This window comes from Culicoides brevitarsis, chromosome 2 (genome assembly GCF_036172545.1).
Source record: "Culicoides brevitarsis isolate CSIRO-B50_1 chromosome 2, AGI_CSIRO_Cbre_v1, whole genome shotgun sequence".
NCBI lineage: Eukaryota > Metazoa > Arthropoda > Insecta > Diptera > Ceratopogonidae > Culicoides > Culicoides brevitarsis.
The window spans coordinates 7,867,252-8,155,609 of record NC_087086.1 but is presented as its reverse complement, the minus strand read 5'-3'; the positions used below and the strand labels follow the sequence as shown (position 1 = coordinate 8,155,609).

Here is a 288,358-nt window from a genome sequence, read left to right as displayed (position 1 = left end):
GGATTTCTTTTTTGGAATACAATAAAAAAATGAAATGGATTGAGAAATGCTTTAGAACCAACGACAACGACGACGGAAAAGAACATACATCAGCAGAATTTTGATTGAAAATTATTATTATTATCTGGCATGACTTGCAGGATGTACATTTTTTTTTTATTCTGTAGCTCGTTGTTGTTTTGATATATTTATTATGAATTTTTCTCCCCATTTTTATATTTCGCACATTAAAATCTCGGTACGAACAAAGGCATTGCGCCAAAATTATTAGAATATTGTTTCAACGATGACTTTTTTTTCATTTTTTTTGCTTGGCCAGTTTGGTAATTTGTTTCCATTATTATTGCTTTCGATAAAAAAAATGACTATCCACAAAAAAAAAGTTTTCAATGTTTAATTTTAAGTACCTTTAGTTGGTGGTTGAATTTTTTTACATAAGGACCTCTTGAATGACATTGAGAAAAAAATATGTGAAACCTCATAAATTTTTATTTATTTACTTTTTTTTTAATTTTTTTTTTCTATTCATGTTCTTGACATAAAAATCTCAGAGGTTTCATTTTTTTCTATTTTTATAATTTTTTATAATTTATAAAATATCTTTCTATTAAAACGGTACCATTAATGACGATCAAAAGGGAATAAATTCTCATTTAATAGGGCTTATTACAGTATTTGAGAAGTAAAAAAAGCATTAAATGCATAAAAATGTAAAGCAAATTCATTTGGGATTAATTAAAGTTTTCAATGATGCTTTTTTTGTTGAATATTTGCAAGCCACAAGTACTTTTAGCCACATTAGATGCACTTTTGAGTATTAACTTTTCATTTTTTTAATGTTTTTTGAGAAGCCTTTTATTTTGTAAAAAAAATCCACTCATGGTTTGAACAAAAATTTAATGGTTGACATCTCAAAGGAACATGTGAACCGAATTTTACGCGTGAAAAGATGTAATACTTTTATATTTTTTTTATAAAAGCTTTTATGTTTGTTACATAATTGTTTTTTCATTAAGAATGAAAGGATTTTTTTAATGAAAATGTGCACTGGGATCGATCTAACGATCTTTTCACATTTTTATACTCCTCATAAAACATGGCGGATATTTTTTCGTTAAAAACTACTTTTGATGAATAAATACGAGAAAAAACTCTTTCTTCACGCTCTATTTCCATTTCATGTAAATATTTATCTTGTTATGACTAAGGATTGCATAAAACATTAATTATCGCTCAAGCAAATGAAGAAATTAAGAAGAAAAATTTTTTGCTAGAAGAACAAGCAAAAAAAAAACACAACGAGAAACAAGATATAAACGCCAGTTAAACAAACAGACAAGTTAATGAATGGATTTTCCTTGGAGTGATTATTGTGTGTGGAGATGTCTACCCAAGTTAGTCGCTATGCCACAGTTTCAACGTATAAAAAGAAGCGGGTTGAGATGATGAACTATAAGAGAAAATGAAAGACAATTTCAAAGATTTTATCATGTTTGAGTAATGCTATTATATATATGTTTCTTTGTCAAGCACGGTAAGAGACACAAGACAGGAGACAGGACAAAAACATCTACGAAAAATGTCTGAGAAAGTTAAGTAAGACACCCGAGATAATTCGAGTTAAAAATAGAGCCATTTTCCCGCGCATTTAATCAAATTTGTGGCGTTCATTGCATAACCACAACAATGAGAAGCAATTTACGAGACAATCGGCAGCCAATGAACTTTCATTTTATAGACGTTTTAATTTGATGAATCCGCGCGTCTCTCATATATATTTCTTCATTCAAAGTTATTTAGTTGCTTTCAATGATATTGATGAAAAGTTTATACATGACTTTTATTATTATCGTACATGTCTTTAATCCGCTATCTCACATCAATTTGGAGAAACTCAAGACGAAACTCAAATACACAAAATTCATTTGCTTTGCGGTTATAAAAGTTGCGTTTCATTCATCGACGTCGCACTATAGATCTTGCTCTGTGAATTAAAGATGGCGGAATTTGAGTTCTTTTTGTCAATTTAAAACTTAATTAAAATTATTAAAAAATTATTAAATCCTCCTTTGAAATTATTTTTCGAAGTTCAAATTTCATACTTCTATCTTAACTTTAGATTTAATAAAAAATTTTTAAAATTAGCTGATTTTTTTTTTAAAATTTTTTATTTAAATAAGTCTTATTTAAATTTTATTTAAATAAGTTTAAATTAATTTTTTTTTTAATTAAATAAATATATTAAATATTAATATTATTAAATAAATAAAAAAAAATAATTTAAATAAATTTTAAATTAAATTAAATAAAAAATCAACTGACTTAATCATAATTTTTAAATAAAAATTACGTTAAATTTTAATATTCAAAAATTATTTTAAATTAAAAAAAAATAAATTAATAATATTTAACTAAAAATATTAAAAATGTATGTGTAATATATATTTGAAATACATTATATTTTTTCATTATAAATGTGTATAAATTCATAAAATAAATAATTAAAAATAATATATATCATATTATATAAAAATATAATATATTTCATATATGTATACCTATAGGATAAATTTTTTATAAGTCAAAATATTAAGATTTTTTATAAGAAATTAAATTTTAAAAAAAAAAATTTTTAAAATTAAAAAAAAATTAAAATTTAAAAATTAATTAAAATTAATTAAATTAAATTAAAATTAATTTTTATTAAAATTAAAATTTATAAAAATTAATTAAGAACTTAAATTTCCCCTTTTTGATCCGAAAGCGTATCTATACATCTTTCACGATCTCTAAATAGAGTGTGGGCGCCTTTCTGACTAATCACACATCGTCGTTTCCCTTCATCTTGTTCCATCTCGACTGCCTGATAATTTTCCTTCTTCTTCGTCGAATTCTTTTTCCATTTAATATTATTACTATTTTATTGATTCATTTTGTATTTTTGCGTGGTGCCATTTAGAATTGCCATGAAATTAGTTTCTTGTGGGAAGCAATGATGACGAACTGATGACGAGGAAGTAATTTACTCTGAATGGCTTTTTGTTTACCGCCAACGCAGTCATCAACTCAAAACTAAATAAGAAGGTAATTTAAATGGATAAGTTGTCTGTTTGTGTATAAGTATTGAAAAGCTTCTCTCGCTCTATGAAATAACGGTACAATTTTATTAGCATTGATTTTTCTCTCTTTTTTTTTTGATAAAGTTTTGAAGGAAACTGCGCGAAGAGAAAGACAAAATAGATTCCTTTCGACAAAAAAAAAATAAATTATTTATCTTAAACTTGGTATGCTTGAATTACAGAGTAAATTGAACTAATGCAAAATAATGAATGTACGAGATGGTGCAAAAAACGAAAAAAAAAGAAACTTTAAACTTTTTAAATTGCAACATAAATAAGGAGATGGAAAAACTTTTTCTCACATTTCTCACACTTTTAGTGTTTCTTCCCGAAGAGTTGCTGCTCGCATGTTTGGATATAAAATTTCATGTATTTATCTCTGGCATTTATAGTTTTAGAGAGCAAGTAAAGGCAAGCAATTTTAAACTTCCTTTTTGATAAATTTTGTGCTCGCGTAACTTTTTATTTTTTTTTTTACTTTTGTATCCACGGAAGAAATGATGAATTTCTGGGTAATTTGTGCGCTCTAAAAGCTCCGACGAGCAATTTTTGCATGGCACAAAAATCTCTTCGGAATAAGCTTAATTTAACGTTAAAGTTGCGATATAATTTATTTTATGGAATTGTTAGGTCAACTGTAACCAACTTATCATAAATAATAAACGATGCTGTTAAACTTTTAAAGTAAACAAGGAATTTTCTCTGTGTGTTTATTTGAAGCAGTGACAGCAGTTACAACATTTTGTTTTAGAAATTCAACTCAATTTGTTGACAAAAAATTAAAAATGTGCATTGGGGCGAAAAATTTAAAAAAAAATGTTCAATGGGTCAAAATTTTCTAAATGAAGTCACTGAGCAATAATTTAAAATGTTCATTGGGTTCATATTCAAAAAATTTGACCCAAAAGACATTTTAAATATTAACCATAAGATTTTTTTTTAATTTTGACCCAATGCATATTTTCAGTTTTAAAATTCTTGTTTAAAAAAATTACTTAATTTAAATGATATTTTAAAAAAATATAAATTTTATGTTGAAAATTCAGACAAAATTCGAATTCTTTTTTTTGGCGCCAATTTTTAAATTCAAAATGTGCATTGGGAAAAATCTTAAAATGTTCAATGGGTCAAAATTTTTACTTGATAAACAATTTATAATGTATATTGGGTTAAAATTATTAATATGAACCCAATGTACATTTTAAATTTTTTCCCTTTTCATAATTTAAAAATTTTGACCCAATGCACATTCAATATTTTTCTGAATTTATTTTTTTTAAATATTGACCCAATGCGTATTTTTGAGTTTAAAAAATTTTAAATTTAGATTTTTTTCTGAAATTAAAAAAAAATATGTGTTGCCCCAGTTCACATTTTAAAAGTTTCTCCGTTCCTGCAATGACAACACGCGACAACATCAGCAGCAGTGGGACAACAAAACTTGCGAAAATTTTAACAAATCATTAACTCGCGTGTTTCACACACAAATGTTCCGTTCCCTATTCTTTGCCTTCGAAAACGTTCAAACGCATACAAATAACTCAATTAAAACAGGAAATCCTAATGTTAAACAATAATAACAAATAACAACGAAACAGAGGAACTCTCGAGCTGCCTTTGAATTAATAATAATAATTCAACACACAAAAGTTTTTTGTTTAACTTCGAGATCGTGTATAATTTTTGCGTCTGATTTATATTTAAAATTTTCCCCAAAATAGAAAAATGAGAGCGAAATTTTCTGTTTGAACAACCCTGGCAGCAAACACTTCCTAATACGGAGAATTTTTTTTTTTGCTGTGATGATAAATTATATCGCAAAATGTTTAAAAAGCAAGTGCATGACGCCAGATACACAGACTCGACTCCGACAGTAGTTTTGCACTTCATTATAAAATGTAGTTAAACTCGAAATGGAGTCGTCGAGGAGGATATGGATGTGGCACATGAATGAAGTGCATCGAGACATAATTCTGACGAGAAAAGGCATGAAAAGATTTTTAAATAAAAAGCATTTCTGACAGTTTTATGCAACAGAAACAGCAACAACTTGGCATCTCCTACACAAAGTTGGCAGTACAGAAACAATGGATGACGAGAAAGTAAAGAGAAATGACATTCCATATAATGAAGTGCAGCATTTTTTGCGAATGAGACACTAACGTAGTAAGACGTTTGCTTTATACAAAAAATTTTGTAATACTTTTTTTTTTTGCTTTTCAATGACGAAAGGATGTAACGAGGAATGAAGTAAGTACGGAAAGCAGTGACATTATTAAGACTAATTTTTTGTCGTTTTTTGTGTTAATCGTTGTAGTTTAACGTTCAAGTTGTTTTCATTTTAATTTTTTGATCTTGTTATGTAAGAGATGAGGTTAAAGTTCAAGTGTGAGTTTAAAGGTCATATAAAGGTCAATATGGTATAAGATGGTAAAGTTTTAGTTAAAAATTAAATTTTGAAAGTTTAAAGCATTAGAATGGAAATATATCGAGTATTAATTGGTATAAAAAAGATTTATAAAATAAAAAAAAATATTAAAAATAAAAATAAAATAAAAAAATATTAAAAATAAAAAATTAAAATAATTAAAATAATTTTTTTGTGAAATAAAAAAAATATAATTATTCTTGAAATAATTAATTTAATTCAAATTTAATTAATCGAACAATTCAAATTAATTTTAGTTTTGAAATTTAAAAAAAAAATAATTTAATTCAATTAATTAAAATAATTAATATAATTAAAATTTAAATTAATTAATTATTTTAATAAATTGAATTAAATAATTTTTTTTAATTTCAAAATAAAAATTAATTTGAATGGTTCGATTAATTAAATTAATTATTTAATTAATTTAATTTTTTAACAAATAATTTAATTAATTAATTTTAATTATTTTTAAATTAAATTAATTATTTTTTTTATATTAAAATTAAGTTTAAAGAATTTTGCTCTAAATTTATAAGGAATTGACTTCAAATGGATTTTTTTTATTTTTGTAAAAAAAATCAAAATTCTTCATAAAATCATAAAATTAAAAAAAATAGATAGGAAATTTAAAACATTTTCAATTGAAAAATAATAATTAAAAATTTTTTCAGCTGCTTTTTATGTTATTTTTTGATTATTTTTAAAAGGCATATTTAATACTAAAAATCTAAAATTTAAAAAAATATATTGAAAACAAATTCAAATTATTTTTAAAAAAAATTAAAAATAATTTTTTCTGACATTAAAAAAAAAAAAATTATTATTTCGTTTTTTTTAAATTGAATTTTTTTTGTAAATCTTAAATAATGTTTGTCAGTTGTCCTTGTCATTAGCAATTTTTTTTTAATTTAAAAAAAATTCAACAATATTTTCCTTCATAAAGATTTTTCAGAAGAAGTCAAACCTAAAAATATTAAAATTTTTCGTTAAATAAATTAATAAATTTAAAAATTAAAAAAATCAAATAAAATTTATAACTTGCATTTATCAATTAAAAAAATATCTTCTAAACTTTTACATTAGTAAACTATTTAAATATCATTAAACAAAATTCAAAGTATCTTGTGAAAAATATTTCTAAAACTAAATTCATCTTCTTCAGTAATTTCTTCCATTTTTCGACCTATCCTCATTTTTTCCATCACTTCTTCCATTTTTATTCGCATTATTGTTAGTTCCGCTGTTTTTATTGTAATATCCATTGCTGTTTCCATTTTTCTTCGAATACTCCTCCTTCGGATCTCGGATTTGCGTTATCGAGCCAATGGCTTTCGTGTAATCTCTCGTGATGCGATTTGTCTTGTACGGGTCCATTGGCACAAAGAAATACGGACTAACGGGCGGTATGATGTGCGGCGTCAGATAATTGTAGTAATTATAGGGAGTTGGAGTGTAGCGATAAAAGGAACGAAGGTACGTTTCCAGGGGAATTCTCGCTCTGACAATTTCCGGCAACGTTGTGTAGTAAATAATTCTGCGATTCCGATTTTCCGGACTCAGGGGCGGAAGTTCGTGAGTTGTGAATGGAACGGGCGCATTAGCGGAATTTGTGTTGTCGGCAGGCGCTGCGATATAAGGTAAGCGCGGGCCTGGAACGTCATATCGCTTATCGGGATAGTAATAAAAATTTGGGTAGGTTAAGGTTCGAGGCATATACGAATCGTAATAATCATCGTAAGCTCGACGATTGCCAAGAACGTAGGGATCATAAGGAGCAGCCCGGGAGTAAGCAGGATCATAAGATCGCGGGTAATCCAAATAAATTTGCGCCAAATTCTTCCGATAATTATCTGGCGTCGTCGTTTCCGGTAAAATGCTGTTTTTTTGGTCACGTGACTCAGAAGCATCCAAATTCTTCCCATTTCTTGATTGATGTTTTGTAATAAAATTAACTCTTGGTGCTCGAGCTTTTATGCCTTCGTTATAAACACTCGCTTCGGCTTCCGAATCCCGCGGTTTGTCATATTGCGACCAATGATCTTCGTAAAATCTTTTATTTTGGATCAGCTTTTCGGGCGTTGGCAACCCTGGAATGGTCGTTAGCTCTTCATTGGCGGGAATATCTTTCGTATTTAGTTCCTTGCCAACTGTAGTAGCTTCTAAACTACGACGAACTCGAATAAAATCAGATTTTTCATCGTCATTTGCTTCAATTTCTTCTAAAGGAAAGTCCTCAATGTGAAAATGACTTCTTAACCCGAGAGATTCGAGAATTTTGTATTTAGCTTCTCTCTTATTACGAATGGATTTTGTCATGAAATGCGTTAAAAGATGTTTCCGTTCGTGATCTTCATCTTCAGGATTTAGACTAAACTCGAATGAAGGCGATCGGAAGTTCTCAAAACCTTCCATGACTTCGACATCATCGAAAATTGGATCAGCTAACGATGTTACCGCCAAAAACGAGACTATTACCGCAATTGTTCTCATTTCGATTCTGAAAAGAAAGGAAAGTTGTTAAGTAATTTTAATTTTTTACCATGACCTGATTTAACATTATTTTTGAATTTCCCGCCAAAAATTAAATTAATTAAAAATTATGAAATAAAACTAAAACAAAAGATGAAAACGAAATTTAGGCCAAATGATGCAACATTAGCTAAAAAAAATTCGTCTGTTCTGCATTTTTGTTAAACGAAGCTAAACAATCGAAAAAAGAGAGTTCTATTCTTTTGTGATGCAAATGCGCGCACAAAACATAATGACTTATGTAATGATCATGTCAGCACACACAGAGACTGAAATATTTCAATTTAGAGGGAGATCAGTCAGATGGAACAAACGTCGCATCGTGCGTTCTCGACATATGTTAATGCGAGAGAGTTCTCGTGTGTGTGTGTGCTAAAATCGAGTCAAGTAATGTTTTATGAAGTTTATTGTCAGTACTTCAATTAATTGACTTTCTATGAGAATAATGGCAATAATTTCCGGTTTAATCGCAACAATTGTCGGATTAATGCGTTTTTTCAGTGTTGAAGTTATTTTTTTCGCTTTAATTTCACAAAATTATATGATTTTTTTTAAATTTTTTATATGATTTTTTTTGGTAACAAAATATTTTAAAAGTAAAATGATACGATTTCAACAATATTTTTTAAAATTAAAACTGAAATTTAAACCAAAAATTGAAGAATATTTTTTTATAGCCCAAAACATGTATAAATACATAGGCAAATTTTTTAAACTTTTTTGCGGAAAATTTAAAATGTTTCGTAAAAAATATTTAAAAATAAATTAAAATAAAATTTATTATTTCATCATATTTTTTATAAAATAATATGTGAAATTATTAAATAAATTTTTAAAAAATATTTTTGTATAATTATTTTCATATTTTCTCATATTCAAGATCGATCACTTTTTTGGCGCGAAAAAAATTTTATTTAATTTTCGATATTATTTAATATTAAAAATGTTAAAAATTTATTTTTACAAGATGTATTTTATTTTTTTAAATGTATTATTCGAAATTATCAAAAAATTTATAAAGAAATATTTTTGAATATTTTTTTTTCATATTTTCTCATATATAAGATCGATCACTTTTTTGGCGCGAAAATATTAATATTCAATTTTCGACACTATTAAATGTTAAAAAAGTGAAAAATTAATTTTATTATGCTTTTTATTGTGAAAATATAAAGTTTTTCACAAATTTCAACAGTACGAAGCACAAGTCATCAAATTGCTTATGAATCAATGAACCATAACGGTCATTCAAGAACATTCTTTTTTCACAATTTTAACATATATTTTTTATTATTATTTATTATTATTTAATAACAAAGCTTATATTCAGCTTAAATCAAAAAAAAAATACATTTATTATTTTTTTTTAATTTTTAGATAAAATACTTGATAACCTTTTCATCTTTAATGTTTTTGTGCAATTTTATTTCATTTCATTGTTTAATTTTCAATAAATTTTTTACCTTTTTTTATTATTATTTTTTTTTAATAAATGAAATAATATTTCCAATATCCTTGTTTAGTTCACTTTTATTTATTTATTTTTTTTTTGTACGAAAAAAATTCTATTCTATTTATTTTATTTTTTTTTTTATTTATTTTATTATTTTATTTTTAATCCACTTTATTATTTTTCCAACATGTTCGATCTACAATCACGCGCCAACTGAATCATCGCGATTTAAGTTATGACTGTGTCACTGATTTTTTTTCACTATTTTGTGTCGCAAATCGAATTCCAAACAAAGCGCGGTGTGTTTGCAAAATCGCTCCATTTACATTAACATTAAAATAGAAAAAAAATCTGAGCGCGCGACATGCAATTTTCAGCAATAAAGAGACGTGAATGATGACAACGAGCAATGATGATGATGTTGAGTTGGTCATTAACCGATAGCTTCGTTACTTGTACGTGTGTGTAATGTTATTGTTTGGTGTGGTCATCAACCGTAAACTCTTTGTGACTAATTCTGTTTTCATTTTATTTTTATTCTCTTTGTAGAATAAAGTGAAAAAATCGCATATTTGAGCAACATTGTATTGATTTTTAATTAAAAAAAAAAAAAAAAAATTAGAAAAAAATTAATTTAATTATTTTCATTAAATTTAATTATTTTAAATAAATTTAATTAATTTAAAATTTTATAAAAAAAAATCTCTTAAAATTTACAAAAAAAAACAAATTCAAACATCAAAAAAATCAAAATTCTTATTAAAATTTTTTTTTTATTTTTATAAATTTTATATTAATTTTCATCAAAAATAATATTTTATTTTAAAATTAAACTTTTACTTTAATTTATTTTTAATTAAATTAAATTGAATATTTTTTTTAATTTAAAAATTTATTTAAAATATTTTCCCGCCAAAATATTTTTTTTTCTTTATCTTTATTAATTTCTTTTTTTATTTTCAGAAATTTTCTAAACTCGTCGACTTATCAAATTCTTCTGATACGAATAAACGGTCATCCAAAGGTACATCTGAAAAATAATAATCAACGTATAGCTCAATCCCGGCATAAAAAGCCTGCTCGGACTTTGCAACTTCTCCATGAGTCTCGTGATAAAATCATAAATTAACCACGTTGAACGGAACGTTATGAGAAGAATCTCCGCCAACAAATAAGTCGAAATAAGTCCCGTATTTTTGCGCATTAATCCGACCAAAAGAAGAATATAAGCCACAACGCCAACTATTGCTGCACTGCTGTAAATTATAATTTCCGGCGTAGCTAAAAAATTGAAAATTAAAAACTTTTTAACCGAAAAATTAACAAAAAGTTACAAACCTTCATACTTTTTCTCGTACTGAATTATTTCCACAACCAAAATCAACAAAGAGCTACTCAAGCCTAAAATTCCAATCAAAATCGATCCGTACTTCAAACTGATGCAACAAATGCAATATTTAATTTTTGGTAAGAGACTCATCGTTAAACTTCTTCCGTGTTTGCGAGCAGAGCGAAACTGGAAATAGTTTTGTTCAAGTGCACACGATAAAATGCAAATAGCGCAGATTAAGAGAGATAAGATTCTGTTTATCTTGTAAATTTTTATTAAATTTTATCTAGGCCTTGAATATATAATTAGAAGAGAAAGAGAGAGAGAGATGAGATGAAAAGAAAGCAGGAACGTGACTAAAAGAAAATTTTTTAAAATTATTTTTTTAAAGTGTTAAAACATTTGACAAAAGATTTAAAATTAATTTTAAAAAATATTATTTTGAAAAAAAAAATTTTTTTTTGAAGCTTAAAAATTGATTCATAATTAATTTTTATTTAATTTTTTTTATTATTTTTAATTAAATTTAATTTTTATTTTTATTTAATCATTAATTTTTATTATTTTGTTTAAAAAAATTTTATACTTATTTTTTTATTTTATTTATTGATTTTAATTTATTTTTATTTTTTTCAAAAAAAATTTAATTTTTTAAAAATAAAAAAAAATTAATTTATATAATTATATGATGTATAATATAATATAAAAAATTCTTTAGTAAAATATTTTCAAACTTAATAATTTTAATGTTAATAAATTTTCATGATCTAAAAATTTTTTTTTCTGTAATTTTTTTTTATTTAGAAAATTAATTATTAATATTAACTATTTTATTTAATTAATTATTTTATTAAAATTTGATTATTTTTTTTTATTTTCTATAGATCTTTTTTAAATTTTAATAAGATTTTTGTCACAGGAAAAAATATTTTTAGATGATAAAAATTTTATTAAAATTAAAATTTGTTAAGTTAGAAAAACTTTAAAAAATCTTTTAAAATATTTAAAATTTTTTTTTTAAAAAGAACAAAAAATTTTTTTTTATAAACAAAATTTTTTATAAATTTTTAGATAATTTTCGATAATTTTAATATAATTACATCCCCATAATTTTAAGCCCCTGAATCAACGGGAAGTACAAAATTCATTTGAATGTCAAACGACTCATCATCAACAACAAAAAAATTCGAGAAAAACAATTCCCGTGTGTAATTAAATGACAAATTAGAAACATTTAAAATCATGAGAAAAATAGAGAAAAAGAGAAAGAGACAGAAAAACAAGGAAAAAGGCACAAAAAATCATTTATTATTATCTTTCCCTCAACTCGACTCGTTTTAATTTACAAATTAAATTAAGGAGACATAAACTAAAAATAAATTACAAACCGGAAAAGGTAGGCTAGGAGAATTTATTTTTCATACTCATGTGAATAATATTTGTATTTTGTGTCCACAAACACAGACTCGCTCGCATGGACAAACTTTAAATTGTCTCTAAAAACCAAAAAATTCCATAAACATAATGAAACGGATGTCATATCCTGCACAAACCGCTACCATTGTTTCATTTCGAAACTAAGCTCGGCACACATACATATCTATGATATATGTTGCGCCGCACAAACACACGAGACTAAATGAAAATACAATTTTGTGCCTTATATTTTTCTGGATGAACTGAAGGGTGGTCAACTTTGGTGCACGGAAAATTAAAGCAAACCGTAAAACTGCTACTGACACATCTCCCGCAACATTAAAACTACCTCCGAAAAGCGAGCACCCCTGTTGAAAATTTTCGAAAAACCAAAAAAAAAAGACGATGTCTAGCTGGACCGGATGCAAACCGTAATTAAATGTCGGGTGAGATGATGAGAACTATAACAAAAACCCATAAGCAATAAAGAATTTCAAATGACTCGGTTATCACGTTGTTCTGTCTTCGTCATCGGTTCCTACAAAAAAAAATACAAACAAAAAATGAAAGAACTAGAATCAAAGATTTAATTGCATTTGTTAAAATTTCAAGGAATCTGGCACATATTTGATGATTTTTCGACATGCACCGAGCTACCTTCCAATTCAGCCATCCAATTCATGCATTAAAATTGATTGAATTTCGTATTACTGAGACGAGCGAGTGCAGAAGATGAACATGAAAAGCACATACCGGATAACGACTTTTATATGTTTTTAAATTGATAAAATTGAGATCGTTCGTTTGCTGTGCTGCTGCTGGCTTTCATGAAATGAAGGAGAAAAAAAGTACAATCTCATGTAAAAGGCTTTAGTTGAACAAAAGAGAAGGACACAGGAAATTTTTTTGTGCTGTTTTTCGGTGAGTAGATTTTGAAAAAAAAATTTGAAAATGGCTCCGTGATTTTTAAAAAAAAAATATTTTTTTAACAATTTTAAGTTTTTTTATCAAAAATTTCATATTTTTTTTTGTTTTGATTTTTTTAAATTTTTAATTTTTTTAAGCCTCAAATTTTTTTTATTTCCAAAATTTTTAGAAAATATTAAATTAATTAATAACGAAAATTTTAATTTTAAAATTTAAAAATTTTATTTAATTTAATTTTAAGATATTTTTAAAAAAATTTTTTAAATTTTTATTTTAAATTTAAAATTTTTTTTAATTTTTTTTAACAATATTAAGTTTTTAATCAACAATTTTCTATTTTTCTTTGTTTTAATTATTTTGAGTTTTTATATTTTTTAAGCTTCAATTTTTTTTTTTATTTTTAAAATTTTTAGAAAACCTTAAATTAATTAATAACGAAAATTTTTATTTAATTAATTATTTTAATTCAAAAATTTTTAATTTAATTTAATTTTTTTTGAAAATTTATGATAATTTTTGAGTCATTTTCATATCATTTTTTAAATTTAAAATTAAAATAAAAGTATAAATATAATTTTGAAAAATAATAGAAAATATTGTGAAGTTTTAATGAACAAAAAAATATTTATAAGCAATTTTTTAAAATTCTTTAAAATTTAAACTCAACTTAATAAAATTTTACTTTTTAAATTTTTTGTAATTTATTTTTTTGATAAAATTAAATTAACAGTTAAATTTATTTAAATTTTCTGTCTATAACCGTATTTTTTCCTCGAAATGCGGTAAAAATTCAAAACAAACTATAAAAGCGCTTTGATAACTTTTTTGCAATTTTATGACAATTCTTTTCAAATCTCTCGTACAAAAATTGGTTAGATGCATGTTCAAAGATGCGTTTTATATTCATTGCAGTTTGTTTTTGTCTGCCATGTCTTTCAACCTCATTTTTGTTCGCAAAAGCATGCTGGACATCTTCCTGGATCAATAATTAATTTGGATGAAAAAAAAATCAAAGAGATGGAAAAATCAAAACTTACAGGAATTTGGCAACAAACGAGCATGCAGAACATAAATAAAAGAGTTTGTTGCAGTTCTCGATAATAATGGCACGAATCGAGCACAAAAAAAAGGAAATTTGTTTTAAATTAAACTTTAGTAGGACATGGAAAATGGCCCATTTTGCTTCCGGTTACACATGCACAATCGACGAAAGCCGTATCAGTAAAAGGAGAAGACCAAAGCCTTACCATTCAAACAAATCGTCTTTTGATAAAAAGTCACGTAGTCTAGCTTTCCGTGTGTATCGATAAAAGGTACACTAACTTGCCTGCAACGGATGTCTCTCAGTCTCTACCATGTATGTATGCATTTTATATTTACTCGAGATTTTTTCCTTCCTCTTCATCACGAAGACGAACGAAGGCAAAGACAAGAACCATACGCATTGCACTCTAAAATCAATACAAGTGCATTATGCTATGTTTACGGTTCATTAATTTTATATCTCATACATTGCTAAGCTTCCTTTTATAAAATTTTTCTTGTGTTTTCTGTTCGTTGATGTTTTTTTTTTCGCTCTCGTTTCAGCAGTTTCATCGTCGCTGATGCTGCCAGTTTAATAGAAAAATCAAAAATTCATATAAAAAAAGGAAAATTGGAGAGGAAAATATTTATCAACAAAAAAACTTTTTTTTTCTTCTCTAAAAAGTATCATAAAACTTTTGCTATTTCTTGCTCCGAGTCTCCTACAAAAAAAAAAATGTCATCCAATCTAAACTCTCCAAAGAGATGGAGAGACCAACATTCCTTCCATAAATAAGTTACTAATAATGAATTCATTTACATTTGTAACTTTTTTTTCAGTTGATGTCCTTCCTGGATGGCGATGCTATGAACAATGTCGAGACAATAGCTCGCAAGCTACGATGAATGCAATTTAAAATAATATCACAAAAAAAAATCCCCATGGCAGGCACTATTTGCATATGTAGAGACATAGTGCAACAAAAAACTGTATCATTGCCAAGAAGGAGCAAAATAAAAAACTTCAAGCCAGGAAACGATTTCCACAAGGTACAAGTTAGTAACAATTTTCACAAGCGATGATACCGAAGAAGACGATGATAAGCTCAAAAGATAACTAATTAGAAATTTAAAACGTTTTTTATCATGCACGAGTTCTTCACGAGGCGCTTATGCAGATTGACGGTATGATTTTCATTTTTTTTTTATCTATGCTTTCCATGGTAAGTATGCTTAAGGAAAAAAAACGCGTCAAATCGTTCATCATTATTTGGGTTCATTAAAAATATTTGCCCTTAAATTAGATAATAAAAAAAATGTTAATGACTCATCGAAGTAATTAGAGATAAATGATTAGAGCGCTTTTTGAATTTAGTTTTTTTGTTAATTATCCTTTTTTATAATTTTTCTAAAAATATAATTTTTATTTTTTTAGGTTCAAAACAAAATAAGCAATATATTTTTTCAATAATAAGATTACTTTATAAAAGATGCAACTGTTAGTCCAAGACAAATGAAACCCGTTTTAATTATCATATTGAACAAACTTGAGAATTTCTTTGAACTGTTATGACATATATTTGACCAAGAAAAACCATTAGCATGAAAGAGCCCGACATCCGTCAACAATGCAAACCAGAGTCCTTTGGATTAAAGTTAATGATTAAAGAAAGAAGTTAAGAATGCCATGACTTCCTTCGGCGGCAGGATGAGGTAGAGACTAATCGTCAAAATCCAACTTATGACAAAAGAAATAAATTTTTTATAAAATTACTGTCCGAAAAGAGAGACTGTCAGTAAATATTTGGCACTTCAAAAACACTCCATAAATTAGACGAACTTGAATGAACTACCCAAAAATCCGAAGAAATGTTTGACCAAACGAAGTATCGGCTTATTAGAAGAGATCGAAGATATTAATAACTAAATCAATGAGATTCGGCCCTTCAACCATTTTAATCATTCTTCTATTTTTATTAATTCTTAAAATATCACAATCGAGCAGAAAAAAAATTAATTTTATACCATATTTACGAAACCATACTTTGAAATCTTAGATCAGTTAAAATTTATACTCCTCAGACAGACATCAAAACACGAGAAAAAACATTTTTTTTTTCAGTAAATGCACTTCAAGTAAAAATTAAATAAAAAAACACGAAGACAGGTAACAGAAATAGAAGTCTCCTCTCCAACAAAAAAAAAAAATTTTCTATACATTATTCCTTCCGCATCTTTTTTTCTCGCAATTATCCGAATAGCAAGTCGTAAAATATTTTTTTATCGCGCTTCATTTAAAATTTAATTAACAACTCAAGTTGTAAAACTTTTTTTCCTCGTGCCTTTCTACAGATAATTAAATAACGTACGTTGTCGTGTTCATCGCATGTTTGTTTCCCTCTACCTATTTACGTTACTTTCACAAATAAACAACATTGCAGGCTACAAAAAAAATTGTTTATATTAAGAAATACTCGCCGCATTTTATTTGTTTCAAAACAGATTTTTTTCGTTCTCAAGAGCATGATGCGAAAATATGATAAATTTATAAATCTTATAAAAGTCGAGAATGAACAAGTCGTCTCCATCATTACTTATTCAGCGCACTCAAACTCATTTCAGCATATAATCTCAATAGATTAAAAGGCAATTCTTATCTGCCACACACTTTTCTGTTTCGCTGCCCGTCGTCGTTGTTGTTGCAAACTGCTGGCAAAGTGGGTATTTGTTTATTTTGCATTTATTTTCTTCATTTTTCTTCCAACGTCGACGAAGCGGGAGCAATGAAAGGAACGAATAAAAGACGTTGTTGGCAATAAATGAACGAATGATATGAAAAAAATAAGATTCCAGCTAAACTACTAATATTATAATAACACAGAATAAAAGAAGAAGCAAAAAAAAGAACGGAGAAGCAGAAAAATCCAAGCAAGAAAATATAATAATGCAAAAGATGTTTACATTAGCATATAAAATTCTATAATACAGAAAATGGCTTGGAATAAGAAAATTGAAGAGAAATTAATATTTAATGGGATCAATGATTGCATTGCTCCTTTCGGATTGCTTTTGTTGCAAAAATTCGATGAAAAGGCAGGTCTGACGTGTCCGAGCAGTTAAAAAGAAGCAGAAGAAGTAGATAAGAAACGTGTTATTCTTCCGAAAGAAAAGTCTTTCTTTGCACTTTTTCGACAATTTCGAATGAAACTCGAAAAAAAGTCTGAAGAAAAAGTACGTGATATTACCGAGGAAGTGTTATAAAAGTTTTGCTCATTCATCTCACTCCATCACGTTCAGACTAAATAATTTTTTATCTGGACTTTTTTGGAGTTGCCTTATTTTGCTTCATTTTGCTCTTAATGCATTTCCAAGAAAAAAATGCAGTTTTTTGGAAAATTATTTTAAGTCTAATGAAAAAATTTTAAATTTAAAGAAAAATTAATTAATTGATTTTTAATTTTTATTTTAATTAATTCTATCTCACAATTGAAAAAAAAATTTATAAATTTTCGAGCAAAAAAATATTTAAAAATTTTTTTAAAATAATTTCAGAACTCTTTTTTTCTCAAATCATTTAAAATTTCATTTTATATAATTCTATGAAATATAGAAAATATTTTATTTAAAAAAAAATAAAAAAATATTTTTTATATTTAATAAAAATTAAATTAAATAAATAAAATGAAAAAAAAAATAAAATAAAATAAAATAAAATTAAATAAAAAAAAATAAAATAAAATAAAATAAAATAAAATAAAATAAAATAAAATAAAATAAAATAAAATAAAATAAAATAAAATAAAATAAAATAAAATAAAATAAAATAAAATAAAATAAAATAAAATAAAATAAAAAAAAATAAAATAAAAAAAAATTAAAACAAAATAAAAATTAAAATAAAATAAAAATAAAATAAAAAAATAAAATAAAATTAAATAAAATAAAATACAAACAATAAAAAAAAATAAAATAAAAAAATCGAAAAATGTTAAATTATTGAAAATTGAAACTAAATTAAAATTTAAAAAAATCATTTGAATTTAAAAAGACGTTAACGTTCCTTTATTGCACACGATAAAAAAATCTTCCATTTTATTTAAAAGTATTAAAATTGTTAACACCTTTGCTCTATTTAGTTAAATTCGCTCAATATAACTCACGCCTTTGGCATAGGTTGAAACATTACGCTCTAACTTTTTCTCGTTGCCCGATAAATTGCTCGGCAAATTGTAGATGGACGCTCTAAAAATAGCTCCATTGTTCAGTTCTCATGTAATCTTTTAAAAACTTTTCTATAAGATCTGGTAACACCTTCGTCTTCGTCGACGTCGTCGTTTTTTTTTCTTTGCGAGAAGCAGAGAACTTTGTTGCGAGTGTTGTGCCATTATCAGACTAAATGCAATACAAAAAGTGTGTTTAAAAGATGAAGAAAAGTTAGTTCATTATTTGCATTTTAGTTGAAAATTGTTCGAGCGAATGAAAGGAAGACGGAGTTGTGAATTGTTCCTTCCATTTATTTATAAATAAAATGTTGAACAATTTATTTCTTGTTGATTGTTCAAAGATTTCTTTTAAAAAAAAATATTTTTTTAATACAATCCTCTTGGAAACTCCGGAACATGCCCAAAATCTATCTGATGAGTACTTTTTGGGCAATTTTTCCACTCGCGAGGTTCATTTTTCATCTTTTCATATAATTCTGGGTAATTTTTTTCTAAATTCGCGAGGAACCTATTGGGTTTCGTCACAAAACATGGATGAACTTCCTTCTTTTTATCCTCAATTTGCGCCGAAGTCATTTTTATGTCACGATCAATTGGAGCTAATTTGTCCCAAAGCGGTTCCTTGTGACATTTTTTCTTTGCAATTTCCGCTAAACGTCGCTCAAACTCTGTCGGACCAGTTCTTCCATAATATTCGCCTGTTACAAACTTTACGGGCTTGATGTCACTAATTGCGAATTTGTCAATCATTGGAGCAACATAATTTTCACGATAAATTGTATTAGTGCTTATTTTGCGATGCATTTTCGAATCAACGAAAAATTTTGTTGCTCTGAAATTGGTTACTTTGATTAGTTTGCGGTTACAAAATCCAATAGCAACACGAATAATTTGTAGATTTTGCATTTCTCTTAGGTTTTCAAATTTAATTATTAAATTTACAACTATCATAAAAGGCGAAAAAGCAAAAAGTAGAAAATTTAATTTATTGAACTTTGTTTAACTTTTTCATTTTCTTTAATCATTATGTCTTTTTCAATGAAAAAAAAAAATACAGGAGAAAATTTTGTGTATCTATGCAACAAAATTTCAAAGCAGCAAATTTGTAAGGTAAACATTGAGTTTTGTGTCAGAGTTTATATCAAATTGCATTTGCATTGTAAAATATTTACTGTTTATTGTTATCTTTATTTTTTTTATAAGTTTTAGTTAAGCAAATTTTCTCGATTTTTTGCTTATATTTTAATTTTTTATGGAATTATCAGAAAAAAATTTAATATAAAAAATTGAAATTCAAAAAAAAATGTTTTAAATCAAATTTTTTAATTTCATAATTTTTTTTACCTATATCAAATTTAATGATATATTAAATTAAAATTTTTCGATTTTTTATAATAAATTTTAATTTAATTTTTTTTTTCTAATAATAAAAAAATATTTAATATTTAAATAAATTAAAATATTAAAAATTTAAATATTTAAAATTTAATATAAAAAATATTTTTTTAATTAGGCATTTATTTTTTTTTAATAAAATATTGTCTATATTTTATGAAATTATATAAATTAAAATTGTAAATGATTTGATAAAAAAAAAAGATCTGAAATTATTTCAAAAATTTTTTAAAAAATGTATAATTTTTTTCATGATAATCATTATTAAACAAAAATTAAAAAAAATCATAGTTTTATTTAAAAATTTTTAATTTAATAACTAGATTTAGCTTAAAAAATTATTTTCGGAATGAATTTTAATTTGATATAATTTTTACCATTTTTATTTATTTATTTATTTAATTTCGATTTAATTATTTTTTAAAAATATTTTTATCTTTTAGTTTTTAAAGTATTGAAATCAAAACAACAGTAAAATTCATGAAAAATTTAAATAAATAAACTGAAATCTGATTTTTGTTTTGAAAATATTGTTCATTGCATACTTTAAAATGTAGATTTAAAATAAGTAAAAAACTAAAAATAATCGTCAAATAGAACGAAATCTACGGATCTAATTTTTTTAATTTTTTAAAACTTTTAAAACTTACTTTTTAATTTTTTTTATAATTTTTTTCATATTTTTATTCACTTATTTAATTTAAAATTATATATAAATAAATTTATTTAAAATAAATTTTAATAAATAAATAAAAAAATGAAATAAAAAAGTAAAATAAATTAATAAATAAATTTTGATATAAAAAAAATAAAATTTATGAAAAAAATTTTTTTTTAATTTCTTAATTTTTTATTTAAAAATTTAAATTAAATTAAGTTTATTATTTTTTTTTTAAACTTATTATCTTTTAAAAATAAATTTTTGGATTTTATTTTTTTTAAGCATTTTATAGCCACTTCCTTCTAATGATGCATGTTCCATAAATAAACATCCGGTAAACTTTTTGCATCTTCTTTGATTCATTACAGACTTTAAACCGGAATAAACTCTTCAAAAAAAGTCAAGTTCCATATATAAAAAAAATTGATTGGCTCATATCCGTTTAAGCAAATGTAAAGAAAAATCAACAATTTTCTCCTCTTTTTAATGCAAACCTTTTCAATTACATTTTTTTCTATTCATTTTCATACATGATAAACTCTTGAAATCCTTTGCTTTGCTTGCAATGTGTCATCAGACGATATTTATCGAGAGATACTTAACGAACGATGCACGACGATGGAAACACTCCAACGTAAGGATCAATTTTCCGTCGAAAGTGCTTTCGAGAGTTATGATGATAAAAAGTCTCTACGGATACAAAGGAGGTGATTCACTTTTTTTTTATTATTATTTTTTTTTATAATAATATGAGAAAAATCAGCTCGTGCTCATAAATTTTTGATATTTTTTCTTTAATTTGATTACATTATTATTTAAAATAAATTGTGTAGTACATGATGGCAAAATTCTCTCGTTTCGCTTGCACGTCGTTCTCGAACGAACATTAGGTATTAATATTATTGCCAAAAGCACATAAAATTTTAAAGGTTGTTTGGCGTGCGTGCACATGTGTGCGTCTCCCTGCGAAAATCGTAACGAAAATAGGATTAAATCTATTAAATGAACGAACGATAATAAACTTTTGATAATGTTGCTGCGTCGCTTTCTACGAAAAAGGCTCGACGACGACGACGAACGACGAGTGTGAAAATATTTATTGATGATTAAAATAATTTTAGGGGCTTGATTTAAAAGTGGCAAGGCACCATATGATAACAACTACTTGCAGCCAGTCGTTCACTATGGGAAAAGGGCACACGTGTTATTATATTTAAAACGTTATAAAAAGGGGATTTACTTGATTTTACGAGAGTATTTATTATTTTCATGTGTTTGCCTTTTTCTTGCTGCGCCGCTTTTCGCTTGCTGATGCCTCCGCCAACCTACGCCAATGTACCGAACGTTGTGTAAATACAAAATTAATGAGCAAAATTTTCGCATATAATTAGATCAATTATGAATTATAACGCGCGCAAATGTTTATAAATTGTTTATTTATATTCTCCTTTTCGTGGAGTTTTTCGTGGACCTTTTTTCCGCGAACAAACGCAAATATGTAATTTTGTTGTAGTGAAAGGAAAATTAACTCGAGAAAGTTCATCGAATTGCTTTCAGGGTTAAAGTATTTTTGATAGTTGACAATTTACTGATAATAACGAGGTAAAAGTTACAAATTAAAAATATAAAAATTCATAGTTTTTTTTTAAATTTGAAATTATAAAATTAAAAATATTTTAATAAATTAATTAAAACCTTTGACATATTTAAAAATTAGTATTTGGTCAAAAAATAATTAAATTAAAAAAAATCTATATAATTAAACTATCAATCAAGTTTTATTAAATAAATTTATTTAATTTTTTTTAAATTTATTTATTTTATTTTTTTAAAATTTATTTAATTTAAATGATTTTAATTTTTATAAAATAAATGAATTTAAAATTTCAAAAAATTTATTTAATATTGCTAACTTTATATGAATAAAAAAAATTAAAAAAACAATTTTTTTTTAATTATTTAAAATTTTTTTATTATAATATTGCTAAATTTATATGAATAAAAAAAAAATAATATAAAAAATATTGAATAAAAATTGATAACTTTTACTACGTCAAACATTTTTTTTTAATTATTTGTTTTGAAAAATTTTTCGATCGAAACCTGAAAATATAATATTAAAATTTTATTTAATGGTAAAAAATTGTTAAAATATTGATTAATTTTTATTCAATATTTTTTTATTATTATTATTTTTTTTTTTGTAAAATTAAAAAAATTTAGTAAATTTCTTTGAATTTAATTTAATTGAAAATCAACTTTAATTATTTTAATTGTTTTAAATTTAATTTCCAATAAAAATATTTTTACAAAAATAAACAATAAATGAATATTTAATGCTAAAAAAATTATTTAAATTAATTTTTAATTAAATTATTTTAAATTTCATAATGAATTCAATTATTTAATTAAAAATTAATTTAAATATTTTTTTTTATTTTCTAAAATTAAGAGTTTAATTTTTAATGATTTTCAATTAATTAAAAAAAAAATAATAAAATAATTTTTTAAAAAAATCTTTCTTAATTTTCACACAAATTAATACTAAATTACCTTAAATTTAAAAACCTCACACCATTTTTTGTAATTTTCCATTCCAAACCATCACGATACATTCCAAAACAGCTGATGACAATCATCATCAATGATATTTAGAAACATGCCTTCATACACACAGCATCCATTCATTTTTTTTTTGCTAATTCAAGATATCTGTACATATGCGATCTACACGATTAGTTCGCATGTTCGCCACTCCCAACACATTGTCGCTCTTTGCGCATGCGCAGTTGCCAAATCTCTCTATCGCGAAATTCCCATACAGCATCCGTTTCCTTGGATCCTGTGTACACGGCAGCGCAAAAAAAAGTACTCACATTTCCCATATGAAATCAATCTCTGTTAAGTCAGTCTTCGGGTGTCGTTCGTGTTGTGAAAACACACGTCTGTGAATTTTTTTGTGACCGTAAATTGCACGGACCTTAATGTGTTATGGCAGAAATCTATTTTGTATCCAGCATCATAAAAAGTTGGCAACACCGATACATGGAATAATTAACGATAATTAATACAAATACTTCGGAAAACTATCCGACGTTGTAATCAATCATATAAAAGTTTCGTGAAAACAAGAAAATAATACGAAAGAAGAGTGTTAAAGGAAAATAATAATAACCGGATAAATTTTTCTCACACCCCATAAAAAAAGGTATCAGAGAAAAAATATATACAGAAAAAAAGAGAAAAATAAATAACAACAACAACAACAAAAATTAAGAAAAAAAGTGTTGGGATTAATTTAAAAAAAAAATAATTAAAATAAATATAAAAAATTTAAAAATAAATAAAAAAAAATATTTAATTAAAAAAAAAATTAAAACATAATAAAAAGTAAGTGAAAAAAATTAAAAAAAAATTAAAAATAAATTTAAAAAATATTTTTTCAGTGAAAAATTATATAATTTAAATAAAAAAAATAATTTTTAATTATTTCCCATTAAAAAAAATAGTGGGTTGCTCCAACTAATGACCATAATTGGTGTTAATGATATATGACAGTGATACGCCGTAATTAACGTAACTCATAAAAGTTGACATTTTCTCCAATCTTTTGTATTTTATTCTTTTTTTGCATGTCAACCACTCGTCATCGAGTGAGATTTGTACAGAAACAAAGAAAAAAAGTGTAAAAAATCTCCTTTCAATGGAAAAAGTGTTTATCATGTCTCTACTTTGTCGTCTCTGCCACATACATATGAACACGTGTGTGTGTGTGTGTGAAACAAAACAGACTGTTAACATTTTAGTCAGTCATGGATTTGAAAAGAGTGCTTAACTTAACTCGAAAGTATTTAGAGAAAGATATGCAGAATGAATTGCATAAAAATTGTGTCGTTTTTTTTCTTTCTTTCATGCGTTTTTCGTCGAAAGAAAGAAAAATATGTAAAACTAAAGTGCTCCTTTTTTGTCCGTATCTCGAGCAATTTGCAAGTAAGGCAAATTTTCTATAGAAAAACATATCACGAGAGTGATTAATGCGATGCCAAACTGTGATGCGATGCGATGAAAGATAGTTTTTCATACAACGAGATTAAGGGGGATTCGAAAAGGATCGATTTTCCATCACACAAAAACAAAAGGGAGAATTTTTCGGTATTGTTTTTGTGAAAAGAGATCAAAGACCTTTTGGAAATTAACATTTTTGCGGGGGTTAAGTATGGAGGTTAATCCGGGTCAACGATTGTTTTTAAAAATTTTGTTGTAAATATTTTCGAGTTAATTAATTACGAGAAATCGCTTGATATTGTATTTCATTTAACACCAATTATTTTTTTTTTACATAATTAATTAAAATAATTATTTGCAGATAATCCAAACAATTTGTGAATTTAAAAAAAAATAAATAAATAAAACAAATTTAAATAAAAATAAGTGCGGAATAAAACAGGAAATTAAATAATAATAAAAAAAAGTTACATTAAATATTTATAAATTAAATAAATAAAAAAAAGTTTTAAATAAAAATAAATAAAATTCGTAGGAAATTTTTAACTAATTTAGGTAAGTAAATTTTCCACAAATTTTCAACTTTTACTTTAAAATTAATTGGTTTCGGTTGAATAGTAATTGAAGAGTAATTTTGTTTAATTAATTTTTAATTATTTATTTTTTAGTTATTTACATAAAATAACATATTAGGGGCATTTTAGTTCAGAGGTATTCAAAAAATATTTATTTAAATGGACCACATTGCATATTCATGTGTTTCTATTAAAACGTTTGTTACACGTATGTTTTGTATTGTGATATGAATGGCAAACATGATAGCAATGAAAAGTGTCGAGTTTCGTTATTTGTCTGAATTTGTCTATTGATGTTTCGGATTTTGAGTGATGAATTTTTTTATCAAAAATTTTTTAAAAATATTTTTGCTTTAATTTTTTAATTCGAAAAGCTTAAAAATAAAAAAAATTGAATTATTTAATTTTTATTTTTTTTTTATAATTTAATGAAAATTTTTGACAAAAGATTTTAAAATAAATTAAAAAAACACAGTATCAAAAGAATCCGCAGTAATGTCGTGTCATGTAGAAAAAAAATAAATCCAATAAAAATTAGAAGTTGACTGAGATTGGCGACAATATTATTGTCAAAACATGGAAAAACCAATAAAAATCTCAGTTTGACAATCATTTTTATCAATTTGTTTTCGTAAATCAATATTAATATTGTTTTTGTACAAAAACAAACATGTATGTTGTGTTTCTCTGCTTCCTTATGAAAACATATACGCAATAAGGATTTTGGTTGACGGCAAAGTTTTTAAATTACGAAACGATCCAAAAGGTTTTAATAAGGATTTTAAATTCCTGAAAATTAAAAATATATATATAAAATTCATAAATTATATTTTTTTTTCATTATTAAAAAAAATTAAAAAAAAATTTAGACTTACATTAAACAAAAATACTCAAAAGATTCATAATTTTAAAAAATTTGACAATTATTTGATTAAATTTAATTTTTTTTTCTTAATTGATAATTTTTAACGAAAATTCATTTTTTTAATATTTATTTAAATATTGGCTTTAATTAATTTTTATTTTTATAAATATTTAAAATTTAAAAAAATATTTAAAAAAAATAATTTATTAAAAAATGTAGATAAAAAATTGAATTTGAACGAAATTTCGAATTTTTTCAACATTTTTAGCAAAATTTTGGAGAATAAAAATTTCAATGAATTTTTGATTAATTTATTTTTTTTATTTTATGATAAATAATTTATTTTTTTCCTAAATAATTGCTAAAAAAAATTAATGGAAAAATATTGTTTGATGTTCCATTAATTATTAGCATTTTTTGAATTTGTAACGGATTTTTTCCATAAGAATTATCTACACGGTACTAATTTTAATAATTAAGTTAATAATTATTTTTAATAAATTATTTAATTTTATAATGTCATTTTGGGCAAAATTAAAAAAAAAGTTAAAATAAATAATTTTTTAAAATTAAATTTAATTTAATATTAGATTAAAAAATTTTTTTTAAACTTTTTTAATTTTTGCTAAACATAGGTACATTTTTTTTTTATTTTTAACAAATTTTCAAAATTTTTCAAATTCAACTTTTTTTTATTATTTTAAATAATTTTTATTAATATTTTTTTATTTTATTTTGATTTTTTAATAATTTATATTATTATTTTAATTTAATTCTTCAAAAATTTTCATTAATTTTTTATCAAATTTAAAGAAAAAATTAAGTTTCATGAGAAATTTTGGAATAAACTCATAAACTTTTCTTATTCCTAAAATAATAATATGCTATTGACACAATGTCAAACTAAATTCAACTCATGTCCAGTTGAACGGATACAACATACCCGAACTTGTCCAGAACTGTCCTTTTCAAAAGATGTTATTACCACTTCATAAGTTTATCAAAATTCATTCAAGTTCATTTCATCCTCCGATGATTATCTCAATTACCTTTCTCGGAAAATAATTCAAAGTTTATACTTGAAACCGACAAGATTTCACTTCAGGAAACTCAATATTCAAAATATTTATTTTAATTCCACTTGATTTACGTTCTTGTCAGACAGCAACCTCCTCCGTGGCAACGAAAATCTAAAAATACTGCAAAAAAAAAATAAAAATTTTTCCGGAAACTGAAGACACGGAAAACAAAATTTTAATATGCAAATTACCGAACAAACAGGATGACGTCAATCTGAAAATAATGACAAAAGTTGCGTGTTTCGTCACATTCATGCATGAAAAAAAAATTTTTTTTTTTCGTCTAAAGGTACGTCATAATTAACATATTTATTGAGACCTGAAATGATTTCCATACACATCATTTGCATTTCTATTTACTACGACAAATAATAAAAAAAAAATGACAAAAGAGGCCATCAACTACACATTCTGAAAAGAAGAAGAAAAATAAAGCACTTAATAACGTATGACGAGCAGGAATATTGACATAAAAATATTTCCCTCACGAAAAAATGTTTACATCGTGTGACATAATTTTATTCACTTCCTAGCTACTTCTTGCCTCGTACACACGTAACAACACACAAAAGAGTGAAAGGAAAAAGTTTGAATGAAATTTATGCATGAAAAGACACACATTATTTTTTTTTCTTCTTTCCTTTTTTTGCGTTTTTGCTTCTTTTGTGTGTTTCAATGTCATGTAAGGCTCGTGCTAAGTACCTGAGGGTCCCGCATATTCTTTTTTGCGTTCTTAAAAGCCTGCGAACAAGAATGAAAGTTATTTATATCCGAAGGTATGTGCTAATGCACTCCTCAATTGGAGCACAAAGTAATTTTTTGAAGGGAATTTGAGACTGGATTTGAAAAGAAAAGGGAAATCCGTAAAAATTATTCAAGCGCATTTTGAGGTAAAGTTTAAGATTATATCTCAAATATTATTTCTTTTAAAAAAATTAAATGTGAAAAAAATTTAAAGCTGAATTTAAACATTTTTTTTAAACAAATTTAATAATTCTTTAATAAATATTTTTTTTTTTTCAAAATTTCATAAATTTGTTTAAAAATAAATTATAAAATTAAAAAAAAGTAATTAAATATTTTTTAATTTTATTTTAAATTATTTTAAAAGTATTTTAATTTTAATATTGAAAAAAATATTAAAATTTCAAAAAATTAATTTTATGTGCCAAAAATTTTAACAAATTAAATAAGATATGATCAATAATTGTTTAAAATTATTATGAGATTTTAAATAAAAAAAAAATTAAATATTATAAAAATAAAGTAAAAATATAAATAATATTAAATAGTTAAATCAATAATTGTTTAAAATTATTATGAGGTTTTAAATAAAAAAAATTATAAATTAATAATTTAATTTTAATTAAATTAAAATTAAATAAAAATTTATTTAATTAAATATTTTTTTTTAAAATTATTTACATAATTTATTTAAATTTTTTTTAATTATTTATACATTTTTAATTTAATTTTTTTTATATAAGAGAAATATTTAAATTCAGCAAAATTTAATTTACATTTAATTTTTTTTTTGTATGAAAATTATTTGCGATATTATCTTAATTATAACATTTATAAAAATATTTTAAAAAATTTAGAAATTTATTTATTTTTTTTATAATTAAATAAAAATATTATTAATTATTTAATTTTTATTTATAAATTCTCATCTAACTAAGATTTTTAATAAAGTTTTGAATTTTTTTGAATCTTGAATTTTGTAATTTCAAAAAAATATAAAAAACAGAAAATTTTCATAATTTTTTAGAATACACAATTTAAAGAACTAACTTTTTTATAAAAATATTTTTATATAAAAATATATATTTAAAAAAAAATTATTTAGTTCGATATACGGACCAAAAAAACGTAGAAAATTATTTTTTTTCGTTTTTAAAACTTTATCGAAATGCGGTTTAAAATAGAATTGATAATTCGTTTACTTTTATCTCATTAAATTTTAACAATAGCTGTCCCAGATTTGTGTCTTTCTTTGTTGCTATTGAAGAGGGTTTGATCGTCTTCGTGCACAAAAAAAATCCCCGTTTATGAATGAAAAATACAAAGAAAACTGACAACGGTAACTCTAATAACAAAAAATCTCCCTTATTTCCTTTAAATCTTTGTCATTTCTTGTGCCAATCAATTTTTTTTTTCGCCGTGGGAGGAAGACGACCGACAACCATCGCCATTAATAAATCTGATTGACGCTTTTACTCGGTGCCTAATAAGGCGTCGATTTGACATTAATTGCTGCCGATTTTCGGGGCTATTTGAGTGTCAAACAGACGCTTTTCTAAAAGGTCGCACGTCGTTTGTTTCCCTTGAGCAAATTTCATCCCAAATAAACTACTTAAAGCAGTCCAACATCATTTAAATGTGCGCTCCGCTGAACAAAAGCAGTAAATTTTTTGCTAAATTTCAAAAAAAAAAAAAAAGAACAAAGCAGTGAATACCACACAATTTAGCTGCCATGAGATATTCATTAATGGAACGACAGCAGCGCAAAATTTTCTGTAAAATAAAGTAAAACACGATAAAAAATGAATGAACGAAGGTAGCTCTCATTGTTCAATCGGAAATTTCGTAGCGGAGAGAGAGAACAAAACTTTAACTTGTACATGGCAATCAACCTAATTAATTGAGAAAAAGTTTTCCGTATCGGATTTGAATTGAACTTGACAATTCCAGGCAGGCATTCATACACACACAAACGTAAAAAGGATCTGCCTCATCAATTTTTATGTTAACCCTTGAGAAAAGTTGGGCATCCCGTTGTGTCGAAACAGACAAAAACTTAACTTTTTTCCGCATTTTGAATAAAAAAAATGCGGTTTCGAGCAAAGTTAAAGTCTTTTCCAAATATGTACTGGGAAAAAAAATTTTTTTTAATTTTTAAAAATTTATGGAGCAAATATTGAATGAAAATTGGTATATTTCGATACTCGAGATCGTAAAAAATATAATACGAGCAAAAAATCTTAAATTTGCTTTGGGGGGACATTTAAGAATGTGCATTGGGTCAAAAAATATGAAATTTTTTAATTTATTTAAGTTTTTGCTTAAAATCCCGAATTTATCAAATATCCATAGGGATTATATATTTTAAAATATTATAAAATGTTCATTGGGATTAAAATTTTCAAATATCCATTGGGACAAAAAATTTAAATGTGCATTGGGACAAAATTCTAAATGTGGTATGGGAAATTTTTTTAACTCAGTCCATATTTAAGATTTTCAACCCAATGTAAATTCTATAAATTTTTGCCCAGTTCATATTTGAAATTTTTGTCCCAATGCACATTTTGAAATTTTAGCCCAGTGCACATTTTAAAATAAAAAGAATTTAAAAAATGCTATACTGAATTCCTTTAACGAAAACTTTCAATATTTTTTGTACCTTTTTTTCCGAATCGAACAAAGGTATCCAAACAGCAAAAGGAGAAACGATGGTAAGAGAGTTAGGAAAAAGCGATCAAAGTGATAATAAAACGAAAATAAATAAATAAAAAAAAGGATTGAGATCCGTATGAATGTATGGGACTCGAATACCCGTTTTTATTCTCCTATTTAAGATTCTATTTAGATTTCGAATGGGAATTCACGAAGGAGGAGAAATTAAATCATAACTTAACTTAAATTCACTAAAGGACACGTGGAGAACACAAAATGACATAAATCTACTTTTATCTCGTGGCAAAAACAAAAAAGGTTTATATTTCAAACCTTATCTTGTGAATTTTTAATTTTCGTCCAAATTGAGTTCGCAGATTTGAAGGCGAATGAATTGCAAAAAAAAAGACAAAAAAAAAACAACAAACAACATGAAAAGTGTGGTTCCGTTTTTCAAGTAAATTCGACTTTTTTTGTTTTTGTATTCATCGAATGTAATGCCGTCCCATTTTTGATTTTTACAAGAATGTTTCTTCTGTTTTACTTCTTCATTAACAAAGTGTTTCCTCTTTTTTTTTTTGCTTCCGCGTTGCGCTTTGGTCGTCATTGGCGCGTGTTTGGGAAACAACAAACTGCTATCTGTGTTTTGTGTGTGATCATGTAATTGTCTATAAAACATGAAATTTGGAGATAAGGAAAAAGAGAAAAACAGAAGGAAAAAAATAAGGGCGGTATTCTGAGGAATGTTTCGAAGTTTGAACAAAGTTTTATTGTTACAAGTATTTTTCATTAAAGATTAAAATACAAAATGGATCGAATTAAAGCTATTAGTTGGCATGGCAACGTTTCTCCTTTGAAATGTGAGAAATGTTGTTGAATTTTTTGACATTTTATTCGAATATACTTGAAAAAAAAACTTTTTAGCTTTTGATAATTTTCTTGGAAACTTTCTATAAAAAATTTAATTTTATTAATTTGAATAATTAATTTTATTAAAAATTTAAATAAAAAAATTAATTAAAAAAAAATAAATAAAATTTAAAAAAATATAAAAAAATAAATTATTATTAATTAAATTATTTATTAATTTTTTTAATAAGTTTTATGAGTATTAATAAATTATTTTATTTTTATTTATTTTTTTATTTTTAAATAATTTTTATTTTTTTTAAAGTTAAAATTTAAAAAAAATTAATTTAATTACAAAAACAATTTTTTAATATTTTTTCCTTCCAATAAATATTTTTATATAATAAATTCCGTGAAAAAAAATCTTATTAAAATTTAATAAAAAAACATAAACCACAAAGAAAAACAAATTCTAAAATAAAAACAACGTGTTTTCAATTTCTCGCATAAAAAAATATTAACCACAAGAGTTCACAACTTCATTTTTCCATCAATTAGTCACACAAAAAAATATCATGACCAAAAATTTCTCGGAAAACCAACTTCATAAAATATAAATTTTAATTGATTTTTGCTAACAATATTTTGTAAACGATTCCTCGAAATTCAATCGAAAACCATGTTTGAATATGAATTTTAATTATTGCGCCCCGAAAATATTATTTACAAACAATTAAAAACATGGCTCACAAATTTAGCAGAAATCAATAAATATTCATACATGAAAAGATGTTTTACACAAAAACTCAGTTCAACGTGAATTGAATCGAATTCTATTCCAAGAATTTAAAATCCTTTTTGTTATGTTGAAGTTTTTTTTTGTTATTAAATAAAATTCAGAAATTTTTGTTCTTTTGATCCCTTTTTTTGTGTGATAAAGATTTTTAGCCATAACAACAAAAAATATTAAATGTAATAAAATATCAATGTTTTTTTACCGCATTTCGGAGAAAAATGTGGTAATAATCAGAAATTCATGTTTTTTTTAAATTTCATGCCCAAAAAAAATTAAAATAAAAATATATGTTAAAATTAATTAATTAAATTGATAAATTATTTTAATAATTAATTAAAATTTAAAAAAATAAATTTATGAATTAAATTATTAATTAATTGAAATTTAAAAAAATAATTATAAATATAATTAATAAAAATTAAAATTAATTAAATTAAAAAATTTCTTTAATATTAATTAAAATAAAAAAAATAAATAAAATTTAAATTAATTAAAATTTTAAAAAAATAATTTAAATAAAAATTAAATATTTTAATTTTTTTTTTGATTTTATATTTTTGTTAAAAAAAAAATACATTAAAAATAAAAAAAAATAATTATTTTTAATTTTTTAGATTTTTGTTAATAAAATAAAGATAAAAAATTATTTAATAAAAAAAATCCACAATAATTTATTATCAAATTTTTCTTCAAATAATTTTAAAATAATTAAATAAAATTATTATTAATTATTATTAATTATTTTTTTATTTTAAATTATTTTTAATAAAAATAAAAAAAAATATTTAATAAAAAAAATTTAAAAAAAAGTCTAATCCATTCAAGAATTATTTTTTTATATTTAAAAAAAATAAAAACTAATCTTTGTTATTTCAATTTTAACATAAATCCGTTAGTGACAGAGCAACCCATTTTTAAGCGTTATAAATATGTATTTCATCATAAAAAGGATTCGTTGCATAGCATACGAAATTACGAATAATTAAAACTTTAGATCCCTTATCAAAAAATGGAGTCCTCTCTCATGTGTGTGTGTGTGTGTCTGTTTGTTAAAAACATCAGATTCATGCATGTTGAATATTTATTTGAAATTTCATTTCAACAGCTTGGCTTTAACACACATGCATCACTTATCTAAAGGATAAATTTCATTTTCTCTCCGTTCGTTCGTTCGTTTGGAGTTAAGTGTGTCTCTGTGCGAAAATACATCATCAGAAAATAATATAAATGCAAATTAATAAAATATTTTATACCCATAAAGTACCTCAGCACTCTATTAAGTTAAAATTGGTGTCTCGGTGGTTTTTCATTAAAGTTTTTGCCATTTTTGCGAAATTTTATCTCGGATCGTTTGATGATTTTTCAACATGTGACAGACATCAAACCAAACAAATGTGTCCTTGCTGACGAAAACAAAGAGTTTTTAGAAGAAATATCTCTCTTTGAATAAATAATAAATAATGTCTTTTAATTTAATTTATACAACAGAAGACACTTTTGAGGAAAATCCTTGAAATGTGTTGTGATGAAAAATAAATAGACCTGTGCTTTTATTGTAAATCTTTTAAAAGCATCTTACGCTAGAGCAGAAGCAAAGGAGAGAGTGATGTGTTGTGAAAATAACAAAAAGCTCTTCTTCTTCTTATTTATGCACGTGGATTACTTCTCATAAGTGCTCGAGTATGCCATCGTTGTCGTCAGCGCAATGTGATTGTTCAATTATTATTATTATTATTTTGTTTTGAATATCTTCTGAGAAGTGATGAGGAACAATATAAACATTTTCCTGACATTCTCCTCGAGATTCTTAAATTTATTCATATATCTGTGTCGCAATGTTTTAACCAAAAATCTTCATAAAAAGACTTTTTTATTTAAAAAATTTGTGGAAAAGTTTTTTCTTTGTCTCGTAAAAGTTTTTTTTTTGTTCTCAAAGTGTCTCGCAGCTGTATTCAAGGTCGTGCAGAACAACCTTGAGAAATTAAACTTGAATTTGTTAAAAAAAATTTATGCGACAGAAAATTATTAAATTTGAATATAATTTGTTTTGATGCATAAAAAAATCATTATTGTGGATTATGAATTTTTGTCGTTATGAAAAGTTTGGAAGAAAAGTCTAAACAATTTTTTTTTGTAACAAAAAAAAAGAAATTTTTATTGTTATAAGGATTACGAATTAACATGTTTAACATTTTTAATGAGTATTATTTATTAATTTATTTCTTTATTTCAATTTTTTGACCTGCTATAATTTTTTATAAAACAATCAGATTTTTTAAAAATTTTTATAAATAACTTCAAATTAAGTTTTATTTTTATAAATCTTTTAATTTTAATAATTCAACAAAATTAATATTCAAAAATTTAACTTTTATTTAATTTATTAATTTTTTTTTATTAAAATTTAATTATATTTTAAATTAAATTAGTTTATTTTAAAATTTATAATTTTTTTAATTTTTACTAAAATTAATTTTTTTTATAAATCTCTAATAAATTAAATTTTATTATTCTTTACAAATAATTTTTATTTATTTATTTCTTTTAATTTAATAATTTTTTAATATTATTTTATTTAATTAAGTTTTATTTTTTATAATTTTTTTAAAATTATAGCACAAAATAATTATATTTTTTAATTTTATTTTTTTTTTTAATAAAATATTTTTAATTTAAATTTATTTAATTTTTTATTCAATTAATATTTCATGTTTTTTTATTTAAACTTGCCTAAAAAAGGGTAAAAAAAATAATATATAATGATAAATAATTTTAATTGTTTAATTAAATAAAATTATGATGCAAAAAAAATATTAATATTTTTTATAAATATTTTGATAGCAAATTAATTTTTTTTATTAAAAAAATATCTTTTCATGTGCAAATAAAAAAATCCAGTTTTGGTCACAAAACATTTCATAATATCTACGAAAAATTTAATTTTAGACAAACCACGATGGAAACAAAAATATTTCTATTTATTCCATCTCTCTAACTTCAACATTTGCCTCCCGAAACACGAGCATCATGCATAAATACAAAAATTAATAATCCTACAAAAATATTTATAATTTTCTCGAAAAATAATAATTCATATATTAAATTAAAAATTGTTCATGCAAAATTTCAAAATGAGCAGTTGTGCAGTGTAACGGCAAAACGGTTGAAAAATTTTTTGCATTTACCAGCGTTAAATTTTTTAGAGGCATTATTATTATAAAATGTATATTTTCCTCGTAATAAAATTATGATATTTATTTACAAAAATTTTATTAAATATTTCGCATGCAACAAAGGCATTTTTCGACGCATTTTGTATGCGCCGATAAGCACGCACGACTCCATGAGAGAACAAGTCTTATAACAAGGAAAATTCCATCAACAATGAGTTTTCAACGCCACGCAAAATGACATTCTGCTATCTCTGGAATGTAATTACAAATATTTACATGAGCGAAATATTTTGAAGAATGTGGTTTCGAGTCGTTTTAATGGCGGCGAAGATGGAATGTTTCATGCTTCAGTTCAAAGTTTGCGAAAAAAAAATATTTCTCTGGGAAGTTGATATTAGGGTAAGTGATCAATTACCGGTAATTTGTTTAATTAAATGGAATATACGAAGAAGGACAATCTAATGTATGACGCTAATTTAACCTGCACTCCATCATCATCTAGATTGTCATAAATCTGTGTGGCAACGCTCAACTTCCCTCACTCGAGTTCGTCGTTTAAATGGTGCGGCAATTTATTTTATTAAATGCTTGCATTCCCCGTTTGCTATCTATCCGTTTATGCCGTTATGCCAGCCAGTAATTTATCGCTTATCACTTGATTTTCACAGACTCTCATTTTTATGGCTCTCGTTTACACGTTTGCTACATGCGACAACTTATTCTGGCACGAAGCATATCAATTTCACACACAGAGCATCGTTGTGCTCTCGAAAGTCAAAGATAAAGTGCATACTAATAAATTTGTAATCGATATGATTAATTAACTCTTGAAATATCGGAGCTAACGTTGCTTTTAGTCGATTACGAAAAATAAATGAATTCGATACTTAATTAGTGAAAATAGCTTTTGAATGGAGTCTAGACGAAAAACAAACAAAAACAACCAAGGATTTTGTACGAAAAATAAATTAAAAGGAAAATTTAGTTTGGATTTTTTCATGAGATTGTTCATTTAAGCACGATTTACGATAAAGCCTCAGGGTTGTAGTTAAATGTCAAATGCAGATTGCATTGATCTTTACAATTTTGTCGTTTTCAAAGAAATTTATTACAAAGAGACGTCAACAAAAAAGGTCAATCGAATTTCCGGTCAAAGTAGTAATTGTTTTGACGCCATTTTATGCAATAATTGAATTTAGCTTAAGGGCGCCATTTTATTTTTTATCATGAGAAGTATGAAAGTGAGAAAATATTCATATTTGACATCTCTAATGAATATTTGAGATTTGTTAGAGATGTCAAAAATGAATATTTTTAAATAAAATTAAAATAATTTAAGAAAGTTTTAAATTTATCATAAAAATATAAAAATTTGAACTGGAATTTAATATTTTTAACAAAAAATGATAAATTAACAAATTTCCATTAAACAATTTTTAATTTTTTTTTTTTGACAAAATTGAAATTTGTTCTTGAAAAATATCAAAATGTAAACTGGGATTTTATCATTTTTTAACCTTATGAACAGAAAAAATTCATATTTAATTTGGATTTTTGTCAAATATTTTTTTAAACTTTTAAATGTGCATTGGGATTTCGATAATTTTTATTAAATTAAATTTTTATTTTTTTTATTTTATTTTTTTTAATTAATTTTTTTTTATAAAAAAAATTTTTTTAATAAAAATTGTTTTAAATTAATTAATTAATAATTTTTAAAAAATAATATTTTTAAATTGTTGTTTTTATCATTATTTTAAATATATTTAATTGTAATAAATAAAAAAAATATTTTTTTTGTAAAAAAATAAAAATATTTTAGATTTTGTAAACAAATAATTTTTTTATTAAAATTTAAAAAAAAAAAATTAATTAAAATTATTGAATTTGAAAAAAAGCTAAAATAAATAATTTTAATATTTTTTTTTTAAATATTTAAAAAATAAATAAATAACTGATTAATTTATAATATTTATTTATTATTTTTTTTAAAAAAAAAATTTGAGTATATTTTTAATGAATTTTCTTAAAATAAAGAATTTAATAAAAATTATATTAAAAAATATTATATTTATTATCAAATAATATTAAAATTATTAAAAAATATTTTTCAAACTAAATTTTAAAAAATTATTTTAAAACTTAAAAAATTTTTACTTTCTTTTGAAAAAAACCCAAAAATTACTTAAATTAAATTTAAAACATCTTTCAAAACTAAAAAAAAAAGACAAAACGTCTCCTTACCACAAAGCAAAACACCGATGACAAGTGAAAAATTTCCAACGTCATGTTCTTGTGTCTTTAATTTTTTTGCTCTGTCTCTCGTCTCGTTACTGAACATCATTCATTATTATTCTTCGTTTGTATGTGCTCGTCTTCTTTCTTTCTGATTGAGACATTAACTGACGTATATCAGTGTCTACCGATCAGACGTCGACACAAGACATTCGAGAATCACATCATGAAATTTCAATTTAATTTACTTTTCGAGATAGAGAAAGAAAAACATTTGAAAAAAAGGAAAAATAATTTCAAAGTATTGACATTTTTCTTTCTATAAAAAAACAAATAAAAAACAAAGGTTTATATATATGACATTCTAATCAAAAAAGACCGAAAGAAAAATATCAGTTTTGTGATCTTTTTTTTTAGAAAAAAAAAACAAAGTAAAAAAAAACAACTGAAACGGAGGAAATTAGAAAATGTTAACAACCATCCATGAACCTATAAATATTTCATTAACTTTTGTTCGTTACTCGCATGCTCCCTTTTTTTATTTTAATTTTCCCACTTTTCCGATGATATTACTATTTACCGAACGCCCGTTCGCTCCAAAGGTGTGGAAATGTGAACCTTTGCGAAAAACAAAAGGATGGCAGTGAACCAACCTACTAAGCAAAAAAAAAAAAAGAAGAAAGTGTCAAGAAAACAAAATAATGTTGACAGAACGTGTCGCTGTCATTGTGCCTCCGATTTCTGTTTAGATTTTAATGAATATTTAAAGGGGGGAAAATGAAATCATGACCCAAACCTTTTTTTTCTCTACGTTTGTCATTATTTGCTGGAGGTAGAGATTTCACGCAAAAAAAAAAGTGTTGAACGCACTTCACTTGGTGTCAGAGTTCCTATCATTTACATTTTTACACTCGCAAAGTAATTTTCTCTGATTATTTCTGTTTCTACTCGTTCGCCATACAAAATGTTTATTCATACAATTTTTTTTTGTGTCTATCGTGTCTTGCACTTGAATGCCTTCTTCCTTTTTTTTAAGTGTAAATAAGTAATAACGAAGAAACCAACTTTTATCTATTTCACAAAAAAAGGGACGGTCAAAAAAAAAACAAATTCGAACAAATATCGAAAAATATTTAGTTACACAAAAAAAAAATCATTTAAATAATTTTCGCACCTTTTTTTGCCTCGTCCCGTGTCCAAATTAATTTCCATTCAAAATCATGTTTTTTAGATTGATTTTCTGGCTGTTCATGCTCGAACAAATTTATTCATTTATTATAATTTTAGTCAGGCGCAACATTTTTTCCCTGTCAAGCGTTTTTCAAGCTGAAAAAAAATAAAATTTTATTTGAAAAAAAAAATTAAGGGGGCTTTAAAAAAGAAAAAGTAGGCCAATCTACCTTTGTAATTGTTAAAAAAAAATTGTTAACAATAAAATAATTTTATATATTGAAAATTATGTAAAAAAAAACAACAAATGTGAATTTTTTACTCAAATGTAATAATAAAAAAAATATGTTGAGAAAAAACTTTTTGATTACCTCAGCAGTTCTTCCACTCGCTTAAAGCTATAATGGTTTATAAATGGTTTATAACGAACATAATTTCATCGCATATTTGATTGAGAATTCATCTCGACTCGATTAAAACTCGACGATTATTTGCCTTGAGCGTATTTTAAAAAAAATTAAAATAAAATAATTAAAAATAATTATTATTTAAAAATAAATTTTATGTAAATAAAAAAATAAAAAATAAATAAATAAATTTTTAAAAAAAATAATTTTTAATTTGAAAAAAAAAAAAATTAAATAAATTATTTAAAAAAATAAATAAATTTAAAAAAAAATGTTTGAAAATAATATTTAAAAAAAAAAAAATTTTTAAAAAAAATTTTTCAGTATTTGAATTCAGGCCTGAGATTTTTATTGATTTTTTTATTTATTTTTAAATCTTTTTAAATTTAGAATTTTTTTTTTCAAATTAATTATTTAATTAATAAATATATTTTTAAAAAATCAAAAAAGTAAAAAAAAATTTTATTAATAAAAAAAAATAAATAAAAAGATTATTAAATTTTTTATTCTTAATTTAGTTTAAATATTTTTATTTTATCATTTTACAAATATTTTTAAATATTTTAATAACAATTAAATTAAATAAAAAACTTAAAAAAAATATTTAATAAAAATTAAAAAAATTTTTAAAAAAATCATAAAAAAAAATAAAAATTTATTTTTAATTATTTTTTTTTGAAAAATTAATGAATATTTTTTCATTTTAAAATTTTAATAATTTTTTTTTCAATTTAGTTTTAAATATTTTTTTTAATTTTAAAAATATTTTTTAAATTAAAAAATAAAAAAAAACTTTAAATTTTTTTAAAAATTTATTTAAAATTTATTTATTTTAAAAATTTTTTTTTTTAAAATTTGTAATAAATTTATCAAAAATTTATTTAATCAAAATTATTTCTTTTTATATTAAAAAAAAATATTTTTTTTTTTTTTAAAACTTACCTTTTAAGGACACAAAGAAACCTCTTTGGAGCAAAATTTCTCCAAAGTAACGTTCATTACAGCTGCGAAGCAATTGCCTGATTGAAATGCATTTCCCGATAATAAATGTAACGCAAAGCCTGGCATGGCATGCGGGTAATGATACGGAATAAAGTATCGTTCGTTCGCATAAAAAATCCTGGAAATAATAAAAATAAAATAAAACAGTTTAACCAGAAATGTTTGCAAAATATGTGCTCTCAACTTTTTTTTTATTTTTTTTCCGCGCACTCACTCCTTCCATGGATGACATAATAAGAATAAAATAATAATACCAATCAAATAAAATTGCTTTTCATGACTCACACACGTTCCTACGCAGGAATTAACTCATGCTACATTTGCGATCAAGGCAAATTTTTTTTTGGGCTGTTCAAAATTCACTTGCACATCAAACTCCGAGTTGAAAAAAAAACCGACACACATGAAATTTTATTCCGCCGAGTTTAAACGTGACATTCTGATTTTATTGTGAAATTTTTTATTATTATTTTTATTGTACAAGCTTTTCTCTGTCATCGTTTATTTGTCGCGTTTCCTGCATATTTGCTTCGTTTTTGCGCACATCCATGACTAAAAAAAAAAAATTGCGAAAAATTTTCAAAGCAATCCATTCAACATTAGTTAAATTGACATTTCAAATTCTTCGGTGTATCTTTTGTCTGTTTTCAATCAAGGAAGACAACAAAAGCGAGTAAAAAACGTAAAAAAAAAAATTGGAAACAAAAATTCCCTCTCTCGTTGTGATTTTCCATGAGCAAACTCGTTGTTTATTGTTTACAAATTTGTGAAAAATTGAGTTTCAATTTTTTCTTTTGCGTGCAGTGACCTTGAAAGTTTTGTGCGCAAAAAAGTTGAAAACATACAAGGATGCTGTTCAAACATTTTTATTTATAGATAATCGACGACGACGTATCATAAAAATATATTTATCTTGCCTCAGCTGTTTCTTTGACGGGTGAGCACAATTTTTTTTAAATGAAAAAAATTTTTCTTCGATCCGTATTTGATTCGTTGAATCTGGAAAAAAATAATAAAAATTTGAAAAATATAAAAAATCTCAAAAAATTATTGTCGATAATTTTAATTTTATTTATTTTTTATTTCATATCAAAAAAAAATTATTTAATTTAATTTTTTTAAAATAAAATAAAATTAAATTAAAATTATTTTTTAAAAATTTAATTAATTTTATTTTAAAATTAAATAATTTTTATATTTTAAATTTAAATTATTCATTAAATTAAAATAAAAACAATCATTTAAATAAATTTAAATTAAATAAGTTTAAATTATATTTTAATTGAAAAAAATAAATTAAATTAAAATTTAAAAAAAAGAGGAGTAAATTTTTAAATATCAATTAATAAAATTTAATTAATTAATTAAAATTAATTATTAATTTTTAAATATTTTTTATAGAAAATAAATAAAAAAAAAATATTTCTTATTTAATTAATTTTTTTTTTTCATTTTTAAAATTATAATATTTTTTTTAATATTTTTTTTTTTTAAAAAAAAAAAAAAAAAAAAAAAATAATTTATTTTTTTAAAGTTTTAAAGGTCTAACATTTTTTTAATGAAAAATAAATTAAAAATATTAATATTTTTTTTTTAAATTATTTTTTTTAAAATTAAAAATTCGAGAAATTCAAAAAAATACAAAAATAATTAATTTTAATAAATTAAAATTATAACAAAAAATAAAATTTCAAATAAATAGAATTTTTCAATTCTCGACCCTTCGGAAAAAATCTTATTTTTTCATGCATGAAATGATGGCTCAGAATTTCATTTTACTTTACAAACACACACACACACACACAATCTGACAACAAATAAAAACGAAAATCAATATTATTGAAAAATTGGCATCTGTTTACCGCCATATTTAGCACTGAGCGCACATTGAACATGAACATTGAGCACCAGCAGCAGCAAACTGAGGAAAAGTATCAACAGAAAAATTTTCATGTTCGACAAATACTTGTGTGTAGAAAATATAAATATATGTATTTTTCCACATCACTTCCTCGCAACGTCTTTCATTGTTATACTTTTTTTTTATTTTTATCGTTACACACTGACATCGACATCAGCAGCGGGCTGGCATTGCTCTGATTTGCAAAAATTTTGAAAAGTATGCATTTTTCTCGTCGTTTATTCGAATTTGTTGATGCAGAGGAAAATTTTCAATTTTTTTTTTTTTTTTTTTTTTTTTTTTGATGAAAAGAGATAGATAGATATTTGAGGATCATTCGTCATACATGCGGAAGAGATTTAAGCTTAATGCAATTTACTTTGAAAAATTTAATCTCATGTTAAATATGATGTAAGTAAGTGGTGTAACGAGTAATGTTAATGTAAAACACGCGCGTGATGTTGCGGATTAAAAAATCCCTTTATGCGATAAAAATGTTGATGTAAGCGCTTTTACATGTGTCTCTGTTACGTACAACGAGGAAATGTCAACGAGGAAAATGTTAATTTAAATTCTGTCAAGATATGTTTTTTCATTGTCTTGAGAAAACATTTTGTTGAGCACTACATATTTTCTGCAGTTGATTGTTTTTTAAAGTTTGACAGTTTTTTGTTTCAAGGTTGACATTTTTCAACATTTTGTAAACTTTTAAACTTATTAAGAGATGGTTTTTGTTATGAAAGAGAAATTGGATGAAAATGGAAAAGTCGACCTTGAGAAAATTTTATAATATTGAGTTGGATTTGAATTATTTCAATGAAAAATTAATTTTAATTAAAAAATCAATAATTTTAATAAAAATTAAAAAAAATATATTAAATTAAAATTTAATTTATTTATTTATTTAATTTTATTTATTTATTATTTATTAATTTTAAATTTTGAAGAATTATCGTTTGAAATATTTTTTTATTAATTAATTAATAATTTTCAAATTTTATTTTTTTTTCTTAATTAATTATTTATTTTATTTTTCAAATTTTTAAATATTTCTATTAAAAAACTATGAGAGGTTTAAATAATTTTGCTTAAAAATGAGTTCTAATTTAGCTAAAAAGCCAAGAGTTCTAATTAAAAAATTTTAAGAAATATTTATAATTAATTTTTTTTTATTTTAAAATATTAGTTTTTAAGAATCATCGTTAAAAACATTTTTTATTAATTATTTAATTTATTTAAATTTTATTTTATTTAAATAATTTCTTATTTTATTTATTTTTATAAAAAAAATTGATAAGAAATTTAAATCATTTTGATTAAAAAAAAAATAACTTAACGTTATTTTAAAAATTAATTCTTAAATTTTATATTAAAATTTTATAAAATTAATTATTTTTCATTTTTTTCTAAAATTGAAATTCATTATATTTCATATTTATTTTTTTATTATAAATTATTTAATTTTATTTTTTATTTATTTATTCATTATTATTTTTTTTTTTTAGAAATTCTTAAAAAAATAAATTATTTAATTTTCTTATTATGAAATTATTTAAAAAGTAAAATTAATTAATTTTTTTTTGAAATTATTTAATTATTTTATTTTATATTTTTTAAATTAATTTAATCAAATTTTATTTAATTAAAATTTAAAATTAAATTAAATTTTTAAAAAAATTTCCAAAAAAAACCTAAAAATTTTAAATTTCCCGCCATTTTCGAGCATAACAAAAACTCACAGACGGATTAATCCCCATAAAAACCATTTTTGCATAACTCAGTCTTAAACAAATATTAACCGAGCCGAAAGTTAGTGTTGTGTCAATTTCCCCGTACTTATTTATCATGTAATCCGTCTTGATAGCTGCTTAGCGTATGTTTTGCTGTGTCAGCGTTGCGGTGCGGCACACAAAAACTTTATGACACCATTCTGTCGAAAAATGTTGTTAGTAAACACTTTAATTACAAGTTTAAAACAAGAGAAATTTCTCTTCTTACAACTTCGCGAAACGTTGAAACGCAAAGAAAAAAAGCTTTTATTTATGAATGTTGTTTATAAATTTATGTCATAATTCTTCTTTTTGTGAAAAATTGTGAAAAAGCAAAAAAAAAATTATTTCGCAGCTCATTTAATGTCAATATTTGCGTATTTTCACGAGAAAATGTTTAACAAGAAAATTTATATCACATCAAAGGAGATAAATTTCCTTTTTTTGCTCTATTTCACATTTTTTTAATGTCATCGCGTCAAGACATCTTCGTTAACTTTCAGCACTCTCGACGACGAAAAAAAAAGTAAAGAAACAAAATAAATGAATAGAATATGAGTTTATAAATTGTTTGCTTGAAGGAACGCGAGGTGTCATAAAAAAATTGGAATCCATATCAATGTAATAAAATCAATTTTTATTACGATGTTAAAGGTAGCGCAAAAGAAGCGACACTTTTTAAGATGGATCTTGTACGTAATTTTTTCAATCAATCTTCCGAAAGTGGCAGAGATGCGATATGAGAGAAAAAATGGAAGAAGACGAAGCAACAATAACGCGATGCGGGCACATAAAATGGCACATAAAAGGCATGTTGTCATACGACGATGAGTCCCAAGTGATGTGGTATTAATGTCATTTTGTCTCGTGTTCTACGCTTTTCGTCTTAGTGTCTCTTCTTCATGGCTTTCTTTCGTTATTAAGCTCATAACAACAACAAAAAAGGTAGAAAAGAGAGCGAAGATAAAGAAAGTATTTCACCTTTTGTGTATTTTTTTTCTTCCGGAACAAACAAATGGAGGCGCCTATCTCTTTTTTGAATTTTTTTTATCGCATTTTAAAGTTTTTATGGCAAAAATCACTTTATGACCTCATTTTCTTTTTAAATATTTTGTAAAAAAATTTTTAAAATGTATTTATTTTTTAAAAGCAAGATAAGAATCCTAAAATGTGCATTAGGACAAATCTCTTATATGTAAATTGCGGTAAAATTTTCAAAATGTCAACTGGGGCGAAATTTTTAAATGAATTTTGGGTTAAAATTTTCAAATATGCATTGGGTCAAAAATTTTAAATGTGCATTGGGTCAGTATTTAAAAATTTTCATTGGGTAAAAATTTGTAAATGTGCATTGGGTAAAAGTTTTAAAATGTGCATTGGGTCAAAAAGTTAAATTTTAAATTTTTGGGTAAAAAAAAAAAAAAATTAAAAATTGGGAATAAAAATTTGTTCCATTTCCATTTTCTAACAAATTTTCAAAAAAATTCCGATTTTTAGCATTTTCCGTAAATAAATTTTATTTTATTGTTCCGAAAAAAATATTAACCTTTTTTTATTATTACTATAACACAAATTTTTTAGTAAAAATAAAATTTTCCTTTATTTACATTTTTCTCAAACTCTCATTTTGTGATCATGACGACTGATAACTGGACAAAAACAAAAATTTTTCATTTCAAATTCTCTGGAATTTGTAAATAAAATACTTTTCCTACAAAATGGACAGGTTGGCAACTTATCCTTAGAAACGAATAAATTTGATACGATTTCAGTTTTTTATTTTTATGGATAATATCACAAAAGAAGCTTTGTCAAAACTAAATAAAATAAAATTTCGTGGAAAAAACTAAGGAAACAAAGAAAAATATTCTTTTTTCATGGTTGGTAGTTTTCTAAAAAAATAAATTATTTCTTATAAATTTAATTTAAAAAAAACAATGCTTCATGTTAATTCTGTTATTTCTCTAAATTGAAGAAAAAAAATTATATGTGCATAAAAACTACATAAAAATAATCGTAAAGAAGCGCAAGTGCAGAAAATGCAGCAAATTCTACAGAAACACATATTTTTCTTAGATCTTCGACCTTCTTGCATTCAAAACAACAACAACTAGCCCCGCTACACATTTATTTTTATTTTGCATTTTTTTTGCGTTTGTTGGTTTATACTGCATCGTTAATGAGTTCATACTTTTATCTTGCAGCAGGAAAAATTATTATTATTATAAAAAAAAAGTTTCACATAATGCAGATAATTATTTTCTTTACATGCGAGAAAATATTTTTTTTGTTTGAATTTTTCTTTATGTTTTTTTTTGTTTTACTGACAGCCTCATTAAAATTACAGTAACAACAACGTCATTCAAAAAACAAGAAATTTCTCCTTTTACTAAAAAAAAAAAATTAAGAAGACGAGTGGAAACGGCATGAATAATGATGCAAAGTGAGAGACTCATGGGATGGAATTATTGCTTGAAAAACGAAAAAATAATGACACAGTCGACCGAAAAGTTATAATTAAACGAATTTTGTTTTTGTTTAAAAAAAAAAAAGTTAAAAACCTTTGTTTCGGTTCCCTTGTCTCGCCTCCTTTTTCCCTCTCAAACTTATTGGTTATCATATCTTGTGCTCCCGCTCTTTTGCCTTTTTTGCTAAAACTGTTATTTACGACAAAGTTTTTACTTCTTTTTTATCTTTGTCGACCAACAACGCCTCGCACTTTGCCTCTCGATATATTTTTAATACAAAAAAGTTACAAAAACGGGGCGAGAGAGACATAGTTTTATATAGTCCCAGGGAAATATTTGTTAAAATACCCATTTGTATAATCGTCGATGTACAGAACTTTGTAGCATAAACATTCCTTTTTCGGTATTTTCCGAAAATAGGAGGAAAGATGCGGAGGAAAAAGGATGAGTCTAACGTGCCCAAAACCCATTTAAATGATAATCATTTTGGTTTAAAGCCAACAATTTTTGCTATCATTTTATTATATTCGTTTTATCATTATGTATGTTTGTTGTTGTTGTTGCTTGTCGGTAAATACACACAATTTTATTGCTTTACTAAAAATATTTGTGTTATAGTCATTATTTGAACAGCGTTAATATTATTTTTCGGTCTATCTACGGAACACCGCAAAAAGTCGGATATGTTTTGTGTGAGAATTTGTTAGAAAATGGAATTGGAACAAAATTTTATTCGCTTTTTTTATTTTTATGTAAAGTTTTTAAATATAATATTTTTTTCTTCCGTTTAATAATTTAATAACAGAATTAACATGAAGCATTGTTTTTTTTAAATTAAATTTATAAGAAATAATTTATTTAATGCACATTTAAAAACTACGAACCAAAAAAATTTAATATTTTTCTTTGAACATTTAAAATTTTTCCAAAAATTTTATTTTATTCAGTTTTGAAAAAGACCCAATCAAAATTTTTCCATAAAAATTTAAAAACTGAAATCCCAAATTTATTTTTCTAATTTTAATTTTTTGACCTGCACATTTTTAGGAAATTTATTTTTTTAATGCAAATTCCAGAGAATTTAAATCAAAAAATTTTTGTTTTTGTCAATTTATATTCGTCATGATGAACAAAATTTTTTTTTTAAATTTTTTAAAGGAAAATTTTATTTTTTTTTTTTTTGTTAAATAAATAAAATGAAACTTTAATTTTTGACCCAATGCACATTTATTTTTTTGACCCAATGCACATTTGAAATTATTTTCCCAATGCGTATTTGAATTTAAAAAAAAATTAAAAATTTTTTTAAAAATATTTCCAATGCATATTTAAATTTTGAAAATGTTCAAATTTTTTAAAAACTTTTTTTTTTAAAAATTTTGACCCAATGCACATTTTAAAAATATTTGAAAATAATGTATGAATTACAAAGAACCTTAAGAGAAATTAATTGTAAAAAAAATAAAAATTTAAATTTTTGTTAACTAAATAACAACTTCTTCAAATTGTAACAAAGTAAAAAATTTTTTGATACATTTTTTTTTCAATTTCTTAAAAGATAAAATTTTGTCCTTCAAACATCATCAACCTTCAACTTGAATCATCTTAAAAGCATTCACAAACACCGCATGAAACAAAACAAAAAAAGCCGGGAATGAGAAAAACTTCCATAAAACAAATTATGTCAACAAAAATTTTTCCAAATCCCAATCGATCCATGTCAAAAAGTTATTTGATATAATATGAAAGCCCATTAAATTAATACTCCACGTTCGCCATACAGACACACACAAACTCCCAAACACACACAGCAAGAAGTGGTAGAAAGGACTTTGTTTATACAAAAATTCGAACAAAACTAATATTAAATCGAGACTCAGACTGGCATGTCTTTTTTCTTGTGTGACATGATCATGTGACAGAAAAAAATAAGACGAAGACGGCGAAAGAAAGGGGAATATTTGACCGAAGTTTTTTTTCTTACCGCATTTCGAAGAAAAAATGTGGTAATTTGATGGAGATTTTGTCTTTATAATTTTAATGTAAATATTTTTTTTTAATTATTTATTTTATTTTTTTTTTATTTAAATATTTTTTTTAATATTAATGAGGAGTACGGAATTGTGAATTAAAATTTTATGAGGAGTACATAAATGTGAGATTTTAAGATTTTTTAAGAAAACTTGCTTGAAAAAAAAATTTAAAAAAATATTTTTAATTTGTGAGGAACACAAATGTGCAATAAAGAATCCATGAGGAGTACAAAAATTTCAAATTTTTAAATTATTTTTTTTAATATTTTGAGTTATTAAAAAATCTCTAGATATGAGGAGTACAAAATTGTGTAATGAGGAGTAAAACTGTAAAATCTGAATTTTGCTAACAAACTTATGTTGATTTAACTTAATTAATAAAAAATATTCTATGAGGAGTACAAGTTTGTAAAAAATATCGATGAGGAGTACGAAAATGTGAAAAAAAATATTTAATCAAAAATCTTATATTTATTGTCTAATTTAAGTTAATATTTTCGAGTACATCAACATGAGGAGTAAAAAAATAAAAAAAAAATTGAATTTTAACGGAAAAAAATCCGTGAGGAGTACAAAATTGTGAAATAGTAAGAGGAGTAAGAAAATGTGAAAAACTAAATTTTAATTTTTTTATAATATCAAAATCCGACAAAAAATTTCGTTCGTTTCAGACTGAATCCTTTTTCAACACATGTCGTAATTTTTCTTTAGTTGACTTGCCATCCCGTAAGAAAAGTTGTGTTTATTATTATTTATTTTGTTTACCTTCCACTTTATTAATTTTTTTTTCTCGTCATTCATCTCTATATTTATGATCTTCTCCCGAGAAAATGTTTTGTTTTCCCTTCTGATGAAATTGATGTGTGTCTGAAATCAATATGTCAACTTATTACACGCCAACGTGCTCGTGAATGTAGTTCATGGTCGGTCATCAAATGATTTATTTTAGTTTTTTTTTGCGTTGCGTTCATGGAGATTAATGATGAAATTGTGGCGTGTTTTTTGGTGAGCTCGAAGGCGCGAGACTTGTGCAAACAACATTTTCGGCAATGGCGATGTAGTTGCGGGTTTGTAGTTGACATGACACGTGTGTGTTTGACTTTATTAAATTTTAATGAGAAGCCAGTGTCACACGGAGGATTAGCTGTGATGTCCCAAAATCAAACAAACAGATAATCCCGTAGTTTAGGCACTAATTGCTGCTAGACAAATAAGATGAGAAAAAAAAAGAAAATTCGTTTTTTTTTCTTGTTTGTTTAATGTCTGGAGATTATTTCGGAGAAAACTAAATTTCTGAATGGTCACATGTGATAAAATAGAAAAGTAATTTTATTCATGAGAAAACATGGAAATAAATTTTTAACATGATTGTTTGGATGAAAACAAAATATCGGCTTATTTTGGTTAATTAAAGCGAAAGAATTGGTTTTGACACGTGTCCGTGATTGTTCTGGCACACAGAAAATGTCAACCATAATTATATTTGCATAAAATTAATGAGATAATGAATGAATTATCATTATGTGCTGTGAGTTGAGAAAGCAGCGGGCGATCAAAAAAATCATGGCTTATTGTTTTATTTAAAGTTGGGAGATGATCGCTTTTCTTTATTTTAAATTAATTTTATTCATCAAAAAAAAAATTTTTTTAATTATAAATAAATAAAAAAAAATATTTAAATAATGTTAATTTTTAATTATTAAAAAATTAAATTAAATTAATAATTAAAAATTTAAATTACTTAAAAAATTTTAATATTTAATAATTAATTTTTTATAATTTATTTTTTAATTACCTAAATATTTTTATTTTTAATATTTTTTTTTTATATTTTAATTATTAATTAATTAATTTTTTTATTTTAATTAAATTATAATTTAAAAAAAATATTTTTTTATTTAATTTTTTATAATTTTATTTTTTTCACATTTAGTTTTATAAAATTTAAAAAATTTATTTTTGAAATCTCTTTTTTTTATTTTTAATAAATTATTTTTTTTTAAATAAATCAAAAAAAATATTTTTTCAAAATCCTGTTATATTTCACTGAAAAAAAAAACAATTTTAATCGAATATATTGCCTGTAAATCTCATTAAATCCCCGCCATTGACAAAAGACAACATTTTCGATTATATTTTAATGGAAACGGTTCTTTTGTTTGCATTTATCAGGTGAAATTGCTCGATTTTTTTTTTGTTTCATGACATTCCGTGCTCTCACTATATTTATTCAAAAGCTCACTGATGCAATAAAATTGACTAATTAATTTATTAACTTTTTTCCTCTTCATCTCTCGCGCGAAGCTACCAAAAATTTCACAACAATCGGCATAAATTTGTCCTTTTTTGTCATTGAAATATTTCATGTTTGAAATTATTTTGTATTTTCGGTGTTTTGATTCCGAATCGTGCTCAGCTATTTACCTTTTTTTACGCAACAGCAGCAATATTCGATACTATATGACACCAATAAAAATAACACAATGCTCAATTTGAACTAGAAATGTTGAATAAAATAAAATAAAATATATCTACTAAAATGAAAAATACAGAAACGAGTTGAGTTTATATAAAGTTGTCGTGAAATGAAGAATACATTTTATTTTTTCAGGTTAAAAATAAATAATTATTTTTTTTTTAAGTATTTTAATTTTATTATTTTTATCAATTTAAAGATTTTTTTAATTTTTTAAAATAATTTTTTATTTATTTTTATTAATTTTTTTTTTAATTTATTTTATTTGCAAGAATATCTAAATTTTTTATCTTAATATTTAAAATAATTATTAAAAAATTAATCTGCAATATTATAATTTTTTCAAAATTTTCTAATTTTTTTCTTAAAACACATTAAATTAATTTTTCTTTTATTGAAATTTGTAATTTTTTTTTTTGTTTTGTAAGATTTTAAAAATTTGTAATTTTTTTTTATCATAATTCGTATAAAAAATTATTTTTCGAGTTTTCTTAATTTTAAAAATTTTCTTATCATTTTTTAAAAATTCATGATTTTTGTTTAAAATTCTTTAAATTTTTTTAAAAATATTTATATTGGACTAAAATTTTTTATTAATTTTTTTATGAATTTTCTTTAATTTTTAATTACTTGCATGAAAAATTTTTCATGTTTTCCCATTTTTATAAATTTTCTTCAAATATTTTAATTTTTTATAAAGTTAAAAGATCATAAATTTCTAACATTTTTAATTTTCTTATTTTTTTTTTTAATTTCTTAAATTATTTTAATAAATTTGTTTATTTATTTTTCATCTCATTTAGTTTAATTTTATTTTTTATTTAAATTTTTATGAATTTCCGTAAAAAAAAGACAACAAAACGTTCAATATACGAAAAAAAATTCCTAACCCGAAATGTGATAAAAAAAAACATAGTCACGTCACGTAAATTGCGAATAAATATCGTCTTGTATAGTTTATATACATTTTCCGCTACTCACGGATGTATGTGAAAATTTTTGACAATTGCTGTGAATGACTCTGTGAAGTGACGTTCAACTTGTAATCGTGATGCCATCTCTCAAAGGTACCCATATTTCGTAATGACATTAGATTAAAGTCTCGGAATTTTGTGTGTCTCAAAAATTTCTCCGACGACTGATAAAAAAAAGGCAAAAAAATAAATTGTCAACACGCATTGGATCATGTTTTATTTTTTGTTTTGTTCCAAATGTGGAATATATGAATATTTTTTTGCTCTACGACTCTTTTTTTTCTTTCATGGCAGAACGAGACGATGCGACGTTTTATAAATTTTCTTTTATTTCTTTCTCGTCTTTCTCTGCGAAAAATGCGGCAAAGAGATATAAACGGCATCAAACGTCAAATATGTCTAACGGTACAGCAGACAATTGTCCCAAATTGGGTCATTTTCTCTTCTTTTCTCCGTTTGTTTGTGTTTCGTGCCTTTCTCGCATTGCCTAATAGAGAAATGACGATTCGCTAATCTATGACCTTGGTACTTTGGGGAATACTTCTTGCTTTTTGCAATAAAAAATAATGAGAACGAAGCGAATGAAGAGGAAGAGAAGAGAAAAAATAAACCAAAATGAGCCGATATATTAAATGAATGGTCATTAATCAACGGAGATGGTTCTCGTTCTCGCCTGCAATCCGATCCGAGCGTGATAGATTGAAATTTTGTCAATGTGTGTAATGGCAGAACATATCGATGGAGCGTGAAAAATGACATTTGTTTCGCCGCAATCAAATCATCAAGGATGTGATTTTGTTGATCAAACATTTCCTTTTGCATGTCTCCGCTCAGTTCCCCCGTCTCGATAGTGCGACGGAGAAAGAAAAAAATCGATTGGATTCACCCGCCCGTGATTAATCATTCCATTTGCCGTACAAACATTTTTCGGTGTAGGACGAGAAAACGAACAAAAATGGTATCATTGGATCGCAGTCTGTGTTTCTTCCGTAGTTGCCTCGTTTCATCTCCCCACGGAATTCATTTAACTATACAGATTTTGTACGCAGCGCATATTTACTGCTCACTCATGAACGTAAATAATTGGAAATCCATTTCCAGATATTAATTATTCATACTTTTAGCAGTAGCGAGCATTTTTTTGTGCAATTCAATGGTGATGGTGTCGGTTTGGCGATATACAATTTTTTTTTTGTGCGCTGTTATTTTAAATCATCCGACACAAAAAAAGGGTTCACATTTGAATCATTTAAAACATCCGATAAAGAGGTAAAAATATCACAGCCCAGTTCTCTTACCCCTTTTTTTCGTTGTTGATCAATTTCAATATGCATCACGATGATACCGCTCTGATGTTGATTGGGGTATGCGGTGTCTACTCCATTTTTTATGCAACCAATATTGGTTTGAGTTTTGTCGTTGAATGAATTTACGCGCTTTTTTAGGTCACGTGGTTAATTTTTTCGAAATTCGCATTGGGTCGAAAATTTTTAAATTATCTAAAAATAAAATGTGCATTGGGTTTTCTGAAAATTTTAAATAAAATTTTAAATATTTTAATTTTTTTTCAGAAATTACAATGCACATTTTATTTATAAGCTTAATACAAATTTTTGACCCAATGTGAATTTTGAAAAATTAACCACGTGGTCAATTTAATCAAAAAAATTTTGAATGTGCTTGGTTTGAATTAATTGGAATAATATTAAAGCTAAATAAGCTTTATTTCTTTATTTTAAAATTTTTTGCACTTTGCATTGGGGCAATAACTGAAAATGTGCATTGGGCTTTCTGAAAAAAAAAAGTTTTTATATGCTTGGTTTGAATTAATTGAAGTAATATATAAGCTTAAAAGCTTTATCTTGGAAAGTGAACAATTTAAATTGTGCATTGGGCTAAAAATTCATAATGTGAATTGGGTAATTTTTCATCATTTTAACGATTTGTTTGATAATTTTTGGGCCATAAACCTAAAAAAAAAATTTTTTTTAAAGAATTTAAATAAAATTTAAAAAAAATAACAAAAAAAAACTTACTGCTTACATAAATATTTAAATATTTTTTGTAAAATGCCATCATCATCGCCATACTTGTTCAAGAGTTATCGTATATGTAACAGAACTTTCGCATAAAACCAAACAAGATCCATAATTTACGTTTGGTTGGATTTAAATTCCGAGTATTATGCAAAAAAAAACATTTTTTCGCATATATGCATCAGCACTATTTATCTCTGACTGCTGCACAATTCACTGAATCCTTTTAAAAATATTATCTACGTTATTCCAAATACCATACAAGTGAATTGGATCAAAATCTCGATTTTTATCGCCTTTTATTGTATAAAAGTGTTTAAGTACTGCTTCAACAAAAATCCATTACAATATTTTTTCTACTGAAATTGTCAAACATTAAAAATTCTTTAAAATGGTAAAACTAAAAGCTTTTTTGATCGGCTCAATTTTCTTTTGATGTCCAATACATCAAAAGGGGTTTCCTTAATGGAATAACGGCAAAAGGATTTTGCTTCTAGATTTTTTCAGTAATGGATGCAATTGATGGCTTTTTCTTGAAAAGCAATTACTGTTGAAATAGTTTGAAAGGCAAACAAAAGTTACAAAAGCAACTGATAGATTTTCCGAGAATTTTTGCAAGATTGATATTTTAATAATTGCCGATCATGAAATGTGATTTATGAAGTGTCTTTAGCTAGCTGGAGGAATATTTTACTTGATTGGTTCAATTAATTGCAATTTGTCTGATATGAGTTGAGTATGATGTCGATGCCAGACTTTTCGGAATTGGATTATTTACTAAAAGGCGGCAAAACTTTCCATGTTGGATTAAACATAGCTGTCTGAAAGGTTTTTTTAATTAAACTTAAGGATTATCAATTTCTTGAGAAATTTTATCAAAAGACGATTTTTGCTTAAAGTAAGCTTTCAAATAAAGTTTAAACTTTGATTTTTTTTTTTGTATTCATCAAAATCTTTGATTCAAAATGAATTTTTTGCTTTTCTCGAAGTCTAAAGTTACTACTTTTCAAGGGCGGATCCAGGGGGGGGGGGGCATGGTGGGTATTTGCCCCCCCCCCTTTCCGCTCAAAGTATACTAAAAATAACAAAAATATCGAAAAATTGACAAAAAGGACCCGAAAATTGACAAAAAAGCCAATTTTAATTGATTTGCCCCCCTTTTTCTGCTCAAAATGTACTAAAAGTTACAAAAAAGACAATTTTTTTGCCCCATCCTTCAGAGCTCCCTGGATCCGCCCTTGCTACTTTTTCAAAGCTTGAAGGACTTTGATTCTTCCTTATCATTTTTCTTCATTCAAGTATTTTAAAGGAAGTCAATTTTTGGTTTTTTTCATCCAACTTATTAAGGTTAATTTCTCCGAAAAGAATAAAATTAACCTCAAAACGAGCAAAATTGAAAAGGAGTCAAAATAACCTCTTAAAACGTTAAATTAAATCCCATGAGGATTTAATTTAACAACTTAAGAGATTAATTTGACACCTTTTTATATCCATAAATTACTTACTGAATACTTTTGGAAGTCCATTCGGAAATTCTGAACCTCTATCCTTAATATGAAAGCTTTTAACTTCTCCCTGTTTTGATTTAAGTTCACTAAAAAAAAAAGAAATTCAAATTCCTTAATGAGCTAAAATTATCATTAAAATATGGACTGAGGCTGTACAGAAACTTACAAAAGTCCCGAAGCCTATCTTGTTATTATTCAACCGACTCTTATTTCATCCTTTGCTCAAACAATAGTCCCTGTTTCAAACAAATGAAAACGTAGAAACCGCCATTAGTGCTACAACTCAACTCCATCAAACAAAAGGAATACAAAAACTGCCCTCAAGCCATTCCTCGTTAATGTCGATTTCAATTACATCAACTTCCAAAAACAATGCAAAGGTATCCTTTCTGTTTGCACACAAAGCCATTATCCCTTTTTTAGTGCATAAATCCTGCTGCTACGTCCTTTCCTCTGTCTCTCTCTGTTTTTTTCTCATCACGAGTCATTTCTGCGTATTTGTTTGACATTCGGGCGCACCTGTATTTAACTCAAAAATATATTAAAATTATCTCTCGAGTGTCGCGTGGAAACAAATGTAAAGCAACAAAGAGAGAGACATTCACAATGGATGTTCCTAAACCATATAAAATGTCTATTTAATGACATCTGAAAGTATATGAGCTTAAGCGAATGACAAAACTAAAGATATTACAACGGAGGACGATGAAAAGCTTTCGGGAAAAATAGGTAACGAACGCATTTGTTGCAGTAAATCTTCTTTTTGCAAAATCGTTTTTGCATTATTATTATAACGGGACCGCTGCAAAGATAAAAGAAGAAAGCAAAATGACGTTGTGGATTAATGGTGCATAACAATAACTCTTACTTGCCTTCACAAAATGTGTTCTTCTCTCTCTATGTCTCTGTCTGTCTGAAAAAAATGAAGAAGAACAAAAAAAAACATTAGAGAAGTTGCGTTGCTGCGGCTTTACAAGTAAGCAGCTTACAAGACATAAACGATTTTGATTATACGTGCGGCGGTGGCGGCGATGGGAAAATTTTGCAAAGCAAAGAACACAAGTAGCCGAGAGAAAATGAAGCAGAGAGAACGAGAAATTTATGGCTTAATGGTCTGACATTTAATATTCAATTGTTGGAAATGACTGGCTATATAAATCCTTTGCATTATTGATGATGCTTTAAACGATTCCAATTGCGTTTTCATCAGTTCATATCTGCCAGTCAGACATTTGGCGTGGCTTTTGTGCAAATGAGGCGTTCCATAAATTTCAAAAACATTCCGAGAATTTATGATTGTTTGAAATGCTAACTGTGAATTTGCAAAAAGGGGTGAGTTTTTCATTTGTACTTTGAAGGATTCAATTAACCTCGTCATGGATTATCTCGAGAGGTTAATTGAATCCTTATGAGTTTTGGATTTGGTCGAATTTGGGTCGAAAAAAAGATCAATTTTATATTTGTAAATTTAAGATCGAAATTTTCATTCATTTTGATAATATGACTTGCCTTAAAAAATATTATGAAACCATAAGTTTAAAACTTCGCTGAATTTCCGCCAAAATTCAAAAGTTATTTTCCCGCCAAAATTCAAAAAAGTCATTTTCCCGCCAAAATTCAAAAAAATTATTTCCCGCCAAAATTCAAAAATATTTTTTCCCGCCAAAATTCAAAAATAAATTATTCCCGCCAAAATTCAAAAGTAATTTTTCCCGCCAAAATTCAAAAATAATTTTTCCCGCCAAAGTTTATCTTGAAAGATCTATGAAATTTCGGATCAGTATTTGATCTTTGTCAATATTTGAAAGCATATTAAAGAAGAAAGAGAGTATATAAAAAGTTTTTCTTTGGTCTGATTGATCACAAATTGATGAATTTTACATATTCAAATATTGAAATTGGTCAATAACAAAGAACGAGGAAAATTATTATATCACGTGTTGGAAAATGGAAACTTCAGAACGATATATCGTTATTAAGGTTATAATATATCTTCTTCCAAAGTTTCCATTTTCGATTTGTTTACCTCGTTCTTTGTCTTTAACCAATTTCAATTTTTGGTAAAATTCATCATTTTTTGACTCATAGTTTACATCAATAGACCAAAGAAAACTTTTTAAATACTTTTCTTCGAAATATGCTTTCAAATATTGACAAAGACTTTCGTTCCGAAATTCTTAGAAGTATATTACTTCTTAAGCGTCACTTCATTAAGGACTAAAAATGCAAAATAAAGCAGTCTTTGTTCTACTTCTCTTTGAGAAATTTACAAGCAAAGAATTTGATAAAAAAATTCTTTCCATCGAAAAATTTCATCCTGCTTCACTTTGAGCAAAATTCAGCAGAAAAATGTCAATAAAGCATACTTTGCTGTCATCCTGTTTGTCGTAAAAGTTTCCCCAACTGAACGCTTAATTAGTGTTGCATGAAAAAAAAAACTTCCATTAGTTAACAAACATTATCACGTTACCACTTTTCTTCGGAAAACAACAAAAAAAAATCTCTTCAGTACGAAGCGATATAATAGCCTCGATGTCGCCAGCAAAGTAATCGAAACGGAATACACCGACAGGCGACGACAACAACAAAACATTACAATACACACGTTTCCTTCTCTCCGTTCCGTTCAAAGTTCAAAGGGAATAAACATAAATAAAACAAGAGTAAAAGAGATAACACATTTAGACAAATTATGAATTTGCAGAAAATATTTTCTTTTTTTTTCTGCGAGACGACGTAACGTCAGACATACGAAAAATGTCGCCGCCACTATTTTCGGATGAAATATGAGATAATAATGTTATTAGTGATTTTTAGTGTACTTTGATGGAGAAAACGAGCACGCTATAAAAAGGAGAAAGACACGAGGCACAAACAACAAATCAATAAAAATGGTACAATTGGGGACACCAAATTTTTTGAACAACGAAGAGTTACTTAAAATATGAAATTTTCTACCGATTCGATAATCAAAAAAAAAAAGAAAAAAAAATCTGACATCATTGGAATTTGTCACGCGATTAAAATATATAATATGGCATTAAAAAGGAGGGGACATCATTTCATAAAATCAATCAATCGTGTAATGATAATGATAATCATTTGATTTTTTGCTTTTTTTTATCTCTCTGATGGCTCTCGGGTCTTTTTGTGTGTGAGAGGTATCCTAATGGCAGTTGAAATGATGATGGCTTTGCCCAACCACAATGTGTGTGGTAATAAAAATGAGTGAAGAGTGTCGTGGGAGTTAAAATAGGATGACAGAAGAAAAAAAAAATAAAAAATTATGCCATTAAATTTGTGTGGTATATAATTTTTTTGCTTCACAATGGCGATGGTCGCAGTTTTGAATTGTTCTGAGATGAAAAAAAAATGAAACTTGATGGAAGAAGGAAAAGATTTGAGCGTATTTTTGATGAATAATTTTAAGAAGATAGTCAAAATGCTCTTTGATGTTATTAAATGAACATGTAAGTTACATATGAACTTCGACAAAGCTACTTATAGGTACTTGTAAGCTACTTTAGTCAAAATTGATGAATTTTGTCATTTTCATAATTTTTGAAAATTTAATTACTTTAACGTCACGAATTGTTCAAATATTCTGACTGGTCTTCAATAATACTTTAACAAGTTTTAAAGCCTTTCATTTAACTAAAAGAAAAAATTCTGACGTAAATAAGAAGGAAGTCCTTTGACTAGTTTGGTTCGATAGCCTACTATTATACTTCTACTTAATTCAAAATCTTAAAAGGAGATAATTCATAGAAAATATCGCTCTCTTCAAAAATACTTCGTTTCAGTTCTCTTTTAAAAATATCCAAAGTAGTAGCATAAAAACTTTTGGAAAATTAGTTATCTACAAAAATATAAAACATCGATTCAAGTTAAGTTGTTAAGTATTTTAACAAAAAATAAAAAAAATACTTACATGGTTGATTGTTTTAACAACTTCCATCAGATTCCATAGAACAATAATTTCTTATATAAAATCAATATTTTTACCTAAAAACAAATATTAAAAAAAATATTAAAAAAAATATATTAAAAAAAATATTAAAAAAAATATTAAAAAAAAATATATTAAAAAAAATATTTAAAAAAAATATTAAAAAAAATATTTAAAAAAATATTTAAAAAAAATATTTAAAAAAAATATATAAAAAAAATATTAAAAAAAAATATTAAAAAAAATATTAAAAAAAATAAAAAAAATATAAAAAAAAATATTAAAAAAAATATAAAAAAAAAATATTTAAAAAAAATATTAAAAAAATATATATTAAAAAATGTATTTAAAAAAAATATAAAAAAAAATATTTAAACCTATATATTAAATATATATTAATATATTAAAAAAATTAATATAAAATCTTAAATTTTTTGATAAGCAGAATAAACAGACAGACATTTCTTTGAATGAAAAATATATTTTTTTTTCAATTAAAGAAATGTCCTTTAAACCTCAAAAAGTATATGAAGCAAAAAACGCATTAATATCAGAATATTAATTTGTTTCTGCAATACATTTTTTTATATTTTTTTTTTTGTGCGATTCCCTCCCATGAGTCAGCACTGTTATTTTTTCGCGTCATTATGAAATTGTGCGATGAATCCTTATTTCGTTATTACTTTTTTTTATTATTATATTATTAAACTAAATATAATGTGAAGCATAAGGAACAAAAATAAACTCTTACTTGGCTCCAGCTGTAGATTTATCTTGATAAAAAAAAATGAAAAAAAAATAGAAAAGAAAAAATGTATGAGAAATTGTGTGAAGACAGAAAGTTCTCCTCCTGAGTTGAGTTGTAAAAATTTTTCATTTTATTTTTGACACGTAATTTTTCATTATTATTTAATTCGTTTATTTTTTGCCCTTTTTTCTTTTTTTTTTTCATAAAAAAAAGTCTTGTTAAGTTCGCAGACTGAAAAAAAAATTGAAATATTTTCCTTGAAATCCGCAAGTAAACAGTGGCAATTATTCTAATAAATGTTTTCTTTCGCGTTTTATTTATTTACAGGGAAAAAAGCAAACAACACGTGTCCTGCTTTGTTATTTAAATCATTCAACTCACTGGTACATTAAGCAACATCACACAGAGCAACTGATTTCTTTCTTCATGGTGACGAGCGGTTATGCAAAGTAACGCAAAAATCGAGAAGGGGAAAACATGTCAAAGTGAACAACAACGAACCGAAGAATGACATCAACAATATCATTACCGGATCATTGAACATCAATTGAAATTGTTTCCAACTTTTCCTCTCTCTCTCTCTGGATCATATTTCGTTCTCATTTTCCAATATCATTTATCGGCAGTAGAACAAAAGACGGAACGTGTGGTTGACAAAGCGACTTCACCATGTTTGAAATACTGAAACTGCTATTTATCATGTGCTTTCTTTGTGTTTTCACGAATAGCAGCAGTAACAATCGTAATGACCATAATGACGATAAGAACTCCGAGAATAAAGAGCATGGATCATGAGTGTCGTCGTGTGTAACTGAAAAAAATAAAAAGAAAAATAATGAATTAAAAAATGATGTTGAAAAAGAGGAAAAATAACAAGAAAACAGTGTAAAAAAAAGTGAATGAAACTTCAAACAATGCACAAGTTTAACAAAGGATAAAAAAATTCCGCCTACAGGTCTCACATAACCCTCTTTGTGGAACACAGGAACAATAATGTTGAACAAATGTCGACGATCAGGACATGCCACGAGAAAGACTCGTGTTTAACTGTGTTTGTGTAAAGTAAGAAAAAAAATGATAACACTCGAGTTTGTCGCGAGGTAACCAACAACAACATTGACAAATAGTGAAAATAACTTTTTTTTAGCGAAACATAAAATTTCAGGGCAACCATGAAACGCAAAATGAAAAATTATGTGTAAAGAAATAGAATAATAAACAGCAGTAAATAAATAGACGTGATTCTGTTTTTTTTTCGTGCAAAACTCGTTTGGCAAAAATATAAATTTTATCGAAAACACACGTGTAACAAACAATTTTTTCAACACGGCACGAAAACAAAATAAATGAACAAATAAAATGTAAAATATAAAATTATTGTGGAACAAAATAATAATATTTAAATAAACAAAGAATATTATTCATTGTGAAAAGCACGTAAAACGAATACATAAATAATAATAATTGTAAATAACGTTCGATTCGGCAACAAACGACGACGACAAACCATAGCTGAAAAAAAAAACGAGAGAGAGACACCCGCAAAAAAAAAATGGGAAATGCTTTAGGTAAGTCGTCATTATTATTTATTGCGCGAAAAATGGAATGTTTATATTAAATTATGTAAATAGCGGAGGAGCTAATGGTACTTAAATGGGCTAACGTGTTATTTTAGTACTTTTGAAATTCTAATGAAATTTAAATAAATTTTAAACAAAAAGTTCAAATTTTATTATAAACGAATTGATAAAAAAATAATTAAATATTAAAATAATAATTATTATTTATTTAATTATTTATTTTATTTATTTCTTTAAATTAATATAAATTTTATAATTAAATAAATAATTTATAAATTTTAATTTTAAAAATAAAATATTTATTTTGAGAAATAAAAATAAAAATAAAAAAAAATTAAAAAAAAATATTTTCGCAAAAAATATTTTTTAAACTTAAAATATTATTTAATTTAAATTACCTAAAATTTTAAAATTTTTTCAAAAAAAAAATAAATAAATACAAATCAAAAAAGTGAAAAAAATTTATAATTTTTAGTATGTATTTTTGACAAATTTTGTAAAATCAAAATTAATAACTTTTGAAAATATTTTTGAATTTTAAAAATTATTTGTTGTAAATTCGCGTTCTATAACTTTATATTTTCTTAAGTTTTATTTAAACATTTGAATTAAAATAAAAAAAATGATCAAAAAAATAAAATTAAATTAAATAATGAAAAATTAAATAATTTTTATAGTTTTTTTTTACATTTTTAATAATTTTTTTTTTTAATTTTAATTTGAAAAAAATAATTTATTAAAAATGTTCAAAAAAAAATATCTATAAATCTATAAAAATTATTTAATTTTTCAAATTAACATTTTACAAAATTCTAAAAAATTCATACGAAAAATTATTATTTTTGTTTTTTTTTATTTAATTTTTTTTTTGTCAAACAATTTTAAACTTAATATTAGAAAATATAATTTTTTAGTCTAAGTTTTTATAAATATTTTATTTATTTTTAATTAATTGATTAACTATTTTTTTTAATATTTTTTTAAAAACAGATTGTCAATATTCTGATCGATATAAAATAATTTTGACTTGAATTTTAGCATGAATTATTTATACCTTAAACATTGACCAAAAATCCTCAAGCTTATCAATTATTTTGTTATTGAATTTGCTGAATTGATAAAAAGTACAAAGTAACACGTAAAACCTTTAACTGCAATGAAATTCATTTGATTTTCCATTTATTGATGAGCTCAAAGGCACAAAGATGTCTTTTTAATGCGATTTTTATCCCTCAGCTATCAATTAACTTCATTTCCGAACCAAAAACTCCCCTCTCTTATTTTTTTTTCATTTTCTCTCTGATAAAAATTGGATAAAAATGAAGAAAAAAAGCAATAAAAACTATTCAAAGAGAGATAATATTAAGAAATCGTTCGATTATTATGTAATAAAATCAATCTTTTGTGTCTTTTTTCTCGTTTTTTTGTTCTCAATGTAGGTCAATGTTGTCATCTCTAACACAAAATCGATAAGCACATCAAAATAGAGACACACACACAAAAAAAAGTAATCAAGTCGAAAGCAATTAAAACAACGCCAAGATGTTTCTAATCTACCTTCTCGTGTCAATCACGTTTGCCGTGGTAGTTGGCTGCCCATCGGAAATGTGTCTGTGCAAATGGAAAGGCGGCAAACAAACTGTCGAATGTGGCGGCAAATATCTCACACGCATTCCCGATGGCATGGATCACGGCACTCAAGTCCTCAACTTTAGCGGCAACAGCTTGACAATTCTCCAGAGCGAACGCTTCATGAAAATGAGCTTAACGAACTTGCAAAAAATCTACCTGGCACGAAATCAAATTTTCAAGATTCACGATCGCGCCTTTCAGGGCCTCACAAATTTAGTCGAACTAGATCTCAGTGAAAATGTCATTAGTCAAATTCCGACGGAATCTTTTGTTGACTATGCGTCACTTATGCGTCTCATACTCAACGGAAATCCAATTAAGGAAATACGGATGGCGGCATTTCGACATCTCACGTATTTGGCGACACTCGAAATGAGTAATTGCCAAGTCGAAGTAGTGCATGACGGCGCATTCATCGGGTTAGATAGCATCGAATGGCTACGTCTCGACGGGAATCGCATCCAAACGATTCAAGGTAGTAACATACTGCCAACGACGCTGCATGGCATCAATTTGCAAGGCAATCGATGGAATTGCGATTGTAACTTGATTGACATTCACACGTGGCTAAATCGGTTCAATGTGCCGCAGCAGGAAGAACCAAAATGTCTATCGCCCACGAAAATGTCGGGGCGCGTGATAAAACACGTAAAAGTGGGCGAACTCGCATGCATGCCCGAAATTGAGCCAAATGCCTTTTTTATCGAAGTGTCTGAGGGACGCAATCTATCGTTGAAATGCGTAATTAAAGGCACGCCTGAACCCGACATCTCGTGGTGGTTTCAGGGACAACTAATTCAATCGACAAACGAAACATTAATGACGCCAGATGGCGATTCACATTTGTTCTATGACATCATAGGGCCCAATGGCACGAACAAAACGTGGCATAAACAAACAATTTTGTACATAAACGACGTGAGTGCTGACAACAATGGGACTTATGTTTGTGTCGCCGATAATGCGGGCGGGAGAACTGAAGCCAACTTCACCGTACGAGTTGTGATAAAAGAAGAACCCATTGTCGAACAAGTTACTTTTCCGTACGAGTATTTTGTGTTACTCGGCGTTGGCGCCATCTGCATCGTCGTGATATTTTTGTTGACAATTTGCATTCTCGTGTGTCGCTGTCGCCAAAAGACCCAGACAAGTCGCAAACGGAAAAAAGATCTTGCCTTTCAGCTGGATGCGACGGGACAAAAATGCGCTTCTATTGCGGCAAATGATGTCGATATGAATGACACTCTAACGTGCTCCAAACTGAATGGCAGCATTTTAATTACCGATAATAATCCGCAGGAGATGATGTTGTACATAGCAGCGAGTAATTCGCAAAATATGAATGTTAGTGATGTTCCCCTAGGTTTAGGAATTAGTAATAGCGGCAATAATAATTCGTCGCAGTACGTGATGTCGTCACGTGGTAATCATCCAACGATCGATCCGAATCCCGATCTGATAAACGACGCCGAAGCACGTGGCATTAAAAACGATTCGGATTCAGATAAAACTGAAACGAGTGCAGCGCCCTCATCGGCTGTGCCATGTACTACGAATGACATGCAGGAATTTTTGCCGCCGCCCGGGTATGGCGTGCAACTTGTGAGACCGATTCCCGCGCGATTTAATACCGGAACACTTCCTCGAGGAGTTCCGCGTGACATGTATCAACATCAAGTCGATGTTCATTTGAATCCGGGATGTTTCCTTGACGCCAATGGATATCCGTTGACCGAATATGCATTTAGTAAACCAATTCCTATGAACGCGAATAACGCGCCTGTAAATTATTACCGTACTTTGCCCCATAAAAAGCATCATCAACAAAATACCGTTCGGTTTTCCGATACGGAGTTCCTGACGCAACAAACCCAAACGTGTCAAACGTACGCTCCCGATGTACGGTATACCGTTCAAGGGTATCCTTATGTGCCAGTTGCTATACCGCTTCCCACAGACACGAGTAATTTCCCGTCGCCGCCCGAAGGATACAAAACCGAAGTTACGCAAGTGACAACGTCTTATTGTATCAGTCCCACGTCGCAATTACAACAACAACAACAATGGCCTTCCGTTCTTCCGGGCTTTACGCAACAAAATGCCTCCCAAATTATCCCGATCAAGACACAAAATGCTCACGAAGCCACAAAACGATATTCGGCAGCGTCACAAACCATATCGCCGTCGCCTACCCCGCCTCCCCCCTCATCAGCTGTACAGAAAAAATCAATTAGTGCTCAAACGTCAGACACAACGACAAATTGCGCGATGCCCGAATTACGGGAGGAAGAAGACGAAGAAGAGGAGGAAAGTCAACAACAACAACAAATGAAACATTTATCGGGTCCGTTGGCGGATAGTCCGGATGAGGGATATGTTGGCGATAGTCAAGATACTTGTTCCGACATATGACATCAGCAGCAACAGCAGCAGCAGCTACAACAGAAAAAACTCGTACCACAAAAAACAGTCACATTTCAAGAGCCACTAAAGTCTGATGATTCCGTTGCACTATAGTACCGAGCGTAGGGTTTTAACGTTATTTTACATCAACCACAATAAATGTCGTTAGGCATGATAAGTCTTTACAACAACAACACACACAGGGTAGGCTAGTTAGACATGACATAAAATTTAAATAAATAAATTTTTATGCACGAAAAATGGGGAAAATCTGCATCCATTTTTTATTTTTATTTATTTATTTTTTTTTTGTGACATTTGTGATAGACATACAGAGTGTTCAGTCAATTTTTTCTCTACTTTACTGTTTTTTTTTCTAAATTTTCCTTTTTCTTTTAAAAAATTTTTCATGCTCTTCAAAATTCTAATAAAATTCTGTGAATTAAAAAAAAAATCAATTTAAATTAAGCTTTTATTTAATTTTACCATAAATTAAAAAAAAATAAACAAATACTTTTAATTAAAATAAAATAAATTTAAAATTAATTAATTAAAAATTTTTTAAAAATATATTAAAGAAAAAAAAAATTTTAAAAATATTTTTATTAAAAAAAAATTAAATTAAAAATTATTAATTTGAATAAAGAATAAAAAAATAGTTTATTTTTTTTAATTTGTAAAACTAAAAAAAAATAAAAATTTTTTAAAATAATTAAAATTTATTAAATTAATAATTGAATTAAAAATTATTAAATTTTTTTTAAATAATTTTTAAAATTTTTAAATTAAAAATTAAAAAAAATTAATTAAATAAAAGATTTTTTTAACAAAAATTAAAGAAAAATTAAAATATTTTTACTAAAAAAATTAAAATTAATTTTAAACAAACAATTAATTTTTTTTTTGATTTAAAAAAAAAAAAAAATTAAATTAAAATTAAATGAATTAAATTAATTTTTAAAATTTTTAATGTAATTTTATTTTATGTTTTTTTAAACAAAAAATATTAAATTGAACAAAGATAAAAATAAGTTTAATTTGTAAAAATAAAAAAAAAATTATTTAAATTTATTAAATTAAAAAATAAAATAAATTAATTAAAATAATAATTAAAAATATTTTTAAAATGCAAAAAAATAGGAAAAAATTGACTGAACACACTGTAAATAAAGCTAGCTCGTTGAATGTATAATAAATAAAAATACAAAAAAATGTAAATAGAAAAGAACGTCACGAGAATGACAAGAGCACTTTAAACAGGTTGTATTAAATATGCGGAAGTATAAAAAAATAAAAAAACTATGTAAATCAGGATAAAATATTAATTTTTTTTTGCACTTTTCAACGAATATCAATCAATTTAATATATATTTTTCACAGAATTTTCGGAAAATTAAATCCACAAAAAAAATCAAATTTAACGAATTCCGTATAAATTTAAAAATAAATAATAATTAAATCACCGCAAAATGGCAATTTATTTATTTTTTCGTACAAATTATTTTATATCAGGGATTTTTTTTTCATTCCGGAAAGTTTCAATTATTTTCATGTAAATTATTATTTTATTAAAAAGTATGAAACACATAAATTTTTAACTTAATTATTTATCCGGCGGTGCAATTAACTTTGCTCAGTTTAGTTTTAATATAAACGTAATAAAATAAAATTATTAATTTTTTTTGCATGTAACCCACACGTAACCTTATCAGGAAGAAAACACGTCTGTCTGTGTTTGTTTCAGCGGTTATTTTTTTTATATAAATTAAAATATTTCATTAATTTTTTACGACTTTGTTGCAACCCATACAGGCAAACACACACAACGTTTGGTGATTTAATCGCATTTTGCACCACACTTTTTTTTCGTTCCGCGGCTCACAGACAGGAAGTAATTGATTTTTCAGTTTGACTGTGTGTGTGTGTGTTTGCTGATATTATTTAATTTGATGACGCAGCGTATAAAAAATACTTCTGATTTATATTTGTAATGACTCGTGTTGTCAACTGTCGTCACATAAATTTTTTTGATTGAAAAAAAAATCTCATCTTTTGATAAATATTTATTAATATATATTGGCATCATTCATTTCCCGCAGAAAAAATGATTTCTTCGTTTTTTTCTATTTTTATACATTCATCACAAAATAATATCGATATTTTTGTGAGAGAATGACGCGATATGAGGAGTTAAGTTTGTGGAGTGTGTGACAGGGATGTAGTTGAAATAAATTTAGAAATGGGCAAAAATATGTCAGAAAGTAAAAAAAAAATTAAATTAAAATTAAAATAAATTAAAGTTAAATTAAAATTAAAATTTTTTAAAATTTTTAAAATTTTATTATTTTTGTTAAAAAATTAAAATAATTTAAAAATATTTTTTATAAAAAAAAAATAAAATTTAAAAAAAAAAAAAAGTACCTAATTCATTTTTTTAATTCATAAAAATTAATTTTAATTAATTTAAAAAATTTTTAAAAAAATATTTGTTTTAAAAAGATAAAATATAAAATTAATTATAAAAATTTAATTTAAAATTAAAAATAATTTTTAATAATAAAAATTTGAATTTAATTCAATTTTTTAATAATAAAAATTAATTTTAATTAATTAAAAAGTTCTAAAAAATATTTTAATAATTTGTTTAGTATTTAATTAATTTTTTTTTTAATTTTTTAAAATAATTTTAGGGTTTTTTTTTAAATAATTATTTTTTAATTAATTTTTAATTATTATTAATATAAAACTAATTAATTAAAATAAAAAAATTAAATTAATTATTTGAAAATAATTTTTGTTCCTAAATTGTTTTATTAAAAAAAATATTTTTAAATATAAAATTATTTTAAACCACTTTCAACTCCATCCTTGAAACATGGAGAGAAAAATTTCCCATTTTAGATGAAAATCTGCGCCGTTTTCATTCAATTACAATCAATGACGATACAAACATCCATTTATATATATATGTGAAAATTTTCCACAAATTTTTTGACAACGAGCGATGACGACAACGAAAAACACTCGAGCAAAATCCAATTTCAAGACACACAATGTGGCGCCAGTTTCAATTCACTGATAAGTTTACTTGTTTCGCTTTTTTTTTGTTGTATTTTATATTTTTTAACGTACACAAAAATTTTTAATGCTAATAAAAAATTTATAAAATACAATTATTAACGTATCATCAACACATAAACAGAATTTCTGAAAACAGACATTAAAAAGGATTCCGACTGATACGATAAATTATTAACGCAAAAATGTTTCTCGTGTTCTCTTAATTTGTATCCAATTATGTTTTTTTGTCGTTTTTTTCAAAAAATAACGAAGCTGATTAAAAAATTATAATGAATTTCATATTTTTTGCAATGAACATAAATATATCATTTAAAAAATTTTTTAATGGATAAATAAAAGAACAAAAAAATTATTTGTACAGCACACAAAGACCCTGAGAACCCATAATGTATTGACATTAACGATAATATGATAAAATACAAAAAAAAATTATTAAAAAATAATTGGAAAAATTACGCATTTGTTAAATACATTGATAAGGTAAAACAAGAGGATATCGAGTAGTTGTACATTTATATATAAATAAATTAATAAATATAATAATGTTGTGTCCCGATGATACAAAAATTGTGAAAAAAATATTAATATCATAAAAAAAACCTTTATATGAATAAAAGTTTGTAGAAAAAAAAACCCACACCGATAAATAATTGTATAAAATAAAATAATTAATTTTACTTTTGTAAACGTACCGTACAAAAAAAATCACCCGATATTAAATGTACTGTTTTAGATAAAAAAAAATTGAATAAATGAATGAAGTGTAAAAAAATTACGTAAGATAATATAATGAAATTATTATTACTGTTATCATCAATGATATAATTTTAATGAGGTATAAATTGAACATTAAACAGAGAAAATAACTAGTGATGATATTCATAATTATTATTACTATAATGATTATAAAATGAATAATAATGATAGTTTTAAGTAACATAATATAATGATTATTATTATTAAAAATAATAAAAAAAAATGAACGAAATAAAAAATTTAAACTAAAAAAATTAAATGGTATTTTATTTCACAGTCATTAATTTTATTTTTTTTATATTGAATATTATTTGCGATTTATTTTTTATTTGATGATCGATTTAAATCCTATCATTAAAATTAATCTTTTATTTTTTATTTGATGATAGATATTTTTCAGAAAAGGTTTGTATCATATTTATTCTATTTAAATTTAAATATTTCTATTTAAATTTTTTCATATTTAATTTTTATTTACTGTGTTGAAATTATTTTAATAAAATTAATTTCAAAATAAAAAATAATTAAGTTAATTAGATTATTTATTTTGAATAAAAATAATTATTTTGTAAAAAAAAATAAAAAAAGAAAATAATTTAGGTATTTATTTAACAATTTAAAAAAATTATTTTAAATTTTTTTTCATTTTTTTTTTAAATATTTCTTCATTAATTTAATATTTAAAAAAAATCGTTTACAATGTAAAGTGATATTTTTTGTTATAATTATTTAAAATTATTATTTATTTTAAATTAATAAAATTAAAAAATAATTATTTAAATAATAATAATTTTAAAATTAAAAAAAAATTAAAATTTTTCTTAAATTAATTTTCCAAAAAAATATATTTTTTAAAAAATATCTATTATGATTTTATTTTTTTTTATATTAATTATTTAATTAATTTTTCAAATTTGAATTATTTATTTTTTATGAAAAAAAATAATTTATTAAAATTAAAAATTATTCTTTAATATTTTTTTATTTATTTTAATTAAATAAAAACATTTTAATTTTTTTTTTAATTTTAAGGGATTTTTTATTTTTTTTAAATTAATTAATATTATATTATTTAAATTAATTATAATTTTTTTTTGAACAAAATTAACAAAATATTCATTAATTTATTTTTATTTGTTTAATAAATATTTTAAATTTTAAGTAATTTTTTTATTTTTTAAAATTAATTATTTGTTTTAAATTAAATTATATTATTTATTTTTTTATGAAAAAAAAAATAAAAATAATAATTTAATAAAATTATTTATTAATTTATTTTTAATAAATTTTAATTTATTTAAAAATAATTTTTAAATGTTAATTAATTTTTATTTTATACTTTTTCATACTTTTTTTATGTTTGAAAAAAAATATTAAATCAATGCGAAATATTTACATTCATAATTTAACCTACTTAAGTCCAAAGCAAATTTCCGTAAAAATCGGCTTTTAAAGTATTACCGACTCGACAGATAATCGCTCAAAGCTAAAAACAACAATTTTTTCCCGTGAAATATTTTTCTTGTTTACTCACTCTCCATTCCTGCAAACCGCCCACGAAATAAATATAATTTTTTTTATCTCTCAGTATTTATTTAAAACGTACAAAATGTCTATAAATCAGTCAAAAAGACTCGTTCTCGACTGATGCCCTGCCCTGTGTAACTAACTTTTGAAAAAAAAGAACAAATTTGTAACGCGGTTAGCACCAACATTTATTTAAATGGATAATTTCATTATTTTAAAAAAGAAAAAAACTGGTTAGCAGGCAAAAAAAGTACCGGAGAAAAAATTGTTGAAAAAATGTGGTGTGAAAAAGGTAAGAGTAATGAAATTTGAGTATGCATCCTGATTTTTCTCCTTTTTTTTTTGCTTTCGTAGTAACGAATAAATAATAATCTTATTTTATAGATAGCAAGAAGAAGAGAGAAAAAATGGATGGAAAGAGGTAGGTTGCCAACTAATCAATTTATAAATAATCCTTTTACTTTTATTCGTCCTCCGAGAAAAATTTTGCTGCGCGAGAGTATGGGTGAAAAGTGAGATTTTCATCAAATCTCATCTCATCTCGATTTGCTTTTGTGTGCGGCGCGCGTGTTTATGCGGTAACGACGATGACAAGAAACTCGCTTAGACACATTCCTAATTGAATTTTAAAGTGAATTTTCGAGATGGGAGTTGTTTGCTTGTCGTTTATCTGCGCCTTTTTGTGGTAAACTTTTGTTTTGTTCGATGTTTTTCTGGCGTGTGAATTCAAGAGAAAATTTTTTTAAACAAAGAAAAAAAAATTGAATGAATTTGATATTTTTCCATCACGTTTCTCGTAGTTGTGAAAATATCATCAGAACGAAACCACGGAGCGCCGCAAACATATCATTAAATGTTTCACATGTTTTGCTGGGTAGACTTTAAAGCTGCCTCAAGGGTTGAAAAAAGATTAATTTTGGCCTGTTAATGAATTAAAATTATTTTTTATTTAATTTATTTTAAAAAAATAGAGAATTTTAAATTCAACTTATTTTCAATTCGATTTTTAAGACATAGTGAAAACGCCTGGTTATTGACAAAAATTTATCAAAATTATTAAATGAATAATAAAATTAATAGTTTTATTAAATTATTTTTTTTTAATAATTAATTTTGTTTTTCTTTAATTCAATAAATTATTAACTGAAATTAATAATCTTTTTTTTTATTTTCAATTTAAAAATAAATAATTATTTATTAAAAAATAATTTTAAAAATAAATTTGAATTAAAAACTTAAATAAAGATCAATTTAAAATAATTAATAAATTTATCAAAATTTTATTATGATTTTCTCTTATTTAATAATATTCTCTTATTTTTATTTTTTTTATTTTTTTAAAAACATTTTAAGATTTTTACAAAATTTTTAATTAAAATTAAATATTAGGTATTCGCGTCAAATAAATACTACAAAATAATGGAATTTTAAATAAATTAATTAATTTCAATAATAATTAAATATATTTTAATACATTATTAAAACTAATTATTTTTTTTAAATTTTACAAATTAATTATTTAATATATTTTTTAATTTTAAATAAAATATTTAAAAATAATATTGTATTAAATTTTAAAATTTAAATTGATTTACTCCAAAAAAAATATTTATAATTTTTTAATTTTTTTTTTTTATTATTTTTTCACGTTTTTAGATTTTTTTTTTGAGTAAAATTAAAAATTATTCACGATATTATTTTAATTTTTTAACGTTAAAAAATAATTAATTAATTTTAATTATTTTTTATTTTAAAAAATTTTTAAATTATTTTTAATAATTTTTTATTTGATTTTATTATAATTAATTTAAATTTTATTTTAAAATAATAAAAAAAAAAATTTTTTGATAAATTTTTCTTTTTTAAATTTACCTTTTTTCAGCTGAAGGGATATTTTCACCATTAAATAACGTCACCATTCCCGTCGTCGTCGTCGTCGTTCCTCATAAGAAGAAAGGAATTGTCACAACATGTTATAAACTTTGAAAAAAATGTCTCCAACTAAAATGAAAAATAGTTTGTCAACTAAGCAAAATAACTGCATCTGTTGCTGAAAAATTGAAATAAGCACACGGAGCGACACATAACAACTACATGTCACATAAAATAGTTTCTCGCTGCCTTTTTCTCTCGCTGCCTCTCCTCATCTGTGTGACATGGTAATCATAATTTTTACGTTATTGCATGACAATGAAGAAAAAAATCATAAACACAGGACCTCGGTTGCAATTTTTATTTTTTTTTTACAGCAAAAAAAAAAGTTTAAAATAATTTTATTTCTCATGCGCTGCCCTCATTTTTGTGTTTATCGTCGAGAATAAAACAATGCACGATTTTTTTTTTTTGCCTTGAACATCGGAACGAACCGCAGACGACAAGGATTTTTGCGAAAACTATTTCACTTTGAACTGAAAATTTTTGAAATATTTTAAGATTTTTCAAGCAGTCTCGACAAAGATTAAAATATTGCATCGTTGACAATTCGCATGAAAATTGAGATGAAAATGCTCGGGAACAAAAGTTTTCAATTTTTCAAATAAGCAAAAAATTGTTTTTGATTAAAAATCCAAATTAAGATAAAGTTTTGTGTGAAAGAAAGTCATCTGGCAATGAAATGAAACTGCAAACATGAAAAAACTCGCAAATAGGACAAATCTACTTCCAATACAGAAAAAGAGAAAAATATATATATTTGAGTTGGGTAAACCCCACAATAAATTATAACAATATACATGATTTTCTGTTCAACTGTTCATGCTCAACGAAAAGTTTATTTTTTGAAATTTCGACGGAATACTTATGAATTTTTGCTTAATTCCTATTTTTATTTTTTTTAACTACATAAAAAAAAAAATTATTAAAAATAATTATTATAAGTAATAATTATTAAAATTATTTTTAATTATAAATTTTTTTTAAATCTTTTTTTTATTTTAAATTATTTTTCTTATTATAATAATAATTACTTCTTATACGTAAAAAAAAAATTAAATTATAAATAATTTTTTATAAAATTTTATTTTTTTTCATAATACATTAATTTAATTCATGTATTCGAGAATAAATTTATTAAATAAAATTTAAAAAAAAATAAATGAAAAAATAAAAACAAAAAATATTAAAATTTTGTAATGATAAATATTAAAATAATTATTTTTTTCTTAATATTTTTATTTAATTATTTGTAATTTATTTATTTTTTTATTAATTTTTAATTTTGAAGAAAATAATTAAAAAAAATATTTAAAATAAAAACATATTAATAAATAATAATTAAAATAAAATAAAAAATATATTTTTTATAAATTAAAAAAAATAAATAAATAAAATAATATTAGATTAATATTTTATTTTAATTATATTTAATTAATTATTTTCAATTCAATTTTTTATTAAAGAAAATAAAATTTTATAACAATTATTATTGATTGCAATAAAACAAAAAAATATTTTTTTTTACATTTTTTTTTTTTATTTTATAACAATTATTTTAATTTTAAAAATTCTAATTTCATTAATTTTTAATTTTAATAACTTTTAGACAAATAAAAAAATTATGTATTTAAAGTTAATTAAAATTTAACATAGGTTAAAAAAATATTAAAAATTAAATAATAATTATTTTTTAATATTTAAATAATTTTAAAAGCTATTATCCATAAAACTCTTAAAAAATTAAATAAAAAAAATCAACCTATCAAAACTTTTCCTGTAAAAATTATCTCATCAACTTACTCAATTACTGAATTTCCCTTCCAAACAAGGACTTCGACAACTTTCCTCTTGTTGTATCCCCAACTAGTTATAACAAAAAAAAAATTTCATTCACCCATTCATTGGATTTGGCATTTGGAAATTGAAATGCCAGAATTACACAGAAACGCGCACAAATCCCATGCAGAGAGCAACTGCCCAGAGAAATAGATAGGCAATTCATTAAAAAGTTTTAGATGTTTATTTTTCGTTACTACACAATAATATTGTAATATTATAACAAACCGACCGACGGAACAACAGAAAAAATAAATTAATAGGCGTAACTTTTTTTTTTGCTACATTTTTTTCTGTTTTGCAACCAGTTTTGTTGAATGACTGGTCAAGGATAATTTTCACCAAAGTTTATGGAGTTTTCAACTTTTTTTGTTTGCGCTTCGTTGTATTTACGTAATTTAGTTCAAAATTCAACCCGGTAACGAGCATGCACGAAAAAAACCTCTCCCGGCGTGGAAAAGTTTTGAAAAAAGTTTTAACTGAGCATTTTTACGTCGAACTGCTCGTCGCCAATTCTTCGCCTGCAAGGGACGAACATAGTTTGGAAGGGTCTGTCGAAAATGAATAGAAAACTTTTTTTTTTTTGGGATGGAATTTTTCTGTAATTTGTTAAAGTTTTCTGTGATGTGAAAAATTATGGGAATGAACGGTTTTTTCGTTACTAAACTGGTCAGTAGTCGAGTCAGTAAATGTCGAAGTTTTTTGTGGGGAACAAAAGAAATTTATCTCGCTCCGAAAAAAAAAGTTTTGTTCTTTTTTTGCTTCTTTTGTGTGTGTCTCGGAATATGTTTAAGTGTAGGAATGAATTTTTGCTGCTGCTGCTGCCAGCAAAGACAACCTTTTTTCCTCTTCATCGACAACAATCCACTCCATCGAACGTTTTTCATTTATTTTTTTCTACATTCCTCAAAAATAAATGGGTTTGTGGAGAAAAATGTCTGTCTGTGAAGTAAAAATTTAATATATTTTTTTTAAATTTTAAAGTAATAATAAATTTTATGAATTTAAACAAATTTAAATAATATTTATAAAAATAATTGTTTTTAATTGAAATTAATTTTTTATTTAATTTAATTTTAATTTAATGAAATTTTTGAACAATTTGAAACATAAAAATCTAAAAAAAAATACAAGTTAAGAAAAATAAAAAAAATACTTCTAAATCTAAAATTTAATTTATTTTATTCGTAAAGAAAAAAAATTAAAATAATAAATAATTAAAAAAAAAATAATAAATAAAATAAAAAAAAAAATTGAAATTGCGAAATATTTAAAATTTTTCAGCTTAAAGTAAATTTTTATATTTTGAAAAATGTTTAAAAATTTAAAAAAAATATATAAAACTCGAGTTAAGAAAACTTTTCAGAAAAAAATCCAAAATTAAATCATTTAAAAAAAATAGAAACTAAAAAAAAAGAAAAAAATCTAAGTATGAAAAAAAAATTTGCATTAATTTAAATTAAATTAAAAAATAAATAAAATAATATAATAAAAAATAATTAAATATTAAAATAAAAAATTAATAAATAATAAATTAATTGATTTTATCAAAAATGGCCGTTTTTAGGTGTATTTTCATAATTTTTCAAGATTTTTTTAGATTTTTTTTTTAAAAAGTTTTAAATTTATAATAATTTTTGTTTATTTTATAAATTATTTTTAAAAATTCAAAAATTATGAAAAAAAAATTTAAGAGGTTTTTAAAGGTTTTCAAATAATTTTATTTAAAAATAATTTTTAGAACTTAAATAATAAATGAAAAATTAATAAAAAAAAATCAAGCCATTAAAATGATTTTAAAAAATATTTTTTTAATTTAATTTTTTTTTAAAATGCGCTAAAGTAACAAATTTTCGTTATAACAAAAAAAGCATTTCATTCCTGCTTTTCCTATATAAATATTTCCTCATACTCGTTATTTTTTTCCTTTGTGGTTTCTACCACTTCCATGACTAAAACCATATGCTTCAATTTCATTTACGAGATCATTCATTACACACGCCAAACATTCACGTTCTCGACTCACACTGACATTGAAAAATATCTGGCAAAAATCTATTTTCATCATCATCATAGAAATAACCGTTTTCCGCTTTTTTTTCAAAAAAAATTGAATTTCTGCATGAAATTCTATGCGCGCTCGTACTTGCGGACTTGAATAGTAAAAGTAAAGTAAATAAAGAACAGAAAAAACAGTTGTTACACTTTTATGAGTCCTTGTAAAATTTGCCTGTATGAGAAATATTCTGCTTAAAACTATAAAATTTCGTCAGAAGAACAAGAAGTAGAAGAAGAAGAAAGTTTTTTCTTGCGGTATTGGGAATGTGTGACATTTAAATTGAATATTTTAATGTTTTTGGTGCGAATTTGGGGAAAATGCATGGGAAAGTGCCAGATTTTATGTAAAGTATATTTAATTTGGATTTTCCTTGTTCCAATTTGGTTTAGAGAAAATTGTTATTTTACGTCGAGTGGGCCATCCAGCAGACAAATGGAAAATGTGATTTCTCGGAAAGTGGCACACAAATGAAAATAAACATCGAAATGCACTTTGCGACATTTGTTCAATTGGTCGATGTCGTTGTTGTTGTTGTCGTCGTCGCACGATGAATATGCAAGTCGTTCGCCTTCTGCAGTAAGTTGATGACGGCAGTTTCAAGCAGATTGGTTCTCGTCTAGCAAGCATCGCCATAAAAATAACCATAAAATTTTCAATAAATCTATATCAACAATGGCGCGATGATTGTGTAAGTTGAATTTTAAAGCAAAAAAAATTGTAACATTCAACAAACATTTCTAATTTTATTTGTTGGAGACTTCAGGGATGTAGAATATTTTGTTTTTTCTTCCTAAAATAAATAAATGTTTAAAAAATATTAAATAAAATAATAATTTAATTAATTTAGTAATTAATTTATATACCTAACAAAAAATTAAATGATTTTAAAATTATAAAAAAAATTAATTTGAATTTTTGTTTAAAAAAAATTTTATTAAATAAATTTAAAAAATTTCGAAAATCAGAAATATTTTTTAATTCATTGATTTTTTCTAATAATTAAAAAATAATTTTTAATAAAATTTTATATTTTTTAATAATGAAAAAATTTCAAAATTATTTTCTTAATTTTCTAAATCTAATTAAATTTTATTTTTTTATATTTTATATGTTTTAAGTTTTTTCGCTGTATTAATTAAAATATTTTTTTTTTAATTTAAAAAAGAAAAATTTTTTTTTTTAAATTTAAAATTAATTTTTAAAAAAAAAATTTTGAGAAAAACTTAACTATTTAAAATTTTTTAATATAATTTTTTTTAAGTTAAAAAAAAAAATTTAAAATTGAAAATATTTTAAATTACTTAAAACATGAAATTAATGCAAAAAAAATTAATTTTAGTATTTTATAATAATTGAAAAATATTTAAAAAATTTTTAGAAATATGAAAAATAATTTAAATATCACTAAATTTTTAAATCTAACTTTAGTAAAAAAACTTTTTTTTTTTAATAAAATTCCTTCAAAAATTTTGATATAAATTAATTTTTTAACAATTTCAAGTCAAATTTAATTTTAAAAAATTACTTTTAAAATTAAATTTAATTTCCCTTGTAGAGTTACATCCCTGACCATCCTCACAAAGTCTGAACCTTCAGTCCTGCAAATAACAAGATGATAATAAATTTTAATTTTATGTACATTTTTGCTCTTTATTCGTGTAATTCGTTTCTTTTTTGAACATTTCAGCAAAGCACAAAAAAAAACGAAAGGTGAATAGACTTGCCACTTCTGCTTCTCTCACACAAGAAAAAAAAATAATTGATTTTGAAATGTCTGCAATTGAGAATAAACAGCGCAAGTATTTAATTTAAGTGGATCATTAAATGTCTTAAATTACCTTTTTTGCTGCGCCTTTGAAAATCCCGCTGTTACGAATGCGACGCAATATTGGAAAAAAAGGAGATTTTCGCACCTCGTACCAACAAAGCTGAGGCAAGGCGAACTGTAATGGCACAAAAATCATTTCTATTTACGATTCTAATTTCCGGTTTTGTGATTTTTGTGGAACCTTATTTCTAGTCGATTTCCTCTACCTGCCGATGCTGTCGTTGTTGTCGATGTTTTTGTTATGGAGAAGGAAAAACTCTTTGGACACGATACGCACGTGGAAAAGGAATTGGAACGTATCTTTCGAAGATTTATAACTTTATTGGACGTAAATTAAAAAAAAAAAAGAATAAAAAGAGAAAGAGAGACCGATGTGTGGGTAAACAAGTGAAAGAAAAGGGAAAAATGTGTGAGGAGTCCTTTCATGCGTTGCGAGGCGAGAAATTGGATCAAATAGTGTCTTTGTCCGTGAAAGAAGTAAATTTTTATTTTTTTTTTTCACTAAATTTTTTTTATATATTTTTTTTTCACATGAAAAGATTTTATAAAAATTATAAAAAATTAAAAAAAAATTAAAGGATTAAAATTTAAAAAAAAAAAAATAAAATTTTAATTATTATTTACTGAATTAAATTAAATTCAAATATTTTTTTTACAAAATTTAATAATTATTTTTAATTAATTAAAATTAAAAATTTATTTAAAAAAATATATTAAATGATTTAATTTAATTTAATTTAATTAAAAAAATAATTAATATTAACTTAAATAATTAATTAATTAAAAATTTATTGATAACATTTTTAAAAATAAATATTAATTAATTAACTTAAATAAATTTTAACAATTTAAATATTTTTTATGAAGTTTTTGTCTTGTTTAATTTTTTTTTTTTTTTTTTTATTTTTTTTTTTTTTTTTTTTTTTTTTTTTTTTTTTTTTTTTTTTTTTTGAATAGAAAAAATATTTTTTTTAATTAAAACCCAAATTTCAGTTAAAAAATCTGAAAAAATACGCTTACATCCAAAAACTCTTTACTCAACTAAATTTTAACGTTACTTGAACATTTACTTCCTTGTAAAAAATCCAATCTTCTGTCCAACTGTGTCTCCCATGTCGTTTACTTTCGTATGTATGTTTGTCATTATAATCTCGACACATGATACAGAAAAGGATTTAACAGAAAAAAAACTACAATTTATTCAGCCAAAAATATAATCGGAATCATAAATTATTAACAGAACATAAATTTAAAAGAAAAGCGTACTCTTTGTCACATTCATCGTTTCTCTTCCTCTCTCATTTTATTTTTATTCTATTTCAAAAATTTTTTTTTATTTTTTATACAAAAAGTCAGATAAAAGCAGCAACTCAGCGTTAAACCCTGTATAGTGGTTACTTCTTCTTCCTTTCCCCTTTCTTCCTTTATTCTCTTTGCAAATTTAATTTTTACAACAATATACTTAAAAATACAAGAAAATGAGGTATGTGAAAGTTAATGAGGAACAAATTAAGGACATGAGCGGATTTTAATTATTTTGAACGTTTTTTTTTTAATTTTTTCCGAATTTTTTATATATTTCTAACAATTTCAAATATATGTTTAATTTTTTTAATTAACTAAATTTTATTATATTATTAAAAAAAATAATTTAAAATTATTTAAATCTTTTAAATTAATTTTTAAAAATTATTAATTTAATTTTTTAAAATTTTATTAATTAATTTTTATTTAATTTTTTATTTATTTATTTTTTTTTATTTAATTTAATTTAATTTTTTTTTTTATTCTTTTCAGTTATAAAGGAGAAAAAAATAAGGTTTCAACTTCCATAAAATAAATTTAATTAAATAAATTAAAATTTAATAAAAAAATTAAAGTAGTTAAATAATTAAAAGAAAATAAATAAAATTTAATAAAAAATAGTTTTTTATTAAATTTTCATAATTTATCATTTATTTATGTAATTTATAAAATTTTTAATTAATTCAATTGAATAATATTATTAATGTATATTTTTTTAATTTATATTATTTTTTTATATCAATTTTTTGTTAATTGTATAAATGAGGATGACAAATTAACAAAAAAAAATTTATCAAGAATTTTTTAATTTTCACAAATTCCGATTTTTTCATTTTTTTTTTTTAAATATGATAAAATAATTTTATTTTAAGTACAAAAAGAACAAAAAGATTTCCTCAGCAGCCTGCTACTCTTCTTTTTTCTCTTCTTTTGCGACGTCAGTTGTTTTCTCCAAAATTGAATTAAGCAGGAAAATCAGAAAAATGCCAAGAATTTCGCTTGCTTGACCTAATCCTCAACGAAAAAAAAAAATTCACGAAGAGCAAAAAAGCAGAAGAAGCGAAGGAAAACAAAAGGTAGAGAGAAGAAAAGAAGGAAAAAAGGTCGACCTTTATTATTATGTGATTATATTTTTGGTCAACAATGAAAATATGTAATCAATATACAGTCAATTTTTATTATGGTTGGCATTTTTTTTTTCGCTGCTTCATATTTTATTATTTTTTCGTGCGAAATAAAAAAAAATAGTTCAAGGCAGAATTTGAGCTTCACTTGATTTTTATTCATTTTAGTCGACATCATCATCGTCGTCGAAGTTCGAAATTCGACATATTTACGGTACATTCACTTGGAACTCAAACAAAAGATGAAGAAGTAAAACTTCCATGACAAGCATTTGCTGATGTAATGCGAGCGAAGACGACGAAAAAAAAACCAAGGAGATCTCATATCAGTCATTGACGAACCAAGTCACGTATCATTGATGCCTACGTGGTACATTTTTGTCGTCGTCTCCCACACGTCGCTCGTTGGTTGGACAATTCCCTCAAACTTTTCCCATCTCACAGGTCAATCAATTGCGAGTGAACAATGGAACTTTTCTGGCATTTACGCATCAAAATTTGATATCTTAGCGCGTTGTCAGGTATTTGTCGTTAACGCTGCCATTGAATCGCTCTGACTAGACATTTTTTTGTCTTCGCTCCGAAGAAAAAATAGACACGAACAAGAGGAATGCACTCGAAAGTATTACAACCATTTATCTAAATCTAAGATTTTTTTGCCTGTTACAACACATTAAAAATCATAAGCACGTGCAAGTTGCCACAAATTTCTATTTTTTTTTTTTTTTTTTTTTTTTGGTTTGAATTTTTTTTTCTGCGAGGCACAAGAGGGGCGAAAAAGGTTGCTTCGCTTTTTTAAAGGTTTTTTTTACGAGCCGTTTTATACATAAATAAGAAAGAAATAAAAACATAAATCATTTATTTTGTGTTTCAGGACACACACCATCACCAACAGCAGCCCCTCACACGCCTTTCTACTTACGCTGCAGACTCTCTTTTTTAGACATTAGAAGTTGTTGTTGTTGGTGTTTCCTTTGTAAAAATGCGTGTGTCGGGCGTTGCTGTACGGGAATGTGTGCGAAACCAAAAATATTTTATCAAATTTATGATAAAAGGACAAAGTTTTTTCTTACAAGAAGAATTATTATATGAGGAAGCATGCGTGCGAGTATCACCCGCGTGACATACATATTCAAGTACTTATCCAACTTTTTGTTTCTTTCATCGCGTTTTGAAGGGTTTTTGGGAAAATTAGCGGTTTTATGGGTTTTTGTCTGTCTTGAAGGGGAATTTAATGAATTTTTAATATTTTGGTTTAACTTTTTTTTTAATTTGTAAAAATTTTTCGATTTTTTATTTAAGAATAATTTTTAATAAAATTTATTGAAAGATCTGAAATTTTACAATTTCTAAATTAAATAATTAAATTTAAAAATATATATTTACGAAAATGAAGTAAATTTATAAATAAATATAATTAAATTTATAGGTAAATAAATAAAAATAAATATATAAATAAAACATAAAATAAAATAAAATAAAAAAATAATATTAAAAAAATATTTTTCAAAAGCTTAAGCAATCATTTTTTTTTTGAACAAAAATTTAAATTGTTTTTTAAAAAAAATTTTATTAAAATATTTTTTTATTTTTTATTAAAAAACAATTTAAAAATATAATTAAAAATTATTTTTAAAAGTTTAAGCAATCATTAAAATGATCAAAAATTCTAATTGTATAAAAAAAATATTTTATTAAAATATTTTTTAGTTTTTAAATTATTTTAAAAATAATTTAATAAATTAATCATAATTGCTTAAGCTTTTAAAAATATATTTTTCATTTTTAATTATTTTTTTATTTTATTTTATTTTATTTTTTATTTATTTTTTTTTAATTTTTTTTATTATTTTTTTTTTTTTTTTTGATTAATTTTATTAAAAATTTTTAACTTTAAAAAAAACAAATTTTTTAATTAAATAAATAATATTCAAATGAATTTGGATAAAATAAATATAATAAATTAATTTTTTTTTAAATATTAAAAAATGTTTTTAAATTCTTATTTGCATTTAAAAGGATGAATTAATTAAAATTTTGATTTACAAGATTTTTTTTTAAAATTGTGTAATAAATATCATTCAAAAAATAATAAATAATTTTTTTCTTCGCTTTTAATTGATTCAATTTAATTTCGAATTTATTAATTTTGTTTGATTAATTCATTAATTTGGTTTAAAATAACTTATTTAAAAAAAATTAATATTCTAAATAAAATAAAATAAAAAAATCTAAAATAAAAAAATGAAACATAAAATAAATAATTAATTTAAAAAATAATGAAATAATTAATTTAATAAATCATTAATTTAAAACAATTAAATTAATAAATTAATTTTATTTCAAAAAAAAAAATAAAAGCTATCAAGTTAAATTTTCACGACAATTTTCAAATTTTCTTTGTGTGTACTTTAAAAAAAATAGAAAACTCGCGAACAAAACCATGCAAGAAACGACGACGAAGAAGAAGTGATTTAGTCAGAAGACTCATTAATATGTCAAGGGAAAATGAAGATGTAAGAGAGTTAATGGGCATTATGTGAACGTGTGGATATCCGTGTTTTTTCCCTTCATTCCTCTTCCTTTCCTACTTTTTTTTACTTTTCGCGAAAGAGCTGAATAAATAATGCAGCAAAAAAAGTCCACAAAAGAGGAATTATTTTCCTCACTCTTTTTTTTTTTTGCTTCACGAAAATCGTCACCTTTTTATGAAAGGAAAATGTTAAACGTTAATACCTGAGTTCGTTCAAAGAAAAAAGGTCAACTGCTATTTTTTGTGAATTTTTTTTGAGAGCAAAAGTGTAACCGCAGAAGTACTTGTAATTTTCTTGTCGAATTATCACCAAAGTACTTTTATTCATTAAAGAAGGCACCGCAAAAAAAATCGCAAAGGCAGATATAATTACTAGTTGTACAAAAAGCCCATTAACACTCCATATTAACAAAATTACACACAAACAGCGATGACGGTAGTTTTTCTCGCTGTACATGGCACAAGACTCGAAAAACATTTTATTATTTTATTTACTTTCGCATAAAGGCACGTCGTCGTCACATCGAGTAGGTACACCCAGTTGTACCATTGCGCGTACCTTTTTCTTCTTGCTTTTAGTTTTTTTTTGCTTCTCTTGCTTCGAGTGAGAGCTAAAAGTTTTTACCTTATGTACTTGCGATGCGTGCGTGGTACATGCTTGTCCAATGATATGAGATGATAAAAGAAAGTGATGTAACCTAACCGAAAAATCTTGTATATTTCAGGTAAAAGGAATAAATTCCCTAATCTGGGATTAACTGAGATGATTTGCGTCTAATGTATGTCTATCTATAATGGGTCTCTCTCTTCGTACGTGAATCTCTGGCATGTGTTACCTTTATGCGTTTATTTATTTATATTTCTGCCGTTGTCACTTCTTCTTTCGTACAAACGCACGTGGAAATTGCGAGAAACTATCATTTTTGGGAAAGTATGAAAGCGCATTTTTGAAAATTCATGACTCAAGTTTTTTTTCTTATTTAAAATAGATATTAAAAATTCAAGGTCAATTCAAGGTCATTTTAAATTTCTGCAAATAAATAAAATTTAAAATGTAAAAAACTCAAATAATTAATTATTTTGACAAAATTTATTTAAAAATTTTAACTTTACTTAAGTAGCAAGGCCTTAGAATTTTGAGGTATTAATTTTTTTAAAAATTTGAAAAAAAAATCTAAAAAATTCAAATCAACTTAAATAAACTTGAATATTTACAAAGAATTTAAAATAAAATATTTTAACGAGAGTTTTATAAAAATTTAAAGCTAATAAATTATTTTTTTAAGGTTTTATTATTTATTTCATTTATTTATTTTTTTTTAAATTTTTTATTTGGAGTTTTAATACAATTATTTTGTGGTCTCGAACAAGATAATGTCTAAAAATAATAATAATTTTTTAAATTTAGAACTTTAAACTGCAAATTAAAAAGAATTAATTGAATTATTAAAATTATTATTATCAAAAGAATTATTCGTGAAAATAATTTAAAAATTTTAAATTTAGAAAACTAAAATTATTAAATAATTTAAAAAAAAACGATTAAAAAAAATTAAAAAAATTAAAAACGTTAAAAAAATTTAAATTTATTAAAAAAAATTAAAATTTTAATAAATATTTTTTTTAATTTAAATAATTTTTAAAAAATTAATTAAAAAAATTAATAAATTATTTAAAATAAATAATTTTTAATTAATTATTAATAAAAAAAAATTAAAATTAATTATTAAATTATTTTTTAAATAAATAATAACAATTAATTCTTAAAATAACATTAATTAAAAAAAAAAATTAAAAATAGATAAAATTTATTAATTAATTTTTTATTTATTTTTAAAACTTAATCTAACTAACCATTTTTTTAAATTAATTTAATAAAAAAAATTATAACAGACAGACCTCTCAAAACCCAAAATTTCCCCTTACTTAACACCTTTTTAGGTTTATAAAAAGTAAAGATAAAAATGCTTCTTTCACGTGCTTCACGTTAATATTAAAAAAGGAGAAGGAGAGGGATAAAACAAGGAAATGATATTTGAACCATTTTAAAAGTTCTCCTTGTTTTTATACCAGAATAATATATCATTGAGCCAAAAAAAAAAATAAAAATAAAATAAAAAGAAAAGAATGTGAAGACAGTACAAAACTTTGACCTGCGTTCTGTTTATTTGATATTATTATTTTTCATTTTTCCTCCAGTTGCAAAAAAAAAAGTACAAAAAGGATCTTTTCTTACAACGGGAAAAAAATGGCGTGGCTGCAACGATATAAATATAACATCAAGAACATCTTTTTCAACTTTAATAACAATAACATTGAATTAAGGTTTCAACTTGTCCTCACGTGAACGAAAAGAGTCGGAGAAACGTCATAAACGTATTATAAAAGACATCACTTGGAACATTATTGGGGACAACAATTTTTTTTTCAGCATCTTATCTTTTTATTTTTTTGTTTTACGGGTGAACCCTTTTTCGCATTCAGTCACACATGAGTCCAACAATGCGGTCCACAGAGGTGAAAGGATGATATTGTTTAAATTGGATTTTTTTCTTTCTTTGTAAGTAGGATAAATTGCTTGCCCTTTGGACCTCGGCTGAACCACGTGTGTGCAGATGCTGGCAATAAAAATCGTGCAAAATGACCGGAAAATTGATATGCGCTAAATATTTATGTTTTTTTTTTTTCAAGTGTCTTCTCTTATTACGAAACAACTTAAAAGACAAAGACAATCAAATATTATCTCTGCCTATCATCGTATTTGGTCACCAACTTACCCTGACATTTTCCCATTCAAGTAATAAAACGTGACTATATTTTTGATGTCCTTTCAGCTTCAGAACGAAGAAAAAAAAATACTTTACGATCTAAGTGACTTATGGTGTAAATTTTTTATCCAAACTGACGAGGAATACAAAAAAAATACCCTTGAATATTACTCAGGGCGCTTGTCATTTGCAATCATTAGATGCACGTGGGGTTGGCATGATGCAACTGAAGAGACAATCCTTGCCGCTGACGAATTGAATCAATAACAAATTGAATTCAATTTGAATATTTGATGAGGAAGAGCCAGTTAGTTACATTTTTACGACGCACAGTGGGCTAAATTATTTTTAGAATCCAAAAAAATTAATTAAAACATTATAAAAATAATTAAAATTTTAATTTTCAAAAATATAAAAAAAAATCACGATGGTCGAAAAGTTTAAAAAAATTGTAAAAAAAAATTTTTTATTTTTTTTTTTGAAAATTAAAATTTATTTTATTAATTTTTCAAAATTATTAATTTATTTATTTTATTTAGTTATTTTTTTAAAATTTTATTTATTTATTTATTTTTATTTTATTTATTTTTTTATTTTATTTATTTTTTTTTTTATTTATTTTATTTATTTTTTTAATAAATTTATTTTATTTTATTCTTTTTTTTATTATTTTTATTTTTTAAAAATTTTAAATTTATATAATTTTTAACAAATTTTCAGATATTCGTGCATTTCAAATCTTTTTTTTAATTTTTATATTTTATTTTTTTTTTCGTTTTTGGGCCACTGTGTGTCTAAATAATTTTTGAAAAATATATTCAATTTCAAAATTATTTTTCAAAAATTTAAACAAAAATAAAGCCCATTGTGCGCAATGAAGGAAAAAATGACAATAACAACAGCCAGTTAAGAGCATCCATCAGTAGAGCAGAAGAAAAACAAAGCAAAAAATAACATCTTGCTGTTTGTTTGTTCTTTTCATGCTTTCAACGAACTGAAGTTGTTTTGTTATTGTTCTAAGAGCAACGAACGAATCTCATGTGAATTAGTTCAATTTATTTATTCATTTATTTTTTTTTACTTCCTTCGCTTTCGTCCTTGTTTTTGCTGTTGCGTTGGTAGTGTTCCTGCGAATTCAATTGTGAGAACTGTAAATAAAGTCAAGGCAGGCAGTTCTGACTTTAATTATTAATTAAGTCGCAATGAATTATACGGAAAGAAAAAGATGAATGAACGTTGGGAAAAATTTGTGCAAAATTGTATTTCTTTGTGCAAGCTGGAAATATTTGATCTTTGTTAGATCGCAGCAGATCTAAGGAGATTTTTCTAAATAAATAAAAAAAAACAAAATAAATTAATTTTTTTGTTTTCATTTAAAAAAATTAAGAAAAATTAATTTAAATTAAATTTATAAAAAAAAATAAAAATTTGATAGAAAAAAGATCTTTCAAAATCATCATTAGAGATGTCAAATATGAATATTTAACAATTTATTACTCCTCACCAAAAACTGGTCAGTTCAAACTTCAACTGAAACATTTTAAAATAATTTTAAAATTAAATTTAAAAAAAATAAATAAAAAATTAAAATAATTTTAAAAATAAATAAATAAATTAAATTAAAGCAAAAACTTGTTTATTTACTTTAAAAATTTTTAACAAAAATTTCCAGTTCATTTCTAATTTTTATCTTATTGACATTTATTTCCAGTAAAAATAAGTTAAACTTTGACTGAACCCAAGAATACACAACAACTCGAGCTAAAACTTTATAATTTTTTGTTTACTGTTTACTCAAAACTTGAGCATGTTGTCACTGTCCTGACATTGTTTTACTCGAGAAAACGACAATAATAACAACAACAAGAGAGAGACATCTTCTTCGCTCTACCGAAAAGTTTAAAATGTGTTATCTTTATTGATATTTCATGTTTTCTTGATTTTACGTTTTCCATTGTTTGAGTTTTGTGTAAAATCACAAAATTCTCTGGATTTATGATTGATTCTCCGTAGATGCTTATTTATTTACGGAACACATCAAAATATCTCCTTTTCATCGAAGACCAAACATTTTGCGCCATTTTTCTTTAATAACAACGTTGTTCCAAATTTATTTTCAAATATTTATCTTGCGAGCCTGTTTTCAATTTGAACAAGCGATTTATGTGGTTCAATCTACTGCGTGCACACGCCGAGCGTTACTTTAATCGGGCATGCATGCGAACAAATAACATAACAATACATTTGAATTTAATTGAGACAAATAACTTTTAACTTGCCTTTTATTTTTGCGTTGTGTGCTTTGCTGCGTTGTTGTCCTAGTCCCAGCCACACTCTTTTACCTACATATTTATTGGAGTATTTTATGATACGAATGTTGTTGCTGCTTTATGCTTCTGATGTTCCATGGAAGCTGCGGGAAATTTCAAATAAAATGAAAAAAAAAATATTTTGGTGATTTTGATTCGAAATAGATTTTTTAGAACAAAAATTAAATTTTTATTTGAAAATTAAATAAATTATTTTTTTTTTAATTTAAATTAAAATCTAATTAATAATTATTAAAAATTTTAATTAATTTTAATTTAAAATTTAAATAAAATAATCTTTTTATTTAAAAACAAAATTTTTCAAAAATTAAAATTTTAATGTTTTTAAAAAAAACTTTTCAAAATACAAAAAATTAAAAGGATTTAAAATTTAAATAAATTATTTTTTTATTTTTAAAAAATTAAAATTTTCATGTTTTTAAAAAACTTTTCAAAATACAAAAAATTAAAAAGGATAATAATAGATTAAATTTCATTAATTTTACGTATTTTATTTTAATATTTATTTCTTTTATTAAAATTAAATTAATTAAAATATTTAAAAAATTATTTTTAAAAATTTTTATAATTAATAAAAGATTTTTAATTTAAAATGAACAATAAATTTTATTAAATTTATTTAAATTTAATTGACAAATTAATAATTTTTTAAAAAGGATAAAACAAGAAAATTAACAAAAAAAATATGTATATATAATAAATAAATAAATTAAATTAAATTATATAAAAATAAAAAATAAAAAGAAAATAATTTTCTTCAAATATTTAAATATCAAAATTAAAATAATTTTTTTTTTTAATTATATAAATATATTTTTATAAATTTAAAAAATAAAAAAATAGATTTTCTTGGTTTTTTAATTTCTAAAAAAATTAAAAATTATTCAGAATTTTTTTTCTTTTTAAATTTCCCGCTACTTCCAACTGTTAGCTGGAGATGCGGTTACGGCGAAACAAACATAGCAATATAATAAAACGGCAGTGTGGCAAACATTGTCAATGTTATCATAAACGTTTTCTTTTGGGCTGTGTGCACTTTGTCTCCTTTGTTGGCGACCGAGCCTCCGTAAATGAGAAAATGAAAATGGATTTATTTTGCTGTCTCTCTCTCGTGTTGTTTTTGCCTCTGTCCGACTCGCAATACGCATTTTCCGTGATCAGTGAGCGGAAAATCAAATGGAATAGAAAATGTCTTTTTTTTCTCGCTACTCTCAACATTTTAATGCGATTAGAGACTCCTGATTATCTACACTTGAATTTTAAAGTGCGTAATAAATTTTAAATTTCACCACAATTACCGCAAACACGGTTAACGCGTTTCTTTCGCGTGTTCCGCAAACACAACGAGTGTCGCGAATGGAGACATTAATAACGACAATCAATGGCAGATGTCATCAAAACCAACGATAACGATGACTTTTTAAATGACGGAGGCTGAGGTTCAAGGAAACAGATTCAAATTTATGTCGTAAAGATAAATCATTGGGTTGAATTTGGTTTTTATTGTTCTTGTAATCATTTTTTTTTGTTTTTTTTTTTTCCATCAATTGCTGATAATCGAAAATTTTTGAGTGTCTTTTTTTATGGGAATGACCTAGATCAGAGAAAACATATGACAATTGCATAAAAAATGAATAAAAATGTTACAAGAAAAAAATCAAAATTTGATTAAAAATTAAAAATTTATGTGAATTATCATAAAAAGTTCTCTTTAGACGATATCTTATAAAAAATTTTAAAAAATGTGTTTATTTTTAAAAAATTTTTTTTATTTATTTTTTTTAATATTTAATTAATAAATAGTAAAAATAAAAAACCTAATTAAAGAAAAAAAAATTAAAAAAAAAATTAATAAAAAAAAAAAAAAAAATTAATTAAAAAATATTTAAAAAAAAATTAATAAATAAAAATATAAACTTGATAAAATAAATAAAAAATAAATAAATAAAAAAAAATTAAAAAAATAAATATTAATATTTAAATAAATAAATACTTTTTTATAATATTATCAAAAAAATTGAAAATTTTACAAGAAAAATAAAAAATAAATAAATAAAAAAAAATTATTTTTTTTTTAATAATTTTATTTCAAAAAATTAAAAAAAATTTTTTTTATAAAAAAAAATTAAAAAAAGTAAAAAAAAAAAAATTATTTTTTTTTAATATTTTTTTCTTTTGAAAATTTTATAATAATTAATAGGTAAAATCTAATTAATTTTCAAAATTAAATATCTTAAAGCAGATTTTTTTTATTTTTAATTAAAAATCACTCCTACGTTTTTCTATTGATTACAAGTAGCTCATAAGTAGCTTGTAGGACGCAAATCTTATTTATTATCCATCATCAAAAAAACAAGTGCTCTTCATGGAATTTAATGAACTGCATGACGTCTTGACCAAAAGACGTCATTATAAAAATTCGTAAAAATTAAACAAAAAATATCCTCAAGTAACAAAAAATAAACAACTTCAATCGAAAAAAAAATCACAAAAACAATTTTTTTCATTATTTAATTTTTTTTCTCAATTTTTTTTTCTAAAAATAAAATAAAAAAAAAATTGCACTTGTCCTTGTCTGAGACGAAACGCCTTAATTCAATAATCCACGCGAAACAACAAATCACAATTTTTTTTTGCTTTAAAATATTTTTAGCACATACAATTAATTTTAATGAGATTGTCGTTCTTTTCGCTCCAAGAACAAAACGATCACTTTGTTGTTTCTAATAAGCGAACCACTTCATTATATTTTTCTTCGTACCGAGCAAGAACAATTTCATTTCTCACACAATTGTTGTTCATCTGTCTGCTAATTTGTCATTTTCAAAGGAATTAAAGGCGAGTCTCGTTTTAATTTAAAGCATGCTCGAGAGAGATTATGCCTGCCTGTGTGTGACAGCGAACGATGATGAGAAACAGATGTGTCATATTTTTATATTTATTCATGTCACTTAATTGTCTTTAATGATTATTTTAATTCGCCATCAAGATATTTTTCGCGAGAAAAATGGCGTTCTTGCGTTTCGAATTTCTCTTTTGGGGAATTTTAATTTGTCAGATTCCGATTTCAGAATCAGATAACGCGGAAACTTTCGCAATATTTACATTTCTTGACGCGCTTCTCCCGCGACAATGGAATGGAAAAAAACAATATCGGTGTCTCTTTTTTGAATGTAATTTCGTTATCTCAAATCTCTCTCAAATAATAATAATAACGAAAAAGTAAAATCGTCTTGCCTCAGAAATAAATCATACTTATGAAATTATAAAGCAGACATGAAACACGACATGAAACATCATCTTGCAAAAATATTTGCGTTCGTATCCAAAGCAGGGTTCGTGTACCTTTCTCGTACTGTCGAAAAACTTTTCATCTCTTATCTTGCTTTTTGAATTTTTTTTATCGCATTTTGGAGAAATAATAATTCTGTATTGAAGCGGAGATTAGCGTACGATTGGTACTTGATGAAAAATTTTGAAATGTGCATTGGGGCGAGAATTTTTTTATTGTTTTATTGAATGAATTCGAAATTTTATATGGGACAAAATTTAACCCAGTTCACATTTTTGATTACCTTTTATAAAAACTACAAAGTTTATGACTTAAAATTTTTAAAATATGCATTGGGGCAAATTTTTCTATTGCTTAATTGAATAAATCAAAAATGTACGTTGGGATAAAATTTAACCCCAGTTAACATTTTAAATAAATTTAAAAAAACAATTTAAATTTTATGACTCACATTCACTCAGATCTTTTGAAATGTGCATTGGGGCAAATTTTTTTTATTGCTTAATTGAATAAACTAAAAATGTAGATTGGGATAAAATTTAACCCCAGTTAACATTTTAAATTCAATTCAATAAAAAATTCAAATTTTATGCCTCAAATTCGTTCAAATTTTTTGAAATGTGCATTGGGGCAAAAAATTTTTATTGTCTAAATAAATGAATCCAATATGTTCAGTAGGGTAAAAAATTTCCCAATGCACATTTTAAATTTATTCCAATAGTAGACAAAAATTTTCTGTCAAATGGCGCGAATTTTTCAAAATGTGCAATGGGACTTAAATTTGTATTTTAAATTGAATAAATTCAAAATGTTTAGTGGGTAAAAAATTTCATATTTTGAAAGATTCTAAAAATTTTCAAATATGCATTGGGACGTAAATATTAAACGTTTAATTGAATTAATCCAAAATGTGCATTGGGTTAATTTTTTTTTTAAATATTTTCTGTAATTTTCAAAATGTTCATTGGGGCTTTAAAAATTAATTTAAAATCTGTTCTTAAATTTTTTTTTTGTAACAAATTGAAAAATTGAAATTTTGACCTAATTATCATTTTAAAACCTTAACCCCAATGTACAATTCAAAATGTTTACCCAAAGCAAATTTTTTTTAAAAAGAAATTTTTACCCAAGGCACATTTTTTTTTACCCACTAAACATTTTGAATTTATTTAAAAAATATTTTAAGTCCCATTGCACATTTATTTTTGAATTTTGAAGTCTAAATACGATAAATATTTTTTTTTCCTAACGAAAACTTTCCGAAAAATCTCATGTTCAAAATTTACATTTACTGATTTCAGGAGCGTACCAACGAGAAATTCGTCGGAAATGAAATAACGAATGAATGAATCGCACTTCCGTATGCGTTGCCGTCAGCTTCGTCGTCACACGTGTGCCTTTGTCACTTTTTTGTTGCTGTCTCTCATCCGGGATTTCCCGCGTAAGATGTAGGCATAAATAAAATATCAGCGAAAATGATTCCCCAAACGAACAATTGCAACGATGCCGACGACGACGACGACGGAAAAACAGCAGTGAAACAAATTTGTCATACTTCGTTAAACCTCATTACAATAATAAATATATCATCCAATTACACGAGAGCAAAAATAAGTGACTTTTACACGGAATCAACATAAATTTCTCTCTGTCGAAAAAAAAAATAAAAAAGTAAATATATTATGGTGTCACCGAAACAAAAAATTGTCTTGCAAAAAATTTGTTTATTTTTTTGGGCTCGGGTAAAGCTCTCTTGTTCGACATTTCATAATCTTTTAAGTACACCCTACATTAACACGAAATTTCATTGTTTACCTACACTTGCATGTGTCACTTATTTATGTCGTCGACGTCGTCGTCGTCGTTTCTAGCTAGGAAGCAAAATTTTGAATGATAATCTTATTAAACAGACAAAGCGAGAGAATGAGCACGAAGAAACTTATTATTATTATTATTATTTTGATGAAAGATATTAAGGAACAGAAAAAGTATTTTTTCATTTTTTTTTGTCTTTAAAATTGCGGGAGGGAGGAGAACAAGGAAAAATTTATATGAAACACCTAAATAAACAAACGAATAAAAAAGTGCCGTTTCATCAATCTCTTTTGTCGAAGAAGAAAAGTCGTCTAACATATAATTTTTGTAATTTTTTCTGTTATTACACGAATTGTAATAATAAAGAAAAAAATACAAGGAGGCCATTAAATTGCTTTTTTTTTATTTTTTTGATTAAAAATAGGAAGAAAAAGTTTTTCTATTTGGTATTATTAGGTTTACATAATTGGAACATTTTGTTTGCGGTTTGTTGTCAAGTTAGATTGCCTCGACTATGAATTGAACAATGAATTCTCACTGCATGTTACAATCCATGATTCCAGGCATAAAAATTGAACTTGAAGCAGATTTGATGCGTTTTTAATTATATTTTTACAGTTTATGATTTTTAATATGAACAACTTTTTAATGAGAGTTTTCATGAAAAAAAAAACAGAAACTGTAGAAAATGTTTATTAAAAAAAATCACACATCGAGTTGGAAAAAAAAAGTTTTTCATAATTATTTTTGATTTTTTATGGTTGAAAAAATCTGGACTAATTAAAATATTGAGTTGAAGTTTATTAAATTTTATATTGCTTCTGAATTTTATGTTTACTTTTATTCAGTTCATTTTTTAAGTTTAAATGAAAATAAATAATTTTAATAAAAAAATAATAAATATTAAAATAAATAACGGAATAAATATAAAAAAAAATTATACAAAAAAATATAATTCAAAAGTCCTTAGAAATATTTTAGTCAAAAATTCTAATTACAATTAAAAATTTTTAAAAAAACTAAATTAGTAAACATTTAAAAAAATCATATTTAAATTTTAATGAAAAAAAAAATAATTTTAATAATTTTTAAAATTTTTTTTTTTTTTGAGAAAATTTAGCCTTAAATGGTTTTTAAAAATTAAATCAAATAATTAAATTATTAATAATTAATTTAAAAAAAATAAATTAAAAAAATTAACTTAAAAATTTTAAAAAAAATTATTTGAAAAATAAAAAAAAAATTAAAAAAAAAAATTTAAAAATTAGCTAATTTGAAAAACTAAAAAAAAATAATTTATAAAAATTTATTTAAAAAATTAAAAAAACTTAAGTAGGAAAAATTTTTAAAACTTAATTTGTAAAATTAAAAAAAATAATTTAAAAATTTATATTACCTACTTAATTAATTATAATTTTATATTATATTCTTTTTTTTAATTTTAATATTTTAATAATTAAAGTTGTTTTTTTAATTAAATAATTCATAATTTTTTTTTTTATTTTATTTTTTTATTATTATTAGAATTTTGAAATAAATTTTCAATTTAAATATTTTTTAATAAAAAAAGTAAATTTTTTAAAATTTGAAAAATTCAATAAAATTATTTTCGAACAAAAATATAAAGAAACGATAAAAAAATTTAAAGAAAAATTTAAAATTATAAGATTTATTACATAAAAACATTCGTTTGAGCATGAATTTCAAATAACACTCCCATCCTCCGTTCAACATTTTTTATATATTATCTAATTTATTTTGTTCTGATTTTTGTCGTTTTCGTCTCCGTACATTACGACACACGACACCAAACGACGACATCGACAATGCTTAAAAGATATTACCGTCAGCCTCTTTTACGAAAGCTCCTTTCAATAAATCTGCTAAAGATACTTTACGAGTTCCTGCTCTGCACCTTTGCGAGTAAAATAAATTCAGCCATTTTTTATGCATTCCTTGCACATTTTGTGAAAAATTCCTTGCTTGCACACCTGTCATCACATGTAAAAAATAATACGTTAACGTTCTGTCATTTATTGCTCGTTCAATGAATGCTCTCTCTCTCACTGGCAGGCAGGCTGGCAAATGCAAGTCAGCGCGTCACACACACAGTCACTTTGGAAAAAATGAATGACATTATCATCATCATCATCATTTTGTACAAGAAGGAACGCAGAAAAAAAAGCTGAAATAATATTATAATATATTATATGAAGAGTATAATTTGATCAGCCAAGTAAAAAATGAGCACGATTCCTCTCGCTCGATTTTGTGAGGAACTAAAGAAGAACAATAAAAAAAAGTTTTCGAAAACGATCATTTTAGTGCATTTGGAAATTTTAAAATGTACACTGGGGCGAAAAATTTAAAATTCGTATTGGGGTCAAAAATTAACGAATGTGCATTGGGGTTAAAATTAAATTTTATTTTGAGTTTCAATTTAAAATCTTTAATTAAGTCAAAAGCTCTTCTCATCCATATTTCAAAATTTTGCCCAATGCACATTTACAAATTTCCCTCAATAAAAATTTCAAATTTTTTTAGCGGAAAATTTTGAAAATTCTAAATTTGTATTGGGGTCAAAAACTAACAAATGTGCATTGGGGTGAAATTAAAAATGTATTTTAACCTCGATTTTAACTTCAAAATCTCAATTTTTTATTAATTAAAATTAAGAAAGAGTTAAACATGATCCTTTATTCATAATAAAAAAATTTGGCCCAATGCACATTTGCAAATGTCCCTCAATAGAAATTTCAAATTTTTTTAGCGGAAAATTTTAAAGAATGATTAAAAATTGTTCATTGGATCAAAAACTTTCCCATTGCACATTCTAAATTCATTCGAATAGACACATTAAAAATTTTGGCCCAGTGCAAATTTTAAAAAATTCCTATAGACGTCAATTTCTGCAAAATATAACATTTTTCATTAAAATGTGATAAAAAATTTTTATTTGCTGATATTTTGTAGCTACACCTCTAGTTTTCTCCATTCTCTCTTCCTTTTCTGTTTGCACAAAATTTACTATGAGATTTTTGTTTAACAAAAAACTGTAGAAAAAAAAGAAAGTTGAGAATAAATTTAATCGACAGCTAGCATGCTGTCCAATATTCATCGAATCACATCTCGTATTTCAACGCAGCTTTGCCATATCGAACGACAAAGAAAAAAAAAGTCGGAAAAAGAAAAGTTTCGTGACTGATATAAAAATGCAGGACATTTTTGCATCAAACAATTTATTATTCGTATGTCGTTGTTTCGTTGGCCATATATTGCAAAATTTTTAGCAGATAAATAAATAAATTGTGAGGCAGCAAGGGAGTACATTGAAACTGGGATTAAGTAAAAGAGAGAGAAAAGGAATGAAAATAAATGAAAGAGCGAAACAACTTTTGTCGGGATATTTCACTTTTTTTCTTCATCTCCCTCATATTTGTCACACACAAAAATAGCAAAAGAGAAATGACAAAAGTTTCTTGATAAAACGTAGGCAGAATCTTAATGATATGACATGAGAAAAATATAAACAAAAATAAACATACATGGTGTCTCCACATTTCTCTAGTTCAAATGCGAGCTGAATTCTAAAATCTACACAAATAAAAGATAAACAATTTGATTAATACTAATAATGTACATTGGAGACCGGAGGAGTGCAAATATTGGTTACTGTCACCTCGCAAGACAAAAGACGACAAGCCAGAGTTTTATCGCTGAAAAGGGCAGTAGATCAATAATAAAAAGTTAGACAATGTTCTGAGAAGATGCTTGTCAGTTTTTTTAATACCCACAAGAGAATGCATCATTTTTTCTTTTTTTGTCTAGACGTCTGAAAGCAATTCTGTCAATCAAAAGTTTGGATTCTTTTACAACTGAGAAATTATTTTAATTGAATTTTTTTGACAGTCATGTCTCAAAAAAAAAATGATTTGTGGATCGTGAATTAAAATTGACAGTTTGTGAAAAATGTTGATGAAGGATTTTTAATTAATCTTCTGAGTTTTCAAATATTTTAGTAGACGTCAATAAAAGAATTCAGTCATTCATTTCATATTTTCATTCATTTATTTTAATTTTAGATTAAAAAAAATGATATTTTTATGAAAAAATATTAATTATTTCACATAAATAACAAAAAATTAATAAAAATAAAATTTAATTTAAATTTTTAAATTCAAATTAAATTAAATTTAAAATAACAAAAATTTAATTATTATTTTTATTCTCAATATTTTTAAAATTTCATTTTTTTTAATTTTAGACAATATTTTTTTATTTTAAAAATTAAGAAAATTTTTTAATTTAAATTTGCTTAAGATTTAATGACAAATTTATTATTTAATTTTTATACATACAAATTGAAAATATTCATCAAATATTCACAAAACCTCAAAATATTAACTTTTTTTTTTAAATAAATAACAAGGAAAATTAAATAAAAAATAAATTGAAAAAAAAATAAAAAATAAATTAAATTAAAATAATAAAAAAATTAAAATAAATTAATAAAATAAAATTAAATTTATTTAATAAAAAATATTTATATTTAAATAAAATATTTTTAAAATTTTAATTAATAGGAATAAAATTTTATTATTTTTTTTTATAATATTATTTTTTATTTATATTAAAAAAATATTTATTATATTACTTTTTATTTTATATATAAAAAATATTAATTTAATTTTTTTTTATTAAAATTATTAAAATTAAAAAAAAAAATAAAATTAAAAAAAAAATAAATTAAATTAAAAATTTAAGTTTAATAAAATTAAATTAAAATTAAATTTAAAAAAAAAATTAAATTTTGAAAATTAATTAAAATTAATTAAAATTAAATTAAATTAAATTATTAAATTAAAATTAAATTAAATTAAATTAAAATTAAATTAAAAATTAACTGCATGTAAAGTAGATTTTCCAAAATATATTTGTCATATTCTATTTTTTACTACCAAATTTTCATTAAAAGCTAATAATGTCTCAAACAACCAGAAGCATCTCCAAATTTGCTCAAATTATTTGTTCAAAGCAATCTTCTTCGTCTCAAATAATTTTAATTAAAACAGCATTCAATAATAATAATTCTCAGACATAACTTAATAAAATATTATTATTATTGAGGAAGTTCCCAACAACTAAAGCATAATTTTGCACACTCTTCATTAAAAGTCTCAGACAAATTATTATTTCTCTTGAATGAACATTGCACGAGACTATTCAAACTTGATTGAACATTCAAAATTCTTTTCTATGCAATAATAATAACAATAAGTTCACCCATAATTATTATTATAATGTTCGTTAATTTCAAAGACATTCCTTCCTCGTGCCTCACGCAATTCGTACACGAGACTTTGGCAGAAATAAATGTCAATTTTAACGCACACAACACACTTTTCAGTGAAGCATGAAAAGATTTTCAAACACTCGATTGAGCGAAAGAGAGAGAAGGCAAGATATCACAAGATTTATTTCTTTATCCATAAATGATGTGTATGTGTGTAATCCAAATGTATGCGTGAAATGTTTATTGTTCATTCACATAATTTAGTTAAGGAGCATACGGCTCTAATTTATTTGACAAACGACTAACAACAACAATTTAACGTGTGATTAAACTTGATTTATATATTTTGATGTACTCAATTTTTCATATCAGTTCGTCGTTCGTCGCACACGTGTGTCGATGCGAGAGATGTGCCGGGGAGTGAGAAACATGTCTTTTTGGTTAAAATTAAAATCAGACAAATAATAAGAGAATAACAGCTTAATACCAAATATTTACGAGGAAAATGTGTGTGTGTGGCAGCAAGTCACTGAAATTGATTGCATGACATTTTAATTTTTTAGAACGGAGGCAGGAACGTTTTAGATTTTAAAATTTTTTATTTATTATTTTTTTATCAGTTTTTTTTTAATTTATCCTTATTTTAAAAATTATTATTATTTTTTTTTTAATTAATTTTAAAAAAATTAAATTATTAAAATTCTTCTTGAAACATCGCAAAATTTTTCTTAAAGATATTTTACAACTTTATTTTTTTAATTTTTTATAAATTCTTATACCAATAGTTTTTGAATATTTCTTATTATTTTTTAATTAATTTTTAATTTTTTAGTTTCATTTTTTTATTTACTAAAAAAAAATAAAAATTAACATTAAAAATTTTAAAATATTTAAACTAAAATAATTATTAATGTTAAAAATTAATATTAAATTATCAATTTTAAAAAAATATTTAAAAAGTTATGAATATTAAATTCTGATTAAAAATTATTTTATTAAAAAAATATCAAAAAAAAATTCAAGAAAATTAATTAACATATTATTAACATTAATATTTTTCAAATTTTTATATTTTTTTTTAGTTTTACAAAAATTCTTTAAAAATTAAATATTTAACAGTTTTTTGTCCTATTTGAAAATTACATTTGTATGAAATATTTGTATTTATACATTTGTATGTATATTTGCCAATGTTTGCTTTTTAACATCTCGTTACAATAGATTTTTCGAACGATATAAACTGTCAAACTCATAAAAGTTCAAAAGTCATCACGTGATGCTTTTAGGCGGATTTATTGTACATACTTGAGATTAATGGTAAAACAAATTTTCCATCGAATTAAAAATTTAAACTGCTTAGGCCGATTTAATGAAAAATATTATTTCACAATTTAAAAAGTTCTAAATGTTTTTTTTTAAGTTTTAAGTTATAAAAATTATACAAAAATAGCAAAAAATTTAATTTTCAATTTTTTTAAATTTTTACAATTTTTTTAAAATATTTATCCTTGATCTTTTGAATATATTTAATAATTTTAATTAATTTAATTTAATTTGAATTAATTTAATTTATTTTAAATAAATAATTTAATTTTAATTTATTTAATTTAATTTTATTTTTATTTAAATTATTTAATTATAAAAAAATTAACCAATTAAAAATTTTTTAATTTTAATTAAATATTTTTTCCAATTTTTTAAAATTATTTTTTTAATCAATTTATTTTTTTTAATAATTTTTAATTTTCGATAATTTTTTTAAAAATAATTTTAAAATTTTTATTAGAATTAAATTTAAGTTTTTGATTTATTTTTTTAATTTAATTTTAATTTTTTTTTAATTATTGACTTGAATCACTTGAAAATTAAATTTTTCTTAAAAATGAAAAAAATTTGATAATTGGTACAACCTCACTTACCTTTTCCTCTGAGACAGATAAAATACCAAGGTACGATAAATTGTTGTCCAACGAACATCATTTGCCAAAAACTCGTCTGAAAATCAGAATAAACTTTCATCGGCAAACAAGTGAACCTTCGCACAGACAAAAATCGAACGTCAAATTTCAATTTATTCTGAGGTTTTCGCATCAAATTGATTTTAATTAAATCCAAACAACAATCCTCTCTCAGCTTTTTCCGACTAAAAATATTTTTCGTGTAGGTATTCATGGATTTAATCAACTACTGCCATGCCAAACTACTTTTCGTGCGGTGAGCGACTCAATTGAATTTTCAGTTAAACAGTTGAAATGGTGAAAATTTCTCGTAGTCACGTCAAAAAAAGCTGGCAGAAAATTTAACGTCGCGTCAAAATTTTCACTTTATTCTGTCAATTACGCGAAATTTTCACACCGAAACGATGGTCTCATAAATATTTCATTAATAACTCGCATGCGTGTGTGATTGAAAATTATTGCGTTCGTTACGACATCAAAAGCGAATAAATTACAAACAAAACAAAAGATCACGTAAAATTTTTAGCATGGGAACAATAGTTGATCATAATCCCCATTGGCAACGCGACGTGACATTTATTATCATTGCACCCCTAATTGGTTCGCTAAACAAAAAGAATTTTGCTAATTTTACGATAAATACAAAATTCATCATTACATATTTTATTAAATTTAATTCAATTAGAGCTACACGTGTGTTCGCGGATCCAATCTGGCTCAATTGATTACTTTTTTTTTCTCTGTGTGAAATTTACAACAACAACAACAAGAAGCCCATGACTGACACTACCAACTATGGCATTTGTAACATGGGAAAAACGTTAACAAGTTAATCCAATCAGCATTCGATTCAATTAAATTATTCGCTCGCTCTTTTATTTTTGGGAACCAGACAGAAATTTAATCAGGATAAAATATTCGGTGCGAGACATGCGAACGAAAGCTCGTTGCGCGCCATGTAATTTATATATTTATTTATTTTTTATGTTTATTGAAAATAATTTGCAGGCACAACAGAACTCATTCTTTTAAAAATGTATTTTATGGTCATTGGTTGGAGATATTTTTTGGGCACGAAATTTATTATTTTAAGGGAAAAAATGCTGCAAAAATGTTTTTGAAGTCTTTGATAAAAAATTTTAATTAATTAATTTGAGAAAAAAACAATTTTTTAGTGAAAATTAATTTTTTAATTTTTTTTTATAGAATAAAAAATTTTTTTTTTTTTAATTTAATTTTTTTTATTTTTTATTTAATTTTTAATTTTTAAAATTTTTTATTTATTCAATTTTTATTAAAATTTTATTTTAATTTAATTTAATTTAATTTTTTTTTATTTTATTTTTTTTTTAATTTTTAAAATTTTTTTAATTTTTTTTTATTAATTTCCATTTTTTTTAAATTAATTTTTATTTTTTTTTTATTTTTAAAATTTTATTTTTTTTTATTTAATTAATTTTTTTAATTTTTTATTTATTTAATTTTAAAATTTTATTTTATATTTACCTTCAAATTTATTTAATTTTACTTTTTAATCAGCTTTAAAATTTTTAAATTTTTTTAATTTTTAAAATTCAAGAAATTTGCAGTATTTGAAATGTCATATTTCAAAAATTGTACTTTAAATTCTTTAATTATTTTAATGTTATTTTAATTTTCTTTTTTTGAGTTCTAAAACAGAAAAAATGACAATGCGCTATTTTTTGCCTGAATGATGACTCAAAAAACAATGTAAAGTTAATTCAACTAAGCTTTACAATTTTATTTAATAGAACAAAGGATAGACAAACATGTTGTCTCCCTCACGAATAAATCATATTTTTTTGCCCCGAAGACAAAACATCTTTCGCTCCGGAAAAGTAAATATTTTCGAATCAATCTTTGGTTTTATCCCTTCCAATTTTTAAGTAAATAAATGTATCTGCTGGCTGGTCTGTCTTCTTCTTCTTTTTTTTTCTTCATTTACTCAAATTTGCTAAGTAAATAAAAATACAATCAACCATGAGATTCTTTATAAATCAAGCGCTATTTATTTCGTTTATTGCACAAATAAACCCTACATCGCTGTAAGTGTGTGTTTGTTAAAAAAAAGGAGGAAGCCAAAAGAAAGAACCATAAAACATCTTTCTGTGATGCTTGAAATATAAAATAAATTCCCTCATTGTGTATTCTTATGAAGAAACCAATTTTTTATATACAAGCCATAATGCGAAGAGTAACAACAAAAAGCAAAGCATTTTACGGAAATAGTGGTATTAGAAGTTGTTCCAGTTGTTGTAAGTTCATATAATATATAGTTTTGTTTAGGCTAAAAAAAAATTCAATTTTAAAAAAGGCTTCATAATTCTCTTGCCTTTCCATTTTTCTATTGTAGATTTTCTGCCACAATAAACGGGACAATTTTCATTTTGATTTTTCGTGGAAGGATTTGACTTAACCGCGTCTGAGAATCACTTGCTCGGGGGCATTTTTGAATATTCATCATTTTTAGGGTAGCTTATCGATTTTCAGTATTCTGCTCAGTCAATATTAAATGTTATATAACTACTACACTACAGATTGCTCAGTATGCAGTAAAATCGATTATACCATATTTTATGTGTTACCAGATAAATACATTAACTAGATAGATGGATGCTTGCCAAAAAAGTAGGAGAAAACATGAAGCCACGCATATTTGAGTTACAGCTACGAACATACCAGATCAAGTAAATTTATGTATATTATTAAATCCCCTTTTTATCAAGAGGGCAGTGGCGTAGTTGAATTATGTCAGACTCAAAAAATTTGTACCTTTACGGTTATGAGAATAATTTTGATCAATATGCATAAGGTTTGATATCTTTTAGCTGTTTGCAATGATATTGAAATGGGTTAAGAATTTTATAACTATTCTAATCATTGTATCATATTCAGGCTTTTTTTGTATGAAATTCTATAAAAATATCAAATCATCACTATTTGTTGATCTATAGAGAAAAATATTTACAGAAAGAACTCAAAAAAACTTTTTCATGAAAATTCATACAATAAGATTATGAAATTTATTTATTTCCGGAGCTCCTCAAATATTATGAAGGCAACTTGTACGTCAGGCTTAAGCAGCTTGAGCTCATTGAAATTGTATTATTGCTCTTAACAGGAAACAAATTATTCGAGGCAATATTTTGATATAAGATATTTTGTATTAATTTGGGTTTTCATGTCCTGAAGAAGAATCAAAACCAATATTTACAAAGCTCCTTGGTTTTTTGTTCTATTCTTGGTTGATCTGTTTTGTCTATAAGTATTGATAAAATTGTCATCTCAGAATGTCATCAGCAAGATTGTGAAGTCTCTTAAAAATTCCATATGAGGCTTATGGTCTTCAGATGAGAAATGTTATAGAAGATAGTCATCAAGATCGTTCTGCTTTACATACCGAAGACCTCGTAAATTTTAATCAAGACTTAGCTGCTAAAAATCGTTTAAAAAATTTGCTGCTAAAAATCTTTAAAAAAAACATTTAAAAAAATAATTTAAAAAAAATCAAATTAATATCCAACTTACCCATTCCATGTCTCTACGCCACTGCTTCCTTTTGTTTCCTCTCAAGAAAAATCTGCTTACAAAAGACACACAACCCCGGCAATATTGTCTTTGAATATCTCTCAATATATTGTAAACAGCTTGTACATTTCTCCACAAAATATTTTAATATGCTGGGAAAAAAAGGAAGTTCAAAAACATATTTTACATAATAATAATTCTGAAGAGCATCGTAACTCAACAAAATTTAAGTAAAATCCAATATCTGCTCCATGAATATTCCTCGCATACGCAATTTTATATTTTTCTATTAGATTTTAATTTATTGATATTTCCGACGTTACGTCTTCTTGCCATCCATAAATGCACATTATTATTATGAACAAAATTCGATCAACATTTTTTTTTCCTTGTTGCCGAGTATCTTGGTTGTTTTGCATTTTGTTGCACTAAATTCAAAGCAAGGAGGAATAGAGGTTGAAGTAGTAGTGACATGACGATATTTGCTGCAAACGGAAGACTTGAGGAAACTTTAATATGTATGTTAAAAGTGTTGTGCTATAAAAAATGTGTTTTCATTTCAATAACTCTCGAGCCAATTCGTTTCAGCAGCGCACAGAATGATAAAATTCTGCACAAACACATATTTTGCCCTTACTTTGTTGTGTTATCCTGTCGTACTAACTTATTTACTCGATTGCAGTTTTTCTCGTGTAGCCTATGGAAAAAGGCGTTCCAAAAGTCGTCCATCGTTGTCAAAGTAGAATCCGCTGATGTCAGTAACCACAAGAAGACTTCCGATTTGAACATTAAACCAGGTAAGTTTATGTGCATTTCTCACAAATATTTATGGAGACAAGTAGACGGATGTATATCTGCATTTTCTTTCAACATTTCTTGAATAAATTTGCTCGTCCTTTTCAAATGCATCGAATCTGAAAAAAAAATCTGAAAAAACTTCAAGATGAGTACCAGAAAAAAATTCAATTTAATTGAATTGCATTTCCATGAATACTAATAATAATTTTATTTTTCTCTGTGAATATTGATTTTTATCACAAGAGATCTTCGTTGCGTCTTGAGAAAAACGTTCCATCAATTGATTGGCATTTGGCGTTCAGGTCAGCAAAAAAAAATCGCGTTTACGTCATTCGAGACAAGTATAACGATGGCAATGATTGTCCGCCAAAGCAATCAAATTATAAAATGGAATTTATGGGAAAATGAAGAGGAAATAAAATTTGTCTGGATAGTTTTTTCGCGTGATTTCAATAAAAAAAGGCATTTTAAATTTTTTTCTTACCATCGCACCGGATATTAAGAAAGACATTTCTTCAGACTTTCTTTTCAATTAATTTTTTTTGCGCAATTTTTTTTATCTCTTCCCACGATGTCTGTAACAATTCAATTCCATTTTTATCTCGTGACATTTGCTTCAGTTCAACTTTTACTGCGCCTCCGTTATTGACGATAATAATTGACAGCGAGAAAAATTATTCCTTTTAATGCGGAAAATTGAATTGATCGCATGAATAATGGCTGATTTAACATGCCAACTCTTTTTCCAGTCATTTTTATCTGCTGCTTCTTCTTTCGCATCTATCAACGACTTCTTGGAATAGAATTCAATGCATAAATTAAGTTGGAATTGAACCGGATGCCGAAAAGGATATGAGTTGAAGAACCAAAAAAAAAACCTGTCTGGTTGTTCACCTTTTTTTTCGTCTCTCATCATCAAACAACAACAAAAAAATAACAATTTCAAATATTTTGAATTGGAAAAAGTTTCTCTAAAGTACGTGCCCATATGTCGTCGCGTCGAGTGAAAAACTTTAGATCAGGGAGTAAGAAAACAAATAACAGGTAGACCGAATATCAACAGTGAGCAAAGCCAAAAACAATTACAAATAAATCGAGAAAGAATGTTCAAGTTGAAAATTTCTCAAAGCTTTTGCGTCGTCGACATTGTTGTTCTTTCTTGTTGAACATTCTACATAGTTTCGTCTCTTTGAAAATGTACACGGAACGGAAAACTGACTCTCGGATTGAAATTAGAAAACATTTTGTGCGACGAAAGCAAAACATGTTATAAGATTAAGAAGATGAGGAAACAAAGTAAAACTTTTATTTCTTACTTTTTTTATTTATTTATTTTTTTTATGAACATTTTATGTCGTCTTTTTCTCTTTTTTTTCTCATTTTTGACAGAAATAAAATAAAACAATGGAATGTCGCGTCGTCGACGAGTTATTGTTACACAATTGAAAAACAAAATAGTCATCTTGGTATAACAACAAAGCAAATCAGAGACAATAGCAAGGCATCAGAAAGACTTTCAGCAAAGCAAACAGGCGTAAACAGAGGAAAGGAAGGACAGATCTGCAGAAAATGAAAGAATAAAAAAAACAACAACATGAAAAAAATTGAAGGAAACAAATAACAATCACAAAATTAAACTTTTAAACTGAAAAAAAAAATCAAAAAGATTTGTGGTAAGTTTTTAAAGACATTTGAGCGCATTTTAAGATTTCAAAAAATAAAAAGTCAAATCTTACAAATGTTGAAGGTAAGTTTTTTTTAAAAATATGTTTTTAATTCTTTAAACATTTTTAGGTTTTCAAGCTAAAAAAACTTATATGAAGTATCAAAGGAATATTGTATTGTAATTTTAGTATCAACCAAGATTCGGCGTAAACGCATGAATCACAAATCTGGTATTCTAACTCTTCGGCAAAGTTACTGAAAACATAGCAACTGCCTAAGCATATGAACATTTGAATCAAATCAATTTCTTATGGGCACGAATTCGACATATGGCGATGTTAAGAACTTAAATTATTTGCTTCGAGAAAAAGAAATCACAATCCAATGCTTAAATGACCCCTTTAAACATACTTTGGCTTGAAATTTACATCTCAAGCAATCAACGTTTCTTTTATAAAAGGCAATTTTTTATATTAAGCACAAAACTTGACCAACAGGAAGTCTAATAATCGAACAAAGATATAAAGGTAGGAATGAGTTTAAAAGGAAAAATTGCCAATTGCCAAATAAAACATTGCCAAATTGAAAAAAACAGAAAATCACAAAAATTGATTCATCTCAAAACTCATAAACTTATTTGGAGCATCTAAGCTCATACGTCGATGTAACGGACAGACTTTCAAAATGTCTCTTTGGAGCACTTTTTAACTTTAAAACGTACAAAACAATATCCTTGAAACCTCAAATGTACAATAGTGAATTGAAGTGAAAGACAAACTTGCCGAAAAATCAAAACAATTTCTTGTGAAGTGATTTGCAATCAAAATCGTCTTAATAAAACAGACACACATTACTCATGTAAAAAAATTGTTTTCACCAAAAAATGCTTGATTGCTTTCCATACAAATTTATGCAAATATTAAATTTACCATTTATACAAAAAAAAAGAAGAAAAAAATGAATATAAGCTGACGTTTTCTATCAGAAAACAGTGAAATTTTCTGAGAAAATACACAAATCCGTAAATGTAGAAAAGCTTACCCCTTGGGTCTTCACCTAACTACGTTACGTTTGCATGCGAGGATAAAAGATGCCTTTCAACTGAGCGTGTTTGTGCCTTCATAAGTTACAAAACACACACACACAATAACAATAACATCGCAAGTATGCAACAAAATAGATAAGTAAGCATTACAATGTTTTTACTGCGAAATGCGGTGTACTTACCCAAAGTTTCAATCTCATCATTTGAGATATGTTTGCTTTTGCCTTTCGTGTGAGATGAGCTAAGCCTTACTAAATCAATAGTATATGTACGAGATTTACCTGCTCATCTACTTTTTGCCTCCTTCTTCGTCTCCCCTGTACATTAATTTGCCTCAATTCAGTTATACGATGGCAAACTTTTCAAATTATTATACACACTTGTGTATAAGGAAAAACAATCCGCCTTCGTATTTTTATTTATACAGCATTATCATAACTTTATCTTATAACGTGTTCTGCCTCATGATGTTATTGCATTACGTAATTCTCTAAACCCCGAAAATTCAAACCTTAATGCCGACTTTGAGCTGTTTTGTGTAACCACATTTGAATACCTTTTAAAAATTGTTTCTTGCAAGCCCATTATGGCATTGCATGTAAAATGCATTTTATGAGAGAATTTTCCCCATATGCAAATATCCAAATGTTGAAATATTGAAAGGGATCATCTGACTCATAAACAAGAAGATGATGATGCATTTAAAATAAATATTTGTATATTTTCCATCTCTGCACTTCTCATTCCACAAAACGAAAATATGCAAGGGCTGAAAACAAGCTTGATATTGCGTTTTATTATGTACGACATCTAAATTTTGCTTTTGTACGTGTGCGTTGTTGTTGACAAAAACACATATATGAAGCTCCTGTATTTTCATGTAATAATTTGAATAATCGCATTTTATGTACAAAATGAAGTTTTGCAATAAACAAGATTGTGTGCATGTGTTTTTTTCTAGTTGACAGCCTGTGAAAAGAGATTCAAAATTATTTTCATGATCTTTGATGTTTTTTCGGGAGGAAATATTTTGATGAAAAATACTTGTTGTTTGTAAAAAAAAATAACCACGGGCATGAAATTTTTCAAAACAAAAAAAAAAGATTTTGAATTATTCAGCGTTGTAAAAGTTTTGACCGAAAATTTGGTTATAAAAGCAGAAAGAAAAATATAACTAAAGGCATACAAGTCTTATAAGTCAATTATTCTAAGGGATTTTGTAATAAAACTACTTGCGAAACTTTTGGAAATTTAAGTTGTTTGAACAATGTTTTTATTGTTCAATTAACCGAAGAATTTTAAAAGTTTCATAAAGTTTTGATACAGATTTATTTTTTTTATTCAAAATTTAAATTTAAAAAAATCAAGAAAAATTCGAAACAACTTTAAATAAATTTTATCATAAAAAAATTTAAAAAAAATATTAATTAAAAATAAATTTAATTAAATAAATTAAAATTGATTAATTATTTTAATTATTTATTAATTATTTTTTTAATTTAATTTTTTTATTTATTTTATTTATTTTTTTGTATTTTAAAATTCAAAACTATAAAATAAGTTTTTATAACATATTATTGAATTTTTAGAATAAATAGAAACTTTAAATAAGTTTAAAGTTGAAGTAAAATTGAAAGAAATTTATGAAAAATTCTAAAATCTTTTTAAAAAAATATTTCTTGAGAAAATCTTTTGAGATTTATATTTATTTCATTATTTTATAAATCAAACTGTGAATTGATCAAAAGGAAAATTTTATTATTTTTATCCTCTTTGAAAGAATCAAAGAAATTTTTCAAAAGATACAAATCCGAGAATTTCATAAAATCTTTACGATTTTCTATATTCAAACTCTAAACTATCATTTTTCAACAGAATTTTATTTACATATTATTATTTCTCATACATATATGTCAACAATTTCAATAAAATATTATTTAACAATAATATTTATTATCAGATATTTTCTTTCAAATATTTGTGAAAATAATCCCAACTTGAATAAATTCATTTATTAAAACAATTTCTGGCTAAAATAAATAATATTCTCTTTGACCCGACAAAATCTAATCTATCAACCAGAAGTTGTCAATAAACCAGAATCTTGTTAAAACACCTGCTACAAAACAACATTACCAACCGTCTCCATATTAACATTGAATAATGTTACTCCAATATATAAATTTTTCTTTTTTTTTCGTAAAAAACAATTTACCTTCTCATAAGAGGAAATATAAGCAGCAACACAGGTGATATCACATTTCTTCTGTTTCCCATTATTATTTTTATTATTTTTCAGAAAATTTATTGAAATAAGGTCTTTCGTTGTTGTGGAAAAAGCGAAAGTCATCATCCACAAAATTCACACGTGTTTTGTTCCTTTCGAGCGGATCAATGAATGGACCGACAAACAGTGTAAATTTTCTCCGAAAGAGAAAATGGTGAAAGAAAAATATGAATAATACAAATGACAGGTCATCTAACACACTGACACATTATATTATCTATAAATTTCACCTTTTTCTCTTGGTTCGAGTTTTTTTTTTTTTTTTTTTTTTTTTGAAAAACTCAAATACGGGCTGTAAGTAAAAATGTCTCGATGTCGTAAAAGAGAAAGAGAGAGCTATGACGTGCTGAAAAGAATTAATAAGTAGACCATATTTTACAGACAATTTATGATATCAGCAACCTGCATCGAGGGGACGCTAGAGACGAAAGTTCTTGAAACAAGTTTAAGGAGTCCCCGTTGATTTAAAACATCTTCAAGCAAATTTCACATGAATTTGTTGTCAATCTTTGGTTTGAAAAGGAGTGAAATTAACATCTTAGAATTAAAACAAAAATAAAAAATGTACATTGGGACAATATTTTACAATGTGAATTGGGTCTGAATTTCAAAATTAGGTCAAAATTAAGAATGTGCATTGGGATGCTATTTTAAAATATGCATTGGGGCAAAACTTCAGAATGTACATTGGGATAAAATGTAAAAAATTATCCCAATGCACATTCTTAAGTTTCATCCCAATGCATATTCTCAAATTTCAACCCAATGCACATTCTAATTTACAATGTGAATTTTGGAATTTCATCCCAATGCACATTTTTAATGTTTTGGGTCAAAACTTCAGAATGTTCATTGGGATAAAATGTACAAAATTTTGTCCCAATGCACATTTTTAAATTTCGACCCAGTTCACATTCTAAAATATTACCCCAATGTACAATCTTAAGATATTAATTCAATTCTTGAGATGTTAATTTAACTCTTTTTCAATCCATGAGGCACACAGAACGTTGCTACATGGCAAATGACCTGCAAGGACAATAAAAAAAGGACATGATGACAAAAGTTTATCTGTAATTCTGCATATTGCTGAGTGATATCCCATAAAATTCGTTTCCAATAAATAATGAGGGTACCAAAAAGACATTAAAATAAAAAGTAAATATCGGAAAATTTCCTTTAAAATTGCTTATTTCCCGAAATTTGACTTGCTTCGTTTGTCTCTCGAAAGTCAAACAACAAACCACCCCCAAAACACAAAGATCATCGTGATGGCGGCATGTTGTTTATACATGCTTTCCAATCCTTCTACCATACCATCATCATCATCATCGTCGCAGCAGCAGCAGCAGAAGGCAAGTAGGTGAAGTCTTGTAACCCGTATCCCTTAAGTACCTTAAAAAGCGACACACAACGTTGTTCGTCGTTGTCATAACCCCATGCAAAATCAGGTTGTTAAACAAGATGCGAAAAGTCTGTGCTACACACACACAGAGACCGATCAAATATTGACATGAAATCATATATGTAAATGAGCTTGTGCTTAAATGTTAAATTGTAAACAAGGAGCAAGATATTTTATCATTATTGTTGTTCGGTGTGTGTTCTCTTCGTCGTCGTCGTCTTTTATGGCTTGGCAATCGAATCGACTCAGAGATGCAGTCAAGCATAATTTTCTGTGTTATATTCTAATCTTCCAGACAGACAAGATTAGATTTTGTGTGTTGTACCTTTTGCATGTTTTTCGGAGAAACGGGTGAACGACAGCGTGTGAAGTTTAAATCATGTCAACTCAGGTATTAAAGAGCAGAAAATAAGTTGTCACTTTATTGTTTAAATTAAATTTATTTTTTTTATATAAATTTCGTTAAAAAGGTCCCATAAACTGACCTTTAATTAAAAAAAAATAATTTAATTAATTTTGATACAAAAAGAAATTATTTAAAAATAAATTTTAGGCTTATTTTTGTAAGAAATTTAAAAAAAAAATTTGGAAGACAGTAGGGTAGTTGCTCAAAATTTTTTTCAAATAAATTTTAAAATACTGTTTAAAAAAATTGTAATTTAAAAAAAAATATATAAAAAAAATCAAATTAAAATTAAAAGATTGAATTAGCGAAACAGCGATTTTCAAATTTTTTTGTAACAATAATATAATAAAATAAATAAAAATTTTCTAAAAAAAAAATATTTTTAAACTAATTAAATTTTCTTGAATAAAATCCTATAGAGGGCGTGATTTCAATTAAATTTTAATTTAAATTTTATTTTATCTGAATGTTTTTATTTTTTTTTATTTTTTTTTTTTGAGACAAAATGATATGGAACAAAAAATCACTTACAAACATTAAAAGAAAAATTGACCAAAAAATACTAAAAATTAAGAAAAGAAAAAAAATCCGTTAGATGGCGTGAAGTTTAAAAATCTTCATATCGCAAATTTTAAACAGAATTATTTCAATTTTTGAATTTTAAATAATTCAATATTTTTCTTTAAAACCTAAAAAACAAAAAAAGCAACTAAAATATAATCAGAAAAATATCCATCAGAGGGCGCTGATAAAACTAAAAAATAGTATTTCTTTGTAAATTTTAATTTTTTTTTTTAATTTAATTTTTAACTTTAAACTAAAACATTTATTATTTAATTATCAAAACTCATTTTTTTTAATAAAATATCACAAATTCTTTCTTTCATCGAAATATGTCAAAAAAAAATCTGAGGAGTACGAGACGGTGTTGATGATAATGAATAAGTACTTTTTTTGTCATTCGTGACTTTTAACTGCCACGACTTAAATTTAATAAGACCCCTTTTCAACATTTCCCTCTTGACACCCAAAAAAAAAAGCACGATGATGATAGACGAAGAAATGGCAGCGCCAAAAAAAAATAACAAACGAAGAGATAATAAATTTTCGTTCATTTATGTCAAATCAGACCCTTGTCATTCTCCGAGTAGCGCAAACCATCAACAACATGCGAAACAACACAAAGAACGGACAAACGATGGAAAAAAAAACAAACAACTGCACGCGCAAAACTTACATGACGGATGAGAAGCAATCAAGGGGAACCGCATAAGATGCGAAACGAGAGAGAGAGAAGAAAAAAAAAAGAAAATATTATTACACAAATTGATTGATGATATTTTTATTCACTAACTAATACTCAGATTCACATCATCACTCAGCACCTTATTTAGATGCAAGATCGTTATTTGCATGACATTGCGCGAACATCAGTGTCACTCTTCGGTTGACGCCGTTTCGGATAATTTTTTTACTTCAACTCTGAAGACGGAGTCATTAATAATACGAATCAAACACTCATCCCAGTCCCCAAAAAAAAAACATAAAAAAGAGAAAGAGATACAGCTGCCGACTCGAGCAAATCGAATCGAATAAAATTTGTGTGTTCTTCAAGTGTCCAGGGATTGATCATCATAATAAGATTAATTTTTCTTGTTTCTTTCGATTGTGTCGAGGGATATTTGTCTAAGCCACTTTCCCAAAAAAAAAACATATACGACGACTTGAAAAAACATGATTGAAAAAGTATTCGTGTGAAAAAAATTTTTAACTTGATCGTATTTCGATTGAAAAGTTTTTTTAAAGCATTTTTTAAAATTTTTTTCACAATTTTGTACTCCTCAAAAATTAAACATTGCTATACTCCTCGTGAATTGCTATTTTTGTACTTCTCATGGTCCTCAAAATTGTCAAAAAATGCCTTTTTTAATTGAATTTTAATCTAAATTTTAATTAAAAAAACATCTTTACATTTTTGAACTCCTCACTTCACATTTTCTTACTCCTCAATGACAAAAAATTAATTAAAAAATAAATTGATATTTTTAAATTTAATTTTTTTTTTCAATTTTAATTTAATTTTTAAATTTTTTTTCAATTTTAATTTAATTTTCAATTTAAATTTAATTTTTTTAATTTAATTTTTAATTTTTTTTTTAATTTAAATTTTATTTAAATTTATTTTTAATTTAAATTTAATTTTTTTTTATTTTTTAATTTTTTTTTTTATTTTAATTTAAATTTAATTTTTAATTTTTTTTTAAATTTAAATTTAATTTTTTTCAATTTAAATTTAATTTTATTATTTTTTTTAAATATTAAGGCGATAAAGACATAATGTCGAGCTCAATATCGTTATTTTTTTTTTAAACGTAAAAAAAAAGAAAAATTATACATCTTCATTGATTGCCTTAAATGTTATACATCGACGATAAAAAAAAAGACAAGCACTGAAATACAAAAGAAACAAGGTCATCGTTTCGCTGTCCGAGATCACTTTTGTATGCATGAGAATGAAAATTATGTACTTTTTTTTGTTGTTCTTGTTTTTGGTGTTATGTCCCTTGGCAATTCGATGCCCTTGTCTTGTCCTGTCCTATCATGTATTTTATTCTGCTGGATTTTATTGTTCTTTTATTGTGTGGATGGTCCAAATGTGTAACAATAAATCTGAATCTTGATTTACGTTGAAATTACAATTTGAACGGAGACACTCCCAAGAAGGAATTTTATTTGAAATAAAAAAAAACCAGACGTCTCCATTGAACGTTAAAAAGTCGTTGACATTTTTTCAAAATTATTTAATTAATATTGATGAAAAGATTTTCTTACTAAATGGAATTTTTTATTCAATGTCATTTTTAGGTTAACTTCTTGGAAAATATTTTTAACAATCGTCTGACGTTTTTGATCGTAATTTTATATTTCTGTCGAAGTGGATGTTGAAAAACTCTTCTAAGAATTTAACGTACTATGAATAGCTAAAAATATTTGGAATAATAGAAGAAATTGATAAATGACGGATTTCATGAATATTTATTTCAAGTATGTCTCGAAAAATGTATGAAGAATTATTTCTTACAAAAACATTAAACACAATTTTTGCTTCTACGGAAAAATGAAAAAAAAAATTAAGTTAAAATAATTTAAATAATATTAATAAAAAAAAATAATAAAATTTAATTTTTAAATTTAAATTGATAATATTAAAAATTAAATAAATTAAAATTTAATTAAATTTTTAAAATTAATAAAAAAAAATTTAGAAACGACAGTTTTTGAAATTTCAGAATTTTTTAAATACAAAATTTTGAAAATAAACAAAAAAAATAAATAAAAGAAAATTTTTAAAATGTATACAAAAATATAAATCTTTTCCTCAAACTCTTGAAAATATAAAAATATGATAACCCTTTAAGAGTCCTCCAAACATCAAATAAAAAATTCATAGCTAATAAAGACTCATGGAAAAATACAAAAAATAAGAAAAGAACATAATACAAGGCGTTTGATCAAATTACTCAATAAACATTACTAAGTAACGAACGACCTTGATAATTTCAATACATTTTTTCGCGTCTTTGAATTTTGTATGAATTGCCAAAAGCAAAATATTCGATGAAAGAAAACTCGTTCGAAAAAAAATAATAATAAATAGAGATAAACGTGACTTATGAAAAGACACACATCGTATCAAGTAGATTTTATTATAGACACAGACATATGAACAAAAATACAAACAAATTATTTACTATTAATATTTTTTCTTTTTTTTTTTGTGAGAGTTGAATGAGAATTTTTGATTAAATAATTTGAATGGTTTTACCGTTAAGATTAAAATATTAAAATTAAATAATTATATTTTATTTAAAAAAAATTTAAATGATTAAATTAAAATAAAATTAAAAAATAATAAAAAAAATAAATTAAATTAAATCAATAAATTTTTTCATAAAAAATCATAAAAATAAAATAAAAAAATTAAATAGTTGAATAGAAATTTAATTTAGATAAACTTAAAAAAAATAAAAAAAAATAAATTTATTAAAAATTAACATTAAAATCAATTTGAATAAATTAATAACATAAAAATTGTAAAAATCAATTTAATTCAAGTTTTTTTTAATAATTTAAATTTAAGTTAATTAATTAAATGTGAATTTTTGGCAAAATTGAAAAAAATGTGTACATAAAAAAAATCCTTATTATTATTTTTTTTAAATGATAAAAAATTAAATTATTAATTAAATTTGATCATTTTTGGCAAAATTAATTTGTTAAAAAAAAATTTTATATTTTTGAATTTTTTTTTTATTAATTAAATTTTTTTAATTTTAATTTTTTTAAATTAATTATTTTTTTTACTAAATTTATTAAATATTATTTTTTGTCAAATTTAAAAAAAATGTACATAAAAAATTCCATTAATATTGAATTAATTTTATAATTAAATAATAATTATTTAATTTAAATGATTAAAAATATTATTTTAATGTCAATTTAATCAAATTTATCTCATAAATTTTTATTACTGAATTTTTAAATTAATTTTTTATTTTTAAATTTTTTTTTTAGTCTTTTTAATATTAATTTTTATTTTATTTTTGAATTATTTTTTATATATTTTTTTTCAAATAATTTTTTATTTTATTTTTAATTATTATTTTTTTTAATTAAAATTTTTCCTAAATATTTGACTTTTTCTGTAATTTTTGTAAAATTCAAAGAAATTATCTATTTAAAAAAATAATTTACAAAATTCATGTACCTTAATGTCTTCGCCATCATAATAACTCATCCCGTTACCATTACGGAAAAACAAGGCAAAAAATTAAACTCTACAAATTACTCCATAATAAAATAAAAATAACTTAATTACCATCCTCTGCAACAATAAACAACAACAACCACGCGCCTCCTCCAAACAAGTAAATAACTTTTTTTTCCTTCAGATATTTAAAGAAACACAAAGTGAAAAAAAAAACGAAGAAATTACAACGATTACGATAAAAATCTCCTGGATATTCAAGTACCAACAAAAAAAGAGAGAAAATTCTTCATATTACTTCATTTTATTCTTTTCTTTTCCTTCATTCCGAGAACGAATTTCAAGACAAACAGTTTAAATGAGGGCCTTTAAATACATTTACAGTTACAAAAAGAAGTAGGCAGCAAAACACATAAAGATATTATTTTGCAAAGAAAAATATGTGTGTGTGTGTATTTTTTTTTGTGTTTCGTAAGCATTTTTTTGCATGTTCGAGCGTTGTCTGTAAATATTTCCACAGAAGGGTGCCCGTTTGTTCAAGTAGCAAGTGCTTTTTATCACATGCGAGCGAAGAAAAAAATTCGTCATAAAGACAAAGCAAATAATACACTTTTCTTCATTCAAAAAGGCACTGACTAAAAATGTAGCGCATTTCGAAATCCCCCCGAAAAACGAAAAAAAAAACACAAAAAAAGAGGAAAAATGAATAATGGTTGAATTTGCAAAGTAACCAAAAACAAGCTGAGCTCGCTTAATGATTTTTATCATTTACTCTTTTGTGTGTTCGGCAAACATTTCTTTCTCCCCGGCCTCGAACGAAAATTTATTTAGAACGAGATAAAATTCCAAACAAAAACATTTAATGCGCTAAAATTAATCGCACTTTTTAATGTTTGTCTGGCGTAAGTTGTTGTCTATTATCTTCTTTTTTTTCTCGTTTTTGACCAAAAAAAAAATTTTTTCACACAAAAAAGGCATTTGGCAACATTTTATGCGATTATTTTATTCGAGCTGCATCTCCATTACAGTCACATTCCATTGATTGTGTCAATATTTTTCGCCCGCTGCAGATTAATTTTTTTCAATTTTTTCCCTTTTTTAACTTTTTGCGGCGATCGCCCGAAAAAACCAATGGCAACACACACTCACATGAAGGAATCAGAAAACAACATCGGAAATTCCAATAAACCATATTTCCTAATTTGTTAAAATCCAATCAACTTTCATTAGTGCATGAACTGAGGAATGTACGAAATCGGTGTTTTTGTGAGCGTGTTCGTGTTCGGTTTGTGCAGCAATCTAGAAATACATTCATAACGCGCATATGAATAGATTTTTTTTTTTTTTTGGAAAATCCGTTTTTTTCTCTGAATTGTTTTCCGTTGGATTGAAAAAGGGGAGATTTTGAAGAATTTGAAAGAGATTGATAAATTAAAAAAAAAATAATTAATTTAAAGTAAATTAATAAAAATTAAAAAAAATTATTTTCATAAAAAAATGTTATAATAAAAATATTTTTTTATTTTTATTTTAACTAAATTTTTATTCAAAATTTTTTTTTTTAATTTTTACTAACGATTAAAATTTATTAATTATTAATTGTTATATTAATAAAAATTAAAAAAAAAATATTTTCATAAAAAAAGATAAAAATATTTTTTAATTTTTATTCAGTTTATTTTAATTAAGTTTTTATTAATAGAAAAAATTTTTTTTTATTCTATTTATTTTTTTTTATTTTTTTCTAATGATTAAAATTTATGTTTTATATTTATTAATAAATTTTAAATAAATAAATAATAAAAATGATTAATTTTACTAATTTTATTTGTTTAAATTATTTTTTTTAATAATAAAACTTTTAATTAAATTTTAATAATAAATTTTTAATTAATTATAATCAATAACGAAATTATATTTGAAATTTTTAAAAATTAAATTATTTGAACGTTTTTAAAAAAACATTTTTTTATTTAATTAAAATAATTTAAATAAGATTTTATTTAATTATTTATTTTTTATCAAAGAAAATTTAATTAATTAAATTAATCATAAAATTTTTGGTTCAAAATGGAAAAAAATAATTAATTAAATTATATAAAATACAAAAAAAAATCAAGTCTAAGGTAATTTAAGTATTAAAGTTTGTTAACAAAAAATGAAAATTTTATAAAAATTTAAAAAATTCTCAAAAGGTTCAATATATTTTTTTTTTATTTTAAAAATATTTTTTACACTTTTTTAAATTAAATTTTAATAAATTTTAAGCAAAATTTAAAAAGAATTAAAGAAATATTTTCATAAATATAAATAATTTTTATTATAAAAAAAATTTAATTAATAAATAAAATAAATTTATTATAAAAAAATTTTATAAATTTATAAAATAAATTTAATGTTTAAGTTTTAACATATTTCTTTAATTTTTTAAAAAATTATGTGAAATTTAAAATAAAGGAAATTAAAAAAAAAAATTCTTAAAAAGAGTGAAATTCGACCATTTTCGTATCACAAAACGACATGTAGCGTGTTACTCGTCGCACCGGAATTCTGTTGTTTTTACCTGGCATCAGCCACGTCAATCATCCGAAATAACACAAAAAACTTTTTCATTTTTATTATTTTGTACATTTGTCGGGATAATCGTGCAAGCGACAAAAATGTGGCGAGAGGAAGGCTCGGTGTTCGACGACGTGCATTTTTGATGTATTTTTTTTTTGTTCAAAACTGATAAAAAAAAAAGGAAATGCATCAATTTGTTCATAAATTTTTATATAATTTTTTTTTTTGCTCCACGATTTGTGCAAAAAATTATGAAGTTGTAATGGATTCTGAGAAAATTCTTTTTTCCAATAATCGAAAAATAATTCATCAACATTTAATTTTCTAAACGATCAAAACTTACGAAAATCGCTAAAAAGATAGAAATTCACATGCGGTCATTTTCAATTATGTTTCCGTTCAAAATGAAGTGTTTTGCATACAAACAAGCGCTTTTTAGCACGAAAACCCGTCAAAAACAACGTTCGCGAAATTATTTATGCAGAGTAAGTACACACACTCATATTTTTCGATTAAAAGCAAACAAACGAGAGAGAGCGCGACAATTCATGCTGAACGATGAGAGAAATTGGGATTTTATGAAAATTTTTCATGCGTGTGCACGAAGAGATCAAAATGCTGTGTGGGGAGAGAAAAAGCAGATTTCAGTGTGAAATGAAAATATTTTTGTGAAAAAAATCTCAAACAAGATGAGAGTTCCCTATGATAAAAAAATAAGAGAGGAAATTGAAGAGTTTTATTCTCTCTTTGTTTTCCCGCCAATTAAAATAAAAAAAAATAAAATAAAAGCAAAAATAAAAAGTAAGGGAAAATATTTTTAAAAAAATTATTTAATTTAAAATTTAATTAAAAAACTGAAAATTTTAAAGATTTTATTTACATTTATCAACTTTTTTTATTTTTTGATATTTTATTTTTGAATGATTATTTTTAAAAATAAATTAAAAAAAAAAATAAAAGAATCCTTAAATTAATTTAATAAAATTAATTTAAATTAAATTAAATTTTAAATTAACCTAAATTTTTAATTAAAATTAAATAATTAAAAAATAAAACAAAAGCAAAAATAAAAGAAATGAAAAAATGCATTTAAAAAAAAAATTTAATTTAGTAAAAATATTTATTTGAGCTAAATTAAAAATTTTTTAAATTAAAATAATTTAACTAAATTAAAAAAAAATATTTGTTCATGAAACGATAAAAAAAATAAATATTTAAAAAAATAATAATAACATAAATTAAAAAAATAAATAAAAAAAATAAATAAAAAATAATTCGAAATTATTGAATTTTTAATTAATTTTTATTTAAATATTTTTAAAATATTTAATTTATCTCTTTTTTAATTTTTTAATATTTTTTTTAAATTTAAAAAAAAATATTTGAAAAAAAATAATAATTTTAATATATTTTAAATAAAAATTGACGTCATTTCCATTAAATTTTCTTATCACACGTGTTTTGCCGTTATAATTTATTGCTCCTTTAATTGTTCATCATCAACGTTTTTTATCAATTTCATATCTAATGATAACAAAAAATTTCCAACTATCATTAAATTTCGGTCGTTAGTTCATTTTCATCCGTTGCCGAAGAATCATGGTGAAATTCCAATTTGACACGCCATCGACATCCGTCGCGTCATCCATGGATGAAAAGAGGGCCAAACGATGCGATTGTTCGGCATGTAACATTTGCAAATTCTTTTGTCGCGAACAACAATACATCCTAAAAGTGCTTCTGATCGTTGTCAACATCTCCATCGTTATGACGATAATCGCTGCGAACACCGTAAAACTCAACAAAGACGTGCACGCAACACGCACCTCGTTAAAAGTGAATCAATCGTTGTTCTATCCTGCAGTGACGATTTGCCAAAATCCAGCGACACGTCAAAAATCTGCGGCAAATATGCTACAAAGAAAGGTTATTGAGGACGTCCAGTTGAATAAACTCTCGTCTGAAATAGGTAAAAATAATGGATTTTCGGTAGAATGGGGCGATTTTTTACAACTTTTTTCCTTTTTTTTTTTCGTGTGAAAAGCGATAAAAAACTACTCGACATCAAGTCTCATTTATGGCCAGTGCGATACACTTGTCCCCCAACTGCCAGTCGATAATGTTGGCAAACGTTTTGGCTACACGATAAATGTCACGTATGACGTCGAACCCATTGATGACTATAAATTATTTGGTTGGCATATTTTTATACACGAAACGGTACATAAATTTGATGGTAAGATTTATGATGCTACTCTTTTTATCAGAAAACATCCGGATTTGTCTTCCCCTTGACGCTGTCAGGTACAAAATGTTCAAAAATTAATATGATTTTCTGATTTTTTTTATTTTTCAATTTTTTTTTTATTTTTTGAGAAAAAGTCTTTTTTAAATATTTTTTTTTAATTTTTGATGATTTTATTTCGAACAAAATAATAATTTTTTAGCTTTATTTGAATTATGAAACAAATAAATTTAAATAGAAAATCATCTAACAAATCTAACAAACTTTTGATCGGTTTCAAAGCTAAAATTAAATAAATATTCATTCTAAAGATGATTTCCATCAAAATCTCCTTGATTTTTGAAGAAATAAAAAAAATTTTTTCGGTCATGAAATTTTTCAAGATCAAACTTACAAACTTTTGATGGATTTCAAGAAATAAAAAAAATTTTTTCGGTCATGAAATTTTTCAAGTCAATTTTGATGGATTTCAAAGCTAAAATTGAATAAATATTCATTCTAAAGATGATTTCCATCAAAATCTCCTTGATTTTTGAAGAAATAAAAAAAATTTTTTCGGTCATGAAATTTTTCAAGTCAAGATCTAACAAACTTTTGATGGATTTCAAAGCTAAAATTGAATAAATATTCATTCTAAAGATGATTTCCATCAAAATCTCCTTGATTTTTGAAGAAATAAAAAAAATTTTTTCGGTCATGAAATTTTTCAAGTCAAGATCTAACAAACTTTTGATGAATTTCAAAGCTAAAATTGAATAAATATTCATTCTAAAGATGATTTCCATCAAAATCTCCTTGATTTTTGAAGAAATAAAAAAATTTTTTTTCTTGACCGTTTTAAAAAAAAAATTAAAAACGGTCTTGAAATTTTTCAAAGCAAGTTTTAATCAACTTTTGATGAATTTTTTTATTTATTTATTTTTTTATATTTTAACAGATCACTGCATTGATGACGGTCGCGCAGATTACCTGTATCTCCATGGATACGACGAGATGCACGTGAAAGTCAAAGCGACTCATTTCGAGCGAGAAACGGACTGCGCTTGGAACGAAGAAGTTGAGGAATGTTACGAAAATTGCTTCAAATTATCGTTGCCAGGAGGAAATGGAAGCATCGGAGGCGAAATCAGCGTTAAAGAAAACTTGAATGAGTAAAATTTTCCCTCACAGTCAACGAAAAAACTTGCAAAATATTTTTTTTTTAGGAACGAAATGATGAATCGAACAGAATGTACGTGCCCCAGAGTTTGTGACTTAACAACGTACGATACATTTGTCGATCGAAGGATTGCCTTGAATGACTCCGAGTCAAGTGTTAAGGGACGATTGATGATTTACTACACAGAAAAACGATTTTTGGTAATTTTTTTTATTAATATTTAAAGAGACGAAAATGAAAAATAAAACTATTTGCAGAATATTCGTGAAAAAACTGTTTATGAGTGGCCTCAGTTCTTGGCAGATTTATGTGCAGTAATTTCATTTTTCATTGGATTGACGATGATGAGCATTTTTAACATTCTCTACAAGGTGAGTTTCATCTAAAATATTATTAATTAGTAATTTTTTCATTTTGAAGGCCCATTTGATAATTTTTAGGCTTGAAATTGATCAAAAATCATACAAAAGTGCTTTGGATGCCTTTCTGATGGTTCTTGGGCTTGTATATTGAAAAATAAAAAATACGTTATTTTTATTTTGAAAGCCAATTTGATAATTTTTCAGCCTGAAATTGATCAAAAATCATACAAAAGTGCTTTGGATGCCTTTCTGATGGTTCTTAAGCTTGTATATTGAAAAATAAAAATTACGTAAAAAATACGTAAAAAAACGTAAAAAATACGTAATTTTTATTTTGAAAGCCCATTTGATAATTTTTAGGCTTGAAATTGATCAAAAATCATACAAAAGTGCTTTGGATGCCTTTCTGATGGTTCTTAAGCATGTATATTGAAAAATAAAAATTACGTAATTTTTATTTTGAAAGCCCATTTGATAATTTTTATGCTTGAAATTGATCACAAATTATGGAAAGTTGATATGAATGTCTTTTTGATGGGTCTTAAGCTTGAAAATTCAAAAATAAAAATTTTTTACATAAAATTATGATGAAAATTTAAAAAAAAATATTTTTTTATTATTTTTAGTTCTTTTCAATGGCTTGCTGTTCCAAAGCAACGTTAGAAGATTCTGTCAAATCTGCCCTCAACGCTGGTTCCCGCAAACAAAGTACTGTTTTGTAATAAAAATGAAGCCAGAAAAAGTCATCAAATGAAAATTTCTCGTAAATTTTACATAAAATAAAATTTGATAACGACAAATTTTTCCTTTCAAGAGCAAAAATTGGATGAATTTAAAAAAAAACGAAATTTTTAATAGTGTGGCATACTTTTTGTTTTTATTAAATATACTTTTTATATAATATTTTTATGTATACAATTTTTTTATATAAAGGTAAGAATATTTTTTTAAATTTTTTTCACACAAAACAATTTTATTAAAAAAATGAGATAAGAAAGAAAATGTCGCCCAAATGTTTCAAGTACATATCGTTGCTCAGCTTCAACGCATCTGCCACGTCTCTCTCTTGTGCCTCAGTTTCTCAAAGTAAACGTCGTGCCGAAAAAAGAAAATCCGCACAATTTTCGCAACGCAAGAAAATCCCTCAGATCGTGATGTTGCGTTTCGATCATTGGAAACAAGTGCTTCTAAAATTCTGGGCTTTTCTATTAAAAAATTCAAATTTTTCGAATCATAATACGTGTTTAAAGCGGGCTGATGTTGAAATATATTTTTCTGTATTATTTTTCCGAAAATTTTTTGTGTATGATGTTATCGTGTCTCTCTCTTTTAATATTTTTTTTTTCGTTGATGTTATTTGTAATTTTAGAAGCGCTTGCTCTCCAACAGCTGAAAGATTCTTTGCTTCGGAAAATTTTTTGTGCAAATTCCGTGAATTCAGCTCGTTCACCAAGTCGCCGAGCCACGAAGAGTCGAGATGTGCGAACGCGTTTTCAGCATGTTGCTCGTATTTCGTATTCGGACATTTGGGCGCGTGTTCGTTATATTAAAATAAAAATTAAAATAAAAAAATCAATAAAAAATAAATAAATACACTTTTTGATAAGTTATGCAATTTATAATTTTTTATACAAATTGTCAAAAAATGATTAATCGAAGAGTAAGTATCGAAGGTCATTAATTCGACAGTGCGACTATTTTTGTTTTTTTTCTTTACGTTAATTTGTTAAACTAAAATTTATGTGTGAAAAACGTGTCTCTAATATGTAAAAATTGAATATTTTTGCAGTTGGAAGCCAGATGTTGGAAGCTCCAACGCTTGATGGTAAGTTGTTCGATGTAATTTTTGTTGCTATTTTGTTGGTTGGTTGGTTAGTTTTTTATTTTGTATTTTGTGGGAAGGAGTGTGCCTTTGGTTTAGAAGTCATCTCCAAGATCGAATCTTGGGGGGAAGGCTTGACCATCGAGTTGGGGTCGCACTGGGCGGGGCTGTAAAAAATAAAAAAATCGATTAAAATTTGAATTTAAAAAAAAAATACAAAAAAAAAATCGACATCATCGTGCTTTGTTTCTAACAAAATTTCACAATGAAGACGAAAAAAAGAACTTTTGGTGCGCAAAAAGAACCAATTTTCGATCTAAATACGTTTTAGGGTGCTACTGAAGGGGTTACAATTACGAATACGGGTTAATGATACTTGGAGGAATTTTGTTTCAACTTCTGTTATTATTTACGGGGGAAGTGCAACATTTAACGGGAGCCCATTTGAATGGGACAAGACTTACTAATTTATTCATTTTTATTTGATATTTTTGGGATATTGAAGATTCTTTGACTATTTTTTATTTAATTTGAGTAAAAAGGAGTTTATTGCAGCGCACTCTGACGACCGACCTAATTGTCAGAATAATTGGAAGATTTTTTTTAAGTTAAAAAGTTAAAAAATCTAAAGAAGAGAAGGAGATACTTACAGCTGGGCTGCCACCACGAGCGACGGATCCAGCACGTCCCTTTCCGCGGAATTTGCTGATAGCTTGTTCAGCCAAGTCAGCGCGTTCTTCGGCTTCCTCCAATTCTTGTTGGGCTTTGCGGAATTTGGCCAAGTTGAGGGCGGCAATTTCTTCGGCTTCCTCGATCTGTCTCTTGTATGTCTTGATCTTTTGTTGCAATTTGTCGACCAAGTCTTGCATGCGTTCGTGATTCTTGCGATCTTCCTCAGATTGGAAGGTCAATTCCTTGATGCGACGCTCCGATTTGCGGAGATTCTTTTGGGCATCGGCGTGTCTGCGTTGTTCGCCATCCAATTCGTTCTCGAGTTCGCGTACGCGTTGTTCCAACTTGGCAATAGCCTTCTTTCCTCCCTTGAGGGCATTGGCTTCAGCCTCATCCAAACGGACTTGCAATTCCTTGATTTGGGCTTCCAAGGCCTTGCGCAATTTCTCTTGTGTTTGGGCGTGTTCTTGTTCGGCACGGAGTTCGTCAGCCAAACGGGCGGCATCAACCATAGCCTTCTTGGCCTTTTCTTCGGAATTCTTAGCTTCGTTCAACAACTCATCCAAGTCAGAGTGCAAGGTTTGCAATTCTGATTCGAGCTTTCTCTTGGCAGCGGAGATGGAGGCGTTTTGGGCGGCAACTTCGTTCAATTGCTCATGAGCATCGCTCAATTCTTGTTCAGCTTGGCGACGTCCACGATCAGCTTGTTCCAACAATGTGCGAGATTCTTCGAGTTCGTTTTGCAATGCATTGGCACGACGTTCTGAGATACCGAGTTGTTCGCGGGCATCATCACGAGCACGTTGTTCTTCTTCAAGGGCTGATTGAAGATCCTTCAATTGTTGTTGGTAGCGCTTGATGTTCTTTTGGGCCTCGGCATTAGCCTAATGAAACGAAAATTTTCGATTAAATATCAATTTTCTTAAAAAAATTATTTTTCGAAGAAAATTCGAATTGTTTTCGAAAAAAAATTATCGATTCGATTCGATTTATTTTCGAAAACAAAATTTGCAAACTATTTTCGAAAAAAAAATATCGAATTATTTTCGAAAAAAATTATCGAATTATTTTCGAAAAAAAGTTTTTTTTGTCACAATGAGTGATTTCTCTTCTTACCTTGTTGGCGTGGTCCAAAGCAATTTCGAGTTCGTTGATGTCGGCTTCCAACTTCTTCTTCATGCGAAGAGCCTCAGCCTTACCCTTGGCTTCGGCTTCGAGGGAAGCTTGCATGGAATCGAGAGCACGTTGGTGGTTCTTGCGTGTGTTTTCGAATTCTTCTTCCTTCTCTTGGATGCGGCGATCAATTTCTTGACGGACTTGAGACAATTCAAGTTGGGCACGCAATACTTTGTTTTCTTCTTGTTCCAAAGCAGCTTCGGCTTCTTCCAAGGCAGCTTGGAGTTCGTCTTTCTCGACTTCCAAGCGTTTGCGAGCCTTTTCGATTTCGTGGATGTTGCGACCTCCCTCTCCGATTTGGTCAAGCAAGTCCTTGACTTCATCGGCGAGATTCTTGTTTTCACGGCGCACAGCTTCCAATTGTTCTTGTCCCTCTTCGTAGGCACCCTTGAGACGGAACAACTCGGTAGAGTAGTTGCGGCATTCCTTTTGTGAGGCATCCAATTCAGCAGCCAAGTCATCGACCTTCAATTTCCATTCTCCGATGATCTTGTCGAAGGCCTTTTGCTTCTTCTCGGCGGCATTGGCGATGGCGGTAGCACGATCGACCTCAAGTTGCAAATCTTCAACTTCAGTAGCCAAACGTTGCTTGGTCTTCTCCAAAGCGACGCATTTTTGGTTCAATGATTCGATGGTTTCTTCGGCTTCAGCCAAGCGAGCTTGCAACTTGCGCTTAGCTTCTTCCAATTCTTCGGCACGTGCAACACCTTCGGATTCGTATTTGCTGCGCCACAATTGGGCATCGGCATTAGCCTTGCTCAATTGACGGTGCAAGTCTCCCTTGCCTTCGGCTTCTTCTTCAACTTGTTCACGCAAGTTATCCAAGTCGTGTTCCAAGTTGCGGAATTTGCCCAACAAGGTAGCGCGTTCGCGAGCTTCCTCATCAGCGAGACGTTTGGTGTCTTCCAATTGTTGCGTCAAGGAGATCTTGATCTTGCTCAATTGTGAAACTTGAGATTCGGCTTCCTCAAGTTGACGGAGCAAGTCGCTGTTTTCAATGGACAACTTCTTCTTCGAGGCATCGAAGTCGTTCAAAGTGCGGTTGGTTTCGTCAAGTTTGCCTTGTACTTCGTTCAAAGTGTGGGCCAATTGCTTGGCGATCTTTTCTTGAGCAGCCTAAAGAAGAAAATTCATCAGTAAAATGCTTGAAATTTTCATTTATCACACAGGATGATCTTTAACACTCATATTAGTATTGAAGGAAATTTGGGTTATTCAATTTTTAGTTTAATAATGTGACTTGATGTGTGTTACTTTTTCCCCAAACATTAATGAACCCAACCTATGATGAATGATTTTCTATAGCAGCAAAATAGTTCGAAGAAAAGCAGCTGATCAAAAAGTGAGGTTATACCTTTTCGTTGCTGACTTGATCAATGCTGCCACGAAGATCGTTCAATTCACCGTAGCATGATTGACGTTCCTTTTCAGCCCTGTGTTTATGAAATTAACAAATTTACATTTATTTACAAACATATACACATTTTTTTTTGTTGTTGAAATGATAAAGTAAGTAAATATTTTCGGCTGCTTTCTTCTCTTATTCATTCAGATTTCCCCAGATAAAAATGTCATTGTGTTTTTTTAAAAAGTGTATATACACGAGTTGGAGGTAAAAATACAAAACAAATTTGGATAGGACAAATATTTTACATTTCTTGATTTTTTTTAGGGGGAGGGAGGAGACATCACCGACAATCGTTACCTTTTCGCGTGAATAAGTATCGCAAGCAGCACGTGTGTTGTTCAATTCATTGTACATGTTAGCGCGATCATGTTCAGCCCTTTATAATTTCATAAGAAATAAAGATTTGGACAAAATTCAAAAGAAAGAGAAGTTTCGTTTTTATAAACCGAAAATAAGTTTGAAATTGAAGAGAAAAATTTTAAGAGAAAAAGGTAAGAAAGATACGTACTTGGTCTTCAATTTGTTGAGTTGATCAACTTGTTCAGCCATTTCGGCGATGGCATCGTTGTGCTTCTTGCGCAAGTTAGCCAAGGTAGCTTCGTGTTGGATGTTGGCTTCTTCCAAGTCACGACGCAATTTGGCGAGTTCAGCTTCACGCTTCTTGTTCAACTCAATTTGAGCGGAGGTAGCGCCGCCAGCTTCTTCCAAGCGTTCGCCCAATTCTTCCAACTCACGGGCCAAATCGGCACGTTGTTTCTCAGCCTTGGCACGAGCTTGACGCTCAGCTTCGACTTCTTCTTCCAACTCTTCGATGCGGGATTGCAATTCCTTGATTTGTTTTTGCAATTTGCCAACCAAAGATTGTTCATCTTCCAATTTGGCAGTCAAGGAGCTGATTTCCTTGTCCTTGCGTTGGATGGTTTGTTCAAGTTCCTTCTTGTTGCGTTCCAAATCGGCGACGGCTTCTTGAGTGAGTTTCAAGTCACCTTCAACCTTGCGCTTGGCTTTGTCAACATCGCCGCGCAATTTCTTTTCGCGCTCCAAGGAGTCTTCCAACTCATCCAAGGTTTGCTCCAACTTGGCCTTGACTTTGTTCAAGTGGTTGACCTTGTCTTCAGTAGCTTGCAATTCCTCGGCGGTCTTTTGGTTTTGCTCAGTTTGCATCTTCTTCTCCTTGTTCAATTTGTTGATGAGCTCATCTTGATGGGCGATTTCATCATTCAAGTTGCGGATTTGATGATCCTTGGTTGCCTTATCTTGATCGGATTTTTGGATAGACAATTCCAAGTCTTCAATATCCTTCTTCAAGCCGCTGATCTCTTGCTCCATCTTTTTCTTGGATTGGAACAATTGGTTGCGGGCATCTTCCTCTTGAGTGAGACGCTCTTGGGTATCACGCAATTGGTTTTCCAAGTCGTTCTTTTGGGCGGTAAGCTTGGCAGATTTCTCTTGGTATTCTTGCAAAGCTCCCTTTTCGCCGGACAAGGAATCCAACAAGGCGGTCTTTTCAGCCAACAATTTGCTGTTGAGGGCTTCCAATTCCTTGCGCATCTTTTCTTCCTTCTCGAAGGCTTCTTGGGCCTTGGATGCCTTCTCTTCGAGTTTCTATAGAGATGCATAACTCATCAGTATCAAAATTTTATGAAAATTTTCAATAAAACTTACGGCGATTTGATCCTCAACACGTGAGACATTGAGCAAAGGTTTGACCTTTTGCCACAATTTCCACCATGCCCAGGTACGCAACTTCAAGTATTTGCGCAAGTTGCGTTGGATGACTTCCAAAGCGACACGTTGGGCTTGGATCTTCTTGAACTCCTTACGGGTCAAGTAACCACGGATCCAGGCTTGCATCCATGACATGATCTTGCTCAAACGGTCGTCACGCAATTCTTCCATTTGACCCAAGACACCAGCACGGAAGAAGACCTAAAGTTTTTGTGAAACGCGAATAAAAAGTTCAAGTTAGACAGATGTCTTCAATCTTCGTGATGAGGAAAATTGGAAATCATGCATGGAAAAAACTATTCTACTGTGTACGTTTTACTATTTTTTTTTCTACTAAAACTTTCACAACACAAACTTTACAAACACAAACACAAAAACTTAATTTTAGGGATGTTTTTTTTTGTTTTGTTAATAAATGAAATATAGGGAATGTGTTTACGGATGATAACTAAAATATGAAGATTTTGCCATTAACTAATGTTTACCAAAGATGATGATCATTTTCTACTTGTTTTACTTTACTGTACAAAATTAATCTAATTTTTCGTTATTCGTATATTTACAACTCCAAAAATACTTTTTTTTTTCTCAACTTGAAAGTACCTTGGTTTTGCCTAAACGGAATTGATCATCTGGCAATTGAATGTATTCCAAAATAAGTTGTGCTGCTTTTTCAATCTTCATTGGTTCCTTAGCAAGCACTTGTGGGCACAAAATCGAATAACTGTGTTATCATGAGTAGTGTTTTTTTTTGTATGGAGGAATTGTTAGTATTTTGACACACATATTTTACGTATCGTTTTTTGCAATATGTGTGCGGAGGAAGAGGAAGGTTGAACATGAAAGTAAAAAATAAAATTAAAATTAATTTTTTGTTTGAGATTGGTCATGTTTTGGTTCTTGGGAAACTTCATGATGAATTATTTTGAGCTGTCATTGAGCTTTTCAAATAATTCGGATTTCTTAAACGATAAAACAAAATGTAAAGCAAACATTTATGAGGCACATTGAGCAGTTTAAATTGCTTTTCATATCGATATTTGTATGATTGTGACATGCCTTTGAGTTGCCAAGACGATAGAGTTCTTCGTCAAGAGCAATGACTTCTAAACACACTTGACAGGCCTTCTTTGGATCCTTTGCTTCTCCCATTTGCTTAGGTGCTAGGATTTTGTAGCTGTTTTTTCACAGTTTTGTTTTTTTGGGTTTTTGGTCAGAGTGGATTTTTTTTTGTTTGATGGAAGGTTACATACATACATATATAGGGGAAAAAAATAAAGGATTAAAAAAAATGTTTGGAACAAATTTTGCATTTGAGGGAGATTCATATCCCTGTTCAGCTCAAAATGTTCATTGTCTCTCTTTTTTTTCCATGTCTTAAAGGGTTTTGGAAACTAAGAAGGAGGAAGGGAAAACATCACACTGACAAATCTATTGAATTGGATTTTTTGTCACATGCCTTGGTGTTTCCGAGACGGTACAATTCCTCATCGAGAGGGATTGATTCGAGGCAGACTTGAGCGCACTTCTTGGGGTCTTTTGCCTCTTCCATGGCTTTGGGGGCAAGGATTTTGTAACTATACATTCACATATCGAATCCATGATATTTTTTCAATGTGAATGGGAAGGGAGCATAAACATAGGAAACATAAAAAAATAGAAAGGAAAATATTAAAAAGGGTTCAAATAGAAACTTGAGGGCTTTCAATTCCCTGTTTGTCTCTATTACTACTCGTTAGGGTACATTCATATAGTTGCATAATGCAAAAGGAGTCTCAAATATCGTTCAGAGTCTCATCTTCATTGGAGGTTTCTGAGAAGGGAACACAAAACCTTTACAGATCTAAGAGGTAAGGAAAAAGTGACACGTGCCTTTGTATGCCCGAGACGGTACAATTCAGGATCAAGTGCAACTGATTCCATGCAGGCACCCGCAGCAGATTTGGGATCTTTAGCCTCTTCCATGGCTTTAGGGGCGAGGATTTTATAACTACAAGTGATTTGGTTGGAATGAATTCAGGTTTGGATAAAAGAACATGATTTTAAAACGTGTCGAAAATCAATTAATGGATCTCATTTTCTTTTTGAGTTTTGTAACTGAAATAAAATCTGTGTAAGGGTAGAATAACGGAGTGACGGGGATAAATGAACAACAACGGGGCTTTAAACGTGCCTTTGTATGCCCAAGACGATAAAGATCAGGATCAAGACCCGCACCATCCATACAAGCTTGGGCTGCAGCTTTAGGATCTTTTGCCTCTTCCATGGCTTTTGGAGCGAGGATTTTGTAACTATACATGACGATGAGTTATATATAAAAATTTTACATAAATTTACATATAAACAGAGAGATATATTGTACAGATATGTACGAAACATTTGTACAGATAAACAAGGGGGTTTGAAATTGAGAAGGTAGGGTAAGACACGAATTGAAACAGAATAGAATGCTCGCCTTAGTATGACCACAACGGAACAAGTCTTCATCTAAAGCAATAGATTTGAAGCAAGCCTCAGCTGCGTCTTTGTCATTTGTGCATTTACCCATTGGTTCGGGAGCAAGAATGAAGTAACTATTCAGGTTTGAAAGTTTTTTTTTCATAAGAGAGAGATATAGAGGTTGAAGTTTCATGTTTGATTTTTATCAAATGAAAAAAAAAAGGTTGGAAGAAGTTTTTTTTCATTAAAGATACTTACCGCAATTTGAAGTCAGGGTACATCATTCTGTTGGGGAAACCTTTACGGCAAATACGGATACCTTCAAGTACACCGTTACAGGTCAATTGATGCATAACCAAGTGAGAATCAACAACACCGGGTGCCTTCATTTCGTTGGGGATAATGCAACGGACGAAGTGAGGTTGAGTCGAACGCAATGTTGTCATCAAGTTGTTCAATTGTTCACGGTATGATGAGGAGACAGTAGCGAAACCGCCGCCCTTCTTACCGCGACCTCCCTTGCCGCCGCCGCCGCCGGCATCAGCACCGCCAGATTGTCCGGGATGATCCAAGAAGATCTCCTTCAACAATTCGTTGTTGGATTTCTTGAATTGATCGACGACAGTGTCGTTCAAGGGATCCTTGTTCTTCTCAAGCCAGCCAGTGATGTTGTATGTTACAACGCCAGCATAATGGCCAATAGCAAAGTGACCAGCTTGGCAACCGGGCTTTGGTGGTTTTGGCTTCATGAAGGGAGCAGATTTGCCCAAGTGATTGGTCATCAACTTTTCAGCAAAGGTTTGATCAGTAGCTTTAGGGAACATAGATTCTTCCTCAAGGATGGACAAGATACCCATGGGCTATAATTTGCGTGAGTTGGGAAGAAAAAATCTACAATTAGTATCTGAGTAGAAGCTTCTAACAATATTTTGCGGCACAAAGCTTTTTCTACGAAAATATATATTTAAAAATCGGGGGTCTATTCTAAAAAATCTTCTAAAAAAACTAATAATTTTCACAAAACTAATAAACACGAAAATTGGTCATGAAAATTCTTTCACAACAAATTTCATATACTACTTTACGGGTAACAAAACAAGATCTTACCGAAGAAATTTCATAAAAAAGCATCAAGCATCTTATATCTAACACTAAATAAAACAGCTATTTCTACAAAACAAAACAAATATAAGCAAGGTTCGTGAGAGAAGAATATGAGAGCCTCTCCCTAATTTTACAGGGAGAGTAATCTGGGACAAAAATGATATTTTTTGGGGGGGAAATATGATAAGGATACTTAAAACTAATGTTCGTTAGTGTTTGTAAATGTAAAATATATCATGCAATAGATTCTATTCTAAGGGATAGGGGTTTTATACGAATTATTTTATAATTAAACTAACTACCAAATACTTTACTGTACTCAAATTTTACTTAGCGGCGCATTTAAAAAATCTAGCATCGAACTACTAAAACTTTTTCAAATGAATAAGTCTACAAAAAATAAATTCCGTTAATTCGCGATAATAATTGGCCTACAGTTTTTACAATAAAACCAACGCGCCTGTGTACCTTTTCAATTAACTCAATACAGGCGGCTAAGTCCATACCGAAATCGATGAAAATCCATTGAATACCCTCACGTTCGTATTCTTCTTGTTCCAATACGAACATGTGATGGTTGAAAAATTGTTGAAGTTTTTCGTTCGTAAAGTTAATACATAATTGTTCGAAACCGTTGTACTTTTAGTCGCGCGTTTTTTTTACAAGAATATTTACATATTTGGTAGGTGTTTTGGTTTAGAAGGAAACATAAAAAAAATATAATACAGAAAAATTAGTACAAAAATTTATATAATAATATTACAATTGTCTTGTGGTGTGATATTATTACATTTTTTGTTTTCGCTATCTACCGACTATGAAAAAAATTTTTTGTGTATCAAAAAAATTGATATATCTATCTATCTATCTATAGAAGATGCAGTAGCAGGCACGTTCCCAAATTTTTGTCTTAGTTTAAAAATGGGGACTTGACGCTACCTTCTCAATTAGTTCAATACACTGTTGTAAGTCCATGCCAAAATCAATGAAGGTCCATTCAATGGCTTCTCTTGTGTATTCTTCTTGTTCGAGTACGAACATGTGATGGTTGAAAAATTGTTGCAATTTTTCATTGGTGAAATTGATACAAAGTTGCTCAAAACCATTAAACTTTTCGAAGGATGGTTAATTAGAAAAGAGTTTTATGAAAGATGATGTTTATGTTTAGAGGTAGAAGAAGAGATATGAAAAGATGGTAGTAAGTATTCGACAGTTTTTTGTTCTTGCTACTGTCGATTAATTGGTTAATGATTTCTTATATGAATTCCAAGTCTTTCTTTGGACTCATAAAACTTTCTAACCAATCATGCAATAAAAAAATTAAAAACCTCTTATGTATAAAAACACAGAGTAACTCGATAAAAGGATTAAAGTGTAAGAACCTTTTCAATCAATTGAATACATTGATCCAAATCCATACCGAAATCGATAAAGGTCCAAGCAATAGCTTCACGTTCGTATTCTTCTTGTTCAAGAACGAACATGTGATGGTTAAAGAATTGTTGGAGTTTTTCATTGGTGAAGTTAATACACAGTTGCTCAAAACCATTAAACTTTTCAAAGGATGGTTAATTAGAAAAAAGTTTTATGAAAGATGATGTTTATGTTTGGAGGTAGAAGAAGAGATATGAAAAGATGGAAGGAAGTATCCGACAGATTTTTGTTCTTGCTACTGTCGATTAATTGGTTAATGATTTTCTATTTTGAATTCCAAGTCTTTTTTGGATTCATTTAACTTTTCTAACCAATCATGCAATCTATAAAAAAGGAAAACCTCTTATGTATAAAAACACAGAGTAACTGGATAAAAGGATAAAAGTGTAAGAACCTTTTCAATCAATTGAATACATTGATCCAAATCCATACCGAAATCGATAAAGGTCCAAGCAATAGCTTCACGTTCGTATTCTTCTTGTTCAAGAACGAACATGTGATGGTTAAAGAATTGTTGGAGTTTTTCATTGGTGAAGTTAATACACAATTGCTCAAAGCCGTTGTACTTTTGTATTTGTTCAAAACGGATAGAGCGTGCATTTTTTTGTGCATTTGTTTAGGGGGGAGGATATAGAGGTTTTTTTTGGGGGGAAGAAATAAATTTTTTGATTAAAATAATGAAAGAAAAAAGGTGTAGGAATGAATGATGATGATGCATGTGGTTTAAGGAAGATTTTTTTTCTGTCACATTTCTCATGTGTTTCTCCCTTTTATTTGGATATCTAAAGGCACACGTGTTTTCGAATGGGTCAAGTTACTTATTTTCCCATTCGTTTCCAATTGTTTGTGTTTTGAATGTTTTGGACTAATACTGCAATCTAGCCCTTTCTATAAACTAAGTTTCTATTTTTTGCCCAATAGCTTAAATAGCCAATATTTTGAATTTTGTTCAACCTTTTCAATCAATAAGATACATTGTTCCAAATCCATGCCGAAATCAATGAAGGCCCAATTAATACCCTCCCTGGCATATTCTTCTTGTTCCAAAATGAACATGTGATGGTTGAAGAATTGTTGCAGTTTTTCGTTTGTGAAATTGATGCACAATTGTTCAAAACCATTGTACTATTTTTAGGTTTTTGATCGCAAGTGTTGTTTTTGAGTAATTTTGTGTGTGCCATAGATGTGTAGGGTACATAAATAAAATAAATCAAAATAAAATGATAAATATGGGGGCATAAAGGTTACATACAAGATCCATGAGAATGATTTCTCCGGATAGCTTTGGAAAAATTTTTTATGGGGAATAGATAGATAAAGGGAAGTTCCTTTTTTTAGGACCCTTGGATACATTTAACTAAAACAAATCCATCAAAGAGTGATAATAAGGGAGGTGATAACCTTTTCGATCAAGAGGATACATTCGAGTAAATCCATACCGAAATCAATGAAGGCCCAGTTGATACCTTCTTTGGCATATTCTTCTTGTTCCAACACGAACATGTGATGGTTGAAGAATTGTTGGAGTTTCTCGTTTGTGAAATTGATACACAATTGTTCAAAGCCATTGTACTATTAATCGTGGGTAGGAATAGGGAGGTTGTTTTTGGGTATAAAACAGTTATATAAAAAAAGGTATAAAGTTTAAAAAGGTTTGCATCCATATACGATCCATCTTAAACGAAGAAGCTATCGATATATGAATGCAAAATAAATGAGGATGAAAGCGAAAAATGATGTGAGTATTTTTATGTGCTGTCGTCTCATTTTGGGAATCTGGAATTGGTGCAGGCATTCATATATAGTTTAGGTGCAAAATTTTTAAGATAATATAGGTTTATGTGTGAACCTTTTCAATCATCTCGATACATGCAGCGAGGTCCATTCCAAAGTCAATGAAATCCCATTGGATGCCCTCTTTCGTGTATTCTTCTTGTTCGAGCACAAACATGTGATGGTTGAAAAATTGTTGGAGTTTTTCATTCGTAAAATTTATGCAAAGTTGCTCAAAGCCGTTGTACTAAAGGGTATATAGATAGATATGTAAAGGGAAAGGGGCTAAAATACTGTGCAAAGGGGGAAAAATTGCAATTCTACGTGATAGCATCATCCTCGGATCCGGTTGAGGCGAGGATAAAAGGCTTTTATGTATTTGGTAAGAAAAAATATGGAGGGTAAGAACCTTTTCAATCATCTCAATGCATGCTGCGAGATCCATACCAAAGTCAATGAAGGCCCAGACGATACCTTCTCTGGTATATTCCTCTTGTTCCAGCACAAACATGTGATGGTTAAAGAATTGTTGGAGTTTTTCGTTTGTGAAATTGATGCACAATTGTTCAAATCCATTGTACTATCATGGTAGAAATGTATTTACAAATTGATGAAAGGATATTATGATATTTGAAGGATCACAGGATGATCCATTATATTGGACCTTTCCCATTATCTTAAATGAAGTTTGGACTCAGCAAGGGCAAAAGGGAAGGAACAACGTGCCTTTTAACTGGCAACTATGAACCGGACAAACCTTTTCAATCATTTCGACACATGCGGCTAAATCCATACCAAAATCAATGAAGGCCCATTCAATGCCTTCCTTGGTATACTCTTCTTGTTCCAACACGAACATGTGATGGTTGAAGAATTGTTGGAGTTTTTCATTCGTAAAATTGATACAAAGTTGCTCAAAACCATTGAACTACAGGCGAGCAAGGTTCATACAAAAAAGGTTCATAAAAGGAAAAAGATTTTCTTTCATTAAAAAAAAATTCATATCTACAGGATTTGTACAAAAATTTGTCAAAGTGATTTTACCTAAAAAAAAATATTTGTGTGTTTTTGGAATCAAGACCTGGAAGGTTCGGAAATCAAAAGTTCTATATCAAAGTTCGGATCATGCCGGAAATTTTCTACTGAATTTCGATCTTTGACAAACCTTTTCGATCATTTCAACTGTAGCAGCAAGATCCATGCCGAAATCAATGAAGGCCCAAACGATACCTTCTTTCGTGTACTCTTCTTGTTCCAACACAAACATGTGATGATTGAAAAATTGTTGAAGTTTTTCGTTCGTAAAGTTAATACAGAGTTGTTCGAACCCGTTATACTAAAAGAAGAATATAGAGGGAATGTTGGGGGGCCATTTGAGGAAAGTGTTCATAAATTTTGGGAGAGAAAGAGATAGGGTGATAAAGAAAAAAAGATTTGATTAAATCTTCATGCTAAAATGCGAAATTTTTTGAGAGATTATCACATTTGCATTCACGGAAAATTACCACTTGAGAGTCTTTCGAGAGAGAAGAGCAAATAGATCATCATGCTCTTATTGTAAAATTTTTGGTATGGACAAACCTTTTCAATCATTTGAACGCAAGCGGCTAAATCCATACCGAAATCAATAAAGGCCCAATTGATACCCTCTTTGGCGTATTCTTCTTGTTCCAATACGAACATGTGATGGTTGAAAAATTGTTGAAGTTTCTCATTGGTGAAATTGATACACAATTGTTCGAACCCATTGTACTATATATAGAAATACCAATTCCCAGTTTTAATAATTTTTTTCATAAGGCATTAAAGTTTGACAGACGATCAGACAATGTTTGCACATTTTAACCTTTAGTGTTTTGTGAGTTGTGATATTGTATAATGATTTGATATGTTGATTGGATGATTGACGATCGCGATCTTTTTTGACAATTGTAATAATATATCACTTACTAAAATGTACAGTTTTATACAGAAATAGTTAATATATACATCGTTGAACGGACAATTTTTTACAACTGTAGCGACATCTATATACAATATTTTAATAATTATTTTTTTTGTTGTTGATTAAAAAAGAAGAAGAAGAGAGAAGAGATTCGGAAGTTATTAATTCAAATTAGTTTTAGCCGATGAAAAAAATGCGAAGGCTTTCTGAAATACCTTTTCAATTAAATTGATACAAATTTGCAAGTCCATTCCGAAATCAATAAAGTTCCATTCGATTTCTTCTCTATGGTATTCTTCTTGTTCAAGTACAAACATGTGATGGTTGAAGAATTGTTGCAATTTTTCATTGGTGAAATTGATACACAATTGCTCAAAACCATTGAACTATACACGGAGATATACATTAGGTATGTGAGGAAATATTTTACAAATTTTCTTTTAATTCACAGGGGAAATCTATTCTATGCGATAAACGGCCTGTACTTTACATGGAGTTACACGGAAAAATTTACAAAAAGGAATTTCTTGCTTTGTGCCATATTTCAACAAGATTTGTACATTTTAAAGGAAGAACATTAACAGGAGGGTTTTTTTTGGTAATAAGAACCTTTTCAATTAGGTAAATACACAATTCCAAGTCCATGCCGAAATCAATAGTTTTCCATGAGATACCCTCTTTACAATATTCTTCCTGTTCTTGTACGAACATGACGTGGTTGAAGAACTGTTGCAACTTTTCGTTTGTGAAATTAATACACAACTGCTCGAAACCGTTGTACTATATAGAATTTAAGGCACATTACATTATTATTAACATGAACAAATTTGTTTTTGAGGACATGACAATTTTTAAATTGTGGCTTGTCATATGATTGCCAGTTTTTTCTGACATAAATTTTGCCCTCAGACTTTTATAATGAATCGGGGCCGTTTTTGAATACCTGTGAGTTCAAAGGTTCAATCCTATTCTCGTCGATGGTACCTGAAGAGTTGTATAATAAGCCATCGTATTATTTGATGGAATGGAAACCTTCTGAAGAAGGTTAATACATTGGGAAAATTTACACGAAATATTCGTTAAAATTTGGAAGAAATAAGAACCTTTTCAATGAGGTAAATACACAACTCCAAGTCCATACCGAAATCAATGGTTTTCCATTCAATACCTTCTTTACAGTATTCTTCTTGTTCTTGTACGAACATGACGTGGTTAAAGAATTGCTGAAGTTTCTCATTTGTGAAGTTAATACACAATTGTTCGAAACCGTTAAACTGATTGAAAAAATTTTTCAAAAGAGATTCAAATTGAGATCCTGTGAATCAATCGGTTACTTCGACGAGTTCATTTTTTTTTTTTGATGATATTGGATGAGATATGATTGTGTAAATGTGTACTTTTCCAAACCAACAGTTGTCGATGCACGTTAACTTCAAATGCATCATTGAATACGTGCCAAGTAGTCAATGATCAGTTTCAAGTTAACGTGCATCGTTCAACTGTTCGTTGGAGCATCGTTTTAGGATACTTACGTCGAAAATTTCAAAACCAGCGATATCCAATACACCGATGAAGTGTTGACGCTTTTGCTTGGTATCCAAGGTTTCGTTACACTTCTTGACCAAGTATTTGAAGAGACGATCGAACACACCCTTACACAAGGCACCGACAGAGTTGGTGACTTGATCCTTGTTACGACCTTGGGTGACGAATTCAGCACCGACCTTGATGCGGGGCTTAAGCAAGGATTTGTACAATTCAGCGCAGTCAACACCGAACAATTTGGCGACCTTTTCACCGGCTTCAGTGCCATCGGCTTCAGCCTGTTCTTCGCGACCACGTTGTTTGAATTGCATGGCACCCATGTGCATTACAGCGGCGGTAATCTTGTAGATATCTTCCTTTTCTTGCTTGGTGAAGCCCAAGATGTCGAAGGCATGCTGTTTGTCGAAGGGGGGAAGATTTGAAATTAGTAAGATGTTGGATTTTACTTTTTTTTTTACAAAAACGACCATCGATGGATGATCGTTTTCACAACAAATTTTAGGAAAAGGACAAAGAAAGCAGGCAATTGTCATAAAAAAGCATGGCAACACAAAATCTACAATAATAATCTTAACTTAGGTTAGTAAATTGCTTGTCTCGAAGACATTAGCGATCAGCGTTAATTTCTACACTAACTTGGAAAATATTTGGCTCAAAATTTTACTTCCTGAATTTCTTTTTGGGTACATTCATTTTTATTTTATTTTTTTTTTTTTTTTTTGGGAACAAGGTTCGTGCCTTTATGCGAAAATGTCTTTTATGACAGTTTTTCAAGTGCTTTTTTTTAACCGAAAAAGACTAAATTTTGCTTTGGGGGAATTGGGGAGGGTGCAACGTAGATCAATTTTTACATGATCACTTTTTCCACGTGGTTTGTGGTTTTTCTTGGAAACGTTCAGTTTCACAAACAGAGGAGGATTCGGAACCAATTCAGGGGGATGTTGAGGGGGAGAGACTTACGTCCATAGCTTGACATTCTTCGCCGTCATCCATACCGGGTACAGTAATCTTACCCTGAGATACGTTCGTGTAATCGTAGATGTTGTTTGAGAGCATACAATATTCTGATGGGCAACCCCGGAAGGAAATTAAAGAAATATTAATTATATTTTTTTTCGTGATTTTTTTTTGTCTAAAAGGATTTCTCGGGAACAATGAATGATGATTCGGATTGAAAATGCGGTAAAAAAATGTTTCTAACCAAAAAAATTTGTTTTGCAGAAATTTACAGCGCTCGTCTCTCTCTAATCTATGACGATCACTTTTTTGACGCACTTAACGATTAACGTGCGACTTACATTGAGAAGTTCGAATTCTTCGGCGTCATTTACGCCCGGAATCCGCGTTTTACCTTGCGACTGGAGATGATAGTCGCCAATGCGATCACTTAAAAGTGTCAATTCTGAGGAAGAAATATTTTTCTTTATTTGAAAGTTTTTTCTAAAAATATTTCTCAGGACCTCGATGATTTTTTGCCAATTTTTTGTTCAAGTTAGTTTTTTTTTTGCAATTTTGAAAGCAAGCAAAGCGTTAATTTTTCAAAAGCAATGACTTTAATGTACGTCACAATTCTAGCAGTTTTCTACGTTCTTTACTTATTTTTAATCCAGAGCGATATTTTTTTAATTAAAAAAAAATAATAAAATAAAATGCAGACAGAACAATTTTTTTAAATCCCGAAATTTTTTCTTACATCTGTATCTTTAAATTCTTCACCGTCATCCACGCTCGGGATTGTCGTTTTGCCTTGTGACACAACATGATAGTCGTGAATGTTATCAGATAATAAGCAGACATCTGATATGCGCGAATATTTATAGCAACATACAACAACAAACATTTAAAAATATATAAAAAAAAAAATGATAAAAAAAATATTAATTTTTTTTTGAACCATGAAATCGTCCTTGAGAGATTTTTGTGACATGGTTGGGTCTCAAAATACGAAAAAAAAATCTTAACACTAAATAAACGAAGCATGTGAGAAGAACACAGTGAACCATGTCAACAGTTCGTCTTTGTTTCTGAGACATGGCTTGGGTTTTGACAAAACTCGTGACATGATGACATCACAGATGAATTTTGTTTGGCCAATCAATTTTTGTATTAATTTTGTTTTTTTTTTTTCAAATATATGCCAATTTGTCGCTTACATCTGTATCTTTAAATTCTTCACCGTCATCAACGCCGGGAATACTTGTTTTGCCTTGAGATACAACATGGTAATCCATAATGTTGTTGGACAAGAGACAATACTCTATCGTTTTTGTATGGAAAAAAAAATTGTGTGTGTAATTACCATTTTTTGTCTCTTTTAAAAATGGATGAATGTGTAATGTGTAATATATAATGTGAACCTAACGCCCTATCACTTAACCTAAAGTTCATTAAACGTGTAAATGTACTTTTACTTGAAGCATAAAGAATTTTAAAAATTTGCATTGGGATATGATCAGTTCCTTGATCAGCTGATCCACTGATCAAATCCCAATGCAAATTTTTAAATTTCCCGCCAAAAAATGTGTAAATGTACTTTTACTTGAAGCATACAGAATTTTAAAAATTTGCATTAGGATATGATCAGTTATAGATCTTAACAGATCAAATCCCAATGCAAATTTTTAAATTTCCCGCCAAAAAAATGCTTAAGTAAAATGTACTTATTTACACGTTTAGATGAATTTTCTAAAAAAAAAAATATTTACATACGAACAACATCGATATTTTTGTACAATATTGCGATTTACATTGCAGGAGTTTTTTGACTATTTATAAAAGAAAGAGAGAGCTAAAGAGCTTTATAGAATTAGTACATCGATTTAAATTCAAAGAATTGAAAGTCATAATATACACGTGTGAAAAAAAGTGACTTTCAAATCTTTGAAATTTTCCTTGCACGTCAAAAATAGCTTGGGGTGCTTACATCTGTTTCTAAGAACTCTTCACCGTCATTAATACCGGGAATTGTAGTTTTACCCTGAGACACGACATGATAGTCTCGGATATTGTTGGAAAGTAGACAGGCAGCTATAATTTGTTATTAACTTTAAAATTCTGACCTAATTTTCTTTTTTCTAAAACATTGAGAACTCTGACTGGGTGTTTCTTTGTGTGTTTCGAAATCTATTAACGTGTTGGAAGTTTGACAGTATTCGTTCATAATACGAACTGTCAAACACGTGGTTATTTACCTCACTAAATTGTCTATTGATTTAGTGTTTAGGGAGTTGCAGGGTCTAAAGTACATCGATCAAAAAAAAAAGTATTAAGGGGACGATGCAAGCTTTTTGGTTTTCTTCTTACATCTGTATCTTTAAACTCTTCACCGTCATCTACGCCGGGAATTGTAGTTTTGCCTTGCGACACAACATAGTAATCCATAATGTTGTTGGACAAGATGCACATTTCTGTATGTGTGCAAGATAGTAGGGTAAAAATCTATTTCTATAAACTATTTATGAAAAAAAATTTCTATGTTTCTAAATTTTCTACTTTTCAACCTTTTCTAAGTTTCTGTGTCAAAGAAAATTTGTTTTGTTTCAAACCATTTGTTAATTTTGTGTCAAAAAATTCTATTCTAGTCCAACTTTCGAGACCATTTCTTCATGGTTTTGATTTTTTTTCTAAGTCAATTCACGTCTTCTATCTATTTGTTTTCAAACTGGATCTAAATTTGATTGTCATTTTTCTTACATCAGCATCTTTAAATTCTTCTCCGTCATCGACTCCCGGAATTGTCGTTTTACCCTGAGATACGACATGGTAATCCATGATATTGTCCGAGAGCAAACACATTTCTAAATTTTCAAAATTTTGTTTAAAATTAAAATCTTTAAATCGAAAAAAAAGTTGCCCTAACTTTTGTCTAAAGTCGAAGGTCATTGAAGGTCATTTGATATTAACACAACTATTTCTAATTTAAAAAAAAAATAAATAGGGTAAGTTTTCGATTGTCGTTTGTTCCAATTACGACAATGAAAATCCCTTTCCATAAAATATCAGTCACGATAAAAAAAATATTGACGGTACACATGCCAAGTTCTATTTGGATGTGATTTCTTGTATAATTTTGCTTACATCAGTATCTCTAAATTCTTCACCGTCATCGACTCCGGGAATTGTCGTTTTACCCTGAGATACGACATAGTAGTCCATAATGTTGTTTGAGAGCAAACACATTTCTAATAACATGGAAAAATATTTACAAAAGTTCTATAGCCAATTTTTGTTCAGACCCAATTTTGTAAAAAAAACTAAAGATTTGTCATTTCAGTGACATCTGTTGATTTGGGTTTAGTTACATTTCTAAAGTCTAAAGTCTTTGAAGACTCTCGTGAACTCGAGAAGTCTATTTGCTTACATCTGTATCTCTAAATTCCTCTCCGTCATCGACGTTAGGGATTGTGGTTTTACCCTGAGATACCACGTAGTAATCCATAATGTTATCAGAGAGGAAACACATTTCTAATAATATTTCGAGAAATTATGAGATTTTCTTTGAAACCTATTTGAACCTAACTTCTAAGATGATTTCTACAGAAGGAATTGATTTATCAGTTTGAGGGGATAAAGGGAGGTTTTTGACCTAAACCAGTCTATGATTGGGACCTGAGATAAATTACCTTTGACTCCGGGAACGGCGCCAGACATCAATTGGTAGAAGACGTGGTAAGAACGTTCCAAGGATTGTTGGGAGATGACACGAGCCTTCTCCAACAAGTAGGTCTCAATATCAGCGCCAGCCAATTTACCGGATCCAGAGAAGTGAATACGGATGAATTTACCCTGTAAAGTGTCGTCATAAGTTTCTATCGAATTTGATTCAAACCAAGTTTTACTTACGAAACGTGAAGAGTTATCGTTACGCACAGTCTTGGCGTTACCGAAAGCCTCAAGTACGGGATTCGTTTGGACGACTTGATCTTCCAAGGAGCCCTTGCTTTCTTGAGTCGGGTCCTTCTTGCCGGAGGCACCAATGGTAGCGAAGTACGCAATTACCTTCTTGGTGTTCTCAGTCTTTCCGGCACCAGATTCACCGGTAATCAACATAGATTGATTTTCGTGATTGGTCAACATGTTGACGTAGGCACCGTCAGAGATGGCGAACAAATGGGGTGGCACTTCAGTACGACGCTTACCACGGTACATCTTAGCGACACGGTTGGTATACAATGGCCAACGCTTGTAAGGGTTGATTACAACGCAGAAAAGACCAGAGTAGGTCTGTCGTTTTGTAAAAAGGGAAGAAAGTTTGCATTAATAACGGAAAATTTTTTAACTCAAAAATTATAGAAGAAGCAAAATTATCTTTTTTTATATGAAATATTTAAAATTTTGGTTAAAATACCTTTAAATTAAAAAAAAGATAATTTTACTTCAATTTTAAGGACGAAAATTGATGCAGGACCACACAATGATAATAAAAAGGGTATGAAGGAACATAATTGGATAATTGATTTATCGTTCAATTTATGTCTCGTTGATTTCATGAAAAACGTATGAAAAAAATTTCACACTATTTATTTTTTTTTTAATTTTTTTCCTGATTATTAATTTTATTTAAAAAATTTTTAATTAATTTAATTTAACGATAAAAAAAAATTAAATTAAATTAATTAATAATTTATTAATTAATAATTTTGTATTGAATTCAAAAATTTAATAAAAAAAAATTAAAAATTTCAAAAGCTTCAAAAATCAATGAAGATTCGTTTTTGGGCTCGTTTAAAGGCCTTTTTACGATCTTCAAAAAAAAAAAATTTTTTTTTGCACTTTTGCTTTTTTTTGTCTTGTGTTTTTGCAAAAAGTGCTTCCTGAGCTTTTTTGTGATGTTTGAGGTTTGGGTGATTTTTTTTTAGTTTTTTTTTTAATTAATTAATTAATGAAGGATTGGGATCTATCTAAATTTTCAATAAAAAAAATAACAGGGGATGTTAGTTACTTAAAAATTATGTTAAAAGCATTTTTTTAATTATTTTTTCGCTTTTTTTGTGACTTTGCCCAAATTGTACGTTGTTTGGGTATCTGGTCAAGGCGGAGTTTTGTCTACCTAAAGGTACTAAACTATAGTACGGGACCAGCAGGAAGTGTATGGGAACGATCAAAAAAACACAACAACAGGAAAAATCCAACACTGGTTCACATCGCAACAGTTAAAACCAGCGCACTTACATAGATAAGTTGGTTATAGTATCTCTGCTTCAAGTTATGAAGTACAGAGGGATCGTTAAGGTATGTCAAGTTAGACATATCTTCAGCTTTTTCGTATTTTGGAGGATTGACCTGGTTGACTTGTTCTTTCTTGAAGTCCTTGGTCTAATTTTTTTACCCATTTTTTTAAGTTTTTTAAAGAATTTTGTGTGGTTGTCGATTTTTTTTTAAAGAAAGAAGAAGAAAAAACGAAGAATTAGTATTGCTGCTAACGACACTTACATAGATGAGTTTCGAGTAATAACGTTGTTTCAAATTGTGTAACACAGCTGCTTCGTTAAGGTAGGTAAGGTCAGCCATATCTTCAGCTTTTTCGAATTTCGGTGGGTTAACTTGGTTCAAAAGGTCTTTCTTATAGTCCTTGGTCTACGCTCATTGTAGATTTGGAGGAAAGAAAGTTTTTTTTTAGTTTTTCAAAATTTTTTTTTAAGAGGAAAAATTTTTTTTTGTGTAGAAAGACAGACTAACGACAAACTTTTGTTTAGGGGGGAGGGGGAGGGTCGCGATGTCGACGATACATTACCTCTCCTCCGGGAACTTTGACGGTGATAAGGTCACCCTTGGTGGCTTGGATCTCACCAATGACGTAGCCCTCCTTTTCGCAGGGGACCCAGCATGTTTTCTTGGCATCGTATGGTTTCGATTGATCGATACGCTTTTGTTCGAGTGAAACATACAAATATTCAGTTGGATCGGGATCCTCTCCAACATACTTTGGTTCCTTCGGCATGATTAATTAGTTTTGGTTTTTGCTTTTCTCAAAATTAGCAAAAATCGTTGTAAAAGCCTGGGGGCGTTGAATTTATTTTTAGAGACACGTATTTATTTTTTTCAGCCCTGCAGAAGCTTTCCCTGTAAAAAAATAGAAAAAAATCAAAATTTAGTATAATTTGTCGTAAAATCTCTACCATGAGCTTTCATTTTCTTCCCATTTGTTATGAATTCTCATTTTTTTATTTCACGCACCATATAAGTGCAAAGAACTAAACATTTTTATTTTAACGCACGCTATATTATTACACAATCGACCAAATTTATTTTTTTTTTTTCATAAAAATTTTAAAATTTATTTATTTTTTCAGTAAAACACAGTGAACGTGAAATTTATTTTTAGAACGCTACGTTTGTACAAAGTACATGGCGTTACCTCATAAAAAATGACAAATTAAAAAAAAAATAAAAATCAAAGAAATTCCTTCTTTATTTCATGGAATTTAAATATTAATTGGATTTTTGTATAATGATCGTCATAAATTTATTTTTTTATATTTTTTTTTAAATTTTATCTTTTTAATTTTTTTAAGTCAATTTTTAAAATTATTTTTTTTTATTTTTAAATTTAATTTTTTTAATTATTTTTTTTTTAATTTTTTTTTTAAATTTTTTTTTTAAATTTTTTTAATTTTTTTTTTTTTTTTAAATTTTTAAATTTTTTTTAATTTTTAATAATTTTTTAAAATTTAATTATTTAATAATTTTTTAATTTAATTTTTAATTTTATTTTATTAAAATTTTTATTTTTTTAATAAATTGAAATTTCAACCTTTTTTATGTTGAAAAATTCATCAAATTTCGTTTCAATAAACAAACAATTGTTGCATAAAAAAAAATCAGTTTCTCGATCACTTGTTACTTGATATTTTCCAACGTGGTATTTTATTTAAAAATAAACCATTTTACAAATTTTATGTAACACACCGAAAAAAAAAACGCATAATATAATTTTAAAACAAGAACGACCACCTAAATAAATAAAACGTACATTCGTGTGTACACGAAAAAATTTTTTTTTTAAAAATAACCGAAGTGAAAATATTTTTCGTACAGTGGTCGACGACGACGACGAGAATTTATGCGCGAGTGTGAATCATCAGTGTGTGTTATCTATTTTTAGCGAAACATTTTCTTTAGTTTAAATTTTCTTTTCTTTCCTGATTTTTTTTTTATGTAATACTTGTTGTAATACATAACAATAATTAGAGAGGACCTTGCTCTAAAAAATATTTTAATTATTAGAATTTTAATTGACGTCTTTTTTTATTCAAATGTGATCGATAAACAATCGACGACGTCAGAAAAATTATTTTTAAACTTGCCGCTACCACGAAAGTATTTTGACGAAAATTCTTCGGCACATTTCTATTTCTAGTTGCTTCGATGTGTTTTTTTTGCGTTGCTCCATATGAGAAAATGAGCAAATAAAAAAAATTATTTAAGAAAAATAATTTTAAAACAAAATTTTAAAAATTATTTAAATAATTTAAAATATAAAAAAAAAATTATAAAAAATCACAAATAAAAAAAAAATCATATTTTAATTTAAAAAAAATTATTTTAAATTATTTTGAACTAAAATTCAATCAATATTTAATATTGAAAATAAAATTTACTTCAAAAATTTTATTTTTTAATTTAATTTTTTTCAAAATTTTAATTGTCTTTCATTTTTTTATTTAAAATGTTCATTTATTTAATTTTTCTTCATTTTCAAACTTCAAGAGTTTTCTTTTATTCAAACAAAAAATTATGTTCAAATATCAAAAATGTTCGTGTCTAAAAATAGATTTTCACTTATGCAACTGTTTCAGTCCATTTCTAGTCACATTTATACTTTTTCGGTAATTTTAGACCACGTTTTCTTTTCATTTTTGATTTCTTCAGATTTATTTCGTATTTTTCTTCAATTTTCACTTCTTTTTTCACTTTAATTTATTTTTTTCGTCACTTGTGAGAATTCATAACTTTTTATTTTAATCCATCAAACCATAAATTTTTAATCCTCGGGGAAGATAATGAAAGCTTTTTGGTAATCCTTTGATGATTTGGATCCTTGTTGAGGTTTTTGAGGTCCCTTTTTGCTTCTCAAGCCTTTTAAAATCAACGAACAATCGAAAAAAATTCTTGAGAATGAATTAAAAAAAAAATCAAATGTACAAAAAAAAAATTTTTCTTCAAAGGGACCTCCACAGATATTTTTTCTAAGAGAAGAGATGTTGACACTTACGCGTTTGAAAGCAGTTCTAAGTTAAATTCTATGGGCACACGTCTTTTTATACGCGCAATCTGATCGCTGTTACAAACACGAAGTTTCTGTATTATTCATCGTACAATAATTTTTGACGCTGATCATGCTCCCTTTTTGGGTGCCCGTACCTCTGTAGCTTCGCAACCCGTACAGCACGAATTTTCGTCGACAATCGGCGAAAACGACGATTTGCACAGGCGGGGAAATGCTTTTCACACAACGACGACGATCGCACCAACACAACGACGCGCCTCAGTAGCAAAATCGACGATAATTACCGCGATCCTCAGAGTCTAGTCACCTTTTTCCCTGTCCTATAATTAAAAATATATGAACACTTGCACACATCGCGACCATTGCGTGACATACATCGGTGTGTGCCGATCGATCGAGTCGGTTGCGAGATGATCATCTGATGAAAAAGATTCGATTTGATTGTTTTTGTGCGTGTTATTGAAGTGCGAACGTGTGCGTTTTGGGTGAAGGAAATCTGTCGAAGAGAAAAGAAAGGAAAGCGGTTAATTGTGACGTGAAAAATGATACAAAAATAGATGGAGAAAGGTGCAAGATCAAAAGTACGGGGTCAAAGAGATAAGCATGTGTGTGGTATAATTTGAGGCGAGAGAAAGGTAAAAGGTGCAGGAAGTAATTTATGATTGATGTGAACTCTTGAGATTAATTTGAAAATGCAAGGATTGAATTTAATTAAAGAAAAATTTTCATAGATTGATAAAATTTTGCCTAAAATATTTCAAAATAATTAACTAAAAAAACTTATTATTTTCATTTGATGCACTTTTTTGAGACAAAAAAAAGTTAAATTTTCAATCAAAAAAAAATTTTTTTCTAATAAGAATTAAAAAAAAATAAAAAAATTAATTTTTGAATTATGAGGAGTATGAAATCGTGAATCGAGGAGTATGAAAATGTTAAATTATATTTTTTCAATAATTTTTTTCTTTAAAATTCTTTAATTTTAAGTCACTTTTGAGAATAATAAATCACAAAAAAAATATTTAAAATTATAAAATTAAAAAAAATTATTAAAAAAAAGTTGAGGAGTTCAAAAATGTGAAAGTTTTATATTTTCTTGAAAAAAATTTTCAACATACATAATTTTCAAGTACTTTAAAATTTAGAGAATTTTGTAAATTATACAAAATTATATTGTTTTTCAAAAAGCTTTTAAAATATAAGGCTTAAAATAATATTTAATGAGGAGTAAAAAATTGAGAATTCATTAGGTAATTTAAAAAAATCTAAAGAAATGAGGAGTGCGAATATGTAAAATTTTTTTGTGTGATTTAATAAAAAAAATCTTCAAATAAAACATGTTAAATCTTAATTAAGAAATAATAAATATATAAAAAAAATTTTTTCTGCTTTAACTCATTAAAAAAATTAAGAATCTCTAAAATATTACTTGAGGAGTAAGAAAATGTAAAATTGTTGAAGACAAACAGTTTTTGTGAATTAAATTTTAATTTATTAAATACTTTTCATTGAATGAGATGGGATTACTTCACGATTCGTTTATAAAAACAGCAAGTTCGTTATCAATTTTTGTTCTCGATTATTTCATTGATCTTTAAATGATCAAAGAAAACAAATCTTTGGCATTTCAACATATTTTTTATCAATTTATTTGTTTTTTTTAACAGAAAAGTCATAAATTATTTTCAATTATTTTTATAAAATAAATAAAAAAAATTAAAATTATTTATTTATATGTTTTATTAACGTTCAACAGGCTCCTTAAATATTTTTTGTACCAAATGCAAAAAAAAAATTAAGAAAATACATAAAAATAAAAAACAAAATTTATTAAATAATTTATTTTATTTAATTATTCAAAATTTATTAATAATTTTAAAAAATAAAGAAAAAAATAAAATAATTTTTTTTAAATTTTAATATATTTTTATTTGTTTATTTTTTTTGTCAATGAAAAATATATTTTTTAAAACATTAAAATTTTTCAAACTGAAAATAAAAATATAAAACTGTTAAAAAAAATTATTTAAATATAAAATTAAATACAAAAATAGCTTAAAACATTTTTAAATTATTTTAGTACCGAAATTTCTGGAAAAATAAAAAAAGCTAAATAAAAATATTAAATAATTTAAACTTAATTAATTTAATAATTATTTAAAAATAATTTTAATTTAAAGACAAATATAAATAACTTTATTTCACTCAATTCTGGAATTTTCCTCTAAAAATAAATCACAAAACTACCGAATACAAAAATTTAGTTTTTCAACAATTGTCTTGTCACAAACAAGATTAAAAGCTTAATTTAATGAATTATCGTCACGCATTTTATTACAAAAACATTCATAAAATTATTATTTTATTATTTTAAAAATATCGTGACAAACATCGAAGCAAATAAAAAAAAATCAACAAGAAATATTTAAATTTTCCAAAAATAATTTCGAATTCCATCATCGTTTTCATCATCGGTGTCGTCGAAAAACATTTTTTTTTTGCCAGTGAACGAAGCAAAGTGTCACATTTAAATTGTTTTGAAGACCGAAGGCAACTGTAAATAAAATTATGAATCACTTAAAATGTAATTTCGGTCAAAAAAGGGGCGTGCAATTACTTCCTGCATCAAAATTTGCATGCAATTTTCCTCAAAATCCGTCTCTGATGCGAAAAAGTGCAGTGAAAATGTTTGTTATGACACTTGCTTACGAAGGACATTCACCTGCTTAAGGAATTTACGAGGTCACGAATTGTTTTCCGAGCAAAAGTAAAAACATGAAAACAACAAAAGTCATTTTTGTTGCTTTATGAGTCACGAGAAAGTTGTTATTTACGCGGAAAAGTCAAGATTTTGTTGTTGCAAGTGTGCAAAAATTGCAAAAGGTCATACTTCTGTTGCAATTTCCAGACATGTTTTGATAAAAATAAATTAAATTTTGCAATTTCAAGGTTCATTCGGCGAAAAAAATTCGATTTTGCTGATCTAAATCCAAATCAAGTTCACGTTCGATGAGCAAAAATAAAAATTGTACCAAAAATTCATGAACTATTAATTTTTATTTATTTATTTAATTATGACATTATTGCAAGGCCATCGCTCGAACATTCAAGACACGTCAAGAAAAGTCGATGCAGGAAAAAACTCAATTTTCAAAAATTTGCCATCATCCAATTTGAAAAATTTTTCTTCTTCTTCACACGAAAAATTATGAAATAAATTTTCTTTAATGTTCTCTAACACAGACACGAGATTTGCTAAGCAAGACGACACAAATACAAGTAAAAACCCGAAATTTTTACAGATTTTGTGCATGTGTGTGGAAACGCCTTGTGTTCAAACACAGGCAGTAATAAAAATCTATTTTTACCGCGGATTCAATACGTAAAAATAATAATCTCGCGACTTTGTTAACAGATTTTCAAGTATGTTTTTAGTCTTTATTGTCGTGAAATGTTTGCAGCAAGATGTTTTTTTTAGTTCGATTTATTTGCTTTTTGATGGATTTTTGAGGAAAATGTTAATAAATCAACGAGTAATAGAAGAAAAAATCCTTCAGATGTCAGGAATATTAAATTCTTGCTTAAATTTAAATTAATTTTTTTATTTTGAAAAGAATTAATTAGTTAAAAAAAATTAAATAATTTTTGTAAAAAAATAATTATTTTATTTAAAATTTTAAATAAATTTTTTAAAAATTAATTAAAAGATTAAATAATATTTTTATTAATTTATTTTTATTTAATTAATTGATTTATTTATTTTATTATTTTTATTTTTCATTAAATTTAATTTATTATGTCAAAATATTTGTGTACAAATTATTTTTAGTCAAAATTTAAAACTTTGGATTAACAATTTTGAACAAGAGACTTTTATTAATTAAATAATTTAATTTATTTATTTTTATTAATTTTATTTTTAATTTATTTATTTTATTTTTTTTTTAATAAAAATTTTTTTTTATTTAATTTATTTATTTTAATTTTTTTTTTATTTTTTTAATTTTTTTTATGTTGTAAAAAAAAATTATTGAAAATAAAAATTTAAGTAAATAAATTAAATAAGAATGCATTTCAGTTTAAAAGCAAAAAATAAGAAAATAAAGAAAAAATAAACAAAAATAAAAATTTAAAAATAGATAAACAAAAATAAAATTTGTGAACATTTATTTGTAATATTTTTTACTTAAATTTGACCTAATTTAATTAAATTAAAAAAAAAATAAAAAAATATTTATGCTATAAAAAATATTTAAAAGACTAAATAAAGAAAAATAATTAAATAAAAAAATTAATTATAACCAAAATATTCAATTTATAAAAAAAATATAAAATAATTAAAAATTAAATAAAAATAAATTGATAAAAAATTAAATAAAAATAAATAAATTATTAAATTAAGAAATTATTTAATTTATTAAATATTCAATTAAAAAAATAAATAATTAAAAATTAAATTATCAAAAACCCATTACAAATAAAATATTTTAAATCTCAATAATTAAAAAAAAATTAATTAAATTTATTTAGAGCATTTAGAAAATTTTAAGGATTCAAAATTGATGAAATTTTTTTTTTTCTTCATTTTGTTTTTTTTATTTTTAATTAATTTATTTAGCAAAAAAAAACCTTCAAAATGATTTTTTTTTAATTTTTCATTAAATTTTATTTTCCTTTACAGAAAAACAGACACAGAAAAATCTTCTTGCGATCCTCAAAATAATTGACAATCAAAATTCCTCATACACACCATCAAATTTTAACACCTCATCTAAGATTAAATAACACAATCGAATCATCTGTGACAAACAAATTTTCTTTTCATCTTCTCTGTGTTTGTATCCACGCAGCAAAAACCTAGAATTAGATTTTGTCAAGCAAAACACAAGCAAACAAAATAATAATAATAAAATTTTATCGAAGATCACTTCTCGTCTGACAGTCGGTCAAGCAAGACCTCTTCTTCTTCTCTTCTTGAATGAAATCAGCGAGAAACAAACAACAACAACAACAAGTGAATGAAAAAGCACCGAAAAATTAATGAATCGAAATTTGCTCGTTTGGCTCAGCCAAAAAAGCAAGAAAAAAATGAATGATGATTAATACAATGAAATTCTCGCGTGTGCCTTAATTTGGGAGGCAAGTTGCGAGGCGCCCGCAGCTCTTACATAATTTGGCAGCAAAAATGGACCATTAAACTTTCGTAGGTAGGTAGCCAGGAAGTCAGTAGTTCGTCGCTCAAAAGAAGAAAAATGACACAAAAAAACTAAAAATCTTTGAAAATCCGTCTAATATTACAAGCAAAAATTTTTCGTGTGTGCCGTCTATTTATTGTTCCGTAGCGAGACATCAAACGCACACACAATCGACTCTTTCTTCGTTTTATTTTGAGATTATTGTCATATTATTTGAGCTGCGCTACGACGACGAACGAGCGACGCGACAACGAAATTATTTTTTTTTTTTGTCTTTTGCCAAAAAGTCGCTATTTCGACTCTCAGCACCGAAGAACCAACATCATGCGTCGCGCTAATTTTAAATATGCTCAGCACTGTACCAGCATTCTTGACCGCCTTTTATAATATTTTCTTTCGTGCACAAGGTACCTTCGCTTTTTTATGATTTTTCAAACAATTTTTTTCTAAATTTTTTGCGATTAGAAAAGTAACTCGAAAAAAATTTTCTCTGAACAATAAAAATCTTTAAAAAATCGAAAGGAAAAAAAAAATCTCGATACTTTTTAGTGTTTTGTTTGGCAAAACATTTATCTTCTCTATCGTATTTTTAGACAAACAAGTGCGAAAATATTTTTCCTGCCTACGAGTACAATTTGTGTGTTTTTTCGGGTGTTTTAATGTACAAATTTTTGTATTGCGAACGATTTGTCGGCTATGAGCTATGGAAGGAGGCCCGCTACAGAAATAATTGATTTTAACAATAATAAATTGTTGTTTATTTTAAACTTGCGCGGATCTGTAGAAAATATTTTCTTTAAAAAAAAATTGTTTTGGCGTACATGAAATATTTTATGAATGACTCAAAATTTTCGGATTTGTTTGAAATGTTCTTATGTGGATATGAGGGGAAATAATGAGAAATTAAGCAGAAGACATGCAATGCAAGAGGAAACAAAGAAAAATTTATTATTGATAATTTGTCAAAGTTGTTTTTTTGAGAAAGAAGTTAAAAATATTTTTAAAAAATTTTAAAAGACATTAATTTTTTTTTAAATTTCATAAGGTTTTAATCAAATAAAATACAAAATAATATTTTAAAAAATTAAATATTTACAAAAATTCGAAAAAAAATAATATTTTATTATTATTCATAATAAATAAATAAGATACAATTTTTATTAATTTTTTTTCCTATTTTTCTTGAATTCAACATATAAAATAAGAATAATAAATATTTCAATTTACTGAAAAATTAATAATTTTTTTGTTTGATATTTTTACTTTTTTTCTAAAAATCTTACTAAAAGTCTTTCAATAAATTATTTTCAAATAGTTAATTGAAAAATAATCAATAATTTTATCAATAATTTAAAATTAATTAAGGCTATTATTTTTTTCTAATATTGTTAAAAATATTAAATATTTTTACAATAAGATATTTCTGCTTAGATTTAATTTTTGTTTTTTTTTGAAATGCTGTAAATGGAAAATTTTAATTTTCAAAAAGTTTTTTAAATGCCTAAAAGTTTTAAAAATTGAAAAAATAATTAATAATTTTAAAATTGAAAATTTTAATTTTCTAAAATTAATTAAAATAAATGAATAAAAGTTAAAATTTATTAAAATAAAAAAAAAATAATAAATAATCAATTAATTTTAATTAATAAAAAAATAATAAAATTAAAAAAATTAATTAAAATTAATTAAAAAATAAAATTTTTAAAAATAAAGAAGCAATGAAATAAATTCAAATTTTTAAACAAAATTTGCAATAAAAAAGCATTTACTAAAAAAATTACTTACTTTCGATTTATTCTTAATATTTTTATTTTTTAATTATTTTTTTTTTTTGTTCAATTCATAAGCTCTTATTTCATTTTATTTCAAATTAATTTTTTGAATTAATTTTAATTATTAATTATTTATTATTTTTTTTATTTTAATAATTTTTACTTTTATTTATTTATTTATTTTATTTTAGAAAATTTAAATTTTTTTTTCAGCATATAAATGTAATATTTTATAGGCAAGATTTAAAAAAAATTGTTTTCCAACAATAATTAAAAATTGCCTTATTGATTATTTAATAACGATTAAAAAAGAGTCAAATTAAATAAAAGTCAAATTAATCCCTTTAGAGAATTTTCTAATCTTTTAAAATGAATTAAATATTTAACTGTAACTAATTTTTTCTAAAAAAGTTAAATTCGTACGATTTTTTGTTTGTAGTAAATAAATAGGTCAAAGATATTTCTTCTTTCTAAAATAAACTTCCTTGATTATCAAATGTTATTTTAACTTTTTTTTGTTTTTTTTTTAAAAATTAATTTAAAAATTTTTAAAATCATAAAATCTTGCAGCTCGTCAAATTCTTATTTACTTTTTTAGCACAAATTTTTCATTAATATTAAGAGAAATAAAGAAAATAAGTCAAAAATTTTCATTTCTCTTAACAAACTGAAGAAACTTTAACACAGCTGTCTCATGCCGTCAAGTCAAAAGTTGTCAACTTGCTTTAAAATTAAGAAAAAAAAAACTCTCGTAAAGTGTTCAAAACATTCCTCGCGATCGATTTAGTTCAATCTTCAATCAACAATTGCGTGGCGAAAGAAAAGAATGCTCACAACAAATTTATTTTTTTTTCGTGTTTTGACTTCCTTCATGCGAAAATGAGTGCAAATTTTTATTTAAAAATCCTCCTTTCGGCGACATTGTCTTTGTTCGGGTCGCTTGACAATAAAAACAAAAACAACACGCAATGGCCCACCCTCATTGTCTTCGGTCCCAAACAAACAAATAAATTTTTGCAACACAAAATATTAAACATTCAAAATAATAATTGTCACACTTCAATTAGTCACAGGCGACTGCTCGCACTGCCAGGCGAAGTTTATTTTTGACGCGGCGCACTCAACTCGCCTCACGTAACACATGTGATTCAGGCATTTTTGCAGATTATTAATTGCATTTCGGGCAGGCAGAAAAGTATTTGAGGCACGCATTCAAGTGGCTAAAATTAAAATTTCATCTATAAACAAAGATTTTGTCGGGCAAACATCGCATTGAGTAATAAAATGACATGACATGACGATTGTTTGACAAAAAATTTTTCATGGATCCGCAAAATAATTGGTTTTTGGCTTCGAAAAGCATTGAAAAGTCTTCTGAATTGCTTTGATGACCGATTTAACGAAAAAAAAACAACAGAAAGAGTCCTCTAGCAGCTTCTTATCTCTTCTTTGCTTTGACATTGTTAAAAATAAATTCGAAAAACGTCTTTTGTTGAAGATTTTTTCCTCGGCGCGTTTGTGTTTTTTATGACAAAGTCACAAAAACGCGTGAAAATTTATCACATTTTTTTCTTTTGATTCTAAATTTAGCTTTAGTGTGTCAAGACAACAACATATTTGACCCTTAGTTGAATTTTGTTTTTTTAAGTTTATTTATTTTAAATTAAATTAGGTAATTAATCAATTATATTAATTATAATTTTATAATTTAATTAAATTTAAATTATTTAATTTTTAAAAAAATTTAATTTTTTTTTTAAACTTAATGCTTTGTTTTCCAAAATATTTTGGAAAATTAATTAAAAATTTAAATTATTATTAAATTTAGTTTTTTAAACGATTAAATTTTTTATTTTAATTAAATTTTAAATATTTGTGTAAAATAATTTTTTTAATTAAAAATAAAATTAATTTAATTTTAATTAAAAATTTAAAAAAAATACGATTAAAGATTTTTTCTATTCTTTTTTCAATTTTTTAATAATTTTTTTAACTTTTAATTTAATTATTTGATTGATTTTAAAAAAATACTATTTTATTAAATTTTAAAAAATATTATTTTATAAAAAAATATTTTTTTAAAATGGACCAAATATGACGCATTGAAGGGTTAAATATTTTTCTTATTTTAAATATCATAATACTTTTCACGTGTAACACACCTCTCCGAGTTTCTTTCTCATTGCCGCTGATTGTTCTAATTTATTATCGTAAAAGAAAAAAAAATATGACATAAATAATTATATAAGTCACTTTGTAAAAAAACTTCCCATTTATTTATAGATCCCAAAGGATTTTAATTTTTTATGGTTTTTTTTTAAATTTCCTAAAACGGAAGAGATTTTGATGATTTTTTATTTATATAAAATTATTTTTATTTTTTAAAATTAAATTTATTTTTTTTTAATTTTAAAAATATTTTTAATCAATAAATTCAAAATTAAAAAATAATTAAATTATAATAATAAATCATTTTAATTAATAAAATTATTTAGATGAAAAAATAAAAACCAAATTTTCTTATTTTTTATAAAAAATAATGTTTTAAAATATTTTGAAACTTATTTTTAATATTTTTTATTGAAAAAAAGAATTAATTTTAATATTTTAAATAATTTTATTTTTTTAATAATTTTATAAAATATTATTTTTAATCGAACAATTTAATTATAAAAAATAAATAATAAATTTTGAAAATTTTTATTGTGAAAAAATAAAATAATAACCATTAAAATATTTTTTTTTAAATCAAATTAAAATCCAAACTACTTTTAAAAAATTTCTCCAAGACCTTTCACAACATTTCCGAATCACTGTTAAATAATTTCATTAATTCGTATTTTTTTTTTCAATTAAATGTCTCATTCAACTCTTTCTCTCTTTTTTTTTTATTCCAGCGAACACTCAAGGTCGTAAAATTGAAAGTGACTTGTCTCATTAAACATCGAAAAAAAAGAGTAAAATTCTGAACACCTGTGTGGAAAATGTTTTCTCACACCCGGTATTAAAAAACGTAATTTTTCCAGGGCGATTGGAAAATCTCTTGATGTCGGTGACGATCATGGAGACAACGTTGAACTTGAAAATTTATGTTTTTGCAAGTGTGGGAGAATTTTTCGGGATTAATTTTTTTTAATAGACATGACATAAAAATTCGCTGGATGAATGAACGTGAGTCGCGAGTTTTTGGTTGAAAATTAAAATTTTTCCAAAGAAATTTTTTTGTGAACGAATAATTTGACATTTATAAATCGGCACTGGAAGAGGATGATGATGAGAAAAAAATTGTCCAAAAAATTTATGAGTTAGTTTCTCAACGACTCTTGAATCTTGCGGTTCGTTAAATTAATCGCGCGCGACATTTTTTTCCCTTTTCCATTCTAATTTTTTTCTGTTCTGTCATCTGCTTTTTATAAATATTTTTTTTTCTTTCAATTTTTTAACTTTCGATCGGTAACGAGTTCCATGGAAATTCGTAATGTCGACTGCTTCGACATTAAGGAGAATTAATTTTCGAACGCTTGAGAAAAGTGAAAAGGTCGACGTTGACGACGACGGATGGAAAATCGACAAAAAGCCAAAGTCGTCGTTGCAAAAATGGGCAGCAGCTCGCGGAATTCGCAAAAAGTACGACGACAGCGACGACGAAGAAGACTTGAAACCGCAACAAAATGGCACGCCAGCTGTCGTCCAGAACGTCATGCACGGGCTACAGAAGATGGAGTTGCAACGATGTGTCGTGCGACGTGCGTCATTCGCGTTCAAAAGTAAAATTGTCAAACAGAAAAGCATCATAATCCCCGATAAATTTTACATTCACGACTCGTTGCGCGACCTGGGCGACAAAGATGCCGAAACGAAGGTCGAAGTGTTGAAGGCGTTGCATCGCGAGATCTTGTTTGTGCCGAGCAGTTTGCTGGAGGAACGTGACAAAAGTGACATGTGTTTGTTGCATCGGATACTGCTGACATTTCCGAATTACCTGAAGAAGGACGACCAATCGAACGAAATGATCAAACTGGTGCTCATGAAGAGCAATACGAATTTTAAGAAGAAAGAAGATCGAAAGATTTTGCGACTTTTGAAGAGTTACGATAAGCAGGAACCGTACAGTGTGAAATTTTTCCAACAGCAAATCCTGAATAATGAAGAGGCTCGGTTTATGTTACGCATGTTGCGATCGGAGGAGGATCAGAAAAAGGCAATTGGAATACAAAAGAACTTCAGAGACTTGCTGGAAGTCGCATTTGCAATCGGAAATGTCACAACAGTCGAATATCTCGTGAAACAGGGACGACAATTCTATCAACCAGGTGAGATTTTGCACTTTTCACGTATTTCAGGGCATTTTTCTTGAATTCATTTATATTATCACAGTTAGTTTCGTACAGTCTTGATATTTCATTGAATATTTTCAGTATAAAAAATTATCATTTTCTTTAAAATTTCTTTAAATTTTAATACTTCCTTTCTTCGATTTTCAAAATTAAGAAAAATTAATATTTTTCTGAGCAAAATTGAAAATTTTTCACAAAAAAGTAAAGAATAAGAAAATATTTTAAACTTATTTTAACGAAAATTTTGAAATTTTCAAAAATTTGTACAAAAATTACCGTAAAGTAGATAATTTTAAGAGAATTTTAATTTTTAATGAAGCTAATTATTTAATTTTAAATTTTTACAATAACAGAAGTCAAAAATTGTTCTTTTAACAGTTTTTGCTTCAAATTCTTATTTTTGAAAATTTTTACTGAAAATTTTGAAATTTTTACTAATTTAGTATTTTTATATATTTCTATTTAAAAATTTTCAATTTTGTGACAAAAAATTTTATTAAAAAAAATAAAATTGTTTTAAAAAAATATTAAAAAACGTAAAAAAAATTAAGAGAAAAGTTTTCTCTTTATTTTAAAATTAACCTCCTCTTAATTTGTCTAAATTTTTTAGTTGCATTTGAATTTCAATGTTTTTGTTCTCTTAACATTATCTACTTTACGGTATTTGAAAAAGATCATAATTTCCGTTAAAAAATTTTAAAAATCAATAATTTCTTATGCTTTTTAAATTTTTAGTGAAAAATAATTAATTTTTTTTATTAAAAAAATTAAATCCTTCTTATTTTTCAAAATTGATCTAAAAAAGTATTAAAAATTTAAAGAAATTTTAATTTAAAAAAAAAATTTTTTAGAATTTTAATTAAAAATATTCTTACCTGATCTGATGTTTGTTACTTTCTTTTTCCAAATATTTTTGTAAAATTGTCAAAAATTACATAAATCTCCTCCATTCCAGGTGAACTCGATTATCCCGTGCTAACCATCGCAATTCTCAGCAGCATTTACGTCAAAGCCGAATACAAAGAAAAGTACTTTAAATGCGTCGACTACGTCTTATTTCAAGCTGACACCGACATCAATGCTCGTGACATCAACGGAAACACCGCACTTCACATCGTCAACGACGAAATCGTTCTCGCAAAGATCCTGCGAAAGAAACCCATGATTAGTGTTCAAAACAAAAATGGCCAATTCCCGCTGCACAATGTGACGTTAGACGTACTCGAGAATTACCTGAACTCCATTGTGACAAATGTCCCAGCGCGCATAATGGACGACCCCAATTTCTGGGAAGTTATCAAAACGAAAGAATTGGCGCTAAAAAATATGATTTTTATTGATTTTTCGAGTTTGTGTCCGGAAGATGTGAATATCTTGGATTTTATTCGGGCGATTGGGCAAACGAAGCATTTGACAACTGCGATAAATCATTCGGTGGTTTCAACGATGCTCGATTTGGCTTGGATGGAGTTCAAACATTGGATCAAACTCGAGAGACAAGCGATGTTTGTGGCTCTTTCGGCAGCTGTTTTGCTCTTTTTTGTGCGAGAAAAATTCCTTCTTGTCTTTTTGGGACTCATGACGAGTCTCGTGCTTGTGTTTGAAACGCTCAAAGTCTACAGATGTTTCATCAAATTTTTCCTCAAAAAGTATGAAACATCGAAAGAATATTGGCGCGAAAAAAAGGAACGAATAACGGAAATCATCAAAAATCGATCTCTTGAACGAACAACCCCGCAAAAAGTCAATAAACAGGAGGAAGAAGAAGTTGAACTCATAAACTTACCTGTCGAAGAATTCGTTCCAGTTTACAGAATTTACACTTTTCTCCTGCTCGACTTGCCTCTCTTACTTCTGCTCATCCTCTACTCGATCTACAATTACAACGACAAAGATTGCGATTGGATCATCGGAGTAGCTACCATTCTCTCATCCTTCAATATCACAATTTTTCATTCTTTTTTCAACGAAATGGTCGCCAATTATCTCATCATGTTACTCCATGTTGCTTTCAATGGTTTCAAGTTCCTCCTTTCGACGATGTTCATTCTGCTTGGGTTCGCGCTGAGCTTTATGAAACTCATAAGTAACTACGATTCGACCGAATCTGATGCAAATAATCGGGAAAATCGCACGGAAATTCTCCAAGTTGGAAAATCCATCAGTTTGAGTATTTTGAAGACAATTGTAATGGCGACGGGCGAAATGGAGGCGGGAGATTTGGAATTTCATTATTTGATTAGCTACTTTGTCTTTGTGTTTTTCGTGTTTGCGATCCCGATTGTTTTTATGAACTTGCTGAATGGCTTGGCGCTGGAGGATGTGCAGCAGATTAAGGGAGAGGCGAAATTTTTGTATCGCAAGTTTCAGTTGATGTTTCTCTGTGAAGTGGATTATTTGATGTAAGTTATTTGAAAAATTTAATAATTAATTAAAATAATTAATTTAATTATTTTTTTAATTTAATTTGAATTAATTAATTAATTTTTTTTAATTTTTTCTTAAAAAAATTAATTAATTTTTTTTTTTATTTTTTTTTTTTAATTTAAAATTTATTTTAATTAAATAAAAATAATTTAGTATTTAATTTAATTTTAAATTATAATTAATTTAAAAATTTTTTTTTTTATTTAAATTATTTTAACTTTAAACAAAGAAAAAATTAATTATTTTTTTTTAAAAATTTTGTTAAAAATAAGTGAAATTTAATTTTTATTTAATAAAAATAATTATAAACTTTGAATTTTATTCATTGTTTTAACTTAAAACAAAGAAAAAATTAATTTCGTATTAAACTTTTTTAATTTTGTGAATTTTAGTGAAATTTTTTATTAAAAAAATTAAGTTAATAAATTATTTAAATAAATTTAATTAAAATTTTAGATAAAATAAAAAAAATATTAGGTATTAATAAAAAATGTTAAAATTATTCTAAAATTGAAATTTTCAAAAAAAAAATAATTATTAAAATTAATTATTATTAATTAAAATAATTAATTAAATTTATTTAATTTGATTTAAAAAAAAATTAGTTTAAAATTTAATAATTTCATGAAAAATGTGAAATTTTATTTATAATTTAATTTTTATTAATTTTTTTTACTTTAAAATTTTTAATTAATTAAATTAAAATAAAATAATTAAATTTAGTTTAATAAATTTTTTACTTACAGCAAAAACAAAGGATACTTCGAAAGCTACTTCGAGAGATACTTCAATCACAGTCCCGATCTTTTGAAGGACCATGCATTTATAGGCATCAAAACGACAACTTGTGATATTTATTCGTTCGAAAAAATCAACAAACACCGAAGGATTGGCAAGCTAAATCAAGAGATTGTCAAAGAAATTAGCGAAATTTTAAATAATCAAAGGAAGGGTTATAACGAGAATGGCAAGTGATGACGCTTAAAATATACGAAAATTGTTAACTTTTTTTTACAAGTTTTAATAAAAAATGCGAAAAAACGAAGTTTGAAGTTTTTTTTTATCTTCAAGTCCTATAAATCCTAAAAATTTAAAAAAAAATAAAATTATTAAAAAATAAATAAAAATTTTAAGAAAATTGAATTATTTTTTTTTTAATAAAAAAAAATTCATAAAAAAATATATTTAAAAAATTATTAAATAATAAATTAATTAATTTAAAAAATTAAATAAAAAAAATATTTTAAAAATTTTGAATAAAAAAAATCTAAAAAAATATACTACTTACGGCATCTTTTTGTAAAAAACACAAAGCATCAAAAATATTTATTTTTATTTTAACGAATTTTCAGTTATTTCAAATTCAAAAAATCAACTGAAACGGTTGAAAATGGAATTTTTCGCCGAATACAACTCCTGAAACCGAAACCGATTCTGGATAATAAAAAAATGTAAACAAAAATCATCTGTTCTTATCAACATTGATTACAAAACTCTTTTCTGCTCCATCTGTAAAAAAAAAATAAAACAAAAAAAAATATAAAACCCTCGAATTATGAGTTCAGAGCGTTCCGGAACCCTTCTGGAAGCATGTCTCAACGGAGAAGTATCTCGTTTCGAGAGTCTTATGCAAAAATGGGACTCCAAAGGACGCAAAAGTATCATCGACATCCGCGACAATCACAATTTCGGCGCAATTCATCATGCCGTGAGAAGTTGTTCCGTGGAAATGGTCAAAGCAGTTTTGCGCTACAAAGATGCTTTTGATCTCAATTGTCGCACTTTCGAGGGATGGACTCCATTATTTCTGTGTTGTTGCTATCCTCGACGCGTTCCTGTGGAAATTGTGACACTTTTGTTGGAAGCAAGTGACGACCCGGCTCAATACATGTCAATCCGCAATAACGAAGAAGTTTCTGTGCTCCATAAAGCCGTTGAACAAGGACGAACTGATATCGTAAAGGAACTTTTTCGCTTCAACACAATCCCGAATGTCGTAGATTTGGATCGAGAAAGTCCCTTGCATTACGCGGTGAGAAGCGGAAATCTCGAGATGATCAAAATTTTAGTTGAAATCGGGAAAATTGACGCAAAACTCTTGAATTATGTCGAATTTGATGCTTTGACGTTGGTTTTCGGGATGGAATTTGATGATTCTCGGAAATTAGAAATTGTTGAATATTTACTTCCTCACACATATTCCGAGGATCCGACAAAAGGGAGCGGATATTACTCAGTTTTTGAAATTCTCAAACCCTTGATACTCAGTTGTCGTAAAGGCAATTCAATAATTAGCGAATTTTTCATCAAAAATTTCTACTGCGAAAAATTTAACAGCAAATATTCGTTAATTCAAAAGTTGGAAGCAGCTTCGAGCCATTCTCATATAGTCTGTGCCTTCTTACATGACGAAATAGCTCGCTACGATCAATTTTACTGCCAAATTTTCCGCCATCTTAACATCGAAGCCAGCATCATAGGGGTCATATTGGAGCTAATTATGAGAGAAACCCCGGAAAGTATGTCTTTAGCTGTCGAAACTTCACGAGAATTGCTCAAAATTCGTTTCGATTCGTTACTTAAAGAAGAATTTCTGTACCAACATCCGCCAGATTTTGAAATTTTTCTCGCGAATTTTGTCGAAGTCCCGAATGCCAAACTTTTATTCCATTTCATCTATTATTTGCTCGATCCAGAAACGGAACCCAAGTTATTTGACTTGATTTTTTGTTGCTTCACTGTTTGCAATCCAAACGATACGCCGCATATTTTTCGCACAACTTTTCAGATTTTGATGCCGTTTGTGATCAAAGAATATCATTCGGCGGTTTTGCTGCAGGAAAGTTACAATCATGAGGCGTTTGATGAATTTCAAGTTTTTTTGCCGTATAATTTGATTTGTAAAATGATGCCGAGATTTCAGAGAGGAGATAATGCGAAAGGAATTACGTTGAAGAGATTGTGTCGCGATGCGATAAGGACGAAAATGGGGGAAGTTGTGTCGAATCCAAAGGATTTCATTAATAGGATATTGAAGTTGATATTTCCGGAGACGTTGAAATGTTATTTGTTGAATATTTGTGATACGGATTGGGTGAAAGATTTGCAAATTTGCTAAAAAAAATATTTTTTAAAATTGATGTAAATTAATTTATATAAATAAATATTTAACAATTATTTGATAAAATATTCTCTACTTGAATTTTTTATTTTTGAAGCTTCATTAATTTAAAAATTCATTATTTTTACTATTTTAAAATTTATTTTATTTTTTAAAAAATTTTCAATTTTTTCGATATCAGCGAATGTAAATTTCAAAAATTTTTATTAAATTCTTTTTATAAAATATGCGAGAAACGGCTTCAAAAAATTAAAATTGATTTTAAAAGCAAAAAAAAATAATAATTTATTATTTGAAGCAATTTTGTGAAAACTTTTTGTATTGAATTTTATTCAATTTGAATGAATTGAACAATTTGAAACTTATATCTTTCAAAAATTTTAAAAAATCTTTAGAAATTTATTTTTTTCTTTTTAATTTTTAATAATTAATTTTTAGAATTATTATTAAAAAATTATTAAAATTAATTTTTAATTTAAAAAAATTATTAAAATTAATTACCGTAATGTAGATAAATCTTATAGAAAAAACATTCTTTACAAACTCAAAAAATATTAATAATTAATAAAACATAAAATTTTAAGATAATTTTTTTAATTGTTAAAAATAATTTGTTAATTTTTCCATTAATTTTTGAATTTTTAGAGCAATTATTTAGAAAATTTTTAAATTATTTTTCATAAAATCAAAAAAATTAATTAATAAATTCATTAAAATAATTCATTTTCAAAAATTTTGTTAAAAATATTGAAAAAATTTGAAATTTCGTAATAAATTCGAAAGTTTTTTCGGATAATTTTTTTCCATTATAATTATTTACATTACGGTAGTTTATTTAATGAACTAAATTTTTTAAATTTAATTATGAAGTTTAAATAAGAAAATAAACGCAAGAAAGAAAAAATTAATTTTTCATTTTGATTTGTGAAGCAGTTTGTTTTAAATTCTGTACCTATTAAATCATCATTATTATTTTTTAGTTAATATTTTAATATATTTAATTTTAAATTTAATTATATTTTTAATTTTCATAAAACTAAAATTTAAAAAAATAAGATTTTTAAAGAATTTTCCTTTTCTTGACAAAAAAAAAATTAATTAGCAATACTTACCAAATTTTTTTTTTCAAATAAAATTTTTAAATAGTTTAATGTTTAATATAATTTTATAAGTTTTATTTATAATACAATTTATATTTAAAATAATCACATAACTTATTCATAACTTAACTTTTTAACTTATTAAAACTATAACAAAAGTTATCTTTAATAGGACTTCTATTACTTATCCTAAAATCATTGAAAATATTTTTTAATTTTTTTTATAATTAAAAGTGATAGAGAGATTAAATATTATAAAGAATTCAGAATAGTGTTAGTTATTTTTAAATTTAAGTTATTACATTTTTAAGTTATATGTTTTTACAGAAAGTTATTTATTTTTAATTTATATCAAATTGTGCAAAAAAGTTAGGAAATAATTTTTGTAAGTTAATTGTTGTTTTGTTATTAAATTCAGAATTCAGAATAGAGTTGTTTTAATTTTTAACTCAAGTTATTTGTCTTTTTGATACAAAGTTATTTTTTAAATTCTTAATTAATTTTTAATTTAAGCTCAAGTTATTATTTTAACAAAGTTATCAATTTTAATAAAAAAAATTATTTGTTCAAAAAAGTTGGGAAATAATTTTTGTAAGTTAAAAGTTGTCTTTTATTTAATTCAGAATTCAGAAAGGTGTCGTTTGTGACTGCTAACTAAAGTTATAAATTGTTTTATCTTTAAGTGAAGTGCTTCAAAAAGACGTCGTTTTATTGTATTATTCTGAGTGGTTAATCTACAAGTTACAAGTTATATGTAACCAAAGCAGGTTCGAAGAATTCGATGTTCATTATTTATCGATGGTTACTGCAGTTATCATTCAAACGATTAACACGAAAAGAAATTAACTCTCAAGTTGAGTTAAGTATTTTAATCCACTCTCCAAATTAAATTGATAATGGCACCTTAATGAGCGAAAAACGAAAATGACGTAACAATTGAGACAATTGTCAAAACGACAGATAACTGAATGGCGCTTGCAGTTCCTTGTACAGTTGGGGGCGCTGTTGTGCTCGGTCTCAAAATCCCGCCCAAACGATCGATAATCTCTGTCAAAGGTTTGGTTTTTGTATCGCACGCTGTATGTTCAATGGCATCTTTCACCGTAGCGGTCAAAATACGGAAATTCACATCATTTGGATTCAATTCAGAATACATGAAGATATGTAACTTATTGGATAAAACCCATAAACGATCCTGATCATCGACTTTGATGTCATTCGGGAAACTCATGTCAACGGGCGACATGTAAACGCGTCCTTGACTCTTGATCGTGTACGTTTTAGTTTTGGAATTTGTGCGCCAACAAGCGATCGCATTCAAGTTCGGCAACGTATAGAACAAAACTCCCGTGATTTTATCGAGGAACGAAACAGCAGATTGCCCATTGGGTCCACGAGTTCCGAGAATTTTAAACTCATTGAAGATTTCTTGTTGGTTTGTCGCGGCAGACTGATTTCTCAAGACACGTGTCGAAACACTAAACTCATTGGTTGAACTCAATGGATGGAAATACAACGTTGGGAATCCATCAGCTTGTGGTTTGGACAATGCAATACCAAATAACCCATCATCCCAATGGAAAGAAATGTTGCCGATGCTGTAATTGCCAGCTAATGGATCGGGATGGAAGTAATGATGAGTGACGCGCCATGAGGTTTGTTGTTTCCAGCTGTAAACCAATAAAGCGGGATTGAAGATGTCGGTAACGTAGGCATATGCATCATCGCAATCGTCATCTTCAACAGCAATATTGGCAAATAAAGAATCATTTTTAACTTGATCCATGGGGAATTCATAACGACGTAACAAATTATCGTTATGGAGATCATAAACAACTAAAGAGGGATGTCGTACAGCGACACGATCCTCTTCTGATAAAATGTTGTTGAATCCCGAATCGATGACCCATAACCTGCCGCATTGATCAGCACGAATACGGAAAGGAGAGACTAATTCACGGGGTTCGTACATATGAGCACTCCAGCTTGGGTATGGCTTCAATTTCGGAGATTGAGTTGTCGTATCTGAAAAATGAAAAAAAAAATTAAAAACTTGAATCTTTTCACATCACCCGATATCAGCATTTCATCGAAAAAAAAATGGCATGAGATTTTTTGATGGTTTTGCATTATTTAGGCCTAAATTAGTCCAAAAAACCTAAATTTAAAATTCTACAACGAACCAAACGGATTTTAGACATTTTTCAGTGCATTTGGGTATATTCAAGTACCTCTTTGACATACCCGATCTCACTAAAAATGCATAGAAAAACTTTGGTTCGTTGTAGAATTTTAAATTTAGGTTTTTTGGACTACTTGAGGCCTAACTAATACAAAACCATCAAAAAATCTCATGCCATTTTTTTTTCGATGAAATGCTGATATCGGGTTATGTGTTTTATAAAAAAAAGGTCAGTCAGGTAAGTTTTTCTATCTACCTCTGAATTTCTTGGAAATCTAAAAAAACTCAAATATCATTCACTATCACGCTCCTCAAGAACCCGCTGGCTATATCGCTCCATTCGATGCTTTGCTGTTATCTCAAGGAACGATATAAATTGCTCATCTACCGTATCAGCCTCGACTTCACATTCCTCACTTTTTTCTTCATTCTCTTTACGTTCTGCCAATTGACGCTTCAATTCTTCATTTTCTTTCTTATATTTCTCGGCGATATTTTTCCAGAAACGCACTTGTTGTTCACACTGCCAACGCATGGCATTCGTATAAGCGTTCTGCCACAAATTCACATTTGTCGGAATCTCACGACTTTTATTCTCAGAAGTTCCAACATGGCTGTTCCTTTGTTCTTGAAACGCATTTTTCTTGCGATTTTTGCGTCTTTTTGTCGCAAAAGTCTTTTTAATTCGCGTAACTTTCGTTTCGACACTTGCTTTTGCTTCACATTTTATATTTGTCTTCATTTCAGAGCCTTATCGAGCCATTTTCAAAAAATTACATTTTATTTACACAAAATTTACGTCTTAACATTTTGACAGTTCACGAGAGAATGAGAATTTTTGTGAGTGCAAAGTCACTCAAATTTTGCCGGTAAAATTTTTTCCCCTACCTCAATTTTTTTGAGAGTGACCTATGAGGGTGTTAGTATGAGTAACTAACCAAATTCCTGTATATTTATTCATGTCAGGTATGATAAATTTTAAAATAGGGTCTGAAAGTGTCTCTTTTTTTGCAAAAATTTATTTGTGTTGGTGAAATTGAGACATTTTGAGAGGGAACATTTTTTAATACAAAAATTGAGAAAAATGACGCGCATCTTGCAATGACAGCATCACATGACAAATTCTGGACTTTCCTAACCAATTAACTGGTTTTTATTTTTTTTTTTTTTTGTTCCCTAAAATATTTTTTTGCATGAGTCACATGCAACTTGCACTGAATTAAATTTATTTTTTGTTTTCATTTAAAACTGACATGAAACAAAAACAAATTAAATTATTTCATGTTGAGCAAAAAAAAAAAATTTTTTTAATAAATAATTTTATGCAGGAATGAGATTTTTTCCGGAAATAATCTGAATTAAAAAAAAATTCACAAATTATGATTTAATTGCAAAAACGAATCGGAAGTTTTGCGCTAATCAAACTTGACATTTCAAGGATGCCCTGCTTGAGCAGAACCTGTCTACCTTAATTTATTCAGAACTCTCGTGCCCGAGATAAATCTCTGACCATTCTAATCGATCTCTGCCAAGTTCTCGTGACTTTTCTTACATAACGCGCGACTTAATTGATCATGTTGCATTTGTGCGTGCTAACAATCTTTTTTTTAAAAGGTCTAAGCGTACTTGTAAGAAATGAAATGTGAATTATTCACACACAGAATGGAGAGAGAAAAAACCTTGAACAGTTTAATCGCTTTACAGCACATGAATGAGTTGTGTGACAAAGTACTGCGTTCAACAGCTGTTGCTAATTAAAAATTTCGCATAAAACTAATTTTTCTTCGGTTCGTTGCGGGATTGGAAAGATCGAAGGGTACGAATTTTTACCGCATTTCGAAGAAAAAATATGGGATTATGCGAAAAAATGATATGTGAAGGTCACGTGGTTGAAATTTTTTAAATTTTTATTTGGCGGGAAAGTAAAATGTAATCTGGGCAAATTTTTAAAATGACAGATTTTTAAAATGTGTTATGGGGTAAAAATATTGAAAGTTTAAAAGGATCTTAATTCAAAATTTGAACTAAGGTAGGTCACGTGATTAAAATTTTTTTAAATTAAGATTTGGCGGGAGTTTAAAATGTCAACTGGATAAATTTTTAAAATGTGTAACGAGATAATATTTAAAATGCTCATCAGGCAAAAATTTTGAAAGTTCAAAAGGATCTGAATTGAAATTATGAACTTAGGTAGGTCACGTGGTTTAAAATTTGTTTATGTTTTTTTTTTAATTTTTATTAAAAAGTTTTTAAAAACCTCTTGGCAAGTTTAACATAAATAAAAAAAAAGTTAAATTTTAAGAAAAAAAATATTTTTAGGGATCTTGTCTGTCTGATTAAATACAAATCGTGACAAAACGCGCCCACAAAAGCTCGAACATAAAATTTCTCTCATTTCATATCCCTCAAAATACTCCAACATTTACATATGAAACTAAATATAATAACAACAAAAAATAAATCATACAAAAAAAAACTTGAAACAAACAAAAAATTCACCACAGTGTCTGATTCACGTAAACTTAATTTGTTTATTCATTCAACATTAAAATATATTTTTTTATATGTCATTATTGCTTAACGTACACCTGACATACTCGAACAAAAGAACATCATCAACCGAGTATTTTTTTTATTATTTTCATTGTTAATAAAAAAAAAGTTGTTGGTGTTAAATCCATAGCGTTGCAACATACTTTTTTACACGTGATCAATTTTTTATTGTCGAGGCGAAATTTATGTGTAAAAATTGTTGACGCCCGGTTCACGATGATGATTATCAAAATTAATAATGAGATTAATAACACGAGACTGATTGTACCCAGAGTAAGTTTTTATTTTCTTCATAACCTGTTTTTTCGTCTATTACAAATTTTTATTTTATTTTAGCTATTATTGTTCCATCCGTTCGTGGCTTTAAGATTTTTTGTGTCTGACGGTAATTTATACCATCGAATGTATTTTTGTTTAAGTATGTAAAAATATGTATAACGAAAGTGAAGAGAAAAAGTTGACTGAACTCCGGCATCAGATAAAGATAACGAAATGGCGATTTACCTTTGATTTTTTGGTTGCGTGTGGCAATTTTTGTAAAGAAGGAAACTCGTGTGATTAATTGATAAGGAGTTTTAAGAAATTTGGGACTTTAGATTGAAGATGTGATCTTGTGATGGATTTCGTTAAACATGAGTAATTGGAGCACTTTTGGTCTAGACTGATTTTTGGAGATATTTCAATGGATCTTATGGAGTTCGTTCATTAGGTAAGTAACCTTTTTTTAATCCTTATAAACTTCTTCCAATATAGTTGAATTAATTCAAGAATGATATTGAAAGATATAAGAAGAATATAGATCATTCGAGTAACTTCATCTAAACTAAAGTATCATCTACCAACAGTTTGAAAATCAAGCTTATAAATCGAGTAAAGAGTCTTTGAAGCTTCAACATCATCTTGAAAGCAAATCGATTCCGTACTGACTGCGGAAGGTGTAATTACTTCTTACATAAATGGTCACAAAGAGACTCGCCAAATTGTGAATGTGGATCACTGCAAACTATGAGTCACATTTTACAAGATTGCACGATGATAAAATTCAATGGAGATTTGCGAGTAATACATGAACTTAACCAAGATGCGATAGACTGGCTATCAAACATAGCTCCATCAGTATAATGTATATTTCATTTTCAAAAAATTTCATACGATAAATAAATAAATCGAACAATATACAACTATTTCAAAAGCTCATATAGCTAAACGATCTCGTTAAGTGAAATTTGATCCATCTGAAGTCATAACCTCAAAAAGTAGATCTCTTCATATAAGTCGATAAAGAAGGGTAAGATTATCTTTTTTCAAGCAGATTGTGGATTTCAAAAGTTTAAAACGTGTCAATTTGGGTTCATTTTAAGTTTGAATCTATTAGATCGAAATATGCCAATAGATTCAAACTTAAAATGAACCCAAACTGACTCAATTTAAACTTTCAGATGAAAAAAACTTTTAAACTTTTGAAAAAAGATAATCTTATCCTACTTTATCGACTTATCTGAAGAGTTCTACTTTTTGAGGTTATGACTTCAGATGAATCTGATTTCACTTAACGAGATCTTTTAGCTATATGAGCTTTTGTAAACTTTTTAAATCGACAATCTGCTTGAAAAAAGATTCTATAAACGAATCTTCTAAACAAATTTTCAAATATCATGCTCAATGATACCGAAAACAGCCTAATAGGTCAAAAAACTCGGAAGCACGAGTGACTAAGCCATAGCACAAACTGAAACCTACATCGAACAAGGACGCAGACAATCGATTTGAATAAATAAAACGCTTCTAAACGTTTATCTCCCTTTCTCTCAACCAATTTACGGTATCAACTAATCGTTTAACACAAGCCATAATTCTCAATGTTTCAATATGATAATTAATTTTAAGTACCTACATCAACGCTACAGCAACATATGCACGCAATATTGCACAAATAATAAAATAATAACAACATTTTGCTCGACAGATCACAGGTAGTTGCATATTTGGGTCATTAGACGACCAACGTACTCGTGCACCGTAAATGTTCGCAAATTCTAGTTTAGTTATCATCTATCTTTCGTGTTTTGCATTAAATACGAGTTTAGACTTGTTAGTTTAGGGTGAAAGAAAATAAATTCTTCTTAAACTTTTGTACAGATTTATTGTCAAAAGTTCGAGCTCATAAAATATCCGGCGGACAAGCTTATGTCTCATTAAAAATTTGCTCATTTTATGCATTTACTCTGAAAATAAATTCAGAAATTAATGAATTCATGCTCAGAGCATGGTGCATGTCTGCTGCATAAATGAATGCGATGACAAAGCGATATAATAAAAGGTACAAGTTAGGTGTGGCAAATGTGGCATTCCGGGGTTTGTTCTTGCACATAGTTTAATAGCTTTTAGAATTTATGGTGAATGGATTTGTGAAATATTTTAAAATTGAGCAAGAACTTGCTTTTAATTATTTCTTGTTTCGTTTTAAATCTTTGAAATTTGTCACTTTTTAAGACAAACTTAAAGATTATGTCCAAAAATGTTTCGCTATTTGTCGCTAATTACCAAAATCCGATTAAAATCTCTTGTCACAACATCATGTTTTTATTTATTCATTATCCATTAATGGCTAATAAACGCAAGAAAAACGTGAGAAAATCACATTACCGTGAGATTTTTTTTTTCTTTTCGTTTTACAAATTAAACAATGACTCGTCAATCTCGCAAAACACTCTTCCTGTCCGTTTCACTTGTTATTTTACCTGAATTCGTGTGTTTAATGTCCATGAAATTCAGTTAAGAATATTCAAATGCAATCTTACCGTTTAGATCAATATACGCCAAAGTAGCGGGAACGCCATTTTTCCATCGGGGCATCGTCATGAAGAGACGATTTTGATAAACTTCAAGTCCCATAGGGATAATGTTCGCTGGGATAAAAGTCCCGTTATCCATTGCCTCGTGACGATCTTGCTCATTACGGAACTCAAAGTCGAGCTGTTTCCATTGGTAGGCGATCTGGAGATTATCGTTGCAGGAAACGCTCGCGATGATGAGAATTGTCGCAAAAATACTCAAAAGTAGTTTGGATGTCATCTTGTTTGTAGGAGGAACAGGAAGGAAAAGTTATGGTAAGTACCCTTCACTGAATATTAATTGTTCGTCCTTATTTGTTTAATTAAATCACGATCTGTTTATTTTTCTCAAGGTAATTATTTAACACCTTCTATACTTTTGTTTAATTTTTTTCACTAACCCAAAAATAACAATTTTTGCGGGTAATGCACCTTTTATGGTTTGAATTTGAATGATTTTTATTTTTATTACTTAACGGATTTTTTTTATTGTTCAAAATATGGCACAAAAAACAATGCGAAAATTTTTTTTAATCAAATCGCTTGTACCATCGCCGATGTCTTTCTGATTTTTCGAAAATATTATCTCAGTTTTTTTTTATTTTTATTTTTTAGCACTTCTCTATTTGTTTTCAATTCAAGTACAATTAAAAAAATTCGCTTGCGGCAATTTTTGAGGTGAGTCACTTTTTTTATTTATTTATTTCGTTGTGTTGATATGAATTCGAAATTGTTCACTCTTTAAATATTTTATGAATGTTTAGAGAGTATTTAATATTATATAAAACACACACATTTATATTTAATATGGACACACTACTGAAGCTTCAATACTTATTATTATTACTTATTTATTATTTTTTTTATAAAAAGCCTTAAAATTATTTTTTTACTACTTCTTTATATTTTTAAAGTTTTATAAAATGGTACGATAAATTGGTAACTAAGATATTTTTTTATTATTTATTTATTTTTTAGTTGATTATGAATTTTAGTTTTTTTCCTTTTTTTAATATTGCTCGTTGCTCGGGAAGGCAATTTTTTTTTTAAATTTATTATTTTATAAAAAATCTTTTATTAAAAAAATTTTTTGTGCTTCTTATTTAGAGTCAAAAGCCACGACGTTTTATAATAAAAAACGATCCATTCACTTTGAGTGCTTCAACTCGACTGAAGTTGTGTGCGAGAATCGTCGATGGAAGTGGAAATTGAAATAATAGCAATGATGATAATAAAAACTTGAATCACCGACAACCAATTTTATTATTATGTGTCTGTCTGTCGATGTTGCGTTTGCCGCTGTACAGTACATATATGCCCGTAAGTACCTTTATAGTGAGTGTTTATAGTGTCGAGTAGTATACGAATGAATTTTTGTATCATATTATGCTCTGCTCTTCAGTTAGATGTGTTTCGTGAGCTTGTGTGAGTGTTAGGTGAGTATCAAGTAGTGTTGCGTTGTTGGTGCAGCCACTTAAAAGTACAGGGAATTGTGGCATAGCAGTTGGATGGATGGGTAACGAGCGAGCGGAAGGTAAGAAAATTTAAGCTTTTTTTGAGTTAAATTTTTTTTTTTATTATTTTTAGGAGTCAACTTTAGAGTTTGAAGTTTACAAAAGAATTTTTGAGAAGCTATAATCCTACTTTATCCAATTTAAGACCTATTAAAAATTACAGAAGCTCACAAATTCGAAGAAAAACGTAATTGGAGTGACGTTTTACAGAAGAAATTTTGAATTTATAATCCTATTTGAACAAAAGCTTAAATAAATTAACTACGTTAATTTCTTCAACCAAAAAATTTTTAAAGAAATATGGAAAAAAGTGTTATCAATATGAACAAGATAAGGATAAATGATCATTAATTATTTAATTCGTTAAGGCAAAGAAACAAGGAATCTTTTAGGCTCGTTGGATGGCAAAACATATTAACGATTTAAGACATTTTTGCTTAAACCTTGGTAAACGCTCAAAAACTTCTTTTAATTTACCTTTTCGAAAATAATTTTGTAGTTTTAAAGCTTTTTAAGATATTTTTCTGAACTTTATAAATTTTTAAAAAATTCTTGAAAAAAATTTAAATTAAATTAATTAAAAATATTAATTAGAAAAATTAAAATTGAATTAAAAATAAAAATAACTTTTTGTTATTAAATTATTTTTTTTTAAATAAAAAATATTTAAATTAACAAAAATTATAATTTAATATATTTTTTTAAATTTCTATTTATTTGTATATTTTTTAAATAATTTATTAATTTTTTTATTTTAATGAAATTCTTTAAAACTTGTCAAAATGAAAATAAATAGTTTTATCCAATTTAAAAGTATTTAAAAAATATTATAAAAATTACAAAAAATTCTATAAATGATCAAAAACTAAATTCAAACACATAATTTTGTTTTAAGTTTTACAATTTAAATTTATTTAAAAAAATAAAATAAAATAATTAGATATTTTTTAGAATTTTTTAAAAAAATAATTGATTAAAAAATTAAAAATTATTGAAAAAAAAAAGATTTTTCTTTAGAATTTTTTAAAAAATTAATTAATTAAAAAATTAAAATTAATGTGAAAAAAATAAAAGTAAATATCATTACTTTTTTTATTTTTTTCACATTAATTTTTATTTAATTTAATTATTATTATTTTTTTGAAATTTTTAAAAAAATAATTGATTAAAAATAATTTAAACTAATTTCAAATTTTAAAAAATTATAAAAAAAAATTAAAAAAAAATATTTTTTTTTTATTACAAAAATCTAACTGTCTCTCATTACTTTAGGCATTAAATCAAAAGCGAAAACTGAACGAATAAATGGACCTACATCAATTGATTCACATCATCGAAAGATGGACATACTAACAAAAACTTTGCTTCAAAATCACACAATTGAAATCCTCTGAGGTCTATAAGACAAACATCTCTCGTGACACAATCCTCCAAATACCGACCAAATTCGTACATATGTTTCAGTTTTATAATGACTCGCTACATAACCAGACTCGAAAAAGGGGAGCTATATAACATTCTCGTTTAACACTATTTATTTATATTCTTGTCTATGTGTCGTCTACCTTATGTACGCCACTTAAAATATACAACACTCGACTATCTAAAAGCATGAGTGGCACATGTTCGATTGTGCAATTGTTGTTGTTCCTATTAACGTTGATATAATTTTTGCTCCGTTCAAAACGACTCTCAGTATGCTGATTCAATGGAAACTATCACATAGCTTTCTTTCTGCTTCGACAATTTGTTATTGAGCTAAACGGAAAGGAGAGTTCAGAGGTGTGAATTTTTCCATAACTCATCTTCACACACACGTCGTTTCCTTAAAAATTACTGTTGAACATGAAATTATTGAGAAGGGTTGTGTTTGTCGTCTTTTTTTAAAATTCAGGCACCCTCTTATTCAAATTGACCCCCATTCCCTGGCAGCACAATTTCATGCATGTTTTCCTCTTCATCATTAAATCATTTTCACAGCTTTATGTCTCTTTTTGCGTGTGTCGCAGTCCCGAGGTACATAACTTTTACTCATTGGAAGTCCCATTTTCATGCGAAAACCAAAAAAATATATAAAAAAGGAACATCGTTCTTATTTATTATTATTTTATGTACAACTTTCGCAAGTCTGGAACGCCAAAAGAGACCCGAGATGATGTGAAATAACAAACAATTTCTACTACGACGATGTACATAAATTTTTCAAACAAGGGAAAAAATTATATTGCACTTCAGTCTGCGAGCGTTTGAAAGAAAAATGAAGACAGGCGGAATAATTTTTTTTTATCATGGTAGATAGTATTCCGAAATAGAGAAAGAAAAACATTTATAACAGAAAACAAATGAAAAAAAAGTTTGTTTTTTGACGTACCTTGCTTCACTGACACAAAACTACAAAAATTTTATTTGAATGCGAGCGAATGGGATGATATAATATTTTTTTTATACAGAGGCAGAAATAGCGAATAAAAATTTTTCACATAAAATTTTAAAAAAATTCTTAAGACAGGCACTGAATTTTTGAGAAATCGTATTTGAGAAGGAAAAAAAAGTTTGTCTTGACTAAAAAGGAAATAATATTGCACAATATAAATGAAATATGAAAAGCAAAGGCAAACGATAGGCACTTATCATCAAAAAAATGAGAAAATGTGGTGAATAGTCTTCTTATGTTTCAACGATGAGAAATAGGGAAAATGCATAGAGGTAAAAAGTGTGTAATTTAATGATAGTCGGGATTTTCCTTTGTAAATTCAGTTTGTTTTGTCTACCTGTTTCTCCTTGTTGATGGCTGCGTCATCAGAAATTCATAAGAAAAAGTTGACTCATTCGCTGATTTCAATCAAAAGTTTAAACTGGGTCGCATTTTTTTCTTGATATAAACTTTTAAAATTCAAATTTATCAAAGAAAAAAAATAAAATATCAAATAAATATTTTTTTAATTAAAAAAAAATTATTTCGGGAAAGTTTCTTTAATTAATTAATTAATTTTTTTTTTAAATTTATATTAAATTTTAAACTTTTCAAAAAAACAATAAAAAAGTACATAATTGAAAAAAAATTATTTTAATTTTTTTTATTTATTTTTTATTAAATTTTTTATTGAATTTATTAAATTATTTTTTTTTTTAGAAAAATTAAAATTATTTTTTTTTTTAAATAAAAAAAAAATTTAAATTAAATATTTTTTTTTTAAATTAAATTAATTTTTTTTTAAATTATTTTAATTTTTTTTTTATTTTTTATTAATTTTTTTATTGAATTTATTAAATTATTTTTTTTAATTAAAACTATTTTTTTAATAAATTAAAAAATTAATTAAATTAAATATTAAAATTTCTTTTAATTTTTAAAATAATTTCAAAATTCAATAAAAAGCACCTAAAAATCTCAAAAGTAGAACAGAAAAGATAAATTCACAAAATTTTTCTTCATATAAAACTAATTTCCAAGAAGAACTTTTGCAATTCGATGACAAATTTAATGAAATAAAATAAATCATTCGTTCAATTTTCGTCTTCTTCGCACATGTTTTTTTTTTGCCTTTTTGCTCCAGAAACGTTCCATACATTTTTCATTAGATACTGTCACGATTTGCAAGACAATTGTTCGAAAAATTATTGTTTGAATCGATCCGCAAGTAGTTACGACAATGCATAAATATGCATTAAATTAGTCATTATTGGCTTTAATGAATGTGATTATGATAATATGCTAATGAACGGTAACTGCAACGATGATCGTTCTTGTAATAGAGTGCGTGATTAATGACATGCCAATACTTGCATTCCAATAAAATAATCTCGAGAGACCGTAATGGTGAGTCACAGTTACAAATGTCAAAAGTTACTCTCCAAAGACGATTTTTAACGGATTTTTTCTCAAGGTCAATAAAAAACGCATAAAACGGGATGTTTCAAATTATAGGTTAAAATTCCAATCAAAATTTATGGAGTCTGATTATTTTTTGCGTTTCTTTGTTCTCATGTTCTTGACTACTATTAAATAACACAGAAATTTTGAAGATGCTTCCTTTAAATTTAAAATATTTCGTTGAGCAAAATTTTAATGATTCTGTTTTTTCGCAGAAATCGGAACATAAAAGAAGAAGAGACATAAATTCATATAATTCTTAAATAAACTGTGTGTTCTGAATGTATGAGAATGAACGGCTTCTGTTCTATTATTTAATGTTAGGGAGATGCATTGGATTACTAAATTCTTGAAATTTTGTAGTTTTGAAGCTTTTTAAGAAATTTTCTAAACTTTATAAATTTTTTAAAAATTCTTGAAAAAAAAATTAAATTAAATGAATTAAAAATATCAATTAGAAAAATAAAAATTGAATTAAAAACAAAAATAACTTATTTTATTATATTATTTTTTTTGTTCAAACATAAAAAATATTTAAATTAACAAAAATTATAATTTAATATTTTTTTTTAATTTTATTTATTTGTATATTTTTTAAATAATTTATTAATTTTTTTAATTTAATGAAATTCTTTAATACTCATCAAAATTAAAAAAAAAAATAAATTTATCCAATTTAAATTATAAATTTTTAAATAATAAAAAATGATTAGATTTTTTAAGAATTTTTTAAAAAATAAAAAAAAATAATTAGATTTTTTTTAGAATATTTTAAAAAATTAATTAATTAAAAAATAAAAAAAATATTTAAAAAAAATTAATTTATATAATTTATTAATATTTTTAATTTAAACTTTGATTGAATGAAATTCTTTAAAAATTATCAAAATTAATTTATCCAATTTTAAAAGTATTTTTATGAATTTTTACATATTTTTAAATGAAAATAATTTAGAACAAAAAAATTAAATTAGGTATAAAAAATTTATATAAATGATTAAAAACTAAATTAATTTTAAAAAATAAAAAAAAAATAATTAGATTTTTTTTAGAAAATTTTAAAAAAATAATTAATTAAAAATTAAAATTAATTTGAAAAAAAAATTAAAATAAATAATTATTTTTTTTAAATAATAAATAAATTAAAAAAAAAATTTAAAAAATCATTTAAATAAAAAATTAAAAAATTTTTATAAAATCCAACTGTCTCTCATTACTTTAAAAGCACACTTATCTTCAATGTTTCCATTCATTGTCATTATTTGAACATTATTATTATTCTATTTAATTTCACATACAAATATCGCAACAGACACTTAACAATAGACTTTATGTTATCATTAAAGGACAATGACACAACTTTTCAACTCGTATTTTTTTTGCAACATGCCGCTCACATTTGCTCACATTTTGTAAGGAAAGAAAGAATTTTGTCTCATTTGGTAAAAATGAATATTTTTTTGGCTCGAATCCTACGAAAAATAGAACTTACAACGTGGCACGACGGCAAAATTATCATTCATTGTATTTAAATTAATTTTTGTGCTTCATAAATTTCATGTCGGAATGGCAAGCAATTGACTCTCATACATGAAATTAATGACCGAAATACCTGTCTCTGTGTTAAAAAATTAATTCTGCGCTAAAAATAGCAAATTTTTATAAAAATAATATCGTGTGAAAAAAATTTAAAATTAAAATCCCTTTTTTTTTGGCACCTACAGATTGAATTGTTAATCCCATTATGCCATTCACCGATTAATGTGAGCAATGGTCAAGCTAATTATTACCGATTATCGGAATTATTTATTTTTTTTTTGTATTGAATCAAATCGAGAATCAATTGAATAATAATTTTTTGGCGAGCGCTCTTGTTTTTTCCTCATTTTTTGGAGTAAAAAAATTTTAAAATAACACGTCCCTTTGCGGTTTTTCGAAAATTTTATTTATTTATAGGTAACCAATGAAAATAAGGTAATTGACCTGAAATAATTATTAAATAATGTGTAACTACTGAACAATTTTTCGTCGTCGTCTAGAGAACTACAATTTTGTGTCGAAAATGCAATAACTTTTAATTTTGTCGCATTTTTGTACGTTATTGGTCATGAAAAAAAAAATAAATTGGCCAAACGAGGAATTTATATGACTTTGTATGTGAGCCAAAGAGACAAGGAAATAAATTGAACATTGATTTACTGAAAAACTTTTGTGTCTTGTGGAGATTTTTATTTAAAAAAAGGCATTTTTTATTCGGAACAACAAAAAAAAGGAAAAATCAATTTTTTCAAAATTGATTGGCAAATTTTTTATCAAATTGAAAGTTAACGTCAAACGAATAGATTTTTGAAAAAAAAAAAATTTTCGATGAGACACAATTTAAAATTATTTTCGAAAAATTTAAATAGGTAGGTATATAAATAAATAAAAAATTAAATAATAAATTAAATTAAATTAAATAATAATAAAAAATTAAAAATTAAATTATTTTTTTTAATTAAATTAATTTTAAAAAAAATTAAAAAATTTTTTAAATTAAATAAAAATGTAAAAAAAAAAATAATTAAAAAATACTACCCATATTTTACAAAAATAAAATAATTAAAATAAAATATAAAAATAAATGAATTTAAATTAAAAATAATTATTAATTAATTAAAATAAAAAAATTAATAATTTAATTAATTTAAATAAATTCTAATTTTAATTTAAAAAATTTATTTAAAAATTAAATAAATAAATTTTATTAAAAAAAAATATTTAGGTACATTAAATTTAAAATTTATTTAATATTTTTTTAAATTTATATGTAATAAAATTTTATCCAAAAATTTTTTTCTTATCAAAAATCATATTTTTTTGCATCAAAAAAATATTTTTCAGATGATCACAAAATGGTACAAAAATTAAAACAACAAAAAATTCTTTTCATTCAATGTGCTTCATTGTAGCTGGCTTGTTATTGTTTGAACAATTTAACCGAGTTATCGCTGTTTTCATCATCAATCAATTGAAAAGCGCGAAAAATTGAAATTATTATTATTTATTACGATAACACACATTTCGCATACAATGTCTCGCTTTTCGTTCAATTTATCACGTGAACCAAACAGAAAAATAGCTGAAATGGCAACAATCTAGGTTGGCATTTTTCAATGTTTCTAGGCTGCACAGACACGCGTTTTCCTTTTCATTCAGTAGAAATTTCGGTTTTCAGGTCATATTTGCTTGACTCCTTGACTCGATTGTGTTTCACAGTTTATACAGTTGTTCGACGAGAATCTTGTTGTTTAATAATGAAAATTGCTTTTTTGTCAAGGGAAATAAGGGCATTGGGTTAATGCACATTCAGGCTTTAGTTTAGGTGAAAAATGAAAAAAAAAAGTGAAAAGGGGGTTGACACGAAGAAAAACTGTTAATTGAACATTTTAATTGAGTTTGTTTGACTTTTTTTTTCAAAAATAAAATTTTTTAAAATTCATAAATACTAAAATAAATGATTTACTGAACTGAAGAAAATTAAATTTTTTTTTAATTTTTTTAAATCAATTATTTGAAAAAAAAAATATTGAAAAAAGGTCATGTTTAAGCTCGAAAACTTATTTCCTATAAAATCTATTAAGAAAATAAATTTTATAATTTTTAATTGAAAAATATAAAATTTTAAATAAAATAAAAAAATAATTGATTTTATTAATTAAAAAGCAAAATTAATTAAAAATAATATTTTTAAAATAAAAGATAAAAAATCTTAAATTTTTTATTTATTAAAATTCAACTTAAAATTTCTCCTCTTTTAATTAAAAAAAAAATAAAATAAAAAAAAATTGAAGAATTCAGAAAATAAATATTTTAATAAAAATTAAATTAAAAAAATAATTAATTAATTTTATATTTATTTATTAATTAATTTAAGGAAAAAATGTAATTTATTTTTTTTTTGCTATTTTACAAAATTAAGTATTCTTCTTAAAAACAATTAAATTACCTTATTATTTTCAACGAAGAAAAAAATTTATTAATATTTAAAAAAATATTTTTTATTCAATTAAAGAATTAATTAATTAAATAAATAAAAAAAATAAATTTAATTTTCCATGAAAATATAGGTACGAATAATTTTTTTTTTCAAAAAAAAATCTAAATTAAGATTTTAAAGATAATTTTATGAGAAGTTTAATTTTAAAAGTTAATTTAAAATATAAAGAAAAATATTATGAAATTTTTTTAAAAGGAGAAATTGATTTAAAAAGGAATCAAAATTAATTATTTTTTATAAAAACATTAAATTTATTTTATTTTTTCCTTTAGCAAAATTTAAAAAAATAAAAATTCAATTTTAACTTTCACAAATCATCAACGACCTTCGGTTTATTCAAAAATTTCTTGACACTTTTATCCAATGTAATTCCCATTTGCTTCTCATGCCCAATCAAATGCGATCGATAACATCCCCGATCTCCATACCGCTGCCCACAAACCTCGCATTCGTACGGTTTCTCGCCCGTGTGATGTCTCACGTGAATTTTCAGATCTTCCTTCGTGCGAAAAGCCTTCTCGCAAAACGAACACGTGAACGGCCTAATATCGAGATGCGTCTTTTCATGTCGCTCCTGATTTGACTTCGAGGGAAATCCTTTGCCGCAAAATTTACAATGAAAGGGTTTTTCGGCGTCGTCGAGATGAAGCAATTTGTGGCGCGCAAAGCTGTGTTTGTCGTGCGTCACAAAATCGCACACATTGCACATAATTTGGGGTTTTCGCTCTTTGGGCACGTGAATTTTGTACCGATGAATTTTCACGTCGGACTGTTGTTTGAAGAGTTTTCCGCAATCGGGGCACGGAAATGGCCGCAAACTCGAATGAACCGTTTGAATGTGTTGCCCGAGATGCGTTTTGCACGTAAATCGCTTTCGGCAAGTGTCGCACTTGAATTTCGCGTCTTTGATGTGATGCACTCGCATGTGATAAACGACGGTGGCTTTCGAGGGAAACGTATTTCGCGTCGTACAAATGTCGCAGATGAAAGGACGAGGATTTCCCGTGTGAACTTTTATTTTGTGCAACTCTAATTCACGTTCGCACCACGTTCCCCAACCACAAGTCTCGCAAGTGAAATTTATCTGACGCTCGTGAAGGGTTTGTTCGTGCCGGCGCGCGATACTAAATCGCTTGAAGACTCGTTGGCAGTATTTACAAGCGAATTTCCGTTTCGAAATCGTGTCTTTTTCCTTTAATTCATCAGTTTTTTCCTTAATTTCGACATTTTCTGCCTTTTTTTCAACCGCATTTCCCTTTGAACTCTTTTTTTCCTGCCGATTTCTGTTAATTTTACAAAATTTCTCGTGCATCGCAAGTCCTTGAACGTTTTTCAAGCCTTTTCCACAAAATTTACATTCCCAATTTTTATTTTCTGGCTCTTCCAAGGTCTCCTGATTTTTTGTTGGAACACTTTCTTCCTGAGATTCATCGAAAAATAGCTTAAAAGTGTCATTTTCTTCAATTTTAACGATAGTTGGTTCCAAAATCTCATCAAATTCAGTCGTCACAGGAGAATTTGGGGTTCCGTAAATGCAAATTTGGAAGTTGTTGGTACAAGAAGAGCATTTGCCGACTAAGTTTTCTCCGAAATCCACAAAAATCTTTGAAAGTCCAACAGGTTTTTCAACAATTCGGGCTTCTCGAACTTGTTTTGTGAGGAAATCAATGTCCAGGAACACGTTGACGTCCTGTATCGTCATTTTTTGGGGTTTAATTCATAAATTTTTGATTTTTTTGAGTGATTTTATGATAGAAAATTAAAATTTTTTTAAAGTCTTCACTCTTTTGTTGTTTATTTACATTTTTTGTGAGTGTCAAAAGGAGTGAAATGTGTTGAAAATGAAAAAAATTTGAATCTCATTTTATTTATTTTTCGTTAAAATTATAAAATTGTTAAAAATATTTTTAAAAATTAATTTAGTTTTTTTAAATTTTTATTTAATTTTTTCAAAAATTAATTTTTTTAGAATATTTTTTTATTTCAAATTCTAAGTTAAAAAAATTAAAATTAATAAAAAATAGTTAAAAAAAAATTAATTCTTCTCAAATTTTGGAAAAATTGAAATAGGTATAAAAAAAATAAAATTAATAAATAAGAATAATTCTCTTTTCTCATTTAAAATTTTAAGGTAAAAAAATAAAATTAATAAAAAATTTAAAAAAAAAATAATTAAATATTAATTATAATTATTATAATAAAATAATTTTTCTCAAATTTTCGAAAAATAAAAATAAGATTTTATTTATTATTTTTAGATTTTATATTGAAAAATAATTTTAAAAATTTAATTTAGGTAATTTTAAATTAATTTTAACTTTAATTTTTTTAAATTTTATTTTTCATTAGTTTTAATTTTTTTAAACATAGAATTTTAAATAAAAAATTAGTAATTTTAAAAATTATAAAAAATAAGACTTTTTCATGAAAAAAAAAACAAATTAGTCCAAAAAAAGTTTTCATATTAGAAAAATTAAATTTTTAATTTTATAAAACCAAAAATTTTACATAAAATAGAAAAAAATTAATATTTTTAATTAATTTTTCAAGAAAAAAATATTTAAAAAAAATTAATTTTGAGAATATGTATTTTTTTTTTAATTTTTAAAAATTTTTAGAGCTTACCTAAAATTTTTTGCAATGCTTTTATTAATAAAAAAAAAAAATTATTTAAATATTTTTTAAAAATATTTTTTGAAAAAATCTTCTAAAAATTCAAAAATGTCTTCGAAAAGGCTTCGAATTTTTTTTTCAAAATTTCCTGAAAATTTAAAATTTATGCAAAAAAAAAACTAAAATTTTTAATCTAATTTCATTTATTTTTCGTTAAAATTCACAAATAATAAAAATTCCGTAAATATTTTGAATATTTCTCACTTTCATGACTTTTTTTATGTTAAGTAAATATTTTAAAGCATCTACATTTGTTTTAAAATCAGCTTCGAAATGGCTTTTGTCGCCTCATTGGCATTCGGTATCAGAAATCTATCCATGTCTGTGATGATCAAATTTTCTCCCTCAGGTACGCCATATTTGAACGTTATCAAATTCTGATGTCGCTTCTTCGCCGTTATCTTCACAATCGAGCTCAACGATCGTTTTGCGACAATTTTCGCCAAATTATCTTGTCCCAATTCGCGCAGAATGATGATGTGATTGTCCGTGAAAGCGAGCACGGTGTCGTACATGAAGCCGTTCATGTGAACTTCTTGGCACGTGAACGAACGCACAATCGACGAATCTTTCAGGAAATTCGGTAAATTCAGGGTTTCGTGTGACTCGTCCTCCTCTTGGAACACGGGACTCGACATTTCGCCGTCGTCGGTGTCGTCGATGGAGAAAACGGGCGGCACATTTCGGTAACGTTTGCCATTGCGCTCGTTCGGGTAAACGTGACGTTCGGTAAGTGGCGTTGAGGGCGTTTGAACTGGGTTGACGATGTATTCGATGATTTTTCCTTTGACTTCGGCGCTTTTTGACTTCATCACGGAGGAGATTTTGCCGAATAAGTCGTGTGATGTGGATTTTGTGAGCTTTGCGGAGGATTCGGATGTCACTGAGGTGTCTTTGTCGGACTGAAATTGAATGAAAAATATTAAAAATTAACAAATTTTTATGCTTTTAATAAAAATTTTCCAAAAATTTCAATATTTTTTTTAATTTTTATTTTAATATTTTAAATTTATTTTTTTAAATTTATTTTAAATATTTTATTAAATTTATTATTAAATATTTTTATTTAATTTTTTTTTTTAATTTTTTTTTAATTTTTGGAAATTAAATTAAATTTTAATTTTATTATTTGGTTTTATTTTTAATAAAAATTTTCTAAAAATTTTTAAAAATATTTTATAATTTTATATGATTTTTTTAAATTCGTGAATTTACGAATTTTCTAATTTGCTCAAAAATTAACGTATTATGCAAGAATTTTCATTTTTTTCATTGTTAAAATAATTTAAAAATCGAGCAAAAAAATATAAAAAAAAAATTAAGAAAAATTTCCAAATTATGAAAATGTTACAAAATTATGTAAAATTATGATAAAAATTTTCGCTAAATTTTTAAAAGTTAAAATCTTATATTGTTATATTTGAAATTAAATACGAAATTATAAAATAAAAAAAATAATTATTTAAATTTAAAATTTAATTATTTTATTTTTAAAAGTTTAAATTAAATTATTTAATAATTAAAAATAAAATTTAAATTAAATTAAAAAATGTTTTAATTTTTTCTTAATTTTTGTTAAATATTTTTTTTTTATTTTATTTAATAATTTTATTTATTTTTTTTTTCATATTTTCAGTTTAAAAAAATTTTGAAATTTAAATATATTTTCCAAAAATTTAAAAAAAAATTAAATTTTTAATAATTTTTTAAACTTTTTAAAGAAATTTTATGAAAGTCGATTAAAAAATATTTTTTTTAAATAAAAACTTACATTTGTTCCATTTTCTCTCTTCTTGACACAAACGGAGCACTTTGCCATGTTATGTTCCTCCAAGCAATCCAACATGTGATCCCCAAAGTAATCGTGAATCGCCTGAAATCCTCCGCTCAAAACCGAGATATATTTCGTATTTTTCTGCAAAAAGGACGAAATCACCATAAAAACGTACGCATCGTTATCCGACACGAAACACAAATGCTCGCCACTCGCATGTAATTCAATCGCTTGTTTTTGGCTTCGCAACAATCCATTCACCGCAGTTTGAAATGCCGCCGGATCTGCCAACATCAAATTATAGTCCAAGTGAAACGCATTCGACAAATGCCCATTATTGTATTCATCAGCGCTGCGACAATCCACGAGGAAAAATTTACAGGCATCGGGATGCGTTCGCTCGATGGAACTCACTTCAACGAGCTCATTAACACTCACTGGCAAGCAAAGGGCCTCGGAAATGCCGATTTTTTGTCCTGCTGCTTGAGAAGTTTTACTCGCAAGCCCGAAGAACGTTTGGAATGTTTCCGTTTTGAAGGTCGAGGGCGTCTTGAGGGAATAATATTGAGCCAGCTGCATGAAATCCTGAACATCTTCTTGCTCCAAAGCACTTGCCATGTTCTTCAAGTAGTCAACAATGATGGTTTTTTCCTCAGATTGCATCGCCATGATGTTGTCACGACCGTTAATCAGCATAATGAGGCTCATGAAGAAAATTAGGAAGGGATCGTTGTGCTGAAAGTACACGTCCCATAGCGAAAGTACGACTGGCAAGGTGCATGTGGCGCCGAAAAGTGTATTGAACCAATGACTTGCATACAATTCCGGCGTAATTCGTTTGCTATCGAGAAATGACAGCAATTCTGGGTCGTGATATTGCAAAAGGAGGCGCAATAATGGAAATGCCTCCTTTGCGTTCTTTGGAATGTAACTATCGCGGATGCTTTCGAACAAGTTGTAGGTTTCTAAAATAAAAAAAAAAATCAAAAATTTAGGAAAAAAAAAATCAGATTTGAAAAAAATTTTGACTTAAGGTTTAACTTAAGAGACTTAAACTTTGACTTAAGACTTAAACATCAACTTAAGACTTAATAAAACAGAAAAATTAGGTATTTTTTTTTAAAGAAAGTCTTAAATTTTGACTTAAGCTTGACTTAAACTTTAGTTTGAATTAAGACTTAAACTTTTAAGTCAAAGAAAAATTATCAAAAAGCTTTAAAATTCAACTTAAGCATGACTTAAATTCAAAAGTTTAAACAAAAAGTAAAAGAATTGTTTTAAAAAACTTAATTTATTTCAACTTAAGCTTAAGTTCAAAAAACTTAAGAGACTTAAACTTAAATTTTTGGAGATTCTTTCAAAAGAAATTTTTTATTTTGACTTAAGGTTGACTTAAACTTTAGTTTGAACTTAAGACTTAAACTTTTAAGCCAAAAAATATTTCTTATAAAACTTTTAATTTGACTTAAGCATGACTTAACATAAACTTTAAATTAAGTCAAAGAATCGTTTTAAAAAATATTTTATTTAAACTTAAGCTTAAGTTCAAAAAACTTAAGAGACTTAAACTTAAAAATTTAAAGATTCTTTCGAAAGAAAACTTTTTATATTAACTTAAGGTTGACTTAAACTTGAGACTCATTAAAAACTTAAGCTTTTAACAGAAATAAATTTTCTAAAAAAATCTTTTTATCTTGACTTAAGCTTAAGTTTTAGAAAAAAAATTTTTTTTTAAATTTATAAATAAATTTTGGGAAAAAATATTTTTTTTTTCTTCATTTTTCTTTTTGAAAAAATTAAAAAAATATTTTTTTAAAAAATTATCTAATCTAAGTCAAAATTAAGAAATTGGTCTAAAAATTTTTTTTTTAAATTTTAAATTTTTTTGCTTTTTACTTGAGCTTAAGTCGACTTTTAACTTTAAAAATTTTTTACAGCTCGAAATAAATTTGAAAATCTCACCTGCTCTCGTAACTTTCAACGACAACAGCGGCAAAAGCAGATCAATCCAGCTCGAATCATACTCAACGCCCTTCCGTTTGCAATAAAAAGTACAAATTGACTCCAAATCTGACATGACAGCCATCAATTCCCAATCGTCGTCATTTCCCAATTTTTCGACAGACGCTTGAATATCGGTTCGCAGCCTACTTTGATACGGCAAATCGAAAACTTCGTCGAAACTTTTCATCGAGTCCTCTTTATTTCGCACATTTAGACAACAGAGCCACACTTCGGGACGAATTTGTTCGGGAATTTCGCGACCTTTGCAGATATTCAGAATGTCTGTTTGCTAAAAAAAAATAAAAAATATTTTTTTATTGGAAAAATTTAAGAAAAAGGAGCAACTTACGCCACAATCATTCTCCAATAAGGCAGATTCGAGCTCAATAATCCTGAAAAAAAATAATTTTTATGTTTTTAAAATTTTATGAAAAATTCGATATACGAAAAATTAAAAATTTACCAAATATTCTCGTCCATTTTGACGTTTTTAACTAATTTCGGTGACAATCGTCAATTTATTGCACTTGAATTTTATTGTTTCGCAAGCGTGACATCAGAAAAGAGCTCTGAATTTCGTGAAAATTTCGTGTTTTTATCTTTAATGATACGTCAATGTTAAAATTTTTACCCTCACGGACAGTTGAAAGTGTTTCATTTTCAAATCATTTCAATTTTTGTTTACATTTCGTAAAAAAAAACGAGTAAAAAATGAAAAATTGTAAACAAAAAAATTCGTATTTTTAAATTTTCATAAATTTTTCACTGAAATGCACGATAAACAGGAAATAAACTTACTTTTGGAGGTTGATCCTGTCACCGGACTCTTAAAAAATTACAAAATCATCAAAAATCTGAAAGATCAAATAAAGAAAAGTAAAATTTCGTTGGTTAAAAGTGACGAAGATGACTCCGAAAGAATCGCGAATTGCGATTGTTGCTCAAATCCTTACGAAATATTCCTGTATCAGCTTGAAAATGAGGCAAAAGAAGAGCTTGAACCAATTTCTGATGTAATTGAAGTCAAGGAGGAACAAATTTTCGTCGAACCAATTGTTCCATTGCCGGCGAAAACGAAGTTAAAGTCGAAAAAATTGAAGAAAAACCCGACAAAAAATGAGTTGAAACCCGAAATTGACCCAAAAATCCTTGAAATTGCTCAAAATTCAGCAAAACGCAAAGCAGGAAGACCCAAAAAAGGCGAAATTGTGATCCCGCAAAGGATTTTGGCGAAAAAAGTTTATGCAAAGAACGAAAATGGTTTCTACAAATGTGATAAATGTCAAACAGAATACGACAAATTGAGGCCTTTCAAGTTACATTTCCATTGTTGCAACGGAACAAACTTGGGACGTTATACAACAACTGAAACCCCTGGCTGCGGTTATTGCGGCAAACTTTATACAAATTGGCTCACTGCCCGTTCTCATGAAAAAATGAAACATGAAGCTGCCATAACTTACACTTGCGAAATTTGCGGTTATACCACAAAACACAAATATTCCTTCACAAATCACTTGTACATTCACGAGCCCAAGAAGCAGTTTATGTGCGATCTTTGCCAATATCGGTGCAGCAGTCGACACGGCATGAAGCAACATATGCAAATGATTCACCTGAAAATCGGAATTCACGTTTGTGAAGTTTGTGCGAAAATTTTCCCCAACTCGGAAGCTTTGAAATCGCATCTGGCTTATCAACATAGCGAAGAACGAAATTTTCCATGTCCAAATTGCGATAAAGCTTTTAAAACTAAAATAAACTTAAATTCGCATATTCAACGAATTCACATCCCGACAGAGTTGAAGGAAAAATTTCAATGTGAAAGATGCGATTTCTTCTCGTACTGCGGCAAAAGTTTCAAAGCTCATCAGGCGATTCATGTCGATACGGAAGATTGTCCTTATAAATGCCAAATTTGTCAACGAGGGTTCGTATCGAAACACAGATTTAAGGAACACGAGAAATCGCATTCAGATGAGAGGCCGTATCAATGCGATTATTGCGAAAAGGCTTTTAGACGAAAGGCGGATTGTAAAGTTCATATGAGATATCACACGGGCGAAAAACCGTATGAATGTGAGATTTGTAAGCAAAGGTATTCGGATAGAGGATGTTATAGATCGCATTTGATAGCGCATGAGAAGCAGCTGGGAATTGTATTGGATAAAAGTGTTAAAAAGTTCATGGAGAAGCCGATTGTTTTGTCGATAGACAATAAAAATTGAGATGCTGACTTTGTTTCTTGTTTTTAAATGTAATTTCATGTCATGTCAACTCGGAGTTTTCAAATCGAACTAAACATGCTCCAAAAATTGTAAAAAACGATATAAGGCCGCTCCAAATTTATTTCGAACTTTTTGTCCCAAAAACTTTTTTTCAAAATGGGGGGGGGGGGCAAAATAAAAAAAAAACGTTTTGAAATACTTTTTCATACAAAATGACAAAATTTTAACAGTTTTTTGTGATTAATCATTATTTTAGTTGTTTTTATGGTTTTTACATTGAGATTTGATAATTTAAAATTTATCTCAAAATATTTCAAGATAAAAATTTTAACAAAAAAATTTCGTAAAAATAACTGTCAATAAAGTTTGAAAATTATTTTTTTTTTTTTGAAAAAATTTTAAAGAAGAAAATTCGTGTTAAAATACGATTTTTAATATAAAAATTCTTAAAAATTTAAAATTTTTTTTAAAATTTAAAAAGACCAAAAAACAGTCAACTTTGATGAAATTTTTAATTTTTTTTTTTATTTTGCCACATTGGATTTTCGACTTTTGAAATAGGGCATGGGACAAAAAGTTCAAAAAAAAAATTGGAGCGGCCTTAAAACAAGGAAAAAATCATTTTGGAGCTCAAAAAATTTTTCATTGAAATTAAGTTCATTAAACTTTCGATTAGTTTTCCTATTTTTTTCAGAAAATCATAAATAAAAGATCTTTAATTTCTTTAAAAGACACAAAATTTAACCAATTATCTAAAGACATTTAGATTACAAATCCAGAAACTTAGTGTCATTCTCTTAAAGATCTTTAATTGATGATTTTCTGTAAAAATAGGCAAACTTTCGTTGATACTAAATTTCAATGAAAAAAAAAAAAGTTTTTTTTTTGAAAAAAATTTTAACGAAGAAAATTCATGTTAAAATAAGATTTTTAATCCATAGTTTTTAATACAAAAATTCTTAAAATTTGAAATTTTTTTAAAAAATTTTGTAAAAGTTTTAAAAAAAAATTTTTAAAAATTTTTTTTTTGACGGTCATTTTGAAAAAAAAATTTTTTTTTTTTATTTTGCCCCATTGGATTTTCGACTTTTGAAATGGGGCATGGGACAAAAAGTTTGGGAGCGGCCTTATATCGTTTTTTACCGCATTTTTAAGAAAAAATTGACAGTGACGGATTTATCCTTAGACTGATAAGGCTGAAGCCTTTGGTTCCGAGCTTTCTGTAGAACAAAATTCTTTAAAATAGGCCCTTAAATTGTTGAAAAAACCTTAGGCTGAGTTTCCAGTTAATCCGTGTTGAACTCGACTTGTTAAATTTTTAACTCAGAAGACTGCGATCTCTAACGTTGATGTCTTGTCCTGCAAAGTTATCTCAAAGCTTCTGTCATTTTATTTATTTTTTCATAAGTATCGTTCAGAGGGTTTTATAGACACAGCCAATTTTTAACTCTCTTTCATTGAATTTTTAATTTCTTAATAAAATCGTTTGAATTTTTGAATTGTTTTGTTCCATTTTCACTATTTTTTGTAAAGGAATAGTTGAAAAATGGAACAAAACAAACAAAATTTCATAAACAATAATTTTAATAGCGCAAAAATGCACGAAAAACAGGAAATAAATCTACTTTTAGAATTCGATAGCGTGACAGGAGCATTAAAAAAGTGCAAAATAATTGAAAATTTAAAAGATGAAATCAAAACTAACAAAATTTCATTGATAAATATCGAAAACGAACCCGATGAAAGACTTGGAAGTTGTAACATTTGTTCAAATTCTTATCAAATCGTATTATTTCAAGTCAACCATGAACCTGAAGAAGTACAAACAACCAAAATTGAGCCTCTTGAAGAATTTCCTGTGGCAGAAATTAAAACTGAAGTCTTTGTAGAACCCGTACAATTATTTCCAACAGAAGATTTTGATGACAAATCTCATTTTGAAACAGAAGAAGTCGAAGAAAAACATGATTTTAATGATAAACCTCAAAGAAGACCTCTTACAAAAGACATCAAAGTAGCTGAAGATGGTTCTGTCAAATGTCCTTACTGCCAATCAGAGTTCAGAAACAAATTAGCTCTTTCAGGTCATTTAAAGTTTTGTAACCCAAACACTGTTGGTCGATACACAAAAGGTACTAAACCGACTTGTAGCTATTGCGGCAAAACTTTTTCACAATGGGGCACTGCGAGAACTCACGAAAAGAAAATCCACGAAGGACGAATTCAATTTACTTGCGAGGTTTGTGGCTATAACACAACTAACAAAGATTCCTTTGAAAACCATCAACTTCGAGATCACAAAGAGGAGCAAAAACATGTCGTTTGTGATATTTGCGGATATCGTTGCAGTAACAAAAACAGCATTCGAGCCCATATTAAATTCGTTCATCTCAAAGTTGACACTGTAACTTGCGATTTATGCGGAAAAGTCTTTCAAAGTGATTCGAGACTCGCGATTCATCGATCTTATGCCCATAATGACGTCAAAAATTTTTCATGTTCGAATTGCGATAAAATGTTCAAGACCAAGAGATGTTTGTTAAATCATAATTATAAGATGCATACACCGACGGAGCTGAAGAAGAAATATTCCTGTGATCATTGCGAATACACGTCCTTCAATAAGTTTAGTTACAAACAGCATTTGGGACGACACATGGATGACGAAGAAAAACAGTTTCAATGTTCAGTTTGTCAAAAAACGTTTGTCTCAATTTATCGGCTGAAAGATCACGAAGTTACACATTTAGAGGAAAGAAAGTTCAGATGTTTGTTTTGTGAGAAAGGTTTCAAACGAAAAGCTGACCTGAAAATTCACACGAGACATCATACGGGCGAGAAACCGTATGAATGTGAGATTTGCAAGCAAAGGTATGCGGATAGAGGATGTTATAGATCGCATATTATAGCGCATGAGAAGCAGCTGGGGATTGTGTTGGATAAAAGTGTTAAGCGATTTGTGGAGAAAAAAGATTGAATGAAATAAATCAAAAGGTTCAAAAATGGAACAATTTTTCATTTTTGTCAAATATTTATTCAAATGGATAAAAATTTGTCAGAGGGCTCTAATTTATCATTTTTAATCATTTTGCAACTCAAAACTGACAAAAAATTGAAACTGAAAAAAAATGTTTCCTTTGACACAGTTTTGTTTTGAAAACTAAATCAAGAGGAAAAAACTGTGTCAAAAACTGTGTCAAAGTCATTTTTGTCAAATCTTGCTCCAAATGGATAAAAATTTGTCAGAGGGCTCTAATTTATCATTTTTAATCATTTTATAACTCAAAACTGCCAAAAAATTGAAACTGAAAAAAAATTTTTTCTTTGACATAGTTTTGTTTTAAAAACTAAATCAAGAGGAAAAAACTGTGTCAAAAACTGTGTCAAAGTCATTTTTGTCAAATCTTGCTCCAAATGGATAAAAATTTATCATCTAATTTATCATTTTTAATCATTTTATAACTCAAAACTGCCAAAAAATTGAAACTGAAAAAAAATTTTTCCTTTGAAAAACTAAATCAAGAGGAAAAAACTGTGTCAAAAACTGTGTCAAAGTCATTTTTGTCAAATCTTGCTCCAAATGGATAAAAATTTGTCAGAGGGCTCTAATTTATCATTTTTAATCATTTTATAACTCAAAACTGACAAAAAATTGAAACTGAAAAAAAATTTTCTGACACAAAAACTAAAAAGAGGAAAAAACTGTGTCAAAAACTGTGTCAAAGTCATTTTTGTCAAATCTTGCTCCAAATGGATAAAAATTTTTCAGAGGGCTCTAATTTATAATTTTTAATCATTTTATAACTCAAAATTGCCAAAAAATTGAAACTGAAAAAAAATTTTTCCTTTGACACAGTTTTGTTTTGAAAACTAAATCAAGAGGAAAAAACTGTGTCAAAAACTGTGTCAAAGTCATTTTTGTCAAATCTTGCTCCAAATGGATAAAAATTTGTCAGAGTGCTCTAATTTATTATTTTTACTCATTTTATAACTCAAAACTGCCAAAAAATTGAAACTGAAAAAAAATTTTTTCCTTTGACACAGTTTTGTTTTGAAAACTAAATCAAGAGGAAAAAACTGTGTCAAAAACTGTGTCAAAGTCATTTTTGTCAAATCTTGCTCCAAATGGATAAAAATTTGTCAGAGGGCTCTAATTTATCATTTTTAATCATTTTGCAAAAACTGCCAAAAAATTGAAACTGAAAAAAAATTTTTCCTTTGACACAGTTTTGTTTTGAAAACTAAATCAAGAGGAAAAAACTGTGTCAAAAACTGTGTCAAAGTCATTTTTGTCAAATCTTGCTCCAAATGGATAAAAATTTGTCAGAGGGCTCTAATTTATCATTTTTAATCATTTTATAACTCAAAACTGCCAAAAAATTGAAACTGAAAAAAAATTTTTTCTTTGACAGTTTTGTTTTGAAAACTAAATCAAGAGGAAAAAACTGTGTCAAAAACTGTGTCAAAGTCATTTTTGTCAAATCTTGCTCCAAATGGATAAAAATTTGTCAGAGGGCTCTAATTTATCATTTTTAATCATTTTATAACTCAAAACTGCCAAAAAATTGAAACTGAAAAAAAATTTTTTCTTTGACATAGTTTTGTTTTAAAAACTAAATCAAGAGCAAAAAAACTGTGTCAAAAACTGTGTCAAAGCCATTTTTGTCAAATCTTGCTCCAAATGGATAAAAATTTGTCAGAGGGCTCTAATTTATCATTTTTAATCATTTTATAACTCAAAACTGCCAAAAAATTGAAACTGAAAAAAAATTTTTTCTTTGACATAGTTTTGTTTTAAAAACTAAATCAAGAGCAAAAAAACTGTGTCAAAAACTGTGTCAAAGCCATTTTTGTCAAATCTTGCTCCAAATGGATAAAAATTTGTCAGAGGGCTCTAATTTATCATTTTTAATCATTTTATAACTCAAAACTGACAAAAAAATCCAAAAAATTGAAACTGAAAAAAAATTTTTTCTTTGACATAGTTTTGTTTTAAAAACTAAATCAAGAGCAAAAAACTGTGTCAAAAACTGTGTCAAAGTCATTTTTGTCAAATCTTGCTCCAAATGGATAAAAATTTGTCAGAGTGCTCTAATTTATTATTTTTACTCATTTTATAACTCAAAACTGCCAAAAAATTGAAACTGAAATTTTTTTTTTTCTTTGACATAGTTTTGTTTTGAAAACTAAATCAAGAGGAAAAAACTGTGTCAAAAACTGTGTCAAAGTCATTTTTGTCAAATCTTGCTCCAAATGGATAAAAATTTGTCAGAGGGCTCTAATTTATCATTTTTAATCATTTTATAACTCAAAACTGCCAAAAAATTGAAACTGAAAAAAAATTTTTCCTTTGACACAGTTTTGTTTTGAAAACTAAATCAAGAGGAAAAAACTGTGTCAAAAACTGTGTCAAAGTCATTTTTGTCAAATCTTGCTCCAAATGGATAAAAATTTGTCAGAGGGCTCTAATTTATCATTTTTAATCATTTTATAACTCAAAACTGCCAAAAAATTGAAACTGAAAAAAAATTTTTTCTTTGACATAGTTTTGTTTTAAAAACTAAATCAAGAGCAAAAAAACTGTGTCAAAAACTGTGTCAAAGTCATTTTTGTCAAATCTTGCTCCAAATGGATAAAAATTTGTCAGAGGGCTCTAATTTATCATTTTTAATCATTTTATAACTCAAAACTGCCAAAAAATTGAAACTGAAAAAAAATTTTTTCTTTGACATAGTTTTGTTTTGAAAACTAAATCAAGAGGAAAAAACTGTGTCAAAAACTGTGTCAAAGTCATTTTTGTCAAATCTTGCTCCAAATGGATAAAAATTTGTCAGAGGGCTCTAATTTATCATTTTTAATCATTTTATAACTCAAAACTGCCAAAAAATTGAAACTGAAAAAAATTTTTTCCTTTGACATAGTTTTGTTTTAAAAACTAAATCAAGAGGAAAAAACTGTGTCAAAAACTGTGTCAAAGTCATTTTTGTCAAATCTTGCTCCAAATGGATAAAAATTTGTCAGAGGGCTCTAATTTATCATTTTTAATCATTTTATAACTCAAAACTGCCAAAAAATTGAAACTGAAAAAAAATTTTTCCTTTGACACAGTTTTGTTTTGAAAACTAAATCAAGAGGAAAAAACTGTGTCAAAAACTGTGTCAAAGTCATTTTTGTCAAATCTTGCTCCAAATGGATAAAAATTTGTCAGAGGGCTCTAATTTATCATTTTTAATCATTTTGCAACTCAAAACTGCCAAAAAATTGAAACTGAAAAAAAATTTTTCCTTTGACACAGTTTTGTTTTGAAAACTAAATCAAGAGGAAAAAACTGTGTCAAAAACTGTGTCAAAGTCATTTTTGTCAAATCTTGCTCCAAATGGATAAAAATTTGTCAGAGGGCTCTAATTTATCATTTTTAATCATTTTATAACTCAAAACTGCCAAAAAATTGAAACTGAAAAAAAATTTTTTCTTTGACATAGTTTTGTTTTAAAAACTAAATCAAGAGCAAAAAAACTGTGTCAAAAACTGTGTCAAAGTCATTTTTGTCAAATCTTGCTCCAAATGGATAAAAATTTGTCAGAGGGCTCTAATTTATCATTTTTAATCATTTTATAACTCAAAACTGCAAAAAATTGAAACTGAAAAAAAATTTTTTCCTTTGACACAGTTTTGTTTTTTTGTCAAATCTTGCAAATGAGGGCTCTAATTTATCATTTTTAATCATTTTATAACTCAAAACTGCCAAAAAATTGAAACTGAAAAAAAATTTTTTCTTTGACATAGTTTTGTTTTAAAAACTAAATCAAGAGGAAAAAACTGTGTCAAAAACTGTGTCAAAGTCATTTTTGTCAAATCTTGCTCCAAATGGATAAAAATTTGTCAGAGGGCTCTAATTTATCATTTTTAATCATTTTATAACTCAAAACTGCCAAAAAATTGAAACTGAAAAAAAATTTTTCCTTTGACACAGTTTTGTTTTGAAAACTAAATCAAGAGGAAAAAACTGTGTCAAAAACTGTGTCAAAGTCATTTTTGTCAAATCTTGCTCCAAATGGATAAAAATTTGTCAGAGGGCTCTAATTTATCATTTTTAATCATTTTATAACTCAAAACTGCCAAAAAATTGAAACTGAAAAAAAATTTTTCCTTTGACACAGTTTTGTTTTGAAAACTAAATCAAGAGGAAAAAACTGTGTCAAAAACTGTGTCAAAGTCATTTTTGTCAAATCTTGCTCCAAATGGATACAAATTTGTTAAAGGGCTCTATTTTATCATTTTTAATCATTTTATAACTCAAAACTGCCAAAAAATTGAAACTGAAAAAAAATTTTTCCTTTGACACAGTTTTGTTTTGAAAACTAAATCAAGAGGAAAAAACTGTGTCAAAAACTGTGTCAAAGTCATTTTTGTCAAATCTTGCTCCAAATGGATAAAAATTTGTCAGAGGGCTCTAATTTATCATTTTTAATCATTTTGCAACTCAAAACTGCCAAAAAATTGAAACTGAAAAAAAATTTTTTCTTTGACATAGTTTTGTTTTAAAAACTAAATCAAGAGCAAAAAAACTGTGTCAAAAACTGTGTCAAAGCATTTTTGTCAAATCTTGCTCCAAATGGATAAAAATTTGTCAGAGGGCTCTAATTTATCATTTTTAATCATTTTATAACTCAAAACTGCCAAAAAATTGAAACTGAAAAAAAATTTTCCTTTGACACAGTTTTGTTTTGAAAACTAAATCAAGAGGAAAAAACTGTGTCAAAAACTGTGTCAAAGTCATTTTTGTCAAATCTTGCTCCAAATGGATAAAAATTTGTCAGAGGGCTCTAATTTATCATTTTTAATCATTTTATAACTCAAAACTGCCAAAAAATTGAAACTGAAAAAAAATTTTTCCTTTGACACAGTTTTGTTTTGAAAACTAAATCAAGAGGAAAAAACTGTGTCAAAAACTGTGTCAAAGTCATTTTTGTCAAATCTTGCTCCAAATGGATAAAAATTTGTCAGAGGGCTCTAATTTATCATTTTTAATCATTTTATAACTCAAAACTGCCAAAAAATTGAAACTGAAAAAAAATTTTTCCTTTGACACAGTTTTGTTTTGAAAACTAAATCAAGAGGAAAAAACTGTGTCAAAAACTGTGTCAAAGTCATTTTTGTCAAATCTTGCTCCAAATGGATAAAAATTTGTCAGAGGGCTCTAATTTATCATTTTTAATCATTTTATAACTCAAAACTGCCAAAAAATTGAAACTGAAAAAAAATTTTTCCTTTGACACAGTTTTGTTTTGAAAACTAAATCAAGAGGAAAAAACTGTGTCAAAAACTGTGTCAAAGTCATTTTTGTCAAATCTTGCTCCAAATGGATAAAAATTTGTCAGAGGGCTCTAATTTATCATTTTTAATCATTTTGCAACTCAAAACTGATAAAAAATTGAAACTGAAAAAAAAAATTTCATGAAATTACCGTAATGTACATAATTCTAAGAGAACTTAAAAATCTCTTAACATGTTTTGTTTCAAATTCTTATTTTTGAAAATTTAAAACTAAAAATTTGAAATTTTAGCTAATTCTGTATTTTTATATATTTTTAGTTCTAAAGTTTTCTTTTCTTCTCTAAAATTTTAAAATACAACAAATATGTTCTCTTAACTTCAAAATTAGCTTTTTCTTAATTTATCTACATTTTTCTGTTTTATTTGAATTTTAATTTTTTTTTCTCTTAACGTAATTAACATTACGGTTTTTTTCGTCTTTTTTTTTATTTTTTTGCAAAATTTTGAAATAAACTTTTTTTCAATATTTTTGAAGAATTTAATGGAATATCTGGAAAAAATCACTTGAATCAATAAAATTTTCAATATTTACATTAGTTACTCACATTTTTCTCATGAATCAAAAGCTTCATGTTACTGAATTAAATTTTACCTTATTGTGCATTTTTGCCCAACTTACTTTACAAAAAAATTCAAAACAATCAGCTGTTAATTTCTTTTTCCAATTAATTCAATTTTTCACGTCGGACCGTTATCACCGTGCCTAATGGGTTAAAAAATATTTTTTTTTTAATCACCGCGAATCGATAGAAAATTTTACAGCCCATCAGGTCTCCCTTGCTACGTGTTCCAACTTTATCAGAGACATCTTATCACCAAAACAACACTTTACACAAATGTTTACGATAAGATACGGCGTTGCGATACATTACGATGACTTCATTTGTTGAATCACTTTAATTGTGTCGCTCGTTCAATTCGCACGAAATTTAATTGAAAAAAAAGAAAAAAAATGGAAAAAGTAAAAATCGCCATCGATATTGGCTCGACGAAAATTGTAGCAGCCGTTTGTGACGAAAATGGCAAAGCTCACATCTTAACGGATGACCAAGCAAATCGATTTATGATCGCCTGCGTTGGATTTACGGATCGTCAGAGATTATTTGGCTTCGCTGCCGACTGTCAAGGCACTGTCAATCCGAAAAATACGATTTATGGGAGAGGTGAGTCATGAAATTCTGTGAAAAATTCAATTTTTTTGATTTTTTTCTTAATTTTTTTAGACTTAAAATTGCTTCAAGAGCAACGTCAACATGAATTTTCTCCTCTTCGTCTGAGTCAAGATCGCAGCAAGGCTCTTGTTGTTCTCGTCGACTATCGAAAAAAGACTGAAGTTGTCTATCCGGAGGAATTATTGGCGATGTTACTATCAAAAGTCAAAATAAATGCCGAAAATTCGCTAAAAACTGAGGTTGAAAGTTGTGTTTTGACAATTCCCGCTGCTTTTTCCACGCAAAAACGTTCCAGCTTCGAGCTGGCAGCCAAAATTGCCGGATTTCACGATGTTCAAATGCTAAATGATACCACAGCTGCTGCCATTACTTATGCCATGGAGAAAAATTCGCACCCTGAAGGTCATAATGTGCTAATTTTCGATATCGGAGCAACTTCAACCGAAGCTTCGATCGTTTTTGTGACCAAAAATGGCGTCTTCGTAAAAGCCAATGCCGCCGAAATGAACTTGGGCGGTGAGAATTTCGTCAATACCTTGGTCGAGTACTTCCTGCGCGAGTTTCGGGCCGAAACTAAGATCAATTTGGCGAAAAATGAGCAAATTATTGCGCGTCTCCGTGTTGGATGTGAAAAATTGAAGAAAGCTCTGTCAACGGGAGATACAGCAAAAGTGACTCTCGAGTCATTTTACAATGGGATACCTTACGATCTCATCATGACACGTGAAATTTTCGAACTGCACTGCGCCGAACACTTTACGAAAATTATGGGAGTCGCGCGGAAACTTTTTCATTCGACGCTGATTCAAAAATCTGACGTCGCAGCAACGATTTTGGTCGGGGGCGGGGGCAGAATCCCCAAAATTCAGCAAGATTTGAAGGCTTTCATGCATGGCGGGGAACTTTCGCGCATTTTGAACCAAGATGAGGCAGTTGCGACGGGAGCTGCGTATTTTTCGACGAATTCTTTGCGAGTTGAGGAACTTCCACGATTGAATTCGTTGTTCGGGAACGGTCCGCTGAAGGATTTGGCGAAAATGCAGCAAGTTTTACGGCGATTTGATGAAGATGAGGTCGCACTTTTGGAACAAATGGCCCAAATTAATGACTTGGAGAAGCTTTGTTACTCCTACAAACGAGCTGTGGTCAAACAAGGCGTGGAAAAAGGCGACGAACAGTTGGTTGTTGAAAAATGTAATGAAATTTTAGCCTCTTTGGAGCACTTGGGCACCGGAAATTTCGATCGAAACGATTTTCGACGTCATTCTAAGGAGTTGAAGGAACTTTATTCGCTTGTCTGTAACAAAAATCACGAAATTAACAACAATTTACAAGAAAATCCGAATGTTAACTTACCAAAAAATGACAATTTTTCAATGGAAGAGCAGGAAATGAAGCAAATTTATGCCGTCGTGAATAAAAAATCCAGTTTTGAGCCTCCAAAAAAGGTTGAAATCAAAGAAATTCACGTTGATGTCCCAATTAAAGCTGATTCCGGGCAGGAATTTTACGATCAAGGCGTTGCTCTGTTCGTCGCCCAAAACTACAAAGATGCTCTCGAGATTTTCACGTATTTTATTCAGCAATCGAAGCAACAATTGAGCATCTTAGACATCAATGAGCTCTATTCCTATCGTGCCAAATGTCATTTTTACCTGAAAAATTACGAAAAATTTCGTCAAGATGTCAATCAAATCCCGCGAAATCGTCGGAGTCAAGAACTAAAAGTCATGACGGAACAAGCAGCGCGAATTTTTTTCATCGCACGTGCCAAAGAAGCTCTCAATAAGATCCGTTTGCATCAAAGAGACGCTCCAGCGATCGAAGTTTCGCTCTCAATCCTCACGAGTGTCATCGATATTCGTCCAAAACCGATGAAAACGTTCGAGGAGCAGCGACTCACGTCGAAACTTTTGCATAGTCGATCCATTTTGAACTTTCAGATGCGTCGATATGCCCAAGCCATACAAGATTCCTATCAAAATACCAAAATAATTCACAGCAATCCGGATTTCCATGACGAACGACAGCAAATGTACGACGAATTGATTCCTTATTTGAAGACAACGCCAAAAACGAAGGATTTGTACAAGAATTTTGGCGGACAAACGTGTGAGGAGTTCAACGAAGTGTCGCGATGCGTGAAGGAAAGCAAGAAAACGAAGAAACGGGGACTTTTTTACTGTTGCGGTTCCTAAAATTAAAGAAAAATTTAGTTTTTTGTGGATTTTTTAAAGATTTTAGATGAATTCTTTTATTTTTTCGAGTAATCCGTAGTCTTTCCATCGTCGTTCGTCCTTTGTGTAAGTTAATTTGATGCCCATTTTAGCTTCGTGGCGTTTCAAGTGTTTGCGGAGACTGCTGTGATCGTGTAGCTTTCGATCGCAAAGATGGCATTTGTAGCCGTTGCCGGTGTGAGTTGCGACGTGATCTTTGTAAGTTTGTTTTTTGGCAAAGGCTTTGTCGCAAAAAGGGCATCTGTGGGGTTTTTCACCTGTTTTGAAGAAAATAAAAAAAAAAATTGTTAGAAAATAAAAAAAAAATCTGAAGCAAAATTCTTATAAATTTCATTTAAATTTTTAACTGTTTTTGTTAAAATAAAAAAATAAAAATTTTATAAGAGAGATTTTTAAAAAAATTTTTGTCTAAAGAAATTTTTTAATAAATTTCATTAAAATTTTGTTTTTTTCTTTCTTTTTTCAAATTTTTTCAAAAAAAACTTCTTTTTAAAATTTTTTTTAATATTAATTTTTCAAATTTCAAATTTATAATTTTTTATCTTCATTTTTTAAATTTTTTTAATTTTTTTATTTAATATTCAATAAAATTTTTTTCATTTAAAAAATTTTAAATTTTTTTCTTTAAATAAAAATTTTTAAAAATTTTTAATTTTTTTTTTAAATATTTTTAATAATTTTTGTCCCATGATTTGAATGTGAAAATTTCATCAAGCAATCAATATTTTTTCATTTCAAAATTTTAGAAATTTTTTAAAATATTTTTTTTTAAGAATTTTCGTTTAAAAATCGTATTTTAAATAATTTTCTTCGTTAAAAAAAAATTATTTTTCAAAATTTTTTGACAGTTTTTTTATAATTTTTTTTAACTTGAAAAAAATTTATATTTTAATTTCAAATTTTTTAGAAAATTAAATTTTATTAAATTTTTTTTTTAAAATTTTGTCATTTTTATTTAAAATATTTTTGTTTTAATTTCCTTCAAGTTAATTTGAAAATTTAATAAATTAATTTTTTTATTAAATTTTAAATAATTTTTATAAAAGTAAATTATAAAATTAATTCAAATAAAATTAAATTTTAATTAAATTAATTTTATTTTAATTAAATTTTTATTTAAAATAAATTTAATTAAAATTTCCTTGTCAATTCGAATTTTTAGAAATAAATCTCTGATTATAAATTTAATGGAAAATTATTAAATTAAATTTATTTTAAATTGATTTTTATTTTTTTTAAATATTTTTTTTTAATTAAAAATGAACATGAAAATAAATTATTCAAATAATTTTTTTTTAATTTTCTATTCTTTTAAATTTTAATTATTTTTCATTTAATCCTTAATTTATTTATTTTTTTAAATTTTTTATTTTTTTTAATAATTTATGATTAATTTAAAATAATAAAATTAATATTTAATTTTTAAATATTTTTTTTAAATAAATTTTGAGCATCGAACTTAAAATATTCAAGATTTTAATTTTTTAATTTTTTTTTGTAAAAAATTCGAAAATTAAATTTTTATTTTGATTTTTTTTAATGAATTTTTTGATAAAATTTTTAAAAATATTTCATAATTTTCAAAAAAAAAAAAAATCTCACCTGTATGTTGCCTTTCATGCTCTACCAACGTTGCCAACGAATAAAACCCTTTGGCACAATGTGAACACTTGAACGGTCTCTTCTCATCCGGCAAATGCGTTTTCAGATGATTTTTAAACGTCGCACTTGTCAAATAAAATTTCCCACACAACTCACAATTAAAAGCTTTATTCGTCGTAAAAATATTTTTCTCCTTCGAATGCGCTCGTGTCATGTGCGCCTTAATATACTGCCTCGAGAAACTTTTATCGCACTCTTTACATTTCACAGGTTCCTCCGGCAATCGAAATTTCTTCTTTTCTGCTCCATGAACCGCCAAATGCGGAAAATGTTCCTGCATCAAATGATTTTCGAGGAATTGCTTATCACTGAAACGCGTTTCGCAATGAGCACATCTCAAGAGTTTCACTTCGTGCTCATTTTTGACATGTTCCCGCATCGACAAGACATTCAAATTTATTGTTTTTTTACAAATTTGGCATGATTTCCATGGTTTTTCAGCAACTTCAGGCCGTTTCTTGGGATGAACTGCTTGCAAATGTTCCTTCACAGACAGAAAATCATCAAATTTGGCATCGCACAAGTAACAAAAAGTCGCGTCGATCGAAAATTTGCCGTCGCAATACAAAGTATGACGAATCCGATCTTCGTACGAAGCAAATTCCGATGAACATCCGATGCATTTTTGACTATTTCCGGGGAAAAAGTGATGATCCATGCGATGTTTCAACACAATTCCGTAATTTTTGAGCTCATTTGTCACCGAAACGCCGCATAATTCGCATTTTTTGCTGTGAGTATCGAAATTTGTGACCCAAATCTTCGAATATTTCGTTTCTTGTCGAATAAAAGTCGGAGTTCCGTTGGGCTGAAGCACTTTGAGGTCGATTGGATAAGTAACATTCGTCAAATCCGGCAAATTTAGGTCCGGGGGCAGATAATCCAAGTAAGTAACTTTATCCAAAGGGTTCGTAGAGACATAAGTGATCTTCACAAGATGATCCAATGGCAGGTTGAGATGATTTTTTTCAGATTTTTCTTCGTTTTTGGTACTAAAAGTGTCTTCAACGACGAATTTTGGTAAAATTTCTTCAATTTCAACCTCATCCAGTAAATATTCTTCTTCCATTTCGACGTCAGATTCGTAATTTTTATCAATTTGTTCCACAAAATTCATTTCTTCTGCCGGAAAATGCGTCGACATCAAATGCGAGAGCAAACAAGCCCGAATTCTCGTTTTGTACGGGCAATGAGCGCAATACAAAAATGAAATTTCCTCGATTTTATCTTCTTTTTCCCTCAAAATTGAGTGTTTTTGCACCAAATGACTCCGATAACGATGCCGATCACTGAACATAATCTCACAATCGTAACAAAAATTCGCCAAAAGCAGTTCCCGTTGAAGGCAGTACAGCGAATGGAGTCTTTGGTCATCCGGAGTTTCGCAAATTTTACCGCAAGCATTGCAATTCGGCTTATTTCCCGTGAAAAAATGCTCATTTTGACGATGTTTCACGAGAGAAATGTGATTTGTCAAGGTTTCGTCGCAGATTTCGCAGCTTTTTGTGCCAAAAAGGTCGAAATTTGTGATCCAAAGTACATTGTTGACGTGCGTTTGATGAATATAAGCGATTGTGTTGTCAGACTGGAGGAAAGTTGCTTCATACGGATGATGCGGAAGGTTGTTCAAGTCAGGTAAGTTCAAATTTGGAGGGAGATACGACAAAGTTTTGATGACTTGTTTGCGATTTTCGTGAGATGTGCATCGATTTTTCGATAAATGTGCGTTTAATTGCTTTTGACTCGAAAACGGATGTTTGCAAATCGAGCATTTTAAGCTTTTTGATCGGGATTTGATGTTTTGAGGTACAGTTTCTTCAACTTCAATTGATTTAAACGGCAGTAGAGCTTCATTTTTTGATATTTTGGGTTGAAATTCTTCGAAAAAATCAATTTTATGAAAAATTTTGACAGAAAAATCCGATTGAGAGTCAGATTTTTGTCTAATACTGTGAAGTTTTCTTGTTCCAGACAGGGTTTCAGCTTCCAAATCAGTTTTAGAGACGATGCTGAAGACGATTTCATTGAAGTCGTCAACTTCCAGAAGAATATTTATCGTTGAAGATGTCATTCTGTGAATTAAATTACGAAAATTATTAAAGAAAATTTTTAAAATTTAAATAATTTACCTTTAAAATTATTTTAAACATTAAAATTCTCTTTAAAATTGTTTAAAATTAATAAAATTTAAGAGATATCACGAGTTTCAGTTGTTTTTGTTTACTTTTGGAGTTGACACTTGACAAATTTGAGACGATCGAAAGTGATAAATATTCCCAGCTCACCAAAAATTTCATGAATTAGCAAAATTTTTGCAATTTTTTTTGGCGCCAAAATATTTTTTTTATTAATTTTTGACAATTTTAAAGGTTTTTATTCAAAAAATTATGATTTTAAGTAAATTTATTGAAAATATCAATCAAAATCCATCATTTTACATTTCCCATGGACATTTACAATGATTCTCTTCGTAATAATTTCGACCAAAGCGGACATCTTGAACGATCTTCTGATCAACTTCTTCATTATTCTTCTTCAAATTCGGCTTTAACGAGACTGAAAAAAGCTTTTTTGGAGTAACTTCCTTGAATATTTGACCCAAAAAACTTGAAGAAACTTTTTGAATTGATTTTTGTGACATTTTTAATTTTTTTTATTTTTTGAGGTTAAAATCAAAGCAACTTTGATTTAAGGAAAATTTTTAAATAAAAAACAATTTTTTACTTGTACATTTTTTTCTTCTCTTTATTTTTCATGACTAATTTTTTTTATCATCATAGGACCTTATACAATTCTTGTTTTTCATTAATTTTACATTTATTTTACGTTTTTTTGTGCTAAACTTCCTAAAAATTTATTTTAATAAAAAAGAACATCAATTTCTTATACAATGATAATTTTTTGTGTATTTTTTTTACAAATATTTTATTAAATTCTTTTTATTTAAATAATTAGAAAGAAAGATAAAAAGAAAGAAATTTAAACTTAAAAGGCAAGAAATAATTTTTTTTAAATTTTTTTCCTAAACTTAGAGTGGAAGAAAAAAGTTGGAATGTCTTAAACAATATAATTTAATTTAATTAATAATAATAAATTTTAAACAAATTTTAATTAATTATTTTTACAAAAAAAAAATATTATTAATATTTAATTAATTAAAAAAGTACATAAATCTAGATCTTAATTATATATAAAAGTTATACACATAATAGTTTTTTTTTCTTTATATAATTTTATTTATTTATAGGTTGAATGTGTGTTTAAAATTAGTCAATATATAATTTTTATTTTTTTTTTTGTTTAGTTGTGTCGTATATTTAATTTTAATTTTTAATGTATACTTTTTTTTATTTAATTTTATATATTTTTAAATATATGATTTTACTACATTATTAATTATATTCATTATTTGGTACTAAAAATTGAGTTAAAGTGCTATTCTTACCTAAAAAAAAAATTTTTTTTTCAATTTTTTTTTCTTTAATTTGTAATAAATTATTATTTTTCTTAACAGTTTTCATACAAAAAATTTGTATATCGGTCACAACTAAGCTATTGACGAAGATGGAAAAGTACCAGACATCAAAAGGGGGTTTCAGATTCGGTCGTTGACTCGTTGGCGCGTCATCGGAATTCAATTGCACATCGATACTGGGGGGTTTTCACGTCATTTAAACACAACATTAATATTTTTTGATGATTTTTGGACCATATTTTAAAACTAATCTGTACATTTTTTTGAATCGCTGTCGAATCGGACTTTTTTTCATGAATTTTTTAAAAATTCGATTCGAGAGAGGTTCATGATATGCGATTTTTCGTTTTTTTTTAGAACATTCTGAGCAACGCTCCGTTCTCTCGATGCGGCGGCGAATGTTGTTGTGTGTCAATTGTCAGGGGATTCCAGGTGTGCGGTCATTCCTGTTTGATGCCTGCGCCAATTGGTGAGTAAACGTGCGGCGAGGGACTTCCCATGGGCGGCAAACAAAACATGCTTCCCGAGGCCCCCGATAAACTTTGTTCGGGCGAATCCATGACGCCACCTGGCGGAGGATTTATCCGTTTCTCCTTTTGACGTCGATTGCAGAACCAAACGCGCACAACTTCCTTCTCCATGCACAAATTGTCCGCCAAATGCGTAATTTCCTCGCTCGTCGGCTTCGGATTCACCATAAAAGCTTTCTCCAGGGCGACCCGAACTGACGTTTCGATCGAAGTTCGCTTCTTGCGTCGTCTTCCCATCGTTTCGGGCGTCGTCAGCGGATTAACCATCGCAGCAGTGCCAAAAATTCTGCCTCCCGGATTCGATATGCTGCTGTCGGCGTCTTCGAGCCATTTTTGCAGCAGCGGTTTCAGTTTGCACATGTTCTTGAAACTCAAGTTAAGTGCTTCGAAACGTGATATGGTCGTTTGGGAAAAGTCGTTGCCGTATAATTTGCCCATTGCGAGTCCGACATCGCCTTGCGTGAAGCCCAATTTGATGCGACGTTGCTTGAAGGTCTTGGCGAATTGTTCCAACTCTTCGAGATCGGTGGTTTCTTCGGGCGATGGTTCGAGAGTGCGGGGCGCCGCGGCGTGTTTTGACATTTGGGGGGTGTGAGTGCCCGAACCGGGTGTCGATGGCGTGAGGATGCCGCCGACATTGAGACTCGCAACGTTGGGAGGTGTCGTTTGGTTGCCCGAAAGCGCGGTGTTGTGAATGCCGGGGCTTCCGGAGGGACTGTGAAGCGGAGAGTTGCTGTGATGACCCGATGTTGGTGTGTGACTGTTTTTCAGGTGTTCGCGTTGTTGCTGCTTTTGGAGTGATTGGAGTTGTTGCGTTGCTTGAGCCATCGCTTGTTGGATCTGGAAGAGAAAAAAAGGTAAAATTTAGTAAAAATTATTTTAAAAAATTTTAAAATTTTGCATTGCATTGAAATTGAGATTGCCATTGAACTTAAATTGAGCTCGAAAAAAAATTAAAAAAAACGACAAATTTTATTTTTTAAACATTTAAAAAAATTTATATAAAAGATAAGATTTTTTCATTAAATTTAAAATAATTTTCTTTTAAATTTTAATAATTTTTCCGATATCAGAAAAAAATATTATTAAAATTCACATTTAATAAATAAATTTAAATATTAATTTTAATTAATTTAATTTAATAAATTTAATTTAATTAATTTAATTCAATTAATTTTGATTTTTTATTATTTTTTTTAAAAATTTAATTCCATTTCGATAAATTTTTTTTATTAAATTTTTTTATTTTTTAAAATTTAATTAAAAATATTTTTTTCGATTTTTTCTTAAAAATTTAATTAATAAATTTTTACAAATTATAAAAAAATAATTTTTATTTATTTAATTATTTTTTTTAAATTTGATTAAATTAAAAATTATTTATTTTTTTTTATAATAAAATTTAATTTAATTTTTTTTTTGAATTGAAAAAATTTAATTTTTTATAAAATTAATTTAAATATAATAAATTTAATTTAATTATTTTTTAAATTTAATTTTTAAAATTTTTTAAAAATTTTTTATTTTTTATTAATTTATTAATTTTTTTGAGACATAAAAAAATATGCTCAAAAATTTTTTTTTTCAAATAAATTTTTTTGCAATCTCTAAATAAAAAAAAATAAGCGACAAAAGCGAGACACTGAAAGAAAATTCCTAACCTGTCTCTGTCGATCTTGATCCATGGAAAGACCTTGATTCAACTTTTAACAAAATATTTTTTCAAAAACTAATTTTAATTAAATATTTAAAAATTTCAGAAAAACCTACCTGACTCTGCATCAAAAGTTGCGCAACTTGAGCCTGAGCCACTTGCGAGTTGCCCTGTCCCTGCATCAGCATGTAACTTTGCAATTGTTGTTGGAAATTGGCTTGTTGCGCCTGCTGTAACGCCGCTTGCAACGCATTCAAATCTGTCGACGACAAATTACTCAAGCCACTCAACTGACTAAGTTGGTTTTGTAGGAACAAAGGAGCTGCCAGCGGAAGTTGGCTTTGGAGCGCTGCGAGTGCAGCAACGTTCAAGTTGTTATTTTGATGGTGCGACGACGTGTTTGAGGGAACGGGGGACGGTGACGGCGTGTGTCGCGACGAATCAGTTACCTGTTGATGAAAAAGAGAGAAAAAATGGAAAAAAGGGTTAGTTTTAGTTGCGAGAGGTGATTATGTGATAATAATAAAAGTTGATTTCCGTTTGTTGACATTAAACCAGAAGCAATTTAAGAAGAAAAAAAAGGGATAAGGAAGTGATTCATTTTTTATTTGATCCGATCTCTATAAATGGCACGCGCCTCGCGGCAACTTTGAAATGAAAAAATCTGTTTCCCCTTTCGTTTAATTTTTTTTTTTTTGTAGATTGTGATTCGTTGCACCCTTTAATCTCCTTCATTTTTTTTCTTCTTCTTTATTTTGTGTTTAAGCTGTTTCAAATTAAATTGAAATTTTTCGTTTCGAATTTAAAAAAAAAATTTAAAAAAATAATTTATTTTTTTTTAAATAATAAATTTTAAAATTCATTTAAATATTTTACAATTTTTAAATAATTTTCTAAAAATTAAAAAAAATTTTCGAAAAAATAATTAAAAAAAAAAATATTAAAAAATTTTTTTTCAATATTTTTAATTTATTAAATATTTTATTTAATTTAAAATTATTTATTTAAAAAAATTTGTTAACTTTTTTTAAATAAATTAAAATTTTTATATAAAAAAAATAATTAAAATAAATAAATATTTAAAAAAAAAAATTAATAATTTTAATTTAATTTTCTTTTAAAAAAATCTTTAGATAAATTTTTAATTTTTTTTTTATTTTTATAAAATTATTTAAAAATTGTAAAATAAAAAATTAAATAATTAATTAATAGGTAGATAATAAAATTATTTAAAAAAATATTTTTTTTTATTTATTTATTTTTTTGAAAAAAAAAATTATTTTATTGTTTTTTTTTCGCAAAAAAATCATTAAACAAAAAATTTCAACTTTATTTGAAACAGCATTTAATACAAAAAAAAATAATTACTCACCAAATTTAAAGCGGATGGTCTATCATGATGTCTTTCTTTTCTCACAGGCGGAGGACTTCTTGAACGACCACGTTCGCTGCCGCTGCCATCATTGCTGTCGTAATCTGCAAAAAATTGATAAAAAAAAGGGAAATTGTTTAATTCGCCAACAGGAATAATGTTTGTTGTTTATTCAACAACGACGCAATATAATATTAAAAAATATAAATAGATGCCCTTTTCTTCCACTTCACTTCACGTTTGACCAGAAAAAAAGCTTTTGAACACAAAATTTGCTTAGTCATGCAGAACTTTATCTGGTTCTTATCGTGAAAAACCAGAAACCAGCATAAATCGGTGATTAGTTGTCTTTTTTTTTATTGATGGTCTCTTTTTAACGTAAGGTTAATTTTTTAAACTTTTTTAACCAGATTTGAGGTTAATTTAATAAAAAATAAAATTAAATTTATAAAAAAAGTCAAAAAATTATTGGTTCTAATTAAAAATTAATAAAATAAAAAAAAAATCATAAAATAAAAAAAAATAAAAATTAATAAATAAAAAAAAAATCATAAAAAAAAAAAAAAAAAATTAATGAATGTCGCGTGCCATGTTTTTTTTTAATAAATAAATTATTTTTCCTACTTAACATTTAATTTATGACACTTTTTGATTATTTTCTGTCATTTTATCACGAGAACCATCTTTATCTTGTACTTAACTCGTGTCATTTTATAAAATGGTACTTATTAAAAAGCGATTTAATATTTTTTAAATCCATCATAAAAAAATGCCCGTATAATTTTTTTTGAAGCGCACTACATTTGTCACGACCTACATCAACAATTTAAAAGTCAAGAGTCAAAAAAAAAAAGTTTTTCACATAAGAGACAAAATCCCAATGGGACACTTTTCTTGTTATTGTCACGGGGTTGAATTTTTATTTTTCTTTAAATTAAAATTAATAATTATATGTTTAAAAATATTTCTTAAAAAAAATTTTAAAAAATTTTTTACAACGTCAAATTATCTCAGTAGGATTTTTTTTTGTTTTCGGAAGTAAATTCATTGAAATGAAAAAAAAATAATTTAACGGAAATTTGGACCAATCACGAATGCGTTAATAATTTTTCAATTTTTTTAAACCCCTTATCTGAAGTGATTTTTGAATCTACTTGAACAGACATTTTTTTAAACTTGAACACTCATACAAAAAAAAATTATTAATAAAAAAAGTCACCCCTAAACACCCGTCGAATATTTTATATAATAATTTTAATAAATAATAAATTTTATTTTTTTGCATCCCTGCAACGCGCTGCATCGTAACAGTAACCGATTTATTTATCCGAACCCCTTTGAAAAAAAAAAAATAAAATTTGAATCGTACATCTGCATTTACGTTTTAAACTCGTATTATTACATTTACATATGTAATTCTGCTGGCATTCTCCATTTTTGTATTTTTTTTAGAACGTATGTCAGGCGGTATTATCTCTTCTTTGTGAATCTAAATGAAAAAAGGGTAAATCTGAATTACACACACAAAAAAGGATAAAATTATGGCGTAAAGTTAACTGATTATTATTATGATTTTGTGTGTAATGTAATACGATTTGAATTTTATACTATATAAAAATATATCAAGAGGAGACAGATGTATCAATAACGAACTTCTGTTTAAATCTCGCCGATATAATTCGAGTTCTACGAAAATTGCGTGTCATTTTTTATTTTATTTTATCTTATTTTACGAAGATGAATATAAAAAAAAAATAATGCTTAATGAGTTTCGTATAAAATTTATCTGAACGTTTATTATTATAATAATATATATGTTTAACATTTATATATAAAATAATATTAAAAACAATAAATTCGAAGATATTCACGTTGAAATTTATATAATTATATACGAATGCTTACACACATTTAACATTAAAGCTAAAAAAAAATATAAAATAAAAAAAAAACAATTATGCGTGATTGATTATAATATATATAACATACATACAAACATATATAAATTTATATAAAATAAAATAAAATAAAATATTTTATAGTTGTAGAATATTTTTCGTTCATCATCATCTTCTTTTTTTATGCATCTTCTTGCTACCGGTCTTTACCACGTTCGTTTAATGGTTTCCGAGAGAAGATGCAAAAAAAAAATATAAATAAAATAAAATACCCGAGAAATAATTATTTTATATTAATGATACATTTTAATGCAATTTAAATAAGAGTAATTTTTAAATACTTTTTTTTATAATTTTAATTTGTGTTTATGTTACTCGGAAAAAAAGCAAATTATTTATTTAATTTCTGATTTTTTTTCTTTCATATGTTTAATGAGCTGAATAATTATTTGATGTATTAAAATATGTTTGTCGGTATTTTTTTGATTGATTTTTTTATCTTACTTTGTTTTTATCATTGAACTGTATTCAGACGATTTTTCCTTTATTATTATTTTTTAAAATTATTATTAATTTTCTTTATTTTTATTCTAAATTTTTAACAATTTTTTTAAAATTATTTTAAAATGATTTTTTTTTAAATTTTTATAAATAAATAATTTTTTTTTATTTTATTAAAATTTATCATTATATTATTTTGTATTTATTATACAAAAAAGGATAAAAAAAATATTTTTTTTATATTATTAAATTAATTTTTAATTATTATTAAATTTTATTAAAAATTTTAAATTAATTAATAAAAAAAATAATAATTAATTATGATTAATTTTTTTATAAAATTTAAAAAAAATATTTTTTTAATTTCATAATTGAAATTAATTAAATAATAAATTATAATTATTTAATTTATTAATAAATAATTAAAAAAATATGTATTAAAAATATTTATTTTAATAGTGATTTAAAAATTTAAAAAAATAATTAAAAATTAAATTAATAAAATTAATAATAATAAAAAAATTAAATTTAAAATTTTTAAATTTAAGTAAATAAAATTAAACAAATTTCAATTAACTTTAATTAATTTATGTATTAAATTTATTTTTTTTTTAATAAATAAATTTATTTTTTTTTTAAATTTCATTTGTTCAATGATAAAAATTTATACATTTACAAGGAAATTCTGTCAATTTTTTTTTTTTTATTTATTTATTCTCACACATAAAATAAAATAAAAAATATTGATTCCATATTCATTTTATTGCTTTTGGATTCAAATTTGACCAGTTCTCGCATATGCTACCCCTTTATACAGTAAAAGAGTGAGAAATACTCGAAAATCCACTTTTGCCGAGAAAAAGGATTGAGAGAAAAAAATTTGAATTTTCACGGCTATCTGATTTTTTTTCATGAGGAACATGATTTTCACATTATTTTCCATGTTCTCATGTTTTAAATGTGGCACTGACCAAAAATCTCGTCGTACAAACTCTGATTTTATTCGCCCATACGAGGTAATATGCATAAAATTGTGTGTTGTACGGCAACGAAAAAAAAGAGGCCATTGCGAAATGCTGAACGAGTATTGAATAATAATGTAATAAAATTGTATGATTTTTGAATATAGATTGTCGAATTATAATAATATTTCTTGTGTCCGGCAGAAAATTATGACAAAACGTGTGGAAAAGTCGATGATGAAGAGAATGTCCAGCACACTCCATAAAAAATTTAAATATTTTTGTTGTCGGATGATTTTAAGAAAAAAAAAGGATTTGAATACAAAAAAAAAATAAAAAATCGAAGAAAATTTTACTGGATTTGAATAGAGAACATCTCCTGAATTTTAATCGGAGTACGGACTGCACGCATCAAAGAGTTAGGGTTGATTTGTGCAGTCAATCAGCACACATGATGGATCGATTTTTTTGTATTTCTGCGCCCGGATGATGCCAGATTGCAACAAATTGTAACATAACAAAAATTTTAATAATATTGCGAATATGATACGATCACGAGTGCATGTTACGAGGGAGTTGCTATCGATAGCATGATTAAAAAAAATTATTAGCTGCAATATATTTTGCAACATCAGGAACAAATGATGAAGGGTTTTGATTTTTTTTTAGTGGGAAGGGTCAAAATAATGTTATGGAAATTATTATTATCATAATATATTGAAAAATAGCTAATTTTTATATTTTTAAAATTTGTTACACTTGGTCCCTTTTTGTGATTTTTTACGCCTAATTTTCCTTTTAAACTAAGTACGTTACGTGAAAAATTTATTTTTAACGCCATTTTGTTTTTAAATTGAGTTTCTCTTGTTTTTTGTATAAAATAATCCTTCCGCTGTAAACATTATATATTATTATAATAATATAAAATAGTAGAAAAATAATAAATAACAATAAGAATAATGGATGAAAAAACAATAGATGCAAGTTTAATCCAATCATCATTGTTTTATATTTTTTCCATTCTTTTAACGACATTTCTTTATATTTGTATTAAAATAATATGATATGAATGAGTAAACAATTGTGACATATTTATACTTTTTATTTAGTTTTTTTTTATTATATATAAAATAATAATAATAATAATTTTAAATTTATTTAAAAAAAAAAAATTTTTTTTATTATTTTAATTTTTTTATATATAAAAAATATTAACATATATTTTTATACAACTTTCGATATAATTTAATATTAATTTTATTTAAAAAATTTTTTTATTATTATTTTAAATTTTACTTTTAAAAATATTAACATATATGTTTTTATATAACTTTCAAAATAATTTAAATTTTTATTCTTTTTTTTATTATAATGTATAATGTTTAATGAAACGCCGCCTCTTTTTTAATACATTTAAATTTAAACAAAAAGTTTAAACCAATCAACCGCATCCTTTCTCCATTTAATTTTTTTTATTTAAATAATTTTATTATAATATACCTTGACAAAAAAACGTGTTAACATAATATTATATATTCACAAGTGTTTTTGATACCCTTTTGTTACGCAATATAATATACATATTATAATGATCAAGATCATGTTTATGATTATTTAATAAAGTGCACCCTTTTTCAACGGCAGGTAACATGTAAAATATATCCTCCTATTTAAATATTTAACATTTAAATTCATTGCGTATCAAAAAAAAAAGTGTAAGCACCCTTTTCGATACCTTTTTTTTGCATATCAAAGTGATCTCGGAGGAAACCCCTTTTTTTATTAGTGGTTCTCTTGAATTAAGTTGTGTTTTTTATTTGGAATGAATATAATATAAATGTATAATGAAGTCTATGTAAATATAAATAAACAATAAAAAAGAAGTTGTTGAAAAGGAAAAAAGGGTGCTGCATTGCGTTTTAACTTTTTTTTTGTTATTATTATGATTCTTGAGATGAAGGATTGAGATGTTGCTCTTTTATAAGTTTTTTTGTATTTTAAAAAATATATATAAAAAAAAAATAAAATAATTTTTTGTAGTAGAAATATATTAAAAATATTAACTAAATAATTAATATTAATTTTTTTTTATTAAATTGAATTAAAATATTTTATAATAAATTTTAAATTATTTTGTTTTATATAAATATTAATTATGAAAAAATATTTAAATTAAATTTTATAAAAAAATAAATTATTAAAATAATGTAGAAAATTTTTGGATATTAATTATTTATTTTTTATAATAATTTAAACAGAATTTTATTAATTTAAATTTTCAAACTAAAATTTTTAGTTTATAAAAATTAAAAAAATATAAATATTTTAATATAATATTTTTTTTAATATATATATTTATTATAATTTTAATATATATTTTAAAGTTTTAATTAATTAATTTTTTTTATTATTATTTTTAATTTTTTTTTTAATTTTTAAAAGTTATTATTTTATTTAATTTTTTTTTTTAATTTTTTTTTTTTTTTATTAAAATTAAATTTTTAAATTCAAATAATATAATTTTAATATATTTAATAAAAATTTAATTTAAAAAAAAATAATAAAAAATTATTGTCAATTTATTAAACATGTGCATGCATAATAAACACAAAAAAAATGTCATTTCTTATCAACAAACAATTAATAAAGTGTTCATTAAATTAAATATGCGTTACACATTAGCAACAGGTGAAAGCGGAAACATCATTAGCATTTAACTCATAATTATATATTATAATTTTTCATATTTATTTTTCCATGTTATTAATGTTATATAAAATACATAACAAACATTATTAATAATAATACCTTGAAGAAAAATCACATGTCACTTTCCGAGACAAAGTTGATAATTTATGACGCATTGAGAGATGATTAAACTTCCCTTGTTTGTAAAGTAAAATGTTAATTTAATCACTTTTTTGTCCCATGTTTCAGCTTTTTAATTGATTATGCGCTTCTTTATGCTATACAATTAAAAAGGAGGGTGTTGATTTAATTAACTATGTAAACGATTTTCCCTTTTTTAACTTTTTTTCTACCTTTATTGTCTTCAAAGCGCATAAATAATGTAAAAAAGTACAAAAAAATGTTTAAAAGCACATGCTAACAAAGGAATGTATAAAATGTTGTTTACTTATTTATTATTATCATAATACCTAATTATTTTTTTTTCTTATTATTTTATTAAAAAAAGTTCATTTTTATATAAACAAATAAATATTCATGAAAAAATGTCAGAAAAGCGTGAAAATAGTACTCCGAAAATGGGAATAAATGTTCAAGTCATGTTAAAATGAGACATTTATTTTATAAAAAAATATGATTGATTGTATTTTTTTTCTTTGAACATAAAAAATACATAAAAAAAGGACTAAAAGGTCTACAAATTCAATTTTAATAATGACTTTGATGGTTAGACCAAACATATATTTTGCATAAAAAGGTCCTCTTTTTTTATTACTTCGACCAACATTGTCAAAGGACGACTCAAAGGTACAATAAACGTACAAACGTGAGAGATCAATAGACTTTTTTCCGCATAAAAGGAGTAAAATTTGAATTCAAATGCATGAACATGTTATTTTTCGTATTGACTGAATTTCTGACCTGAATTTGAATATTTTAACATAATTTTAATATTTTCGATCGATAATCGCTCAATTAATTTTTTTTTTAAATCGGCGTGCCATAAGCGTGCCAGAAATCCAAGTTATTTATTACATCACCCAAGCATCAAATAACAGAAGAAAAAAAAACGGAACATCTGTATCTTGGAATAAATGTCAAAACTTGAAAATAAGGGATTCAAGGTAACAAAATAAATACAAACATTTAAAAAAAGGGTTACGTTTGAGATGAAAATCATCATCTTCTCTTTAACGACAACAAAAAAAGGATGCAAGAAATCAATCTTATTTATTTTGTGACACACTTCCTCAATATGTAATGCCTTTTTTTGAAGAACTTTTGAAGGGTTTGGATTTTTTTCTACTAATTTGTTTATGTTTTTAGCTCTATTAAAATGTCATCAATGTGATTATCGTAATTAAGATGGAAGAAAAAGGCGATAAATTTAAAAAAAAATTTAAATAAAAATTTTGAACTTACCATGTGACGGCGCTGGCGATGGTGTCTTTGATAATCTACTGATAGGAAGATCTGAAAAAGAAAAAAAATAATTTTTATTAATTTTATTTATTTTTTTTTTAATTATTTTAAATTTTGTTCATATATTTTAATTAATTTTTTAATCATAATTAATTAATTATTTTTTTTTAATTTTTATTTAAAATTTTATTTAATTTTTTTTTACTTATTTAATTTATTTAATTTTTATTTAATTTATTTTAAAAAAATATTTTTTAATATTTTTCTTTTTTCTATAAAATTAATTTTTTAATTTAATTAATTTTATTTTTTTAAATTTTTAATTAAAATTTATAATTAACTTTTATTATTTTAAATTAAATTTAAATTTTTAATATTTTTCTTTGTTCTAAATTTAATTTTTTTTAAATTTAGTTTGAAGTTTTTATTTTTAGTTTGAATTAAATAAAAAAAATAAGTTTATTTAAAATTCTTCAATTTGATTTTTATTTATTTTAATTGAAAAAAATATTTTAAAATAATTCAAGTAATTTTCATATATTTCTTAAAAAATAATAAAATTATTTTTTTAAAAAATCACAAAAAATTAATTTAAAATATTTAAAAATAATTCGTTCATTAAAAATAATGTTTCATTAAAATAAAATTATTTTTGATTAAATTATTAAATATTTTTTTTTTTTTATTTTAAAATTAATAATTTAAAAAAAAAATAAATTTGAATAAATAGAATTTAATTTTTAAATATTTTGAAAATTTAAAAAAAAATAGTTTAAATTTTGAAAAATAATCAGAAAATATTATTTGAAATATTTTTTCATTAAAACGAAGCCAACCCAAAAAATTTTTCTCAAAACATTCAGATGTTTCCGATAAATAATGACCAATACTCGAACTTATACAAAAATAATAATAAAAGTGTGAATTTTATTATCTGACCTTTTATTATATTATCTGCATCAGTCTCAAAAATAACATTTTCGACCATTTTAAGCATACATCGCACAAACACATACAAAAAAGAGAACGGAACAAAATTAGACGGGTGGTGTCATATTAGTAAATTTTAAACAACTCGCCAACACAACACCTGGACGATGATGCTGTGACATTAATTTATTGCTTTTTCTTATGTTCATAAAAAAAATATTGAAAGATGTCGACGAAGATGACTCGGAACTTCTTTTTTATATTTTTTTTTTTTTTGTGAAATATGATCTTTGATGCACATTTAAATAAATAAGCTAAGCAAATATGTTATAAATGAACATCTGAATGCATTTTTACGATCATCATTTATTTTATGTTGTTGTCAAAACTCCTCTCTCTCCGAAAAAAGGGGTGAATAAAAGGGTCACTTTATGTTCTTTCATGTACAGAGAGAAAAAAAAATACAAAATAAGTAAAATAATAAAATATCAAGTCTGGTCAATATTTTACCTATTTCATGTGTGAGTGAAAATCCATAAGCGAATTATATTTTTTTTTGTGTCTGTAACTGCATTTCGGACATTGGACACATATTTTCTATTAAAATATATTGATCCCATGAGAGTTTTTGGAAAGTTTTTTTTTTCATTCGGTTTGTTTTTCGTATCTTCTTTAACATATAAACATATGTATATAATGTATATTTGAATATGTTCTACAAGTCATGAAGTTCATTAGAACGCTACTGGGCTTGAAATTTATGCTTTGATGCGAAATGGACCCGTAGATTTCGTTCTACAAAGAAATCAAACCCTAAAAGTATGCAATGAACATTTCTTCACTTTTTCTCAATTTTATCGAGTTTCTAAGGTTCAAAAGTGAGTTTTTTTGATTCATAAACCTTCTTTAGACAAAAACGAACAAATTTGATCTCTTTAATTAAATCGATAAATTAAACAGTTTTTGAGTTATTGCGTTACAAAAAATGTATGGAAGTAAAAATTTCATTTTTAACATTCACCACACGCTAATTCAAATTTTCAAAAGCTGTACTTTGCATGAAAGAGTCTTTTAGACTTATTTTAGATTAATATTATATTCACATTTACACGTTTTTCTCGTCTCGGACAGTATCACACCCCTCCCAAAAGAAAAAAATAAAAATATACAAAGACGATAAATTTTGCATGTCTTCCCGCAAAATATGTAAAAGTAAGTCCAGACATGTTTTTGTGTGCATTAACGATAATTATACGTGAACATCCCCCGCAAAATTCCATGCAAAAATTATATTATTGATGCTTCAATGGTTTTTGCTTGTATCGATTTATTTTTTCCAAATTTTTTGTGTAAATAATAGAAATAAAATAAAATAATGATGATGCAAAAATTTTCGTGTTCAAGGGAGAATTATTAGAATAGTAACAAGAGGATTATGATTTATTATTTAAATTTTTTTTTCTAAAATATTTATTTTTGATGATCGATACAAATTTAAAAGATACAAAAAATGCAGCTACCGGATGACAAGCAAAAAGAAATATTTCGATAAACATTGGTCGCATGGGAATGCAAATAAAGGAAGATTTGGACAATAAAAAAAAATATTCGTCAAAAAAAGGTTCTTCCTCTTAATTTTATATTTTATAAATTATTATAAAAAATTTTTTTCTTTAAAAAAAAGCCGATAAATTATTATAAAAAAAATCTCTCACAAAAATTCATATTTTTTTTTTTTTTTTTTTGAATATTCAAATTTTTTTTCTAAATTTATTGTTTGTTCCCCGCATGAAGATTCTTATTAAAAAAAAATAAGAAAAAAAAGGGAATCTGCATATAAAAATGTAAACAGGTAAAATTTTTCGGTCAATTTTCGGATCTCTTCATGTAGACGTGAGAACAATAGATCTTCACATATCACATGCAAATCACCTTTGAAGTTGAAAAGAAGACAAAAAAGCAAAAAAGAAAAGAAAACAAGGGGAACAAAAGAAATTGCATTAAAAATATTTTTTCTTCTTTTATGTTACTTTTTTTCTATTCTCTTCTCTTTTGCATAAATAATTGCCAAAAAAAAAAAATAATTAGGCAGGTGTTAAGTCTATTTTTTTTTCTATTTTATATTTTAAAAAATGTCTGTTTAATATTCATGTACAAAATTTTTTTTGTGCCAAGGTCTCAAGGTGCTTGTGCAAATTTTATGCAAAATAAAAAAAAAATAAAATGAAATTTTGGAAGGAGTCACGTTCATGAAGAATAAATTATTCATCTCAAAATTATTGATTAGCTTTTTTTTTCTCATATTTGTCAAGTACGACCAAACGCGTGATTAGTCCGTGACGCGCCATTTATCGTAAATATATGTAAAAAGGGTCCATTTAAAGAGAAATATTTTGAAAGAGACGCATTGATTGCATTATTAGCATGTTGTATTTAAATATAAATAAATATCGAAGGGAGAAACAACTTCGAGGGTCGTAAATTTAAATATATAAAGAGAAAAATGCATTCAATCGATAAATTATGTGGATTTTTAAAAATGTACTCTAATATCAAGTGCGTTCCATTTAAATTTTATTTTTTTTTTGTCAAGTGATTTTTTTTTAATTTTTATTTTCAACTATTAATTTAATTTTTTTTTTATTAATTTTTGAATAGTTTTATTTTAAAAATGTTTAAAATATTAAAATATTAAATTTATTTAATATTTTAATTAAATATTTATTTAAAAAATTATTTTAAAAAAATTTAAATTATTAAAAATTTATTATTAAAATATTTAAATTATTTAAATATTAATATTTATTAAATTATTTATTTATTTAATTTAATTTAAAATTTTAATTTATTTTTTTTTTTAAATTTAAATATTTTAATTTTTTTTTTAATATAAATATTTATTTATTTTAAATATTTTTTAAATTTTTAAATATTATTTTTTTTAAATATTTTTTAAATTATTTTTAATATTATTTTAATATTTAAATGAAAATTTTTCTTACATTTACTAATTTTATCGGGTGAGGCGCGAATTAATTCCCGCTTAACTCCATTATTAATATTGTTATTATCTTCGCGTTTGCCGCTCCATGATCGCACTTTGGATAGAACCATATTTGTTGGCTCGTTGGCTGATAATAAATTTGCTGGTACTAAAAGCATCACATCAACACTTTATTTTATTTTTTTGTTTATTTTGTTGTTTTTTGTAAATTGTATTTTTTTAATATTATTTTTAATATTTTTTTATAAAATCAGGTCATTTTTTAAATTATTTTATTTTTTTAAATATTATTTGTACTTTTAAATATATATTTTATTTGGTTTAATTTTAATCACTTTTAAATATTTAAATTTTTTAAAAATATATATTTTTAAAAAAATTTCTTGATTGATGCGTATTATTTGGTTGGCGGTTGTCGTTGGAATGAATATTCAAATTGTTGAGTATTTTGCAACAACTATTGAAATGTAGCAAAATTTACATGACACATTTGCCACACACACGTCTAACTATTCAAAGCAGCTTTTTCAAACTGATTTTATTTTATTTTGTTCAAGGCGAATAACTCAAAAATAAATAAAAAACCAAACGACGTGTACGGAATGGACATTATGTATGGACGCCCCATATTGCATATATGATACATACCGTACACGTGTACCGTATACCGTATATACGTGTGTACCGTATGTTTGTGTGAGTGTGTTTCTTTTAGTTTTTCATCCCTATTTTTATTTTTCATACATGTACAACATATATACAAACATATATGAAAAGATGTAAAGTTATGTTGAAATAAAGCGTCGCCTTATTTAATTCGTTTTTTAGGTTTTCAGCATGTACGGTACGTAGATAGGGGGGCACTTTTATTAAATTTGTGTGTGTTGGTGCGTTATATGTAAAAAATGGGCGGTGCATAATTTTTAAATTTTTACTCGTATCGCATGGATTGGAAGATGATGCGATGATGATGATGAAGGTAATGTAAATGTTAATAATAATAATATAAAATATACTTTATTCAAAAATATACAGCAATTTCCCCTCTTTTCTCGAGGCTCGCTATTATTTGATTTTCAAATGTTTTACCATACACGCCGTATGTCTGTAGCGTACGTGTATAACTTGCTTATAAAATAGCAAGAGGTTTATGGTTCGTTTTTTAGTATTATTATTATTATAACGTTATATACTTTAGTTGGAGCTGTATGAATGTCTTTGACTTTGTTTAATATATTCCTTCATCTTCGTCTCTTTTTATGTGTGTACCTAAACTAAACTATAATGTAACGACGACGATTATTTTGATGATGAATACAATTTTCTTATCTGCATCTTCATTCTCTACGCTTTTTATTTTACATTTAATTTTTATAATGCTCGTATCGTATTTTATACTTTTTTCTTCTTACTGAAGAAGCACTCTTCGTTCGCTTTTTTATCATCTGCGATACGTTATTGTACGATATCGAACGAATAAGAATAAAATACACGCATTGTGAGGAACATATAGATTTACGTTAACAGTTACAGTAATGTTTAAATCGATTTTAATTCCATTAAATGTTAAAATGTTTGCGTATGGACGATGAAATGGAAAAGAAAAAAGTTCAATTATATTATTTTTTTTATCTTGAATGATAGAAGTTTTTGTGTAGATTTTATAGAAAATTTATATGACAGTTCATAAAATATATAATAAAATTATATTTTTAATTAAAATACTTATTTATGTAATTTAATGTTTTATTTGTTAATATTATTTAATATAAAATTTATATTTTTATTATAAAAAAAAAATTATTTTTAATTTTTCAACATTATTTATTTTTTCAATTTAATTATATTATTAAGAAATTATTTTATTAAAATATATTTTTAATACGTGAAAAAAATATTAATAAAAATTTAAATGTTTAATTAATTTTTTTTGTTAAAAAATAAATATTTATTTAAAAAAATAAAATAATTTAAAAAAATAATTTTTAAAAATTTTGTGCAATTAAAATTTTTTAAAAAAACCCCTTAGTATTTTTGTTAAATTAATTCTTATTGTTTTTTTTAAAAATTAATTTATTATTTTTAATTAAAAAATTTAAATCGAATTTTATTTTTATTTATTTATTTTCGTTTTAATTTTTAAGTTTTTTAAAAAAATTTTTAAATTATAATCAAAAAATTTAATTTAAAAAAAAAATTAAATAAATAAAAATAAAATAATTTATATAAAATTAATAAAAAATAAAAAAAAAATTCTTATAAAAAATATTTTAAATAATTAAAATAATTTTTTTTTTTAATTTTTTTAATTATTAAATAAATTAAAATAATTTTTTTTTTTAATTTTTAATAATAAATATTTAATAGAAATAATATTTTAATAAAAAAAAAATTAAAATTATAATTAAAATAATTTTTTTTATGTTTTTAATTAATAAATATTTAATAATTAATTTTAAAAAATATAAAAAAAAAATTAAATAATTAAATTCTTATATAAAATTAATTTATAAAATTATATAAAAAAAAAATATTCTCGAAAAGAAATTAAAATTTTTAACGTACTTTTATAAAATTTATAAAAATATTCTAGAAATTCAACGTTTTTTTTTATTCAACAAAATTTCTTCCATTTTAAACCATTTTTATTATAAATTCAACCCTATTTCATTCACAATAAATAATAATCGATCTCGTTACAATTTACCCGTTTTTTTTAACATAAAAATTAAACTTTAATCCACATAAAAAATTTTACATCAGAATAATTTTTTTTTCTAACCAAATTCGTAAAAAAAATATAAAATTAGGGTAAGAAGGTAAAAAAATGCATCAACATTACACTGAATTGCACAACTTGAATGCATCTGTTCATTATTTTGAATTTTTTCTCGTAAAAACGAATAAAAATGGTTAAAAATAAATAATCAGTTTGAAATTTAATGCAAAAAAAAAATCTGTCAAATATCCCTTTCTTCTTGTCTTTTCTATGAAATTTTTTCAAGGTACCTGTACTACTTGAGTTATTTGTTGTACGATTAAATTTAATCGCAACATATGTGAATCAAGCAAAAAAATGGATTAAAATGTGAATTTTTATACCTAAAATAAAATTTACCCAAATTTATTGCAATTCATGTAAAATATAAAAATTTTCTCATGCTCTAATTTTTGTGTGTAAATTGCGTAAAAATGCATCGTAATTTGATGTTTTTTGACAGTCATGCCCGAATTAAAGGGACAAAATTGCACAGGTAAGGATCGTCGATGAAAATCGATTTTCGCGCGGCAAAACATCTCAAAGCTGTGCAAAAAGCAATAATAACCGTCTGTAGGTCAAATCAACACACACACACACACGAAATAAATAAACAATTTCATGATATCATTCCACTATCTTGGGCTTTTGTTCCGTATAGTCCGTTTATTGCTTTAGTTAACACCATACATGACTCTCGTCGTCGTTCGCTAATAAAGTGTAGTCAGTACCGCAAAAAATACACACGAAAAAAGTAGGAAATGATTTTCATGCTAAAAATAGTTAAGATACAGTTTTGTTTTGTCTGATCCTTAGACATGAGCGCGCGTCGTGTGTGTGTGTGCGAATGTGAGGAGGATGGAGATTAATAAACACCAAAAGTACTGTCTGGCTAAGTATTTATTCGACTGATTTTTTTTTGTGGGCGAATGTGCGTGTTTTTGTTTTTGTTTTGCTGCCATTTTCGATGTTGGCAAGTGTTTTATCGATTTTCAGAACAAAATTTATTTTTTTCTTATTTTTGATTGATTCAGGGTTGCCAAAATTCGCATAATTTTGAGATTTCAAGCAATTTTTTAATATTATTTTTTTTATATTTTTTTAAATATTTTTTTTATATTTTTTTTAATTTTTTTTTAAATTTTTTTTATATTTTTTTATTATTTTTTTTTTATTAATACAGGGTTGCCAAATTTTGATTTTTTTTTATATTTTTATGAATTTTCAAGCAATTTTTTAATTATTTTTGATGCAAAATTAAATTTTTAGGAGTTATTCTCCTTAAATTTTAATTTTGCATCAAAAATTATAAAAAATTCTTTAAATTTATTTTTTTTTTTGAATTTGGCAACACTGTACAAACTTAAATCCAAATTTTCTCATCAAACAAAAAAAAACTTAAACGCATTGGCTGACCTTTCCTCTTATTTTTTCTCTTTCAGAATCATTTTCAATAGAAATAACAAGAATAGCGCTAATAAAAGTAACGGCACATTGAATGGTCGTCGTCGACTTCGTACAAAGATATTTATTGCTTAATCGATATTGTTACGTTATTACATACGATTCATTCATTCATCGATTTTCTGTCTAAGACATGAGAAATAAGACAATGCCCTCACGAGATACGTGTACTTACGGGAGGATGAATTCTGATTTAAGTCGATTTTGATTAATATTTTTCTAATGAGTAAAAATATTTATAGAATTTGTTCAAAGGTTATAAAAATTTTGTTGACAATAATTTTTAAAAAATAATTAAAGAAATAATAATAAAAAAAAAAAATTATAAATATATAAAAAATACAAAAATATATATTTAATATTTTTATAATTTTTAAAATTTAAAAAAAAATATATTTAATATCAATTTAATTAAATTTAACTTAATTAAAATTATTAAAATAAATATTAATAAAAAAATATTTAAATTAAATTAAATATAATTATTTAAAATTACAAAAATTATTTTTTTAAAATATTTTAATATTTATTTATTTAAATATTGTATAATTTTATTTTATTTTAAAAAAATATTTTTTTTATAAATTTATTACTTTGCCTAAATGTGAATAAATTTATTAATATTTTTAATACTTTAATTTTACTTTGCTTTCAATTATTTAATAAATTTTAAATTATTTTTAATGTTTCAAATTATATTAAAATAAAAATTTAAAATATTTTCGTTAAAAAAAAATTAGTGAAATATTATTAAAAATTCAAGCAAAATATATTTTTTGTTTTTTAAGTGAGCAAAAATATATTTTTTAAATTTTTTTTTCTACAAAAATTTTTTTAATTGATTTTCTGATAATTTTTATTTGAATATTTCAATTAAAAAAATATTTTTTTTATTTTTTTTTTAAATATTTTCTTATCAAAAAATTTAAATATTTTAATTTTTTAAAAAGAAATATTAATTTAAAAAAATATTTTGATTTTATTTATTTAATTATAATTAATTTTGTCAAATTTTAAACATATTTTATTTCTCTAACCTACTCTAAAAATAGTTACAGGTCACACATTAAAAAATCTCATAATAATTAATTCACAGTCATGAACGAATTTTTCGAGTTCGAACATCTTTAATGGCACGTACCGAAATGAAAACACGACACACTCCATTTCAGTTGCTCTCTCGAGACAATACGAGATTATTTCTCGAATAAACAAACATTTGCCACGCGAACACCCTCTGCCGAAAAACAAGAAAAGAGGACATTATTTAATTGAGATCAAAGGTGTTTCTTTTTTTTTTGGCAAATTTCGCTCTAAAATTTTTCAAATAAATTTAATGACTTAATTTTAGAAAAAGAAATATGTAACACCTCAATTTTTGGTCCAGTTAAGAGAGAGGGGGAGATTTTTCTTTTGAAGATCTAATTTATATTATTTTTAATCAATGAGACTCTGTCCAAGTGTGGAAGAAATAAAAGGATGAATTTATTTAGTAACAATTATTGCTTTTTTTTCGTAAAAATGGACAAAAGCTGTGACCCCATTGAAGCGAAACATTTTTCAATTCAATCAATAATTTTAAACAAAACAAAGGAACAAAACACAAAAAAAAGAGATAAAACTGAAATTAAATAGATTTTAAGTTGAGGGTGTCGAAAAATGCATGAACTGGACAACTACAGATGTTTTTCTGATCCCTTTGACCAAAACGCAGCTTTTGTTTCTTTTTTCATCATATTATTGATTTTCTGTTCTAAATGATGTTTATACGGTGTCTTTCAACGAGAACGCTTGACCCTTGTCCCTCATTTTATTCAATTTTGAGTAATGAAACTCGACCTTTTGGTATTTATTGAAAAGATTTGAGCGCAAATTTGGTCTTTTTTAGAAAAATCGACAAAAATCCATAATAGAGCAATTTTCGTCAAAAAAAAAATTTTTTTTTCTAAACTACGGGTCAAACCGAAAACGGCACGAGTCTGACAAAATTGAAATACTGAAAAAAATCCTCAAAATTTGTAAAAGGTGTTAAAATTGGATTTTTTGTATTTATTGAAAATTTTTCATACAAAAGATCACGAAATCCTCCCTCGCATGAGATTTCCATAAAATATTTAGATTTATTAAAATAATAAAATGATGAATGTTTCGTAGCCAAGAACTCAGTAATAATAATAAAAATCGTGGAAAATAAAACATTTGTTCCGAGGGAGGAATTAATTAAATTTTTGGTTTCAAACAAATAAATATTCCTCTCATTTAAATAAGCCATTTATCTTCGGGCACCCCGAGGTATGTGCATTTCCATTGCGCTTTCAACAATTGCACTTTTTGTCCATGCCACACAACTTACAGCGAGCTAATTTGCTTGAATTAAGGTTGAACTCGAGAACGCCCTATTGTGACTTTGTTTTGCTGTTTTTTCGCTATCTCTCGACAAAGTCTTGAGACAGTCTTCTGTATTATTTTTATTTGCTCTGCGGCAGATTTCTGTTTGTTTCAAGCGATGACGGGTGGCGCCAATATCGATACACATTTATATTTATTAATGTTCGCATGTGCGAAAGATGTTTACTCAAAGGATGATTTTTTTCTTTTCTTCTTCTTGTGTCATTGCAGAAATGTAAATATTTTTCCGCAAAAAATGTCTGAAGCCAATTCGAGGGAGGACAACAACAATTGTTACACGCATAAATGCGCTAATGTGGGCCGTATGGAGGAGAAATGGCAGACAAGTGCTTTAAAATGGAAAATTTGTCGGGTAAATATTTTCTTTTGTTATACGTCTGTGCCTTTTGTTGTGAATTGTGATTCAATTACGGGATTATTATGTGCCGGGAAAATTTCATGGAGGGAGTTTTACTTTGCATAAAGATGTCTGTTTTCGCCATTGATTTAAATTTCCTCTCCTTTTGAACTTTGACAAATTGAAATCACTTAAAAATATTGGAAAGGACGATAAATTTGTTCAAAAAAAAAAAAAAGCAGGACAAGATCAAAGCGAATTACTGATTGATTTTTACGACCTTCCATTTTACACACAAAAAGTTAAAAAATAACATGAAATTGCACACATAGTACAATGAAAAGTTTTGGCGATTCTCATCCAGGTACATACGTGACGTGTACGGAGGAGGATAAGAGACGAGGATGAGATAAAAGACACATTTAAAGACATGTGTATCGATTTATTTTTTCTTATGTAATTACACGAAATAACAACAACGGCAAAAAAAACTACAAATATTTTCATACCTGACTTATTTTGGGAGATATTGAGAATTTTTGGTAATAATCGTTATATTAAATAAATAAATTGTGTCGGGCGATGATGACCTGTTTCAATTTTGTCTGTTTGATTTTTTTTTACAGAATTAAAAAAAAATGTGTTCGTTCGAGCAGATTGAGATGATTTTGGATTCAGTACAAAATTTAAAGGACTTTAGTGAAATTGGTAAGTTATAGTTTACTTAATTTTTTTTATATTAATTTTTCTTAATAAAAATGTATTTTTTTTTTTTGTTAAAAACTGGAATGAAATGAAACAACGAGGAGAAAATATTTTGAAGGACCAACGTTTTAAAAGGAAAAAATGCTAAGATGGCTCAAAGGTTTGAGAAGTTCATAAATATTTGGTTTTAAACAACTTCGACCAACAACATTTTTTTCTAAATTAAAAATGCAATTTAACAACGCTTAAAATTAGGACACTGGAGAACAAGACATAGAAATTGCCCAATCGAAAGTATACTAAACGACTACCTGAACCAAAAGTCACTCAGATATTCTTCGCTGTTAAAAAGTTATCAATATTATGGCTTTTAAAAGGAATCTTGATCTAAAAGTCAATATGGTTTGATAAAATATCTTAACAAGTATACCAAGAAAACATTTTGATGAAACAAAGCTGAAGCTTCTCTAACACTTTTCCTATCGGCTGTTATACCAACCAATTTCTTTTGAAAGACCTCGACTTCTGTGTATTGTTACTTCTGACATACCAAAGTATATCAATGAGAAGAATGGAAACCAAACTTAATTATTTTATAAAACTGATTTGAAATGCTTCAAAAATTATTCTAAAAACGAAAACTAAAGTCAATGGTATCAGAATTCAGTCTTTAACTACCCTTTAGTACATAAAAAATTACATTAAAAATTTTGCCAAAGCTAATTCATCCTCGACATCAAACGCTAATTCACTTTCTATCTCAAACTGTATGGATCCATTCCGACAAAAAAAAAGCAGGACAGGAAGGCAATTTGTATGAAGAAAAAACTATTTATTTGAATTTTGACTCAAACGCATTCAATAAAAATAATAATAATAATAATGCAACACAATAATGAATAAAACACCAAACAGACACAAAAAACGTATCATAAATTTCGGGATTATGATCATTAGACGCCTGAATGGCATGATATGTTTGTGCATCATCATAAAAGACATTTAGTGACTGATCTCCATTGTCACTGCGTCATTATAATCATGAAAGCAAAGCAAAAAAAAAATTGTCGCACACCTAAAAAAATATGAATATTGCGTAAAAAATCATAACAATAACTTTTACGAGAATGATGCGCAGAAAAAATCGTCCCTTGATTCATTTATTTTAATGTCCTGTCATCATCATAAACAAATATGAATATATAAAAACTGGACAGTAATATAATTTTTCGTTGTTGTGTAAATATTTTCACATATATTAAATTACACCCCTTACGAAATAAAATGAAAAAAGCTGGATATTCTGATTTAACGATAAAAGTAGGAGTTACTTAGCATATCTGCTCGAATTACCATATATTTGGATGTAAACTGTTCGGTCAGGTACGATGCAATTTTTTATCCGAACAAAATTTATGAGAACAATAAAAAATTTGTGCATCCTGCAACGAGCTTTGTCCAGAAAGACATACAATAAATCGTAATATGTGTACTTTTCTAATTCCAGGTAGCATTTTTGAATATTTTATGGTTTTTTTTTCGTACATGTAAAGTTACATAAAAATAGGACAAAGTTAAAAAGGTTTCACTTCGATTTCTATTGTACTGCTGGTTTTATTTGATGTCTTAGAATAGAAAAGAATGGCCCGTATGTCGAGATATAAGAGACAGAGACGGGATGCAAAATATAAATTTTATTTTAAAAAGTGCATTGTTGGATACTTTTTTTTTCTGTGGAATTAGAAGGCGAAGGTGATTTATTATCATGTGACTAATGATACAATTTTACGAGAATAAAAGTTCAAGTTGGTTTTGTCTTTTTCAAGAATGTGACAAAAATTTTTCTCAAAGAAGAAGCTTTAACGGAAAAAGTTAATAAAATCTGTATTTAAATCCTCTCGTAAAAATTGTCGCAAAACCCTAAATTGAATCAAAACAGATGTCATGTTATTTCTCAACCCTTATTTGACCATTTTTTGTTGCTTCCTACACAACTCAACATCTTGCTTTGACATTCAAAAAAATATTTATCATTTTTTAACATACTCGACCAACATTATTCATGGAATTGACCCCTTCCCCGTCTGTTTTTTATTTATTTTTTTCACACATCGTTACAACTTAACTCGTCATCTTTCCTCTATTATTGTCCAATGCCGAAGTCGAGGCGAAGGAAAAAAATCATGAACATGGAAAATGGGTGTAAAACATGACAATAATAAAATTTTTCACATGTTGTACTGTGATTAAGTGACTTAACAGGTGTTGAAATATTTCTTTTTTACCCCTTTTTTTGCTGTGATTTCTGTGAAAAATTACATGAAAATTATGGAAAAATATTCGGGTGATAAAATATGTCAGTTTAATTAACAATCAAGGCAGAAATTGAGACATTTTGCACCCTTCAATAAAAAATGAAAAATAACCAACAAAAATAGCTCGAGGGCAACCAGTCGATTTTTCAAGAGCAAATTTTTGCAAGTTGAATAAAAATTCATCCCCGACGTATTTATTTAAGGAAATTTTGTGCAAATATGTCCTTTATTCGGGCAAATAAAAATCTACATTTAAATTTAAAGAAAATACATTAAAAATTGGCCTCTATCGAGTTGCTCGTTTTCTTGCATCTTTTATGTACATATTTTCCTCATTTTTTATTCTTTTCTGTTTCTTTTATCAAAGAATAAACAAACAACAATTTTTACTGGAATTCATTTAATGGAATATGGTCAATGAACGCACGTGATCTATTATTGTTTATTTTTCTTTTCTTTTATGCGCAGCGGTTACTACTCTTACTTGTGTATGCATTAAAATTGAATGAAATATTCCATTTGACTGAATCTGCGTTTGTCGTTCACATGCTCCGTTCCCGCATTGGAGAACTAAAGATGACGAAAAATGTAATCAGGTTGAATGAAAAATTATACAAAAGAACCCACACAACGTAAATAAATTTTCTCTTATCTTTAGTTATGCAGAGAGGACACTCGACAGCGGGTTTGGTACGACCTTTTGCTCCTTTTCTTTTCGTTCGAAGAGGTAATTTTTCGTGTGTTTGGTTTTGCATAGACACAAGTAGCGGTAGGAAATAAACGGAAATTGAAAAAAAGCTTTTTCCATATCTTTATCTTTGCACTCCTTTTTTGGACTTATATGAGGTAAGTATGTATAAGAAGTAGGAAGAAATTTGGTTAAATCTATTTATTTTCCATTTTGCTGTTGAACGTTGTCCAAGGAGGAAAATGAATGAAAAATAATGTTCAAAGGGATGCATGTGAATAACATTAATAAAATGGATTATATTGTGGCAAATCTAACAAAAAAGGGCCTTTTGGAAATTGATTGTGTGATCAATGTGGATAAACACGGTTGGCGGGAACGAATTTCATACATTTAAGAGGTAAGTTTTGAAAAGATTAAATTGAAAAAGATCTCAGAAGAGATCTGTTGACAAATTATCTGTCAATAAGTTGAGATTCAGCTAAAAATACCGAAAACAGCCTTGAAATGACCTTCAAATGACCTTTCGAGAAATCTTCCATCACAAAGAAAATTTTTTACAGTTAAATCAATTAGGATCAATGGTTCTGTTTAGATTTGAAGATTTTTGATGATCAAAAGTCTTTAATGTTATTTTGAAAATTCTTGAAAGCCATTAGCCCTTCATGGTAAACCCTGATTCGTGAACGTTGAATCCTGTATAGTTTTCTCGTTTTGTATCCATTTGAAATATTTTAGCAAATCAAAATTCGTTCTTGATCTCAAATTGATATTCAGTAGATCCTTATAGAGAATCACTAATTCATGAGTTCAGATCAGAAGTTCAATCTTAACTACCAAAGAGCTTCAAACTTTCTTATCCATCTCAGAATATCAAACTCGTAACATTTTTCATTCACGAAGTTCAGTTACGAAGCTGATATTTTGAGATGGATCAGAATTAGATTGAAGCTCTTTAAAAATTTTGAATTTGAACCAACTTACCAAAAAAAAAATACTTTCCCTCCTACCGTGCCTTTCGTTTCCATGCCATGCCATAACAAGAAGGGGTTAAGATTTCGTCGCATACTTATCCACACATTTTTTTCTTCGTTCCTTTTCTCCCAACGAGGGGGAGTGATGCATGTAAAACTTATGCGGACAGGAAAATTATGTTGATTGTACATTTAAAGAGTTATTTCCGTTTAAATATACATGTTTTTCCTGTCGTTTTTTATTTCCATTATTTTATTTTTAAACAAAACATCAACAAAGGGGGAGTTTTCACAAAGTAAATTGTTTTCCTCTATACTTGACACGGCTACTTGAAAGGTGTTTAATGCACATTTTCACGCCATCAAAAAAGCCACCTTTCATACGGAAACTATTATTCAAATTTACTTGTTTGTTTTTCCTCATTTGAATTTTTCCCTTTTTATCTTTATTTTTTCTTCGTATTTTTTTATTTGAATTGAATTGATGGCATGCTTAAACAGAATATTGTCACAATTTATCTCAATTTTGTATTTTCTCGTACAAAATAAAAGGAAACGAAAACTTTATCCGCATCTGTTTTCCCATATGAGCTAAGAAGTTGGAAATTTATTCAAGTGCAAGAGAGAGAAAATAGACCCGAAAACTGTCAAACAAACATTTGTCTTTATAAATTAAGCAGAAAACATGTAAATTTGGGCACTTTACTTCTCAAATGGTTATCGAAAGAGGCTTTTATTGGAAAATAAATTTGTGTAAAGTGTCTTTAAAGAGTTTTTCTGTCATTTTTCATTATCTGCCTCGAATTAAAGGATGTAACGAACGGGATTTATTATCGCTCAATTAAACGCAAATTACATACGAAAGCCATGCAGGAACCCTTTGAAGATGCGAAATTGTCACAAAAAGCGATTAACCCCCTGCTGTAAAGTCCGTGCATGTGATCCAATCAAATTGCACAAATCCCTTGTAAAAAAAAAGTAATTCAATTCCATGAAAATCACTTGAAATGTTGTCTTTAAATATTTTACGAGGTGTTGAATTTTTTAAATTCTCTTCAGAGTCAAGTGTGGCTTTTTACAAGAATTTCAAGTAGTACAGTCCCAAAAGACTCGTTTGTGGCACAATTAAAGATGTCTTAATCGTAGCGTAAGTTTTTTTCATTAAAAATCGATAAACATGTGCTCGTGATGTTGTTGAGTAAAATACAACACGACCGAAAAAAAAAATCAAAGAAGAGGAAAAACAAAAGAAAATAAAAGAGCCGTATAACAATAATAACACGTCTTTATGTCCTTGTCTAATACTGTCTGGGCAGAAATCTTAATGAATGAATGAATGAAGATTTTCTTTCTCGACAACACATCCTTTCTTTCTCACTCCTCGCCATTTATTACATTAATTAAACGCACTTGGTCGTCGCACGAATTCAGATTTTGTGTGAGAAAATGAAAGTAAAGTACATACCTGATTTTAATCGATTATCGTCTCGTCGTCGATTTCGACCATCATTACTTTCGTGCCTTTGTTGTTGTTGTTGTTGCTGTTGCTGCTGCTGTAGTTGTTTTTGTCTCATAATTTTGTCACGAACTGTCTCATGACAGCCACCGCTAGTCAAGTCACTGCGATATTTGTCTCGATGTTTTCCGTAGCTGCCAACGACTGAGGGAACTCCGACACTTGAACGTGTTATTGCCGATGGAGATGATTGTTGTTGTCGATTACTCGACGTCGACGACGACGAGGATGACATGACGTTTGCCAACAGTGCAGCTACCGTATTGGAGGAGGGAGGGACACCACTAACAGCTGACGACGCAGATGATGTAATTGTCGCTGGTAAGTTAGGTACTACAAGATTATTTTGATTTGGTTGCTGTTGTTGTTGATGCTGCTGCAACATCATCTCTCGCAATGTCATTAAACTGGTAGCATTAATTAATGGAGACGATGTGATGGGTGATGTACTGCTAATTGTCGATGATGTTACAGGTATTTGGTGATGCCATGGCATCTTGTTCTCGCTTAACCATAATGGTTTGCTGTGTTTCTTGTTGTGCGAGTCTGGAAGGAAAAAAGATAGATGGAAATAAGTAAAACGGGAAATCAAGTTTTTTACATTGTAAATGAGTATTGTGAAAAATTAAGTTATCGCAGAAGTCAAAGATGGATCTAAAGTTCATGTAAGTATCTCTAAACTTTTTTTCAAGTTGAATCTGAACAAATTTCTAACACTTAATATTTTTTTTTTATAATTTTTTAAACGAAGCCAAAACTTCAGGAAGTTCATCAAAGGTAAGTTTTCTAATTTTTTTTTATGAAACTAAAATTTCAGGAACTTCAAAGGTAAGTTTTTAACTGAAAAGCAAAGATCCTAACTTAAAATTTAGAAGAAGCCTGAAATCATCATCCTCATTGCTTGTTCAACAATCGAACGAATAACACATAAAATCCAGTCAAAAGAAAATTTAAACATAAAAATTAATTAGAGGTAATCCAACTGAACTTTCTGTCAAACTTGGAGCTCATCTTTAACAAATTCTGTCATCATGAAAGGTACTATTGGTTAACAAGGTCAAAACTGAATTTCTATAAGATAAAAGGAAAAAAGACGTTGTTTAAAATTATTCGCTATTTCAAATTATGGAAAGCAATTAACAAAAAACGTTCCGGGGTTCGATTTAGACAGAAAAACATGGACACAATTAAACCGAATAAGAACCAATCAAGGTAAATGTAATTACTGTCTCTTTAAATGGAACATAATATCTAACCCTCAATGCGATTGTGGAGCAACTGAACAAACCATCGCACATATTATTATGTTTTGCCCAAAAAGATTCTTTGAAGGAAGTTATGAAGAATTACATAATTTATCAAATCGAGCAAAGCAATATCTGAACCAACTTGACATCAAACTTTGAAAAATTTTAATATTAAAAAAAAGAAAATACTTCATACGAAATATATATAACATGGAACGATATTTGATAAGTTTCTGGTTCAATGAAACTCGCAGAAATATTTCGCAAGAGAAATTTGATTTGTTACAACTCAGATAATCTAACACCAAGTGTTACAAATAAATAATTAACTTGTTATACGAAAAGTAACACAGAACAAAAAAACATCGAGCAACGGCGAGACAGAAGTTTTTTTTTTATCTCACACAAGTAGAACAAATATGACGTCATTTTTTGATCATTTTCAATGGAAAAACCAGCAAAAAAAATCCCGCATTCCATTACCATCAACATAACTGCGTATAAAACACTCCTACGACCCTTATAAATAAGGCAAAAAAAAAGAGTATATGCAAACTACTATATTTGCATCAAAGCATTTTCGTAAAAATGTACATAGAAGTAGCAACAGCAGCAGCCAGTAAGACACACACAAACACATATTATTATTATTATAATACAAACTGGGACATTTTTCTCTCCTATATTTGGTCATGCGCATTTTTACACGATCGATAAAAATATGTTTGTATAATGAAGATGAAGATATGTGAATAAAGTAGCTGCTGCTGCTGCTGCTTCACATGATGCTCGTTGTACATAAACTGAACATATATCATCATAATATAGCTTGCCTTGCATATATTTATTTATTATTATTATAATTTTTATTATGGAGATTGGATTGTACTTGAAGAGTTGATTCAACTTCGTAAACAAGCAAGAAATGCTTTTGAAAAAGGGAATATCGAGATTTATATCGGCGACTAAAATATTTACATAAATTTATAAGAGAGGAGAAAAATGAATGTAGATGAAGCTAATTAATCAATTGAAACAATCAGTTTGTTTATTTTGCAAATACAAATCGATCGATCTTTCTCTGGTTACCTTTTAAAGAGACAAAAACCGTTTCTATGCAAAATGAGAGTGACAAGAAATCGATTAGATCAGTTTACAATTTCTTGTTTTAGAAGTTGTCAATAGTTTCAAGTAGTTCAGAATCTCTTTCTGAAATGAGTTCAAAACTCGAGAAAGGAAAGAAAAATGAATTCATCCATGTCATCACCGCCATTTGTGTCATTTCCCAGGACTCGAGATCCTTTTTTATATACTTTTTATCGTCGTACACAAAAAGCATCTCAACGTATCAGATTCCATTTTATATTATTACTTTATATAAAAATTCCGACATACTCGAATGTTTATACGCTCGTATTATAATAATAATAATAGAAAAGGGGTTGAAATTGAATTGATTTACATAATCGTTATGTAAATCGGATAGCACCTTTTTCCTACCCTTTTCGTATTTTTTTTTATCGTAACATATACAATGTCGGAGTGTTGAATGGAGAACATTTTTATAGATAGACGACCGATTATGCGCCTGTTTTATATTTAAATGCGCCTCCTCCATGCATATTGTATGAGATTTTATAGGCCGCTTTTTTGTGTCGATGGAATATTTTATATTTTTATCAGAAGGGGTAATGTTCGCTCTTCGTGTACGAGCCTGACATTTTTTATTCAAATAATTTTTTATGTGTTTAAAGTGTTGTTGTGCGGCAATCTGTGCGCATACGATTATTTTTTATCGTATAATAAAATTCTTTTGGATTGGTGAAAATTTTCAATCCAATCACGAGTTGGGTTGAGAAGGAAGTGATGAGAGGGAAATTTTTTTAAGAAAATTCTTTAAGAATGGTTTCAATGGTAAGTTGAATATTAATTTTATAGAACTTTTTAATCTGCTTTAAATTTTTTCAGGTCTTTGAAGAACTTAAGATTGAAAAAAAAATTAAGCCTAAAACTGAAGTTCAACTTTCAAAATGTACAAAATTTAAATTCAAATCAAAGGAAAATTTTAAAAATTCATCAAACTTCGTTCAAGTACAAATCTGGAGGAAAAATTACTCAAGCTCAACAAAGATGATATAAAATAATAAAAATTTCCAAACCAAGCAAAAATTTAATACAACTTTAAGAAATGCAGCAACGCAAAATTCGCTAATTTACAAAGGGGCATTGCTCTTCAATCAAATGGCAAAAAAAGTAAAAATTGATACTGAAATTAGTGAATTTAAAAAAGAGCTTGAAAAATATATAAAAAGTGAAATCGATGCATGAAAAACAAAAGAAAAAAGTGAGAAAGTGACTAAGCTAGAAAATTATCAATTGACTCAAATCATCGCAAGATGGAAACCAGCACAACAACAACTTAAATTCAGAACTTTTTTAGAATTTAGAGAGGTTTCAATCCATGAAAAATTTAACTTTTTAACTTGTCAAGAAATTTTTTCGACAAGTTAAGTCATAATATTGTCCCTTCCCCAATATTTCTCGAATCTTTTAACTTTAATATCTTTTTAATTGTTCCCAAAACAACACCTTCCCTCTTCATAACTCTCTTCTTTCTCAAAAAATCCTTTTGAGGACTTGCCTCATTTTTGGCGCGTGCTAAAATCTTGTCTCGTGCGCGCCAAAAAGAAGCTGTCCAGCAACCCACAAAACAAAAAGGGTGCAAATCTCTCTCTCCCCTGCCTAAAACGTTTCACCTCACGTCCAACACTTTTTCTTTTGTATCACTCATACCATCTGTCTCTGCGATGATGATGTGCTGGCATGTTGCCAAAAAAAAAAAAAAAAGATTCACGTTGTAAATTAACCCCTCGATTACTTGTCTTCAACACACATTTCAGGATATAAATTTTTAAATACAAAATTGTCTTTCGGTTTGAATTTTTCAATTACTTCGAGCATGAATGATGCAATCTGGTGCCAACTCAAATAATCGTATTAAAACGAAATTCGTCGATGAAACCAATCATCGCGCTGCATAAATGCTGTGTCATGAAATCGGAAAATTTATGTACCTGAATTTAAAATCGAAAGGTGTGCTCAAAAACGTCATTTTTTATCCTTTTACATAAGATCGCGCTGAACGTATGCCTCGGGACGATGTTTGAACTTCCGTTTTAAATAAAAAAAATAAAAATTGATTATCTATTCCGGTTAAATATTGACGATGAAAAAAAATCGAGATCAATGGAGGAAAGAGAACGCGACAAAAAGTGTAAACAAAAAATAAATAAAAAAAGTAAGCGAGCGACAAGCAGCTGGTTATTAAAGGGATGTTACCGTTTTTTTAAGGGTTACTTTCGATTTTTTATGGACTTTGATTTTTTTTTCAATTCCGATTTTTTATTATGTTTGTTTGTGCGTGTCGTAGAACAATCAGGACTCATCAATAATGTCAATCGGTGTCTCTCTCAATCATTTACAGTTAGTTTGTCGATCTTTTTAAATGTTCCGTAAAGTGGTTTGATGTTCGATGACGCGTGCCTTTGTGTCATTTTTCTCCGTTGTGTCGGAAGAAATTCCTCAACGCATCAAAAAGACGTCAAAAAAGGACATTTGCCACACCTTGTAAAATATGCGCGATAAGAAAAAATTAATTGCTGTTTTTTTTATAAGAGATAAAAAAATATAACAACAAAAAATTATGACGCAAACTTAATTAGTATGCAAACAAACAGCAACTTGACAAGTAAAACCTTAAAAATTTTTTTTTTTTTAAATCGTCATGACTCGTTGCATATGTATGATTTCAGTTGCGTGTGCAGGTTTAAGCAAATTTTTTATTTTTTTTTTCTTTAAAAACTCGCACATAACATAATAACAATAAAAAAATGTGTATGTAAAGGGAAACATATATGATAATAATTTATCAACAAAAATCATCTTTTTTTACATACAGCGTCGTGCAAGAAAGCGCACTCTTGAACCTGTTGCTTTTAGACATGATTTGGGTAAACAAATGTCAAAAAATTATTCACAAGTACAGAAAAAAATTATAATGACTTAACTTATGAATATTTAGGTCGATTGATGACAAGAGTATAACAAACAATGTGTCATGGTACCGTGAAACTATTTTTATTTTTTTTTTTTCATTTTTCGGGAAACACGCAAAGTCTTCATAAAAAAATGAGATGTAAGATGATAATTAATTGCCTTGTCGGAATATGCGGAGTAAAAATTAGACAATTATAAAAAAATAATAAAATTTATTCAAATAAATATTTTTACTCGCAATCAGAACTCATTACCTGAATTTACATTTAAAAAAAAAAGCGATTTTATCACAGACGTTTTCATTCTGTCAGCGTATGACTTTGAGACCTTGACTATTTAGCTGACTTACGTTAAAAGTGAAGTTGCCGAATGTAATTTAGAGTAGCTTTTAATTTGAATGAATAATTTTTATAATAATAATTTTTACTTTTTTGCCTAATTAATCATAAGAGCTTACAAAATTTGAATATAAATATCATTGTTTTAGGTTTTTTTCAGAGGGATTTAAAGTGAATTGAATAAGGGCACTTTTTGATGTTTTTTTAAAGAAATAATTTTATAATTAATAAATAATTTATTTTATTAAATTTTTTTAACAAATTTTGAGGAATTTTATTAAAATCTATGAAAAATAATTAAATTATAAAAATTAAAAAAATAAATAAAATTAAAAAAAAATAATTAAAAATATTATAATTAAAAATAATAATTAATTATAATAATTTTAATTATTAATTTATTATTTTTTTATAATTTAATTATTTTTCTAATTTTTTTTTTTCATAATTAAATTATTAATATTACTTTAATAAATAAAATATTAATTATTATTTATAATATTTTATATTTTCTTTTTAAGTTATCAATTTAATTTTTTTTTGATTATTTTTTTGATAAAAAATATTAAAATTAATTAAATTGTATTTTAAACAAATAATTAAATACATACAAAAATTAAAATACATACAAAAATTACTTTTATTATTTTTTTAAATAAAATTAAATATTTATTTAATTAAATGTTTAATTAAAATTTAAAATAAAAAATTAAATAAATTAAATATTAATTTTAAATTAAATTATATAATTATAAAATAAAAATTATTTAATTTAATTATATTGCTAAATTTTTAAATATTAAAATTTATTTATTTATTTAATTTATTAAAAAAATAAAAAAAAATAATAAAAAAATTAAAAATAAAATAAAAAATTTATTAAATTATAAATTAACTTTTAAAATTTTTAAAAATAATTATATTTAAATATTATGATAAAATTTTTATAATATTTATTAATTTAAAAACATTCATTTTTTATTAAAAAATTTTTTAAAATAAAATTTTAATATTTAACAATTTTTTTTCTCATTCAAAAAGTACCCACAAAAACTTGTTTACTCGAAAAACGAAAAAATCTCAAAAACTTGACCCACACAATGACATGACACAGCTCGACATTACAATAGTAAAAAAAAAATATTCTAATTCCACACTAAAAAAAATATCATTTTAATATCATGACACAAGAAACGAAGTTAATCATAATATTTGTATGCTCACCTTTCATGCCTTCTTAAGCAAATTCATTTCCTCTCGCATATCATATAAATTAAATTATTACAATTTATATTCAAATGAGCTAGTTAGTTCTCATCTAATTTAAATATTTGTGCTAATTACGCTTTTACGTTATTTTTCTTTTAAAAAATTTTAAATAAAAAAAAAAATAATTTATTACTTTTCTGCCTTTTTGACTGACTTTTGGAGCGCTTTTTATTACTTATCCACACGGATTTGCATATTATTACTGAATATTTGAGTGATTTTTATTATGATTGTATGACGATGATTTACATCAAAATAAAGCATTTTTTGATGAATATTCTCCGCCTTGTTTAACACCTTTTTAAAACAGAGACGCAAAGAAACAAAAAATCATAAAGATTAAAAACATTTTTGTTAACGATGTGAAACAAATAGCACACCAACGCACAAAAGTTACGCTCCGAAGGGTTTTATTTGTGCTTTTTTTTTCAGCGATACGACTAAGTAACTGAAGAAAAAAAATAATTTGATCAAGTTTTCATCAATCAAATGGTAAATATTTGATGACGACGTCCAAATTGCTGAGCGAAAAATCATGTTTGACTTATTATTAATATTTGTTTTTTCAATTTTTGTTTTTTTTTTCTATTATTATTTTTTTTTTTTTTTATTTGGACGAGTAAATAACAAAATTTGATATTAAATTATTTATTATTAATAAAATAATTTGGAGAACGTTGATTTGATGAACACAGCTCATTTTTCACTCACTTGAACTTCCTTTCGAACTCGTGCAATATTTTTTTTTTTTTTTTTTTTTTTTTGATAAAATAAATAAAAAAATGAGACCACCTCTTAAGTCCTTTCAACCCTTTAAGAAAAAAAAACCAAGACGAAAAAAAAATTTCAATAGAAATCGTTCCAACATCTAAATTTATTTTAATCTTTAACAATATATCTTATTACTTCGTGTTTACTTTTTGGGCAATACACGCGCTAATATTATTAAATACAAAAATTTTGAAGGAGGTTTCACCCTCATTTCGTAACCCTTTCCTTTTCGTTTCATTTTCTTTTGTATTTTATTGTTATTATTATTATTCGATATTAACAGATACCTGAAATTCTGAAATAAAATCGAATTTTGATCAAATGTGTGTCGCACGACATATGTTAGAATTCCAAAAGAAACCGAGAGTTTAGTTCAGTAGCTGACGGCTATATTTCTGGTTGAACACAGAATTAAATGTTTAACATTTCGTAACAATAGTTAAAGGTATATAATGAAGACGGAACGAACTTGGTAACGCATGTCATCTTAATCGCGCTTTCGATTTTTTTTTTCTTTTTATTTTTTTTTCTTTTTTTTAGAATCCTTTTGTACCTACGATGTAACAGCTTATTCGTTGTCGTCATCAAGGTGCATAGAAAAAAAAACGGTTTTTATATCAAAAGTTGTAACAATAGAAATGCGTTTTGATATCAAATTATGATCAAAAGAATCGGAGGATCGACATATGGACCAGGCAGTAATTTATTGGTATTTATGGGCGCACGCGGTATTTTGGGTCGCGTGTCGACGACGTATTAATGGGCGCACGTGGGACTTGTGCGTTAATTGTTTTGATGTGATAAATAAATAAAAATAAATATGATGCGTGGTTAATGGTTAATTAGCTCGAAAATTATTTTTTGATGATTTTTTTAATATTTTTTTTTTGTTTTAATTATTTTATTTTATTTAAAAAAAATTATTTTATTAATTTATTTAATTTATATAAATAATAATCATTCTAAATAAAAAAAAAATAATTTTTAATATTTATTTTGAAAAAAATAAATAAAAATCAATAAATTTTTAATAAAAAAATGTAAATATATTTTTTTTATTATTATAAATAAATAAAACGTAAAATAAAATAATTGCTAAACAATTAAATTTTTATTGATTAATTTGAAAATATTTTTTTATATTTTGTTCAATAAAAATATTCATATTCAGAAATTTTTTATGAATTTTTTTTATAAATTATTAATATTTTATTTTATTTTAGTTTAGTTTTTAAATTTTTAGTTAGTTTAATTTTTTTTATCTAATTAATAATCTTTTTTAAATTATCATTTATTTAGAATATAAAAAAACAATTTTTATTTAGGTAGTAAAATGAATAAAAAACAAATTTGTAAATATGAAAATATATGTATTTAAAATATATTTATCAAAGTTATTTAAAAAAATAATAAAAAAATAAAATAAAAAGTAAATTGACGTAAATAAAAAATTAATTAATTAAACAAAATTATGTTATTAATTAAAAATTTTATTAAAAATATTTTTTGTGGACTTTTATGCAGTCATATTATTTAATTTAATTTAAATTTTTATTATAATTTTATTTTGAATTTTATATTAATAAAATTTTTTAATTCAAAATTTGATAAAATTATTTAAAAAATTATACTTAAAAATGTTTTTTTTTATAAATTTTAAATAAATTAAATTTTAATAAAAATAAAATTTTTAAATTGTAAAAAAATTTTGATAATCAAAAACTTCAAATTCAATGTTTACCTTTAAAAAGATAAAGTTTATTCGATATCCTGTTTAGTGTTTATCATTTAGTTATAATTTTACACAAAAATACTAATAATAATACAAAATACACGAAAAACTATCATGAAAGAGAGCAGATGTTCAATCGAGTCTATTATACAGTCCTTTACACGGTTGTAAAAGCATCGTTAACACACAACTCGCATTCTATTGTACGTTGTCGAATTTACTCACAAAATCGATGTATTTTCAATAATTTTTTTTTTCGATATTTAAACAAAGCAACTGAACAGCATTGATATACAAAATAAAAAAAATTGTTTGACTGTTCGTTCATTATATTAAATTTATTTTATTAGAAATTTAAAGTAAGTCACACAAATGTTACTTTTTTCGATTAAAATGAAGCGATAACCAAAACATGTGTGTTTTACCTTTTTTGGGTGTTAGAGTCGTGATACATTATGGTCATTATGAATAATATTAATAAATAAATAAATATTCATAATATTTTGTAACAGTTTTTTCATATAAGGATTCTTTGTTTTTTTTTCATTAATTAATCAAAAATTTGTTTTTTAAATTTTTTTTACGTAAAATTATAACATTTTAAAAAATGTCCCCTTAATTTTTTCTTTATAAAAATGTATTGTGTATATATATATATCATGATTAATATTACTTTAGGTACGTAAATATTTTTTTTCTGCAATATTGCATGTATTTTACACAAATTTCAGTTCAATATGAATAAACATACATATTTTAGATCATGGGAATTTTTTCTAAAAAAATAAATTTCTATTATTTCGTATTTTTTTCGTGTAATGTATGTTGTATGTTTGTACAAATTGTTCAACATAACAAGGGTTTCTATATACTTTTTTGTGATTTCTATGAGAATTTTTGGGTAATTTGTTTGATTTTCAATATTTTTGTGAATTTCAAGGTATATAATGTTGAGTAAGGTAAAGTAATGGGAAGGCAGGTTAAATAATTTTTGAATAAAGGAATAAATAAAAATACACTGACTGACCAGAGGATATTGAATTAGTAGATTATTAAGGCATGTAATGAGGGTAATGTAACATGTCAAAGGTTAGATGGACAAAATTAAATTGACATGCGAACAGGTACAAAATTTTATATATTAAATTTAAATTTTTAATAATTTTATTTATTTTTTATATTTTAATTATTTTTTGAAAAAATAAATAATTTATAATAATAAATAATTTAATTTAATTTAAAAAAAATATAAATAAATATAAAAATATTAATATTTAATAAATTAATAAATAATTATAAAAAATCATAAATATATAAAAAAATATATTCAAAAATAATTAGAAAATTAAATTAAATTATTTATTTTTATAAATTATATTTTTTTCAAATAATAATTAAAATTTAAAAAATGAATAATTATTAAACATTTAAATTAGAATATATTGCACAAGGTTAAAAAATATAAAATGTGACGCAATAAATTTTAAAAAAATATTTAAAGAAAATATTAATATTCAACATTTAAAAAAAAAAAAATTATTTAAAAAATACATTTATTTTTATATAAATTATTATTCCAATTTTTTTTTATTTTTAAAAAAATTAAATAAATAAATTCATCTTTGTACAAAAAAAAATACATTACGTATTCTAATAATTAATTAATCCACATTTAGCTTACAAAACACAAGGTTTTTGTCTATTATTTCACATTTACGTGTATTGAAAGCACTCGAGACGATAATTTTTAATACACACAAAAAATATGTATAACAATCATATTTACTTAACATTGAATAAATAAAATATTTTTTTTTTTAATTTTTAGTCTTGAATGAATTTAATAATGAATAATTTTATTATAAAATAATTTTTTTCACCTCCAAAAAATACGACATGGATGAAGTGAAAAACTAAATTTAAACTATTAAATTAAATCAATTGCGTTATTATTATAAACAAGCATCATCTCACGAAAAAAAAGTATTTTTGACTTTTTTTTATTCTTTTATATTTTTATGATTTTTGGTTAAACAACGCATTTTATTTCAATTAACCAACCGGATTGCGCATATTAGATGAATGAATGGTTAATGTAATATAATAAAATTAAAAAAAAACTTCAATTTCCATTTTTTTAATGTTACAATAAATAGATAAAGAGTTTGTTGGTTTTTTGAAGTTAATGTTATACGTGTAAATCATTTATTTATGCGTTATTCATGTAACGGCATAATGTTTCTTACAATTGTTTAAATTTATATTCGAATAATAAATTTGGGAGTTAGTCTGCCAAAAAATGTCTTAATTAATTGATTTGAATAATAAAATAATAATTTAGATAAAAAAATGTGTTTATTTTTGATGAATAACTTTATTATATGATAATATCTAAAATTTATTATCTAAAAAAAATATTTTTTTACTTTACTATTTTATAACTTTTTTTGTGTAATAAATAAATTAATTAATTTTTAAAAAAAATTTTTTGTTTTATTAAATTTGATTTTACAATTTTTTTGTAAATTTTATTTTAATTATTTATATTTATATATTTTTTATCATTTTATTTTTTTTTATTATTTATTTTATAATTTTTTATTTAATTTATTTTTTTTAAAAATGAAATTTAAAATATTAATTAAATTTTTTTCAATTTAATTTTTTTGAATTAAAATTTAAGTATTTATTTATTTTTAATTATTATTTAATTTTATTTTATTTTGTTAAAAAAAATTTTAATTAATTTATTTATTTTATTTTTTTTAAATATTTAAAAAATAATTTTATTAAAATTTTATATAAAATTTATTAAACTTTTATATTATTTTTTATAATTTATTTAATTATTTTTAAATATAATAATTAATCATAATTATAATTAAATTAATGATAATGTAATTTTTTATTAAAATAAAAAAATAGTTATTTAAATTTTTTTATTTATTTTTTGTTCAAATTTTAAAACTTGATTATTTTTTATTTTACACTTCAAAACTTTTTACCCCAATATTTTATATATATTTTTTTTTTAAAATCAAAGCATTGCCAACATCATGTCAATTCCTCAACGAGGTTATCCTCCATTTGGCGATAAAACGTGTCAAATAAAAAATCTGTCATTTACAAACCACAAATAATACATTTAAAAATTAGGTTGAATATTTCTTCATTTTTTATTTTCTCTCTTAAAAATATGACATGACACGAGAATCTCAATAAAACTTGGCATCACTCCATGCTAAAGTAGAGTCCATTTTAAATACAAAAAAAAATCTTATAATACACAAGAAAATCAATTTATTTATTTATTTATCAAATTTTGAAATTCAATCTACAATTTTTGTTGTATTCCTTAGAATTTTTTTTATATTAAATTCTTTTTTTTTATTCAACCAATTGAGTATGATTGCTGTCGATTTTTGCTCAAAAGATTTTTTTTATTTATTTCTGAATATCGTCCGTTGATGTTGTTGGTGAATGACGTCAAAATATGAGGATTTTTGATACGATAATGGTCATATATTTAACGATATTTTATCATCATCATGTTTCTTGTGGTTGTTGTCGTTAAGAGATTGAATAAAAAAAATAAAATAAAATGCTTTTAGGAAAATATGAGAAATTTATTTAGTTTTTTTTTTTATTTTAATAGAAAATGAAGACTTTTCTATTAATAATTTTTTTTATATATTTTTCTTTAAAAAAGTAGCAAAATTGCTTTGAGCTAAAATTTGATTGAAATTATGTCATAAAAAAAAATTGAAATATCTTCATAGATTTTTTTCTTTAATTTTTTTGTAACATTTACAAAGAAATTGAATTAATTTCGTAACATTTTTGATGAAGGTCGTAATTCTTTAAACCTTAAAAGAAATTTTTTCTATTAAAAATCGTAAAGAAAAAAATTTCTTAATAAATAAAAATATTGCATGGAAGGATTAAAAAGGATTCTTGCACAAAGTTCATTCAATTTTTACTAAAAAAATTTTTTTTTTAAATTTCTTCATATAAAAAAAAAATTGAAAATAACCCGGATTAAATTGTTTTTTATTTTTAAGATTAAGACACATGCACTTCTAATCTTTCCTTTTTGTGTAATTTTTATAAAAAAAATGTCCAAAAATGAAAGAAATTCAGGTAATCTGATATCATGTTGGATCTTGATGTGTGTAGGTTGACAGCTGAATTAATTGTGACCTTTACAATGCGGTAAAATGCGTAAAAAATCATTCGTGGTTTAATTTAAGTAACTCTAAAATTTAATAGAAATATTTTTTTTTTGACAAATTTAAAATGACTCCATTTCGCTCCAAGCAATTTTTAGTCGTTCCAGATTTCGTTTGTGGTTTTAACGGTTATTTCACCCCGAAAAAATGTCACCCTTGAGTGAAATAATTTAACATCGTGGTGTCTCAAACGTACCATTGAGTCTATTTTTTGCGCGTTTTTTTTTATCGGTTTACCTCCGATTTTTTTTTTTGTAAGAAATCAACGGAAACCTGATTGCGTATTGTATTTTTTTCTGTATTTTAAGAACTTTTTTTTTCTTTTATTCACCCTTCAATTTTAAACAATTTTTTTAAAAAAGAGATTTTTTTACGTAAAAAAAGGTACCGAAACTGAATTGATTGAATAATATTTTTTTTTTACAAGAAAAAAAATGTGTGTCAGAAAATCATGAGAAATTCCGTTTTTTATGCGATTTCTGATGAACGTGAAATGTAACAAAAATTAGGGAAAGAAAAGTAACGTTTTTTCTATTCATATTTTAATTGACAAGATACAAGATATTTACACAAAAAAATAAATATAAAAAAATATTCCCTTCTTTTTACGGTAAAAAAAATAAATTTTAATACAACCCTTGAAATTTCTCCCATTTTTTAGTGATTTAAGATTTTTTTTTCTTAAGTTTACTTAAATTTGATAATTTTTATTTTATTTCTTCAAGGGTAAAAAAAAGATTTAATCATTAAAATGACATTTAACGACTTTTTTCCCTAAAAAATGATAAATTTTAGCCGTTAAAGAGGCGCCAATTTTTTCGCAAAATTTCTAGCAACATCTGTACAAAAAAAATGTACTTTGTTATTATTAAAAATTGAATCCTTTTTTATTTATTTTTTTTTTCATAGTTGAGTAAGGAAGAATTTTGTATTGAATACGAACGAATGACGATTCAATGACAAGGAAAAGGATCAAGATGTTGCATCCAATCACGTAACAATTTTTTTATAAATCTTCGTTGTTATAGGTTGTTACGAAAAAAGGCGCAAAAGGGTTTTTTGGCAAGAAAATGAAAGACTGGAAGCGAAAAAATTATTTTTTGAATTTTTTCTTCTTTTTTTCAAAAAAATTAAATAAGAAAAAATATTTGGTTCATGAGACAGGTGCGTAAATGTTGCCAAAAAAAATAAAAACTATCCTTTTTTGTCCTTTTTTTACCTCACCAGCCACACACAAGAATAACTTTTACAAAGAACACATTAACTTTTTTAGAGAAACAAGGTCCTGGCTCCATAAAAATCATTAATTAGCATTGTCCTGTCTCAAATATTCTCTCTACCTTTTGTTATTTTGTTCAAAATATATGCAAGTTGCATACCAAAAATTATTTTTGAAAAATAAGAAAAAGAAGAGGAGAAGAAAACGAAGAGAAACCATAAAGATGAAACCAAGCAGAAGTAAAATACTATTGATTGACCGTATCCTTGCTGTGCATTATCATTATGACTTCTATTGAATTATTAGAGAGAAATCTTATGTTTATGCATCACATGTAATTTTTTTTATTGTACACTGGACGACATAGGTTGTGTGTGTTAAAGTTTTTTACACAAAATTTATTGCACTTCTCTTTATTTTTTTTATATTTCTTTTGATTTTTTTTTTTATTTTTTTTTTTTTTTATCTTCTGATTGAAGTTTTTAAAATAACAATAGAAATTTAGATTTTTTTTTAAATATATTTAAAAGGTAAAAAATCTAATTTATTGGAATATTATTTGTTTTTAATCGATGCGCAAATATACGCACTTCAATTTTCGAATATATTCACTTTTTTGATGGCCGATGAAATTTGGCTTCGCCCGAGCCATTTTTAACTGATGCAAATTTATTTAATATATTTTTTTATTTTTATACATTTTTATTAATAAAAAAATAATTTTTATTAATTAAAATAAATATTATTTGGATTTTTAATTTTTAAAAATTATATAAACTTCAAGAAATATTTTTAAAAATATAATTTTTATAATTTATAAATTTTTAAACAAGAATAATATTAATTTATTTTATTAATTTTCAGGCAAATTTATTTTTTTTATTTTAAATAAAATATATTTTTAAGTTTTTTTTTAATAAATTTTAATTTTTAAAAATTTTAAACAAAAAAAATAAATTAAAAATATTTTAAATATTATTTTTTTTAAAATTGATAAATAAAAATATTAAATATAAAAAAAATTAATAAATAAAAATATCTTGTTTTAAATATTTTTAGTTTCATTTTTTATTATTTTAATTAAAAATTAAATAAATATTAGTTGAAAAAAAAATAAAAAAAAAGTTAAAAAAATGCTAAAATTTGCACAAAAATGTGTTTAAAATTTAATATAAGGAAATTAATTTAAATATATTTTTTTAATATAAGTGACTTTAATATAAATTAAAATTTCTAAATATTTAATTCATTTTTTTTAAATTATTTAAAAATATTTTAAAATATTTTTTTATTTAAAATTTTATTTTATTTTTTTTATGAAAAATTTTAATTTTTTTTCGTCTCTGGCTTAGACATGACAAAAAAAATTTTATAAATTTTTACAAAAAAAAAATTATTGGAATATCATCTTCTTAACTAATGCAAATATACCAGCATAAATTCCTTTATGATAATTTTTAGGGGAAATCGCAAAAAAATACGTTTATTTAAAATCATCTTCTTTCTTCAAAATTATTAATATTCCGTGCAACATAATATATGATCAAAAACAACCCCTTGTAAATAAATATAAATAAAATGCGTAGATTTCTTGTTAAAATAAATGCATAAAAAAAGACAAAATTTTAATAGTTCTCGGAATACATTTATTTGATGATGATGTGAAAAATACCTTGAAGTAAGTTTATACACGTCAAAGATATATAATTTATATTAGAGATTTTTCAAGCACTAATAATAATAATAGTTGAGGAATATCAGGTAAAAAGTTCCATTTTTTATGTGTATTTTTAGTGCATTGCATTTTTTTCGTTATTTAAAGGGAACGATATGTGAATCTACGTATTTTTGTAAATTTTTTAAGATTTTTCTATTATGTGTATAATAATAGAACAAATGTAAGGAAAGACGTTAGATGAACTTTTAAGATTGTATATTTTGAGTTTTTTAAGTATATATTGTTGAATATCGATCAAATCAATTATGAGCCGTATTATTAAAGAAATTCAGTAAAAATTGAAAATTAAGAAGATATTTAAATATCGTGAGAAAGTTCTTACAATTTTTTATTAAAAAATATATTTTTGATACTTTCAAGTATAAATTATTATTAAAATATGAAGAAAATATCTAAAACTATTCATTATTCGGTTGGTAAATCTTAAAAAAAAAAGAAATTACGCACCGAAAATTATAAATTATTTTATTATACATTTTATTATTTTTCAAGATGCGTACTCAATGTACTTGAAAAATTACCAAAAAATAAAAAAAAATGAAATCTTCTTCAAGGAAAACATAATAAATGTATATAATTATTTAATTTTTGTTCAATTTTAATGAGATTTACAACAAACACCTATACTTTATAATAAATTTACGATATATATTCCACGCGTGAAAATTCACAGAACATTGGTGTTAAAAAAAATATTGTTTTTGTCTAATTTTCGGAACACCTCGCGTTGTATTTATCAGAGGTAACTAGTTGTGTCTTGATAAAAATTAATAATTTATAGCGCAGCTACGAATCGTTAGTTTTGACATTCGTCGTTGTTTGCTTTTCCACGCTGTGTAATTGAAAGACTTTTTGTTCATAATTGCGTTTTAATCATAATAATGATGATATTAAAGTCGCTCTTTTTGAAAAGCAATTATGTTAACCAGACGAACACGATTTTATTGTAATGAAGATGAAACATTGTTGCGCTGTCTCGTTTAATATTCAAAATGGTAACAACTTTATTTAATGTTTAGTATTAAAATGAAATAATAAAAGAACAAAACACGCAAAAAAATAAACGCAAGAATAATAAAAAGTAATTGAATTCGTCTTGAAAGGATTCAGTAACTTTATCGCATTTTAACAATTTTTAGGGGTTTTTCGACAAAAAAAATTAAAAATTCACATTTTTTAATAAATTTTTACAATTAAGTACTCCTCAAGCTCAAATTTTTATCAATTTTAAATTTTCATACTCCTCATTTTACAGTTTAGTACTCCTCAAATCAAAATTTTTATCAATTTTAAATTTTCATACTCCTCATTTCACAAATAATGAGGAATACTAAATTGTGAAATGTAAGACTGATAAAAATTTGAGCTTGAGGAGTATTAAATTGTGAAATAAAGAGTATGGAAAGTTTAGATCGATAAAAATTTGGATTTGAGGAGTACTAAATTGTAAAAATATATTAAAAAATGTGAATTTTTTTGGTTTTTTTTGTCGAAAAACTCATACAAATTAATTTAAATGAAATTTTAAACCATGAGGAGTATGAAATTGTGAAGTAAGTAGTACAAACAGTTGAAAATTATACAATTTACAATTTTATACTCCTCAAAGTTTAAAAATTAACTTATTATTCAAAAGTTAACTATTTAACGAGTTTTTAGACAAAAAAATACAAATTTCACATTTTTGTACTCCTCATTACAAATTTCAAAAGACAAAGAGTACATTACATTTTTTTTCTTCTAAATGCGATAAAAAAAAACGTAAACAATTGGCACAATTCATTCCGACACACACACCGGACCCCTTTCCGTTTCATTCATTTTTTATGTGTGCTTTGTGCAATAATATCCTTTTCCTTTCATCATCATTACCATCGTCGTCATCATCATCGCCATCATCATCAAACATTAGATCAAGTACATTAAAGAGCCGTTTTCACTTCATATATCGGGCCCGTAAGTAGTTATTTAATGTCGTGTGATGGGGGTGTAAAATTTATATGTCTCGAACTGTAAAAAGGGGTTAAATCTTGTGCGAAATTGATTAAGTAAACATTTTCACGAACAAGATGATAAAAAAAGGGAGACAAGATTTGCTTCCCCTCATTGCTTTAATGGAGGCTTTAAACACACATTTGATCCATTTACAAGATAATAATTGAATTTAATCAAAAATTAGGAATATTTAAGAAAAAATCATCTTTATACAATTTTTTACTGTAAAAAGTCGCATAGAATAAATATTTGAAAAAAAATAGGGGAAAAAATTAAAATAAATTTTAAACGTAATAGAATACAATACATCATTACATTTTAAACTGTAGTACTAGATTTCTATTGTTAACTTTAAATTTTTATGGCGCATTCACAATTTTTCTACGTTTTACTTCAATAGAAGTTAATCTCAGAAATTTTTTTATAGGTAAAAAAATATGAATGAATTTTTCGTGCAACATTCATTAAAGCGCGCGTCTTCCGTTCATCTTTTTTTTATTTATAATTTTTTTCTCCGTTTTGTATAAACTGACAAAATGTGATTAATCAAAATCAAGACATCCATCGGTTTTGTTTCAAAAGATGTATGAAGAAATTTTTTACACATATTTAGTGTGATACATGATGTGTGTTTAATCGAATTATTATTTTGAATATGCCGCACTGTAATTAGAATTATTGTCGGTTGATGGTTTTATGAATGAATGTTTTTTTAAGTTATTTATTTTAGTTATTTTTTTTAAATATTAAAATTATATTTGTTTTATAACTTTGAATATTATTTAAAAAAAAATATATTAAAAATAATAAATTTAAATTAAATTAATAAAAAATAAAATATTTTAAATAATTATTTTAGAAAATACTTTATTTAAATTTTATTTTAAAAGAATTAATTTTTTTTAATATTTTTTTTTATAATTTTAATTTAATTTAAAAAAAATATTAAAATTAATATATTTAAATTAAATTTTAAAAATAAAATACTTTTATAGTTATTATTAAAATATATATTATTTATTTTTAAAAAATTAATTTTTTTTTTAATTTTTTATTTTATTTTTAATTTTTAAAAAAATATTAATTAATAATATATTTAAATTAAATTTATAAATATAAAATTTTATACTATAAGTCATTATTAAAATATATATTATAAAAATTAATATTAAAAAATATATCAAAAAATTAATTTCATATTTTTTTTAATTTTTTGATTAAAATATAATTTTATAATATTAAATTTTATACTATAAAATTTTGTATTCAATTTTTTTAAAATTATTATTTTATTTTATTTAATATGAATTTTACTTTTAAAATAAAATAAAAAATAAATAACATTCGTTTGATTTTTTAAATAAAATATTTTTTATAAAATTACTCAAACTCTCTCTAATAAAAATAATCATAACTTTTTTTCACAACCTTAATTTAATTTTAATCGTTCAATTTTCTCATGTACTTCGTTACACTCCCAAAAACAAGTCATTCACACATCAAGTACATTCCAAGACACCTATTATCATTAAATTATTATATATTTTATATAACATATATGTTACACATCTCAATCATTACCTTCAACGTTATGATTAGAAAACTGCATGATATTTGAATGATTGTATAATAATAAACATTCGACGCGAAGATGAACACATTAATCAATATCTTGCCGAGATGACGGAGACAGGTGTAAATTAACCACTAACTTAATACGAAAAAAATGTAATTTTCTTCAAAACAAAAAAATAATGAACCGTTCAACATTTCGACATATCGTTACTAAGTTCAATTCAAAAAAAAAATATTAAAAAGTAATAATAATCAATATTATTGGCGAAAGTCATTCAAGTCCAATACAAGTAATAATTATAAATAAATATATTTTTAGTTTCAATCATGTTGATGATAATGAGAAAAAAAAATTACAGTCAATCACAAAAGTATATTAACAAAAAAAAAAATTAAATAGGAAAGAAATAAAAATAAAAAAAAAGAAAAATACTCATTATTCATATTGGTAATTAAAAATGCTTGAATGAGCACTTCTTTACGGCATATTATAATTATTATTAATACACCATGCACGCATTAATTATACTGTTTAATTATAATATTGTTAATACGCACGTCAGTTTGTGTGATACTTGTAATTATATTAATATACAATTTTTCTTAAAAAAAGCGACTTTTTCGTTTTTGCATGAACTCATTCAAGCTTTTACTATTTACGAGTTTATAAGAAAATCATAATATAATTAAAATTTTATAATAATGCATTAATTGTTTTCCTTTTTTTCTTGTTTTGTCATTATCATGTGATATATGATTGTGTAACAAATTGGAAGACATCATGCATTTCATCGTGTGTGCATTACTGATAAATTATAAAATGAAATAAATAATATTCATGCATTATAATTAATTTACGACTTTAAAAGCTTTCTGTATGAATGATTATCTTAATTAGCAAGAAATGTATTTAAAAATATATCTATAAAAAAAGTATTTTAATAATTAAAAATATAAATTAAAAAAAAAAACAAGAAGCAAAAAAGATAAAGAATTTTAATTTCTTTACAATTTTTTTATATTTCATTTAATATTTTTTTTATATTAAAACATTAAAAATTAACATTTATTTAAAATTGATAAAAAATAATTTATATATTGAGGATGAAAATATATATTTTTTTTTATAAATATTTAAAAATATTTATCTATATAATTTAGACAATTAAATTATTTTTAATTAATAAAATTAAGTTTAAATATTCCAATAGGTATATTTTAAATTTTTTTTTTATTTTTTTGATTTAAAATTTATTAAAAAAAAAATTGAAAATTAATAAAATATTTGAAAAAATAAATTAAATAAAATAATGAAATTTAAAAATTTATTTTTTATGTATATTTTAAGTTTTATTTCATTATTATTATTATTTATTTATTTATTTTTTTGAATTAAAAAGTTATGTTTAAAAAACTATTTAAAATTAATATAATACTTAATATTAAAAAAAAATAAATAAAATAATTTATTTTTTTTTAATTAATTAATTTTAAATTTGCTTTTGATAATTAAATTAATAAAATAAAATAAAAAAATATAAATTATAAAAATTAATATGATAAAAAATATTGAAAATTTTTTATCATATTTATTATTATTTTTTAAATAAACTAAAATTAATTAAATTTTATTTAAATAAATAAAAAATAAAATTTAAAATAAATGAATATTTATTAAATAAAAATAAACAGAATCAAATAGTAGAATTGAATTTAAAATATAATTAATTAAAAAATTTATAAAAATAATATAAAAAAAATATTAAAGAATAAATAAAAATTTCAATGGATGTATATTTAAATATAAAACATTAATAAGTTATTTAAAAAAAATTAAAATTTAATAAAATATGATAAAAATTAAATTAAATTTTATTTGAATAACAATTTAATTTTTATTCAATCTTTAATTTAAAAAAAATAATTTTCCTTCTGTATTTGATAAGAAATAAAATAAATAATCAAGAACCATATAAGATAAAAATTTCAATTTATTATATTTTTACATTTATTTATTATAATCATCTTATTACATATTTACCGTTTATACAAAAACAATCGTTTGATCCTACCGGCAATTGATCTCTTTCTTAATTTCTTCATGCTTTTTACATTACGAATAATTTTTTTTATTTCGTAATATAATTTATTTTAATATAACCAAGTTAGCAAAAGGAGAAAACAATGCATTGATGCGCCGTTCTCGTATTAATTATCTGTCGAACAATTATATCTGCATACCGTTTAAAGCACGAAAAAAGATGCAACAAAAGGCAAAAATAATAATAATAACGACAATAAGAGAAATTATTCAAATTTCTGCAAAGAATTCAATTTAATTCTCTTTCATTGCAACGAAAAAAAAAGTACAATTAAATTAAAGTCATTTATCATTGTTTATATCGGAAAATGATAATATTTGTAACAATTATGCTTTTATTTTTCATTCAATAAAATTTCAGTTTAAAGCCGCTTACAATGTCATCCAACAAAAGAGGCGCGAGTTAAAAGAGACTTTTTCAACGCTCCTGAACTTGAATATCCTCGCGCGCTGAACCTGTATGAGCAACTTAGTATCAATACAAAAGAATTTAAATTAAGACCGAAATATTTTGTTGTACCCAAAAATAATAAAATAACGAAAAAACTTAAAAAAAATCATCAGTATCAAAGAAAAGAAAACCGAAACAACGAGGAATTCGTCATTCATGGCATCTTTCAATCATTTTTTTTTTGTTATATGAAATTTTTTGATTGGCAAAAATAATGCATTCGCAACAATAACAAAAACGGGATTTAAATGACGGGGAACGAGGTAAGCAAAAAAAAACGAACAGCACACGGCATGATGCATGATAAATAAATAAATAAAGTGGCGGCTTCCTCTTTCATATACAAATACATATTTTGTGCAATGATGCTGGAATATGACGACGATCCTTTATTGTTATTAAAATATTATTTTACAGTTTCTCTGATCGAATATGATTTGAATACAAAAAAAATAAACGTAAAGTCATCATTATTGTGATTTTTCGATTGTTTCGAATCATGTCGGCTTTCAGTTAAAAAGAGCTACTGTTCGAGCTTCTAACCAGGTAGCGCGCATTGACACATCAAAATAATTATTTTTAATTGAATATAAAAGATAAAGTTGTAATTAATTAGATACAAGTTTGTGAACTAGAACTAGGCAAGCCATGTAAAGTCAGGCAAATGAGCGATTCTCATGAATATTTATACGTAAGTTGATATAATTTATAGGCAAGCGACGATTTTTTGCTGCGAGGCATTTGTTAAGTAGAGTTGCCATTTGCTGCTGCTGAGAAAAGAAGAAGAGACATTAGAACGTTTTTTATCGCTTATTTCGTGTGCTTCAGCAATAACCGTTTTTCCATCAGAAGCCTAATAACGCGATGAGCGATGATAATATGACCAATTACAACTTATTTATTATTTGCACGATCGCAAGAAATGTAAAAAATACATTTATGACCCATGTACATGCAGAAAAGTTGTAAGTTGACGGTGTTGAAGTGCAAATTCGCAAGAAAAAGAATTTTTTTAAATTTTATTTTGTTTTTGTAGAAGCTCTGATGGAAGAAAATGGTAAATTTTAATGGTAAGTTTTTTTTTTATAGAATTTTTATTTTTATTCTAAATATTAATTTAATTTTTTTTTAATTATTAGTTTAATTTTTTTAAAATTATTTTTTTTAAGTTATTTTTTGTTTTTTTTTAAATTATTTTTTAATTTTTTTAAATTAATTTTTTTTTTAAAATTAATTTTTTTTTTTATTTTTTTAATTTTTTTTAATTTTTTTTTAATTTTTTTAAAATTAAATTTAAATTTAATTTTTTAAATTTTTTTTTTTTTTTTTTTTTTTTTTAAAAAAAAAATTTTTTTAAAAAAATTTTTTTTTTAAAATTTATTTTTTTTTTTTTTTTTTTTTTAAAATTATTTTTTTTTTTTTTTTTTTTTTTTTTTTAAATTTTTTTGTGCTTATAATTTTTAATTATTTTAAAAATTTTTTTTTAGATTTTTTTAGAATATCCAACAATAATTTTATTAATCAATATAGGACCAAAGTATTTAGAGCTAATGAAAATATCTGAATAAGTTGAAACTTTATAAATTGGTCAAATTTTATTCAATTGAACTCTATGCCAAATTTCAATACGTTAGTTTGAGAACATTTTTTGAAATAGAAGTACACTTAGGATATTTTTTTAAAAGCCTCATAGAAGTTTAGTTTTAAAAAAATCGTCTAAAGTCTTTCAAATTATCAAGTTAATTCAAATCAATTAAAAGTCAATGAAGTTTGACCTTCAACTAACCTTCAAAAAAATTCAAATAAATTCTTATCCTTTTAAACTCAACTCAATTTCTCACCACAGAGCAAAACCGAAGAAATTACTCTTCTTCACATTTTATTAGCAATACATTATTTTTCTTAACGTTACATTTTTTTTGCATAAACACACGACGACGACGTCACTGACGCCGACCACCGTTTCTTTTTGCACATCATTTGAATTTACACAGTTTGTTGCATTTATTGCACAAATGCAAAAAAAAACCTAAGAAGCTTCAAACATTTCGTTCTACATGATAATTTTTATGTGTTTGTTACGCATATTATTTGCTTACGTTTAACTACTTTGAACAGACAGTCATGCATTTAGACAATAAGGGAAAAAAATCCAAGTATTACTGAGGAACTATTAATTAAAAGTAGAGAAAAAAGTTTATTTACTCAACATAAACATGAATATTGCTAATTAAATGAAGCATCAACAACAAATTAGATTTTTTTTCACAAGTTAAAAAAAACTCACAAGAAGAACTAAAGACCTAATTTCACATAGGTTGTCATTTTTTTTAATAAGCTTAAGTTTTTGGTTACGGGTAATTAAATTTAATTTGTCACAACTTCTCTTTCACTAAGTTTACGTCACACTTTGATAAAAGTGAAATGATAAATTAAGTAGTATCATCAACTTTTGACAATTCAATTAAATTTGTCATAAATGGCATTTAAATTATAGCTTAGCTTATAAGCTTTAACATTTATTCATTCATTCAGTTTTGTAACTGTTTAATTACTCATGTGTCTCAAATGGTGTCTCATCTAAGGCTAGACCTTAATTGGAAAAACAACCAAGAAAATTTACATACATAATGATACAAAAAGCAACAATTAATGAATAATCATCGCATTCATCATTTAACGTGAGTATATTAACATCATTAAGATACACTTTTAATTATATCACCTGACTAATGCGTTAGATTCTGCGCTGCTGTTGTCCTACTTTTAAATTTAAAATAATTGTGTTCATTATAAACGTTCGACTATTGAGTTAGTTACAAATGTTTAAATAAACATTATACTGAATTTTAAAAGTTAAACAAAAAGTTACATTCTAAATACATATGAATGACAAAATTGAATTGATTGATAGTCCAATGCAATTATCGAAAATTGTTTGAATTTTTCTTCGCTATACTAACGTCTAAATACGTACAACTTCCCATTTAACGAACTGGATTTTTCATCCCAGTGCATATTTTAACTTTTTAAAGTATTATATACTCGACATTTGTCCCAGTTGACATTTTAATTTAATTGGCCCAATGCACATTCAAGATTTTTTTTGTTGTCCCAAATGACATTTTAATACGATCGGCCCTATGTACATTTAAAATTTTTGACCCAATGTGTATTTAATAACTTTGGCCCAATGCACATTTAAAAACTTTGACCCAATGTTAATTCATCAATTTTGCCCCATTTGACATTTTAATTTAATTGGCCCAATGCACATTCAAAATTTTATACATTTTGACATAATGCATAATTGAAAATTTTTACCCAAATAACATTTGAAAATTTCGCCCCAGTTGACATTTTGAATTTTTTACCCCAATTCTAATTAAATTGTTTTATATAATACAATAATGTTTTATTCCATCGAATTAATTTACATGAGATGACAATACTTAAGCTACATACAAAAATTTTATAAACTTTTAACGGATCTCTACAAAATTAAATTCTTTTGTCCCAATGCACATTTTTAGTATCTAACAATGGTTAAATAGTAGCATTCGTTATACAGCAAAATTTTTTTCGCTATATGAGGATTCGTTATATATGGGAAGTTAAATTAAATGGGAAGTAGTACGTACTTTGTTATTTTTATCGATATATAAAATTTTCTTTAAATTACTTTGAATATTCATTTTTTCGTTATATAAAACTTGACAATATCAGAAATCGAGAGAGAAATAGAGAGGAAAATGAAAAACATTTAAAGTATATCACGAACTTTCATTAAAAATTATAATGCAATTATTTGATAAAATTATACTATTTTCATTGCTCCAGCAAACATTTTTATACTATACTGTTGTTGTTTTGTTGCTTCTGACAAAGTCGTTGACGACGCACAGAATAACAAAACAACAGCATGCATATATAATAAAAATAAATGTTAATTTTCTTATAAATCCAAGCAAATAATGATCAATTTAATTTTATTTTTCAAAAAGTAATTGAACATTATATCGATCGCAATCAGCCTAAGGTATAAAAAGTGTGGTATTGATGCCTGCGCTTCATTCTCGATATTATCGATTACTTATATGAAGCGCAAAAAAAAATCATCAAATTCTCATCATGACAAAAATTGCCTTTAGAAATTTTCACGCGTTCATTCATATTTTATTCATTTTTCGATGCGATGCGAAAGAACAACAGACATATCATCTCACAAATTTGTTACATCCCTTTTCGATCAAAGATAATCATTATTTTCGTCTTTTGATATTCATTTTCTTTTTTTTTTCTTATGATTATTATGGAACATTGTGAGAAGCTGGCTAATAATAATATCGAAGAGTATAACATAAAAGTATATGCAAAACATGAGAATAAATGCATTTTTCATATTTTGTTGTTGTTATTATTTTGCATAAGATATATGGCGCAGGAACATGATGATGAGGTTGTCTTACAATTTATTTATATGAGCAGAACCTAGTTATTATTTCTTCATTTTTATCCTGCATCTGCATATTATTTTCTTGTAGCAACAACTTGTAAGTCATAAGTCATATTTCTTCTTCGTCTTCTTACTTATTCATGCCAGAGATTTGATTAACTCGCTTTATATTAATATAACGATTTTTAGCTTTTTATCCCACAATTATTCAAGAACTTCATCTAAACAAAAATTTTCTTAGAGAGCAATTTTACAACAAAAAAAGCTTTGCAATAAAAAAAAGCATTTCGCAAAATAAACATCGCTACGCCAATTTCTGCATAAATAACCATAACATTATTAAATCATTCCTCTTTCTCTGCGCGCTGTTTCCTTAGCCCTTAGGGCGGAGCTCCCGAATTGGCGTATGGATCACATCAAAAGATAAAGCAAAAACTTTTTCTTGTTTTAATAATATTAAAATAATAATAATAATAAACAGAGAGATGCAAGAAGAGAAGAAAAAATATTGTACGTTTCTTTCGGTTCATTTAAATTATGATGCCTGCTTTGAATAAAAACACCGTGAAGGAAGACGACGACGACGAAGAAACAGACAGAGAAGAACAAGCAAAATAAGGCATATATCATGCAAAAAGTGAATGAGATGCTATTATAACGTTATACATATATATACAAAATGTATGCAAAAGGCAATATGAAATCACGAAGAATTGAAAATACATGATGATTATGATGATGCAGGAGTAGAGTAGCAGTACAAGTGTACTCTCTTATATGCAAAAATTCTTGCTTTGGACAATCGATTTGTTCATATACAAGAAATTATTATTAAAATGCGTTTTAGGTTGGAGCAATTAGGAAAAATGTTTCATGTTACAAGCTATTTATAAAAGGGGGGTTTGGCTAAAATTTCTTTCGTCTAAAAAGTTTAAGTAAAAATTAATTTTTTCTAAAGTATTTCTGAGTTTGAAGATTTTAAATCAGTAATTTTTGGTTTTTCGTAATATAGAGTTCTTGAAAGAGTTGACTTTAACTTTACCTTAAATTCACCATTTAAGCTTGGAACTTTTTCTTATGACAAGACGTATTAGTTTTTTTAGAATCCATGGATCATCTAGAATTTGTTTAACAAGTAAATCTACTTGTTTTTTTTGAATTTTTGTTTGTGGTCTGCAAAATATTTTGCTTTGACTTCGAATGTCTAATTTTTTTCCTCATCCATTGGTTGCTGCTTTAAAAATCCATCCTACAATAAATCTCACTAATTTTTCCGAACTTATATGATTCTGTCGAACAGGATTGATTTGTTGTTGTGTTTGTTTTATATATGAGCAAATGGTTTTTCTGTCTAATTAATTTTTTCAAATAATTTCATAAAGAGATTCAAGGCTGTAAAGATAATTTGCCACAGTTTTTATTTAGAAATATTTACCTTCTCCTCAATTGAATAATTTGATTTTATGTAATTTTCAATAATAAAGAATTTTTTGTGAAGTACCTTTATATTTCTTGCTTTTACATAAACATCGAATTAACTTGAGTCACTCAAATCACTAAATAAATTTTAAAAGTTTATATTTATACAAATATTAGATAAGACAAAATATGAAACAATTTTATTCATTGCTTCAGCCTTATCATCAACATCCACACACTTGTATAGAAAGTTGTTTTTATTAATGTTTTAGAATTAAATGGAAAAGATACGTGAACACTCCTTAAATATAATAAATAAATTAAAATTCACGCACAAAGGCTACCACTAATTTGTATTTTCCCATCGACAATAATTTTTTTTAAGTAAAATGCAAAACGTGGTGCATATATGCGAAATTGAAGCAGAATAAGGAACACACAATGTATAATAATAATGATGATCGATGGAATCGGATACGGCCTTCTTCAGTATATGGCTGACTGTGTTATAATAATGCATAATATTCATGAAAATGCATCCAATCTCATTTTATTTTTTGGCTTGATGATGATGATGAATAATAATGAGAGAGACGAGAGAAAAATGGCTCATACGCATGTGACGGGATGGCGGGCATTTCAGCAAGGATTATGGTAAATTATAAATAATTTCGGTTGCATGAATTTTTTTTTGAAGCCATTATGAATTCGTGTTACAAATTTTATTTTTTTAATTTACAGCCAAATTTTACTTTGTAATACTTTTTTGTTCGTTCTATGCTTTGCCATTAGTCAGTTAGCAGAACAAGCTTTTAAATAGACAGCTGCCACTTTTTGCCGTTTTAATGCATTTTTGTTTCCTTTTCTCATTAATATTCCACACTATCCATTAAAATGTCCAAATTCTACACTCCGGATAATGAAGATGAAGGTGCAATTTCTCCTTTTAGTTTTCTCGGACTTTTGGATATAACAAAACAATACACATGCGGAAACACATCAATCCTAAACATCATATCGGCGCCAATATTCTAATTTTTTACCTGAATTTGGCACCTTTTTGTTTCACATGTGCTTTTGTTTTGACCGAGAATCGTCTACGCCACACGTTTTTCTATACGCCGAAAGATCAATTTGATTCTCTTTTGTTCCTTTTTTGTACGAAACAAAAAAAAATCGTATGAAGGTACGCATCAGGTCATTAATTAAACATAAAAAAATAACTGAACGAACACTCAGATTTTTTTTTTCGTATCATTTTTACTTTCCTTTCATCTTCTCTCTCGATATTTGTTCTCGGAGACGTTCAAATTTTCTCATAAAAAAATATAAATTGAAGGAATAACAGGTCTATTGTTCTCTTATCTGCATATTCATACACACTCGAAACTCATTCATCGAAGTCATTTACATGATTTTTTTCGTTCTCATCATTTAAAACAGGCTCAGGTTCAACTTTAACGTGTGTGTCTACATTAAATTCGCATGCGAGAACACAAAACAAAAGCTTTGCAGAATATTCATGAAATCATGTATTTATCATCTTTTTGTAAAACGAAAAAATAAAAAAAAAGTGATGATGAGTAAGAATGATAAAAAATGTAATATTTCTAACAATAATATGGAATTTGTGTCTCTAATACTCTTTCTCTTTATTTATGTGTAAAAAAAATTATAAAATTATTTTTGTTTTGACGACGAGGACGAAAGAAAGGGATGAAGTACTCGAGATGTTTATCAATAAAATGTAACTTGAATTGTGTATGAATTTTAATGTCAAGTACCTTGTTCCTTAATCCAGGATAATTCCTTCTCAAATTCCTAAATACATATGACCAGAAAAACCATCAAAACATGATGATGATAAAAAAATTAACAAAACAAGAGAAAGATCTTTCCTGCATACAAACAGTTTTTTTTGTTCTACATCATCATCGATTAGTTTAAATCCGGATTTCTTAGAACAATAAACATGACATTTGAGAAATTTATATGAAATGCATTTTTGTTTTAGAATAGACAAAAATATTTTTTTATTTAGTGCATTCTTTTTTGTAAAAGAAAAAAAAATAAAATTTGTCCTTCCGTTATTTAAAAAAAAAATCGACGGATGTTTGAAAACAAAATGAATGATCAACAATTAACATAACTTTATTTTCATTTCAGATTCAAAGTCACATTATTTAGCGACAGTTATCATCAAATAATTTACAAGCGAAAATCGGTAAGTATATGGCTTGACCTATCAATTCAGAATTATGCAAGGTTTGACTTTTTCAGAGTAATAAGAAGCTTTAGACTGGATGGTATAACATTTAGAAAGAGAAGAGAAAATGATTAAAAACCGAATTGCTCGACATATAATGCAGAATAATTTAAAAAATCTTCATTTAAAAAGAGGCCAGATATACATTATTATGGATAATGCTGAGTTCTTTCTCAAGCAGGATGACTTTTCATAAAAATCCAAAAAAAAATCGAAATATACCAAAGCAAATTTCAAGTTTATGGTTAGATATCAGCAACTTAAATTTATGAACATAAGACTTTATAAATGAAGAACAAAATTTTGTCAATATGAAGAATTCATTTTCAGCTTTAAGTATAACCTGAGGTACATTAACTAAGCGAAAATTCTTAATATCGAGAAAGTATTCTATTTGTAAAGATATTTTATTTGAACATATTTTTAATAAAAAATTGAAAAAAATTTTAAAAACTCAAAATCCATTTGACTCGACACAAAAATTTAAATTATTCAAAATGCGATCACATTAGAAATAACAAAAAACTGACGAGTCTTTTCACAAATAACTTAAAACCACCGTAAAATTCTATTTTTTTATTATTCAGAACACATTTCAATTTTCAACCTTTATATTTTTTTTACTTTTTAAAATTTGACGAACAGGAAACAAAATTATGCACGTTGCAACGTTATTGATTACTATAATTTTTTTAATATTCAAAAAATTTCGGATTTCAAAAGGATCATGAATGAAAACATCCATCATATTTTTTTTACATCTCAAATTTTGGTTAACACGAACAAGAACAAAGAAAAAAAATATTAAATCAATGTAGTATAGTGTGTAGTTTTTTTTTAATCAAATGCAAAGAAGATGATTTCATATTTTAAATTGATCGACAACCGCAATGTATTTCCTTTTCATTATAATATAATTTCGTTCAAAGATTCAAAATTAATCTGAATTGTCCAGCTGTTTGAACTTTTAAAATTACTCTGCAATGTCCAATATTACACGATAATCAAATTTCCTTCTGCAGCTCTACGAGAGTAAATATATGCAGATATATTGATGATGATGATGATTGTTATTTATATTATAATAACCGTAGTAAATTGGGCTTTTCATTATTATTATTATTGTTATTATTATATTATATTTTTTTTCTTTCTCTTTTTGAATATTCAACATTATTTTATCTGCTCCAACACTTTTGCACACACTTCTCAAATGCAGCAAGAAAAAAGTATTTTGCATGGATATTGAAAAGAATCATCAGAGGCAGGTAGAGTACACGATAATTACACGATATGAATATTCGTTTTTCATTTTTTTTTGTTTTCAATTCTTACACGGTCCATTGCTGCTGCTACTTTTGCCTTGCTTGATTATCGTCATTCTGTGTTCTGCATACGTGTGCGCAACTTTATGTGAGAAAATTGTTGAACAAAAAAAAATATAAAAAGGGAGGCAGTACTTGCAATTTTTTTCATTATTATTTTTTTTAGAAGAGAGAAGTTTATCTTGGAAATTGTATCGATGATCAAACATGATCATTTCATATTATTATTTTTTTTTGTGTTCATTATTGTTCCACATAACATAACGATTATGCTAAGGTCTCTTCTTCTTCTGCCTGTGTGCAAAATGCGTGATTGCCACCGATGTTTTGCATGTTGCTAATAATTTTTTGGTCACCTTTGCGTGTCTCTTTTGTTTTTACTTTTATTTTATTATATTATTGCCTTAATGATCAGATGATAGCAAAAATATCGTTCCGCTAACTCTTTTTTTTTACTTCTCTCTTCTGCATATTTCTGTTGATATTTCAAATTTCACGCTCGCCACGAACAAATCCTCAATGAATTTGCGGCATCATGTGGCGATGATGATGATTAGTTAGCTCAGCGATTCTTTTCAAAAGACGATTTGAATATTACCGTGCGCGCGGAATCGATTTTTGTTCCTCTTTCGCGTAGGTATTCATCATTAAAATATAATGAATGATAAATATATTAAATGGAAGGCAAATAGGTAGCTGTAGCTGTCAAAATAAAGAGCATCCAACTGTTAGACGGGATCTTTTGATAAAAACTTTACAATGCGCAATGTTATTGAACACTTTTATTGCTTTTCTTATTCAGATGAAAATTCAAATTGCGTTTAAAAGTTGAGAAAAAATAACCTTGGATGAGAAAAAAATCTGAAACTCCATTAAAGTATCATTATAAATGCATTAGGACCTAATTTGCTGGGCCCTTATTTGATCAAACACCAAAATTTTGATTAATTATGTGAATATGACAGAATAAAATGGATGCCATAAGTGCATCTCCATTCATTTGAAATCTCCCGAGAATGGACTTTAATTTTAATAAAATTATCTTTCATTATATTTTTACAAATAAAATGGGAAAATATAACAAAGTTCATCAAATTTTAAAAATTAAATGTTCTATATTGTTCAATGGAGTATAAGGGTCTGAACGTGTAACTTTTTTGTATTAGGTATTAACGTAAGGATCTTAAGTCGTCTTAAGTCCTCGCTTAAGTCAATAATTATCAATTTTTGTACTGAAATTCATTTAAAAAGGTTTTTAAATTTTTTTTTTTGTATTTTTTAATGGATTTCAGTACAAAATTTGATTATTATTGACTTAAGCGATAACTTAAGACGACTTAAGATCCTTTCGTTTATACAAAAAAAAGTTTCAATTTTAGATCTTTAAATAATTATTAAATTTTCTTCGAAAAAATTTCTTTTAAAATTATATTTCAATTAATTCAAACCAAGCATATTTCAGCAAAAAAAATATTTTGTACTTCCGTAAATAAATTATTTGGATCCAATAAAAAAAATTAAAATTTTAATAAAATATTAATTAAAAAAAAAATAATTAAATTTAATTCTCAAATTAAATAAATGTTTTAATTCTAAAATTTAATTAAAATTTTAATTCTATTTTTTTAAAATAATTTTTTAAATAAATTTAAATTAATTTTTCAATAAAATTTTAGAATTAAAATTCGAATTTTTAGAATAAAATTTTTAATAAAATTTTAGAATTAAAATTTGAATTTAAATCTAAAATTTTATTAAAAATTTAATTCTAAAAAAAAATTTATTTAAAAATAAAATTTGCATATTGTTGTTTTTTTTTTTTTTTTTTTGAAAAAGTTTTTAATCAACAATTTTATCAACTGAAACAAATCTCAGAAGAAAAACTTGTCGATTTTGAGCTTTTTGAAAAAAAAAATTTATAAATTTTTAAGGTGTTTTAATTTGATCTAATTAATTTTCTTAAAGTTACAGGTTTGCCCTGTTAAAAAAAACTGGAGTACTGATTTCTTCTCAGTGCGTGTCTCTCATTTGATAAATTATTTAATGCGGAACGGAACAATCATTATACATTCCGTACTTGATCTCGTCTCATCAAGTCGAGATGAGAACCGCGATGGGATGAATATTCAAATTAATAAATAATATACATGTGTCAGGTAGAGCGGTACAAAAGATCCGACCTGAAGAGTCGCTCGAAGAAAAGGATCATCATAATAATATGCATGCGAGTTTTAACATTTTATTATTAATGATAAAAAACGAACAAAAGTGTTTCAAGTATTTTTTTATACATAAAATCATTAAGAAACACACGAAAAAAACGACATGCAAGAAAAAATATTATTAATGATGATGCAAAAAAATTATTTTAAACAGGTAGAATATTCATATAGTATAAAAAGATTGTAAATTTGATTTTAATTGTCTTGACTGAGTTAACTTTATTTATTTTTTTTTTCTTATTTTAATAACTTTTATGCAAGTTACCGCTCAATTTACATAAAAACGAAGTTGTTATTGTCGCAGGTCCCATAATTCATGTGATAATTACGCAATCTAATTATTTTTTTTTTATTTTTCTATATATTCTATAAACTGCGGCGTCAAGAAGTATCGCCCATGAAATCTCAACATTCCACAAAAAATTGTCTCAGACAATTAAATTTTTGATAAATGTTACTTGAGATAATAAAACGTACGTTCATACAGGTATCTAAGGCGTAAAAAAATAAAACCATGAAAATTTTAATGGACTGTGAGGAACACTTTTCCTTCAAAAAATCGTTATATCGGTAAATTTTTTAGTGTTTAGTTTTCCGTTATTTACTGTAAATATATTTAAAAGTTGCCAAAAATTTACCGTTAAGTAACCTTCAGACATGAGTTTCGAAGTTGTCGCCAAAAAATGTCATAATAATATCAATAAAAGCCAAGATATCATCTAAAAATAACATAAAACCTAAAATAATAAACAAAAATTGTCGCACTTACCATTAAATTGCTTATCATTCGTTTCATTGTCACTATTTGACTCTGGAAATACAAAAAAATAAAATATTCATTCATAATTATATAAAAACATATCAAAAATATAGAACATGTTATTGATTAAAATGACAGAATTCCTTGAAATTAAAATTCACACTATTGACACAAAATATTACACGTTATTTTAATTAAAAGCCATTATACAGATCTTTATCACATTTTGTTAGTTTTATCATAATTATAAACGTCGATAATAATGTTACAAGCATAATAATAGTATATTATAGTAAATAGTATCGTAATGTTGATAATGTTGTTGTTTTTATTTTTTTTACTTTTAATGGCATTGAATGAACTTTTAATATCAGTAAATCATAATAATGATACAAAAACAATAAAAAGAGTAAATAAGTGAATATATTATTATTTATTTATTTTGTATAACAAAGTAACTGCAGCTTAATTGTTCAATACTATAAAAATTCTGCAGTTATAATTTTTTTTTTGTTAAGGTAAGGGCAATAATTAAAAGTGTTTTAAAATTTATTATTAGTTTTTTTTCCAAAAATATTGAGAATATTATTATGAAAAATAAAAAATAATTATAAATTAATATTTATATATGTTTAAAAAATTAATCAATACATAATATTTTTTTAATTAAAAATTTAAATAATTTAATAATATTTTAATAATATTTTATAATAAATTAATAAATTTTTATTATTTAATTATTTTAATTTATTTTATTTATTATTATTTAAAAAATTAATTTTTTTTTAATATTTATTTTAATTTTAATATTTATTTATGAAATTTATTTAATTTTTCAATATTTTTCAATATTAAATTAAATAAAAAAATAAATTTAAAATTTAATTGTTAAAAATTATATTTTTTTGAATTTTATTCTAAAAATATACAAATAATTTTTTTAAAATTTATTAAATTTTTATTTATTTATTTATTTTTTTTTTTTGCAAAAAAAATTATTAAGAATTATTTAAAGAGTGAAAATACCAAACATTTTTAAAAATTGCACTTGCCTAAAGGTGTGTGCGTTTTAATAATATTAAAACAAATAATTGTACGCCCAGGTCTGAGAAAGTGTAACCCCTTATACAAATAAATGAACCGGGATTTAATTAAACTCTATTATTATTGTTATAATTATTAATTTTAAAAGGGATACCATAAAATTATATTTTTAGTTAATCCTTGAAAGGTGAATTTTTGACACTTTATTAAAAGAAAAAAAAAGCGGAAATAAAAATTATATATTTTTTTATTGTATAAATTGTGTACACTCTATTATAAAATATTTTATATCGTATTATTATTATTAATGTGTGTGGTCCTTCACTTGCCACGTACCTACATGATTGTAACTTATATCATGAATGTAAGTTATATATGATGAAAAAAAAAATACAAACAATATCGCACCAATTATTGCAGGTATTAACACCGTATTAAAAGAATTCCCGTATTGCATGTTAAAATTTTATTTTTTATTTTTAAAGAGAGAAATTTTTTAAGATTTTTCAAGTAAAAGTGTTTCTTTTATAATTTTTTAAATTTTAATCGATTTAAGGGTGACAATTTATTAATTTTTAAAATCCAAACCGGAATTGTATTTTTTTTTATTTTTTTACAATTTTATTTATTTTAAATTATTTATTAATTATTTTTTTATTATTTTAATTTTATTATAAAAAAAATACTTAAAAATATTCCTTTATATTTTCCTCAGAAACACTTATTTCCAGACACAATTTTTAATCCAATTAGTAATTTATGGCTAAATGCAGAAAAAATTGCCGGTAAAGTTCATAAAAATTCCTTAGTTACACTTTCATGTAAAAATTATTCAGTTATGTTTACCATGGCTGAAGTGCAATGTCTGCGTTTCATAATTAAAGTGCGATTAATAATGTTAAAAATAGTTAATATTCAGAATGCATAAAATTGTTCATAATATAAAAAATAATAAAAATAAAGTTTACCGCTTTTTTCCTTATTTATCATAAAAAAACGAAACATTGTTAGACAAAAGTTATTAAAAATTGACAAAATAAATCATTTTTTAATAATTTAAATATAATAACCAAAAATCCAAACATCTCCAAAAATAATCTAGACACATATTCAAATTACTTCCGAGAAGATATCTTAAAATAATGACCGATTTGTCTCTAAAATTTATGTACATGTTCCGAAAAAAGCCAACCTATAATTATAACAAGGCTTGATTTATGTTTTTTGTCTGTGTATAGTGCAAAAAAAAAATCATAAAAAAATTCATGCATGGAAATTTGCCTAAATAATTATTGACATCCGGATCGCATCTTCTTCATCATTATTTTTTGTGGATTATTTATAAATAAAATATAATAATGATTATAAAAAAGTATAACATGTACCAAAAAAATTGTAGCTGGCGGCTAGAAATTAATTTTCGTAACTAATAAACTAGAAAAAAAAAAGTGTAACAAGAAAGTTATCAAAAAATCATCAAACATGTCGGAACTAAATACAAAAAAAAAGCTTTGATCTTATTGTCACGATATTATTGCAGTTCATTCATAAAAATGAGAGCAAAAAAAATTTTAAACCGGAAACTTGGAGTACTTTCAAATTTTTTTTTTGGATGCTTAGAAAAATGTTAAAAAGATAATAATAATAATATTAGGTTATGTATAATATATATAATAATGATGATGATGATCACTGAAGAAACAACACCAAATTAAAGCGTGTCTTCAATTAGAAAAGAAACAATTTTTTATATTTTTCCTCTCGTATCATACATTTTTTTTTATTATATTTTAACATATATAATAATAATAATGTATGATAATAATATTATAATGAATGTTTTGTATAAAATAATAAATAAAATATTCAGTGAAAAAATTAGGTGTGGAATATTTATATCAAAAAATCTAATTAAATTTGGAGATTTTTGTGTTCAAGAAGTGTTTAAGATTTTGCCTCCCATATTTCACTGCAGTTCACACATTTATTACAATTATAATTATTTAAAAAAAAAGAGTAATAATAATTAAATATGATAATAAAAAGTAATAAAAACACACGTGTGTGTCTTATCTCCTAATGTTTTATTATTATTTTTTCTTGAATTTTATTTTCTTTAATTTTTCGAAAAAAATATATTATAAAATATGTATGTAGTATAATAACTGTGTATAATAATAAATATACCTGCTCATTATTTATATTTATCAAAATTTATGCTACTATGATGATAATGATTATAATTATTATTAAACTACGAAAGACGCAGTAATCAAGAAAACAAAACGCGATTTTATGAATGAATTTATACAATTTTTTAATATTAATAAAAATTTCCTAAACATATATATTTTGTTCACAAATTGTATAAAGATGTATAAAACAGAAGAAAAAAAAAATAAAAATGATAATAATTAAAAATGCAAAAGAAACAAAGAAAAGAATATATACAAAAAGATAAGATTAAGGCAATTTTTTATTGCCTCGAACATGCAGCATTGTCCAAAGCAAGAGCATCGAGTGTATCGTAAAAAATCAATTAATTAACCCATTCTGTCAGGTTAATTTAGTATTGTAGGACACACCTGTCCGTTTGTGTTTGCACAGGAGCTCATTTATATACATTTGTATTTTTTTATCTTAAAATATATATATTAGATGATAAATTTATCAGTTTTATATATTATTATTAATTACGTTTTATTTATTATTAACTGTTAATTTTTATTTTCCTATTTTAAAAAAATTAAAAAAAATAGTAAATATTTAAAATGTTTATGATACAACATAAAATTACAAATATCCTGTTTTGTTTATATTTTTTTATTAAATATTTATTTTTATATAACTTAAGATAAAATTAAGTTTTTCATCACAATCTTGATCGAAAACGTTTAAAAAGGTGAGAAAACGGAAGTAGATAATTAAATAAAAATCTATACATCATTTTTTTCATTTTGTACATTAGCTACTTTTTTTTCAAATTTAATTTTTTTTAATCTAAAAAAACTCATCAAATTTATCCACACAATCTCTTCACATAATTTATTATAATTGTGTAACGAATCAATTAATCTACAAAAAGTGCCTATGACTCGTCTTCGGAGGTAAAAACTTTTACGTTTATTAAAAAAAAAATAAATGATTGCCTTTTACCTACATTTCTTTCGCGTGAATTTGTGGGCAAGTAAGTAAACATAATAATAATAATAATAATGATTATTATTACCATTATTATTATAAATATTATTATTTAAGCTAATTTCTAATCATTATATTATATTCGGTTAAAATGTTTTCGATGTTCATTCATCGTTTCACTTTTTTTATTATTTTTTATTATTATTACGTTAAATAAATCTTACATGCCTCCATATTCATTCACAAAAAAAAAATTAAGTGATCATGATTGTTTGTGGCTTCTTATAAATGTCGTTTTTTTATTATTTAGAAAATTTTATGATTCTTTTCTTTAATATTAATATAGTTTTATTGTGCGCTATGAATGTTCAACGAGGCTTAAATTGAATTTCTATAACGGTCGCCATCCCAAAAAAAAAAACTTCCTCACAGAAAACATGAAAGCATGCACAAAAATAATTAATAAAAATTGATTCTTGGAAAGTAATTTAAATGTTGCCCTTTTTCTTATGGTTTTTTAAAAGATTATGTGCAACATATATACTTATAACTTGTAACTAACTATGTGTGTGTTTTATTTATTTATTTTAATTTTTTTTTGTTTTTCAGCATAAAATGTAATAAAATAAAAACAATAACATGATGATGATGCTTCTTGCTCACTGAATGCAACCTTGTATGAATATTTCTCCTTTTAACATATATGTTGCTTTTTTATATTTTCTTACATTGATAATAATTATTGTATATGTTACTCGAAATGCAACAACTTTAATATACGAATAATTTATGGATTTACACTTGCATTATAATTATATGGAGAATCGCGTTTTTTGTGAATGTTTACGAAGAAATTCTTTCAAGAATATAATTTCTTCGTTTTTATTGTTTTTACACAGAAAAATGGCTTATTAGTAACAATGTGAGGTATTTATTTATTGATCGTTACCGCTTACTTTTTTTTATTTATTATGAAAATTATTCATATTTTAAACATAATTTTATTATTTATTTACTTTATATAGTTTTTAATTAATAATAAAATTATTTTAGTTATAAAAAAATATTTATTTAGTTTTAGTGAATTTAAAAATAAAAATTAAATAATTTTTTTATATTTATTAATTAAAAATTAAAAATTATTTTTTTTAAATAAAAATTTAAATTTAAAAAAAATATATATTTAAAAAAAAATAATAAAATAAAATTTTAATTAATTTTATTTTATCAAATATTATTTTTAAAAAAATTATTTTAAAAAATTATTAAAAAAAAATTTTAAAATTAATAATTATAACTTTTATATAATTTTAATATATTTATTAATTAATTAAAAAAAATAATAATGAACAATATTAATAATAAAAAATTTTTTTTACATAGATATTTTTTAAGAGAAATTTAAAAAAATATAATAAAATTGAAAAAAAATTAAAAAATAAAAAAGTACTTTTTCCTTTGAAAATAATAATTAATTCTCATATAAATAAATATGCAAAAAAAAAATTGCATGACACAAACTCATACAAACACAACCATTCAACAAGTACTTAACAACAAACCAACAAGATCCCTATCAAAATTCTAAAAAGTAAATTATGATTATTTTAATTTCAATTTTTGCTCTGTGACAATTCATACAAAAGTCACGTACAATAATAATTATTATAATAGTTTAATGATACAGTTTGTAATTTTTATTACGATTTTAATGGAGGATTGTTTTTGTCACTCGTTTTGTGCGTACATGTTTGAATAAATTATGCAAAAATTCAGAGAAAATCAACAAATTCTGGGAAATTTTTAAGTTTTTAATTACTATTTGCATGTTATATATTTTTTTTATTAAGTATTGTGTGAAGTCGTTATTATAAATATTTTTGTTCGTGAATAATGATCATAAGGAAAAATTATTTTTTTTTTGTAAAAATTCATGTAGTAGAAATCAAAAGAGAGTGCAAAGAGATAAGTAAGTCATCCGTTTCAGTCAATGACTTTAAATAATTGAATAAGACTCGTGCCATCAATTTTCCATTGTTTAGATTATTTTTCATTCATAAGTTTTTTATTTATTTAAAACGTATTAAAGACAATTTTAATTTTTTTATTTGAAAAAATGTAAAGAATTTACAGTTGAAGAAATTTTTAGAAAAAATGTCAAAATTAAGTAATTATAAATATTTTTTTTCATAGAATATTTTAGTTTTTAAGTAGCTTTTGACATATTAGGTTGTTTCAATATGTTGTGGTTAAAATATAAAGTGATACAATTTTTTCTAGTTTTTCTATTAGTTGCTCATTCCTTTGGCGATTTGCAATTTCTTGAACAATTTTTGAGGAATTTTCTTTATTTTGAGGAGGCATACAAATATTGTAATTTTTTAAATAATTTTTTTTAATAGATATTTAAAAAAAAATTAATCAAAATAAATAATTAATTAATTTAATTTTTTTTATATATTTTTTTTTATAAATAATTTAATTTTTTTTTAAAATATTTTTTTATTTAATAATTTTTAAAATAAAAAAAAAGTTAAAAATAAATAATACTTTTTAAAATTAATTAATTCATTTAAAAATTTTATTTTTAAAAATTTTTTTTTTAATTAATTTTTTAATTAATTAATTAATTAAAATAAAAATAAATAATATTTTTTAATTTAATTATTTTTTTTTTGTTTATTTTATTATTTTTTTTATTTTTTTTTTTTATTTTTTTATTTATTATTTTTGATAAATTTATTAATTAATTTTTTTTAATAAATTATTTTATTTTATTTTTTTTCAGCTCCCTCAGCGCCAAAAAAGCCTCCTCTCTACCCGATTGTTCAAACAACTGGTCAACTTGCTCCCGCCTACCAAGTCGACAAATATCCGGATGCAGATTTCTCGAAACCAGCTGGTTACGTAATTTATGGCCCAAAACCGCCATCCGATGGAAAAATTTATGACCAAATTGAGGATTGGATACTTGATATCATGAATTTGTTCAATGCCACATTCGGTAAAGTTATGTTAGCGTCAGTGATTATAAAGAAAGCTGTGAAATTGTTACTTTTGCTGATTGTGTTGCTGTTTTTGCCGCAACTTCAGCTGCTATTGAAAAAGTTATCGAATGTGAGTTATGCCAAAACGGGCCCAACGTCAGAGTTAACAGATGGATTTCCGTTTTATTTGCCAAAAAGTGAGTTTTTAACTAATTTTTTACTATAAAATTAAAAATTTATCAAAAAAAAATTTTTTTTTTTCTTTTATAGATTTCACGTATAATGAACAAAATCAACTCCAAGACCTCCAATTTCTCTTACAAACATCCATCGAAGCCTTTGCCAATAAAAATCTCGTGTGTCCCGGAGACGATGACATCCATTGTCGCCTTTCAATGGTCTTCGATCAAGTCGATGCTTATTTCCCGTATTACCGATTTCATGAAATTTTACAAGGAAGTTCGACAACCGCCTCATATTCCTTAAATTTACTCTCTTATACGACGGAAAATCCAAAAACTACGGAAAAAAGTTTCAGAAATGATCCAGAAGATGTCGCTGAAGACGAATCCGAACACGAGGTTGAAATGCTCGAAGAACCCATTTACTTGTATGATTAGCTTATCGGAAACACTTGAACTTCTCCTTCAAAGTCAATAAATAAAAAAAATCTTGTAAAGACAACAATCAAAGGGAGAAACCAGCTTCTTTATTATGATTTATCGCACGTGTCTTCTTTCAACAAATCTTTAACAAATCACCCTTTCAATCAGCAAACTTTCGTTTTTTTGAACAAACATAAAAAATGGGTTAGGGATGTTTTCATATTTATAAAAAAGGGTTTGACACAAGTTTGAACGTTTTTTTACGTGGAGATATTAAATGGTCGAAAGATTGAATGATTGATCGTAAGATTAGCTAATAATGGGATGATGTCGATTATCACCCCAAATACTGACATAGGAAAAACGACTGTTGCTTTGAATAAAAGGAAATTAATGATAATTAAAAGCTGTTTGAACTTCCTTTCAACGGATTTGATCGTTGATTGGTTGGATTTTAAAAAATCGATCATTTTAAAAAATTTTTTTGACAAGAAATTGTCATCCATCATTTAAAAAATTATAATTTTTTATGTTTTTGACCTTTTCAAATAAAAACTTACATTTTGATCTAAAATTAAAATTTTTTGACCTTCAGAAACTAAATAAATTAAAAAATTAAAAATAAAATAAATTAAATTAAATAAATAAATTAAATTAAATTAATTGTTCAAATTAATAATTTTTTTAATATTTTTTTATTAATTAAAATTAATTATACCTTATTTATTAAATTTTAATTTAATTTATTATTTTATAATTTTTAATTTATAATTGAAATTTTTGATCATTTTTCATAAAAATATAATTATATTTTTTGTTTTTTAATATTTTATATACAATTAATATACAAAATATACAATTTTGTAATTATTTTTCTATAAAAAAAATATTTTTTAAGTTTTAAGTTTTTTTATCAAAACGTGAAGCTCATAAATTATTTTTGTATAATTTCTAATAATTTCTAATTTTTTAAATTATTATTTAGAAAAATATACAAAACATAAATTGAATTATATTTTCATGAAAAATAATACAAAATTTCATTTAAATTAAAAAATTAAATAAAAATTTTTTTGAGTCAACTCAAATAAAAATTAAAAATATTCAGTTCATATTATTTTAATTAGGTATGAATATTTTTTAGTTATTAAATTATTTTTTAATAATTTTGATTAAAATATTTATTTATAAAAAAAACTAATAATTTATATTTTTTAAATTATTATTAAAATTTTTTTTCCCATTATTTTTCTATAATTGTTTTTTAATTTATTTAATTTTTTTTTAAATAAACAAAAAATAAAATATTTATTAATATTATTTTTTTTTTAAATATTAATTAAATAAAATTAATTAATTTTTTTTATGAAAAATGACAAAAAATTTCAATTAAAATTGAAAAATCATCAAAAAAAAAATTTTTTTTTGATTAATTTTAATACTTTTTTTAAAAAAGTAATTTTGACAAACACTATATTTGCCTTTCCGTGACAGAACCGCTATAAATATTCCCGATAATTTGCATGCCAAATAAAAAAGTGACAAATCGCATAAAAACATGTTACAAACATTAATAAGTTGTTGCAGGTGCCTCGGCGCTTAAAAGACTAATTAGCATGTGCGTTCAAATGTCCACAATATCAAAAAATAATCGCGCAAAAAATAAGTTATTGAATGCACCTTCATCATATCAATGCGCGCACACACAAACATTGGGTACATAAAATGTCGCTGAAGGCGTTTTAGACACATTAACATCAACATTAATAATCATATATAATGTAATATATTGGCGCATACCTTGCTCTTGCTGGTTGTTTTGCAGTTGTTGCTGTTGCTGTTCGTCATCATCATCATCTTCATGATGATCGTTGTTCCTTGATATATTATTTACTTTATTATTATTGCTTCGTAATTCGTCGTGTTTGTCAGCGGCGTCGACGTTTGCAGCGGCAGCGGCATAAAGTTGCCGGTAGAACGCATGATGCGACGACAAAGCAGCAGCCGTCGACGATGGAGGTTGTTGTTGCTGTTGGGATTGATGCGACGGCGGAGGCGATGGCGAAGCAGATGACGATGACTTTGACATGGTAAAATCCAATGCTTGATGCGGTTTATCGGACGCGATGATATTTTGGATCAAATGTTGCGCGTTAAAATTCTTACTCTTGTTACTTTCACTTTTCAAGGATTGGTGATCTAATGAAGAACCCACTCCATTATGTGTGTTTCTTTGGGCAACCAAAAGCGGCATAATGTTCTCGGCACTTGCAAGGTATGTTATACTTTTCTGTGTTTTTTCTTTTTTTTTTGTGCTTCTTAACGCTCACACATTTTTCTTGATTAATTGATTGATAAATAATTTTGTTTTCATACACCTGACAACGGCTATTGACCTCCTTTTTTTATTTATTTTGATTATCTGTGAATGAGAAAAAAATGTTTTATTAGCGAAAATGTCTTTTTAAAGGTTGATACAATTTTTAATAATGTTTTCCTATTCTTTCTTTCAGGTATTTCAAAGTAAAGTCAACTAACGGACTAAATAAGAAATTTTTAGTTGGTTTCAGGTAATTTATTAACTTTAAAGAATTTTTTTAAATAAACTTTTCAATTTTTAGCAAACAAATAAATAATTTTTCATACATGATAAATAAATAAAGATGAAGCTACAGCAAACCTCTAATAAGAAATTTTTCATAAGGCAACGAATCAAGCTATCAACTTGGGTCTTTTACTTCTATTTGAATACCGAAAACCAAAGAAAAAAAACAAGGATCCAGAAGGCAAATATTGGACTTATTAAAAGGTACTTTGGCATATATCTCAATGGAAAATGCTGTCGTTGTTAACAGATACTCTTAAATGGTCAAAATCCAAAAAATGTCGCATAATCTTAAAAAAATTACATATTGGCACAACTATTCTGACTCAGGCACAAAAAAAGATCAAGATCGATGACTTATGTTTGTTGAGTAGCTTCTTTAATAATAATACCTTATCATTGAAAGGCTACTGCATAAATGTAGAAGCTTTGGAAAATATCTAAAGAGAAAGTATAAGATGGATCTCGACTCGAACCAAATTACCAACTTCGTTAATTAGGATTCTTCATCTTTTTTTAAAAAATAATTTTAAATAAGTAAGTCTATATTTGAAAAAGTAAAAAAAAATATTCAAAAATGAAGAAAAAGAAAAATTTGATTTTTTGAAACACGATAAGTAATTTAAAATTATACCCATGAAAAATCAAAATGAAAACAATTTCGAATATCGTAACAGCCTTTTTACAATAAATACTTTAATGCTAAAACAAACACACGATCAAATATAATTATATCAAAAAATACAGAGATAATCATCTCTCAACCAGCAACTTTGTGTATATACTTTTCGTAAAACACGAGGAAAAAAAACTTGAATGAAAATGTTAACGATAAAAAATTAACTCTACAAACATTTTTTGATATATTATTCGCAATCCAATCATCATAAATTAGATTAGCACTTATGACAGATGATTTCACGAATTTATTTAATTTCTTCTTCTTTTTGTATGAAGTTACGTAAAATACGAGAGAGAGAAAGAAAAAAGGGGTTAAACCTCACGTGTGTGCAAAAGAAATGTTTTTTGTTACGGTTTTTGTTTGTTTGCACCTGTCTTTACATCATATATATTATTTTTTTTGCATATCATTTTTTACCAATATTTTTTAAGTTTATAATATTGGTCGTCGTTATTACATTATAATTGGTTTGGTCGTGTATTTCACCAAACATTTCTCGAGCAACTATTTCGGAGTTAAAGTGTAAAATTACCATTAAAATAATGTCAGAATAAGGCGCGCTCAGGAATGCACAGCAACAACGAAAAAATTTAATGAACTGAACTCTCGCTGGCAGTCTATTACTCATCCAATTATGTTATCAACATGCACGAGATGCATTGCAACATTTTTAAAACTCGAGTATCATTGATTTTATCATCGCCACGACAAGATCAAGGTATCGTGATACACTTTATTTTTATTATTATTTTTTTTTATATATTTTTGTGTGTGAAAGATTAAGATGACCAGACTTTTTGCTTCGTTCATATATATATTTCGCTTTATATATTTTGTTATGTACAATATGTACAAAAATTACACATGTTACATGTTTACATGTGGAAATGTTAAGCCAGCGCACGAAATGCACTTCAAAATATAATAACGCAGTGAAGTGGATTAAAGTTACAGGGAATCAATGCAATTTCTTCGTATACGTGTACTTGAGTTGTTGTGTATGTGTATTGTACAAGTTGATAAAGTAAATAAATGTTTAAAAGTTACTTTAAAATTACCGTCGGACTTTTCGTATTGTTTTATTATTTTTTATTATTTTTATTAAATATTATAATTATTTTTAAATAATTATTATTTTTAAAATAAATTATTATAATAATTATTTTTTTTTTAATTATATTAAAAAATTATATAATTTTAAAAAATATTTTATTTTGTCTTAAAAAATATATTTTAAATAAAAAAAATATTTTATCTTAAAAAAAATTAATTATCTTATCAAATAAGTATTAAAAATGAATATTACTCACACTTCCTGGATAGATCAATAATAATTATATTGATAATTATTTGTTTTAAATACAAATTTAATCAATAAGATTGTAAACACATTTGACATTAATTACGCGCCAATTCAAACATATTGACCAACAAAATTACATTTTACACGAATATTTTTAATTTTATTATTATAAAGTAATAAAATAATATAAATTTTATTATTTATTGATTAATGTTCTTTCAAAATGATATCATTCATATTTTATTATTATCACTTCATTTATAAATACAACATGACATCAAAGAACCGAATGATATAGTCATGTTGAAAATACATCATAAAATCAAAAACAAACAAATTTTTTTTAATTGAAATTAGTCAATCATGTTTATACAGATATTTAATCATTTTTTATCAATAAAACAAAATTATATTGAAAAAAAAAATTAAAAACGCAATTTCGATGACGAATTCGTGTGGCATGATATTATTGACTTGTATCTATAAATAAAATAATAAAATTAATTATTATTTATTGATAAATGATAATAAAACGACATTCATCAACATAATTTCGTAGCAGGCGGTTTTTTTCTTTATTATTAATAATAAAAAAAAATGTACCCAAATTTTGTTTATATTTTTCAGTAATTGATAAGAAAACGATTGATTTTTAATGTAAATATAATAAAATATTTTGTCAATTATTTTGTATCTTTTATAAAATTAAATAGATAAAAATTTTAAACATGACACAATTTTTCAATGATAAATTTTAAAAAATATTAAAATCGAATATTCAAATGTTATCAAAAAAAAACTAGAACGAAAAATTATTGAGAAATCAACGATAATAAGTTTATGACACTACTTGCGACAACAACAACAAGTGTATACCGTGTCTTAATGATAATCATACATGATATTGTACTATATGCAGAGACAACAAGTGAGTTTGCCACAATTTTGTCCTTATCACTAAATAAATATTCGATAAAACGTGTCATTTCAATATTTTATGGATGATTAAATTAGAATTCAATTGAAATTTGAATGATGTTTTTGTAAATTTTTTAATCGGATTGATAAAAAATAAAAATTTGTGATAATAGAGTTGTACAAAAAAAATGTATTTAATTGAATTATTGCGCAATTTTTGTTTTCTTGTGAATAAACATTGTTTATTTATTTATTCATTATACTTTTTAAGACCTGTCGATATATATTTTTTTTATACTTGATGATTGATAAGATATGGTAATCTTTAATTCTTTAGTATATTGTAAGAAATATTTTTGTGTCATTTGTATATTTATCTTATCGATGACTTATTTTAATATTTTTATTATTTAGATATGAATCATTTTAATATTTTTTTTATAATTTTTTAAAAATTAAAATATTTTTTTAAATTAAAATTAACTTTTTTTAAATTTAAAATATTTTTATTATTTTTATTATTTTTAATCAAATAATTTTTACTTTATTATTAAAATATGAATAATATTAATAATTATTTATGATTATTTTAAAAATTTAAAAAAAAAATTATTAAAATTTCCTTTTTTAAAAAAATTACTAAATTATTTATTTTTTTTTCTTTATTATTTTAATTTAATAATTTTTTCTTTATTATTTAAATATGAATAATATTAATATTTTTTATGATGTTTTTAAAATTAAAAAAAATATTTTTTAAAATTAAAATTACCTTTTTTTAAATAAAATAATATTAAATAAATTATTTTTTTAATCCTTATTTTTTTAATATTTTTAATTTAATAATTTTCACTTTAAATATTTTTTATTTTTTTTATAATATTCATTTTTTTATTATAATAAATATTCCGGTATACATATATATTATATATTTATACACACATAGTTTATTCACAGAATTTTCATAAAAGAAATTTTCCCCTGGAGTTTTCCCCGAAAATATTAAAATTAAAGCGTCGCTTTATATTCACCAAATTTAAGTTTTTCACGAATTTTTGTTCTTTTAATCTCACTTTATAATCATTTTATAACATTAAATCGCCTTTAACACTTTTAATTATCCATAATTTCCACAATTAGACAAATTTTTGTTAATTTATCGCGCAGTAATATTTACCGCCGTCGTTATTTTCGTATACCGGGAGAATACTTTTGCAAAGAAAAATACGAGAAAAAAAATTTTTTGCACACACACTCTGTTCTCTGAACAAATCGAACCGTCAAATATGACTAAAGCAAAGAAACATACAAATTCGTATAAGAATCGTATTTTTCGTGTAGAAATCGGCAAAAAAGTTGCTGAACGACAAACGCTGTTGATAAAGGTTCACTACTACAACTACGTGTGAGTCTCCCCTTTGTTGCGGTACGCACGTATACCGCATATACGGTACGTACGGGCTTATATACTAACAAATACAGTGAAAGAAATTTTATGTACTACGAGTAGTACGGGCAAACGATGAAGAAAAAAACACAAGTGGGGATCCAATCAAACTTGAATGATTTTTAATGCGCGACTTTATATGCGCATTTTATGCTAAATAGCTAAATGTATCTATACGGTACGTGTATACGGTATGGGTATATGTATGTACGGTACGTTTTGAAATTTTATAATAATAATGATAATAACGCTCATACACATAATAGTAAAAATGAAAGAGATATAAAATAACACATTGTTCGTAGTTTGCATACAT

The 288,358-nt window shown here is 25.7% G+C and overlaps 11 protein-coding genes across 50 annotated transcripts; 4 read left to right on the top strand and 7 right to left on the bottom strand.

Annotated features, from left to right (window-relative positions):
- Positions 1-10,469: 10,469 nt before the first annotated feature.
- LOC134831882 (uncharacterized) lies at positions 10,470-11,052 on the bottom strand. The gene is made up of 2 exons (XM_063845712.1): positions 10,871-11,052; positions 10,470-10,813 (listed from the first exon to the last, which is right to left on the bottom strand). The coding sequence occupies exons 1-2, from the start codon at positions 11,010-11,012 to the stop codon at positions 10,503-10,505; spliced, it is 453 nt and encodes a 150-aa protein (XP_063701782.1). The 5' UTR covers positions 11,013-11,052; the 3' UTR covers positions 10,470-10,502.
- Positions 11,053-61,368: 50,316 nt separating this feature from the next.
- On the top strand, positions 61,369-65,637 carry LOC134831748 (uncharacterized). The gene is made up of 2 exons (XM_063845558.1): positions 61,369-61,491; positions 62,943-65,637. Exon 2 carries the CDS (start codon positions 63,046-63,048, stop codon positions 65,545-65,547), a length of 2,502 nt encoding a protein of 833 aa, XP_063701628.1. The 5' UTR covers positions 61,369-61,491; positions 62,943-63,045; the 3' UTR covers positions 65,548-65,637.
- A 55,425-nt stretch (positions 65,638-121,062) lies between these two features.
- Positions 121,063-123,951, top strand: LOC134828433 (uncharacterized). The gene is made up of 6 exons (XM_063841411.1): positions 121,063-121,432; positions 121,508-121,699; positions 122,646-122,859; positions 122,914-123,067; positions 123,125-123,238; positions 123,856-123,951. The coding sequence occupies exons 1-6, from the start codon at positions 121,063-121,065 to the stop codon at positions 123,949-123,951; spliced, it is 1,140 nt and encodes a 379-aa protein (XP_063697481.1).
- A 132-nt stretch (positions 123,952-124,083) lies between these two features.
- Positions 124,084-149,537, bottom strand: LOC134829565 (myosin heavy chain, muscle). 40 transcript variants are annotated; one of them, XR_010161922.1, is made up of 17 exons: positions 149,490-149,533; positions 147,009-147,337; positions 146,447-146,590; positions 145,118-145,498; positions 144,898-145,060; positions 141,236-141,339; positions 140,263-140,670; positions 139,834-140,004; positions 132,733-133,334; positions 130,639-130,759; positions 129,973-130,236; positions 128,816-129,912; positions 128,254-128,332; positions 126,840-128,015; positions 125,702-126,607; positions 125,516-125,624; positions 124,084-125,218 (listed from the first exon to the last, which is right to left on the bottom strand). XR_010161922.1 is itself a non-coding variant. In XM_063842695.1 (16 exons), exons 2-16 carry the CDS (start codon positions 147,213-147,215, stop codon positions 125,147-125,149), a joined length of 5,895 nt encoding a protein of 1,964 aa, XP_063698765.1. In that variant the 5' UTR covers positions 147,216-147,337; positions 149,490-149,537; the 3' UTR covers positions 124,084-125,146. The 40 variants fall into 40 exon arrangements, 39 of the variants coding, with proteins under 39 accessions (XP_063698765.1, XP_063698781.1, XP_063698767.1 ...); XM_063842695.1 differs by lacking the exons at positions 125,516-125,624; positions 141,236-141,339; positions 146,447-146,590 and adding exons at positions 141,969-142,072; positions 146,708-146,851 and having other exon boundaries at positions 149,490-149,537; XM_063842711.1 differs by lacking the exons at positions 125,516-125,624; positions 130,639-130,759; positions 139,834-140,004; positions 141,236-141,339; positions 146,447-146,590 and adding exons at positions 131,495-131,612; positions 134,047-134,217; positions 141,969-142,072; positions 146,708-146,851 and having other exon boundaries at positions 149,490-149,537.
- An 18,392-nt stretch (positions 149,538-167,929) lies between these two features.
- Positions 167,930-175,266, bottom strand: LOC134828432 (protein yellow). Its single transcript, XM_063841410.1, has 3 exons — positions 174,993-175,266; positions 169,939-170,388; positions 167,930-169,481 (listed from the first exon to the last, which is right to left on the bottom strand). Exons 1-3 carry the CDS (start codon positions 175,264-175,266, stop codon positions 168,361-168,363), a joined length of 1,845 nt encoding a protein of 614 aa, XP_063697480.1. The 3' UTR covers positions 167,930-168,360.
- A 9,466-nt stretch (positions 175,267-184,732) lies between these two features.
- On the bottom strand, positions 184,733-186,242 carry LOC134832109 (zinc finger protein OZF-like). Its single transcript, XM_063846009.1, has one exon. It carries the CDS (start codon positions 186,152-186,154, stop codon positions 184,760-184,762), a length of 1,395 nt encoding a protein of 464 aa, XP_063702079.1. The 5' UTR covers positions 186,155-186,242; the 3' UTR covers positions 184,733-184,759.
- Positions 186,243-187,262: 1,020 nt separating this feature from the next.
- LOC134832108 (TBC1 domain family member 23) lies at positions 187,263-191,719 on the bottom strand. Its single transcript, XM_063846008.1, has 6 exons — positions 191,702-191,719; positions 191,367-191,502; positions 191,253-191,295; positions 190,862-191,192; positions 188,897-189,864; positions 187,263-188,027 (listed from the first exon to the last, which is right to left on the bottom strand). Exons 2-6 carry the CDS (start codon positions 191,381-191,383, stop codon positions 187,371-187,373), a joined length of 2,016 nt encoding a protein of 671 aa, XP_063702078.1. The 5' UTR covers positions 191,384-191,502; positions 191,702-191,719; the 3' UTR covers positions 187,263-187,370.
- LOC134828431 (zinc finger protein 99-like) lies at positions 191,674-196,108 on the top strand. The gene is made up of 2 exons (XM_063841409.1): positions 191,674-193,130; positions 194,722-196,108. Exons 1-2 carry the CDS (start codon positions 191,674-191,676, stop codon positions 196,106-196,108), a joined length of 2,844 nt encoding a protein of 947 aa, XP_063697479.1.
- Positions 196,109-202,380: 6,272 nt separating this feature from the next.
- LOC134832107 (chaperone protein HscA homolog) lies at positions 202,381-204,883 on the top strand. Its single transcript, XM_063846007.1, has 2 exons — positions 202,381-202,631; positions 202,692-204,883. Exons 1-2 carry the CDS (start codon positions 202,421-202,423, stop codon positions 204,836-204,838), a joined length of 2,358 nt encoding a protein of 785 aa, XP_063702077.1. The 5' UTR covers positions 202,381-202,420; the 3' UTR covers positions 204,839-204,883.
- On the bottom strand, positions 204,869-208,759 carry LOC134832106 (zinc finger protein Xfin-like). The gene is made up of 3 exons (XM_063846005.1): positions 208,669-208,759; positions 206,480-208,611; positions 204,869-205,134 (listed from the first exon to the last, which is right to left on the bottom strand). Exons 2-3 carry the CDS (start codon positions 208,608-208,610, stop codon positions 204,881-204,883), a joined length of 2,385 nt encoding a protein of 794 aa, XP_063702075.1. The 5' UTR covers position 208,611; positions 208,669-208,759; the 3' UTR covers positions 204,869-204,880.
- A 1,288-nt stretch (positions 208,760-210,047) lies between these two features.
- LOC134831249 (protein nubbin-like) lies at positions 210,048-283,455 on the bottom strand. Its single transcript, XM_063844929.1, has 7 exons — positions 282,888-283,455; positions 273,320-273,361; positions 238,091-238,687; positions 221,042-221,092; positions 213,571-213,674; positions 212,315-212,647; positions 210,048-211,384 (listed from the first exon to the last, which is right to left on the bottom strand). The coding sequence occupies exons 1-7, from the start codon at positions 283,339-283,341 to the stop codon at positions 210,455-210,457; spliced, it is 2,511 nt and encodes an 836-aa protein (XP_063700999.1). The 5' UTR covers positions 283,342-283,455; the 3' UTR covers positions 210,048-210,454.
- Between the last annotated feature and the right edge of the window lie 4,903 nt (positions 283,456-288,358).

What these genes read in the sequence shown, in the direction of transcription:
- LOC134831249 (XM_063844929.1), bottom strand. Translation starts at nt 283,341, where the DNA reads ATGCCGCTTTTGGTTGCCCAAAGAAACACACATAATGGAGTGGGTTCT. An exon ending in ATCGCCAGCGCCGTCACATG is followed by an intron (nt 213,675 to 221,041) that starts GTAAGTTCAAAA and finishes AATTTTTTGCAG; the next exon opens with ATTACGACAGCAATGATGGC. An exon ending in AACTTTTGATGCAGAGTCAG is followed by an intron (nt 211,385 to 212,314) that starts GTAGGTTTTTCT and finishes TTTCTCTTCCAG; the next exon opens with ATCCAACAAGCGATGGCTCA.
- LOC134829565 (XM_063842695.1), bottom strand. Translation starts at nt 147,215, where the DNA reads ATGCCGAAGGAACCAAAGTATGTTGGAGAGGATCCCGATCCAACTGAA. An exon ending in GTATTTACCTCATTGAAAAG is followed by an intron (nt 133,335 to 139,833) that starts GTTCTTATTTCT and finishes CGCAAATTATAG; the next exon opens with CCCATGGGTATCTTGTCCAT. An exon ending in GTGTTGAGGATCAAATCGCC is followed by an intron (nt 129,913 to 129,972) that starts GTAAGTTTTATT and finishes GCATCTCTATAG; the next exon opens with AAACTCGAAGAGAAGGCATC.
- LOC134828431 (XM_063841409.1), top strand. Translation starts at nt 191,674, where the DNA reads ATGCACGATAAACAGGAAATAAACTTACTTTTGGAGGTTGATCCTGTC. An exon ending in TCGATAGACAATAAAAATTG is followed by an intron (nt 193,131 to 194,721) that starts AGATGCTGACTT and finishes TAATTTTAATAG; the next exon opens with CGCAAAAATGCACGAAAAAC.
- LOC134831882 (XM_063845712.1), bottom strand. Translation starts at nt 11,012, where the DNA reads ATGAGTCTCTTACCAAAAATTAAATATTGCATTTGTTGCATCAGTTTG. An exon ending in GTACGAGAAAAAGTATGAAG is followed by an intron (nt 10,814 to 10,870) that starts GTTTGTAACTTT and finishes TCAATTTTTTAG; the next exon opens with CTACGCCGGAAATTATAATT.
- LOC134828433 (XM_063841411.1), top strand. Translation starts at nt 121,063, where the DNA reads ATGGTGAAATTCCAATTTGACACGCCATCGACATCCGTCGCGTCATCC. An exon ending in TAAACTCTCGTCTGAAATAG is followed by an intron (nt 121,433 to 121,507) that starts GTAAAAATAATG and finishes TCGTGTGAAAAG; the next exon opens with CGATAAAAAACTACTCGACA. An exon ending in AACGGTACATAAATTTGATG is followed by an intron (nt 121,700 to 122,645) that starts GTAAGATTTATG and finishes ATATTTTAACAG; the next exon opens with ATCACTGCATTGATGACGGT.
- LOC134831748 (XM_063845558.1), top strand. Translation starts at nt 63,046, where the DNA reads ATGTTTCTAATCTACCTTCTCGTGTCAATCACGTTTGCCGTGGTAGTT.
- LOC134832107 (XM_063846007.1), top strand. Translation starts at nt 202,421, where the DNA reads ATGGAAAAAGTAAAAATCGCCATCGATATTGGCTCGACGAAAATTGTA. An exon ending in AAATACGATTTATGGGAGAG is followed by an intron (nt 202,632 to 202,691) that starts GTGAGTCATGAA and finishes TAATTTTTTTAG; the next exon opens with ACTTAAAATTGCTTCAAGAG.
- LOC134828432 (XM_063841410.1), bottom strand. Translation starts at nt 175,266, where the DNA reads ATGACATCCAAACTACTTTTGAGTATTTTTGCGACAATTCTCATCATC. An exon ending in GGCGTATATTGATCTAAACG is followed by an intron (nt 170,389 to 174,992) that starts GTAAGATTGCAT and finishes TGGCTCGATAAG; the next exon opens with GCTCTGAAATGAAGACAAAT. An exon ending in GGTTCTTGAGGAGCGTGATA is followed by an intron (nt 169,482 to 169,938) that starts GTGAATGATATT and finishes TTCATTTTTCAG; the next exon opens with ATACGACAACTCAATCTCCG.
- LOC134832108 (XM_063846008.1), bottom strand. An exon ending in GTTGAAAGTTACGAGAGCAG is followed by an intron (nt 189,865 to 190,861) that starts GTGAGATTTTCA and finishes TTTTTATTTTAG; the next exon opens with AAACCTACAACTTGTTCGAA. An exon ending in AGAGAGAAAATGGAACAAAT is followed by an intron (nt 188,028 to 188,896) that starts GTAAGTTTTTAT and finishes ATTCAATTTCAG; the next exon opens with TCCGACAAAGACACCTCAGT.
- LOC134832109 (XM_063846009.1), bottom strand. Translation starts at nt 186,154, where the DNA reads ATGACGATACAGGACGTCAACGTGTTCCTGGACATTGATTTCCTCACA.
- LOC134832106 (XM_063846005.1), bottom strand. Translation starts at nt 208,610, where the DNA reads ATGACATCTTCAACGATAAATATTCTTCTGGAAGTTGACGACTTCAAT. An exon ending in GCATGAAAGGCAACATACAG is followed by an intron (nt 205,135 to 206,479) that starts GTGAGATTTTTT and finishes TCTTCAAAACAG; the next exon opens with GTGAAAAACCCCACAGATGC.